The sequence below is a fragment of the Salvelinus alpinus genome, chromosome 16 (assembly GCF_045679555.1).
Source record: "Salvelinus alpinus chromosome 16, SLU_Salpinus.1, whole genome shotgun sequence".
NCBI lineage: Eukaryota > Metazoa > Chordata > Actinopteri > Salmoniformes > Salmonidae > Salvelinus > Salvelinus alpinus.
In genome coordinates, this window is record NC_092101.1 from 32,752,820 (window position 1) to 32,972,687 (window position 219,868).

Consider the following 219,868-nt stretch of genomic DNA (forward strand, 5'->3'; position numbering starts at 1 on the left):
GTTTTAACACTTGAGCGAGCACTTAAACGGATAAAGAGTTTTTTTTCTGAAAGGCTAAAAGCCTCCATCACTTCCAACAAGACAGTGGAACCCCGAACATAGAGTGTCAGCATCTCAAAACACTGGAATTGTGATCCGGCTGTCAAAATTGCTTTGACAGCCGGATCACATGTAACATCTCCAATGCTTCCACCTTGGGGACATGCCGGGGAGACGGGGCTGGTGTGCACTGCACGCCAAAGTTGCCGTGCACACCATAGCAGAGAGAGAGGCCGGTCTTGACTGTAGCCCCTGTCTATGAATCGAGACACACAGTAGATTATTGATCACAGCCAGACAGTGTGTCAGTCTCAGAGACACAGCCGACAGACAGCCGTGTGTCTATCCCTGTCAATTAAAGTCCCCTCTCTGTCTGTATTGATTGGGGAACAACTAAAAACTGGTAATTGTCATCAATATGCCGATTTACAAACAGGTGAGCAGAGCAGAGGCTGGTAGAGGAAGCGCAGTACAGTGACAGTGACAGTCAGTATGGATCTGTTGTTGTGTGTTACCTCCAGCGGCCCCAGACAACAAGCCAACAGGCAGATGCTAGTGTCCAGGTAACAGTGAGGCCTGCTTCATCATCTGGGCTTCCCTGTGCCTTCGGTGCTGTCTACTCTCTACTCTGTGGGATAAAGCAGCATTAAGGCCTGTTGAAAGATGTGGGAAAAAAGGGTCCAGACAACATGCGCACCATGGCACGGTAGCCTTCACCAAAGTACACAGAAATGCGCACAAACACACTGACACACTTAGAGCTGTTTTCTGCTCCCTCACAGCAGCACAGCCCCTCCCTTTAATTGTTTGGTATGGGCCGTATGGGGGGCAAAGCTTTTACAAAATGGGCCCAGGGAAGGTCAGGGTGTTCCCTTGAGAGACCTGGAGCTCCATTAATTCAGTCCACTTGGGATTCTCTCTTTATCCCTGTCAAAACTAGTCCTGCCCTTCAAAACCCTATTCCTAAAACCTACCTTGACAGTGAAACTCACAATTCTTCCTACAGTGAGCTACAAAAGTATTGGGACAGTGACACATTTGTTGTTTTGGCTCTGCACTTTGGATTTGAAATGATACATATTGGATGAACTGTTTAGAAATTACGGCACTTTTTGTACGTATTTTGTGCCCAATAGAAATTAATGGTAGATAATGTATTGTGTCATTTGGAGTCACTTTTATTGTAAATAAGAATAGAATATGTTTCTGAACACTTCTACATTCATGTGGATGCTACCATGATTACGGATAATCCTGAATGAATCGTGAATAATGATGAGTGAGAAAGTTACAGAGGCATTAATATCATACCCGCCCAAAAATGCTTACCTCTGCTGTTATTGTAATGGTGAGAGGTTAGCATGTCTTGGGAGTATGATACACTACATGACCAAAAGTATGGGGACATATTCTTGTCGAACATCTCATTTCAAAATCATTGGCAATAATATGGAGTTGGTCCCACCTTTGCTGCTATAACAGCCTCCACTCTTCTGGGAAGGCTTTCCACTAGATGTTGTAACATTGCTGCGGAGACTTGCTTCCATTCAGCCACAAGAGCATTAGTCAGGTCGGGCAATGATGTTGGACGATTAGGCCTGGCTTGCAGTCAGCGTTCCAATTCATCCCAAAGGTGTTCGATGGGGTTGAGGTCAGGGCTCTGTGCAGGCCTGTCAAGTTCTTCCACACTGCTCTCAACAAACCATGTCTGTATGGACCTCTCTTTGTACACGGGGGCATTGTCATGCTGAAACAGGAAAGGGCCTTCCCCAAACTGTTGCCACAAAGTTGGAAGCACTGAATCGTCTAGAATGTCATTGTATGCTGTAGCGTTAAGATTTCCCTTCGCTGGAACTAAGGGGCCTAGCCCGAACCATGAAAAACAGCCCAGACCATTATTCCTTCTCCACCAACCTTTACAGTTGACTCTATGCATTGGGGCAGGTAGCGTTCTCCTGGCATCCGCTAAACCCAGATTCGTCCGTCGGACTGCCAGATGTTGAAGCGGGATTCATCACTACAGAGAACGCGTTTCCACTGCTCCAGAGCCCAATGGCGGTGAGCTTTACACCATTCCAGCCGACGCTTGGCATTGCGCATGGTGATCTTAGGCTTTTATGCGGCTGCTCGGCCATGGAAACCCATTTCATGAAGCTCCCAACGAACAGTTCTTGTGTTGACGTTGCTTCCGGAGGCAGTTTGGAGTGTTGCAGCCAAGGACAGACAATTTTTACGCGCTATGCTCTTCAGCACTCGGCAGTCCTGTTCTGTGAGCTTGTGTGGCCTACCAATTTGTGGCTAAGCCGTTGTTGCTCCTAGACATTTCGACTTCACAATAACAGCTGCCTTGACAAACTGACTTGTTGGAAAGGTGGCATCCTATGACGGTGCCACTTTGAAAGTCACTGAGCTCTTTAGTAAGGCCATTCTACTGCCAATGTTTGTCTATGGAGAGTTCATGGCTGTGTGCTTGACTTTATACCCCTGTCAGCAACGCGTGTGGCTGAAATAGCCAAATCCACTACTTTGAAGGGGTGTCCACATACTTTTGTATATACAGTGAGGGAAAAAAGTATTTGATCCCCTGCTGATTTTGTTCGTTTGCCCACTGACATTGAAATGATCAGTCTGTAATTTTAATGGTAGGTTTATTTGAACAGTGAGAGACAGAATATCAACAAAAAAATCCAGAAAAACGCATGTCAAAAATGTTATAAATTGATTTAGTGTATAGTGTATCATTATTCACGATTCATTCAGCACCATCTGTAATCATGGTAGCATCCACATTAATGTAGAAGTGTTTAGAAACATATTATATTCTTACACAATAAAAGTGACTCCAAAATGACACAATACATGAATGCATCCAACAAGTTTGTAGAGTCACAATCTTAATGTAATCATTGTTCGCTAGGAATAAGGGATCAAATGCTAAACTTTTGACTACTTTAATTTAAAATGGGGGAAGTATGTACAAAAATAGTGTAATTTCTAAACGGTTTCCCCGAAATGGATGAAAATACCCTAAAATGAAAGCTGACAGTCTGCACTTTAACCTCATAGTCATTGTATTATTTAAAATCCAAAGTGCTGGAGTACAGAGCCAAAACAACAAAATGTGACACTGTCCCAGGACTTTTTGAGCTCACTGTGCCTTCAGACCCCTTGACTTTTTCCACATTTTGTAACTTTACAGCCTTATTCTAAAATGGATAAAATAAAATAAAATCCTCAGCAATCTACACACAATACCCCCTAATGACAAATCAAAAACAATTTTTTTTATTTTTTTGCAAATGTATTTAAAATAAAAAACAAATAGCTTTTTACATAAGCTCAGGTGCATCCTGTTTGCATTTATTATCCTTGAGATGTTATTACAACTTGATTGGAGTCCACCTGTTGTAAATTCAATTGATTGGATATGATTTCGAAAGGCACACACCTGTCTATATAAGGTCCCACAGTTGACAGTGCATGTCAGAGAAAAAACCAGGCCATGAGGTCAAAGGAATTGTCTGTAGAATTGTCCGTAGAGCTCCGAGACAGGATTGTTTCGAGGCACAGATCTGGGGAAGGGTACCAAAACATTTCTGCAGCATTGAAGGTCCCCAAGAACACAGTGGCCTCCATCATTCTTAAACGGAAGAAGGTCTGAACCACCAAGACCCTTCCTAGAGGTGGCTGCCCGGCCAAACTGAGCAACCGGGGGAGAAGGCCCTAGGTCAGGGAGGTGACCAAGAACCGATGGTCACAGACAGAGCTCTAGAGTTCCTCTGTGGAGATGGGAGAACCATCCAGAAGGGCAACCATCTCTGCAGCACTCCACCAATCAGGCCTTTATGGTAGAGTGGCCAGAGGGGAAGCCACTCATCAGTAAAAGGCACATGACAGCCCGCTTGGAGTTTGCCAAAAGACACCTAAAGACTCTCACACCATGAGAAACAAGATTCTCTGGTCTGAAAAAAAACAAGATTGAACTCTTTGGCCTGAATGCCAAGCGTCATGTCTGGAGGAAACCTGGCACCATCCCTACGGTGAAGCATGGTGGTGGCAGCATCATGGTGTGGGGTTGTTTTTCAGCGGCAGGGACTGGGAGACCAGAGATACTTGATGAAAACCTACTCCAGAGCACCCAGGACCTCAGACTGGGGTGAAGGTTCACCTTCCAACAGGACAACAACCCTAAGCACACAGCCAAGGCAACGCAGGAGTGGCTTCGGGACAAGTCTCCGAATGTCCTTGAGTGGCCCAGCCAGAGCCCGGACTTGAACCCGATCTAACATATTTGAAGAGACCTGAAAATAGATGTGCAGCGATGCACCCCACCCAACCTGACAGAGCTTGAGAGGATCTGCAGAGAAGAATGGGAGAAACTCCCCAAATACAGTTGTGCCACGCTAGACTCAATGCTGTAATCGCTGCCAAAGGTGCTTCAACAAAGTACTGAGTAAAGGGTCTGAATACCTATGTAAATGTGATATTTCAGTTTTTTATTTTTAATACATTTGCAAAAATGTATAATAACCAGCTTTTGCTTTGTCATTGTGGGGTATTGTGTGTAGATTGATGAGGGAAAAAAACTATTTAATCAATTTTAGAATAAGGCTGTAACATAACAAAATGTTGAAAAAGTCAAGGGTTCTGAATACTTTCCAAAGACACTGTATATCAGCACAATTTGGGAAGTACAAGAAGGCACTTCCGCCTATACAATTCTAAATAGCTATAAACCTACTGAAGCAGGGAGATTCTTGAGAAAATGTGATCTATGGGTTCATACTTGACTATGGAGAACTTCTCTCCTTTTAGTTGTGCAATAGGAAGAGCCTGTGGTATTCAACAAATTTCCAATTTACTCTGTGGGCAATTTCTACACATTATTTAGGTAATCAGTGCTAAAAAGGAACTACGAATTGAAGAGGAAACTGAGGTTCCTGCTAATTGACTCTGTGGTCAATTACTACACCTCTCCTTTAGGTTACAGTACTCTGAGATTAAATGGGAAACACCATCCAATCAAAGAAGCAAATCAAGACCAGCATATCAGAAGAATATCGGTTTGAAATCAGACGCATCATTCGGGGGGGGTCGGTTTGGGGCAGGCAGGAGTGGTAGCAGAGGCAGTCTGTTAGGGGCCCCTATGAGCCTGCTCCTTCACACTGAGTTGGGCTGGGGTGGCTGGCTGGCTGGTAAATGGTCCACTGTGTGTACGTTCTCTAAGAGGTAAGTAAGGAGAAAGTAAGAAAAAGGGGGAATCTCTCCATGGAGAGATTATACTGTATATACAAATTAAATTCTGTTATAAACACTTTATAACTTAAACAATGTATTACTCATCTATATCACTGTAATTCCTTAATAAATCGCACATCCTAATAAAGAAATTGTTCTTTCAAATTTTTTAATTGTTATTTTCAGGAGATCTTTTCCATCTTTGAGTGTAACCTTGCAGAGCCATGCTGAATCTGTTAGCTGCATGGCCAGGTTACACAACTGTTTATTGTTGTTGTTTCGCCTATTAAATATACATGGCTATACGATAGCAGTGACCTGAGATATGCCTCCTGTCCTGCAACACTGCTTTTGCTCCCCACATGCCTTCAGCTTTCAGCTGCCTTCAGTTCAGCTGCCTTCAGCTGCCTTCAGTTCAGCTGCCTTCAGTTCAGCTGCCTTCAGCTTTCAGCTGCCTTCAGTTCAGCTGCCTTCAGTTTAGCTGCCTTCAGTTCAGCTGCCTTCAGTTCAGCTGCCTTCTGTTCAGCTGCCATCAGTTCAGCTGCCTTCAGTTCAGCTGCCTTCAGCTTTCAGCTGCCTTCAGCTTCCTTCAGTTCAGCTGCCTTCAGTTCAGCTGCCTTCAGCTGCCTTCAGTTCAGCTGCCTTCTGTTCAGCTGCCGTCAGTTCAGCTGCCTTCAGTTCAGCTGCCTTCAGCTTTCAGCTGCCTTCAGTTCAGCTGCCTTCAGTTCAGCTGCCTTCAGCTTTCAGCTGCCTTCAGTTCAGCTGCCTTCAGCTGCCTTCAGTTCAGCTGCTTTCAGTTCAGCTGCCTTCAGTTCAGCTTCCTTCAGCTGTATCACATCCGGCCGTGATTGGGACTCCTATAGTGCGGTGCACAATTGGCCCGGGGTAGGCCGTCATTGTAAAGAATTTGTTCTTAACTGACTTGCCTCGTTAAATAAAGGTTATATATATATTTTTTTTAATGTCAAAGCTGCCTTGGCCTAGTCACAATGACAATATTTGGGAAGGGTTCTTTGATATGACTGCACAACAGTGATTCAATTCACTGGTGTCCATTGCATTGTTTGTTGTTCCTGTGTGTGTGTGTGTGTGTGTGTGTGTGTGTGTGTGTGTGTGTGTGTGTGTGTGTCTGTGCGTGCGTGCGTGCATGTGTGTGTGTGCGCGTGCTTGTCTCCATTCACGTGGGTGACTTATAGCCAACATGGCAGTTTTTCAGGGGGGCTCTCTCCTCTCTACTGCTTTGTATGAGCCAAGGCTGAAAGGAAAGGGCCTTTGGGGCTGTGGAAGTACTCACACAGCCCCCTGAACGGCCATTAGAGCAGGCTTCAGTCACACAGCCCCCTGAACAGCCATTAGAGCAGGCTTCAGTCACACAGCCCCCTGAACGGCCATTAGAGCAGGCTTCAGTCACACAGCCCCCTGAATGGCCATTAGAGCAAGCTTCAGTCACACAGCCCCCTGAACGGCCATTAGAGCAGGCTTCAGTCACACAGCCCCCTGAACGGCCATTAGAGCAGGCTTCAGTCACACAGCCCCCTGAACGGCCATTAGAGCAAGCTTCAGTCACACAGCCCCCTGAACAGCCATTAGAGCAGGCTTCAGTCACACAGCCCCCTGAACGGCCATTAGAGCAAGCTTCAGTCACACAGCCCCCTGAACGGCCATTAGAGCAGGCTTCAGTCACACAGCCCCCTGAACGGCCATTAGAGCAGGCTTCAGTCACACAGCCCCCTGAACGGCCATTAGAGCAGGCTTCAGCTACCCCAGCATCTGTCTCCCCACCCCACATGCACCGCCACCGCTCAAATCATTCATTAAATCAGAACACAAAAAGTTACTTTACTTGAACGCCTCTGCATTAATATTTTATCAAGAGCTGGTTTTGTTCTCCTTCCTTCCTAAAGTTGTTTATCTCTCTTGTCTTATAGCTCCCCTACGCGCACACACTTGGCTTGGACGTTTGTGAAATGGATCCTATGAATTTTTCAAAAGGATTCATTGCTGCAATCAGGCCTGGTTAATTGTATCACAAAGCAACATCTTCTGCTGCTCTCTCTCTTCCTCTATCGCCCTCCCTCTTTCTCTCTCTCCCTCTCCCTCTCTCTCTCCCTCGCTCTGCAAATCACATGCTGTTTGCATAGACAGGATTTTTACAGATATGAAGAGAAAGAGGTGTATGTGTGTGTGTGTGGGGGGGGGGGGGGGGGTTGAAATACCATGATGTGCTCTGTGTGTGAAGATCAGAAATGTAATGTGCTGTGTAATTAAATAAGGTTGGGATGAACCCCAGGGAGATCTCTGGTAGATTACATTGTTTCTTTAAAAAAAATGTATCTTTATTTAACTAGGCAAGTCAGTTAAGAACAAATTCTTATTTACAATGACGGCCTACTCCGGCCAAACCCTAACCCGGACGACACTGGGCCAATTGTGCACTGCCCTATGGGACTCCCAATCACAGCCGGTTGTGATACAGCCTGGAATCGAACCAGGGTCTTTAGTGACACCTCTAGCACTGAGATGCAGTGGCTTAGATCGCTGCTCCACTCGGGAGCAGTCACACCATTGTAAGTGGTGTGTGAGCACCAGTTTTACCTATGCTATGAATGGTGAGCAAGCTACTGACCCGACTCTAACAGAAGGCGTTTCAAGGTCTTTTCCCTGACTGACACGTTGATGTGTTCTGGATTTCCTTGTTGTGTGCTATTTATCCCCTGAAGAGAAACACTTTGTTATTAAGCCTTTTAACCAAAGTTAATCCTTTTAGCACCACAGTCAGAATTCATCTCACATTAAACAGGACTTAAAATAAAGATGAAACAAAGCCTACATGACACTGAGATAGAAATTGTGCGACTGTAGACAAGGTAAAAGGATTTGTACAAATAAAAAGCTTTTTCGCATTACACTTTAACTCGCCCATGTTATGAAGTTTGTATCTATGCTTTGTGAAATATGATGACACAGAATATAATATGAGAATGAATGTGTAAAAGGGCCTGTCTGTCAGTGTCTGCAGCAGTGAGACCTAAGGAATCTGACTAAGATATACAGTAGACTGCAAGCTGAGCAGAAGGACCAACCCCCTCTTTTCTTCAGGCTGAGTGAGTGACAGCTCACTTCCAAATAGTATAGTTACCATTACCATATGTAATGGTAAATCAAGCAGATAAACATGTCTTTAAATGAGCAGACGACCTTATAGTCAGTCAGATGGGTGTCACAAATAACACCCTATTCCCTTTATGGTGCACTACTTTTGACCAGGACTCATAGGGATCTGGTCAAAAGTAGTGCACTATAAAGGAAATAGAGTGTTATTTGGGATTCAGACAGAGTCTGACCCCCACCTTTTATAAGTCAGCCTAGTGGGGGAGTTAATTGACTGCTGAATTGCGTGGAGATTTACATTTTTATTTTGAGTTTCAGAGTGCATAAAGCCCACTCCAGTCTAAGCCAGTAAAGATGGAGTTTGACCCAAGCCGTGTCAGAGCAGAGAAACCTTTTTACCCTGTAGATGCCAGCTTTCCCCACACACCCTACCCTCTCTTGTTATCATTTTTCTCTCATTCTCCTCCTTTTATCTTTCCAGAATCATTAATAATTTGTGCCTTAGACTTGCTGTTTGATGACAGCTGTGCAGTTGGCTTCAGTCTATTTTTCAGATCAGGTGAATAATGAATAACCTCTTGCAACAAAAGAAGTCAAAGTCGTTCTTCTATACGAGCCCTCCCTCCTCCAGCCTACCTCCCCGTCCTCCCCCATCCAACCTCTTGTGTCAGGGGGGAGGAGGCAGGTGAAGAGAAAAGTCACCTTCTCTTACTCTCTGACATGTTGGATGATTTGCAAAGGTCTAACAATTACAACTGTGGGTAAAATGTATGTCCCTTTTGTTGTTTCGTATAATAACACTGAAACAGTCATATTATGGTATTCAAATCAAATCAAACTTTATTTGTCACATGCGCTGAATACAACAAGTGTAGACTTTACCGTGAAATGCTTACTTACAAGCCCTTAACCAACAGTGCAGTTCAAGAAGAAGAAAATATTTACCAAGTAGGCTAAAATAAAAAGTAACAATAAATAGTAACACAATAAGAATAACAATAACGAGGCTATATACCAAGTCAGAGTGCGGGGATACAGGCTAGTTGAGGTAATCTGTACATGTGCAGTAGGTGGGGGCGAAGTGACTATGCATAGGTAACAAACAGCGAGTAGCAGCAGTGTACAGGGGAGGGGGGGTCAATGTAAATTGTCCGGTGGCAATTTTATGAATTGTTCAGCAGTCTTATGGCTTGGGGGTAGAAGCTGTTGAGGAGCCTTGTGGTCCTAGACTTGGCGCTCCGGTACCGCTTGCCGTGCGGTAGCAGAGAGAACAGTCTATAACTTGGGTGACTGGAGTCTCTGACAATTTTATGGGCTTTTCTCTGACACCATCTATTATATACAGTGGGGAGAACAAGTATTTGATACACTGACAATTTTGCAGGTTTTCCTACTTACAAAGCATGTAGAGGTCTGTAATTTTTATCATAGGTACACTTCAACTGTGAGAGACGGAATCTAAAACAAAAATCCAGAAAATCACATTGTATGATTTTTAAGTAATTAATTTGCATTTTATTGCATGACATAAGTATTTGATACATCAGAAAAGCAGAACTGAATATTTGGTACAGAAACCTTTGTTTGCAATTACAGAGATCATACGTTTCCTGTAGTTCTTGACCAGGTTTGCACACACTGCAGCAGGGATTTTGGCCCACTCCTCCATACAGACCTTCTCCAGATCCTTCAGGTTTCGGGGCTGTCGCTGGGCAATACGGACTTTCGGCTCCCTCCAAAGATTTTCTATTGGGTTCAGGTCTGGAGACTGGCTAGGCCACTCCAGGACCTTGAGATGCTTCTTACGGAGCCACTCCTTAGTTGCCCTGGCTGTGTGTTTCGGGTCGTTGTCATGCTGGAAGACCCAGCCACGACCCATCTTCAATGCTCTTACTGAGGGAAGGAGGTTGTTGGTCAAGATCTCGCGATACATGGCCCCATCCATCCTCCCCTCAATACGGTGCAGTCGTCCTGTCCCCTTTGCAGAAAAGCATCCCCAAAGAATGATGTTTCCACCTCCATGCTTCACGGTTGGGATGGTGTTCTTGGGGTTGTACTCATACTTCTATTCCTCCAAACACGGCGAGTGGAGTTTAGAGCAAAAAGCTCTATTTTTGTCTCATCAGACCACATGACCTTCTCCCATTCCTCCTCTGGATCATCCAGATGGTCATTGGCAAACTTCAGACGGGCCTGGACATGCGCTGGCTTGAGCAGGGGGACCTTGCGTGCGCTGCAGGATTTTAATCCATGACGGCGTAGTGTGTTACTAATGGTTTTCTTTGAGACTGTGGTCCCAGCTCTCTTCAGGTCATTGACCAGGTCCTGCCGTGTAGTTCTGGGCTGATCCCTCACATTCCTCATGATCATTGATGCCCCACGAGGTGAGATCTTGCATGGAGCCCCAGACCGAGGGTGATTGACCGTCATCTTGAACTTCTTCCATTTTCTAATAATTGTGCCAACAGTTGTTGCCTTCTCACCAAGCTGCGTGGCTATTGTCCTGTAGCCCATCCCAGCCTTGTACAGGTCTACAATTTATCCCTGATGTCCTTACACAGCTCTCTGGTCTTGGCCATTGTGGAGAGGTTGGAGTCTGTTTGATTGAGTGTGTGGACAGGTGTCTTTTATACAGGTAACGAGTTCAAACAGGTGCAGTTAATACAGGTAATGAGTGGAGAACAGGAGGGCTTCTTAAAGAAAAACTAACAGGTCTGTGAGAGCCGGAATTCTTACTGGTTGGTAGGTGATCAAATACTTATGTCATGCAATAAAATGCAAATTAATTACTTAAAAATCATACAATGTGATTTTCTGGATTTTTGTTTTAGATTCCGTCTCTCACAGTTGAAGTGTACCTATGATAAAAATGACAGACCTCTACATGCTTTGTAAGTAGGAAAACCTGCAAAATCGGCAGTGTATCAAATACTTGTTCTCCCCACTGTAGGTCCTGGATGGCAGGGAGCTTGGCCCCAGTGATGTACTATCCTCTGTAGCGCTTTACGGTCAGATGCCGAGCAGTTGCCATACCAGGCGGTGATGCAACACCAAGGAACTTGAAACTCTCGACCCGCTCCACTACAGCCCCGTCGATTTTAATGGGGGCCTGTTCGGCCCGCTTTTTCCTGTAGTCCACGATCAGCTCCTTTGTCTTGCTCACATTGAGGGAAAGATTGTTGTCCTGGCACCACACTGCCAGTTCTCTGACCTCCTCCCTATAGGCCGTCTCATCATTGTCGGTGATCAGGCCTACCACTGTCGTGTCGTCAGCAAACTTAATGATGGTGTTGGAGTCGTGTTTGGCCACGCAGTCGTGGGTGAATAGGGAATACAGGTGGGGACTAAGTACACACCCCTGAGGGGCCCCAGTGTTAAGGATCAGCGTGGCAGACGTGTTGTTGCCTACTCTTACCACCTGGGGGTGGCCCATCAGGAAGTCCAGGATCCAGTTGCAGAGGGAGGTGTTTAGTCCCAGAGTCCTTAGCTTAGTGATGAGCTTTGTGGGCACTATGGTGTTGAACACTGAGCTGTAGTCAATGAACAGCATTCTCACATAGGTGTTCATTTTGTCCAGGTGAGGAAGGGCAGTGTGGAGTGCGATTGAGATTGCGTCATCTGTGGATCTGTTGGGGTGGTATGCGAATCGGAGTGGGTCTAGGGTGTCCAGGAGGATGCTGTTGATGTGAGCCATGACCAGCCTTTCAAAGCACTTCATGGCTACCGACGTGAGTACCACGAGGCGGTAATCATTTAGGCAGGTTACCTTCGCTTCCTTGGGCACAGGGACTATGGTGGTCTGCTTGAAGCATGTAGGTATTACAGACTCAGTCAGGCAGAGGTTGAAAATGTCAGTGAAGAGACTTGACAGTTGGTCCATGCATGCTTTGAGTTCCTGTCCTGGTAATCCATCTGGCCCAGCGGCTTTGTGAATGTTGACCTGTTTAAAGGTTTTGTTCACATCGGCAACTGAGAGCGTTATCACACAGTCATCCAGAACAGCTGGTGCTCTTGTGCATGCTTCAGTGTTGCTTGCCTCGAAGCGAGCATAAAAGGTATTTAGCTCGTCTGGTAGGCTCGCGTCACTGGGCAGCTCACGTCTGGGTTTCCCTTTGTAGTCCGTAATAGTTTTCAAGCCCTGCCACATCCAACGAGCGTGTCGGAGCCGGTGTAGTAGGATTCAATCTTAATCTTGTATTGACGCTTTGCCTGTTTGATGGTTCGTCTGAGGGCATAGCGGAATTTCTTATAAGCGTCCGGGTTAGTCTCCCGCTCCTTGAAAGCAGCCGCTCTAGCCTTTAGCTCGATGTGGATGTTGCCTGTAATCCATGGCTTCTGGTTGGGATATGTACAGTACGTACATTCACTGTGGGGACGACAACATCGAGGCACTTATTGATGAAGCCAATGACTGAGGTGGTGTATTCCTCAATGCCATTGGATGAATCGCGGAACATATTCCAGTCTGCGCTAGCAAAACAGTCCTGTAGTGTAGCATCCGCGTCATCTGACCACTTCTGTATTGAACGAGTCACTGGTACTTCCTGCTTTAGTTTTTGCATGTAAGCAGGAATCAGGAGGATAGAATTATGGTCAGATTTGCCAAATGGAGGGCGGGGGAGAGCTTTGTATGCATCTCTGTGTGTGGAGTAAGGGTGGTCTAGGATTTTTTCCCCCCTGGTTGCATATGTGACATGCTGGTAAAAATGGTATTGTATGGTTGTCAACAATATGTTTGCCCACACACAATATGACTATCTGTCTGTATTGTTCAGCTCTCTGTTGATATAGTACTGTCCCAGGTACCACTCTTCTGTCCATCATCGCCTTCTAGTGATTTAGGCTTGCAAAGATGTTCTTTCCAGTGTGGCTTCTGTGTCTGAGGCAGAGTACAGTTTGATAGGATTGTTGTCTATCATTCTGGCCTTCAGTCTGAGTAAGTCTTACCTCTGTTCACTGGGAGTAACATAGTGTGTGACCTTGTTAATTTTTTAGTTGAATCCTGCTTTTAAACAACTTCCTCAGTTTGTTTCTGTCAAAGTCTACTAATCAGTGCATGAGAACCAACGCAACATCATGATTATACACATTAACATTGAAATAGCCCTAGAATTATCACAATTTTTCTCTCCCTTTGTCTTCCCCCCTTCTACATGACACATTTACTATTTGATTATTGGAGCTATTTTCCATTCAGCAGAGGCTGTTGATTCCAGATGTGGCCAGAGGGTTGGGTGTGATCATCTCTAATGTAAACAGGCTCTGATGACTGTTGGTGATTTATATACTAAACAAAAAAATAAACTCAACATGCAACAATTTCAAAGATTGTACTGAGTTACAGTTCTTATAAGGAAATCGGTCAATTGAAATAAATTAATTAGGCCCTGATCTATGGACTTCACATGACTGGGCAGGGGTGCAGCCATGGGTGGGGCTGGGAGAGCATAAGCCCACCCACTTGTCAGCAAGGCCTATCCACTGGGGAGATAGGCCCGGACTTACTGCCAAATTCTCTAAAACGACGTTGAGACGTCTGTAGCATTGTGTTGTGTGACAAAACTGCACATTTTAAAGTGGCCTTTTATTGTATGCTCCAAAAAAAATGGGAAATTATGTTTTTACTGTATGTTTTTTGTGTGCGTACAATGTAGCTCAGTATTTGAATTATTTTTGCTCGTCTTTATCAAGGTTGTCAATCATTTCGGACCTCACTGTACATGGATAAGGGTGAAACAGATCCTGGAAGGAACAGTGTTTTAACCCAAAACTGAGCTGTTATGGAGGCTGTTTCATCCTCCAACTATAAGAGATGCAAAGATTCTCATCAAAAACCAAAGCATGACTTAAAATGTCTCTTTTTTATATTTCATTTGTTATCTGACATCAATAATAAAACTGCCCCAAACCACCAAAACCACCGCACTCTACTCTCTAATTGAACAACAATGTTTTATTTGTCAAGAGAGACTAAATTAATTAATCTCAGCTGTCTATTGAAAGTGCGTGTGCGTGTGCGTGAGAGAGAGAGAGAGAGAGAGAGAGAGAGAGAGAGAGAGAGAGAGAGAGAGAGAGAGAGAGAGAGAGAGAGAGAGAGAGAGACACACACAACTTCAGAGCAGGCCTAGATTTGATCCACAGAATGTGCTCTGATTTTTTCCCCACTCGAATCAATCAGACAATTTCAGGACTTATTCTATTCATATTTGATATGCAGTGGGGTAATGCTTTAAAACTCTAGCCCAGGCATCAGCCAGAGGCCTGGAAGGAAAATCTGGGTAGACTAAGGGCTCACTTGAAGGCTTTGCTTGAAAAGCCTCCTCGGTCTACTTTCAGAATGAACCACACAGGACTGAAGCAACTGAGTAGTTTTTAGACCCAGCCAGCCAGTCAGCCAGCCAGCCAGCCAGCCAGTCAGCCAATCAGTTAGTCAGTCAGCCTAAAAGATGAAGGACTGCTCTCCCTTCTCATAGTAATACATCCTTTACTGTACTCAGTTATTATCAATGCTTTCTGCTGATGCAAACATATCTCACAGCATTTTGAACTCTACCAGCGCTATGAGGAGCGAAACTGCAATTCATTTCTGTCTCCCAAAGAAATGTGACGTTGTATTTAGGATATTGTGTGACTTGCATATTCATCACAGGATTGAGTGCTTAGCAAATTCAATCAAGTTCTTGGCCATTTTGACTTTCACCTAAAGTCAACCCATGAAACTTTCCTCTTGACCTGGCTGACAGTAAGGTCCTTTGACTTGGGTAAACTGAGTCACTAACTAATGCCTTAGGAATCCATTTGGCTTTAGGGGCTATAGGGCATGGGCTGGGTTATACTGTATAGCTAGCTGCATGATAGTGGGATGGGAGCATTTCATAGCCTGGTAGCTTCAGGCTGCCTCTGAGTGTTAAAGGCATGTATTTATAGAGTGCTAGTTAGCTGCTTACTACTGTTCATTCTGCCAGAAGTCCCCAGAGCCAGACACAGCTCAGACCAGATATAGTGTCTCAATCAGAGCAGTCAGAGTGAGACATCAGAAGGTCACCCTGGTGGAGAGGGATCCTGTCACTTGGCAGATGATGATAGAATCATCTTTGTAGAGTAGGATCAGTCTTGACAGTTTACTTTGTATTTCTTTGCTTTGTTTTACTATGACTTTCATATGTAATAAGTTCACACTTGAATGATATTTCCCTCAATGCAGGTCCACAGTTGGTCACTTCTCTATTGGCCATTTATAAAACATAGACAAATCGGAATTATTATTATTGATATAGGAAACTAGGGAATACTTATTACATGCAGTAGCTGTCGTGATTAGTGCTGGTCTTTTTCCATGGATTTAAAAGAGGAAAGTCATGAACAAATACTCACAGGTTAATCATCATTCTTTCACAAGTAAACTCTACCTGGAAGAACGGCTGGCCAAAAGCAATGGTTATGCTTCCCTTCAGTGGCAATTTTAGCATGGAAATCTTGGTGGCGCAAAAAAATACAAGTGAAATGCATGCCAGCAAAGCCACTACACAACACAACACTAAACAATACATTCATTGTACTATAACGGTGACAAACGGTGCCCACAAACTGTTAGGGCCTACATAAAGCTGTCCCAACAGCAGTCCCAACATCTTATCACTGCTACACCTGGCTACCAGCTGAGCCTTGTTTGGCAGCAAAACAGTTAATTCAGCCTCATTTACTGCCTTTTAAAAAAACTGAGCTGATATGGCTGACTTGCTTAAACAAATTGTCTAATGACAATTGAGATGTACAAACTATGGCATAAGGGGACGACAAGCGGATAAGAGGCAATCCATAATTTCAATTAAGACTTTAATGAGCGAGCTAGGATAGTCAATATAACTATTTGTTTAGCACTTTTGAAATGTACAGCGACATAATTCAGAACATTGGCCGGTCTTACAGTGTACACCAAATCAGAACCGTAGGATAAATAAAGGGGGCATATAAGTAGACAATGAAAGATCTTACCATATTTGATGATTACATTTCTCTAAAATAGGTTATAGGCCACAGTAGAACAGTCAAAACAGTAGACAAAATTAAGAGGGGTAAATAGACCAAATTATTAGGGTGAGGCACATGGGCTACTAACATCTTACTACACAACATACACTTAGTATTACTTTCTTAGCTACAGTATACATATCTCTCTGGCATATTACATCATTTATGAAGCAGCGTACAATAGATTTTTGGACTCACATTGTTCATTCTGTGCTCACTTGAACAGGAAGGTGGGGCGGCAGTCCTCCGAGTTAACAGTTGTTTTGAGCACGGCACAAGTCATGCTTCATTGACAGAATGGCCAATGTTGAATGTTTATAATTTTAAACTTGGAAAAGAGCCTTTTAATCCCAGATTTGGGACCACACAGCCACAGTCACTGATTCCTTCCAAACCACTCGTTGAATTTGCGATTTCCTACTTGTTGTGTAATGTTTATGTCTAATGGCCGATGAGCACCGATACGTTTTATCTATAATTTCTCTTCATATGACAAGGATTAAAAAGGATTTGCCAGTAGATTGTTGACTTGATTCATGATGATAACTGCTAGCTAAAATTGTGAAAGTATGATATTGACATCAGTCCAATCAAAACTACCGTGATTTGATTTCATTTTATCTCTGGCCAATGACCTTGAGCCTTCTTGGATGGGCACTTCTATGGCAGCAGCCGAAGGGCAAAAAAATTCAAGGTCTCCTCTTAAGTGACAATTTTCAAAGTCCACATGGGTGACAGAACACTGAGCCAATCACGTCGCAACGCTCCGTAATTTCTGCTGGCTTGCCCCACCACCACAGAAAGCATTGAGCTAGGCTGAAACACCTGCATTTTGTAGTTGCCTTACTCAAAAAAAGAGATCCTGTTTGTATGTGGCTTTATTAACTCAATGATATAGATTATTTTTTACATTGTTTGCAAACTGATATGTGACACGTATTAATGCCAAAATAACATGCAAAACAGGCAAGCCCACCACCCCCCCCCCCCAAAAAAAAATATGCATTATTATTTTTTATTTATTCATTTTGCTGAAAATGTAGGGCTCAAAACAGGTGGGGCTCTGCCCTGAATGACAGGTCGGCACTGCTTCCCTTTGGCTTTCTCCCTCGTTTGTTAAATAAGCAGACATTTTCCTGTACTCCTCAGTCTGTTCTTCAGGGGGTTTAAAATATTCAGTATTTTTGCAGGCCTGAACGTCGTAAGACTTGATTGAAGTGAGGCGTGTAAAATCCTTGTGAGTCAGTGATTTCAATCAATGTAAAGGAATAAGCACTTCCTGATTAAGTTCTGTATCGAGATGAAATGATGACGTTGATGTAGGCTATAGGCCTTCCCAATATATGGCATTTTGTCTAATTGACTAATATACACTACCGTTCAAAAGTTTGGGGTCACTTAGAAATGTCCTTGTTTTTGAAAGATAAGCACGTTTTTTGTCCATTAAAATAACATCAAATTGATCGGAAATACAGTGTAGACATTGCTAATGTTGTAAATGACAATTGTAGCTGGAAATGGAAGATTTTCAGCAGCCGAGATTTTGAGAACCTCCCGGGTGGCGCAGTGGTCTAGAGCACTGCATCGCAGTACTAGCTGCGCCACCAGAGTCTCTGGGTTCACGCCCAGGCTCTGCCGCAGCCGGCCGCGACCGGGAGGTCCGTGGGGCGACGCACAATTGGCTTAGCGTCGTCCGGGTTAGGGAGGGTTTGGCCGGTAGGGATATTATGGGATATATTATATGTGGATATTGTAAAGTGTAAAGTGTGTAAAGTGTAAAGTGTGTAAAGTGAATATTGTAAAGTGGTTGTTCCACTGGATATCATAAGGTGAATGCACCAATTTGTAAGTCGCTCTGGATAAGAGCGTCTGCTAAATGACTTAAATGTAAATGTAAATGTAACCATCACTCCTGTTTTCCAATGGCACGTTGTGTTAGCTAATCCAAGTTTATCATTTTAAAAGGCTGATTGATCATTAGAAAACCCTTTTGCAATTATGTTAGCACAGCTGAAAACTGTCATCCTGATTAAAGAACCAATAAAACTGTCCTTCTTTAGACTAGTTGAGTATCTGGAGCATCAGCATTTGTGGGTTCGTTTACAGGCTTAAAATGACCAGAAACAAAGAACTTTCTTTTGAAACTCGTCAATCTATTCTTGTTCTGAGAAATGAAGGCTATTCCATGCAGGAAATTGCCAAGAAACTGAAGATCTCGTACAACGCTGTGTACTACTCCATTCACAGAACAGCACAAACTGGCCCTAACCAGAATAGAAAGAGGAGTGGAAGGCCCAGGTGAGCAACTGAGCAAGAGGACAAGTACATTAGACTGTCTAGTTTGAGAAACAGACACCTCACAAGTCCTCAACTGGCAGCTTCATTAAACACCAGTCTCAACGTCAACAGTGAAGAGTCGACTCCGGGATAGACTTGGATTAGCTAACACAACGTGCCATTGGAAAACAGGAGTGATGGTTGCTGATAATGGGCTATTGTACGCCTATGTACATATTCCATTAAAGATCTGCAGTTTCCAGCTACAATAGTCATTTACAGCATTAACAATGTCTACACTGTATTTCTGATCAATTTTATGTTATTTTAATGGTCAAAAAATGTCATTTAAAAAAAAACAAGGACATTTCCAAGTGCCCCCAAACTTTTGAAATGTAGAGTATATATACAGTATGTCAGGCCTATAGGAATATTAGCTATAAAGGAATGTAAATATGCATTGACGGTTTCTTTATAAAGTTCATGATTATGATTAACTTTCTATTTTATATAACTGGGAAACGTGTATAGTTGTTTAGTTTCTTGTTGCTGTTCATTCTCTCATTTTATAGCTGGCCTATTTCTATGTTAGCAAATTGCTAATTACAAATGTTGAATAAATTAATGAGTATTGTTCTCAATGGAAGGGATAACAGTAGCCCACACATACACCTGTGTTCCCCCTTCCTGATCTTGCGCTTACAAGCTGTGTTTCGGGCAGAGGTGGTGTACAGTAGATGCCCTCCAGCCATGCTATGTGACGCTTTTTGATGGGTCTTTAGTTCCACCTGCGTAAATCAATCCTGTCCGGTCCTGTTTCCAACTTGAGCTTTATACAGAGTGGCCAAAGTTACATACCATTTGGTTAACGTGTAATATGCTCAGGCAACGTTTGAGGTCTAAACAAATAACTCCTTACTGCCTTGGTAAAAACAAACCAAATGTTTATAGGAGCTTTAGTCTGATGAAACGCAGCAGCATCCTGTAGTCTTGGTGGAATTGAGTTTCTATTCCCTATGTATTTTTCCACATAAAATTCTATTTTATTTATTTCACCATGACAAAAAGCTAAATTTACTCGTGGATGTCATTTTAAAATTCGATATAAGTTAGCCGAATATTTGAAGCATCTACTTCTTCATTCTAAGCGAAATTATTTGATAGATAGATGATTAAGCAATCAACTCTATGGCTTTAGAAAACTGCCCTTCTGGGTGGTTCAGATAAAAACGAGAAGAAAACGCAACCTGGTTTGATTAATGAATAATGGGGGAACATAAACCTACCAGTTGGAAGGCACTTGAAGACCTCCCCTGTGATACTCGACTTAATTTGTGGTCACCTCTCAGATTTCCAGTAAAATAGCCAACGGCAAGAAAGCACTTTATAGACAGACCTATTACATGGAGTGGAGAATACACCAAGCCGCTGTAGGGGCTTTTTCCTGTATGTTTTAAGAGACTTCATATCAATTTGTGCTCAGCCAAGTTTTTCGGTTAATATTATACCCCTCAATGAATACAGGAGAGACATGTTTTCTATGGAAAATCACTGAAGGTTAACCACGAGGACAATCACTATCCACACAGTGAAAATATAGTATAAGGGCTCTATTCCATCCGCATCGCGGAGGATCATCTTTACAGCATGATTTAAATGAACTTTAATCCTTTATTACTATTATTATTATTAGGGATATATTCAATTTGTAACGCCGAAGCGTTACAGATTCAGCGATAGAAATGTAAAGTTAATTTCAATAAATGTAAACTATTAAATTCAACGAAAATGAATTGCCTCAAATTAACATTATCACAGGTCCCCCTCCAAGACGCATTTCAAGGGGGATAATTCTGTCTATAAAATTTAACAATGTTAGTTGGACCAATAGTCTAGACTAGCCTACTACAACGAATCCAGATAATCTGAGTTAGAATAAAAAATAAATTCTGAATATTTGCGTTGGTAGTCCTTCAAAGAATTCAGATAGGCCTATGCAGGATTTTGCAGCTTGAAACATAATGCAGTAGGCTACATAGAAACGAAAGAAAAATGAACAAAAACCTCTCGAAATCTGTTGGATTACAGTTTTCATATTTTATTTAAACGATAATCTGATTAATAAATAAGGTTTGACATTATAGTAAATGACACCTGGATATACCGTAGAGTTGATATTCTTAATATAAAATACAAATGTGCTATTTGAATTCTAAGAAGAAAAAAATGAAAATAACATTGTTTTTTAAAATAAATACACAACCATTGTTTATTAAATCACATAGCCTTATTGTAGTGACTGTTGTGCCAGCATCCATGGCGTCCAACTAAAAACAAAGTGTCTGTCATTCTTTAGACAAGGTCTATTTTCCCAATTGTCCGTTGGAAATTGGTCGTCTGTTGTTTTTGTTAACGCGCTTTCTTTGGGGTTATTACCTATCTGGTTATTTTGTAGAAATATTTTGTGTTCAGATAGTGTCCCTCCCTAGTTCAACCCGGTTTTGTCTTAACCTACACTGCACAAAAGCCTCTATAACTTTTATAACTCTCCCCCCTCTGATAACCAGGTGGCGAATCGCATCTCTGCATGTCTGGCAGACATATCAGTGTGGATGACGGATCACCACCTCAAGCTGAACCTCGGCAAGACGGAGCTGCTCTTCCTCCCGGGGAAGGACTGCCCGTTCCATGATCTCGCCATCACGGTTGACAACTCCATTGTGTCCTCCTCCCAGAGCGCTAAGAACCTTGGCGTGATCCTGGACAACACCCTGTCGTTCTCAACTCACATCAAGGCGGTGACCCGTTCCTGTAGGTTCATGCTCTACAACATTCGCAGAGCACGACCCTGCCTCACACAGGAAGCGGCGCAGGTCCTAATCCAGGCACTTGTCATCTCCCGTCTGGATTACTGCAACTCGCTGTTGGCTGGGCTCCCTGCCTGTGCCATTAAACCCCTACAACTCATCCAGAACGCCGCAGCCCGTCTGGTGTTCAACCTTCCCAAGTTCTCTCACGTCACCCCGCTCCTCCGCTCTCTCCACTGGCTTCCAGTTGAAGCTCGCATCCGCTACAAGACCATGGTGCTTGCCTACGGAGCTGTGAGGGGAACGGCACCTCCGTACCTTCAGGCTCTGATCAGGCCCTACACCCAAACAAGGGCACTGCGTTCATCCACCTCTGGCCTGCTCGCCTCCCTACCTCTGAGGAAGTACAGTTCCCGCTCAGCCCAGTCAAAACTGTTCGCTGCTCTGGCACCCCAATGGTGGAACAAACTCCCTCACGACGCCAGGTCAGCGGAGTCAATCACCACCTTCCGGAGACACCTGAAACCCCACCTCTTTAAGGAATACCTAGGATAGGATAAAGTAATCCTCCTAACCCCCCCCTCCCCCTTAAATGAGTTAGATGCACTATTGTAAAGTGGTTGTTCCACTGGATATCATAAGGTGAATGCACCAATTTGTAAGTCGCTCTGGATAAGAGCGTCTGCTAAATGACTTAAATGTAAATAACTCACCACCAGTAAATCACAGTCTGAAATGTTTGAGGAATGGATAGCTACAGTAGCTTATGTCTGGTTTCCAAAAACAAGTGTTTTGTTTTATAGTGTTTGGTGTCCATTCTTTTATTTTATTTTAGTTTGAGGGTTTTAGTCCATGTTGTGACTCTTTGTGTCTTCTTAAGTCGACTTTTCTCTGGAATCCCTTGCTGCAGAGGTCGCATCCGAATGGTTTGAAGCCCGTGTGTTTCCGGCTGTGCGTTATGAGGTTGGAGCTCTGGCTGAACGCTTTCCCACACACTTGGCATTTGTGCGGCTTCTCACCTGCAGAACAAACATGTATACATTAACCATCGTGTTACCTTCAGTAGCCAAACCATATAAGCAAGCATGCTGTTTTATTTTATTGTATCAGGTCTTCAGAAAAATGCATGTCAATTACGCATGACCTCACCATTATGCATTGGGTGGCCGTGTATGCAATTAACATATTTAGTGTTGTAGCGAGGTCTACTAATACACTACCATTTCTGACGCCTACTTGCCTGTGTGGATGAATGTATGTTTCTTCATGTCTGATTTCTGGTGGAACCTCTTCCCGCAATACTGGCATGGGTAAGGCCGTGTATCAGAGTGGATGAGGAGATGCGTGGAGAGAGTCGACGACCTTTTGAAGCTTTTACCGCATATTTTGCAATCAAAGCTTCTTTCCTGTGGAAGTATACAGGCAAATATAAGTCTAAATATGATATTGATTAGCTCGTCAAAACAGTAAAGTAGCCTATTTTGCTTGTTGCCTTTGAATAATCAATGTCAAAAACTAGAATGGTCTAGATTCTAGAATAGTCACCTGAGAGTGCACAGCTTTATGTTGCTCGAGGCTGACAGCATGTCCGAAGGTTTTGCCACAGATATCACAAGCGTAGGGCCTCGTGCCACTGTGTGATCTGCGAACGTGAACCTCCAACCCATGGGGAGTCGAAAACGCCTGCAGAGGGAAGTTGTTTGAAATTCGTGAGGGGAATGATGGTGGTACAAGGTCAATAAAGGGAGGGACAATTGTGTCCATAACCATACAACTTCAAGCAAATCATTGCTAACATAAAATGCTTAAATATTTACATTTGCATACATTATCTTACCTTACTGCATTTGATGCACTTGTAGGTACCATTCAGAATGAACCGTGAGCAGGGTAAGTCAGACTCAGCCTTGATTTCTGGTCTTTTCCCGTGCAGGTTCCCTTCAGAGTACAACCCAACCCCGGGGGCGACGGCTCTCTCGAACAGACCGGCAGCGGACCGGTAATCACTGTCCTTTTTTGCTACCGGACTTCTGTTAAAGAGGGTTGGTTCGATGGCCCGGTCGCTGTAGTACCCTATCGCCGGGCTTCTCTTCAAGTCCATGGGGTGGTGGTGCTGGTGATGGAGACTCTGCTGGACCAGGTGACGGATGTCCGAACCAGAGTAACTTTTCCACGCATAGGGCCGGAAGGGAACAACGGGGAAGGGTTGTGTCTCGTCCACCGGGGACAGGGATTTCTCTGAATCTACTATTGAGTTGCAAAAATAAATATAATTCATTCGTGTAGGCCTATTGTGATTTAATTAATAGCTTAAGATCGATATAGGCCTACAAGCAATGAGGATGTCCCATCATCAAATTGTGAAATTGTAATCGCAGTGCATAATTTATCATTGACTCTGCTACAATCTCCCACATTGGGATAGCTACATTTTAATGCACCACAGACTAGATCTCTACCTGGTGATGCTGAAGGCGATGGAGGCCGCCAGAAGTCTTCATAAACTGAAGCTGGACTGCACACACTGTCCCCACAGCTGAGTGTGGACTTGGAGGAGAAGTCAGCCGTGTCCACTAGGTGAGAGTCTGGGGAGAACCCGCGGATGGCATCGCCTCCTGTCAACGCATCCGAGTCCTCTAGAATCTTACTATTCTCTGTTTTAATTCCAACGAGGACAACGTGAGTAGCCTATTACAATAGCCTTAGCCTATAACAACGACAAAAATACAACTTTGCTAATGATATCCTAATAATGTAATAATTATTGTAAGAAGAAGAAACAATATAAATAACTTTAGTAATAGCCTATATGTGTCAGTACAATTAAACGTTATGAATAATAACTATACGAGCAAAATCATTCCACTGAGGTCAGTGTAGCTATCGAAATAATGTAAACATGTAAGATTTGGATACAGGATAAGCCCTTATGGGCTATATATTCCTTTGAATTAACAGCTAGGTTTTCATTATAAATCATAGGCTTGTATTTCTAATATATTACTGCTTCTTTTGAATAAAGCCGTGCCTCACAATATAGCAATCTGTAAAACTAGACAAATAAAAGTGGATATTTATAACAATATAATTAGGCTACAGAAAAACAAATGAGTTTGTTCCATTTCGATTGAAATAATTTGCATGTATAAATGGTGTACCTCACACAACATCCAGACATTAACATGGAAATAACATCCACATACCTGCACATATATGAGCTAAGACAGTATCCAGTCTACTGTAGTCATCTTCTAAGGAGCGAGGTTTGTGGTAGCTGTGCGCCTTCTTACTCTTCACCAAGAAGGACCGAGGCATTTTCACTCTCCTTGTTCGGTCTTTGCTAATATCCAAAATCACTGGCCATCCAGATCCAATAGCAATCTGCACCTCTGTTCCTGGGATGCGGTGTTGCTGTCTTATCCCTGAAAAGATTTGAAGACTATTGGTTGACAATGTGTGGTCAACTATAAGAGATTTCTGGCTGAGGATGGAGCACGCGCACACGCCCTCTCACGTCTGCCAGGTGTTGTGGGCGGGGACAGGTGCCTAGGCTAGAGGAAACTCCTCCCCAGTTCATTGCCGCCCCTGGAGCCTATGATTGGTCCGTCTCCAGAACAAACAGCTCTCCAGACAGCTCCCTCTCACGGATCAGCCTGTATCTCTCCACGGGGAATTAAAACCCATGGCAATCAGGATAAGTGATACACTGCTTTATGTGTTACTTAATCCCTCCCTATACCTAGCTGCAGGACAGGACAGACAGAGGAGAGAGGAAACACGGAGACCAACAGCACCTGGGTGCCAGTCAGTCAGGGTTGCTGTGGGCCGGAGTGTGCTACGTGTGTCTCTAATCAACATTTAACAACATGACTCATGAGACGTGTTATCTACATGCTTGATAATGGTACAGTATCCACATATTTCCGTCATCGATTGAGCACGAATGAAAATGCGAATTAGAGAATAGTAGGCGAAGTATGGACGTGGTTGTGCCCAAATAGTCACACGTTGAATAGCCCCTCACTGGCTTACATAGCATTTCTCAAAATGAACAAATGTTGTAAAAAGACGAATGCATGATAATACTGCATCAGTCTGGAATTGTCTTGCGTCCTTCACAAATGTATTTGTATCCATCAATTTGGTCGGTGTCTCTTCATATATACATAAGGCTATATTTGATAACGGCAGACAGTCGCTGTCCACACGCCTGCCTGAGGGGCCACGGGAGTTTCGTATTTCCTGCAGTACTATAATATGCTCAGTGAGTAAACAGTGCTACCTCTGTTCCCTGTGCGCATAGTAAGGCCGCTGATTACCTGTTCTGGACCAATTACGCACAGAACAACAGGCCATGCAACGAGCGCATTCAGCTCGCCTAGCACTCCAGACTGCCAGTGGGGCGGAGAATATCAGTATCAGTCACATTTAGAACGTTTCAACCAGCTGATGGCGCGTGCCAGACATTCAGAATCTGTGATAGACATAAATTCGATGTCCTTACATTATAGGTATACTGCATTATCTTGCTACAATATTCATATTCGACAGGTGAAATTATTAACTCAAAACACCTATAAGCCTATTCTTTGAAATTATTTGGAGTATACCACAATGTAACTAAATGAGTTAGTTATGGAAGTTCAAACTTGGCCAATCAAACTAAATAATAGCAATGTTGGTACGAATTCATATTTAAATATAAATGTAGGCCTATTCGTTTATGACCTTTGCGGAGACAATACGTTGGTGACAGGAAGAGATTTAAAACATTTTATAATAAATCATTTTGTTTTAGACTCATGACGTAGCATTCTTTTTTAGTTATTTTCTGTCATCTTATTTCTATTATTTTTTAAACGCAGAAGTATTCTGGCAGGCCAAAAACCACAAGTGACTTGCAGGAAATCAAAGCGCCATATGCCCTCTATCGATTAGAAACATCGCCGCTGCATCCGGAACTCGCATTGGGTTGGAGGAGATATGACACGCTACCGCAACACAATCTCCAAAGAAAACGCCATGGCTACCATGGCTACCGATACAAGACACACTGACGCGAGGTAGTCCTAACCATTGCCCAATTTCTGGTGCAATGATATGACTGATGTGACTTTATTTCATATAGAAGCCTAGAAAATATATTCAACTAATCAAACCACTGGATCGTAATTTGAAATGCTTTAATAACATAATCCAAGCAAATCATTTAGGTAGAAGTTCATTTCTAGCCTATTTGAATGGAAACACTTTTAATGCAATTAATTATAGGCCTATCATTTAACAAAATAGCACTCAAAGAATCAAATAATTTAGGTTATTAAATTTGATAGGCTATACAATAAATCTGATAAGAATGCCTTTGGCACCATCAATGCATTAGCCTATCTCATAATAATAATCATACATTATGAGGCCGTTTATCAAAATTCAGCAGGCCTATAGATTCCAACTAAATAACCAGTCATCTGATTGATTTGTTCTCCCTTTATGCATAGCTTATTAAACAACAGGTCCTTCGTGTCTTTTTCCAGATGGCTATTAGCTGTTTTATGTGCATTAGGTATATACATTTTTTTAAAGTACAATCAACAACCATTGCTGAAATATTTATCATTTATAGACTAACTTTGTTTAAAAAAAATAAGAATGGTTTTCCAAACAAGTTTTTGCTTATTGAAATGTATCACGGTTTTGAAGGATTGAATCAATGGCATTGGCTGCATGTAATGAACATAATAGCCTCAGCCTCTGTTGAAAGCCTGTGTCAAACTTCGTTATCCTCTCCTCTCATTTGAAAATGCGCGCTGGATCCCAACGCACAGTTCAACAAATATGAAAAAGCAGCCTGAGCCTACGCATATAACTCGTGGTTGTATATGCCTTTATATAAACCTACAGCCTTTTAGCTCATAAAGGTTTCTGACACACAACATAATTCTAAAGGTCGCCTCTCCACTGAGTCAGAAATGTACAGCTATGTTTAAGTTATTCTATTAAATTAAATTAAACCACTTTTTTGTCCACGAAAATGAAAAATGTTGAGCATCTATGCTGCATTGCGCAATTCATCCACGTGTTTAGATAAAAAGTCTCACACATGTTCTTATCAATAAAGAGCTGTACATGTTTTATGTTGTTAGCCTATCAATTTAATATTATGCCCGTGTGCGTCCTCTTAACGCGGTATACTATAGCCATGCAATTGACTTAGAAAAATTAAGAGTTTGACAGTCGTGGAGCAGGTTCAAGACATAGCCTACCGGAGTTCAAGCGTAATGAAAGCTCCTCAGACTTGTCACAACAACCCGGGTCCAGTGCCGCTGAAGGATCTTATGCGTTGTTGTCCCATTGAAAGGCGCATTGCAAGACATGCAGCTCTGAAAGTTGGCCTCTTTAAAGCAGCAGAATGATTGACTTCCTGAACGTTATTTCAGACATTTGAGGGGGGGGGGGGGGGGGGGTTTAGAGCATCACTGACTGAGCGCTAATTCAAACTAAGCTCAACATTGAACCTTGTCAAATTGGCATAGGCTACCAATGAAATAGTGTAATAAGGCCCAAAGTGTCGTATAATTATTTAATCTGTTATCCAATGGGCGTTGTACATTTGAACTGCAAAACATTTTTACCCACCCAAATCAAATCAAGTAGGGGAGAGTGGGGTAAATTGAGCCATTTTCTAGATTCAGCATCACTCCATCAAAGCAAACATAGTATTCTTTCTAACAAAGATATCTACATATATTTCAGGATTTTGTATATCCCTAGAAATCATCAGAAGTCATGCAAATATTACAGTTTTGAAAACATAGCTTGTCCAAAGAAAGTGGTCTCCTGGCACAAATTACCCCGGGTATGAGGTAAATTGAGCTGCGGGACAGGTTAAGTTAAGCTGCATACACATTTCTGTGTTGAATGAAATATTACCACAACCTTTCTAAAACCATATCTATCTTTATTTCCCAAAGACAATTCAACACGATCACAATCACTTTGTCTTCTAAGAATTTTAAGCATCTTTTAACACAGACTTAACACCTAACAAACACTGTACTTTTTAAATACTTAACGTAGGCCAGGCCCTGTTGTTACCTCACATCCCAGCGATAATGTCCAATGATCAAATTTGCAATGAATCTGACTTTTAGTCCATGAGAAGATTATTATTTTAAGCGTTAGCTTAACCTAGTCAAAAAAGTGAATTGTTAATAGGTTCCTTATTTAAGATATTAATGCCAAACGTAATATGGTTCATCATGGTAATGTCATTGATGATCCTAAAAAGTTTCAAGTTGATAGGACATTGTGAAGTGGATATTGTTTTTTATTTCAATGGACACGTAAAATCGTATTTCCTGATTTATCAACAACTCAGCCATCTCTTAACCAATCCCTTAGCATTTCTCAAACTAAGTTAAGCAATGTACCATAGGCCTGCATGGTGTTATTTTGACTTATGGTTAATGAGAATATGTTTTTCAAAATGTCCAAGATTGAGGGAAATTTGTTCAGCATAAGGAAAACTACATACATAAAGTTTCTATGTTAAAGGGGCCGCACATATGAGGGATTAAGTGAGGCTATTTATAATAGCGCCACCTATAGGCCAATTGGTGCCATTGTTTGTGACCAAATTACGCATGGGTTCTAGTTTGTGTGCCAAATTTGAAGAATTTTTTTTTTGGGATCTATGCTTGAGTTATTTAACTATGTCGAGGAAAAGAAATGATCTAAGAATAACAATAACAATGATATATAGGGAGGGTAATAGCCCATCAATTCATGCAACCCAAAACTATTTTAATCTTATTTAAAAAAAATCGGAGACCAATGACACGATACTGCAGTAAAAGATGTGAGAATGGAATTGTATTTGCTCCACCATGGTTACTATTACAGCACATCAGTAAACACTATATATAACATCAACAGAACTGAAAACACTGAAAATGTTTATCAAATAGTGAAGTTTATTTGTGAACTCAAACACATTCATTTCACATACATGTTTTCAGAGTGTGGTAATGATTATTCCATAGCGTTATTATTCCATGTAGACTTCTCTCTTTACTGCATTATATTGTCTTTCTCTGAAAGTGCCAAAACTGCGTCATGATGCCTTTCCAAATATTCCATCTTTCGTTGTCCTCAACCAACCAAGGAATATCACAAAACCTCTTCTGAACAATGAGTCCGTGCGTTCTGGATATAAATATGTTACCGAGCCTGAGTAAGAGACTTGGCTGATAGGGTTTGGTTCTAATGTCTTAAAAGGGCCACTGCGGTAAAAACGTTTAAAAATCTCGCAAATATAAGATGTCCATTGTTGTGTGCCTCATTTCCAAGTTGCGATGTAATTTAAGCATTACGATGACCGTACCGAATGCATCGTTATTTACGAGCCAACTTTAAGTGTTTCCCAAACAAGCACGTAAAGAGAACGTGTGCTAAATGCGCCTTAAGAACATGTGTCGATACTGATAGGATAGAAAGAAAAACAGCGCTCGGATCAGCTTTCTCCATTCAAATCTTATTTAAACATAATTATCCCACAATACTGATGACAGATCAACTCAGAGAGAGATCACCTCCTATGGCTATTGAAGGCGACACGGTTTATTATGCTTATAATAATGCACGAAATCACAGATTGGGTTTATCATTACACACGTTGTCACACAGAGGCAAACATTACAAACTGTAGCCTAGTCGCAAACTAGAACTCAATTGATTGAACATGAAATTTATTTCAATAAGATTAAAATAGCCTAATTAGGCTGTGTAGTCCATGTAATAATCTCTGTAATAATCTCGGTTTTCATTTGTTTCCAACAATTAGAAATACTTTGGCAACTTTGTATTTGTAGTCAATAACGTCCTTCTGAAGTTATCGGCAGTTAGTCATACCAATAGAATCATGATGTTTAGGATATTTTTAGCGGAGATCTGTGAATAATGTGACGCGGAAGGGCAAAAATGCATCTAACGACGCACTTTGACTGCTCTACGAGTAGTCTGGATCACTCGTAGATGTGCAAAGGTTTCTATGAGCCACGTTACTAACGAAGGCTCAGGGAAACACCTTGGCTACTAAATATGTAAGGATTATCTTAATGCTACGAAGGCTCTGGGAAACAAGGCGCAGGTCATGTCAACCTAGAGAAGTTGTCTATTTTAGTGTTCTGCTAATCCTGATAATGGATCAACATCAACCTTTATGAAACCGAGTGGTGCGTATTTCTCTGGCTGGCAGAGCCTACTGTTTAAAATGCCATCATTGTCCCAGATCTGTCATGCCAAGGCATCACAATGACCATACGAGTTATAGGCTATACAGCACAAACTGATCTGAGACCAGGCTTATACAACCCCTCCTACAGTTTGGTAACACTTGACAATACACTTTGCTTCATTCACAGAGGAAACAAACAGCCCATTTCTTATGATGCATCCCAAATGGCAAGCTATTCCCTACATAGTGCATTACTTTTGACCAGAAGCAGTGCACTACACATAGGGAATAGTTTGCCATTTGACAAACATTTAGAATTATCTTCTTAGTATTTTCAGATAAAAGTGTTGTTTCCCAAATGCAGTAGATTGTTTCATTGGCTTGGACCGTCATTCATTTCGTGCAAAAGTACAACATAGCAATACTTCTGTTTAACATTATTTATGTTCATACAAGATTCAGATTACAGTTCTCATACTTCTCATTATGTCCCTTAATGATTATTTATTTAAAGATCAATATGCCCACTTTAGAAATAGCAGTCCTTCTAAATCTGGGCTGGTTTACTTAATAAACTAGTTACATGCTTCCATTAACCAACATGCTGAAACGTATTCTAATCTATGAAATTATGAAGTGATCCTAAATCAGTCCTTCCTCCAAAAGTAAGATCGTCCCAACAGAGAAAAGTAGGATATATGAAAACATCTACAGTACATTGAGACTGTGGCTACGTTCCCATACTCTACCCCTTTCCCGAAGAGTGCACTTGTACACTCCCCCTCATAGATATAAAAGAAATGCACTGGTGTAGGGAATATGGTGGAAACTCCCTTCAGCCATGCTTGCACCAATCCAATGCATGAGGGGAAGTGAACAAGTGCTCACTTCTGGAGAAGGGTGGAGAATTGGAACGCAGCCCACATCTGAAAGAAATGTCTGCTAATCAGTTATCTGTGCATCTTGACAAAACTAGAGTGATATGTCCCTTTCAGCCGCATCCTACATTAAACAGATATGCAATAATTCATTAGATACATATTTTCAAGTCAAAATGGACATGAAAAACAAACAATTACATATATACGGAGTATACAGGACTCAAATTGACCTTTGGATAGGCCTATACCAGGCCTGATGATAGACAGGTTGTATGTCTAAAGGCCAAAAAGCCAACATTATATCAACCTAGGTCGTATTCATTAGTGCACATTGTTGCAAACGGCAAGTTTTGAAACAAAAACATGTTTCTTTTTTTTTTAGAGAAGTGGTACACCGTTCCTGGAGGAACTGCAAGCTCCATTTCCAACTCCTTGGTCTAAAAACCTATTTAGTATGTAGTCCCCTGATGGGGGACATATCAGCTGTTAAACTGTTAACAGGTACTACACTAGTCCCTCCCTGTTTTGGTCCTTTTTTTTGTTTTGTTTGGTGTCTAGTGAATACGACCCTAATGCTTGTTGACACTGTTTGATACTGGGGCTCATTAACCATGTTCAATAGAGACATTCATCACTCTTCAGTACATTATTCTCTCCTGATATAATACAGACACCCACACAAAAGGGCTCTATACATTTTTGATTGTTCACTTATAAAAGCGATAAAAAAAATAAAAACTGATTGAAAGAAGTGTCATAGTCATCATAAAGCATAAAACATTTTATTGCACAGTCTCTGTGTGTTGTGTCTGTTGTACCATGGTTGGTTGTGGGGCTGAGGGAGTGCCTGTAGTTTGGTTGTCTGGGTGGGGTCACCCTGGACGGGGTAACCCCAGTCCACTTCCCTGGTGGTCAGCCTAGCTCCGTGGAGCTCAGGGGGCTACCTGAACCTCCATGTTGTCCTTCTCTGATCTGCCTGCCTGGGGTCCAGACCAGAGCAACACACTGATATGATCCTCTTCAGGTGGGTTTTGGCAAAACAAGAGTAAAGCAGACTGACGCAACAGACAAAGAAAACAACCAACTCCACCACAGGTGTGATTCTGCTACGACTTCACTTGTTGACAAAGCCCACACATTCCATTCCAAGATTCCATTGAAAGGAGCTCCCTACATTGGAGTCCCACAGACAGTCAAACGCGATTCTCCTGAAGAGTGGCTTGCTACCATGGACAACCCCTCTGTCCCACTGTACCAGATCAGAACTGCCCTGATCAGCCTCCAGGCGTCTAGCGATGGTGCCCATCACCCAGTCACACGGTGGTGTGTTTGTGGGTGCCAATGGGAGGCACAGAGAGAACCAGACCCTGCCCATCATCATCCCCCTCACTGTCAGTGTCCCTAAGACCCAGGGAGGGGTGCAGCCTGATGCGGCTGATGCTGCTGTGCTGACGGTCCAGGTGGGAGGGGGTCTTGCCTACACCTGTGTCTTCGTCCGAGGAGTGGTACGACTCGTCATCTGGTATGTAGTGATTGACAATGTGGATCCCATCAAAAGCGGGCTGATTGGACATGCTGCTCCCCCTCTGGCCTTTTAGGCAGCGGATCTGTGGAAAAAGACGAGAAGCGTTTAATGGAGGAGCATGTAGAGTAATGTATAATGGGGACGTGTAAATAAACACACTGGTGAGTGGGAATTGTAAAATCAAAGATCCATACATTGCCAAGGCACATGAGAACATCAGGGTTGTTCATCTTTCTAGAAATCACATGCACAAACTACAACAAAGACAATGACGTCAACACCAATGAAAACATCAGTTCTGAAATTTTGACACTTGGAGATGAATTTCTAAACACATGCAGCGGGCACGTTCACACTCATTTGGGTAGACATGGTCCAGAAGCGGCTGTTGGGAGGAAATATAGGAGGACGGGCTCATTGTAATGGTTGGAATTGAATAAATGGAACTGAGTCAAACATGTTGTTTCCATATGTTTGGTACCCTTTCATTTATTCCATTCCAGCCATTACAATGAGCCTGTCCTCCTATAGCTCCTCCCACCAGCCTCCTCTGACCACGCTCCCCCTTCCCCACAACACATCAGATATTAGGTATAGGCTGCAAAACCAGTGGAAGATGGGTAGAGGTCAGGTCAAAAGCTTGGTCTGGACCACACCTGCCCTGCCTAGAACTCACCTGGGTCAGCCTGCCTCGCAAAGACAGACATGTAGAGAGAGAGACACACTTAGAGAAATTGCTAAATCTAGTTATTGTACCGGTACTTGTCACTTTTCTCAAATACCAGTGCTTTATCTGTTAAATGTAAAAAAGGACAAATGTACAACGGAGATCAGTGATTTGAAACTACCGTGTTAACTTGACTGATGCAAGTGTGCAAAGACACTTCCGGGCTAAAAACCAAGAGCCGTTCATGACTTATTTTTGATCCTGAGAGAGATTAGTCAACTTTGGTTTAGCTCAACTCTCTGTGGCCGACTGGAAACCTTACTCTCTTATGAGAATGTGTGATTGAAAAGAACTGAGGCATCACTTTTTCTTCTTGGTCCAAGTCCATCTACTCTGATCTATTGGTCTCACTACTGCTCTTCTACCATCCCCAAGAAATGCATAAATTAGGCCTAATAATTATGCATTGACAGAAATGGAATCAACTAGCATATTCACCTCTAAAAGTCAGTAGTCTAGTCAGTATTTCCAGCTAACTGCAGTATCTCCAGGATTAGATCTCTCAGGTCATGAGGGTCAGGCAGGGGAGTTTGTACACCCAGATCCTGGCAATGAGGCCATTTAGAACCTTACACCACCAACACTTCAATCAGCATGTTTCATAGTTTCACTGCCGCCCATTCGTTTCCAACACCTCTGACCAAATGGCACCCTATTCCCTTAATTGTGCACTACGTTTGACCAGACCCTGGTCAATTTTAGTGCACTATTAACCTTTTCACGTGTGAGTTCCAAATATCTCTAACCGTCGCCCCTGTGTGAGTTTTTTTATACGCGTGATGTCAGAATGCTCTCACAGTTCCAAAATGTGATTGTTACGCAACAGGACAGTTACCCGCCCCGCCCTCAAACCAAGGCACGCTGACTGCTAATTATCTATAGGCTGTTTCAACTTGTCAATTTCTAAATATTTTCTAACAAGTTTTATTTTCTAACAGTTTGAATTGAGGTGTGTTCCGCCTCCTTGTTAATTCACATAAGAAGCAGCCCATTTCGATGTTGTGGACAATTTATGATTGAGGCTTTATTGGGCGGACAAACATCTCTCTTCAACGAGAGCCCAAGCACTTCCCTAGTGTTTCCCCAGATCAAGTATGAAGACATTGCGCATCTCTACTCAGAACAGGCCTTGCACAAACATTTTCCCCCAGCACATTTTCTGGCTGGCACCCGCATTGCCTTCATGGTTGTTTTCCTTACACATTAGACATGTGTGTGTTCCTATCAAAGTAAGTGGCTTATTTTCTGTATATCGTGTTGTCGTTTATGATGTAGCACACCATATGTATGTACGGATCAATGTATTTGCTGTTTTATTCACGTTTTCAAGTACTGGTGACAAATCATGCATCGCAATTCTTGCATAGATTGTAATGGACACATATGTGTGTAAAATACTTTTTTGAATGTTGTACTGATTATGATGAGCTAATGCTAAGATATTTGCCGGCTATGTGTGGCGCCAAGTTTGTTGACAACATACCATGCCTTCTGGTTGTCACGTAAGTGTCTGTCAGACCAAAGATGTTAAAACAAAGGATAGTTCACTCGACTGACTTCTGTAGTTTAAGACAACTGTGAACTTGGGAAAAATAGTAGATAAAATCATGACGGCAAATTATCTTCAGGTCGGAGTTCTAGAAAGTTCCAGAGTTGGATGACCATTCAAAACGATTTTCCCAGTCGGAGCTTGTCCCATTTTATTTTCTTTGTCAAAAACAGTAAACGACTTGTCAAGTCATATGCTCCGGTTCTTGTATACACTAACAAGTACATCGACAATTTGTAATATGCTGAAAAGTGGCTAAACTAAGTTAATATTTTTCAGGCAATGAGCGCAGCCATCTTTGACTTTGTTTATTTGTGTCTTGTAGTGAATGGCATTCTGGGATTAGGGAATTTTCGCCAAGTTAAACAAACAAACATGGCTGCCATCAAAGAATTTAGCTGCTGTTAGCTTAGCTGACACACATTTCTTTTCTAAACAACATTACATTATTCTCTTGTGCTCACCAGAGACGTGGTACATTGTTAACTAGTCTAGCTGTTAGGTCACTAACTTCTGTTTTGTTTCTTGACAGCGCAACCTGTTATTTAGACTGGTTTACGGAATGAGTGTTCCGTGTGATGCTTGGATGATGAAGTTCGCATGTATCTTTTACAATAAAAGGTTAAATTGAGGAATAAAGTTTAATAGCTTTAATTTCCATCAGCACAAAAAAATATTTAGATGGTGTTTAGACGCGTTTGTTGCGTCATACATTCTGTTTCTACTGTTCCAATCACATATTTGAGATCGTATGCTGCAGGGATCACTCAACAATGATCACAAATATGTGATCGTACGCATCAAAGGGTTAAGGGAATAGGGTGCAATTTGGGATGCATATCTGAGTCCAGCCAAGAAGAGAGGAGGCGGAGTGGTTCTGTTCTGACCGACTGGCTCTGCCTGCCTGACTAATTGCCTTGACTGTTTGCCGGCCTGCCTGACCGCCTGACTGCCTGCACTGTCTGGATAGGAGATCCAGAGCGGCACGCTGCATGATTTAATGCTCAGCTCAGTTTAAACACAAGACACCAGCCTTTTGTTGTCTTTTTTTAGGAGGGGGTACAAATCTGACTACATCCTCCCTTATAAAGGATTGATTTGCTGGAAGAAAACAAATGGCTTTTTTCTTCTGGGGGTTTTCTACCACTTCTCACAACAAGAGTGGTTTATAAATATATATCAACTGGGTGGTTCGAGACCTCAATGCTGATTGGCTGACAGCTGTGGTATATCAGATCGTATACCATGGGTATGACAAAACATATATTTTTACTGCTCCAATTATGTTGGTAACCAGTCTATAATAGCAATAAGACACCTCTGGGGTTTGTGGTATTGCAGCATACGTACAGTCCTTAGCCGTGGTATATTGGCCATACACCACACCCCATCAGGCCTTATTAAATATTTGCTTCTCTCTCTCCTCTTTTGCCTCTTGGAGTCAAGTGCCATATGTCATATTACAATACATTGCACGCACATGCACCACACACAGAATAAAAGGGTGCATCAGGGCCTGCCAATATAATCCTACTAGGGATCCCTTCATTCAGGTCTGATCAGGTCTTTGTATTATTTGAAGGACACTAATCTGATCAAAGATGGCCCACTCTGCTGAAGTGATAGTGTCAAAGTCAAACCGTCAAATCTGTACGATCTGTTGCTGATCCTGTAGATTTCTGTGATGAAATTCATAACCTTTAAATCCTTGATCTAGCAATTCAGATAATAATAGCTAGCTGTGGTGTACACAGAGGAGCAAAAGCAGATTATGAGACTCTTCTATTCAATCTGGGCCCTCTCTCAGTATGTTGAGTAGTTGGTTTTAGGGTTTTCTTTTAGAAGATGAGAGTGTGAGGAGAGGGGTGTGTGCTAGTAAATCAACACCCTCAGCGCAGGAAGCTTTTGGGCGTAGTTTACACTTCTAACCTACAGTTGGCTTCAAAATAGACAAATCTGAGCAAAACACATGAAAAATACAATTAACAAAATCATCTCTGAAAACAACAGATACAAGCGTGTTTGTTATTCTCCCGGTTCAGTATTCCCCTGTTGTAACTACTCACCTCGTGTTTGAGTTCAGCTATCTGGTCCTTCAGGTCTCTGATGTACTGACTGGAGTCTGTGTTGTTCAGCTGGCCCTGGACCTTCCCTTCTTCTTTCTGTAGAAACAAACAGAAAATCACACGTCTTAAAACATAACTTTTCATTGTTCAGCTACTCATAACACTGGAGAGGAGATAAGAAGTTTGTGTCACTGCAGATGTTTTAAAAGTTGGAAACCTTGAATTGCTATAAGGGCAACTTGACAAGACCAGGTTGGGTTGCACTGTTGTAACAAAATGTAGGAGGGAATGAGGGAGATAACTACTACCACCAGACAAGAGACACTATAGCTACACATCACTGGAAAACTTGCATCACAGAAGCGTCATAAAATATACAGTATGTAGAGAGGGGCTGTTGACTAAGCCATAGATGAAGTGGGGAACCTAGCTAAGCTAACACAAGGTAGCTATAGTCGTTTGTGTTGTTATCCTCTCTGGGCCCTGGGGATGAGGCTAGTAGCTACTGTATGTTTAACTGTCAAACATGACACGTGTGCTGTTTACCTTCCTCAGTGCAGACAGCTGCAGCCACAAGAGACAAACACACATACCCCATACACACCTCAAATCAATCCTGTCTAAAGCCTGGGAGAATATACAAGCAGAGAGAGAGTAAGGGGCACCGGCACAGGCTGAAGGGTTCAGGCTAACCACAACCAGCAACGCAGGAACAGGAGAGGGTAAAAAGTGGAAGAAGTTAAAAGCAGGGGTGGGGTAGGTGAGGTAGTGAGGTGAGTTAACCATCTCGGTCTGACCCAACACCTCAGAATATATACAACGCTCTCAGTTCCTGTGGTCAGGTAAGGGTTGATAGGTTGAGGATGTAGGCTTAGGCCCCTGAGAAGCTGCTGACAAGCTGACAATGTGAGATCTACAAAACAGCTATTCTTCCTGGAATCTGTGTTTTTCTTGAGGTTCCCTCCCTCCCTCCTGACAGAGCTAGTGATAAGGGAGAGGCAGTTAGCAAGACTTCCTCGTACTCAGTTGTGTGGATCCCCAGGTGCCAGGGGGTTAGGGGCTGTGGCCAGACACGTCAAACGTCTTTAAGTCATGTTGTGCATCCCAAATGGCACCCTATTCCCTATATACTGTACTACTGATTAGAGCCTTTGGGCACCCATTGGGCTCTGGTCAAAAGTAGTGCTCTATATAGGGAATAGGGTGCCATTTGGGATGCAGAAATGGCTTCCTTCGCCTGCCTGCGCCCCTCTAGTTCTATGCTACACCCACAGCAGGTTAGTGTTTTTCATAATGAATGTTGTTCTGAAGGCAGCTCTGCCGAGTGGTCACTAGCTGGCAGTGTCACAAAGCCATAAAATCAGATTTTAAACCTAACCACACTGCTAACCCTAATGCCTAATCATAGCCTTAAATGAAGACCAAAAAGCCAATTTTTGTTTTCATGAATTTTTACAATATAGCCAACTTCGACTTTGCAGCTGGCCAATTTAGAGGAAACCGTTCAGTTCTTCCTCCAGGACAAGACTCATCTCAAAAAACGCCAACCTGCCTTCCCAGACCTCCCAGAGGTTATTGTTGTACAGCTTTTGGCTAGTGACATGGTGGCTTGTTTCCCTCTGACAGATGGGCATTTCAGCATGGTTTAGATGGCCAGATCTCATGTTCAGTTTCATGCTTGTTCTCTCTCTACAATCAATCTTGGTTTATATGGCTATGGCAGAGTAGCGTTAGATTGATTCTGTGCAATCTCGCGACATATGGCCAACACAAAAAAACAATAGTTACCCCAATAACAATAGTTACACTAATATAATTAGTGTTAAAAACAAACACCTATAGAAACCACAAGACAGGAAACATTACTTTTTGACAAAGGAGATGACACTTAATTTCTTTGTAAAAGCAAACCACCATGTAAAACTGCAGACACAATTCTCAAGAGAGGAGTCCAAAAACACTGAGGAACCTCTAATAACCACTGAATTTGCAACAGCACATTCTAAAGCCCCCTGCTAAATATACATCTAAATCTGGGGAGCATATCATGCATGCAGAAGGACAAAATCATAGATAGGCCTCCAACAGTTGTCAGTTTGTCTTCGCCTCACAGTAGGAAGTGGTTTCTTGTCTTGTCTTGTCTTGACAAGAAGATAGCCGAGCTGTGGTATTATCATGGGTCACACATACATTCAGCTACTTTCATACTGCAAAAACGTTGGATGTAAAAACCCTGATGTCCATTTGACTATACGTTCAGTTTTATCGACTGAGCTCTATATACAGATATATTTTCGGTAGTTTAGTACTGGAGGTTCTTTGCGACCCTATAATTTGTGAAATTCTTTAACTCAAGATATAAATATAGACATCACTGGCGTGTTGTGAATACTTTCCAATAGCGGGCGGTAGTGCAGGTGGGCCATACTGATGTTTTAGTTAGAGGAAGATCAGGTAGGCAGGCCGTCACAGGGGCTTTTTCAAGCTAAGAGAACTACAATGGTAAGGGAAACACTGCAAGGTACAGTGGGCAGAAGTGGGCGACACTCATTGGATGAGTTAACTAAAACTACACAATACATTCCTATTTGGAGAAGAAAAAAAAGAAGGAATTTCTAAAGTTGTCAATTTTTGTCTATTTGTGTGTGAACCATCCTCCAACAAATTACTAAGTTTAAGGTTGAGCGAGACAGTACCCACTTTCTTCACTATTTGGAAAAAAAGTAACTTGTACTGTGGCGCGGCTCACAAAGAACAAACTTCTGTCATGTTATAGCATGCCTTCAGACACCTTTTATGAGTCTTTATTCGAGGTGTTAAATGCAGTAGACAGCAATTTATCAGTCATTGCTTTCTTGTACTCTTACCCCTGGTTCTACAACCAGAGCGACTGAGAGCTAAGGTAACACAGGTCATCTACCCACAACCTTAAGAGCTGCAACCAGGTACCCAAACCACAGACCAAGAGTTTGCCACTGGCATCACACAAAGTGGTTATACATAGGGAAAATACCTGTTTTGTCTGTCTGGCAGAGACTATTAGCATCCTATGCACAGCATATTCAGAGAAGGCTAGATTAAAAAGTAACTCAGTTTAGTGAAGATGGAGATTATCATCGGAGGCAAATAATGGTTTCATAGGATGACGTGAGAGTGTGAGGAGGGCGGTACTCGGTAGTGGTGAACGCTGGTGTTGATGCACTGTTGTTGTTGTTGAAGCGCCTAGTAACAAAACCTGACTACACTGTGTGTGCATGGAAGGGATGTTGGTTTGAAAGTCTATTGACACTTATTAAAATGGGTATAAAGGGTATATTAGAGGGTGTATGTGTGTGGGCCAATGGTGTGAAGAAAACTAAGTGTCAGACTGTCTGCTAACTCGTGATGGGAATGTTTCTGAAACACCAACACGTTGACTCGACGGGTTGAGACATCAAAGCTTCTGCATTAACATTTCTTCAGATTCAGAGCTGATGGAAAGAAGTAAAGCAATCTGTCAGTGTCCCCTGATTATTCTCATGACAGAAAATGAGTTAGAGTGTTGTATCATGTATAGTTTCACACACATACAACCCCAACACCACACTAGATAAGGAACCGCAGCATGATATGCAGAGACGCACACAGAGGTTTCAATAATCTGACAAATCACTAGCACAGGAAGTGCATAGGTTATTTTCTACTGGCAGACAATCTGTTTAGCTGCTGCTAATACATTAAACACTAACCTATCTTTTCTTCTGACGGTACAAAACACTACCTTTCCATGATGTTCAGTTATTTCGGAGAAAGGTTGATCTCAATCTCCAAATACATAGTTCTGGGTCTCAGGTTTTCGTCACAGGTTATTTGGACCTATCAGCATTGGGCGAAGGCGGTGCTTAAACTGCTTGGCTTCGACGGATGATAAACACAGTTGAAAATATCTGACCAAATAACACAAGCTTTTAGTTCTGGTTTAACTGAGAGTACAAAATCAAGCATGAGCATGGTTGGTATGATATGCTAGACTATAAGATGTCACACTGTCCTTCCGGGAGATGATCATGGTTTCTTGGTTCACCTTTCACCTCTGCAGCAAACTGTCACTTTAAAAATACCCCACCTTCTTCCTCACATCAACAAAGAACACAAATAGATACAGGCTCTAAACTGTAAAACCTTCTTGGCGTGTCTGTCAAGAGTTGATGCACTCAGAGTTAGCCTGTGTGCTCATATGTTGGAGTGGGTATGGAGTGTTGAACTGTGGGTTATGGTGAAGAGAAGTCTATAGGCTGGACACAAATTAAGCCGAGTCATGGACTATGAAGTACAGTCAATATAGATTAAAAGTACTTTTTAATCCATGACTAGGCTAAATGTTCTGCACCAAGCTAGTGTGACAGTGAGTGAGGGAGGCCGGGATTAAGTACTGCACCTGTATCTCCAGTTCAGAGATCTGTTGCTGCAGCTCGGCCATGGCAGCGATGTTGTCAGCCTCTCTCAGCCTCACCGCCATCACCTTCTCCTTGTTCTGAAACAAACAAATGAACAAACACTGTCAGGCCAGTGTCACTCACCTGAAGTAATGTTTCTAGAGTGTTACCAAAGACATGTTGACAGCCATTACACACTAGAGGTCGACTGATTATGATTTTTCAACGCCGATACCGATTATTGGAGGACCAAAAAAAGCCGATACCGATTAATAAGCCAATTTTTTTATTGTTTTATTTATTTGTAATGATGACAATTACAACTATACTGAATGAACACTTATTTTAACTTAATATAATACATCAATAACATCAATTTAGCCTCAAATAAATAATGAAACATGTTCAATTTGGTTTAAATAATGCAAAAACAAAGTGTTGGAGAAGAAAGTAAAAGTGCAATATGTGCCATGTAAAAAAGCTAACGTTTAAGTTCCTTGCTCAGAACATGAGAACATATGAAAGCTGGTGGTTCCTTTTAACATGAGTTTTCAATATTCCCAGGTAAGAAGTTTTAGGTTGAGGTTATTATAGGAATTATAGGACTATCTCTCTCTATACCATTTGTATTTCATATACCTTTGACTATTGGATGTTCTTATAGGCACTTTAGTATTGCCAGTGTAACAGTATAGCTTCCGCCCCTCTCCTCGCCCCTACCTGGGCTCGAACCAGGAACACATCGACAACAGCCACCCTCGAAGCATCGTTACCCATCGCTCCACAAAATCCACGGCCCTTGCAGAGCAAGGGGAACAACTACTCCAAGTCTCAGAGCGAGTGATGTTTGAAACGCTATTAGCGCGCACCCCGCTAACTAGCTAGCAATTTCACATCGGTTACACCAGCCTAATCTCGGGAGTTGATAGGCTTGAAGTCATAAACAGCTCAATGATTGAAGCATTGCGAAGAGCTGCTGGCAAACGCACGAAAGTGCTGTTTGAATGAATGCTTAAGAGCCTGCTGCTGCCTACCACCGCTCAGTCAGACTGCTCTATCAAATATCAAATCATAGACTTAATTATAACATAATAACACACAGAAATACGAGCCTTAGGTCATTAATATGGTCAAATCCGGAAACTATCATTTAGAAAATAAAACATTTATTCTTTCAGTGAAATACGGAACCGTTCCGTATTTTATCTAACGGGTGGCATCCATAAGTCTAAGTATTACTGTTACATTGCACAACCTTCAATGTTATGTCATAATTACGTAAAATTCTGGCAAATTAGTTCGCAACGAGCCAGGCGGCCCAAACTGTTGCATATACCCTGACTCTGCGTGCAGTGAACGCAAGAGAAGTGACACAATTTCCCTAGTTTACTATTGCCTTCTAACATCAATTTCTTTTAACTAAATATGCAGGTTTAAAAATACATACTTCTGTGTATTGATTTAAAAAAAGGCATTGATGTTTATGGTTAGGTACATTCGTGCAACGATTATGCTTTTTTCGCAAATGCGCTTTTGTTAAATCATCCTCCGTTTGGCGAAGTTGGCTGTCTTTGTTAGGAAGAAATAGTCTTCACAGTTCGCAATGAGCCAGGTGGCCCAAACTGTTGCATGTACCCTGACTGTTGCACAGAACGCAAGAGAAGTGACACAATTTCCCTAGTTAAAAGAAATTCATATTAGCAGGCAATATTAACTAAATATGCAGGTTTAAAAATATATACCTGTGTATTGATTTTAAGAAAGGCGTTGATGTTTATGGTTAGGTACACATTGGTGCAACGACAGGGCTTTTTTCGCAAATGCGCGTGTTAAATCACCCGTTTGGCAAAGGTGCTGCACTCGCGGGTGCTGCACTCCTTGCTGCACTCGCATAACAGGTAGTCAGCCTGCCACGCAGTTTCCTCGTGGAGTGCAATGTAATCGGTCATGATCGGTGTCCAAAAATGCCGATTACCGATTGTTATGAAAACTTGAAATCGGCCCTAATTAATCGGCCATTCCGATTAATCGGTCGACCTCTATTACACACTGTAAGCCCCAGGGTCACAACAACGTGCATCTGAGTGCTACTCTTAACACAAACTTTGAACCTTCTGAAACAGTTGTTTAGTATGATTCCTGCAGTAATCCCAGAGAGACAAGGGGTGTTGCTGAGCTGCACAGAGGTTTCACACACACACACACACACACACACACACACACACACACACACACACACACACACACACACACACACACTTTTAACATCAGCAGCACAGAGATGTTATCTGAAGATGTCAAGCAAAACTGCTTCCCTCTTCAGAACCTGGACTCTGAAGATCTGATTTTAACAAGAAGCGACGGATAAGATTAAGGATGATTTTTGACAACTCATCAAACCAGTGATTGAGAAATATTTCCAGTTTGACTGATTGTGGGGCCGATACACTCATACCCATTTCACACTATCATGCCGACCCAAACCAAACTGTGCCGGCTCAGATATTTTCTTGGCTCTAGTCATCTCAACAGCACATACTTTTTCTTACCTTGCACTCAATCTCTGCCTGTTTGCGTTTGATCTCCTGCAGCTGAACGTGTAGGCCCTTATTCTGGGCCGTCAGCACAGTCACACGCTCCTGAAAGCCCCGCCCCTCCTGCTCCGCCCGACGCAGTTGGTTGCTATGGATCTGGTTCTGCCGGAGGGGAAGGATATGGTAGGTAAATATTGGGAGGGGGAAGTTTACTCATCACACATTTCTGTTATTCTAGAATAGTCTCTATTCACAACCCCACTGTAATATCACAAGAGGCAACCCATGTAAAGCAAGCACTATAGCTTGAATCTGCTAAATGGCATTGTTCACCTACTACATTAGAAAGTAGTAACTGAACTCTGAATACAACACATCCTTATGGGAGCTACTGACAGTTAAGAATATGTACCTCTGCTGCCCCCTAGTGGTTGGACAATGCAATAGAAAAGGCCATATGTTTACTCTCACACATGCATGTGAAGATACATTGGTACTCGGGCTGCATGACATGTTAAACACCGCAAAAATGTTTGATGCTGTTAATCGCATCTCCATTTGACAGAACAGAACCTTTTAAGCGCATATATTGCCATACAGACCCTTTCAAGCGCAGAACACAACACGAACACAGTTACGGTCAATGCTAGTGCCTTTACATTGCTTAAGACCTTGTGCCTCTTGCCAAAATCTTGTCTAAGTTATGCCCAATATTACCAGAGCTATGTTTTTTCTTTCTGCCGCGGATTCATGAGCATGTCGCGGGCCATTTCAAACTACTTTGATAACAAACATTGTTTAGCTAGCTAGTCATGTTACCTAACTAGCTTGCTATCAACCTGATAACTTGACCACTGACTAGGCTATGCACAAATTTGGATGATACAGGAAGAACTGAAAAGGAATAGGCTTCTCAGAGATATTTCTAAAGGTGGGGTGTGTATGATTGTGTGTGTGTGTGTGTGACAGAGGATGTGTGTGAGAGCGGGAGTAAGTGGGCGAGTTCGTTTTGTATTGCCTGGTGCCCCGGGTGGGTGGAGATTTCACTTAAGGACCAATGGAATGGCCTAAAATGTGCAAACTCTGCCCACCCGGAGCACCAGGCCATACAAAACTAACTCGCCCAGCGAGAGGGCGAGAATGGAGGCCTACGTGTGTAAGGTTATCTGAACAGGACAGATGGTTACAGTGTTTTCATAACATTGTTGGACATGTTTAAAAAGGTCTTTGTTCTTTGTACCCATAGAGCCAGTTCTTTTTTTACTATATTCACACTCATTTAGAATTGCTGAAGATTAATTAGTACTTGAGCAAATTCAATAATGTACTCAATTATTTTAATCATTTGACAGCCATAATTGGTACACTACTAACATTTCTCCAAAGGCTGAGCTGTGTGTGTCTCTCTGACTGACCTGTGTCTCCAGCTCCATCATCCTCTGACGTGTCTCTCTGAGCTCTGCCTGGGCCTCAGCCTCCCGTAGCCTGACACTCATCAGCTCATCCTGCAGCTCAGACACAGCATTCTTCCTAGGGTTGTCCTTCCAGCGGCCCGCCGTACGCACCAGGTGACGCTGTAGGAGCAGGGGGAGAGGGGGGAAGCACACAGTCAACCAAAGATGTTTGGACTCGACACACCTAAAATAGTAGTCCTCAACTCATACACACATGGAGATTGAGCAAGATGACAAAAATACATTTAACATTTACATCGGGTATATTCATGTTAATCCTCTCTGGGTCTCTTAGTGCTGTGTCTTGGGCAGGAGTACTCATGGTACAGCTGAGCTAGTCAAGTCAAAACACATATCAATTTTTATTTGAAGTTCATCAGTTTCAATACACTATAGACCTACAGAAGGAAAGTTTTATTACTCATCCATATATTTATATATTCTTAATTCCATTCCTTTACTTAGATGTGTGTGTATTTGGTATATGTTGTGAAGTTGTTAGATATTACTTGTTAGATATTGCTGCACTCGGAACTAGAAGAACAAGCATTTCGCTACACTCGCAGTAACATCTGCTACACACGTGTATGTGACCAATAAAATGTTATTTGTTAATGTGTTTGATTCTTCCATGCGTGTGTATGGTATGGAGAATAGATGTTCATCCTCACCTGCCAGTGCTCCTCTAGGTCTCTGACCTGTTGTCTGAGCTCCTTCAGCCCCATCACAGCCTCAGCCTCTCTCAGCTTCACTGCTATCAGCTCCTCCTGCAACCGCACCACGTTGGTGTCATCTGGCAGAGATGTGTTCCTCTGGGGGACAGGCAACCAAAACAATGACTGAAAAGACTCAACTTCAGGATGCTTATGTCACGGGACAGTAAAATACCATGGATGCGTTCAGCAGGGCACAACATTGTGGAATTTTCAGATATAAATGTTTACGTAAAAAAAAAAAAAAAAATAGTCTCTACATGTAGAAAAGGAATCACGTCCACTCTAGTCATGACATTTATATCTGCAATATCCCACAACGTTTGCCTATTCCAGGCAGAATGCCTGACAGAGGTGTGGGACTAGGAGGCACCGTGACAGTGTGTGAATTGATGATAGACAGTTTGAGCCAGGTAACACACCTTCTCTATGTCCAGAATCTTGTCTTGCATCTCCTTGAGGGCACACTGGGACTCTGCCTCCTTTAGCCTGGCCTGAACCAGCTCTCTCTCCAACTGCAGGATGGACTCCTCTGTGAAGCACGGGATGCTCTTCTACATAGGGAGGAAGCAGGAGGAAGGAGAGAGAGGAAGAGGAGAGAGTAAGGAAGAGAACTATAGTCAGAGCTTTATATGACTCCGGGAAACCAGCCCAGTGTCCTTAAGGTTGGTCTCTGAGTAGGAATATTATGTTGAATCTTGAAATAACTGCTAATTCAAATGACCTACTTCAAATCACACTGTCTCGAAACAATACAAATGTATAACAATATACATGTTATACATTTTCACTCAGGTATATACAGTTGAAGTCGGAAGTTTACATACACTTAGGTTGGAGTTATTAAAACTTGTTTTTCAACCACTCCACAAATTTCTTGTTAATAAACTATAGTTTTGGCAAGTCGGTTAGGACATCTACTCTGTGCATGACAAGTAATTTTTCCAACAATTGTTTACAGACAATAGTATGCAAGTATAAACACCATGGGACCACACAGCCGTCATACCACTCAGGAAGGAGACGCATTCTGTCTCCTAGAGATGAACGTACTTGTGGGAAAAGTGAAAATCAATCCCAGAACAACAGCAAAGGACCTTGTGAAGACGCTGGAGGAAACAGGTACAAAAGTATCTATATCCACAGTAAAACGAGTCCTATATCGAAATAACCTGAAAGGCCGCTCACTGCTTGGCCATAATGACCATCATTATGTTTGGAGAAAAAAGGGGGAAGCTTGCAAGCCGAAGAACACCATCCCAACCGTGAAGGATGGGGGTGGCATCATCATGTTGTGGGGGTGCTTTGCTGCAGGAGGGACTGGTGCACTTCACAAAATAGATGGTATCATGAGGAAGGGAAATTATGAGGATATATTGAAGCAACATCTCAAGACATCAGTCAGTAAGTTAAAGCTTGGTCGCAAATGGGTCTTCCAAATGGACAATGACCTCAAGCATACTTCCACAGTTGTGGCAAAATGGCTTTAGGACAACAAAGTCAAGGTATTGGCAGTGGCCATTACAAAGCCCTGACCTCAAGCCTGTATAACATTTGTGGGCAGAACTGAAAAAACGTGTGCGAGCAAGGAGGCCTACAAACCTGACTCAGTTACACCAGCTCTGTCAGGAGGAATGGGCCAAAATTCACCCAACTTACTGTGGGAAGCTTGTGGAAGGCTACCCGAAACGTTTGACCCAATTAAACAATTTAAAGGCAATGCTACCAAATACTAATTGAGTGTATGTAAACTGCTGACCCAATGGGAATGTGATGAAAGAAATTAAAGCTGAAATAAATCTTTCTCTCCACTATTATTCTGGACATTTCACATTCTTATAATAAAGTGGTGATCCTAACTGACCTAAGACAGGGAATTTTTACTAGGATTAAATGTCAGGAATTGTGAAAAAACTGAGTTTAAATCTATTTGGCTGTGTATGTAAACTTACAACTTCAACTGTATGTGTGTATATATATATATATATATATATATCTCTCAAATACACTGTAGTATTGTAAAACAAAAAAACGATTTGCTAGCTACCTAGTTCAACTGCTCACCGCTAACAACTCCTCTAAAATAAACCAAGAAGTATGGCACTTCACTTTCAAAAACATATTCTCAATTGCACCATTGATTTCCTCTCTAGGACAACAAATGAGCCTCCCTCTTCCAAGTCATTATAAATGGTTAATGGATATAGCAGCACATTATGTAAAACACTGCTTCATTCACTGCAGTGCAGACATTATCATCTCAACATGTTTCACCTCATCAATATTAAAGGGGTCTGTTTGGCCAATGGATATACAGCACCAAGAGAGGGTCCTGCTGGCCGGGGTACCATCCATTCCACACCCATACATCAGATGCTTATAAATTCATGAATCCTTTCCTGGGAGTATGTTAATGGGTGAAAAAGGTTGCTGAACTGTGTCAAACAGCATGTCCCGATTTCAAATCATGCATGAAAACAGGATCATTATGTATAGCGAGAGAGGGAGAGAGAGCGAGTGCGTTCTGCAGTGGAGAGGTAGGGAGAATCCATATCCACTGTTACCATCACTCACTGCAGATTTAGTGCTAAGCAATGTACACATTTCAATTGGCTAGACCTGGTGATCACCCCTCCCATTGAGGGCACTGTAATAACTGCCATTTACGAAGGCACTTTAATCCAAAGCAGTTTACAGTACAGTGAGTACATACATTTTTTGTATGTGAACGTGTCTCCTGCATTCCATCACCAGAGGCGGCACAGGTGCACGTGCCCCATCAGATCTGCCCTGTTTACAATTAAATACAAATATATATTTTTGTTGTTTCTCTGTAATACTACTAGCCACCTATCAACTGTATGAAGTTGTCTTTAGCTAGCCCAGATAGGTTCCCAATCTCCCAACCTCATAAGTACCAAGAAGACATTTCAGACCATCAATCAAGTTATATTAGCTAGCTTGTCTAACTTAGATGGCATGCCTGATGGCAAGGTTGCTAGACTTTAGAAAAGCAAGCAATTAGTAAATATACTGAATAAGACTCACATTCTTTTGCCCAGATTAAGGCAGAGAATAATTTTGTCAAAATTGTTTGTTTTCTTAATAAAAAAACACACACCAGTTTGGAGGATACAGACAGCTCAAGAGGCATGTTTAAATATGCAGTTATATATATATATTTTTTTTTACATAGAATTAAGCTTATCCTCACATTGTGCCCCCTCAGATTCTGGGGGTGCACGACACCCCTGATCACCACTGTACCAACTGAGCCATACAGGACCTTCAACTTGAGCACTGTGCTTCTCCTTACCAATAGGGGTCTCTGCTGGAGATCCCTGATGGTGCTCTGTGCTAGCTCCAGCTGAGCTGTGGCCTCTTCGCTCTGCTGCCTGACCGTGGCCAGCTCCCGCATGACCAGGTAGGTCTCCTCTGCCTCCTGGGCACGCGTCACTTGTCCCTTTAGGACATAACCAACCGAGGGGTAGGATGAGCAGGGTGCACCACGGGGGTGGGATGGACGGAAGGGGTGGGCAAATCAAAGATTATATAAACGTGGGATTTGGAGTTTAGAAACTCATGCTGTTTTTTTTCTCTGCAAATGTTTTGACAGTCTTATTGGTTGACTGATTGATAGCTCTAAGCATTTTGTTTTGGCATGGTTCGAGATACATGCGCATGCTGGGTGATTAGTTATTTTTCTGATTTCAATGTCCTCATTTTATATGAATTGATTAAAAAAAAATACGGTAATCGCAAAGACATTTATTGTGCCATCATTTAAAGGTAACATTATGAGCATGCAAAGCTACATTGAGATACAGAGAAATCTAAGTGGTGAAAATTGCAATGTGAGATGGGGGGAGGGGGGGGGTAAAGGAGGAGAAAATAAAGTTTATACCTGGATCAATCTATCTGCCAATGAAGCACTTTCCTACAAAACAGAAATATCCACAAGAGAGATAAAGCAGAGAGAGAGCAAATAACACAGTTATAACCTAAATATAAACAAAACACTTGATTTTGTTTTTGAAAAGGGAAATTCAATGTTCATTGTCCTTCCTCCGTCATTTTGGCAACCAATTAAGTCTATACATTATTTATGAACAATTCGAGAAATCTTGAATTCCACTTCAGTTGAATTTTCAGTTAGCCATGCATTGATGTCAATGGGAGAGGTTAAGATACGTCCCATAGTGTCTTAGTAATTTAGCCAGTTTGAGGTAGACAAGGAACATGGTCTTCAGGTGTGGTGGTGATAAGTCGTCGTGATAAGGTTGTGGGGGATAAAGTGGTGACAAAGTGAGAATTAGGTGGTGGTGGTGAGAGAGACAACATGGTGGTGAGACAGGCAAAGCAGAAGACTAAGGCTGAATGGGGCTAAGAGGAAAAGCATCATTAGAAGTTAGCTATAAAACAGCTAAATAACAGTTGTTTAGATGAAGCCATGCTTTTTAGGTTTGTGCCACACGGTTAAGTTTTAGAAGCTGCTGTGTCATTCCAGTTAATATTTTGGGTATGACGTTGCAGCCGCCGACTGTTGTTTAAAGCGATACGAGTGAGTGGTTATGTCTCAGACAGAGCCTGGTCATTTGGGACAGCTACTTAGGCCTCTGCATGGTGCCCTGGTACTCTGACCAGGCCTGGCAATGCCTGTATCTTTGTGCTCTGACAAACACAGAGGAGGATCCCAACAACATGCACAACAAAGGCAGCCGTGTACTCTGGCATGCAGTGCTCCTCTGCATCATCTTAGAGTGTACAGCCATCACTCTCACAGTGAGTAAGTCAAGCGTTTTACAGCTTTAGTTAGTTAGTGTCCGGTGGAATTACATAGAGCCCCAGAATGTAGCCTTGTGGAGCTCCACAGCCAGCTACAGTTTTAGAGTCTGGCTTAACTGGTCCTGAGTGTGGATCTCAAGACTGAGACATGCATATCAATGGAAGACTTCAATTCCAAAGCCAACTAGGATCCATTTATCCAATAAGATACACACCGACAACACTCACAGCCCAGTTAGTAACAACAAGACTCCGCCATGTGTCTTTGGTGACCAACAAGAGACGCATGAACAAGCGCTTGATGGTTTAATGTAGGGGGTTATGGATTTGTTGTGTGAATAGCCACGACAAGCGTTCACTGGTATAATATGGCTTCTTATTATGACTGGTGTCATGACATAGGATGGCAAGGAGAGCCACAGTTCAACTTCTACTCCTCCTTTTCACTCACTTTCTCCAGTGTGTCTATCCTCTGTTTCAGCAGTCGGTTCTCTGTGCGCAACCTCTGCAAAACAAAGACACGCAACACACACACACAATAATTATTCCACACAACTGGGTTTTTAAGTACAGTGCACTCGGCTTAGGGAGAGTGCGGTTATAGTGATCAACTGCTTATAGTGATCAAATGGAGCTGTACTAATGTGATGACTATAAGAGCGCACTGTACTACCGCAAAACTAAAAACGTAGCCTACTGCGCCACCACTCACCTTAATCTCCACCTGCTCCTCCATCTCCTTAGTTTTGATTGTAGTGTATTCCTTTTCCAACCTGAAAACAGGAGTCATACAGCATCAATACAGAGCACCGACAACACCTGTACTTGCTTCAAGCATCCATCTCCAGTAACCCAGCCTAGACCCCAGAGAGCAAGCAGAAATGTACTACTCACTTCTTCATCTTCTTGGCGTTGTACTTGACATTATAAGCAGCCAGGATGACCTTGTCTGGTCCACTTTCCAGCTGGGGGGGAATGACCCTCTGAAAGTACTACAGCATTGCAGGGAAGACAATGGGTGAGGACCAGACATACATGTTCACATAAAGCAACTTAGAGTGTGTTTGTCTTTCAATCTGTATGCCATAGCCTGGTCCCAGATCAGTTTATGCGGTCTAGCCAACTCTTACGGTCATTGACACTACAGAACAAACAGATCTGGGACCAGATTATGTATCTTATGCCTGCTAGGGATGAAAAAAGTGTATTGAATTGATAATTGTGTGCATTAACTCAGACAGGGTTGTTTTCCCAATGTTTATGGCTGCTCAGTCTTACCTGTAACATTCCCTCCATATCAAGCTGTATGAGTTCTGCCTGATTCATCTGTAGGATGGCCAGCCCCACGCGGAACACTATCTCCAGACCCTGAGACAAACATTACATTATCAAAGCATTATCGTTGCATTATCATAGCATTACGTTACCTAGTACTACACGGAACACTATTTTCAGACCCTACGACAAAAAAAGCAAAAAAAGTTACTGAGGTGAAATCGAATTTTAGTCCAGAAGATTTTAAGTTATGTGCTTTTGGCCAAGGCCACCAGAGGGTGCCAAATGCTTGCATTTACTCACAGCCCATTGTGTTTGCTGTAATACAAACTATATTCTGGACTCACTCGGTAGACTAGAAGTAGATTGTCAAACATGAGTAAATCAGAAATAATTCTTTAAAGCTACAATCTGGGATTTGTTTATCAGCAAAATGGCAGCCCTGCCACTTGTTTTGGTATACAGTTGAGGGATTGGGATGCACCTTTAACTGGACTCACCTCTAACATGAAGATATCAAAGATCCTGGTGGCAACGGGGAGAGGGAATGAGGTGAGGAAAATGGTGAGGAACCAGGAAGAGGCATACATAGAGGTGTGGAAACTCTGGGCCTGGAAGTGGATATGGAGGTCTGGGAGAAGTTCCTGAAGGAGAGGGGGGGACGTTGGGAGAGAGAGACAGAGAGATAGATAATAGATTAAAATATATAATCATAAATAGATATGACCCATCATGACACTGACTGATTTATGATAAGAGTGCCTGCTAAATTATTAAATATAAAGTTGTTATTCATGATATTGTCTCAGTGAATCAGAGTTATAAGGATAGTCTAACAGTGCATCAATAATGCTCTGTAAAGGTTTGTCATTCAATCTTGTTCCAAACCCATGCCAGGTCTTACCTGGATCATATACTCAAACTGATACATGCAGAGACCCAGCTCAGCCATACTGGGCTTGAACAGTTCTCTCAGTCTGTAGTCTTGCATCAGCTTCACAAACACACAGAACGCCTCCTCTTCTGGCATCTAGTGACAGGGACACCCACACACCAAACAACCCTTAGAGATCATCAAGCAGATTCATTTAACCTTCAACAAAATACTTCCTCACACCATCTAGGCTAGAGGACAGACACATTTTAAGCCCAGTCCTGGACTAAAATTTACCTTCAATGGAGTTTTTTTTGTCCATGCCTAGGCTTAATCTGTATCTGGGGAAACCAGCCCTTAGAGACTTAACAATTTTATGAAACCATCAACAAAACATGTCTTCCTCATATACATAAAATACACATTTCACACATCACAATACAAAATATCTACCATAGTACAAGATAATTACATGAAAAACACAACTCTCAGTACACAGTTCTCTCAGAAAATGTTCTCTGATCTATAAGGAGTCTGTCAATGTGTGTAGTGGCAAGTTTCATGTGACCAATGACACAGCATGTTTTTCTATGTGAGTGAGGCTATCGGGTAGACAGCGTGTGTATGCGTGTGGTAGACGGTGACATTACCTGCATGAGAAGCAGTCCGACGATGAAAGCACTTCCCTGACAGTAGCCGACCTCCCGGTCCACCAGAGAGTAGGCCTGCAACAACAGGAAGTGATCTCGGATCATGGTCAAGAGAGGAGCGCCAAGAACTTTGGGGCTGCAACTCAATTCCCAAATGGCACCCGATTCCCTACATAGTGCACTACTTTTGACCAAAGGCTATGCAATATATAGGGAATAGAGTGCCATTTGGGACTCAGCCTGGGTCTACATGACAAACTGTCCAGCTAAGGGTTTCCAGGGTCAAGGTGTAACTGTGGACTCAACACTTTATGCGCTGTATTCATGCCCTGTATTCAGCACCAAGCAGGGCTACTGACTCCATTTTAAATCTGCACCCTGAACAACTCCCATTGTATTGAGAACTATTTTGTATATACACTACATGACCAAAAGTATGTGGACACAAGCTCGTAGAACATCTCATTCCAAAATCATGGGCATTAATATGGAGTTGGTCCCCGCTTTGCTGCTACGACAGCCTCCACTCTTCTGGGAAGGCTTTCCACTACATGTTGGAACATTGGTGCGTGGACTTGCTTTCATTCAGCCACAAGAGCATTAGTGAGGTCAGGCACTGATGTTCGGTGATTAGGCCTGGCTTCCAATTCATCCCAAAGGTGTCGATGGGGTTGAGGTCAAGGCTCTGTGCAGGCCAGTCAAGTTCTTTCACAACGATCTTGACAAACTATTTCTGTATGGACCTCGCTTTGTGAATGCGGGCATTGCCATGCTGAAACAGGAAAGGGCCTTCCCCAAACTATTGCCACAAACTTGGAAGCACAGAATCGTCTAAAATGTCATTGTATGCTGTAGCGTTAAGATCTCTGGCCCTTCTTTGGACACTGTGTTAACAAACCTCCAGACGAGCTTCAATGCCATACAACTCTCCTTCCGTGGCCTCCAACTGCTCTTAAATGCAAGTAAAACTAAATGCATGCTATTCAATCAATCACTGCCCGCATCTGCCCGCCCGTCCAGCATCACTACTCTGGGCGGTTCTGACTTAGAATATGTGGACAACTACAAATACCTAGGTGTCTGGTTAGACTGTAAACTCTCCTTCCAGACTCACATTAAAACATCTCCAAACCAAAATTAAATCTAGAATCGGCTTCCTATTTCAAAACAACGCATCCTTCACTCATGCTGCCAAACATTCCCTCGTAAAACTGACCATCCTACCGATCCTCGACTTCGGCGATGTCATTTACAAAATAGCCTCTAACACTCTACTCAAAAAAATTGGATGCAGTCTATCACAGTGCCATCCGTTTTGTCACCAAAGCCCCATATACTACACACCACTGCGACCTGTACGCTCTCGTTGGCTGGCCCTCGCTTCATACTTGTCGCCAAACCCACTGGCTCCAGGTCATCAACAAGTCTCTGCTAGGTAAAGCCCCACCTTATCTCAGCTCACTGGTCACCATAGCAGCACCCACCCGTAGCACGCAGTCCAGCAGGTATATCTCACTGGTCACCCCCAAAGCCAATTCTTCCTTTGGCCGCCTGTCCTTCCAGTTCTCTGCTGCCAATGACTGGAACGAACTGCAAAAATCACTAAAGCTGGAGACTCCCATCTCCCTCACTAGCTTTAAGCACCAGCTGTCAGAGCAGCTCACAGATCACTGTACCTGTACATAGCCCATCTGTAAATAGCCCATCAAACTACCTCAGCCCCATACTGTTTTTATTTATTTATCTTGCTCCTTTGCACCCCAGTATCTCTACTTGCACATTCATCTTCTGCACATCCTACCATTCCAGTGTTTAATTGCTATATTGTAAATAATTTGCCACCATAGCCTATAGCCTTACCTCTCTTATCCTACCTCATTTGCACATGCTGTATATAGATTTTTCTACTGTATTATTTTTTGTATGTTTGTTTATTCCATGTGTAACTCTGTGTTGTTGTAGGTGTCAAACTGCTTTGCTTTATCTTGGCCAGGTTGCAGTTGCAAATGGGAACTCGTTCTCAACTAGCCTACCTTGTTAAATAAAGGTGAAATAAAAAATAAAAGTTTAAAGCACTATGCATTGGGGCAGGTAGCATTCTCCTGGCATCCACCAAACCCAAATTTGTCCGTCGGACTGCCAGATGGTAAAGCGTGATTCATCACTCCAGAGAATATGTTTTCACTGCTCCAGAGTCCAATGGCAGTGCACTTTACACCACTCCAGCCGGCGCTTGGCATTGCGTATGGTGATCTTAGGCTTGTGTGCGACTGCTCAGCCATGGAAAACCATTTCATGAAGCTCCCGACGAACAGTTAACACTTGTGAGTGCTGCAACCGAGACCAGACGATTGTTCTGTAAGCTTGTGTAGCCCACCACTTCACGGCTGAGCCGTTGTTGCTCCTAGACGCTTCCACTTCACAATAGCAGCACTTACAGTTGACTGGGGAAGCTCTAGTGGGGCACACATTTAACGAACTGACTTGTTGGAAACGTGGAATCCTACGCCGGTGCAACTTTGAAAGTCACTGAAAGTCACTCAGTAAGGCCATTCTACTGCCAATGTTTGTCTATGGAGATGGATGTGTGCTCGATTTTATGCAACGGGTGTGGCTGAAATAGCCGAATCCACTCATTTGAAGGGGAGTCCACATATGTATATACAGCGTATTTTCTTTCTTATTTAACTGCATCATTGGGAAAGTGCTTGTATGTAAGCATTTTACTGTCTACACCTGTTGTTCTACACCTGTTGTATTCAGCGCGTGTGAAAAATAACAAGGTTCTCCCCCCCAATTTTGTGATATTCAATTACGATCTTGTCTCATCGCTGCAACTTCCCAACGGTTTCGGGAGAAGGTCGAGTCATGCATCCTCCAAAACTTGACCCGCCGAACCACACTTCTTAACACCTGCCAACTTAACCCGGAAGCCAGCCGCACCAATGTGTCGGAGGTAACACTGTTCAACTGACAACCAAAGTCAGCCTGCAGGTACCCGGCCCTCCACAAGGAGTCGCTAGACCACGATGAGCGAAGTAAAGCCCCCCGGCCAAACCCTCCCCTAACCCGGACGACGCTGGGCCAATTGTGCACCGCCATATGGGACTCCAGGTCACGGCCGGTTGTGACACTGCCTGGGAACGAACCCGGGACTGTAGTGACGACTCTAGCACTGCGATGCAGTGCCTTAGACCGCTGCGCCACACGGGAGGCTGAAACAGCTTTTCTTGAACAATTCTGCCTCTGGCTAATGAGAAAAATAAAATTAGCAGCTCTAACGCAATATTGTTCTTCATCTTCTATTGACAGGACAGTAAACTGAGTGCTAGTCTGTTTGTGCTATCCCGCCAAGAGCACAAACAGATCTGTGACCAGGCTAATAGGACAGATAGTAGAAGACAGACAGGAAAGATGCGTCGAAAGATGGGACCAGGATTCATTCCAGTTAAGTGTATATCCACCCACCTACCCACCCACCGGTAACTGCCCAAATAAAGGAAACATCATAAAGTGTCTTAATAGGGCGTTGGGCCAGTATCTGCTGTTCTGCCCTTGAGCAAGGCAGTTAACCCCCACAACAACTGATCCCCTGGGCACCGATGATGTGGATGTCGATTAAGGCAGCCCCCTGCACCTCTCTGATTCAGAGGGGTTGGGTTAAATGCGAAGGACACATTTCAGTTGAATGCATTCAGTTGTGCAACTGAATGTATCCCACCTTTCCCATGAGCCAGAACAGCTTCAAGATTCTACAAGTGTCTGGAACTCTATTGGAGGGATGCGACAGCACTCTTCCACAAGACATTCTATAATTTTGTGTGCTGATGATGGTTGTGGAAAACACTGTCTCAAACGCCACACCAGAATTTCCCATAAGTGTTCAACTGGGTTGAGATCTGGTGACAGATGGCCAAGGCATATGGTTTACATCGTTTTCATGCACATCAAACCATTCAGTGATTACTTGTGCCCTGTGGATGGGGGCATTGTCATCCTATAGGGACACAGCCACGGTAACCAAAATAATGGCGTGCCCAGCATTTTTACATATGACCCTGAGCATGTGATGTTAATTGCTTAATTAACTCAGGAATCACACCTGTGTGGAAGCACCTGCTTTCAATATACTTTGTATCCCTCATTGACTACTCATTATTATTTTGACAGTTACCTGTATGTGCTGAAAGCGCCAGCGCTAAAGAGCTAAACCAACTCCAGAGCACACTGTAAAGCAATCTGTTGCGGGTAAAGGTTTCAGACAAAGCACCAGGGTCGCAAAATTCCAGTTACTTTCCCAAAATTATTTGGCTTTTCAAAAATACCGGTTGAAGAGTTCCAGACTTGAAGATTCTCTAGTGGGAACTTTTTCGGAATTCTGCAAACCTATGAAGCATTCACCTTCATAACATTGAAGAGTACTTCCTGTCCCAAGCTGTCCTCCTTAAAGAAGTCATGCTCAGGATACGTCCGGGCAATGTCCCGGCGAATCAGCTTCTCACATGGTGATGTCATCTTCAGCAGCTCAGAGTACTGGTCTTTGATAGGCATGTTCTGGGCGTTGCATAGCAACTGCCACACTATTGCTCGGAAGTGATGGGGGATCCCTTTTCTGACCAGATCCTGTTTGGAGAGAAGAAAAATATTGGTCAATACCATCCCGAATGCTTGGGACCTTCCTACCCTAAACCATAACCCTTACCTAACCTTAGCCTTAACCATTTTACATTTCAACTTCAGTGGGGTAGGGACATCAAGGTACCCGGATAGCACGGACAAAACATATAATCAGCATTTACTTTGTTTTGAAAATGCTAATATTACCAATTGGTGTCAGTGGACAAACCGAAGTGTGGTTTTCAGTTTACCCAACCTTGTCTATAGATCGCTTTCAAGGTATATAAATAGTTTCGCTGAACTGGTCTATTCCTAATAATTAACGTAACAACAGCCTCTGATGGAAAATATGTAGTCCTTGTTTTCTGAGTGTGTTTATATATCAAGGAACATACTGGTATCCACATAAAATGTTTTATTCTATGTGGTGTTCAGAGCAAATCATGTGTCTGTGTGCTGCTATGCTCCAGTGTGTTTTCTCCACAGCACAGCATGTACCCCAGTCAGTCATTCTAATAACATTTTCCACCACTAAATATAATCTAGTCAGCGAGGCATTGTGCAGAGCGAAATGTTCTTGTAAATTACTGCCGAGGTGACTTGATTAAGACATTTCCTCTGCAGAGGGGGAACACTGACCAGTGGTGCTGGATGGAGTGTGTGTTAGTGTAGGCTATGTGTTGTTTTTGTGTGCGAGTATGTGTGCGTGCAAGCTTTCGAGAGTGTGGGGTCAGGGGATCTTTCTCTCTCTCTGAGGTCAGTCTTGACAGTCCCAGCCTTGTAATGGAAACACACACACACACACACAATCCCTCCACTGGATAATACTCACACACACATGCAAGAGGAAACACATGAATAACGCATACAGCTGCAATTACGCCTGTAAAATGACCTGCTCCCATTACTCTGTCTGTCACTACATTACTCAGTCTATGGTTGGTGTTCACTCAATGTTAAGTCCCAAATGGCACCCTATTCCCCATCTAGGGCTCTGGTCAAAAGTAATGCAGTATGTAGGGCATAGGGTACCAGTTGGAACGCATCCAAGGACAGGCTCATTGTTAAGAGGCTTATCTTTTTTTCTGGAGCACCCTAGTGGAAAAGGGGGAATATGATGCATTGAATTCGTCGCTAGTACGTTAAATTGAGAATGTCAATTTTGCTGATACAACATAAAAGTAGTCCACGTAGTAGTATCATCCTGCCTTGCAAGTTGAAACACACTAAACTAGGTCAACAGGAGAGAGCAATGTCAACTGAGCAATCTATTTGTTGAGGAGCTCAACATGATGATTAATAACATGACTAGGATGCAGTCTTGCAACAGTCAGGTTACATGGAGGTGATGTAGCTAAGGCCTCTTCTCTGGAAAAATTGTGAAATACTATTGTCATTTATAGGGCTGTGGCGGTCACAAAATTTCGTCAGCCGGTGATTGTCAAGCAAATAACTGCTGGTCTCACGGTAATTGACCGTTAATTAACAAGCATTTATAATCTCCTGGCTTCCACACACAGCCTTCAATCCACTGATGCAGACCTTTGCAACGTCTACATTTAAAAAAAGTTTTATAAATACATGTAATATAGCCTACACATTAACAATAAATCCATTATTTATTTTAGACAGGTCTAAAGAAACATGATATGAAGAAAATGTAGTCTATTTCAGAAGACTTGTTCTTAAGTCAGGTCCTGATCTAACTATGCCATATGGCTGTGGCTACACTAGTGCATTTAGCAGACAAGATTTGCTTAGAATTCCGTGGCATTACTTTTATAGTCTGAAGAATTCAATTGAACAAAGCTGAATATTTTTCTCCAACCATTGAGGGAGTGTGCACACGCGGCTTTTCTGTGTTGAGCGGCTAACTAAGAAATAGGTACTCCTATATGCTTAATTTAGAGTTATTAATGTAACTTTAGTTGCTCTACAAACGTTGGGCTATATGTTTTGCATGCTGTGACTAATGATTATTTGAAAAAAGTCACATGAAAAGGCATGAGCTCTGCTTAGCTGTACACACTTCAATCTCCTATTCACAATTTGACAAGCACTTGATAATGCCTAAAATTTCACGCCGGCATCCTCTTTGTGTGGCCGTAATGCCCCCTAAAACAATCCATGCCTTTTGCAGCCAGTGGTCATTGCGCCCTTGGGCTAAATATAATAATTATAATTACCTTCTCCCTGAGTGCTCAGTACGCTGCAGCTCCTCTCACTCAAATGGCTCTCCATCACCTGATCGGGTCTTTCTCACAGGCTACAAGTGAAGACAGACATCGGGGGCGCAACTGCGCACGTTCTTATCCAATTCCGAGGTGCATATTGAAGGTATTGGGAGAACTGTCCACATTTACTTTTCATCAGCCAACAAGATGAGTGGGCCTAACGAACAGCAAAAGCATTAGCCTATGTCGGGCTCCCAGGTGGCGCACCGGTCTAAGGCACTGCATCTCAGCCCAAGATGTAGTACCTGGTTCGAATCCAGGTTGTATCACATCCAGCCGAGATTGGGAGTCCCATAGGGCGGCGCACAATTGGCCCAGTGTTGTCCGGATTTGTATGTCATTGTAAATAAAAATTTGTTCTTAACTGACTTGCTAAGTTAAATAAAGGTTAAATAAAAAATATGTTTTAAATGTCAATCTACTATCCCCCTTAGTACAAAAGTTGATCTCTTCTATTGGTCAACTTTTCCTTCTGTGCGAGAAAGAAATATTCCAAACATAGTGTGGAACAGTTGTGGGATGCGATAGATCTCAAATTAATATAACCACTAGCATCAAAAAACACTTTTTATGCAATGAGGCTGACGGAACAGATCAGAACATTTAGCTTAAAAATGTTGATAAACGAATAGGCTATTTTTTCACATTATAAGCGCAGCAATGTGCACACGGCAGTAGGCTATAAGCGCAAATGTTCCATTAGCGGGAAAACAGCCTGATCAAAAGTGACCACAAATGCAATTATGCATGTAATGCTTTTATTATAAAGGTGAATTTTTATGGTGAAAATGATCTTCCCCAAACTTGAAACTCACACACTGCTTAAGTATGCCAGTTAGGCTCTACACCCCTTGTAAAGCAGATTAATGAGCTTCATTTTAAGAAGTTATTTGGCAACTTTAGTTGTGATACAAACCGTATCAAAACATATAGGCGTATGCGCTAGGCTACATGAGGTGTGCGACTATAATTAGAAAAAGTTGCACACAAAAAAGTCATCGTTTCTTGCCTTACACTGGCATCATTCACAAGTGGTAATATATAATTTACAAGTAATAGGCTAATATTGTCACCATTAGACTATTCTTGATTTAATCTTGTCTTTACATATACTAAATAATATATGTGTGAGTTTTTTTGTTGTTGAATGGACCATTATCATCCATGTATCTTGAAACAGGGGCAGGTGAAAATTACATGTCATCTACGCACTTAAATAGCGAATGGAGGACGTTTTTCCCGTGGTTCATTTTCATGCCAGCCAGGTAGGCTATATTCCTGCTGTAAAGATAAACGATGTGCTTAATATTAGGAAAGTTGAGAAGTAAATATGAACTCAGCAAAAAAAAGAAACGTCCCTTTTTCAGGATCCTGTCTTTCAAAGATAATTCGTAAAAATCCAAATAACTTCACAGATCTTCATTGTAAAGGGTTTAAACACTGTTCCCCATGCTTGTTCAATGAACCATAAACAATTAATGAACATGCACCTGTGGAACAGTCATTAAGACACTAACAGCTTACAGACGGTAGGCAATTAAGGTCACAGTTATGAAAAGTTAGGACACTAAAGAGGCCTTTCTACTGACTGAAAAACACCAAAAGAAAGATGCCCAGGGTCCTTGCTCATCTGCGTGAACGTGCCTTAGGCATGCTGCAAGGAAGGATGAGGACTGCAGATGTGGCCAGGGTAAGAAATTGCAATGTCCGTACCGTGAGACGCCTAAGACAGCGCTACAGGGAGACAAGGCGGACAGTTATTCGTCCTCGCAGTGGCAGACCACGTATAACACTTGCGCAGGATCAGTACATCCGAACATCACACCTGCGGGACAGGTACAGAATGGCAACAACTGCCCGAGTTACACCAGGAACGCACAATTCCTCCATCAGTGCTCAGACTGTCTGCAATAAGGCTGAGAGAGGCTGGACTGAGGGCATGTAGCCCTGTTGTAAGGCAGGTCCTCACCAGACATCACCGGCAACAACGTCGCCTATGGGCATAAACCCACCGTCGCTGGACCAGACAGCACTGGCAAAAAGTGCTCTTCACTGACGAGTCACGGTTGTGTCTCACCAGGGGTGATGGTCAGATTCGTGTTTATCGTCGAAGGAATGAGCGGTACACTGAGGCCTGTACTCTGGAGCGGGATCGATTTGGAGGGGGAGGGTCCGTCATGGTCTGGGGCGGTGTGTCCCAGCATCATCGGACTGAGCTTGTTGTCATTGCAGGCAATCTCAACGCTGTGCGTTACAGGGAAGACATCCTCCTCCCTCATGTGGTACCCTTCCTGCAGGCTCATCCTGACATGACCCTCCAGAATGACAATGCCACCAGCCATACTGCTCGTTCTGTGCGTGATTTCCTGCAAGACAGGAATGGCAGTGTTCTGCCATGGCCAGCGAAGAGCCCGAACCTCAATCCCATTGAGCTCGTCTCGGACCTGTTGGATTGGAGGGTGAGGGCTAGGGCCATTCCCCCAGAAATGTCCGGAAACTTGCAGGTGCCTTGGAAGAGTGGGTTAACATCTCACAGCAAGAACTGGCAAATCTGGTGCAGTCCATGAGGAGGAGATGCACTGCAGTACTTAATGCAGCTGGTGGCCACACCAGATACTGACTGTTACTTTTGATTTTGACCTCGCCTTTGTTCAGAGACACATTATTCCATTTGTTAGTCACGTCTGTGGAACTTGTTCAGTTTGTCTCAGTTGTTGAATATTATGTTCATACAAATATTTACTTTAGGTTTGCTGAAAATAAACGCGGTCGACAGTGAGAGGACGTTTCTTTTTTTGCTGAGTTTAGTAGGCCTAGCCTATTAAAAGCTGATGGGATGCTCCTCTATTTAGTAGAGGCCATCACTCTGTTCTCACGCAATTGCAAAGCCTTTAGAAATGTTGTGCAACATAAGCACATGATTTCTCATTAAGTGTTTGATTAGATTTTTTATTACATTTGCATTGATGTCAGAGTGATTAGAGGGACAATATATTGCTGGGTACCAGGCAGTTTTAGCAAGTTTGGTAGGCTACTAATACCCATCAGCAGCATCAGAGCTTGGAGAAGCCTAATTACTGTGACAAAACGGTCATTCGGAATTGACCGTCTTCATGACTCGTGACCGCCGTTGTGGTGGTAATTCGGTCACCGTAACAGCCCTAGTCACGCAGCCGAGGTCCAGTGGAAGGTTCTCCACCACTTTAACATACAATGCAAAACTAATGCATAACAGCACCTCAGATTTACCATTAGCTTTTTTGTCTGTGACCAGGCTTACGATTCGAACACACCGACAGCGTCATTGCACAAAATAGTACGCAGCCTCATCTGGATATGTATGCAATACAAGTTAAACATTCAACTTCTGCTACCATTTCTGTTAAGCCGTCTACGCATACAGTTTGACGCATTCATTCGATAAATCCAGCGTATACATCACACCGAATGCACTGCAACTGCCTCTGCAACGCAATGCTGCAAGGCAAACGCCGCGTTTCATTGGAAATGAATTGAAATTCTGGTGTACCAAAATGCATTGATGCTGTCGGTGTGTTGGAAGCGATACTCTTGGTCCTGGATGTTAAGTTCATGTTTTAAGTATCCCTATATTTCTGTTATTACGGGGCTATCACTCAGTCAAGAGTGCGCATGCGCAGGAAGTCTAGTCGTTGATGGACCTAGCCTTGAGTGAAATGGCTACCTTGTAGTGTGTTCATATAGTAAACTTTGTTAAACTGGAACCTTCTCGTTGTGTCATTTCGAGTTAACACTGGAAACACGCCCCGATTGGCTGATTCAGATGTCATTGACATGGGTAATCAGACTTCCCCCTGAGCGACTAGAGAGACACCATCAGTTGGCAGTGAGCACTAAGAAGGCTACATTTAGAACAGGGTTCACACGGTAAAATCAAGACAACAGTAGTAAGGGTCAGTGAGAGACGTAGCTGGCCTTGGGGAAATACCCCTGAACTGCGCCTGTATAGTATCAATACCAGGAAACAAAGAGACTGCTGTACTGTACAAAATGTATTCACTAACTTCATTGATTACAAATATTTGTGCAACTTATAGCTAGCTAGTAAGCGAAGATAGGAACCTTGTATTATTCACTATTCTCTGAAATATTCAGGCGAGGATGAGAGGAATCGAGCACAGATTGAGACTCACCAATAGTCTCTCACCTATAGGTTTAGGGCCTAGGGGAAGGGGTTAGGTTTAGGGTCAAGGGATTAGGGCCAAGGGGAAGGGGTAATGGTTAGGGCCAAGGGGAAGGGGTAATGGTTAGGGCCAAGGGGAAGGGGTAATGGTTAGGGCCAAGGGGAAGGGGTAATGGTTAGGGCCAAGGGGAAGGGGTAATGGTTAGGGCCAAGGGGAAGGGGTAATGGTTAGGGCCAAGGGGAAGGGGTAATGGTTAGGGCCAAGAGGAAGGGGTTATGGTTAGGGGGAAGGGGAAGGAGTTTAGGGCATAGGGGAAGGGGTTAGGTCCAAGGGGTAGGGAGTGAATTGAGACGGGCTATTCCAGAGAGTTGACTCTTACAAAAGGCCAATAATAGTCTCTCCCTTTTTAAGCTTGTCCCCAGGCTATTGTGTACAGGAAGTGTCCAGTGCACGAGAGTACTCACCTTGAGCTGCTTCTCGTTCTTCTTGCGGAAGTCCTCCCACTCGTTAACTATGCGTCCCCAGAGGATCCAGGAGTCCTCCTCCAGGTGAGACAGATTGGAGGAGGCCGAGGAGCTGGACACCAGGCTGGAGACGCTGTTCCTCCTGGAGCCGTTCACAGAGCGGAGGGACTTACTGTCCGTCTCCAGCAACCTAGAGACACAAACACAACATGCATGAGCTTCTCTTGCCACATGACCAGCATATAACCATTATACTCAGGCATACATGATCTCCAATGAGAGACATTACGATGGGAGTTCGGACTGAATGAGAGAGCATTTCATTCTATGTTCGGAGGTGAAGGCAGCTCAAATTACGGACGACAGATATAGATTATTTAATGTAGCTTTAACTGCTAATGTACCAAATCAAGAATAAACACACGTAACTGGTCAATCTGAAATGTTTCATTAGTGTCAATAGATAGATAGTCACTGTAATGGTTAGCTGTGCCACTAGAGATTCTGGGTTCAAGTCCAGGCTCTGTCGCAGCCGGCCGCGACCGGGAGACCCATGGGGTGACGCACAATTGACCCAGCGTCGTCCGGGTTAGGGGAGGGTTTGGCCGGAAGGGATGTCCTTGTCCCATCACGCACTAGCGACTCCTGTGGCGGGCCGGGACCAGTGCACGCCGACACGTGTACAGTGTTTCCTCCGACACATTGGTGCAGCTGGCTTCCAGGTTAAGTGGGCATTGTGTCAAGAAGCAGTGCGGTTTAGTTGGGTTTCGGAGATAGGACGGCTCTCGACCTTCGCCTCTCCCGAGTCCGTACGGGAGTTGCAGCGATGAGACGAGACTAACTACCAATTGGATACCACGAAATTGGGGAGAAAAAGGGTATAAATAAAAATAATTTAATAAATAGATAGTCACTGTTACAGTAGAAAGGATCAGACATGCATTGATATGGGCAGTGTGGGTTTACTTTACACTGGGTAAATGCTTGAGGCAAGTAGCCCAATAACTGATGCTGAACATTTATCCAAATCGTGGCACTGGTAGACGGTGAAGCCACTAAATTCTAGCGCAGTGCTAAAAATGGAAACGCTCATTCAATGCAGAAGAATTTGCAGTGAGATATAGTACAGCTTTATGACAGAGCCATAGCCAAGGAGAGCCCACTGCAACAGCATCCCCAGTGATGATGGGAGAATAGCCAGCTGCCAGCTCTGAGCCCTGGATGTAGGGTCAATGGGGTTACAGACAGTACTAGGGACAAAGTGCATCTCTTAAAAAAGGTTGGCAGGACAACACATCCTTTCACAGCACTTCTGTTTGTTTCCTAAAAGAAATGCAATGAACATGGTGGATAGTAAAGCCTTGAACAACCATCATGATCACTATATCAGGGTCACTACTATATCAGTCAGACTGATATTTCATGGAACATTTAACTTGCATTAATGTCCCAAGTGTCGCAAGTGACAGAAAGCAAAGTGGACTTAGACAGTTGATTAACTATTACTTCAATGAGATCCTACATTTGACCTTAACCCAAAACATGACCATAAAAAAAAAAAGCTATGAAACGTCAACAGTAAAGTGGGTCAATACAAAGTAGCCTAAATAACTACCTGGCATCTGGTCTCATCTATTTGATTGAAAACATTCCTGAAAGTGGGTTGGTGAGAAAAAGCTGCAGGAGTATGTTTAAGTTCACAGCAGACTGACCTTGTATCACTGTATCAATTTATGTGCCAATTTGTTTGTCACTGGAGCTGTAAGACTGAAGTTAACAGACACTGGATCATGTTCATTAGGGAACGGAACAAAACACATTTTAAAACAAATTGAAACAGAAAACGCAAATTAGCATTTCTCATCAGACAAGTCCAGGCAGTCCATCCCTGTTTCAGTCAGTTGTCTTTCCGTTTAGTTCCATATGAACAGGACCCAGGGCTGTGAGAGGGAACCATGCCTCCCAACCTATGCAGTGCTGACGAGCCCATGTGTGTCCCAAATGGCAACCTATTCCCTATGTAGTTCTGGTCAAAAGTAGTGCACTTCATAGGGAATAGGGTGCCATTTGAGAAGAGGCTATGGCCTATGCTGGGACACAGAGGCTCAGAAACCTGAACTCAGAAAAAGTGCCTGGGCCTCTCGGCTCCAGGGTGACGTCACTGGGAGTGCTCCCAGACTGGGTAGGGTTACAGCCATATTTGGGTCAGGAGGAAGGGGGCCAGGGTAGGCCTGTGTTACAGGGACAGCTAGGAGATCCCCAGCAAGGGTTTTACATTTAGGACATACATTCAACATGTTGGGAAAGGTAGTAAATATTGCAGATGAATAATACTGTGTCGTAAGAATAATTTAAAAACAGTGATAGCTGCTTGCTTAATTAAAACATAGCTTTGCTTTCAAAGGCAACAGATCTAGAAAGCAGTAGGCTAGATACCAGACTATGTATCATGAGAGGCCTAAAAAGTGACAAGGCTGTTGCTAAATGTAGAGCCCAATGTCATCACAGCTATAATGGGATGTGAGGGAATACACTACTAAGATATATGCTAAAGGTTTAAGCCATCCTAACAGGACGCAATGTTGCAGTAGCAGCCCATGGCTTCTAGCAAACATGCAAGATAACACTGAGTGTGTTCTTAAGAGGCCGTGTGGAAGTAGGAAGGGTAGGGAATGTTGACGTCATTGATAAGGTTAGCCACTGGCCTCAGTGGCCTGTAACGATTCACTTTCCGCTAACCTAAAAAGTCTATGAGTTGTAGGCCTAAAGCAACAAATGTAGCCTAGAACATGGAACAAACAATCCATTTCAACCATGGATGAAGAACCGTCCACATATTCTCCTCTCCCTCTCTCCTTGGTAGATTTCATCACACTGTCATTTTCAGAAAATTTCCAAATGTTGATACACTGTTTATTCTAGGCACACACTGACAGTCAGAAAACCTGAATTTCCCATGTAGCCTAGTCACTGCTCCTCCGCTAATAATTCACCAGTCGACAAAACATTCCATGTTGGGTTCTCACAGATGGCTCAAATGGCTCAAAACAAATACATCAAACCATTGTAATTTACTGAAAAGATCCAGTACAGCACAGAGATTCGTAGGAGGAAAAACAGAGGATACAAAGGAACTATTTAAACAAGTTGCTCTGTCGCCAAAATAATCCATGTCAGTTAGACTTTGTCCTCAGTTATGGCCTCTCGGTAACGAGAAGAGAGCCATGGCATCTAGAAAGAGAAGTTAGGATCCTCGTGCTGCTTACCAGGATAAACTCATGGTGCTGTCTTCATGTCTTTGATGTGTAGTTAGAAGATCCAGAGAAGCTACCAGCCTTTGCCTAGTGAACTGGCTGAACTGAGTCTGGCACTAGTCTCTCTCAAACGCAAACCTCTTATCTACTTTGCACAGTACAAAGGCCTTCCCCTTCTCAGTGTGTGTGTGTGTGTGTGTGTGTGTGTGTGTGTGTTGCATTACATTAGTATCTGTGATACTGCATTGATCTCAAAGTACACAAGTCTTCCCTCGGTGCTCATAGATGTATAAAAACCTACTTTTGATGCACCTGCAGATCAGTGTCTTCCTGCTCAGTCAGAAAGTGAGGGTATCTAGGCCTTTACATAAAACTAAGATATATAAAATAATGGACTGGCAGTTTTTCTATCTTGTTCTCATCCATTTTGGTATTTAAAAAGGGGAGAAACAAGGAATTTCAACATCAGTGTGACATCATACAACTTTTTTAAATTATTTCTTTTGTTGAAAGATTATTCCTGCAATGAATGTGTACTTCTTCAAAGACACAGTGCTGGTTCGGAGGATACAACTTATTTTCTATGGGAGTTAATTAAATTGATCAGATTGGAAAAACTTTGTAATCTCCGATAAAAATGTAACATTTCTGTAGACGAGTCATTTTCAAACCCCAGTCACGATGATCCTCAAGACTATACCTCCTACCCTTGACACTGCAACAATAGCTCTGAATGTCGTGCTTTTTGGTCCACCAGCCACTCATATTTTTTACCAGTAATTTGCCATAATTACATAACACAAAAAAGCAGATGGCCATGCTTTGTAATGTTTCTAAAACAAATGTATTAGTAACAGGTAATGTGGTATATTGCTCAATTACAAAACGTGTGACCCGAGTGTTTTAATCAAAATATAAGGGACAAAATCTTCAGCTGCCCCTTTAAAGCGGGAGGTTACCACGGTAACAGGGCCACTCGAGTCCTGTCACGTGTGTCTGTGTGCATGTGTGAGATTTGGGATCTGATTAGGGAGTCTTCACTATCAGTTGAAGCAGCAGACAAACAAACGTTGAAAAGCAACCCGAGCTTGTGAACAAAACAAATGTAAATAGCCAAGAAACACGAGGACAAAGTCTCACTCTGCAGACTTGAGTAAATTAGACCGTCTTTTATGCCTGTACGCAGCACCTCCAAAAATGTATCTATCAGCACTTAATTCATTGCACACAGCTCCCCTGCCAGGCAGTATTGCTGCACGAGGTGGGATATACAGTAGGATTAGTATATCTTTGTGCAATTAGCAGCTATGAAACAAAACAGCAGAAATACTTTGAAAACAGCTACTACAGCCTTTTCTAACCCCAACATGTACTCAAAATTGACTTGACTATTTTTATTTGCAAATGTAATAGTGGAGGTGTCATAATACCCATAAAACCTTGCGGTCAAACAGGGAAATGGTTCTATTCGTTTTTCCACCATTGATTTTTCCCATAGGGAATTTTAAAAACACTTAAAATAATGGCTGTGTTGTGTGTAGGCTTACCCTGGCGTGACATTTTGAAAACCATGTATATCTCTCTTGCATAGGGAAAAATAAATAGTGGAAAAACGATTGGAACCATTTCCTTGTTTGACTGCTATGTTTTATGGGTATTATGACACCTGTTATGACTCATAAGGTGGTACTCTATGCTTGCACTGTAGAGCCTTGCAAATTGACCACCCGCCAACGTGGCTGGTGAAATAGACATTCTTAACCGCCAACACCTAAATTGACCCCCTGGAGGGAGACTGATGCAGGAGGGAGGGGCAGCAGGGACATGTGCCAAATGAAAGAGGCCAGCTGTAGCCCTGCTTGAACTAAACACCACACCTGCTGTCCACCCTCTGTTGAGGAAGGTGCTTAGAGGTCTGTCCAGGACAATGAAAAGTTGACCTTTCCCCCCTATAATTACTTTGAACAGGAGGAGACATCGCCACGCTGTTGTCTTCAATCATGTTGTAGTGACTTCTGAATAATAAAATCAGCGATCTAAGAGGTTAAGAATCACTACTTCTGACTGCTCCTCTACTCAGTTGATGTCTTAACGGATGTTAGCCAAGCTTTATAAAGCATAAGGAAAACAGACCTATTCAAATATCATTCTCACTTCTCCTTCTCTCACACGGCAGACTGTTCAGAAGATTCAGCCAGTATTAGCTTTCATTAACTGTGTCCTACTACTACAACTCATCATCTCAGCCCCATGAGCATCGCTCTCACACTTCAGACAGATCAGTACAGCCACATCTCACAGGGCTCTGACTGCAGTCTTCTTCATTTGCGATTTCCATACTGAGTCGTCATCCCAAATGGCAACCTATTCCCTTTATAGTGCACTACTTTTGATCAGGGCCCATCTCAGCGAGTCACCTGCTGCACTTCTCAGGCCTTGTTCTTTCCATGTCAACACTCAGAATGCTCATAAAAGCAGGGTGAGAGCCACAGGACGGAGAGAAAAGGGTAGAGTGGAGGGGACAGCAGTGGCTGTGTGTTGAGTCCTAATGCACTTATCTTGTTTCAGCTAATGAACACTTCAGGGACAGACAATGTGGCTGTAGGCCTACTTTTGCTTAGATCATTGTGAAAATGTCTTTGTAGCCACTGTCAGTCACTGTTATTGTTAGACAATTAAGATTGATATAACCACTGCCTTTGTCACTGGTCTAATCAATGCAAATGTTGTACATGAAAAGAGGAAAGGGAACAAAAACGTATTCATATGTTGACAGAACTTGATTTAATAATTCATAGTTGGCACTCACCTGTTCTGCTCCTCCAGCTTGGCGAGCAGCTCCAGTTCATCTGGGCTGAGTTTAGCCGGCGATGCCGACGTGGGAGACGGGGAGAGGGATGTTGAGGAGGCGGCTGTGGTGGTCTGCAGGGACGAGGGCACCGTTGCAATCTGGCTAGACGAGGTGGCAACCTGGCTAGCCATCTGACTAACCGTGTGTGACACAGAGTTCTTCACCCATGAGAGAGTAGAACTCAGCTTGCCTGCAACCTTGTCAGTCGCCACCTGTGGAGAGAAGCATGTGAGCTGTAGGAGGGATTTACAAGTACACTTCCTTCCTTCTGTCTGTTTTATGTATTTTGGGCTCTCTTTCCTGCAATGTTAAAGTTTATGAACACTGTCAATAGTCCTTTTTGTTCTCTGGCTGTCCAACCATCTCTAGACATATTAGAACACTGATTTGTGACTGTTACTGTGTAGTAAGGCTTTTCTTGGTGTGGATCCATGCTTCATCTAACGACTGTCTCGTTTTTTTTCTTCATCACACTGATGCATCAAGAATTTACAATACACAGACTATTAAATGCAAAAGCCGCAGCTTGAAGGAAGAAAGACAAACTGGTCTCAGTAGGTCATTGATACAGTGCATTTAGAAAGTATTAATACCCCTGGACTTATTTCACATTGTGTTGTGTTGCAGCCTGAATTCAAAATTGATTAAATAGATTTTTCCAACCATCTACGCACAATACTAAATAATGACAAAGTGAAAACATGTTTATTTTATTGAAAATGAAACACATCGAATTTACATAAGAATTCAGACCCCTGAGTTAATACATATTAGAAACACCTTTGGCAGCAATTAAGCTATGAGTCTTTCTGGTTAAGTCTGGAAGAGCTTTGCAGACCTGGATTGTAGAATATTTGCACATTATTCTTTTTTAAATTCTTCAAGCTCTGCCAAGTTGTTTGTTGATCATTGCTAGACAGCCATTTTCAAGTCTTGCCATAGATTTTCAAGACGATGTAAGTAAAAACTGCAACTAAGCCACTCAGGAAGTCGCCTTGGTAAGCTATTCCAGTGTATATTTGGCCTTGTGTTTTAAGTTATTGTCCTAATGAAAAGGTGAATTTGCCTCCCAGTGTGTTGGAAAGCAGACAACCAGGTTTTACTCTAGGATTTTGCCTGTGCTCTATTCCATTTATTTTTATTAAAAAAAGAACTCCCCAGTCCTTGCCAATGATAAGCATACCCATAACATGATGCAGCCACAACCATGCTTGGGAAAAAATGAAGAGTGATACTCAGTGATGTGTTGGATTTGCCCAACACATAACACTTTGTATTCAGGACATAAGGTTAATTTCTTTGCCACATTTTTGGCAGTTTTACTTTAGTGCCTTATTGCAAACAGGATGCATGTTTGGGAATATTTTCTATTCTGTACAGGCTTCCTTCTCACTCTGTCATTTAGGTTAGTATTGTGGATTAACTACAATGTTGATCCATGCTGTTTTCTCCTATCACAGCTATAAGACTCTGTAACTGTTTTAAAGTTACCATTGCCTCATGGTGAAATCCCTGAGTGGTTTCCTTCCTCTCCGGCAACTGAGTTAGGAAGGACGCCTGTATCGTTGTAGTGACTGGGTGTATTGATACACCATCCAAAGTGTAATTAATAACTTCCCCATACTCAAAGAAATATTCAACAGCTGCTTTTTTTTTTTTTTTTTTTTTTCCACCCATCTACCGATAGGTGCCCTTCTTTGCAATGTATTGAAAAACCTCCCTGGCCTTTGTGGTTGAATCTGTGTTTGAAATTCACTGCTCGACTTAGGGGCCTTATAGATAATTGTATGTGTGGGGTACAGAGATGAGGCAGTCATAAAAAATAATGTTAAACAAAAATCCATGCCACTTATGTGACATTTTTACACCTGAACTTATTTAGGCTTGCCATAACAAAGGGGTTGAATACTTATTGACTTAACGCAATTTTTTTGTACATTTGTAAAATGTCTATAAACATAAATCCACTGACATTATGGGGTATTGTGTGTAGGCCAGGCTGTAACACAACAAACTGTGGAAAAAGTCAAGGGGTGTGAATACTGTCTTAAGACACTATACATATTGAATGTATTCAGTTACATCACACCACTCACTCCAATGAAACTGACACCACTAGTGAGAATGTTGTGAGATCCAATGGTCTATACTATAGTCTAAGCAACACTCCAGTTCTTCTCCTAACCTAACAGAATGACACCACGGCTCAACTCCGTCTTTTGAAAAATAGTCTCAAAAGAAGTTTGCGGTGTGTCTTCCGTTACTTTGCAGGGTCATATGCTGATCACAGTGTCAGGGCAGACAGGGTCAAAGTTCTGTTTCTCCTCCTGAGATATTCAACACAGCACAGTGCTGCCTGGCACCAACAGGAGTTGGTTAAATCTTTCCTTTCAACTGTAGTCCGCAAGATAAGAGCCTCTGGAATTCACCTGACAGCGGGTGGCTCAGAACAACGTCAGTCACCAACTCATGTCACATCAAACTTAGAGTGCACTACTAGAGACGTAAGTTTGACCTCAAGAGGAAGTCTGAGGAACCTCAGTCATCAAGCAGGTTTTTGTTGTTCTGTCAAAAATGGTGAGTCACTTGATTTCTAGATCATTGCAAATATTCCCTGATCGTCAATTTCCTTATAAATCAGCACAATAATAATCCATGTTCAAGCGAGCGGGAAATACTGTATCAGTGCTGAGGAAAAATACAATCTTATCACCCTCTCAGAATGACATTTACACAGTACAGTTTCCACAAGCTATAGGCCTAATCATAATGTCTGTTGCAAACAAAAATACATTTAGTGTTGAGAACAACTAACTAGTCTGCATGTTGTTTTGGCTGACAAACTTAAGCCCATGGCTCTACCCAGTCCCTTGACGCAAAACGTTTCGAAAGCAGCAGCTGTTACCATTCTGCTGGAATGAAAATACAGACAGCTGTTTCTCTGGAGAGAAGACGCCTACGTCCCCACCTGCTACATATTTCTATCTAGTGCTGTGGTGATACAAATGTTAGAGTGACGCAAATTTGACTGTTGAGTGACTGAAATAGAGGATCATTGTATTAGACCTAGGTGGCGTATATATTCAGTCTTGGAGAGCAACACTGATTGACATAATGCTATTTCATCTCTGGGAAACGAGTCACGACTTCACACTAACCATATCCTGTCATTTAGATCTGCAGTACTAATGAGGCCTGACTGACATCTTTAGAGATAAATCCTCAAAAGGAAACCCCTTCTTGAAAGGCTAACCTCAAGTCACTTACTCAATTTACACACAAGCCCACGGGAGCAGATGATATTGCTACCAGAGAGTCTCAGAGGCGTGTTCTGAAAAGTAACAACTCCTCAGCTCTTCTTCCTGGACCGTCTACATCATTTATACATAGAGGCAATTTGCTGCGTTGTGAGAATGCCAGAGCAGAGCTGAATCCGAGTCGACATCCACCAAAACCTCATGCATTTTGAGTTACTGTAGCTTAATGAGGAAGAATATAGAGCTGGAGCGCCGTCCCATAGTGAGCCTCAGAGAGTGTTTGATTTCTTTCCTTCTCATCTGCTGGGCCAGTTCATTAATTAAAACAACAGCATGGTCTTTAAGTGCTCCAGAGTCCTAACGTTAACCCGTTTAAAGGTCTTATTCACATCGGCTACAGAGAACGTGATCACACAGTTGTCCGGAACAGCTGGTGCTCTCATGCATGGTTCAATGTTGCTTGCCTCGAAGCAAGCATAGAAGGCATTTAGCTCATCTGGTAGGCTTGTGTCACTGGGCAGCTTGCAGCTGGGTTTCCCTTTATAACCCGTGATAGTTTGCGAGCCCTGCCACATCCCGATAAGCGCCCGAGCAGGTGTAGTAGGATTTGATCTTGGCCCTGTATTGACGCTTTGCCTGTTTGATAGTTCATCGGAGGGCATAGCGGGATTTCTTATCAGTGTCCGGATTAGTGTCCCGCTCCTTGAAAGCAGCAGCTCTAGCCTATAGCTCAGTGCGGATGTTGCCTGTCTACCTGGCTTCTGGTTGTGATATGCATGCACGGTCACTGTGGGAACAACGTCACCGATGCATTAATGAAGCCGGTGACTGACATGGTAAACTCCATGCTATCGGATGAATCCCGGAACATGTACAGTATATCGTTTCCATATTACCCACAGATACAGTGCATTCGGAAAGTATTCAGACCCATCCCTTTTTAAACATGTTGTTATGTTATAGCCTTATTCTAAAATGGATTAAATAAAAACAAATCCACAGCAATTTACACACCACACCCCATAATGACAAAGCGAAAACAGGTTTAGAAATGTTGGCAAATTTATAAAAAGTAAAAACAGAAATACCTAAATTACATAAGTACTTAGACCCTTTGCTATGAGACTTTCTACAACTTGATTGGAGTCCACTTGAGGTAAATTCAATTGATTGGACATGATTTGGAAAGGCACAGACACCTGTCTATATAAAGGTCCCACAGTTGACAGTGCATGTCAGAGCAAAAACCAAGCCATAAGGTCGAAGGAATTGTCCGTAGAGCTCCGAGACAGGATTGTGTCGAGGCACATATCTGTGGAAGAGTACCAAAAAAATTCTGCAGCATTGGGGGATGTTTTTCGGTGGCAGAGACTGGGAGACTAGTCAGGATCAAAAGGGAAAGACGAACGGAGCAAAGTACAGCGAGATCCTTGATGAAAACCTGCTCCAAAGTACTCAGTACCTCAGACTGGGGGCGAAGGTTCCCCTTCCAACAAGACACTCACCCTAAGCACACAGCTAAGACAACGCAGGACTGGCTTCGGGACAAGTCTCAGAATGTCCTTGAGTGGCCCAGCCAGAGCCCAAACATCTCTGGAGAGACCTAAAAATAGCTTTGTAGCGACGTTCCCCAACCAACCTGGCAGAGCTTGAGAGGAACTGCAGAGAATTGGATAAACTCCCCAAATACAGGTGTGCCAAGCTTGTAGCGTCATACCCAAGACAATTACAACAATACTGAATGAACACTTATTTTAACTTAATATAATACATCAATAAAATCAATTTAGCCTCAAATAAATAATGAAACATGTTCAATTTGGTTTAAATAATGCAAAAACAAAGTGTTGGAGAAGAAAGTAAAAGTGCAATATGTGCCATGTAAGAAAGCTAACGTTCAAGTTCCTTGCTCAGAACATGAGAACATATGAAAGCTGGTGGTTCCTTCAATATTCTTCTTCAATATTCCCAGGTAAGAAGTTTTAGGTTGTAGTTATTATAGGAATTATAGGACTATTTCTCTCTATACGATTTGTATTTCATATACCTTTGACTATTGGATGTTCTTATAGGCACTTTAGTATTGCCAGTGTAACAGTATAGCTTCCATCCCTCTCCTCGCCGCTACCTGGGCTCAAACCAGGAACACATCGACAACGGCCACCCTCGAAGCAGCGTTACCCATGCAGAGCAAGGGGAACAACTACTCCAAGCCTCAGAGCGAGTGACGTTTGAAACGCTATTAGCGCGCAACCTGCTAACTAGCTAGCCATTTCACATCGGTTACACCAGCCTACTCTCGGGAGTTGATAGGCTTGAATTCATAAACAGCAAAGCTGCTGGCAAAACACACGAAAGTGCTGTTTGAATGAATGCTTACGAGCCTGCTGCTGCCTACCACCGCTCAGTCAGACTGCTCTATCAAATATCAAATCATAGACTTAATTATAACATAATAACACACAGAAATACGAGCCTTAGGTCATTAATATGGTCAAATCCGGAAACTATCATTTAGAAAATAAAACATTTATTCTTTCAGTGAAATACGGAACCGTTCTGTATTTTATCTAACGGGTGGCATCCATCAGTCTAAATATTCCTGTTACATTGCACAACCTTCAATGTTATGTCATAATTACGTAAAATTCTGGCAAATTAGTTCGCAACGAGCCAGGCGGCCCAAACTGTTGCATATACCCTGACTCTGCGTGCAATGAACGCAAGAGAAGTGACACAATTTCACCTGGTTAATATTGCCTGCTAACCTGGATTTCTTTTAGCTAAATATGCAGGTTTAAAAATATATATTCTGTGTATTGATTTTAAGAAAAGGCATTGATGTTTATGGTTAGCTACACATTGGAGCAACGATACGCACCGCATCGATTATATGCAACGCAGGACACACTAGATAAACTAGTAATATCATCAACCATGTGTAGTTAACTAGTGATTATGTTAAGATTGATTGTTTTTATAAGATACATTTAATGCTAGCTAGCAACTTACCTTGGCTTCTACTGCATTCGCGTAACAGGCAGGCTCCTCGTGGAATGCAATGTAATCAGGTGGTTAGAGCGTCGGACTAGTTAACTGTAAGGTTGCAAGATTGAATCACCCGAGCTGACAATGTAAAAATCTGTCGTTCTGCCCCTGAACGAGGCAGTTAACCTCTTTCAGCTAGGGGGCAGAATTTTTATGTTTGGAAAAATAACGTTCCCAAGGTAAACGGACTATTTCTCAGGTCCAGATGCTAGGATATGCATATAATTGACAGATTAGGATAGAAAACACTCTAAAGTTTCCAAAACTTTTAAAATATTGTCTGAGTATAACAGAACTGATTTTGCAGGCGAAAACCTGAGGAAATCCAACCCGGAAGTGCCTTTTATTTGGAAAAATCCCTGTTCCTTTGCCTGCCCCTCCATTTAAAGGGGTATCAACCAGATTCCCTTTCCAATGGCTTCCTCAGGCTGTGACCAGGCTTTAGACATAGTTTCAAGCTTTTATTTTGAAAAAATGAGCGAGATTTTTCAAAACGCATCAGGTGTCCTTTGATTAGTTCCTGCGCGCGAGAGATGTAGCTCAACATTTTCTTTCTCTGTAGTATTGAATAGGTTACCGTCCGGTTGAAATATTATCGATTATGCATGCTAAAAACAACCTGAGGATTGATTATAAAAAACGTTTGACATGTTTCTACAAACATTACGGATACTTTTTGGAATTTTCGTCTGCCTTTCAGGACCAGAACGAGCTTGTGGTTTTCTGAACATAACGCGCAAACCAAATGGCGGTTTTTGGTTATAAAACTAATCTTTATCGAACAAAATTAACATTTATTGTGTAACTGGGAGTCTCGTGAGTGCAAACATCAGAAGATTAGCAAAGGTAAGCGATTAACTTTATTGCTTTTCTGACTTTCGTGACCAAGCTAAATTTGCAGCTAGCTGTTCTTACTGTTTTGTCTAGTGATTGATAAACTCACAAACGCTTGGATTGCTTTCGCTGTAAAGCATATTTTCAAAATCTGACACGATAGGTGGATTAACAACAAGCTATGCTGTGTTTTGGTATATTTCACTTTTGATTACATGATTAAAAATATTTTTAGTATATATTTTTTTAATTTGGTGCTCTGCAATTCAGCGGTTGTTTAGGAAAATGATCCCTGTAAAGGGATCCGTGCGGCAAGAAGTTAACCCACCGTTCCTAGGCCGTCATTGAAAATAAGAATGTGTTCTTAACTGACTTGCCTAGTTAAATAAAGGTGTCAAAAAAAGTTTTAAAATAAAAATCGTCCAAATCGGTGTCAAAAATACCGATTTCCGATTGTTTGAAAACTTGAAAATCGGGACTAATTAAATCGCCCGTTCCGATTAATCGGTCGACCTATAATCTAGGCTATGTTAAGGACCCTAATAATGAACTATTTATAGCCTGCAGATGTTAAACACACACACATATAAGTTGGGTGAATTTTGGCCCATTCCTCCTGACAGAGCTGGTGTAACTGAGTCAGGTTTGTAGGCCTCCTTGCTCACACACACTTTCTCAGTTCTGCCCACAAATGTTCTATGGGATTGAGGTCAGGGCTTTGTGATGGCCACTCCAATATCTTGACTTTGTTGTCCTTAAGCCATTTTGCCACAACTTTGGAAGTGTGCTTGGGGTCATTGTCCATTTGGAAGACCCATTTGCGACCAAGCTTTAACTTACTGACTGATGTCTAGAGATGTTGCTTCAATACATCCACATCATTTTCATACCTCATGATGCCATTTATTTTGTGAAGTGCACCAGTCCCTCCTGCAGCAAAGCACCCCCACAACATGATGCTGCCACCCCCGTGCTTCACGATAGGGATGGTGTTCTTCGGATTGCAAGCCTCCCCCTTTTTCCTCCAAACATAACAATGGTCATTATGGCCAAACAGTTCTATTTTTGTTTCATCAGACCAGAGGACATTTCTCCAAATAGTACAATCTTTGTCCCCATGTGCAGTTGCAAACCGTAGTCTGGCTTTTTTATGCCGGTTTTGGAGCAGTGGCTTCTTCCTTGCTGAGCGGCCTTTCAGGTTATGTCGATACAGGACTCGTTTTACTGTGGATATAGATACTTTTGTACCGGTTCCCTCCAGCATCTTCACAAGGTCCTTGTTCTGGGATTGATATGCACTTCTTGCACCAAAGTACGTTCATCTCTTGGAGACAGAACGCGTTGTCCCATGGGGTTTATACTTGCGTACTATTGTTTGTACAGATGAACGTGGTACCTTCAGGCGGTTGGAAATTGCTCCCAAGGATGAACCAGACTTGGACGTCTGCAGAAAAAAAATCTGAGGTCTTTGCTGATTTCTTTTGATTTTCTCATGATGTCAAGCAAAGAGGCACTGAGTTTGAAGGTCGGCCTTGAAATACATCCACAGGTACACCTCCAATTGACTCAAATTATGTCAATTAGCCTATCAGAAGCTTCTAAACCCATGACATTTTCTGGAATTTTCCAAGCTGTTTAAAGGCACAGTCAATTTTATGTATGTAAACTTCTGACCCACTGGAATTGAGATACAGTGAATTATAAGTTAAATAATCTGTCTGTAAACAATTGTTGAAAAAATTACTTGTGTCATGCACATAGTAGATGTCAAAACTGACTTGCCAAAAGTATAGTTTGTTAACAAGAAATTTGTGGAGTGGTTGAAAAACGAGTTTTAATGACTCCAACCTTAGTGTATGTAAACTTCCGACTTCAACTGTACACACACACACCACGTTTAACTCAGCAACAAAGAAAAAAGAAACGTCCCTTTTTCAGGATCCTGTCATTCAAAGATAATTTGTAAAAATCCAAATAACTTCACAGATCTTCATTGTAAAAGGGTTTAAACACTGTTCCCCATGCTTGTTCAATGAACCATAAACAATTAATGAACATGCACCTGTGGAACGGTCATTAAGACACTAACAGCTTACAGACGGTAGGCAATTAAGGTCACAGTTATGAAAACTTAGGACACTAAAGAGGCCTTTCTACTGACTGAAAAACACCAAAAGAAAGATGCCCAGGGTCCTTGCTCATCTGCGCGAACGTGCCTTAGGCATGCTGCAAGGAAGCATGAGGACTGCAGATGTGGCCAGGGTAAGAAATTGCAATGTCCGTACCGTGAGACGCCTAAGACAGCGCTACAGGGAGACAGGACGGACAGTTAATCGTCCTTGCAGTGGCAGACCACGTGTAACACTTGCACAGGATCGGTACATCCGAACACCACACCTGCGGGACAGGTACAGAATTGCAACAACAACTGCCCGAGTTACACCAGGTACGCACAATTCCTCCATCAGTGCTCAGACTGTCCGCAATAGGCTGAGAGAGACTGGACTGAGGACTTGTAGGCCTGTTGTAAGGCAGGTCCTCACCAGACATCACCGGCAACAACGTCGTCTATGGGCACAAACTCACCGTCGCTGGACCAGCCACGACTGGCAAAAAGTGCTCTTCACTGACGAGTCACGGTTTTGTCTCACCAGGGGTGAGGGTCGGATTCGCGTTTAGCATCGAATGAATGAGCATTACACCGAGGACTATACTCTGGATCGGGATCGATTTGGAGGTGGAGGGTCCGTCATGGTCTGGGGCGGTGTGTCACAGCATCATCGGACTGAGCTTGTTGTCATTGCAGGCAATCTAAACGTTGTGCGTTACAGGGAAGACATCCTCCTCCCTCATGTGGTACCCTTTCTGCAGGCTCATCCTGACATGACCCTCAAGCATGACAATGGCACCAGCCATACTGCTCATTCTGTGCATGATTTCCTGCAAGACAGGAATGTCAGTGTTCTGCCATGGCCAGCGAAGAGCGTGGATCTCAATCCCATTGAGCACGCCTGGGACCTGTTGGATCGGAGGGTGAGGGCTAGGGCCATTCTCCCAAGAAATATCCGGGAACTTGCAGGTGCCTTGGTGGAAGAGTGGGGTAACATCTCACAGCAAGAACTGGCAAATCTGGTGCAGTCCATGAGGAGGAGATCCACTGCAGTACTTAATGTAGCTGGTGGCCACACCAGATACTGTTACTTTTGATTTTGACCTGTTGACCTGATACTGTTACTTTGTTCAGGTACACATTATTCAATTTCTGTTAGTCACATGTCTGTGGAACTTGTTCAGTTTATGTCTCAGTTGTTGAATCTTGTCATGTTCACACAAATATTTACACTAAGTTTGCTGAAAATAAACGCAGTTGACAGTGAGAGGACGTTTCTTTTTTTGCGGAGATAGATATCTCTATCAATATATCTATCTGAATTTAGATAGAACATTTGTGGTGTCTGTTTTAGTTTGTTTCCTTTCATGTTACACAGGCAGGTGTTACCCAGGCATCAATCGGTGTCTCACTAAAAAGCCAGGCTCTACTATACCACCCCCATGCATCCCGAATGGCACCCTATTCCCTATACAGTGCACTATATAGGGATAAGCCTTGAAAAGCAGTATTTCCCTTATGTTTTCTCCAACGTAAAACAAATCCAGCTATCAATTAAGCCTATTTTCCTAACTAATTAAATGCAGGGCTCTACCGCGCGACCATTTTACTCCCATATGCTCCTAAATATTCTGCTGTGCGACCTAGAATTTTTATTTAGGAGCACCAGTTCACCTAGAAAACAAAAATCACCCAGATGATAATTGTGGCAATGACACTGTACTGCAGCCCCTGAGTGCCATGGAGAATACACAGAGTGCAGATTCGTGACCGTCACGCTTGCACCATTACGACAAAGAAAACGGCTTGTTACCACAAATATTTTTCATTGTGCTCCTCAATTTCTTTCTGTGCTCCTACTTAGGCGCACACGTGATCCTTAAAAATAAAAAAAAGTCAATGTAGAGCCCTGACATGCTGTGAATTATCATAACTTTTTTCAGTAAATAAGCATGAGGAAAATCAACGTTTTACTTTACTCCATTGCTGTCACTTCTGGATAAGAAAAGAGAACAGAATATTATTTGTATTGCACCTGCACACAAACATACTTTCTCTACTCCACACGATAAGAACTCTAATCGCAGTGTGGCACAGTAGGGAGATTAGAAAACAATTTTAAAATGTGGGCCACCTTCAGAGAACGTACTACAGTGGCAAGAAACCCTTTGGATTTACCTCCAGTTCTGCATAAATTTGCCATACAATTTGATCTGATCTTCATCTAAGCCACAAGACAAACAAACAGTCTGCTTAAACTAATAACACAAACAATCATACGTTTTCATGTCTTTACTGACCACCGTGTAAACATTCACAGAGCAGGGTGGGAAAAGTATGTGAACCCTTGGATTTAATAACTGGTTGACCCTCCTTTTTGCAGCAATAACCTCAAACATTTTCTGTAGTTGAGGATCAGACCTGCACAAGTCAGTAGGAATTTTTGACCATTCTATATCAGTTCGGCAATATTATTGGGATGTACGGTATGAACCGCTCGAGGTCATGCCACCGCATCTCAATTAGGTTGAGGTCAGGACTCATGAATACGTATTTTCTTCTGTTGAAGCCATTCTGTTGTTGATTTATTTCTGTGTTTGTCGTTGTCACCTAACTTCAGTTAAGCTTCAATTGGCAGACAGATAGCCCTACATTCTCCTGCAAAATGTCTTGATAAACTTTTCTGTCGATGATAGCAAGCTGTCCAGGCCCTAAACCATGATGCTCCCGCCACCGTAATTTACAGTGGGGATGAGGTTTTGATGTTGGTGTGCTGTGCCTTTTTTCTCCACACAGTGTTGTGTGTTCCTTCCAAACAACTCAACTTCAGTTGAATCTATCCACAGAATATTTTGCCAGTAGCGCTGTGGAACATCCAGGTGCTCTTTTGCGAACCTCAGATGTGCAGTAATTATTCTTTGGACAGCAGTGGCTTCTTCCGTGGTGTCCTCCCATGAACACCCTTCTTGTTTAGTTTTTTACATATTGTAAACTCATCAACAGAAATGTTAGCATGGTCCAGAGATTTCTGTAAGTCTTTAGCTGACACTCTAGGATTCTTCTAGTTGTTAAAAACATCATAAGGTAGTGAATTTTAACCGTTTTATAGCAATTTATATCCGTTTAGTGCGATTCTGAGGAATTTATTTGTCGTGCACTTTCTAGCTTTGGGAACGTTTCGCGGTCTCGGTCGTTGTTAGTGGACATTTCGAAGGACAGAGGACATCTATCGACCAAAAGACGTTTATAACATAGAAAGGATACATTGCCCAAGAATATGATGGAAGATCAGCTCAAAGTAAGCAATATTTAATATGATAAACCGTGTTTCTGTCGAAATATTTTAAACGTATATATCGCCATTTTGTTTGGTATAGCTTCACTTGGCCAACCCTGTATTGAAAAGTAAGGATAATTTTAAAAATGTAAATCAGCGGTTGCATTAAGAACTAATTTGTCTTTCGATTCCTGTCAACCCTGTATTTTTTAGTCAAGTATATGATTAGCTTTTAATTAAACTAGATCACTCTGATAGATGACGTCAGACATATTGAGGCTTGATTTCCTAGTATTTTCATTGTGTAACCACGGTTTTGTATGGCTAAATATGCACCTTTTCGAACAAACTGTATATGTATGTTGTAAAATGATGTTACAGGAGTGTCATCGGAAGAATTCTGAGAAGGTTAGTGAAAAAATTAATATCTTTTGGCGGTGGTTACGTTATAGCGCTCTTTGGCTGGAATCGATGCTCTGGTAACGTTGGAACATGTAGTATGCTAACTTATCGATTTATTGTGTTTTCGCTGAAAAACGCTTAGAAAATCTGAAATATGGTCTGAAATCACAAGAACTGGGTCTTTCCATTGCTATGCTTTGTCTATTTTTATGAAATGTTTTATGATGAGTAAATTGGTCATACACGTTGCTCTATCTAGTAATTCTAGTGGATTTGTGATGGTCGGTGCAATTGTAAACTGTGATTTCTACCTGAAATATGCACTTTTTTCTAACAAAAACTATCCTATACCATGAATATGTTATCAGACTGTCATCTGATGGTTTTTTTTATAGGTTATTGGCTATCAATATCTTAGTTGAGCCGAATTGGTGATAGCACCTGAAGGAGTAAGAAACTGATGGAGTTAGAATAGTGGTGTATTTTGCTAACGTGTTTAGCTAATAGATTTACATATTTTGTCTTCCCTGTAAAACATTTTAAAAATCTGAAATGGTGGCTTTATTCACAAGATCTGTATCTTTCATCTGGTGTCTTGGACTTGTGATTTAATGATATTTAGATGCTACTATCTACTTCTGAAGCTATGCTATCTATGCTAATCAGTGTGTGGGGGGTGGGGGGTGCTCCCGGATCCGGGGTTAGTAGCAATGAAAGGTTAACCTCAGTGACCATTCTGCGCTGTGCTCTTGCAGTCATCTTTACAGGACCACCACTCCAAGAGAGAGTAGCAACAGCGCTGAACTTTCTCCATTTATAGACAATTTGTCTTACCGTGAACTAATAAACATCAAGGCTTTTAGAGATACTTCTGTAACCCTTTCCAAGCTTTATGAAAGTCAACAATTCTTAATCTTAGGTCTTTTGAGATCTCTTTTGTTCAAGGCATGGTTCACATGGCCGTATTGTGGGTGTTTCAGGAATAAGGTGTACATTTGACCACCATTATCTAGGATGTGACAATGGTAAATAAATCTCTCAATTTTTGCTCATTATTTTGCGCGGTTTTGCAGGCCTTCTCATGCAGCTGCAACTGCAGTAACATTTGTAAATCGTGACCCATCTTGAGTTGGGCTCTGGGATGGTGCAATTGTTGAGAAAGTGAGCTTATGGTTGTGTGGGGGTAAGGGCTGAGTGTGTGTGTGTGTGTGTGAGTGTATGTGTGTATCCCACGACTGTTGCGAAGGAAGAAGTAAAAGATGTTAGGGACAATAGAGGATGATCCACAGCTATAAATAATACAAAAAGAGGTGAGGGCAATGGAAATGCATATGGCAACTGATCTACTACAATCCGGTAAATGGCACTGTATGCTCTTTTCAAAGGATGGATCCCAGTCGGTTCAGGGCTATGGGATACAGGGGGTAGAGGGTGCTCTGCCGGGCATTGGGATGACAACCCAACTCGGGTTGAGGAGGGCTTTTAGCGCGTGGAATAGTAGGGACCAATTGGAGGTTTACTTAGTAGAAATGCAAATATCATGGTACAACTATATAGACACTCAATCATTATGTTACTTTTTAATAGTACGTTTACAAAAATATATTCTGATTAAAAGAATGAAAGGTGTGTCTCATTATGGTAAGTGGTGAAATAAGTATAGCCAGTTACAATTGTAATGGCTTAGCAGATAATAAGAAAAGACGATCAGTATTTACCTGGCTAAAAGAGAAGGATTATAATATCTATTGTTTACAGGAAACCCATTCAACAGTTTTAGATGAAGTTTTGTGGAAAAAGAACTGGGGGGGCAAAATATATTTCTCCCATGGGCAAAGAAATTCAAAAGGGGTGATGGTCTTAATTAACAATAATTTTGATCCAAATGTGCAAATTGTCCAAACAGATCCTCAAGGTAGATGGATTATTTTAAATATGTTATTGGACAATAAACAAATATGGCTTGTCAACCTATACGGTCCGAATAATGATGATCCAAGCTTCTTTGAAAATATATATAAGAATTTATCAACTCTACAAGCAACACTAGACTCTATTATTATAGTGGGAGATTTTAATACGGTCTTAAATACCTCTATAGACCGGAAAGGAAATCACACTACAAACTATCACCCTCAGGCACTTAAGGAAATCATGAATGTCATGGATATATTGGAATTAGTGGATATATGGAGACTTAAATACCCTGATTTAGTGAGATATACATGGCGGAGGCTGAATCAAGCTAGTCGTCTTGACTACTTTCTTATACCATTCTCTCTGGCACCAAAAGTTAAAAAAGTGTTGATAGGGGATAGAATGCGGTCGGATCATCACATAATTGGCATATATATTTCTCTTACAGAATTTCCACGTGGGCGAGGATATTGGAAATTTAATCAAAGTCTACTAGATGATAAATTGTTTAGAACTAGGACAGAAGACTTTATAACTGACTTTTTCAGACATGACATAGGTACAGCAGATCCCCTTATTGTATGGGACACTTTTAAGTGTGCCTTTAGAGGCCATGCAATTCAGTAGTCATCTTTAAAACAAAAGCAATTTAGATCAAAAGAGTCCATATTAACAAAGGAAATTGAAGGACTAACAGTACAGTTAGATAGCAATAAAAACGGTACCATAGAGGCACAGAATAAGTTAGAGGAAACACAAAAAGAAATGGAGGAACTTATTCAAGAAAGATCCAGTGTAATATATTATAAAAATAAAGCGAACTGGATGGAATATGGGGAAAAATGCACCAAATTCTTTTTCAATCTTCAATATAGAAATGCTACCAAATTTTTTTTATTAAAACTAGTTACAAATGATGGAGTCACGCATGATTCACCAAAAGATATTTTGAAAGAGGAAGTAAAGTACTTTAAGAATATGTTTTCGTTTCAGGCTCCTCCATCTCCACTAACTGAAACTAATTGTATGGATTTTTTTCCTATTAATAATGTAAAATTAACATCTGTACAGAAAGACTCATGTGAAGGCCAAATTACAGAGGAGGAACTGCTTGATGCAATTGGGGCCTTTAAAGATGGGAAAACTCCAGGGCTGGATGGCATACCAGTGGAAGTATACAAAACTTTTTTTGATATACTCAAAGGACCATTATTAGCTTGTTTTAACCACTCCTATATAAATGGTAGATTATCAGACACGCAACAAGAAGGTCTGATATCGTTATTACTGAAACAGGACCCAAGTGGTATATATAAAGATCCAGTCCAATTAAAAAATTGGAGACCTCTTACACTTCAGTGTTGTGATGCAAAAATCCTAGCAAAATGCTTGGCGCATAGAATAAAAAAAGTTTTGTCAGATATTATTCATCCTAATCAGACAGGTTTTTTACATGGACGATACATTGGAGATAATATAAGGCAAGTACTGGAAACAATAGAACACTATGAAATATCAGGGACACCAGGCCTGGTTTTCATAGCTGATTTTGAAAAGGCTTTTGATAAAGTACGACTGGAGTTTATATATAAATGCCTAGAATATTTCAATTTTGGGGAATCTCTTATAAAATGGGTTAAAATTATGTATAGTAACCCTAGGTGTAAAATAGTAAATAATGGCTACATCTCAGAAAGTTTTAAACTATCTAGAGGAGTAAAACAAGGTTGTCCACTATCGGCATATCTATTTATTATTGCCATCGAAATGTTAGCTGTTAAAATTAGATCAAACATTAATATTAAGGGATTAGAAATCCGTGGCTTAAAAACTAAGGTGTCATTGTACGCTGATGATTCATGTTTTCTTTTAAAACCACAACTAGAGTCCCTCCAGGGCCTCATAGAGGATCTAGATACCTTTGCTATCCTCTCTGGATTAAAACCAAATTATGATAAATGTACCATATTACGTATTGGATCACTAAAAAATACACATTTTATATTGCCATGTAGTTTACCAATTAAATGGTCTGACGGAGATGTGGACATACTCGGTATAAAAATCCCAAAAGAAAGAAATGATCTCACTCCAATAAATTTTTATAGAAAGTTAGCAAAAATAGATAAGATCTTGCTACCATGGAAAGGAAAATACCTGTCTATTTGTGGAAAAATCACCCTGATTAACTCTTTAGTCATATCACAGTTTACCTATTTGCTTATGGTTTTGCCTACACCTAGTGACCTGCTTTTTAAATTATATGAACAAAAAATATTCCATTTTATTTGGAACGGCAAGCCAGATAAAATTAAAAGGGCCTATTTATATAACGAATATGAATTCGGAGGGCAGAAATTATTAAATATTAAAGCATTAGACCTCTCACTAAAGGCATCAGTCATACAAAAGTTATACTTAAATCCAAACTGGTTCTCTAGTAAATTGGTACGAATGTCTCATCCTATATTCAAGAAGGGCCTTTTCCCCTTTATTCAGATTACACCTGCTCACTTTCGGTTGTTTGAAAAGGAAATAATCTCCAAAATATCCTTATTTTTTAAACAAGCCTTAGAAAGTTGGTTGCAATTTCAGTTTAATCCACCTGAAAGGACGGAACAAATAGTACAACAAATATTGTGGTTAAATTCAAATATAGTAATTGATAAAAAAACTGTATTTATTGAAGAAATGTTTAAAAAAGGTATAATTTTTGTGAATGATGTCATAAATAGGACTGGTGGAGTTGTCACACATGCAGCTAACACAGACATATGGAAATGTCTGCTCTACCCAAAATTACAACCAATTAATTGCAGCATTACCACAAAAATGGAAGAGGCAAGTAGAAGGGGAAAAAAGTAAGGAACTTGTATGTCGGCCCTGTATTAAAGAACATAAAAGGTTAAAGAAAAGTGTGATAAATAAAAATATATACAAATTTCATTTAAGGACCAAAAAACTGACAGCTGTGCCATATAAATTGCAAAATAGTTGGGAAGAGATTTTCGATGTACCCATTCCATGGCACATGGTTTATGAATTGATACGCAAAACAACGCCGGATTCAAAACTTCGAATTTTTCAATTTAAATTACTGTACAAAATTCTTGCAACTAATAGAATGTTATATATATGGGGTATACAATCTTCCCAGCTCTGCAGATTCTGTTGTGAGGAGGCAGAGTCATTAGATCATTTATTTTGGTATTGTCCATATGTAGCTCGTTTTTGGTCACAGGTCCAGGAATGGCTGAAGAATTGCAACATTTGCCTAAAACTAACGCTACAGATAGCAATACTGGGGGATTTGAAAAGCCATAGTCAATCAATCAATAATATAATAATTATTTTAGCAAAAATGTTTATTTTTAATTTACAATCTATAGAAGCTATGAGAATAGGAAGGTTCAAGTCTTTTGTGAAGCATCACAGCACAGTTGAAAAATATATGGCAAATAAAAATCCGAAATGGATGATGTTGGAAGATAGATGGGAGGGGTTGAGTGGAACTGAAGGGTGGGACTAATAACAAGATAAACAATGTAGGGCATACGGGATCTGTGAAATGTGTATAGGTGCGGAGCTTTTGTGAAATAGCACAGTTACAAGTGGAAATAAAATTGGATGGACAACAGAAATAGAGGAAGGACTAAGAACAAATAAGAGAGAACTATTGTAAAGTGGACTGTGTCTGTAAGATGGGTATAAGATGTATAAATTGAAGGTAAAAGCAGAAGTGTTTATTAGTTTACTCCAATTGGGGGATCGGTGGTAGGGTGCGGGGAATAACAATAAAGGTATATTCTTTAAAAAAGTATGTATGTCTATATAGGTATGTGTATGTATATATGTGTATATGTATGCATGCGTGTATGGATATATATATTTACCCAAAAAAATATGGGGGATTGGAAATGATGCAGACAATTACATTGGAAGCAACATTCTTTCCGCAAGATTAAGCTGATCCAACCCCCTCAGAAAAAATAAAAATAATAAATAAAAAAGGCATGGTTCACATCAGGCAATGCTTCTTGTGAATAGCAAACTCACATTTTGTTTTTATAGGGCAGGGCAGCTCTAACCAACATCTCCAATCTCGTCTCATTGATTGGACTCCAGGTTAGCTGACTCCTGACTCCAATTAGCTTTTGGAGAAGTCATTAGCCTAGGGGTTCACATACTTTTCCCAACGTATACTGTGAAAGTTTAAATGATGTATTCAATATAGACAAGAAAAATACAATAATTTGTGTGTTATTAGTTTAAGCACACTGTGTTTTTCAATGGTTGTGACTTAGACGAAGATCAGATCAAATTTGATGACCAATTTATGCAGAAATCCAGTTAATTCCAAAGGGTTCACATACTTTTTCTTGCCACTGTACATTCCATTTGCTGTTGTCTGAGAGGGTTCTATGGGAAAGGGGGTGCTTCCAGAAAAAGCACACTCTCTCCCATGTGTGAGAATAAAGGCCTTTCAGTTCAAACAGAGGGCATCTCAGATTGGTGCAGTGTACATTCAGTATTTTCAGATGGCCTCTGAGGTTCTTTTCTCAATGTACAATGCAATAACCGTTACACGGTAAGCTGGTATTCAATTGAAAAGCCTAGGCTAGACAATTTACACGTGGCCTACAACAGTATTCCCATGTTGATGTCTAAAGGCTGACAACTGATTTTATGACAACACATCCACACACTATGATGTTGAGAAAATGAACACTACAAAAGGAATTGAATTAGCTGTAAATGTGATTTGTGAAGCCTCTTATTTTTTCAGTTCTCTGCTAAATCACACCTTTGACTCATGTGGATTGTGCCATCCCTGTAGTTTACTCTATATGGTTTACGGTTAGACAAGAATGAAGAGAGGAGCTCTCTGTCATAGAACAAAGAACAAAGTGTCATGGTGGTGAGTACAGACAAGCCAGTCCTCCACAAGCTCAGTCTCAGTGGTGTGATTCAAATCTCAAGTCACACTCCCCACTAGGGATAAATATTTTCCATAAAATCTAACAAGTTTCAATACAGGGAATAATTCATATTTCTCCCGAGTCTCATGAAATACTGCAAAAATCAAAGTGCCCATTTTAAGCATTTAAAAGCAAGATATGGTCACTATGCCAGGGTTTTCTTAAGATGGGTGCTGCGCCACCTTCGGCTTGGCATCTATGTAAAGATTTCACAGCAAGTGAAACTGATATTTAGTAATGAGAGTAACTTTGATCAACCAATGACATTGTGAATTGCGAAACAGGCAGTTCATAAATTCAGAGCGTTATGTTCCTCAATTAACTCAGCATCTCGACACAGAGTGCGCTCAGGACGCACCCGAGAAGGCTATAGCGTTGTCGAAATCATGCAAAGCTTGCTAGATAACCTCCAATGAATGACAGAATCTCTCCTATTTGGCCAAATGGAGCTGATGATAAACCAGATAACAGATCAGCCCATGAATAACGGAGACATGGAGAGAGGAAATTGTTTTAATATCATCCTGTTTATTGATCACACATTCTCTACTGAAGCTCTCATACCGGCAGCAATACAGGACAGACAGAGAAGCGGAAGGAAATGTTTTAGCAGTATTTTGACATGCTTAAGGCGAGACGTGCGTTGATAATGCAACCTATGGATTACAGAATAAAGTAAGGAATTTTCATGTGAGACATGAGTCAGGATTTTGGGTTTCAAAAAAGATTGAGACGATAGGAAAATAGCCAAGGCTCTATATAAAGGCTAGTACAGGAGTCAATAGACGCATAATGCACATGATTTGGGCTACATTATTGCATGCTAAATGTTCTGATCAGCTAATTTATGAGCAAACTAGAATAAAGACGATCATTAGCACTCACCTCAATTTAGCTAACCGGAGAGCCAAGACTAGGACCAAAAGGCTCCTTAATGTGAGTCTGGAAGGAGAGTTTACAGTCTAGCCAGACACCTAGGTATTTATAGTTGTCCACATATTCTAAGTCAGAACCTTCCAGAGTAGTGATGCTGGTCGGACGGGTGGGTGCGGGCAGCAATTGGTTGAAGAGCATGCATTTCTGTTTACTAGCGTTTAAGAGCAGTTGGATGCCACGTATGGAGTGTTGTATGGCATTGAAGCTCATTTGGAGGTGTCCAAAGAAGGGCCAGATGTATACAGAATGGTGTCGTCTGTGTAGAGGTGGATGAAAGAATCACCCCCAGCAAGAGCGACATCATTGATATATACAGAGAAATGAGTCGGCCCGAGAATTGAACCCTGTGGCATCCACATAGAGACTGCAGAGGTCCGGACAACAGGCCCACCGATTTTACACATTGAACTCTATCTGAGAAGTAGTTAGTGAACCAGGCGAGGCAGTCATTTGAGAAACCAAGGCTGTTGAGTCTGCCGATAAGAATACGGTGACTGACAGAGTCGAAAGCCTTGGGCAGGTCAATGAAGACGGCTGCACAGTACTGTCTTTTATCGATGGCGGTTATGATATCTTTTAGGACCTTGAGCGTGCCGAGGTGCACCTGTGACCAGCTCAGAAACGAGATTGCATAGTGGAGAAGGTACGGTGGGATTTGAAATGGTCGGTGATCTGTTTGTTCACTTGGCTTTCGAAGACTTTAGAAAGGCAGTGCAGGATGGATATAGGTCTGTAACAGTTTGGGTCTAGAGTGTCTCCCCCTTTGAGGAGGATGATGACTGCGGCAGCTTTCCAATCTTTAGGACTCTGAGGATATGAAAGGTTGAACAGACTAGTAATAGGGGTTGCAACAATAGTGGCAGATACTTTTAGGAAGGGAGGGTCCAGACTGTACCCCAGCTGATTTGTCAGGATCCAGATTTTGCAGCTCTTTCAGAACGTCAGCTGTCTGGATTTGGGTGAAGGAGAAGCGATTCTGGTGAAGGAGAAGCGGGGTGGGGGGGGGGGGCTTGGGCCAGTTGCTACGGGGGTGCAGAGCTGTTGGCCGGGGTTAGGGTAGCCAGGTGGAAAGCATGGCCAGCCGTAGAGAAATGCTTATTGAAATTCTCAATTATCGTGGATTTATCAGTGGTGACAGTGTTTCATAGTCTCAGTGCAGTGGGCAGCTGGGAGGAGGTACTCATTCTCCGTGGATACAAAAAATGTAGACCTTACCGTGAAATGCTTACTTACAAGCCATTAACCAACAGTGCAGTTCAAGAAGAGTTAAGAAAATATTTACCAAATAAACTACAGTACTTAAAATAAAAAATAAAAAGTAGTAAGTAACACAATAATATAACAATAATGAGGCTATATACAGGGGGTACCAGTACCGAGTCAGTGTGCGGGGGTACAGGTTAGTTGAGGGAATTTATACATGTAGGTAGGGGTGAAGTGACGGCATAGATAATAAACAGCGAGCAGTGTACAAAACAAATGGAGTGGTGGGGTCAATGTAATAGTCCGGTGGCCATTCCATTAATTGTTCAGCAGTCTTATGGCTTGGGGTTAGAAGCTGTTAAGCATCTCCAATCCAAAGTTAAATCTAGAATCAGCTTCCTATTTCGTAACAAAGCCTCCTTCAGTCATGCTGCCAAACATACCCTCGTAAAACTGACCATCCTACCGATCCTCGACTTCGGCGATGTCATTTACAAAATAGCCTCCAACACTCTACTCAACAAATTGGATGCAGTCTATTATAACAGTGCCATCTGTTTTGTCACCAAAGCCCCATATACTACCCAACACTGCGACCTTTATGCTCTCGCTGGCTGGTCCTCGCTACATTTGTCACCAAATTCACTGGCTCCAGGTCATCTAAGTCCTTGGTAGGTGAAGCTCCGCCTTATCTCAGCTCACTGGTCACCACAGCAACACCCAACAGTAGCACACGCTCCAGCAGGTATATTTCACTGATCATCCCCAAAGCCAACACTTCCTTTGGCCCCCTTTCCTTCCAGTTCTCTGCTGCCAATGACTGGAACGAATTGCAAAATCACTGAAGCTGGAGACTCATATCTTCCTCACTAACTTTAAGCGTCAGCTGTCAGAGCAGCTTACCGATCGCTGCAGCTGTACACAGCCCATCTGTAAATAGCCCATCCAACCAACTGCCTACCTCATCCCCATATTTGTTTTTCTGCTCTTTTGCACACCAGTATTTCTACCTGCACATATAAATCACTCCAGTGTAAATTGCTAAATTGTAATTACTTTGCCACTATTTGCCTATTTATTGCCTTACCTCCTTACTTCATTTGCACACACTGTATACCGAGCTTTCTATTGTGTTATTGACTGTACGTTTGTTTAACCCATGTGTAACTCTGTGTTGTTGTTTTTGGTCGCACTGCTTTGCTTTATCTTGGCCAGGTCGCAGTTATAAATGAGAACTTGTTCTCAACTGGCCTACCTGGTTAAATAAAGGTGAAATTTAAAAAATCTGCATACGTGACAAAAAGTTTGATTTGATATCCCCAGCATAATTGTTACAAAATATCCAAACGGAGATTCAGTGAAAACAAAAATCTGACATTGATTGATCTAGACAAGTCCCCCACTCGTCTCAAAGCAGTGTGATGGCACAGTCCCAATCAAAACGGTGCTGAAATGATCATCTAGGTGACCACATACGACTATTGCTTTAAAATGAGTATAACGGTTGGATATGACTTTGGGAGTTTCAGTACAAACAAGAATTTGACACGCCTTCAATTGCATTAGCCTACTTTATTCCAATATTTTCATCCTCAGTTAACTATAACTAAGGTGAGTTTTCCACTTTTTCTAGGCCCAATGACTGTTGCCTCACTCCGCAGCGCTGTTCTCAATACCAGTTTAAATAAATATAGCCTACTGTTATGTAGAAATCTTTATTTTATTTTTTCCAGGTTCAGGCTCATTTAATTTCTGTGATCTCAGGCCAGGCCAGGCCTGGGCTCAGGCTTCAGGTCACCGGGCTTGGGTTGAACTGGGGTTGAATTTTCAGTTCTGATTAGAACGCTAAACTGCATTCGGGTCTTGTGTGCAGTCCGGCATTGTCAATTATGCGTGTTCATTGTGTGAAGCAAATACTCTAGTCTAAACGCGTCCATGTAACAACCTGTTTAGATGTGCAGTTTTCTTTTTTGCCAATCTGCTGCTGAGCATGTTGTGTATTTTGTGGAATTACATTAGTGCTACATTGGTGGAAAATGTAAACTAATTTCCTGTGTCTTGTCATTTAATTTTTTCGGGAAATATGAAGAGTTGTCCCTCTCCCGGGATCCCGGTGTTAATCTCTTCTCCCCACTACTCCTCCTAGCCAACAAACAAGCCAAGAAATCACTGAGGTTACATGGCATGAATGTCTGGCCTGGACTGTGAGACAGCAGGACAGACCAGCATGTGATTGTATTACGAAGCGCTTAACCTTAATGTCTAAAAACAGGTGTGCCTGTGAGGAGTAGTTTCCTAGTGTTATCAACTAGGCTAGGTCTAAGCTACGAAGTGGTATAATAGGGAGGGAGATATTTTTTGTCTTTAGTCGATCAGTGATATGAAAAAGGAGGAAGAAACGTGTGTCAGCTAGCTACAGCATTACTAGCTAACACCCAGCATAGCAACAGATGACTGCATGCCTGGATCAGCAGTTAAGTGGATCATGATGAAAGGGGATCTTCAGCACCCACTGCGTCCCAAATTGCACCCTATTCTCTAAATATTCCACTACTTTAGACCATAGGTTTCTGGTCAAAGTAGTGCAACATTTAGCAAATATGGGACATACCAGAGAGCTAGGGTTGAGGAGGGTTCCTGCATAGTGAGAGTGCAGCTATGTTTACTTCCAAGGCTCAGATGGAAACAGTGGGGGTTATAGAAACATTTCAGCAAGGATTTCATCTAGCACCTATGATGAAAATTCCTTGGTGTGCTTACATTCCATGAAAAGTAAACAAGCTAAGAAAAGGCGAATGGAAAATCAATGTCCTTGGCTGGCCCAACTGACACTGACTTATTTATCACTGTACACAAATAATTGGATGGCTGTACAGTAGAGGTAACAGTTGCAGTTCTATCTCTCAGCCAATTACTTAAATTACAGGAGTTTGTCATCCAGGAAACCCTCATTTGAATAATTTAAAAGACCTCACATGGAAATTGACTGTGGTGGACTAGAAACATTATCTTCAACTAGATATGCTGTCTCGAAAGTGTAAAACGATTAGCAAATAAAACATTTCAGTTCCACCATTGTGTGACTAACGTTAACGTTACTATGACAGTAAAACGTAACTAACGTACAGCAACTGAAATGTGTTTAACGGGGTTTTTTCTAGTCATTATAAATGAGGCGTGAGTTTGTTAGCTGTCCACATTAAAACTAACTTTCTGTTAAAGTTCATTGGATGGCTACAGGATTCAGTAAACATTTTGCATGAAGTTCAACTAGCAATGATTTATGAATTCATAGCTAAACGTTGTGCATATATTCGATGAACAAACAGCTTATGAAAGTTGCTAACGTTAGTTAGATTGCTAGCTTAGCTTGTTGTAATACCCAAACAACTACCTATTTAGCGACATAAAAAGCCTAACTGAAATACAGTGCCCTATATATCAACATACCAAACACATGATTAGCTCCAGGCTATTTCCAAACACTTTAACGTTAGCTAGCTAGCTAGTTAGCCAAAGCAACAGCTCCTTGCTCATAAAAAAAAGTCTGAACCGTGCTTACCGTGCCTAGTCGCGTTTTCAATCCTGAGAGATAAACATTAACTTTCCATTGACCAAAGTACAACTGCACAGACTTGCGCAATTGAATTTAAACAAGTTCAATAGCCTAGTTTCGGATTTATTTTTAGGCCGAGTCTGCTAGTAAAGCTAGCTGATTCCACCAGGCAACAGCTCCACGTCCAACCAACCCATCGAGCAGACTACGTGTACACAAATCGACAGCCAGCTCGTGCCAACAAAAGGGCAGCTCCAATGTTTACATCCACGGTACAGAGCATGCGTCACGTCAGTCGACCTCAAAAACCCAACTACCGAAAAATAGTACACTACTACTGCCATCTACTGTTTATTTTATTACCATACACTTAGCTATAGTGGTTTAAATAACAAACCTTCAAGTTCCTTGATCAACTCTTTGACCTCTTTATAAACTCCATCAGCTATAGCTAGGTTTTTGTCAACAGACTTTTGAAAAATGTATCAAGTTCATGTCTATTATTTCTTGTCAGCACACAACAAAATACACTATCAGAGATCATAAACTGGGTGGTTCGAGCCCTGAATGCTGATTGGCTGACAGCTGTGGTATATGAGACCATATACCACGGGTATGACAAAACATTTATTTTTTCTGCTCTAATTACGTTGGTAACCAGTTTATAATAGCAATAAGGCACCTCGGGGGTTTGTGATATATGGCCAATATAAGGGCTAAGGGCTGTATTGGCCACATACTACACCTCCTCGTGCCTGATTGCTTAAATATAGACCCATTTGATAATTCTGTTTGATACTTTTCATATCATTAAAAAGAATCTAAACAATATCATATATACAATATAAATCAAATCAAATTGTATTTGTCACATGCGCCGAATACAACAGGTGTAGACCTTAAAGTAAAATGCTTACTTACAAGCCCTTAACCAACAATGCAGTTTTAAGAAAATACCAACAAAAATATATTTCAAAAGTAAGAGATAAGAATAACAAATAGTTCAAGAGCAGCAGTAAATAACAATATCGGGGCAATATACAGGGGGTACCGGTACAGAGTCATGTGCTGGGGCACCGGTGTCTAGGTAATTGAGGTAATATGTCAATGGTGGTAGAGTTATTAAAGTGACTATGCATAGATACAGGTCCTGGATGGCAGGAAGCTTGGCCCCGGTGATGTACTGAGCCGTACGCACTACCCTCTGTAGTGCCTTGCGGTCGGACACCGAGCAGTTGCCATACCAGGCAGTGATGCAACCCGTCAAGATGCTCTCGATGGTGCAGCTGTAAAACCTTTTGAGGATCTGAAGACCCATGCCAAATCTTTTCAGTCTCCTGAGGGGGAATAGGTTTTGTCGTGCCCTCTTCACGACTGTGTTGGTGTGGTTGGTGATGTTAGTTTGTTGGTGATGTGGACACCAAGGAACTTGAAGCTCTCAACCTGCTCCACTACAGCCCCGTCGATGAGGTTGGGGGCGTGCTCGGTCCTCCTTTTCCTGTAGTCCACATTCATCTCCTTTGTCTTGATCACATTGAGGGAGAGGTTGTTGTCCATGCACCACACGGTCAGGTCTCTGACCTCCTCCCTATAGGCTGTCTCATCGTTGTCGGTGATCAGGCCTACCACTGTTGTGTCATCAGCAAATTTAATGATGGTGTTGCGTGCCTGGCCGTGCAGTCATGAGTGAACAGGGAGTACAGGAGGGGGCTGAGCACGCACTCCTGAGGTGCCTCTGTGTTGAGGATCAGCGTGGCGGATGTGTTGTTACCTACCCTTACCACCTGGGGGGCGGCCCGTCATGAAGTCCAGGAACAAGTTGCAGAGGGAGGTGTTTAGTCCCATGGTCCTTAGTTTAGTGATGAGCTTTGAGGGCACTATGGTGTTGAACGCTGAGCTGTAGTCAATGAATAGCATTCTCACATAGGTGTTCCCTTTGTCAAGGTGTAAAAGGGCAGTGTGGAGTGCGATAGAGATCGAATCATCTATGGGTCTGTTGGTTCGGTATGCAAATTGGAGTGGGTCTAGGCTTTCTGGCGTAATGGTGTTAATGTGAGCCATGACCAGCCTTTCAAAGCATGTCATGGCTACAGACGTGAGTGCTACGGGTCGGTAATCATTTAGGCAGGTTACATTAGTGTTCTTGGGCACAGGGGGGACTATGGTGGTCTGCTTGAAGCATGTTGGTAGTATTTCAGACTCAGACAGGGAGAGGATGAAAATGTCAGTGAAAGGGCCTCCCGAGTGCTGCAGTGGTCTAAGGCACAGCATCGCAGAGCTAGCTGTGCCACTAGAGATTCTGGGTTCGAGTCCAGGCTCTGTCACAGCCGGCTGTGACCGGGAGACCCATGGGGCGGCGCACAATTGGCGCCGCCCCATGCATGTCCTTGTCCCGTGGCGCACTAGCGAATCCTGTGGCGGGCCCGGGCTAGGTGCACACTGATACGATCGCCAGGTGTACAGTGTTTCCTCTGACACATTGGTGCAGCTGGCTTCTGGGTTAAGTGTGCATTGTGTCATGAAGCAGTGCGGCTTGGTTCGGTTTCAGAGCACGCACAGCTCTCAACCTTCGCCTCTCCCGAGTCCATATGGGAGTTGCAGCGATGAGACAAGACTGTAACTACCAATTGGATACCACAAAATTTAGGAGAAAAAGGGCAAAAAAAATATATAATAAAAAATAATAAAATAATAAATAAAATGTCAGCGAAGACACCTGCCAGTTGGTCAGCACATGCTCAGAGTACATGTCCTGGTAATCCGTCTGGCCCTGCGGCCTTGTGAATGTTGACCTGTTTGAAGGTCTTACTCACATCGGCTGCGGAGAGCGTGATCACACAGTCGTCCGGAACAGCTGGTGCTCTCATGCATGTTTCGGTGTTACTTGCCTCAAAGCGAGCATAGAAGTTATTTAGCTCATCTGGTAGGCTCGTGTCACTGGGCAGCTCTCGGCTGTGCTTCCCTTTGTAGTCTGTAATAGTTTGCAAGCCCTGCCACATCCAACGATCATCGGAGCCAGTGTAGTACGATTCGATCTTAGTCCTGTATTGACACTTTGCCTGTTTGATGGTTCGTCGGAGGGCATAATGTGATTTCTTATAAACTTCCGGGTTAGAGTCCCGCTCCTTGAAAGCGGCAGCTCTACCCTTTAGCTCAGTGCGAATGTTGCCTGTAATCCATGGCTTCTGGTTGGGGTATGTACGTACAATCACTGTGGGGATGACTTCCTTGATGCACTTATTAATAAAGCCAGCGACTGATGTGGTGTACTCCGCAATGCCATCGGAAGAACCCCAAACATATTCCAGTCTGTGCTAGCGAAGTAGTCCTGTAGTTTAGCATCTGCTTCATCTGACAACTTTTTTATAGACCGAGTCACTGGTGCTTGCTGCTTTAATTTTTGCTTGTAAGCAGGAATCAGGAGGATAGAATTATGGTCAGATTTACCAAATGGAGGGCGAGGGAGAGCTTTGTACGCTTTGTATCTCTGTGTGTGGAGTAAAGGTGGTCTATAATTTTTTTCCTTCTGGTTGCACATTTAACATGCTGACAGAAATGAGGTAAAACTGATTTAAGTTTCCCTGCATTAAAGTCCCCGGCCACTAGGAGCACCGCCTCTGGATGAGCGTTTTCCTGTTTGGTTATGCTGGTATACAGCTCATTGAGCGAGGTTTTAGTGCCAGCATCAGTCTGTGGTGGTATGTAGACAGCTATGAAAAATACAGATGAAAACTCTCTAGGTAGATAGTGTGGTCTACAGCTAATCATGAGATACTCTACCTCAGGCGAGCAAAACCTTGAGACTTCCTTAGATATCGTGCACCAGCTGTTGTTCACATATATGCATAGGCCCCAGCCCCGTGTCTTACCAGAGGTTGCTGTTCTATCCTGCCCATGGAATGTATAACCCGCCAGCTGTATGTTCTTAAATGTCGTTGTTCATCCAACATATAAACCAGCGTTAATATAATAACACCTTGTGATGTTTATTTTTGCTCTGTAAAAGAATATGTTCCTATTAGCTGTAGTCTACTAAAGTCAAGAGTAACTGCAAAGAACTGGAAGCCAATCACTACAGCACAAACTCACCTGTGGCTCATTGTTGCCTCTGACAGTAGACAGGAAGTTCTGGAATGTTGCTGTCTAGAGTGGATTACAGCAAACATGCCACACTCAGAGGGGGTGAAAGAGTAATCTCGGTTAACCCAGAAGTAAAATCGATGCAGAATCTGCCCACGGGAGATTAGTGACAGGGAGACTATTCAATGTCAGACAGAAGATGTTGAAATAAAGGTTCACTATCAGCTGTCCAGCTCAGACTAAAATAAGCACTTTTGCCTTTTTTTAAACAGGTGAGAATGAGGTTAATGGCAGAGCCGACTATCGTGATCCACATAAGAACAAAAGGTCATCAAACAAACTTTTCTGGTTTAACATGGAAATTCCAGTGCTTACAAACATATCATATTTCTTATATCAGCCACACCCTCGTCTGTCCTAAAACAAAAACACTGACGTAAGTGTTATGAGAATTTCGTTATCAATGTTCATTAACTTCAATTAATCTACTCAGTCCGTAACCCAAAGTTTGTAAGGTTCTGGTTTAAATGAAACAGACAGATTTCCCAGCTTACAATAGTCAAAACGTTTATTCACGAGAGCACTCCGAAGTCCATTATACAAAAACATCCATTTTATACCTTGCTCCTTACTTACGCACATACTTTCACACAAACAGTAGATATCCTACGCACATACATACACACGAACAGAAGGTGAGTTGTATCCTTCTCCAGAGTTCTCACCCCTGTGTATCACTACCCAGCCGACAGTTCCATTCCCCCAAGTATAGAGAAACCTTGAGAAGTACTCCCTGTCCTATCATAAGTTTCTCAGAGTTCTAGCCAGGTCGAGTCAAACACAGTTGAATTGTTTTCGGTATTTTCTTAGGCACACGCATACAAGTTCAAATCTTAAGCTACGCCTTGCTCAGACAGTCGGTGTTTTTCCACTACACAGATACATTGTTTAATCTGCAACATGTTTCATAATTTTCTGCAAGCCTAACAGTTTCTCCCCTCCATGGGTGGAGACAGAATGTCCTGTAGGGAACACAGTAGTACAACTCGTCTGTCGATAGATCCTCTGATCATTTGTTTCCCACTTGCACCCTGCTTACATACTAAAAAGGAACAAAAGGTCCTTGTTCTAATTCGGACTAAAACTACACACATCATCAGATAAGAGTTTTATGATTCTAATAAATTTCATATGGTCTCAGGGTGGAATATTTATAGTCATTATCTTAACATTACCTTAAACATATAAATCATATTAATTTCTATCATATCAGTAAGACTCTTGCTTACACCATACTGTCTACTATGGAATGAAAATCAGACATAATTACAGAGAAACCCTCCCTTTGATGTCCCATGTGTCTTCTGTACAACATCATTTGGGTCTGTTGTTTTAATTAATAACATGTTCCTATAGCAATGTTTATTTTTATTCAGTAGATGTTCAGCATGCCACAGTCACAGTGTGATGTAATTTGTGTTGTAGGACACTTTGCAAATGCCTTCAATAAAAGTACTTTGAGGGTTTATCACAAACCCACAAAGGAAAATCCCTCAGTGATGCACATTTTTTATCATGTACTGTTGTTGGAGATCTTATTGGAGATCTTATCACCCGGTATTGTCATTGTCCACCCTATACAGTAGAGGGCAGTGTAGCATTTGTCTTACTCTAAAGCTACATCCTGCTACACGCTATTTACTCAACATGCGCAATGCAAACTTCCTTTTTCTAATGCAGCGGAGTCAAATCCCCTGTCTTTGACTCCAGGCTCCTGGTTAAGGAGACAGAAAAGACTGAAAATGGTTAGTAAAACGCCAAAATATGTTCATACATACATATATAAGACATCAGATATGTGTTGTGTGCAATCACATGTTTTAGATGTTTTTAAAAGCCAAAGATGAAGATGGATTCCGTCCAGCTACCTCTCACGGGGGTCTATCAAACGTGGCCTAATGGCCGCCTGAATCAATTCATGCTTCCTGTAGCTCTAGGGATCTTCCTAGCGATTTGTTACTTTGTCTGTAATCAAGTCCGGTGATGTGAATCGCTAATAAACATGTTTATAGTGTTGCCAAAGTCAGTAGGATCGAAATTAAAACTAGCCCGAGGCTAGTACTTTTCACACCGGCTGGCTAGTAGAAAATGTGGTCAACTAGTTCGACAGTTGGTGAAATTGTCTTTTCACATATCGCATGGCACAGATTTTGGACCGGGATAGAAAAATGTGGTCAGTGCCCAAAATCCATCCCTGTGCTGTACACCGCAAAGTAGTGCTAACTAACTGCTAGCTAGCCCATCAGCGAAGATGGGCACAGGACTTGGTGTAACAATGTCTGACAGTTTGGCCACATAAAATACACTTTCAGTGCAGCATGTGTAACGTTAGGTCTACTTTGTGTGTTGACAATTAGCTAGGTAGGTTTACCGACATGCTAATTACGTTACTGTCTTATAGGGTTTTGTGAAAGTGGTGAAAAATAAGTCCTACTTCAAGAGGTACCAGGTCAAATTCAGGAGGAGGCGAGGTAAGAGAGTTCTAAATTGTAAAAATTATTTGTTTTAGCACATGTGATTGGAGTTGCAAGTATGCAAATGACATGACTGTCCTGATATTTCCTTTCACACTAAAGACCCTATTCATTCCATTGATCAACCTCCATCTCACTGACTTTGGTATCCTTGTTCTGCATAGAGGGAAAGACTGACTACTTTGCCCGTAAGCGCCTGGTCATCCAAGATAAGAACAAGTACAACACACCCAAATACAGGATGATTGTCCGCTTCTCCAACCGGGATATCGTCTGCCAGGTAAGATGGGGAAAATGCTGGAATTACCAGAATGGACCATTTATTTAGCAGAAACTTATCTAAAGCAGCTTACGATTGACAGTAACACATTCATCAGTAACACACAATTGACAGTTACACATGTGGCCCATGTTATAGTCAAACCCACAACTCTGTTGCCACCTGAGCACCATGGTCTAGTCCAGTTTAATCTACTGAGAGAAATGTGGAACTGCATTCTCAATTCAACTAGATTGACCCCATCATTCTCACATGTCACATGACGCTTTGAGATAATCTGAGATGTCCCACGACACTCGCGCTTATGCTTTAAATGTTGTAGACTATATTGTCATTATTTCTCGTTATGTGATTTGCACCAGATTGCCTATGCCAAGATAGAGGGGGACATGATCGTGTGCGCTGCCTACTCCCACGAGCTGCCCAAGTATGGGATCGCCGTGGGTCTGACTAACTACGCAGCAGCCTACTGCACTGGTCTGCTGCTGGCCCGCAGGGTAAGATCAGCTCTCATACACAACCTGCTCTGACCTCCATAGTTTTGTTCAATTTGCAGCACTATTAGTTAATGCGTATTCTATGTTTCTACCCTGTTAATGAAAGCTGTCTTTTATCAACATTGCTCGTGCCATTTCCTTTCCTCAAACCTTGTTTAATCTTTTACACCTTGAACTAATTTCTAAGATATTGACAACTCTGGATCGCGTTCTGGATTGTTTGTTATAGAGATGCCATGATTCCCTGTATTACATGAGAAGTATGTCTGTTCTGCATCTGAATGGCCAAACAATCCTATTGAACCATGCTTTTCTTTTTGATCATTGTGAGGAATTGGCAGTTACATGCAAAAGGCTCTACCAACCTGTCAGTTTGACTTGATCCACGTGTTTAGCAACTGACTGTAATATATTATGCCATTTAGCAGACACTTTTATCCAAAGCAACTTAGTCATGCGTGCATACATTTTCTACATTTGGGTGACCCTGGGAATGGAACCCACAATCTTGGCATTGCCAGCACGATGCTCTACCAACTGAGTCATACAGGACCTCTGCTTTAGCCACCTATGGTGTTTCTTTCTTGCTGAGCGAGAACACCCTACCAATGTTGTCAGCTTTGCTTAATACTACAACAGATTTCTCTAATCCTGTTTTTGTCTTCCCCTCCAGCTGCTGAACAAGTTCGGCCTGGACAAGGTGTACGAGGGACAGGTGGAGGTCACTGGAGATGAGTTCAACGTGGAGAGCATCGACAGTCAGCCAGGTGCGTTCACCTGCTACCTGGATGCAGGGCTCGCCAGGACCAGCACTGGCAACAAGGTTTTCGGAGCCCTGAAGGGGGCTGTGGATGGAGGCCTGTCCATCCCCCACAGGTAATTACACTTTCCCTGGCTTAAGAACAAGTTTTTGTAGCCAGGGGCTGTATGTATCAAGTGTCTTGGCGTAATAGTGCTGATTTAGGATCAGCTCCCCCTGTCCACAATCTGATTCATTGTCATCGAAAAGGAAAAACTAATCCTAGATCAGCATTCCTACTCTTGAGGCACATGATGCATACATCCCCAGGTCAAGATTTGTTTGTATATGTCCCACAGATCTGGGACTAAGCTAGTACTTCTGATGTTGCCAGGATCTATGTGTTGCTTGATGATGATACACTTGAGGCTGAGCAAATTGTAGTTGGTCCTTCATTTGCCCAGGTTGATGTAACATGTCCTGTTTCAAGACGGGGCTGAGAGCAATGTGAATCAGTAGTTAAGCAGCCAAATGTTCTGTTCTTGGTGTTCTGCAATCAATCATTTCAAATGGTCTTAGTGCACTGCCTATAATCCTAAGTCAATATGACTGGGTCAGTAGTGCCTTTCGGGTTGACATTGTCTTGTCCCCTCTTCCTTTCCCCCCCAGCACTAAGCGCTTCCCTGGATATGATGCGGAGAGCAAAGAGTTCAATGCAGAGGTCCACCGCAAGCACATCATGGGCCTCAATGTGTCCGAGTACATGAGCTATCTGATGGAGGAGGATGAAGACGCATACAAGAAGCAGTTCTCTCGCTTCATCAAGAATGGCGTTGCCCCTGACACGGAAAGTTCAAAGTTCACCCTGAACCCATTGTGATGTATCGGGAGGTGCCTGCCAATACATGTCTTATTAGTTAAATTAGACCACAGCTGGATGGTTACCTGTTTATCTGCACTATTAGCCACTTGGGATTGTATCACACACCCAGTTCTACCCAGTTTTCAGTGAACCAAACTAAACCTGAGCTAGCATGGGTAGCTACTACTGCTCTGTTTAAATTCTTAGGCCTCATGCCTGTAAGCATACTGGGGATCATATCAGCTTATGATGCAAATAAATTCTGAAGGGAAAGTTGTGTTGAATCCCAAACCAGTCCCTTCCCTTTGGCCCTGCATTTGTGTGTTCACGGAGCCCTATTTAAATGTGGAACATGAATTGCGTAATTCAAGTCACCCGTGTGTCCTGAAGTTAATGGTTTCATTTAATTCCCTCGTCACTTAGGAAGTCGCCCTTGGAGGTGTCAGCAACACGTGACACCAGAGTGTCCTCAAAACGTTTTGGTAGGGGTGACGGCCTGGTTTGGGATTCTGCTTTAACTTACTGTCCATTGCTTCAATCTATTCAATGCGCTCTGATCTACAGGAGGGGATAGGGGTTGATTTGGAATTTTTCGATGAGTCTATGTAGTAACTGCTGCTTGATGATGATAGACTTGAGGCTGAGCAAATTGTAGTTGGTCCTTCATTTTCCTAAATTGATGTAATCAACGTTTCAAGACGGGGCTGAGAGCAGCACAGTTAATACATTTGTGTCATATGTACTAGTCTTAAAATACAACTGACAAATGTGACATCCAACTCATTCCTATCAACTAGATGTGTAAAAAGTGTGTAGAGTATAAACTATATACGTACTGAATCAAGTCTGCATCCAGCAGGAGCCTCTACCGTTGTGTTAACATGCATTTGGTCTGTGGAATTTACTTTTATTTACCCACTACATGGTACTAATGTTTGCCACACTTGACTCGCAGGTTGAGGAGATGTACAAAAAGGCCCATGCTGGCATTCGTAACAACCCAGTCCACGAAAAGAAGCCCAAGAAAGAAGTCAAGAAGAAGAGGCAAGTTGATGAGCAATTTTGGCTATTTTCTATTGGAATGCAGTACTTACTACTGCATTGTTGGTTTTCATGCTGTTATGACTAAAACCTGATGGTAAACTTGACTAGATTAGCATGGTCCGAGTTGGGGTCAATTCCATTTCCGTCTACCTCTTTGTATTTTAACACATTTCAGTTTACTTATTGAATTGTTCCCAACCCTGCCCATGGCATTGTAGTCATGTTCCCTGACATTGTTCAAATTCATCGTAATGTAATAATTCTGACATGTTTGTCTCTCCCAGGTGGAACCGTGCCAAGCTCTCTCTGGCCCAGAGGAAAGACCGCGTTGCTCAGAAGAAGGCCAGCTTCCTCAGGGCTCAGGAACAGGAGGCTGCCGACAGCTAAACTCTGGTCCTAATGATGTAGGGACAATTCTTTGTTCTAATAAATCTACAGAAAAAGAATATAGCCTCTGTCTGTTATTGGTTTACCCCTCTATTATAGAAGCTACTGTTTGAAGTGTTACCCATACTGTGTAAGTGGTTGAGATTGTGTAGAGTTGGACATGGAACTGATTTACTTACTCTCCTCTGAAGTGTTGGCTAGTCTCTTGATTCAAATATGGACCTCTAATCCAGTTCCACTGCTGATTTTCATTCATTCTCTCTAATCGGGAACTTATTTAGACCTGGGACACCAGGTGGGGGCAATTTAACCTGGTAGAACAAAAAACAGCAGTATGCCGACCTAGCTCGATTTGAATACACCCGCTATAGACTGAAAGTGTTAAATGCCAATTTTAAATGTTGACAATGGAATAAAATTGGCTTTGTTTGCTAGAAATGTACAATGAGTCTAAACATTACACAAATTAAGGGGGAAATTACTCCTTCCCCTCAATTTGTAGAGCATTTTTACCCGACGGTTTGATTGTCCCTCTATATACTGAAAAATATAAACACGACATTCAACAATTTCACTGAATTATACATAAGAATCTGTCAATTGAAATGAATTCATTAGTCACTAATTTGGCTTTCACATGACTGAGCAGGGGTGCAGTCATAGGTTAAAAACAAAAGGTCCACCGACTAGGGAGCCAGGCCCAGCCAATCAGTTTTTCCCCACAAAAGGGCTTTATTACAGACAGCAATTCTATCTGGGTGGCTGGTGTCCGATGATCCCACAGGTGAATAAGCCGGATGTGGAGGTCCTGAGGCATGTACTACCAAATTCTCTAAGACCGAGGCAGTTTATGGTAGAGATTAACAGTCAATCCTCTGGCAACAGCTCTGTTGAACATTCCTGCAGTCAGCATGCCAATTGCACGCTTCCTCAACTTGAGACATCTGTGGCGTTGTGTGATCAGTGGCCTTTTGTTCCCAGCACAAGGTGCACCGGTGTAATGATCATGCTGTTTTGTCAGGTGGCTGGATTAACGCTCAAACGGATGTAAACATTTGTACACAAAATTTGAGAAGATTTGAGTATGGAACATTTCTGGGATCTTTTATTTCAGCTCATGAAAAACGGAACCAACACTTTACATGTTGCGTTTATATTTTTGTTCATTATAGTTCCCTAAAAAGCTTAGAGAGGGCGTTAGGGGGCAGCAGTAGTGTTCATCTGTGTCCTGATTCTCCACCCTTTCCCAAAGTGTAGATTTACAATGGAAGAAATGCAGTTCCAATCAATACTTTCAAATCCAGGGTCTGGATGTACCCATGTTTCCACCTCATTAGGAGTCCTTGGTGTGCGATATCTTTTTCCACAACAAACTCTTCAAGTTGTTCAGTATAAGCGAGTGTTCCATCTCCATCTGTTCTGCCGAGCCCTTCAATGCGATACATGCATACAGTTGTTTCTCCAGCTCCTCCTGAATGTCAGACGGCGCCCCGTTCAGGAGGTAATCCTTCAGTGCACCGCACGCCTTGGCCAGGTTGGGCTGTGTCACCTCTGGCGTACACCGGTGCTTGGTGAGGTCACAGGAAGTGCGACAGTCAGCACCGTACAGACAGTCCTCTTCCGTGTCGCACCGCCGCTCCCTCATGGCTTTCTGGAAGGTGGCCTCAGGGACAATGTGGTGAGTGTCCATCACCTTCAGGTCGTGGCGGTCGTTGTAACCGAAGCCGTCCGCGCTCATGTCACACATGAGGAAGGAGCCGAAGGTCCCGTGGAAGACATCCTCAACGAGCTCCAGGAGGCCGATGGAGATCTTGGCCTTGCGGGGCCAGGAGGGCGTGAACCACTGGTCCATGCTGCGTCGTACCCCCGCGGGGATCCACAGCTCCACCACCCAGGGCAGGCTGATGCCGTACAGGGGAGCATAGGGCACCTTCTCCATCATGTACAAGTTCAGAGAAAAAGGGAATAAGAGAGATGGGGGGGGTATTGAAAGAGGCAGAGGAGAGAGAGCTGTGATGACTTTCATCACATAAATAAGCTCATGATTTGAATCAATGTATCATGATTACTGGATAATTTGTGTTGTCTGAAGAAAATAATCCCTGTTTTTTTTCTTCATAAATGGGCATTCCTATTAGTTTACCTTCTCCATCACATACAGGTCCCCACAGAAGCCCAGGAGCCTAGGGGTGTGCTCTCTGTCCTGCAGGACTATTGCTAGCAGAAACTCATTGAGCTGGAGAAGAGCCCACGTGGAGCGGGCCTCCGGCAAGGAGATGAGGCCATCTTTGTTGTAGTCGGCCACGGAGAAAACCAGGCTCACCAGGTCTGGAAGGTTGGCCTGTTCACCCACCTTGGTCTGAAGAGAAATAAGGGGTAAGAGATACCTTCGTAACAGAACTGCATTAATGAACACGCTAGCCACTAAAGTCATAACACACTAATAAAGATGGCAATAAGTTATGTGAATGTGAATACTGTGACAAAATATCAATTAGCATTTATGAAATATTGGTGCACTGATTATAAATGCATAATGTATGGATTATGAATGTGTTATGAAGACCTTCAAATAAGTGTTGCAGACATGAACCTATTAATAAAAGCTGGTAGTCTAATGAATCACACTGGGATGAGATGACAGTATTCTGACCTTGAGGTGGCTGAGGACCATCTCTTTGAACTTCTCCACGGAAGTTCCCTTGGTGGGCTTGTTGAAGGGAGATGCCTCCTTCCTGTGCTCCATCTCTGCTCCCAGGTTATAATGAGGAATGTCTTCCATTTGGCACTTAATCACCCCCTCTAGGTCCCCCCAGCCACCTGAGTACACCTGAGACACACATAGACCCACAACATGCTCGTGTTAATTCTCAGACACAGAAACACTGTAGCTCTAAACACTATGGGTGAATCTCAAAAGTCCTTCCTTGATTCCTCATGTCCTCTCTCCACACCACCTGCCCAATGTCAGAAGGAAGTGAGATGCAGGTGGATTGGAGGAGAAGATCCTTGGATCTTCTCCTCCAATGCTCTCCTTCCCTCTTACATTTTGGAAAGGAAAGACTTTTGAGATTTACCGTAGAACTAGGATCAGAGTCAGCTCTGACCTGGTTGTTCGGCTTGGCAGAGAGACACTTCCCCAGGTACAGCGTGTCTTTTTCACACAGGCTTCCGCATGCCGAGCCGTCGATCACTCCTTTCCTGTACTTGTCACACTTGGATAAATAGACATGGTGTTGGTTTGTATACTGTAACTAACTAATAGACAGACATGGTGTTGGTTTGTATAGTAACTCACAGGATGGTTTCAATACAATATGGAAGCTGACACTGGAATGCTGTATTTGAAGGAATAGTATTTTTTTAACCAGTAGGAGGCTCCATCAATTTACTAATTTCATATAAGGAAATAGAGAACTCACTATGGAATTCTTGCACTCATGTCCACGACACAGCTCTGAGTAGGATGAGTACTCCACATACACCACCCAGCTACCCACAAATACTGCCAGCCACGAGAAGAACAGATACTTCATGTGCAGGTAGGAGAATCGGGCCTGAAATAGAGAGAGCAATGGAGTGAGGGAGAGAGAGCGTAGATAATGAGATAGAGGGGGAGAGAGAGCTGTGATGACTTTCATTACATAATAATATGATCATGATCAGAATACATAAATGGGCATTCCTATTTGAAGAGTTCAGGTGGAACAGCCTCCTTTATGATACTTGAACAGAACTTGACCCAGATATAGTGAGACTGAAGATGTATAAACAGCATTTAGTTAAATGTGAGTTTTATTATCCACAGGAGTAAATATCATGGAATGTAGAAAATGTATGATAGGTATGCTAAATATTGCCCCACATTTATGTTGCAATAATGTAAAATCATATTACCAAGGAAGCACGAATGTGAAGTTGAGACGCACTGAGCACTGCAGGGATTTCCAGTCATTTCCATAAGCAGGCTGGTCTAGTACCAGTAGTGTAGTTATCCAATGAATGAATGGATGAATGAATAGCTCCCTCACTGGGGTGCATAATGAAATATGAAAGTTTAACTGAGATTCAGTATTATAACAATCATGCAGAATAGATGAGGTGAGAGATGAACAGATAACACACTGACATAATTTGCGCTAAAACAGGGTCAGGTTGTGAGATGTGAAGATTCATAGAAAGAACAAGATTCAAAACGACATTTCCTCAAAAACTAATGTCAATTTAGATTTGAGTGAGTTTCAACAGAATGCATTTGGGCGAAAAAATATTGCATTTTGCTGTGCCAGAAAATCCTACCTTTCTCCATGTTCCTCAGGAACTAACAGCAAACAGAGCCATTTTAAATCTAAATGCCACTCAATGAAATTTGGCCGGATTGCCGTAAATCCCAGACCCCTCATGGCTTGACATTATCTAATCAGACATCTTAAACCTGCTTACTGTGTTAATCTTCTCCAGAAGGGCTGGGTGATCTTGTAAAATGTATAACATGTGAAAGGAGTAATAACTATTGTTATTGAGAGGGAGAGCATGAGAGAGAGAGATGAGCGAGAGAAACAGAGTGTGCTTGGGGACAGGGAGTCGATACAGCCATAGGGCTCTGGTAAAATGAAGTGCACTATAAGGAATAGAGTGTCATTTGAGACATAGCCAGTGACAGACCAAGGAGGGAGGAGGGGTGAGGCCTTCTGTCTTGTTCCCAGTGTCTGTTGCGCCTGCATCTATGCTTGTTGTAGTCTAGCAACCATCTGTGAGAACAGACCATGTGACTCGTTCTTCCTAGACTGACTTGGCCACTGCAACAGAGAACAATAAATCACTGAACTGAGGTGAGGAGGGTCATATAATGGGGGGGGAGAGCAAGAGACATATCATCTATATATTCTGTACGAGCCAGCATTGAGTCAATCATGTCATTTCATGTGATCCCATATAGTGGCTTGCGAAAGTATTCACCCCCTTGGCATTTTTCCTATTTTGTTGCCTTAAAAGCTGGAATTAATAGATTTTTGTGGGGTGTGTATCATTTGATTTACACAACATGCCTACCACTTTGAAGACCACTTTGAAAAAAACTGAAAACTTGAGCGTGCATAACTATTCACCTCCCAAAGTCAATACTTTGTAGAGCCACATTTTTCAGCAATTTCAGCTGCAAGTCTCTTGGGGTATGTCTCTATAAGCTTGACTCATCTAGCCACTGGGATTTTGCCCATTCTTAAAGGCAAAACTGCTCCAGCTCCTTCAAGTTGGATGGGTTCCGCTGGTGTACAGCAATCTTTACGTCATACCACAGATTCTCAATTGGATTGAGGTCTGGGCTTTGACTAGGCCATTCCAAGACATTTAAATGTTTCCCCTTAAACCACTCAAGTGTTGCTTTAGCAGTATGCTTAGGGTCATTGTCCTGCTGGAAGGTGAACATCTATCCCAGTCTCAAATCTCTGGAAGACTGAAACAGGTTTCCCTTAAGAACTTCCTTGTATTCAGTGCCATCCATCATTCCTTCAATTCTGACCAGTTTCCCAGTCCCTGCTGATGAAAAACATCCCCACGGCATGATGCTGCCACCACCATGCTTCACTGTGGGGATGATGTTCTCGGGGTGATGAGAGGTGTTGGGTTTGAGCCAGACATAGCGTTTTCCTTGATGGCCAAAAAGATACATTTCAGTCTCATCTGACCAGAGAACCTTCTTCCATATGTTTGGGGAGTCTCCCACATGCCTTTTGGCGAACACCAAACGTGTTTGCTTATTTTTTTCTTAAGCAATGGCTTTTTTTCTGGCCACTCTTCCGTAAAGCCCAGCTCTGTGGAGTGTACAGTTTAAAGTGGTCCTATGTACAGATACTCCAATCTCCACTGTGGAGCTTTGCAGCTCCTTCAGGGTCAACTTTGGTCTCTTTGTTGCCTCTCTCATTAATGCCCTCCTTGCCTGGTCCGTAGGTTTGTTGTGGTGCCACATTCTTTCCGTTTTTAAATAATGGACTTAATGGTGCTCTGTGGGATGTTCAAAGTTTCTGATATTTTGTTATAACCCAACCCTGATCTGTACTTCTCCACAACTCTTCATAGTGCCACTTGCTTGGTGGTGTTGCAAACTCTGGGGCCTTTCAGAACAGGTGTATATATACTGAGATCATGGGAATCTTAGATTCCACACAGGTGGACTTTATTTAACTAATAAATGTGACTTCTGAAGGTAACTAGTTGCACTAGATCTTATTTAGGGGCTTCATATACCGTTGAAGTCGAAAGTTTACATACACTTATGTTGGAGTCATTAAAACTCATTTTTCAAATCACTCCACAAATTTCTTGTTAACAAACTATAGTTTTGGCACATCGGTTAGGACATCTACTTTGTGGATGACAAGTAATTTTTCCAACAATTGTTTACAGACAGATTATTTCACTTATAATTCACTGTATCACAATTCCAGTGGGTCAGACGTTTACATACACTAAGTTCAATGTGTCTTTAAACAGCTTGGAAAATTCCAGAAAATTATGTCATGGCTTTAGAAGCTTCTGATAGGCTAATTGACATAATTTGAGTCAATTGGAGGTGTACTTCAAGGCCTTCCTTCAAACTCAGTGGCTCTTTGCTTGACATCATGGGAAAATCTAAAGACATCAGCCAAGACCTCAGAAAAAGAATTGTAGACCTCCACAAGTCTGGTTCATCCTTGGGAGCAATTTCCAAACGCCTGAAGGTACCATGTTCATCTGTACAAACAATAGTACACAAGTATAAACACCATGGGACCACGCAGCCGTCATACCACTCAGGAAGGAGACGCGTTCTGTCTCCTAGAGATGAACGTACTTTGGTGCGAAAAGTGCAAATCAATCCCAGAACAACAGCAAAGGACCTTGTGAAGATGCTGGAGGAAACAGGTACAAAAGTATCGATATCCACAGTAAAACGAGTCCTATATCGACATAACCTGAAAGGCCTCTCAGCGAGGAAGAAGCCAGTGCTCCAAAACCGGCATAAAAAAGTCAGACTACAGTTTGCAACTGCACATAGGGACAAAGATCGTACTTTTTGGAGAAATGTCCTCTGGTCTGATGAAACAAAAATAGAACTGTTTGGCCATAATGACCATTGTTATGTTTGGAGGAAAAAGGGGGAGGCTTGTAAGCCCGAAGAACACCATCCCAACCGTGAAGCACGGGGGTGGCAGCGTCATGTTGTGGGGGTGCTTTGCTGCAGGAGGGACTGGTGCACTTCAAAATAGATGGCATCATGAGGGAAGAAAATTATGTGGATATATTGAAGCAACATGTCAGGAAGTTGAAGCTTGGTCGCGAATGGTCTTCCAAATGGACAATGACCACAAGCATACTTCCAAAGTTGTGGCAAAATGGCTTTAGGACAGCAAAGTCAAGGTATTGGAGTGGCCATCACAAAGCCCTGACCTCAATCCCATAGAACATTTGTGGGCAGAACTGAAAAAGTGTGTGCGGGCAAGGAGGCCTACAAACCTGACACAGTTACACCAGCTCTGTCAGGAGGAATGGGCCAAAATTCACCCAACTTATTGTGGGAAGCTTGTGGAAGACTACCCGAAACGTTTGACCTAAGTTAAACAATTTAAAGGCAATGCTACCAAATACTAATTGAGTGTACGTAAACTTCTGACCCACTGGGAATGTGATGAAAGAAATAAAAGCTGAAATAAATCATTCTCTCTACTATTATTCTGACATTTCACATTCTTAAAATAAAGTGGTGATCCTAACTGACCTAATACAGGGAATTTTTACTAGGATTAAATGTCAGATGTTGTGAAAAACTGAGTTTAAATGTATTTGGCTAAGGTGTATGCAAACTTCCGACTTCAACTGTATATACACGCACCACCAAAAAAAATCATTTCACCAATTTGGACTATTTTGTGTATGTCGATTACATGAAATCCAAATAAAAATCAATTGAAATTACAGGTTGTAATGCAACAAAATAGGAAAAACGCCAAGGGGGATGACTACTTTTGCAAGGCACTGTATCTCATCTAAGTGGAACAATCACCTACATTTTTTGCGCATCCACAGTGTGTTCTACCCTGCATAACTATATCTACAACATATTACAGTCCTTCATTAATTAAAACATAATTCTGCTCACTGCTATAACAGCACATTCATGTACACTATAGATGAAACTGTTAGTAATGAACTAGTTTATTCTAATTAGAGAGCAATTGATGAAGAAACAGGCCTTAAATTGGGATATACATGGGTAGTTGCCTATAGAGGGCCTTGTGGAGTACAGTAATACTTCATCATTACAATGACTATTGATTATGAGCTCTGTAATCAACAACCCAATGGTTCTCTGTGGTAACACATGGTTAGTTACAGGCAGACAGCTACTGTACAATCTTTTCCCTTTTTGACACACTCCAAATTGTTATTGCCTTTTGATAACATTTTCTTCCTGATTCATAATTCTAAATGGACTATCTTAATTTTCTCAGTAGATCAATAATGGCATTACTTCAACACAGAGAGCTGGCTGAGTGGAGGAATAACAGACATTCAGAAACCCTTTCAATTCCATCTATTAATAATGAATATGTCCAATGTTTGACAGTGATGGACTCCCCCAGCCTCTCTCCCTCTCCCTCGTTCAGTTTCAATTTGCTTTATTGACATGACTCTGTCTCTCTCTGTATCTCTTCTGTGCAATTCTCAACTTAATACAGTATTTTGAGTGCCAATCTCAATTTCTCCCTCTATTCCATGTTGTGATGCTGTGTGTGGATCTGTAACCACTTCTTACTCAATTCCCACATTTCATTACCGTCCAATGACTATGGACAGAGTGATTAACCTACATGATTGTGAGTAAAGGTGAACTCTTGCATCGTCTTTGCCCAGCACTTATAATGTGATGTCCATTGGACAATACCACTTTGAACCCTTTACTATGCGGAAAAGAGTGGAATTGGATTTGAGTTTCTCTCTATAAGAACTCTGTTATTAGTGATGACTGGGACTTGACAGATGTGCATTCACTCTCCCTTCATCTTCCACCCACCCTCTTTCACTAAAGATGACTCTTAAATCAAGTTAGCCCTTCAGTCTGCATCCATCTCGCTCTCTAATCTAATCCTCCTCTCTCTCTATTCAATGGACCTCTTACTGTAATGTCAGTCCATTACTCTCCTCTTTTGTCTTTGTCATCTGTGTTGAGAGCTGTGGAATCTATATTTTTAATTTTACCTTTATTTAACTAGGCAAGTCAGTTAAGAACAAATTCTTATTTTCAATGATGGCCTAGGAACAGTGGGTTAACTGCCTTGTTCAGGGGCAGAACGACAGATTTGTTCCTTGTCAGCTCGGTGATTCGATCTTGCAACCTTTCGGTTACTAGTCCAACGCTCTAACCACTAGGCTACGCTGCCGCGCCTGACTAGTCACAAGCCACTTCTCTATTGTGACTGCAGGTCCAGAGCAACTGCTTTTTAGCATATACTGGCTTGAGTTTCCTCTCTCCCCACAGCCCAACCTCATTCTGTGGTCCTAGACCTGGACGGTGGTTGGAGCAGCTAGAGGTCAAAGAGCTGTAATCTCGGTTAACCCTTTTCCTCTGTGCTTAGATTTTTCCATACTTGTGGGAAGAGTTGGTGCTTTCCAGATAAGTGTCCTCCCAGCCGTAGTGCCTTGATATTAAACCTAAAATATTCAGCATTCCACAGGACCGACAACTGCTCAGAATGTCATTTACAACAGCATGGTGTCTAGTGTAGTCCCTCTTTACATGCAGGCTGATCTCTGCCTCGGTCTCTCAGAGAACGAGATACACTTGACTTGGGAGGTGTGCCACAAAATACGATTAGTGCCAGGCTAATAATATCATCTGTAGCTTTCCTTGTAATTTCTCTGTGGCATTCCCTGGTCAAGTAATCTGACGACCTCATACAACAAATGAACAAAACATTATGAACACCTGCTCTTTCCATGACATAGACTGACCAGGTGAAAGCTATGGTCCCTTATTGATGTAACTTGTTAAATCCACTTCAATCAGTGTAGATGAAGGGGAGGAGACAGGTTAAATAAGGATTTTTAAGCCTTGAAACAATTGAGACATGGATTGTGAATGTGTGCCATTCAGAGGGTGAATGGGCAAGATAAAGAATGTAAGTGCCTTTGAACGGGGTACGGTAGTGGGGTACGGTAGTGGGGTACGGTAGCGCATTGGTTTGAGTCAAGCTGCTGGGTTTTTCACGCTCAACAGTTTCCTGTGTGTATCAAGAATGGTCTACAATCCAAAGGACATCCAGCCAACTTGACACAACTGTGGGAAGCATCGGAATCAACATGGGCCAGTATCCATGCCCCAACGAATTGAGGATGTTCTGAGGGCAAAAAGGGGGGGTGCAACTCAATATTAGGAAGGTGTTCTTAATGTTTGGTATACTCAGTGTACTGTATATACTGTATGTTTAGCGTGAGCATAATCTGTGTGTCCTAGTACTTTCCCAGTGTTTTTTTACAAACCTAAACTGAAAGAACTAATCTCGGTTAACCCAGAACTAAAGTCTTGCCTAATTGGTCAGAGGCTCGATTAAGTTCAGGGTCCATATGTGGGAAGACAGAAAGAGTATAAGAACTGGAACAAAGAGCTCCACCCTCTCTCTTTGCAAGTTGCGGGCAAGTCTATGGCCAAATGTTCCCTCCACTTTCGAAATTCGAAAAAAGATGCTAACACCTGTGAAACCAAGATTTGTCCAAAGCACCGGAACTAATGCTGCTCGTTATCTCACGCATGCCATTGTACAAATCTACGGTAACATTTATGTTTACGTAGTCTGTCCATGAGAGACTAAAAGAACTGCTACAAAGCAGCATGACCACACAAACAATGCACTGTGTTCCATATTGATTCTTGCGTAGGTAGGTGCTGTAAATTGCATCCAACTGCAAAGTCATTATAGATAACACTCTGAAGGAAAATAAATATGTGGCTGTTCTTTAAAAATCAATGTTTTGAGGGCTTTCATTTGAACTCTGTGATTATGCATTTCTCACTCCTATACAGGATCCCATAGGCTACTGGTGGGGAAAGAGCAAGGCTACGTCGCAAATGGCTCCCTATATAATGCAAATAGTGCCCTATGGGCCCTGGTAGAAAGAAGTGCACTATAAAGGGGATGGAGCCCTAAAACACAGCTAATGAGGCAGCATTGATCCTGGCTGTTGTGACTGCATGTTATTATTTACCAGCTGTAATCAGAGCTGTGGTGATGTAATGGGGTGTGTGGATGGGAAGGGTGGCAAGAGTCATTATAGTGCACTACCTTTGCCCTAAGATCTCGGGTCAAAAGTGGTGCACTATAAAGGGACACAGCCTCAGCCATTGCTTAGCCACTAAATAATCATGCATCCCACCAGGCCTTGGGTTTTATTTCCTTAGATAGAACTGCAGAAAGTGTAATTGATTATATCCTACATATTATATATGTCTGAAACATGCTGGAGATACCAACAGGTCAATCGACACACAGGGACCACTGGTGTGCTGGGACTATAGTCTAACTAACCCTAACCACAGTCCAGTCTTTTTAATTGACACTGAGCAGAGGTCCAGATATTGAGTCCATGCAACTTAAGGATGCACAACAAATACATGGACAAAGCACTTGTTATTTGTGACCTGAAACTGCTCTTTGGCATCGAAATACGCAGGGAGAGAAGATAGAAATGTTCTCTGCTCTTGATCCATTTCTATGCTGACACTTGTTTTGCAGCCCTGCTCACCACTCATCCATTATTCATGATCATAAAGCTAGTCCTCTCTAATGGGCACTCTCTCCAGCTGTGAAGAGAGAGAGAAATGGAAAGAGAGATATATGGAGAGATGGAGGAGTGAGAAAGAGAAAGACGGATAGAGAGATGAGGGAGGGACATATGAACAGGGAGAGGAAAGGGGGATACCTAGTCATTTGTACAACTGAATGCATTCAACTGAAATGTGTCTTCCGCATTTAAGCCAACCCCTCTGAATCAGAGAGGTGCGGGGGGCTGCATTAATTGATATCCACGGTATCGGCGCCTGGGGAACAGTGGGATAACTGCCTTGCGAGGGATAGAGATGAGAGAGGAGATGAAGGAGAGAGAGAGAGAGGAGATGAAGCAGGGATGGATGGAGAGGGAGAATTAAAAGATTGTGTCACACAGACAAAAGCAAACCATTTTCCTCCCTAATATTCTAGATGGGGAACACTAATAGGCTTATGCACAGTGCACACACATGGGAATCGTCAAGCGTGGAAGATGTTTCCTGGTGAGAGCTTCTTTTTGTACCACCTGTGTAAACTTTCTGCTTGCATCTCCCTCTCTCTCATAGGAGTTACACACCAGTAACTCATCTGTCCCAGCATCCATCTCTCTTACTCCCAGGACTCCAACTCTCTAAAGGAAGGAGGTGTCATTACTATTTGCTGTGTGCATTGTGCAGGCTCAGAGAGATATCACACTTGGTGTATCCCATATGGCACCATATTCTCTACAAAAACACTATCTAGGGAATATGGTGCCTTTTGGGAATCACACACTCTCTATTTGTGTGCACGGTGCAGGCTCTGGGAGATGTAACACTGTCTCTGTCTGTCTGTGCTATGTGCAGGAGCTACGCACTGCCTGGTTGATCGGACTCATCCCAGTCCCAAGTCGGACAGCATACAGCAGGCAATAAGAACGACACCACCCCTCCCTCCTGGTTGCGGACACACCCTCCTGGTCGAGGCCACACCCCAATCCCCACACTGACTCAACACTGCGACAGTAACACTACATGTTAACAGCAGATTTTGGGCCAGTTGTTCACTTTTCACTTACATACTGTGTAGATACATATGCCATGTTCATTGCCTGTTGTAAGTTACAGTCTCCTCACATACAAGCATGCAAAAATACACAGCCTTGCTCTCTTTTCCACTCTCACTCAAATATGCACACACACGTAAACAAGCACACACACGCGCAAACAATCACGCACGCCTACACACACGCACAGAATAGCAGAAGTTGCCACAACAACTTAACACATTGCTTTTTAGCTCTTCTCTTGTGTCACAGGACAAAGTGACATGTCAATAGCATTTAATTCTGACTTCCTGCTCTTCTGCTCCAGATTAGTTAATCAGTTCAGCCTATTGAGCATGTCCAAAATACAAATGAAGTTTACACCTAAGGAGAGTGGGGTGGGAAGAAAATACTAACCAGCTAAATGCTGCATCTTAAGTAATATTGATTAAATTAGGCTCCCACCATGTCCTCTGGGACAAGCTTAGACCTCAGACAGTGGTTTGTGAACACATGCTGATAGAGTCATGCACTGCAGAGCATGGAGAGGAGGCGATATGGGAGAGAATGGAGAGATGAGAGCACGCAGGTGTTCCCCGGAGGAGAGAGAGCTGTGGAAAGATGAGTTGACAGCTCCTCCTTAAACCTCCCCACACCTCTGAGTTTAACTGACTAAAATGTAGGTAACCAAAGCTTCCAGAAACATACAATTTATAACTTTGAATAATTTGCTCTGTTCTGTGCATGTGTGTTCTAGTTAGCACTGTCAAACTGTGCCAACATCAAATAAGATGATCAGCATTGTCATCATATCCCTCTATTGCACATACTGACACAGTTCCTCATATTCAGGCTCGGGCCACAGGGGTATATCAGACCTGGTTCTCTCTCTTACTTCACAGGGACAAAACTGGTGGGTGGGCAATGGACATCGATCATTTAAATTTTTTATTGCCATACAAAAATACAGCAGTGCCTGATCACACGTTCACACTGTGGTAAATAGGTGACAAATCACAACAGACAAGTTTCTAGGCTACCCATATTAAAATGTGCAGCCAGGGCTACGTGTTTGGTGATCTCAAATGCGGCTTTCACACAGGCCCATAGGGCTCTGGTCAAAAGTAGTGCACTATATAGGGAATAGGGTGCCATTTGGGATGAGTCATTCCCAGGGTCTAACTCTGGTGGTAAAGGACTCAAGGAGCATTTGATGTCAGATCTGGATGACTGGGTACAGTAAACTGGACCCAGCATGGCAGGATTACCCTGTCTCCTGACAGACAGACAGGATCCATGGAGCAGTTTTATCTCGGCTGGACCACTGAGCTTTGCACAGCCTGACAACCATGACCTTCCACAGTATGTAGCCTATGTGGAGATTAAATTTAGGACGACTGCGATAACTTCAGCCACACGCAGTGCAATGTCTGACACTATTACGAGGAGTAAGTCGGAAAGCAGACCCAACTGTAGACAATACGCCTTTTGATGCTAAGGATTTGTTGAATGTTTTGTGGAACGATTTGTAATCTCTCATGGTTGTTTACGCAAGATTCTTGGTCTGGTTTGACGAGATTAAATTATTTGTGACATTCTGGGAAATTCAGTAGGCTAGTAGTGCTCTGCATAGATGAAACATAATCACAAGGAATCGATATCTCATAGTAAGACAGCAGGACATCTGCTTGGGGTTTTATATACAGTTGAAGTCGGAAGTTTACATGCACCTTAGCCAAATACATTTAAACTCAGTTTCACAACATCTGACATTTAATCCTAGTAAAAATTCCCTGTATTAGGTCAGTTAGGATCACCACTTTATTTTAAGAATGTGAAATGTCAGAATAATAGAGAGAATTATTTATTTATTTCATCACATTCCCAGTGGGTCAGAAGTTTACGTACACTCAATTAGTATTTGGTAGCATTGCCTTTAAATTGGTTGGGTCAAACGTTTCAGGTAGTCTTCCACAAGAAGTTGGGTGAATTTTGGCCCATTCCTCCTGACAGAGCTGGTGTAACTGAGTCAGGTTTGTAGGCCTCCTTGCTCACACACACTTTTTCTGCCCACAAATTTTCTATAGGATTGAAGTCAGGGCTTTGTGATGGCCACTCCAATAGATTTACTTTGTTATCCTTAAGCCATTTTGCCACAACTGTGGAAGTATGCTTGGTGTCATTGTCCATTTGGAAGACCCATTTGCGACCAAGTTTCAACTTTCTGACTGATGTCTTGATGTTGCTTCAATATATCCACATAATTTTCCTCCCTCATGATGCCATCTATTTTGTGAAGTGCGCCAGTCCCTCCTGTAGCAAAGCAAAAATTACTTGTGTCATGCACTAACCGCCTTGCCAAAACTATAGTTTGTTAACAACAAATTTGTGGAGTGGTTGAAAAACGAGTTTTAATGACTCCAACCTAAGTGTATGTAAACTTCCGACTTCAACTGTATGTTAGTATGAAATCGGCTTGTCTTATTGGAGCGACCAACCGGCGAGTGACAGTGTTTCATCATGTTATGACCTCATTAGGAAGACGCAGAGTGGCCTAGAAAACCCTCCGTGGGACTAAGATGGCAGACACACACACACTCCCCCTTGTGACTGCTGTCACTTTTCACTTACATGGCTACTCACACAGCAGTGTGAAGGAAAAACACACACACACACACACACACACACACACACACACACACACACACATATAGGGGTGTGAAGAAAACGGGAGCAAAACAAAACGCAGCTCAGAGTGTGTCTCTTGGCTGAACAAAACAGACAGATGAGATGATGATACCAGGGTTTTTGATTCTGGCTGTAAAATAAATTAAATATTTAACAGATATGTTGATCACAGGGGGAAAACATAGCTACAAACATGAACCATATCTAACTAAATTAAAAAAAGGTTGGGCTCTATAAGTTGCAGTAAAACACCACTCGCATTGTAGAGGTTGGATCTCCTACATGGTCTCGAGAACACTGTATATCTCAGCTTTCCAAGTTGATTCGGAAAGTATTCAGACCCCTTGACTTTTTCCACATTTTGTTACGTTTAGTTTTTCCCCCCTCAATCTACACACAATACATAATTCTGACAAAACAAAAACAGGTTTAGACATTTTTGCTAATGTATAAACAATTAAAAAAGATGACAAGTTGTCCTTTAAAGTTCATGTGGATAATCTTGTGACAAAGCTTAAACTGATATTGTTTCGTTTTGTTTCGTAATAAGGCTTGCTTCCCGCTTATGGCTAGAAAGAAGCTTGTTCATGCCACTTTTCTCTCTGTAATTGATTATGGTGACTTGTGTATAAGCATGCAACCTCCTCTGTCTTACAGAGATTTGACTCTGTTTATCATGCATCCTTGCGCTTTATTACAAATGCCAAGTCACTCACCCACCATTGCACCAAATGGTAGGTTGGACCTCACTTTATATGCGTAGAAAGATACAAATGTATGTATTCATCTACAAAGCCCTTTTGGGTAAAATCCCTCTTTACCTCTGTAGTCTGGTCTCCTTCACCACCAGCAGTTAACATGCCCGGTCTGCTAGGTGGTTGCTACTTAAAGTCCCCAGGACATTCACAGTATGAGGCAAGACTGCCTTCTCTTCTTGTACACCAGACGCATGGAATAATCTACAATCCATGCTTCATCTAGATATGTAAGTGCCACTGAATGAATTTAAAATATTGATGGGAGACTGTTACAGAGGAGTGTAAATGCTTTTTTTAGGCTGGATCATGTTGTTGTATGTTTTATTTATGTAATGTATTGATTGTTGCTGCCTTCTTGGCCAGGTATCCCTTGAAAAAGAGACTCTGGGTCTCAATGGGCTTTTCCTGGTTAAATAAAGGTTAAATAAAATAAAAATACAGGACCTATATACTAGATGATGTCAGAGGAAAGCCCCAAAAATTGTCAAAGACTCCAGTCACCCAAGTCATAGACCGTTCTCTCTGCTACCTCACAGCAAGCGGTACCAGAGCACCAAGTCTAGGACCAAAAGGCTCCTTAACAGCTTCTACCCCAAGCCATAAGATTGCTGAACAATTAATCAAATGGCCACACAGACTATTTCCATTGTCCCCCCCTCCCATTGACACGGTACCGGTATCCCCTGTATATAGCCTCCACATTGACACGGTACCGGTACCCCCTGTATATAGCCTCCACATTGACACGGTACCGGTACCCCCTGTATATAGCCTCCACATTGACACGGTACCGGTACCCCCTGTATATAGCCTCCACATTGACACGGTACCGGTACCCCCTGTATATAGCCTCCACATTGACACGGTACCGGTACCCCCTGTATATAGCCTCCACATTGACACGGTACCGGTACCCCCTGTATATAGCCTCCACATTGACACGGTACCGGTACCCCCTGTATATAGCCTCCACATTGACACGGTACCGGTACCCCCTGTATATAGCCTCCACATTGACACGGTACCGGTACCCCCTGTATATAGCCTCCACATTGACACGGTACCGGTACCCCCTGTATATAGCCTCCACATTGACACGGTACCGGTACCCCCTGTATATAGCCTCCACATTGACACGGTACCGGTACCCCCTGTATATAGCCTCCACATTGACACGGTACCGGTACCCCCTGTATATAGCCTCCACATTGACACGGTACCGGTACCCCCTGTATATAGCCTCCACATTGACACGGTACCGGTACCCCCTGTATATAGCCTCCACATTGACACGGTACCGGTACCCCCTGTATATAGCCTCCACATTGACACGGTACCGGTACCCCCTGTATATAGCCTCCACATTGACACGGTACCGGTACCCCCTGTATATAGCCTCCACATTGACACGGTACCGGTACCCCCTGTATATAGCCTCCACATTGACACGGTACCGGTACCCCCTGTATATAGCCTCCACATTGACACGGTACCGGTACCCCCTGTATATAGCCTCCACATTGACACGGTACCGGTACCCCCTGTATATAGCCTCCACATTGACACGGTACCGGTACCCCCTGTATATAGCCTCCACATTGACACGGTACCGGTACCCCCTGTATATAGCCTCCACATTGACACGGTACCGGTACCCCCTGTATATAGCCTCCACATTGACACGGTACCGGTACCCCCTGTATATAGCCTCCACATTGACACGGTACCGGTACCCCCTGTATATAGCCTCCACATTGACACGGTACCGGTACCCCCTGTATATAGCCTCCACATTGACACGGTACCGGTACCCCCTGTATATAGCCTCCACATTGACACGGTACCGGTACCCCCTGTATATAGCCTCCACATTGACACGGTACCGGTACCCCCTGTATATAGCCTCCACATTGACACGGTACCGGTACCCCCTGTATATAGCCTCCACATTGACACGGTACCGGTACCCCCTGTATATAGCCTCGTTATTGTACTGTGTTACTTTTTTACTTTAGTTTATTTGGTCAATATTTTCTTAACACTTTCTTGAATGGCACTGTTGGTTAAGGGCTTTTAAGTAAGCATTTCATGGTAAGGTCTACCTACACCTGTTGTATTTGGCGCATGTGACAAAGTTTGATTTGATTTGATCAAGTTGTAGAAACATCTCAAGGATGATCAATGGAAACAGGATGCACCCAAGCTCAATTTCAAGTATCATAGCAAAGGGTCTGAATGCTTATACAAATAAGGTATTTCTGTTTTAAATTTTTTCTGAATTTGCAAAAATTCAAAACCTGTTTTCACTTTGCATAATTGGGTATTGTGTGTAGATTGAGGATTTTTGAAATGTTTTATCCATTTTAGAATAAGGCTGTAACGTAACAAAATGTGGAAAAAGGGAAGGGGTCTAGATACTTTCCAAATACACTGTATACTAAGTGTACAAAACATTATGAACACCTGCTCTTTCCATGACATTGACTGACCAGGTGAAAGCTATGATCCCTTACTGATGTCACTTAATGAAGGGGAGGAGATGGGTTAAAGAAGGATTTTTAAGCCTTGAGGCAATTGAAACATGGATTGTGTATGAAATTCAGAGGGTGAATGGGCAAGACAAAAGATTTAAGTGCCTTTAAACGGGGTATGGTAGTAGGTGCCAGGCGACCTGGTTTATGTCAAGAACTGCAATGCTTCTGGGTTTTTCACGTTCAACAGTTTCCCGTGTGTATCAAGAATGGTCCACCACCCAAAGGACATTCAGCCAACTTGGCACAAGTGTGGCAAGCATTTGATACAACATGGGCCAGCATCCCTGTGGAACGCTTTCGACACCTTGTGAAGTCCATGCCCCAACAAATTGAGTCTATTCTGAGGGCAAAGGGGGGGGGGGAGAAATCCCAAATATCATAATAATTGTTCATGATTCTTAACTTGCTTGTACAGTTTTAAAACCGTATACAATCCTTTTTCCAGGATTCTAAACATTTCCACCTTAATGACCAGTTATTATATGCCTTTTATACAACAGGTTACATTGTGTGTGTTTCAAATGGCACCATATTCCCTATAGTGCACTACTTTTGACCAGAGCCCATATGGTAAAACAGAGTATGATTTAATGAAAAGGTTTTGAATGGGAAGTCAATAGGATAGATAGCATAAGAAGCTCATACACAGACAATGCAAATAAGATGGCTGATTTAAATACAACATAAGAATGCAAAGAAAAACATTATCTAGCAGACCTTGGGATTGAATGCAGTGCTCTCATCCATGGAAAAAAACCTTGTGTGTCCTCCTGTCTTGTGTGAATGCTGGATGATCCCTGTTGCTACAGAAACGGTGAGTACCTACTGAATTGGGCCAATGACTACAGCTCTTGGGCATCGACAGAGCAAGTACCCTATTGGAAATGAAATAGGATCAATCCAATACTCAAAAATAAACAGTTGTATCAGAAACAACAGCCTCAATAATGGCAATGACAACCATATAAAGGCCAAAATTACAGTTTACCGAAGATTAAAATATTGCAAGTGAATGTATATGAAATCGTGTCCAAAAGAGCCTTATAATGTTCAAAGTAGCCTACCATACAGGAACATGAATAATCCCAACTGTCCAATAGTGAATAGGTGATCGTCCGATCACGAGAAAGTATAGGAAAGATTTCCCACTGGGTTTACCTGTATGTAGATAGGCTTCCTCAGCCAGACCCATGAAAACAGACCTCTTGCCATGGCAAATAGAGCACATCTCACAACACTAACCTGCCAGAGGAAGAAATCACAATAAGAAGCGAAACATAGAAATCTAATATCGTCTTCTGCACAATTATTCTGCCTTCTTGTGTAGCAATAATTAACCACAGTGTGTACAAATAATAACAGTCCATTTCACCAAATCCTTTCTCATCCTCCGTCAAATAAGCTCTTCCTTGGAAGTGCGCTTTCGGTGCTGCAAAATAGCAGCCACTTGAACGCTGCAGTACTCTGCCCACTAGACAGAGTAGGAGGAGATTGTATAGGAAAAGGGGTCCTTGATAAAGGCGTATAGATTACAATACTGTCACAAATGTTAAAGGCCCAGTGCATTCAGAAACGTGATTTTTTTGCGTTTTATAATATTTCCACATAATGAGGTTGGAATAATACTTACAATTTTGAAAATGATGATAATGCCCCTTTAGTGTAAGAGCTGGTTGAAAAAACGGCATGAAATTTCAACCTGCTTTGGTGGGATGGAGTTTTGGCCTGCCTGGAGACATCCCCAAGCGGTAAATTAGTTAATAGACCAATAAGAAAGAGAGTTCCAAAACTCTCTGCCAAAAACAACTGTTTTTCAGTTTTCCCCTCCTTGCAAAATTCTTGCTTGAGAAATTGCTCTTTGCTAAGAAACGATTGTTGTTTGTTTTTGACCATTTTAATTGAAAACAATCACAGTAATGTACTTAATTGTTAACCAGAAATGATTTGCTATTGAGATAAAAACGTCTGCTTTGTACCTTTAAAGAAAAGCTGTTCGGTAGACTTGCTACTATGTACTACTGTATCTGTCTAAACAGCACACAGATAAAGTTGTCAAATAGTTTCTATACTGTCTTTGGTCTTACTAAAACGGTTACAAAGAAAAACGCACGTTCTATGATTTTACGTCAGTTAATCATGAAGCAGAGCGCAGGATTCCTATCATGTTGTAAAACAACACCACTTCCTCCAGCATGTAGAGAGAAGTGTGGAGTGAGTGGCAGGCGAGCTTGATTGTATTCACTCTTCGCACCGATGTTATTCAGACTTTATTTCGAACCGCACCATGTCCACTGATTGACCAAACGGGTAAGAGCAGCACATAACGAAGTAACTGAGCAACTGCCTCCGAACAAGCCATCTACTTACTGGTGGCTAACTAATATTAGCTAGCTAGCTAACAAACTTGCTAGCTAACGTTAGCTAAAATGTTAACCAACTGTATTATGTCGCTGACTTTGGTGTTATTGTTGTCTTACCTCTGAAGTTTGGTGCACATACTTCACCATTGATTTTATTGCATCCAGATTGCCACTGTACACACTCTCACCAGGATGGCTGAAGAACGCAGGGTCTGTAGCAGTGCCCCACAAGTTGAGTCAAAAGTGAGACAAGCTAACCGTAAATAGAGGCTTACAAGAGATTATACTTTTTTTAATGTATGTGATTCATTTATCAAATAAACTGCTATTCAATGGAGGAATGCATTAAAAGTCATGTTTTTTTTCAGCCTCCCTCTTCATCCTCTTCAATGAGGGAACTGGAATCTAAAAACTTGCATCTCAGAAGGAAGTTAAGCTCAGTGGAGGAAGAAAGTGCTTCTGTGATGCAAGAAAACAGACAACTGATCATTGAATTGGAAGCAGTGAATCTCGAACTTGCCAGCTCCAAAACCAAAGTATTCCAGCTTATGCAATTTCGTACAACCTCTGCCATTATTAATGATTATAACGCTATTCATGCAGGCCTTTACAGAGGGCCCAAATAATTGTTACTAATGTTGGGTTTGGTTCTGCAGATGCTTAGCTTGAACTAAGACAAATTTGTTCACCTACAATGTTGACAGGTCCGGGTTCTGGGTTCCACCGTAGGGTCTAAGACTTCTAGTGTGTGTCATATGAAGGAGGAGATTCAGGGTATGGAGGCTGAGGTTGAGGCCCAAGGGAATGCACTCAGGTTGGTAGGAGAATACACATACACACACAGATACACCTTTGTGAATGCAGTTGTGCTAGATGTGTTGCCATGTTCATTGTAGAGATACAGAAAAGAGGCTGGAGGAGACTGAAGAGACATTGGTTATTAAGAGCAGACTAGTGGACCAGCTACAAGAGGAGCTGATAGCTGCTAGGGCTGAGTTAGAAAACAGGACTAATCAGGGGATAAGGTAAGCAGTGATTCTATTTTCTTTAACAATCCCCACTTACTATAAACATGGAATTCTCAAAACATTAAGAACACCTTCCTAATATTGAGTTGCACCCCCCCTTTTGCCTTCAGAACAGCCTCAGTTAGTCAGGGCATGGACTCTACAAGGTGTCGAAAGCGTTCCACAGGGATGCTGGCCCATGTTGACTCCAATGCTTCCCACAGTTGTCAAGTTGGCTGGATGTCCTTCGGGTGGTGTACCATTCTTGATACACACAGGAAACTGTTGAGCGTGAAAAACCCACCAGCGTTGCAGTTCTTGACACACACTGGTGCGCCTGGCACCTACTACCATACCCAGTTCAAAGGCACTTAAATCTTATGTCTTGTCCATTCACCCTCTAAATGGCACACATACACAATCCATGTCTCAAGGCTTAAAAATCCTTCTTTAACCTGTCTCCCCTTCATCTACACTGATTGAAGTGAATTTAACAGGTGACACAAGTAAGCGATCATAGCTTTCACCTGGCCAGTCTGCCATGGAAAGGACAGGTGTTCTTAATGTTTTGTACACTGTATGTATTACACATCACCTGATGACACCTCCTTGTACTAGTGCTTGTTTGTTAACCAAGATATACAGTTGAAGTCGGAAGTTTACATGCACCTTAGCCAAATACATTTAAACTCAGTTTTTCACAATTCCTGACATTTAATCCTAGTAAAAATTCCCTGTTTTAGGTCAGTTAGGATCACCACTTTATTTTAAGAATGTGAAATGTCAGACTAATAGAGTGATTTATTTCAGCTTTTATTTCTTTCATCACATTTCCAGTGGGTCAGAAGTTTACATACACTCAATTAGTATTTGGTAGTATTGCCTTTAAATTGTTTAACTTGGCTCAAACGTTTCGCCTTCCACAAGCTTCCCACAAGAAGTTGGGTGAATTTTGGCCCATTCCTCCTGACAGAGCTGGTGTAACTGAGTCAGGTTTGTAGGCCTCCTTGCTCGCACACACTTTTTCAGTTCTGCCCATACATTTTCTACAGGATTGAGGTCAGGCCTTTGTGATGGCCACTCCAATACATTTACTTTGTTGTCCTTAGGCCTTTTTGCTATAACTTTGGAAGTGTGCTTGGGGTCATTGTCCATTTGGAAGACCCATTTGCGACCAAGCTTCAACTTCCTGACTGATGTTGCTTCAATATATCCACAACATTTTCCTCCCTCATGATGCCATCTATTTTGTGAAGTGCACCAGTCCCTCCTGCAGCAAAACACCCCCACAACATGATGCTGGCACCCCCGTGCTTCACGGTTGGGATGGTGTTCTTCGGCTTGCAAGCCTCCCCCTTTTTCCTCCAAACATAACAATGGTCATTATGGCCAAACAGTTCTATTTTTGTTTCATCAGACCAGAGGACATTTCTCCAAAAAGTACGATCTTTGTCCCCATGTGCAGTTGCAAACCGTAGTCTGGCTTTTTTATGGCGGTTTTGGAGCAGTGGCTTCTTCCTTGCTGAGCGGCCTTTCAGGTTATGTCGATATAGGACTCGTTTTTACTGTGGATATAGATACTTTTGTACCCGTTTCCTCCAGCATCTTCACAAGGTCCTTTGCTGTTGTTCTGGGATTGATTTGCACTTTTCTCACCAAAGTACGTTCATCTCTAGCAGACCGAACGCGTCTCCTTCCTGAGCGGTATGACGGCTGCGTGGTCCCATGGCGTTTATACTTGCATACTATTGTTTGTACAGATGAACGTGGCACCTTCAGGCGTTTGGAAATTGCTCCCAAGGATGAACCAGACTTGTGGTGGTCTGCAATTCTTTTTCTGAGGTCTTGGCTGATTTCTTTTGATTTTCTCATGATGTCAAGCAAAGTGGCACTGAGTTTGAAGGTAGGCCTTGAAATACATCCACAGGTACACCTCCAATTGACTCAAAGTATGTCAATTAGCCTATCAGAAACTTCTAATGCCATGATGTCATTTTCTGGATTTTTCCAAGCTGTTTAAAGGCACAGTCAACTTAGTGTATGTAAACTTCTGACCTACTGGAATTGTGATACAGTGAGTTAAGTGAAATAATCTGTCTGTAAACAATTGTTGGAAAAATTACTTGTCATGCACAAAGTATATGTCCTAACTGACTTGCCAAAACTGTAGTTTGTTAACAATACATTTGTGGAGTGGTTGATACACTTAGATTGGAGTCATTAAAACGCGTTTATGTAAACTTCTGACTTCAACTGTATTTTCCATTCATCCCAAAGAGTTGAGCAACAGAGAAAGGAAGCTCTTGTAACTGCAGAGAGGCAGACATTGGCTCTCCGGAGTTACAAGGGAAATATGTCTGAGAAACTGAAGAAGGTATGGAATAAGATGAATGACGAGTCAAGCTATGTAAATGTATTTTAAGCCTGTTTGTTCAGAATAAATGCTTGTCAGGACATGGTGAAATGCGCTGCTTATGTTTAGACATTGAAGTCTTTGATTGTATAGCAACGGGATGCTGTGTTGTGGTCCATAGGTGTTGGACAACGAGGCCAGACTGAAGGAGGCTCTTATCCAGTGTGATAAAGAGAGAGTGGTGTGGGAGAGGAGGTGTCTTCAGCTAGAGCAGGACAAGACCGACATGAACCAGCTGATCGGGTTGGTACTCAAGTGTCTGCTCGTCATATCTTACTTATTAGTTTCTGAATCAACCTCTGAAAATGTGTTTTCAACTCAAATGGATTCATCTCTGTGGTTACACTTCACTTGAATCATCTGTGATGAGGAGGACAGTGTAAAAAGGACAGTTTTGTTTAAAACCATGATATGTGGATATGGTTGAGATTTGTTGTAGTGAGTAAAATACTAATACCACTGTGATGGACATACCTATCGTAATAGTAGTTGGGAATCTCTCTGACCAGCCAGTTGAAGGAAGAGTCGGTCAGAGCCAAGGCGGTGAGTGTAGAGAGCGCCACGTTGCGTTCTCGTCTGGAAGAGGCCTCTGTCCAGGCTGTGGAGCTGAAGAGAAGACTGAGTGACAGGGAGATAGTTGAGAAGGACATAGAGGTGTTGAGGAAGGAGTGTGGGGACCTACGCCACCTCACTACCAGCCAGGAGCAGAGACTGGAGCACTGTCAGAGAGAAGCACAGCAGAGCCAGGCTGAACAGGCCAGCCTAGAGGCCATCCTCAGCCTGCTGCATCTTAGAGAGGTGAGCCTAGCGCCATACTCCCTACTACACTCTCAAACTATACCCTCTGTGTATTGTCTATACATGCTATATTCTGTATGCTGTATGTGCCCCATAAAACCATAGTGCACCCTGCTTATTGCTAACTCAGCATACCCTCAACTCTGTTCCAGACAATGATGGTGGACAAAATGTACTATACTGTTATGTAAAAGTCACCTAAATATTTGTTATAGAGTGGAGGGGGATCACTCTGTGCTAAGCCTTGTCTGCCAGCTCCATTCTGTGATGTCCCCAAACTCAAGCCAGGTGATTTCCTTAGCTCACGTTTCAATACTATACATCGTATTGTAGTCTGTATACACTGAGTGTACAAAACACTATCATGCTCTTTCCATGACACGGGTGAATCCAGGTGAAAGCTATGATCCCTTATTGATGTCACTTGTTAAAGCCACTTCAATCAGTGTAGATGAAGGGGAGGAGACAGGTTAAAGAAGGATTTTTATGCCTTGAGACATGAATTGCGTATGTTTTCCATTTATTGTGAATGGGCAAGTGCCTTTTGAACAGGGTATGGTAGTAGGTGCCAGGCGCACCGGTTTGTGTCAAGAACTGGAATGCTGCTGGGTTTTTTATACTCAAGTTTCCTGTGTGTATCAAGAATGGTCCACCACCCAAAGGACATCCAGCCAACTTGACACAACTGTGGGATGCATTGGAGTCAACATGGGTCAGCTTTCGACATTGTGTGGAGTCCATGCCCTGACGAATTGAGGCTGTTCTGAGGGAAAAAGGGGGTGCAACTCAATATTAGGAAGGTCTTCCTAATGTTTTGTACACTCAATGAATAGCACATATCTAATCTCCCATCTCTAGGCCATGTATACAGTAGAGTATACATGGCTAACAATATCTCTCTTCCGTGCATGCTGTAACATTGTGGATACACATGAAAAATGCAAAGTATGTTTGTATCCTCCCAAAAAATGGTCTGTTTGTTTTTTGTGTCTACGGTGTGTCAGGGGAGCAGTACCAGCAGCTGCTGCCTGTGTTGCGTGCTGTGGAGCAGGAGAGAGCCAGGCAGGCAGCTCTAGCCCTGGACCTGCAGGAGAGACTAAGGCAGGCCCAGGAGGAGTTGACTGCCCTACAGAACAACATGAACCAGAGAGACCTCCAGCTACAGAAACTACATACAGAGCTGCAGGAGAGGACAGTACAAATTAACCAGCTGGAGAGAGAGGTAAGGATGGACACATGAATAGTGTACTGTAACACCATTTTTATTATGAGTGGTCTCAAATCAAGGAAGAAGGCTGTATCTCAAAGGAATCTGAGGAACATAATGTCACATACCAGGAGAAGTGAGCGTCTCCCTCACAGAATCAGAGCAATAAGGCCTTAAACCAGTGCCTGAAACGAAAGATAACACTTGTTGTATACAGTATGTATACAACAAGTCTGTCCCTAGAGGTGAAGTGTTGTATTGCAGTTAAGGAGGAAGAACGTCTGCCTGGCAACTACAGAGCAACAGTTGGAGAAGAAAGATGCAGGACTTTCACAGGCTGTAGAGAAGACCACTGAGTTGGAGCAGAACCTGCTGGTAATGATGACGTGCTCAACACACACTGAAAATAAATTGTGTTGTCACTATACATGTTGGGTCTGTCTAAATCCACAAGGATGTCTCCCTGCCTTTTGATTGAGACATACCCAGTTCTCTCTTTTAACTCACATACACGTCCTTTCACACACACACAGGCTATGTTATATTTAAGTGGGCTAGTTAGTTGATGAAGTCTCTGGTTTGAAACGTAGGAGAAGAGCAGCAGTATCCAGCACTTTAAAACCACTCTGGACTTGAAGAAGAGGGATTTCCAGCAGGAGTTGGAGGAGATTCAGAGAGTTGGCTCAGAGCAACGTAAGGAGCTACAGGATCAAATCAAAATGGTGAGAGGATACATGTATTGTATTCCTTTATTCACACTTGACTGTTCATAAAAGTCACCCAAGGTTACAATAAGCAATTCCATGAACTTTACATACTTTCAGTCTTAGAATAGTTATACATGAAAGCTGGAATCCGTATACTTGGTGAAACTGCCACGTCTGTTTGTAATGTTACTGCAAACAACGACCACTGTTTTCCTTCGCACATCATTGCCCATCGTACTTGTGATAGAACTGCAGAGTATGTACTGTGAAAATATTTTGCCACGATGCTGGATGCTCCTCTACTCCGTTTCATTGACAAAACAATAACAAATGCACTGGGAGTGAAGAGTGAAGTTTCACCTTATTCTGAATTTCAGCTTTAACGTAGTAGATGTTTTGGCACCTGCAAAGATACTTGTGTTTCCTGCTTGTTTCATGTGATTTTATGTCTGCCTGTCCTGTACAGTTGCACTCTCAGAAAGCAGAGCTGGAGAAAGGCTTCTCTTCAGCCCAGCATGAAAGACAGGAGGCCCAGCACAGAGCAGAGAGACTTCAGACCTCCCTCAACCAGCTCACGCATGCATGTCTGCCCATACACAACACACCTCACATTACCTTTACCTAGAGTGCATTCGGGAAGTATTCAGACCCCTTGACTTTTTCCACATTTTGTTACGTTACAGCCTTATTCTAAAACGGATTAAATATAATTTTTCCCTCATCAATCTAAACACAATAACACGTAATGACAAAGCGAAAGCAGGTTTTTTACATAAGTATTCAGACCCTTTCAAGTGCTATGAGACTTGAAATTGAGCTCAGGTGTGTCCTATTTCCATTGATCATCCTTGACATGTTTCTACAACTTGATTAGAGTCCACCTGTGGTAAATTCAATTGACTGCACATGATTTGGAAAGGCACACACCTGTCTATATAAGGTCCCACAGTTGACAGTGCATGTCAGAGCAAAAACCAAGCCACGAGGTCGAAGGTATTGTCCGTAGAGCTCCGAGACAGTATTGTGTCGAGGCACATATCTGGGGAAGGGTACCAAAACATTTCTGCAGCATTGAAGGTCCCCAAGAACACAGTGGCCTCCATCATTCTTAAATGGAAGAAGTTTGGAACCACCAAGACTTCCTAAAGCTGATTGCCCGGCCAAACTGAGCAATTGGGGGGGAAAGGGCCTTGGTCAGGGAGGTGACCAAGAACTCAATGGTCACTCTGACAGAGTTCCAGAGTTCCTCTGTGGAGATGGAAGAAACTTCCAGAAGTGCAACCATCTCTGCAGCACTCCACCAATCAGGCCTTTATGGTAGTGTGGCCAGATGGAAGCCACTCGTCAGTAAAAGGCACATGACAGCCCGCATGGAGTTTGCCAAAAGGCACCTAAAGGACTCTCAGACCATGAGAAACAAGATTGTCTGGTCTGATGAAACCAAGATTGAACTCTTTGGCCTCAATGCCAAGTGTCACGTCTGGAGGAAACCTGGCACCATCCCTATGGTGAAGCATGGTGGTGGCAGATGTTTTTCAGCTACAGGGACTAGGAGACTAGTCAGGATTGAGGGAAAGATAAACTGAGCAAAGTACAGAGAGATCCTTGATGAAAACCTGCTACAGAGCGCTCCAGACCTCAGACTGGAGCGAAGGTTCACTTTCCAACAGGACAACGACCCTAAGCACACAGCCAAGACAACGCAGGAGTGGCTTCGGGTCAAGTCTCAGAATGTCCTTGAGTGGCCCAGCCAGAGCCCAGACTTGAACCCCATCGAACATCTCTGGAGAGACCTGAAAATAGCTGGGCGGTGACTCTCCCCAACCAACCTGACAGAGCTTGAGAGGATCTGCAGAGAAGAATTGGAGAAAATACAGGTGTGCCAAGCTTGTAGCATCATACCCAAGAAGACTCAAGGCTGTAATCGCTGCCAAATGTGCTTCAACAAAGTACTGAATAAAGGGTCTGAATACTTATGTAAATGTAATGTTTCAGTTTATTTTTAATACATTTGCAAATATTTCTAAAAACCTGTTTTTGCTTTGTCATTATGGGGTATTGTGTGTAGATTGATGAGGGGGGGAAACGATTTTGTCAATTTTAGAATAAGGCTGTTACGTAACAAAATGTAAAAAGTCAAGGGGTCTGAATACTTTCCGAATGCACTGTAGATATTCACAGATTTATAAATCACACCCACGTCATTGAGTTTGACACAGAACGACACAGCTGGGCATCTCAGTATTAATCTGACTAGTGCTATAATCCTGTCACTTCCTAGGATACAGAGATGAGAGCCAATCAAGACCAGGAGGCCTTGAGAGCTCTCAGAGTGCAGGCAACAGAGTATACTACCAAGGTCAGTCCTTATGAAAACACATGCTATGGTAATTTAGTTATCAACTAAATCAGACTTTTTTTCCTGTATCGGTCCTGTTGCAGGTGAGGTTTTTGGAGACAGCCCTGACAACATGCCAGGATGAGTTGAGCGACTGTATGCAACAGATAAAGGGAGTGAAGGGACGCTACGAGAGAGAGCTGGAGACGAGCGCTAAAGAAGTAGAACATGAAGACCTTGCTTTAATTTCCTGTGAAACACTTACAACATTCCAGACACATTGTGTGATATCTGTGGGTGGGATGTTGTAGTCTGGTCCCAAATCTGTTTTTGCTCTCTTGCCAACTCCTTGTCACTTCTTCTCAAGCTGAGCATGACAATGTGTGGAATGACCATTCCATAAGGAGTGGACAGGAGAGCAGACTGCCACTGAGGAATTTGGGAACAATGTGAAGGATATTAGACCCCAAAAAATCTAGGATATGAGACAAAAATTAAATATATTTCTAACTTGTGAAGTGTATGGATGAAGACTAGTGAAGTTCAAACAGGCAGTTCCAGTGTTCTCTGTCCCCAGGTGGAGGCTCTGCAGGCGGAGATGAGGGGTAGCTCTCTGGTGTGTCAGAGCTCCAGTGAGCAGAACTTGCAGCTGCAGCACACCGTCCAGAGACAGCAGACCATGCTGCAGGAGAGCACCTCCCGTGTGGCAGAGCTAGAGGACAGACAGGCGCTGTTACTTGAGCAGGTAGACAGATAGATAGATACTTTACTGTCCTCAGAGAGGAAAATTATTTCCACAGCCTGTAAGTTACATACAACATAATGAGCAAACCAGCATCAGAGATTGAACATTAAATACAACACAGCAGTACATACAACATTACAGCTTTAATTGAACTCGGTGAATGAACAAATCGACTACTAGAGCGCGTGAGCTGCAGTTGTCATATCTAATGTACGAGTTTGAGATGCAATACAAATGTCCCTATTTTGAAACATTCTACATTGCTTTAACTGGTACAGTTCTTTATGTACAAAGCCAGCTTTTGTGGGCGAGCCTGAACTCCCTCTAAGGGCCCAGCAGGGTTAATAAATTGAGCTCATATCTGTTTATAACTGACTGTGCATGCTTGCTGCTCACTGTTCATGAGTGTTTTGAAAAGCCTAATTGTTTAGACAGATTCCTGTGTTCAAACTGATTACTTTCGGCTTGCAGGGGGTGACTATAGTGCAGGCCGATTTTGTTTCTTGAGCGGATGGTCGGGGGGCCGGAACATAATAATTTGTAGACTGCAATTTGACCACAAGAACAGATATAATATTTGACTAAAACATAATCATTTCAAACGTTGCTTACATTTGTATATGATCACGTGTCTCTATTATGCGTGGGAATACTTGAACAGATTTCCAAACTTAAAATCACTTGGAGCTGATTTCCTGGTGTTTTTACAGTATTTTATGTCCAACAATGATTTTAAAAAATGCTCAGAAAACTTGGGGGGGCAAATAAAACCACCGCCAGTTGGGGAACCCTGGTATAGTGGGTAAAAAGTAACTATTTGTTAAAATTTACAGTACAGTTTAGCAGACCATTTTATTATCACGGTTTGGAGGTGAGTTGAGAGGGTTCAATTCCCACACTGTGTGGTGTGTGCGTTCCTCCAGGTGGGACGCTTGGAGAAGGACCTGGAGAAAGAGAAGGTGTTAGCCTTCAAAGAGCTGAAGAGGAGAGACCAGAGAGCCCAGGAGGCCATAGAGGGACTGCAGGAGGCTAGTCAGCAGGCAGCGAGACATGAGAGAGAAGCCCTGCAACTCTCCAACTCTGTCACGTGAGACTTGTTTTTACTCCCTCTACTAGTCTTTAGTCATCTCGGCTCTAATCTATGCTACTCGACTCTACCCTAATCTATGTTACTGTACTCTACCAGGGTTCAAAACTGTGACAAACTCTTGCGTTTGAGTGTTTGACTTGGCAGTGTGACACCAATTTTTAGTTAGGCACTAGGGTGCCTGTTTTTTTTTTTTTTGCTGGTCACATTAGTTTTTCACCTCACTCAAGATTTAACCATGATTTGGTCAAACGGTAAAGTACATTATCCACATGATTCCTGCCCTGTGGCTGTGCCTGTTTTGCTGGGTCCTGCGGCTGTGCCTGTTTTGCTGGGGCCTACGGCTATGATGAGCGAGCCACTCCTTTCCCAGGGAACAAAATGCTCCTGGAGAAAAAAAGTGTTCCGATTTTTAAAATCCGATTGCTGGGGAAAAGCCAGCTCAGAGGTTCTCAGCTTTCTGTAGGTATAGTTTTTATTTCTGAACTCTCAATTTTGACCTCAATAGCAACTATTCTTCAACCAAGATATTTGATATGGCTTTGATACAGAGTGTGTGAAATATTGCGCATTGGCTATTGCAATTGCATAGGCATAATTGAGCTGTAGGCTACAACTGCAACGTTTTTTGGACTTGACATTTACTGTTAGATTAATACATGGCTGCCAGCATTGGGTATTATGTTTAGTGTTACCGATCAAGCTAATGTGTTTTGAGATTTTGCGTACTCAGGTGGTGAATTAGCCCCAAATAAATGAGCCTAGAATATTAGTGCACATGTAAAGATGTAGGCATGATTGTCTCTATTGAACAAAATACAATTCAGAACATTCTGGAGACCTATTCTAACAGTAAAATGTAACAACAATAGCTTATTTGTCAAACCAAAATTCATGACATTCACTGGATTAGGATGCAGAATATCTTAAATCATGCATTCTTTCATGGACATGTTAGATTAAACAAGTTTATTTATTTATGTATGTATTTATTACCGTCTCAGTAGTCTACACCTCTTAAAAGCACTTTGAATTACCTTTTATAAGATGATTACAAAGTTTTAAATTGTGAACTGGGAAAAATATTTGATTCAACCAAATCATGGGCTGGTGCCACCAACTGAAAAGTTAGTGGCACCAGTGCCACCAGGGGAACATGTTGGTCTGCTCTACTCTATACTACACTACTCTACTGCCAAGAACTGCACTTTACAACACTGCACACACACGACCGCTATTAAATGTATCATTTTGATTTACTCTACTGAGACAAGGCTGCTTGTTGTTCTTGAAAATGTTATAATACTGTAATAACAATTATAGCTACAATTACAAGTATAGCTTTTTACTAATGCTCAGACCCAACAGTAAAGCTTCATTCAAGAGTCGGTGGGTGGAAGTTCTATCAACATCTGACTTCCATCTCACCAAGTGATAAGTCTTGTCTTGTACTAATCAAGCTAGTTACTGATTGTACCAGTCTAGTGATTAGGAGACAAATGAAGCAAAGTCTCCTGCATGCCTGCAGTTAAATGTTCTCCTTCAACATTGAGCCTAATGTCTGGTTGAGTGTATAATGTCAGTTAGCTGCAGGGCTTGTGAAGCCAGTCTTATGACTTGTCTGATTATAACGCTCTGTACTCAGTATTTGTTGTTTGGCGACTGTGCTCTCTGTTAGGGGTATATAAGCAGTCTAGATAGCCCATCCCCAAAAGATCAACCGGAGAACAAACACACTATAGACCAGTAGAAGGAAAAGCTTAGAGTTGTTCCATCCTGACCAGCTCAGTACAGGCCAGGGAACCAGGACATGCAGAATATCACTTTTATACTTCTCCAGACATCCAAACCTTTTGTTATACTCACTTGGTTTCTGCGTTGCCAATTATCATTGTAATCAGTGCAAGCAACTTTAGGGTGACAGTTTACAGACATAGCGTGCCTAGTAGCCTTGTGCTCCTGTTGTTGAGGGCCAGGGTTTGTCTGTGTCCTGTCCTGCAGGCAGTTGTCAGAGGACATGAATAAGGTTCAGGGAGAGCTGAGTGAGCGAGAGCAGCAGATGCTGCTTATACGGAGAGACAGCGACACCAAGGCCTTACAGCTCTCTAAGATGGAGAAGATGCTAGCCGAGACTAGAGGAAAGCTGTACAAGAAGACAGAGTCTGGTACGGAAAGTAAAGGGCGGGACAACCGAGACAATATGGGTCTGTATCAATATCCTTACTTTAATTCACTGAGCTTCTTCTCTGAAATGCATGAGAACTGCATTGTTTTGGTTATATGGATACACTATCATAGAAGGATTCAAATGTACTCTTAGAAGAAGGTGGTACCTAGAACCGTAAAGGGTTCTTCAATTGTGTCCATAGGTTGGGAGAACCCTCTGAAAGGAACAATTTTTTTGTTCCAAGTAGAACCTTTTCACTAATACAAGGTTCTACGTCAGGGGTGGTCAAACTTTGGATCCGGCCTGTGAGCCCATTAAAACCCCACCCAAAATTATTTTGGGATTAACACTCCAGGCCAATCTTGAATGTCTAAAATGAAATAGAAAGTATGTAGAATTAGAATGGCCCTACATGCCTTTTTTTCTGGCCCGCAAATGGCTTTTGACGAACATTTTGAGAGAAAAGATCTGTGTGGCCCTCTCCTGAATTTTGAAATCCCAATGTGGCCCTTGAGCCAAAATAATTGCCCATCCCTGTTCTACGTGGAACCCTTACAGGATCCCTTACACCACTAACAGGTTCTAAGTACGTAGAACCTTTTTCACCATCAAAGGGTTCTACCTGGAACCAAAAAGTGTTCTCCTATGGGGACAAACGAAGAACCCTTTTTTCTAAGTGTAGTTATGTGACAGTGCATGTGCCCTTGATCATCAAATCAAATCAAGTTTATTTTATATAGCCCTTCATACATCAGCTAATATCTCGAAGTGCTGTACAGAAACCCAGCCTAAAACCCCAAACAGCAAGCAATGCAGGTGTAGAAGCACGGTGGCTAGGAAAAACTCCCTAGAAAGGCCAAAACCTAGGAAGAAACCTAGATAGGAACCAGGCTATGAGGGGTGGCCAGTCCTCTTCTGGCTGTGCCGGGTGGAGATTATAACAGAACTATGCCAAGATGTTCAAAATGTTCATAAGTGACAAGCATGGTCAAATAATAATCATTAATAATTTTCAGTTGGCTTTTCATAGCCGATCATTAAGAGTTGAAAATAGCAGGTCTGGGACAGGTGGCGGTTCCATATCCGCAGGCAGAACAGTTGAAACTGGAATAGCAGCAAGGCCAGGTGGACTGGGGACAGCAAGGAGTCATCATGCCCGGTAGTCCTGACGTATGGTCCTAGGGCTCAGGTCCTCCGAGAGAGAGAAAGAAAGAGAGAAGGAGAGAATTAGAGAGAGGCAAGATTTTCTAAATGTTCATAAATGACAAGCATGGTCAAATAATAATCAGGAATAAATATCAGTTGGCTTTTCATAGCCGATCATTAAGAGTTGAAAACAGCAGGTCTGGACAGGTAGGGGTTCCATAACCGCAGGCAGAACAGCTGAAACTGGAATAGCAGCAAGGCCAGGCGGACTGGGGACAGCAAGGAGTCATCATGCCCGGTTTGCCGTGACGTATGGTCCTAGGGCTCAGGTTCTCAGAGAAAGAGAAAGAAAGAGAGAACGAGAGAATTAGAGAGAGCATACTTAAATTCACACAGGACACTGGATAAGATAGGAGAAGTACTCCAGGTATAACCAACTGACCCTAGCCCCCCGACACATAAACTACTGCAGCATAAATACTGGAGGCTGAGACAGGAGGGGTCAGGAGACACTGTGGCCCTATCAGAAGAAACCCCCGGACAGGGCCAAACAGGAAGGATATGATTGATTGATTTAATTTATTGGATAATTATTGGGTAAGTATTAGGCTGCTCCAGATGCATACAACATAAAAAATCATCTAAAATAAAAAAAAATAAAGCCTGCAGGCTAATTTCCATTATGGTCCTCATGATTCTATAGTCAACTCGCTATCAAAAGTAGATACTTATATATTAATTAACATTACGGAGTAAGTAACTGTGTTCAAATCAAATTTTATTAGTCACATGCGACGAATACAACAGGTGGAGACCTTACAGTGAAATGCTTACAAACGAGCCCTTAACCGACAGTGCAGTTTCAAAAAATACAGATAAGAATAAGAGATAAAAGTAACAAGTAATTAAGGAGAGGCAGTAAAAATTAACAATATATACAGGGGGGTGCCGGTACAGAGTCAATGTGCGGGGGCACTGACTAGTTGAGGTAGTATGTACATGTAGGTAGAGTTATTAAAGTGACTATGCATAGATTACAACAGAGTGGAGGGGGGCAGGGGCAATGTGAATAGTCTGGGTAGCCATTTGACTAGATGTTCAGGAGGGCATAGCGGTATTTGTTATAAGCTTCCGGGTTAGAGTCCCGCTCCTGACCTCTTCTTTATTGATCTAGTCACTGGTGTTTCCTGCTTTAATTTTTGCTTGTAAGCAGGAATTAGGAGGATAGAATTTGATTTATACAAGTATTTACTTTTGATAGCAATTAACTTTACAGCGTGAGTAACTGTCTGTGTTCTGATGCTATCCCTGTGTATTATTGCAGCTTTTAGATCTTCTTTGTCTGAGCGTCTGTGTCTTTAGGGGCCACTTTCCAGGTCACAGATTAAGCAGAGTCCTTGATTTAAAATGCGCGTTCAGAATCTCGTCGAGGACTAGGCTTTATCTGGTGTTATCTCTCCCTCTGAGTGACTGTTTCTAACCTTGTTGTTCTCTGGGCCTTGTCCGGTTCAGTCCAGGATCTGGAGGAGAAGGTGCGTTTGACCAGGAAGGACAGGAGGAGCTCCCTCCACCGCACCCAGCTGCTGGAGAGCCAGATGAAGACGGTGAAGGGAGAGCTGGTGGACACACTGGACCACCTGCAGGAGCTACGAGACCGGCTGAGATGCTCACAGGCCAACGCAGAGCAGCGCAAAGTTGACATGGAGAAACTGCAAGCAGGGATGAGGTGAGAGAGCCCCAAATGCAAACAGTCCTGTCCGTTGGCCTCATCTTGTGTTCCTACAGATGAGTTGGGCAGAAGCCCCTTCATCCCTCTCCCAAGTCATTTAGTTACCGAGGCTCCATTTGGTACCTGGTACTTTGGCCTCCCACTTCACTCCTTTTCAACAATGGGGCCATAACACCTCAAGCTTGAAGCTTGACGACAAAGCTGAATCCAAATACTTTTTTATTTGTAAAAATGTATATTGCCTCAAAGTAATGTTAAAATAATTACTGTATCTGTCGTTAAAATTTGTACTGCTTCCAAATTATTTGAGGTACTTATCTACTTTGCTTTTGCGGGCGCCGAAGACGTGGATGTCGATTATGGCAGCCCCCCGCACCTCTGATTCAGAGGGGTTGGGTTCATTGCGGAAGACACATTTCAGTTGAATACATTCAATTGGACAACTGACTAGGTATCCCCCTTTTACTCAGTTCTTTTGTGACTTGATTTTCATTGGGGGTTGATAAACACTGTGAACTTATTTCAGCTCCTATTCCCAGCACTTCTTACCCTGTCTGGGTTGTGTGGGAACTTGGAGCCAAACCAGAGTGTAAATTATTACCAAAGGACTGTAATACAAGCCAATGGGAAAGAAGCAAAAATATGATGACCATGGTTCTCTGTTTTTAACTTGTGTAAAATTAGATAAACGCTGTGTTGCTTCTGTGGTGTTCTATTGTCAAGGGTTGTCCAAGGTTATGTGCTTAAAGTAATTTTCCAGGGGACAAAGACTGAACACCCCCCACACCCCCGGTTGTCATACATCACTTGGAGGCAATTGTCACCGGTTGTGGGGAATCTGTTGCTGCTGTTTTTCAAACACACTTTCTGTGACGCAGCAGCAGCCCATACAGATTGTGTAACAAAGTTTAACTGGTGCTACTTGTCTTTTTATAAGGTAGACTATAGGCTATCGACATTACGTCCTTGCCTGCCCTCCAGTTCCAGTTCATACATTATGAAAAGAAAACATTAATATCATGCCAGTTTTATTGGGGGATTTTCCATGTGTATCCCTAGGATCATGTCTTTCATATTGTTTCATGAAACTATCTTTCAGATGCTTTGTTTCAATTGAAAATATTTGAGTGCCAAGATGTGGCTGTGACCCCACTCTCTGAGAGTGTTTCAGGGGGAGTTGGGATATGCAAAAAAACACATTTCCAATTCACACATGCGTATTAATACACACTTGTACATGAAACGGGGGAAATATAATCATCCTAATTATTATTATTAGTGGGGCTTGCGAAGTAAGAGTCCCCACTTTTTAAAGGTGCAATATGTCAGCCTAATTTCAGTTTATGCGACAAAACAAGTAGTCATTGTGTAGAGAATCATTGTACCATCTAAATAGCTTTGAAATATATTTTTCATAACAAAAAAGATTGTATTTTCAGAAGTTTGAAGCTATTGTACAAAACTGAAAGTAAACGCAAAATCAAACTTAAGAAGGGGAAGCATAGAAATGGCGCACGTAGAACAGATCTACTGCTTCGTAGACTTGCTTTCAACAGAATGACAGATCTATAATGCACATTTCTATGTGCATTTGGTCGGGTCGCCCAAAAAGTTACATATTGCAGCTTTAAATCACTAACATTCTTCTGACTTTTATTATTTACAAAGCTACTCCTACACCGTTTTTAAAGCTTGGAACGCCATTCAAACTTTAAAACATGCATATCGGTCTGGAATATTGTGCTTGATATCTTTTATACTTTTTAAACTATTAAGCTACTTCTCTGCTAATCAAATCTGATGTTGGTACAAAAATATCTGCTACCAATCTAACAATACAGCTGTCTTAAAATACAGTTCATGCGGTTATTACTATCACGGTTTCATAACATTAAATGCATTATGAAATAATGACATAAAAAAAGCTTGTTAATGGAAATTCCAAAGCCCAAAATAGTGAACATTCAATTGCCAAAACATTTAAATATTCCATTGTCTCTGCCAGGTCCACATTGGGTAGATGTCAATAGGAAATTACTGTGAAATAATACAACATTTCAGTTGTGTATATTACTTAGTTTTTATTTGATTACTTTATCATTTTTCATTGCCTTAGTCATTTAATCTCTGTTCAGGCAGTAGCAGCCTGACAGCATTATCTCTGTAGCCTACTCCCCATACTGTTCTGTCTAGTCATCCTATTTAGCTAGGCTAGCTGCAGAGCTGTCTAGTTCTTCAAAGAAGATCAAGTATACTTTCACGAACTGTCTATCCCTCTTTCTCGTCGGTGTCTTATGTACATTCCTCTCTCATGCGGTCTATGCAGTCTGTGTGTATCTAACCTACGTAGCAGGTGTAAAAGTGTATACATCTCTGTGGGGTTGTGGCTGTGGTAACTAGTCACGACCTTGCCTGAGCCCCCAAAAAACTGGCGCAGTGGATTATGGATGAATGGAATTCAAGTAATTGAACAGACGTCGGTCAATTAGTTGTTTAATAATCTGGAGAAAAATCGAAATGTTGGTTAATCGCTCAGCACTACATCTTGGTCTACTTATCTGCTGTTCAAATCTGGACTCGGAACATAATTATCTCCAATCAAAAGTTACAGATGTTTGTCGGAGTTTAGAGGAACTAGCTCTCATTTCATAATTGAGCAGCCCAAACGGAGCTGTTGCTATGGATACTTAACACACGCAGAGGAGCACGTGGCAGCACAGGCAAAAAGTGACGAGGGTGAAGAGGGCAAGGCAGCCAAGGCAACAGTGCATCGTCCTACTTCTCAGGATCTTGCCCCGTGCTCTAAATAACTAAACAGACTATTTTGCCTGTCTGTAAAGAGCGAAGCTGTCTCCGTTCACTCGCTTAATATTTCACCCGATCACTTCTCATTGCTCTTCTTTCAGTTTTCACACGCAACAACTGTAGTTTAGACACTAACCACAACTACTGAACCACATACCTACTTACCACAACCACACAACTACTGACCACAACTACTGACCACAACCGCAAAATGACTGACCACAACTACTGAACCACGCAACTACTACCAAATCTTCTGACCACAACTACTGACCACAATGAACCACACCATTTAATGACCACAACCACACAACTACTGCCCTCAACTATTTACGACAACCACAAAACTACCCACCAACAGAACAGTAATTGTAACTCTTGAACCAATCAAGCTAGAGATACCAAATCAACTTTCACATGTCCAGGCTATCCTATCAACCAACCAATCTTTTAATCTACCCACTTTTTCAACAATATCCAGTCACCACCATTATTACGGAAGACTATACCAGTACTGTAACTTATTTCAAAACCATACATAGTGTACTTTAAAACAAGCAAGCAAGCACACCACATTTTTCTTTCAGGACATGTACTTTTCAGTGTTAGCTTAAAGAGGTTATGTATTCGATTGAACTACAGCTAGTTATCAGGTTAACATGCAAACCTTTTCTGTACATAGTTCTTCAATTACCATTTTTTTTTAAAGAGCTGTCATCACTATTTTATTTATTTCACCTTTATTTAACCAGGTAGGCAAATTGAGAACACGTTCTCATTTACAATTGCGACCTGGCCAAGATAAAGCAAAGCAGTTCGACACATACAACAACACATAGTTACACATGGAGTAAAACAAACATACAGTCAATAATACAGTGAAAAATAAGTCTATATACAATGTGAGCAAGTGAGGTGAGATAAGGGAGGTGAAGGCAAACAAAATATATATATAAATAAATAAAAATATAAAAAGGCCATGGTGGCGAAGTAAATACAATATAGCAAGTAAAAAAATAAAAAAAAACACTGGAATGGTTGGTTTGCAGTGGAAGAAAGTATAAAGTAGAGATAGAAATAATGGGGTGCAAAGGAGCAAAATAAATAAATAAATACAGTAGGTAAAGAGGTAGTTGTTTGGGCTAAATTATAGATGGGCTATGTACAGGTGCAGTAATCTATGAGCTGCTCTGACAGCTGGTGCTTAAAATAGGGAGAGAAACTAGATGCACCATCATATTTATTTTCCAAAATAATAGCCTAAAACTTTAATCATTACATCATCAACTAAACTCAAACTTAATTTACACTGAACATTTTACAAAACTAAATTATTGTGCATCTAAAGTGCATTCGGAAAGTATTCAGACCCCTTCCCTTTTTCCACATTTTGTTACTTTACAGCCTTATTCTAAAATGGATTTAAAAATATATATATATCAACCATATTTACATAAGTATTCAGACCCTTTGCTATGAGACTTGAAATTGAGCTCAGGTACATCATGTTTCCATTGATTATCCTTGATGTTTCTACAACTTGATTGGAGTCCACTTGTGGTAAATTCAATTGATAAGGCCACACAGTTGACAGTGCATGTCAGAGCAATACCAAGCCATGAGGTCGAAGGAATTGTCCGTAGAGCTCCGAGACGACGTTTGTGTCGATGCACAGACCTGTGGAAGTGTAGCAAAAAAATCTGCAGCATTGATGGTCCCCAAGGACACTCCAGCATTCTAAAATGGAAGAAGTTTGGAACCACCAAGACTCTTCCTAGAGCTGGCCGCCTGGCCAAGCTGAGCAATCGAGGGAGAAGTGCCTTGGGTTCTTGGTCACTTCCCTGACCAATGGCCACTCTCTAACAGAGCTCCAGAGTTCCTCTGTGGAGATGGGAGAACCTTCCAGAAGGACAACCATCTCTGCAGCACTCCACCAGTCATGCTTTAATGGTAGACTGGCCAGACAGAAGCCAGTCCTCAGTAAAAGGCACATGACAGCCCGCTTGGAGTTTGCCAAAAGGCACCTAAAGGACTCTGAATGACTATGAGAAAAAAAGATTCTCTGGTCTTATGAAACCAAGATTGAACTCTTTGGCCTTAATTCCAAGCATCACATCTGGAGGAAACCTGGCAACATCCCTATGGTGAAGCATGGTGGCCTACGGTGAAGCATGGTGTTGGCAGCATCGTGTTGTGAGGATGTTTTTCACTAGCAGGGGCTGGGAGACTAGTCAGGATCGAGGGCAAATATGAACGGAGCAAAGAACAGAAAGATCCTTGATGAACCTGCTCAGGATCTGACTGGAGTGAAGGTTCACCATCCAACAGGACAATGACCCTAAGCACAGAGCCAAGACAACGCAGGAGTGGCTTTGGGACAAGTCTCAGAATGTCCTTGAGTGGCCCAGCCAGAGCCTGGACTTTAACCCGATTGAACATCTCTGGAGAGACCTGTAAATAGCTGTGCAGCGACGCTCCCCATCCAACCTGACGTCTTGAGAGGATCTGCAGAGAAGAATGGGAGAAACTCCCCAAATACAGGTGTGCCAAGCTTGTAGCGTCATACCCAAGAACACTCAAGGCTGTTGAAGCACCTTTGGCAGAAATTACAAAGTACTGAGTAAATGGTCTGAATACTTATGTAAATGTGATATTTCAGTTTATCTTTATAAATGTCCTAATACTTTACGAATTCACTGTATTTATCTGAAACCCACAGCATGAATGGTTGAGTTGCTTTGCTTTCCTGAGAGTGTTGTCCACGTGATCCTTCCTTTTATTCACATCTTCTGACAGAAGATCACTTTTTTATGTCGTTCTGCTTTCAGTTCACGTGCAGAAACTGTAGTAAAGACATTTTTATGATCTAACTGCCCCACAATCCAGAGTAATACGGTTGATATAGTAGTCTATAAAAGTAATCAGACCAATTATTTAACTTTTACTATATGTAACTGCTTTGCTTTAAATAGTAAATAAACTGTTTAAAACCTCCTTCCATTACCACGGAAATACTTTTTAAAGAGCTAATGGGCGGCAGGTAGCCTATTGGTTAGAGCGTTGGGACAGTAACCCAGATCCGGCAAAGTGAAAAGTCTGATGTGCCCTTGAGCAAGTCACTTAACCCTAATTTGCTGCAGGGGCACCTTATTACTATAGCTGACCCTGTAAAACAATACTTTTCATTGCACCTACCCAGTGTAAGGGACAATTAAAAACATAAATATACAATTGAAGTCGGAAGTTTACATACACTTAGGTTGGAGTTATTAAAACTCGTTTTTCAACCACTCCACAAATTTCTTGTTAACAAACTATAGTTTTGGCAAGTCCGTTAGGACATCTACTTTGTGCATGACACAAGTAATTTTTCCAACAATTGTTTACAGTCAGATTATTTTACTTAACTCACTGTATAACAATTCCAGTGGGTCAGAAGTTTACATACACTAAGTTGATTGTGCCTTTTAAACAGCTTGGAAAATTCCAGAAAATGATGTCATAGCTTTAGAAGCTTCTGATAGGCTAATTGACATAATTTCAGTCAATTGGTGGTGTACCTGTGGATGTATTTCAAGGCCTACCTTCAGTGCCACTTTGCTTGACATCATGGGAAAATCAAAAGAAATCAGCCAAGACCTCAGAAAATAATTGTAGGCCTCCACAAGTCTGGTTCATCCTTGGGAGCAATTTCCAAACTCCTGAAGGTACCATGTTCATCTGTACAAACAACAGTATGCAAGTATAAACACCATGGGACCACACAGCCGTCATACCACTCAGGAAGGAGACGCGTTCTGTCTCCTAGAGATGAACGTACTTTGGTGCAAATCAATTCCAGAACAACAGCGAAAGGACCTTGTGAAGATGCTGGAGGAAACGGGTACAAAAGTATCTATATCCACAGTAAAACGAGTCCAATATCGACATATCCTGAAAGGCCGTTCAGCAAGGAAAAAGCCACAGCTCCAAAACCGGCATAAAAAAGCCAGATTACGGTTTGCAACTGCACATGGGGACAAAGATCATACTTTTTGGAGAAATGTCCTCTGGTCTGATGAAACAAAAATAGAACTGTTTGGCCATAATGACCATCCCAACCGTGAAGGATGGGGGTGGCAGCATCATGTTGTGGGGGTGCTTTGCTACAGGAGGGACTGGTGCACTTCACAAAATAGGTAGCTTCATGAGGTAGGAAAATAATGGATATATTGAAGCAACATCTCAAGACATCAGTCAGGAAGTTAAAGCTTGGTCACAAATGGGTCTTCCATTTTTATATATATATATACATCCTGTCAAGTTTTAAAACACCTACTCATTCAAGGGTTTTTCTTTATTTTTACTATTTTCTACATTGTAGAATAATAGTGAAGACATCAAAACTATGAAATAACACGCATGGAATCATGTAGTAACCAAAAAAGTGTCAAACAAATCAAAATATATTTTATATTTGAGATTCTTCAAAATAGCCACCCTTTGCCTTGATGACAGCTTTGAACACACTTGGCATTCTCTCAACCAGCTTCACCTGGAATGCTTTTCCAATAGTCTTGAAGGAGTTCCCACATATGCTGAGCAATTGTTGGATGCTTTTCCTTCACTCTGCCGTCCGACTCATCCCAAACCATCTCAATTTGATTGAGGTCGGAATTGTGGAGACCAGGTCATCTGATGCAGCACTCCATCTCCTTCTTGGTCAAATAGCCCTTACTCAGCCTCCTCCATACTTTACGGTGGGAAATACACATGCGGCGATCACCCGTTCACCCACTCCTCGTCTCACGAAGACACGGCGGTTGGAACCAAAAATCTCCCATTTGGACTCCAGACCAAAGAACAAATTTCCACCGGTCTAATGTCCATTGCTCGTGTTTCTTGGCCCAAGCAAGTCTCTTCTTATTTGTGTCGTTTTTAGTAGTGGTTTCTTTGCAGAAATTTGACAATGAAGGCCTGATTCACATAGTCTCCTCTGAACAGTTGATGTTGAGATGTCCATTACTTGAATTTATTTGGGCTGCAATTCCTGAGGCTGGTAACTCTAATGAACTTGTCCTCTGCAGCAGAGGTAACCCTGGGTCTTCCATTCCTGTGGTGGTCCTCATGAGAGCCAGTTTCATCATAGCGCTTGATGGTTTTTGCGACTGCACTTGAAACTTTCAAAGTTCTTGAAATGTTCCGTATTGACTGACCTTCATGTCTTAAAGTAATGATGGATTTTCTTTTCTCTTAGATGGCGCCGACAGAGACGGTCGCCTCACTTCGAGTCCTTAAGTGTTATTACATACAGCCGGGAACTATTGGATATAAGAGCAACGTCAATTTACAAACCTTACGACCCAAGAAAACGACTTTCCTGAAGCACATCCTCTGTTCGGACTACCACCCAGGACATTGGATCTAATCCCAGAGGCCAACCCAAAACAAAGTCGCCGCAGAAAGGGGTAAATGGAGCGGCCTCCTGGTCAGAATTCGAAGGCGTGCACACCACCCACCACTTCTGCGTATATTACTCGCCAATGTCCAGTCTCTAGACTACAAGGTGGATGAAATTAGGGCAAGTGTTGCCATCCAGAGAGACATCAGAGATTGTAATGTAACATTCTCTGTTTCATGTAAACACGGCTCTCTCGGAATATGTTGTCGGTGTCGATACAGCCACCGGGTTTCTTCATGCGTTGCGCCAACAAAATAAACATCTCTCTGGGAAGAAGGGTGGAGGTGTGTGCTTCATGATTTAAGACTCATGGTGTAATACAAGAACTCAAGTCCTTTTTTTCACTTGGCCTAGAATTCCTTACAATCAAATTCCGCCCACATTATCTCCCAAGAGAACTCTCTTTGATTATAGTCACAGCCGTGTATATCCCCCCCCAAGCAAACACCACGACGGTCCTCAAGGAACTTCACTGGGCTCTATGTAAACTGGAAACCATATATCTTGAGGCTGCATTTATTGTAGTTGGGGATTTTAACAAAGAAAATTTGAGAACAAGGCTACCTAAATTCTATCAGCACGTTGACTGTAGCACACGTGCGGTCAATACACTGGACCACTGCTACTCTAACTTCTGGGATGCATACAAGGCCCTCCCCCGCCCTCCCTTCGGCAAATCCGACCACGACTCCATTTTGCTCCTACCGTCCTACAGGCAGACACTCAAACAGGAAGTACACATGCTAAGGACTTTTCAACGCTGGTCTGACCAATCAGAATCCACACTTCAAGATTGTTTTGATCACGCGAACTGGGAAATGTTCCAGAGAAGCCTCAGAAAATAACGTTGATTTATACGCTGACTCTGTGAGTGAGTTTATAAGGAAGTGCGTTGGAGATGTTGTACCCACTGTGACTATTAAAACCTACCCTAACTAGAAACCGTGGATAGATGGCGGCATTCGCGCTAAACACCGCATTCAACCATGGAAAGATGACGAGGAATATGGCCGAATATTAACAGTGTAGTTATTCCCTTCGCAAGGCAATCAAACAAGCGAAATGTCGGTATAGGGACAAAGTGGAGTCGCAATTCAACGGCTCCGACACGAGATGTATGTGGCAGGGTCTACATGAAATTATGGACTACAATAAGAAAACCAGCCACGTCACGGATACCGACATCTTGCTTCCAGACAAACTAAACACCATTGCCTGCTTTGAGGATAATACAGTGCCGCCTACCAAGGACTGCGGGCCCCCCCTCTCCTTTTCCATGGCTGATGTAAGACATTTAAACCCGTTAGCCCTCGCAAGGCTGCCAGCCCAGATGGCATCCCTAGCCGCGTCCTCAGAGCATGCGCAGAGCAGCTGGCTGGTGTGTTTACGGACATATTCAATCAATCCCTATCCCAGTCTGCTGTTCCCACATGCTTCAAGATGGCCACCATTGTTCCTGTTCCCAAGAAAGCTAAGGTAACTGAGCTAAACGACTATCGCCCCGTAGCACTCACTTCTGTAATCATGACGTTCTTTGAGAGACTAGTCAAGGATCATATCACCTCCACCCTACCTGACACCCTAGACCCACTCCAATTTGCTTACCGCCTCAATAGGTCCACAGATGACGCAATCGCAATCACACTGCCCTAACCCATCTGGACAAGAGGAATACCTATGTAAGAATGCTGTTAATCGACTACAGCTCAGCATTTAACACCATAGTACCCTCCAAACTCGTCATTAAGCTTGAGACCCTGGGTCTCAACCCCGCCCTGTGCAACTGGGTCCTGGACTTTCTGACGGGACGCCCCCAGGTGGTGAGGGTAGGAAACTTCTCCACCCTGCTGATCCTCAACACTGGGGCCCCACAAGGGTGCGTTCTCAGCCCTCTCCTGTACTCCTTGTTCACCCATGACTGCGTGGCCATGCACGCCTCCAACTCAATCAAGTTTGTAGAAGACACTACAGTGGTAAGCTTGATCACCAACAGCGACGAGACGGCCTACAGGGAGGAGGTGAGGGCCCTCGGAGTGTGGTGTCAGGAAAATAACCTCTCACTCAATGTCAATAAAACAAAGGAGATGATCGTGGACTTCAGGAAACAGCAGAGGGAGCACCCCCCTATCCACATCGACGGGACAGTAGTGGAGAAGGTGAAAAGTTTTAAGTTCCTTGGCGTACACATCACGGACAAACTGAATTGGTCCACCCACACAGACAGTGTGGTGAAAAAGGCGCAGCAGCGCCTCTTCAACCTCAGGAGGCTGAAGAAATTTGGCTTGTCACCAAAAACACTCACAAACTTTTACAGGTGCACAATCGAGAGCATCCTGTCGGGCTGTATCACCGCCTGGTACGGCAACTTCTCCGCCCACATCCGTAAGGCTCTCCAGAGGTTAGTGAGGTCTGCACAACGCATCACCGGGGGCAAACTACCTGCCCTCCAGGACACCTACACCACCCGATGTCACAGGAAGGCCAAAAAGACAATCAAGGACAACAACCACCCGAGCCACTGCCTGTTCACACCACTATCATCCAGAGGGCGAGGTCAGTACAGGTGCATCAAAGCTGGGACCGAGAGCCTGAAAAACAGCTTCTATCTCAAGGCCATCAGACTGTTAAACAGCCATCACTAACATTGAGTGGCTGCTGCCAACATACTGACTCAAATCTTTAGCCACTTAATAATTAAAAATTGGATGTAATCAATGCATCACTAGTCACTTTAAACAATGCCACTTTATATAATGTTTACATACCCTACATTACTCATCTCATATGTATATACTGTACTCTATACCATCTACTGCATCTTGCCTATGCCGTTCGGCCATCGCTCATCCATATATTTATATGTACATTCATTCATTTACACTTGTGTGTGTATAAGGTAGTTGTTGTGAATTTGTTAGATTACTTGTTAGATATTACTGCATGGTCGGAACTAAAAGCACAAGCATTTCGCTACACTCGCATTAACATCTGCTAACCATGTGTATGTGACCAATAAAATTTGATTTGAACTTCACAGATCTTCTTTGTAAAGGGTTTAAACACTGTTTCCCATGCATAAGCAATTAATGAACACGCACCGGAGGAACGGTCGTTAAGACACTAACAGCTTACAGACGGTAGGCAATTAAGTTCACAGTTATGAAAACTTGGGGCACTAAAGAGGCCTTTCTACTGACTCTGTAAAAACACCAAAAGAAAGATTCCCAGGGTCCCTGCTCATCTGCGTGAATGTGCCTTAGGCATGCTGCAAGGAGGCATGAGTACTGCAGATGTGGCCAGGGCAATAAATTGCAATGTCTGTACTGTGAGACGCCTAAGACAGTCCTACAGGGAAACAGGATGGACAGCTGATCGTCCTCGCAGTGGCAGACTACCTGTAACAACACTTGCACAGGATCGGTACATCCGAACATCACACCTGCGGGACAGGTACAGGATGGCAACAACAACTGCCCGAGTTACACCAGGGACGCACAATTCCTCCATCAGTGCTCAGACTGTCTGCAATAGGCTGAGAGAGGCTGGACTGAGGACACTTTGACACTTTGACACTGAGGACAGACATCACCGGCAACAACGTCGCCTATGGGCACAAACCCACCGTCACTGGACCAGACAGGACTGACAAAATGTGCTTTTCACAGACGAGTCGTGGTTTTGTCTCACCAGGGGTGATGGTCGGATTCGCGTTTATCGTCGAAGGAATGAGCGTTACACCGAGGCCTGTACTCTGTAGCGGGATCGATTTGGAGGTGGAGGGTCCATCATGGTCTGTGGCGGTGTGTTGCAGCATCATTAAACTGAGCTTGTTGTCATTGCAGGCAATCTCAATGCTGAGCATTACAGGGAAGACATCCTTCTCCCTCATGTGGTACCCTTCCTGCAGGCTCATCCTGACATGACCCTCCAGCATGACAATGCCACCAGCCATACTGCTCGTTCTGTTCGTGATTTCCTGCAAGACAGGAATGTCAGTGTTCTGCCATGGCCAGCGAAGAGCCCGGATCTCAATCCCATTGAGCACGTCTGGGACCTGTTGAATCGTAGGGTGAGGGCTAGGGCCATTCCACCCAGAAATGTCTGGGAACCTGCTTGTGCCTTGTTGGAAGAGTGGGGTAACATCTCACAGCAAGAACTGGCAAATCTGGTGCAGTCCATGAGGAGGAGATGCACTGCAGTACTTAATGCAGCTGGTGGCCACACCAAATACTGACTGTTACTTTTGATTTTGACCCCCCCTTTGTTCAGAGACACATTATTCAATGTATGTTAGTCACATGTCTGTGGAACTTGTTCAGTTTGTCTCAGTTGTTGAATATTATGTTCATACAAATATTTACAAAAATGTTAATTGTTTTGCTGAGTTTATTTACATTCCTCCCAAACTGTAGGGCACCATCGTTGCTTGGATGGTTCCAGTGTCTTGAACAGACGCAGGGGTCATTTGTCTGACTGCGTCTAAAATGGCACCCTATTCTCGATATAGAGCTGTTTGACTAAAGCTCTGGTCAAAATTAGTGCACTATTTTTCGGGAATAGATTGCGTTTTGGGATGCTGCCTCTCTGTTTTCCTGGTCTTGTCCCTCAGGTTAGTGTCAGCTGAGTGTCTCTGAAGCAGTGCTCATGTTCTAACTCTTAACCCCGTGGAAAAGATGTGATCAGAGTAAATTTAGCATTGTGTTTTTCTCCCACACAGACAGCAGCATCATATGCTAGAAGGCTATCGGCTATGTTTATCATCTCCTGCTCTTGATCAAAACAGTAAACCCTAACTGTACAATAACATCAGTGATATCACAAATGTTTAACTTCAGTGAAATTAGAAAAATACCCTAGTCCTTCTGGATTTAGATTTTGTGGATATTGGGGTTTTGCGCCGAGCTCTGCTTTGTTGATACACTTTTGGGCCCTTGTGTGTGTGCGCGATGATGTACTTTTTACTTCGTACATTGTCCCTGACACCCAAAAGTGCTTGTTACATTTTAAGTGCTTAGCAGGACAGGAAAATGGTCCAATTCGCACACTTATCAAGAGGACACCCCTGGTCATCCTTACTGCCTCTGATCTGGTGGATTCACTAATGACAAATGCTTCGTTTGTAAATTATGTCTGAGTGTTAGTGGCTATCCGTAAATTTTAAAAACAAGAAAATTGTCCCGTCTGGTATGCTTCATATTAGGAATTAGAATTGATTTATACTTTTACTTTTGAGACCAAATACTTTTACTTGAGTCATTTTCTATTAAGTTATCTTTTACTCAAGTATGACAATCGGTTACTTTTTCCACCACTGTATGTGTGTTTGTTTCCCCAGGGTGATACACAGTCAGTTGGAGGAGACATGTAGAGAGTTGGAGCAAAAGAAACAGGAGATTATAGACAAAGACACAGAAATTAAGGAAAGGCAGGAGGAACTTGAACTAAAATCCCTCCAGGTGCACCAAAGCAACCCCCCCCCCCCCACACACACTATATGTACACAAGACTACATAACACAGACAACCATGTTTTCAAATATGTGGTTAACTTTTTTTTAAAACTTTTTTATTTTTTATCTCTCACAATGGTTGCTCACGTCAACACCATGATTTGACCAATTTCTTTAATCCGTGTATGTGATTCTCTGTGTGTCAAGCTCAGAAAATTAGAGGCTGCAGTAGAGAGTCATACACAGAAGATGCAGCAGAAGCTCATCCTCCAACAGGGGACGCTGGAGATTTCCCAGAGAGAGGCAAAGGAGAGAACCAACCAGGTTTACTACATCACATCTCACTTGAGTTAACAGCACTCACTAATCCATCTGAGTAGAACAGGTTTTCTGTCAATCAGCAACTCATGCAACATGGTTCTGATAGTTGAAATAGATGTATGTTCTCCTATGCTAAACTGTTATTGCAAATGTGTTCTGAACTATTATAACGGAGCCATATGTGTTCCACAAACTCATTTTTGATGACCTGATATACAGTGCCTTCAGAAAGTATTCACACCACTAGACTTTTTTTTTGTCTTACAAAAATGGGATTAAAATGGATTTTATTATGTTTTGTCAACAATCTACACAAAATACTCTGTCAAAATGGAAGAAAATGTTTAACATTTGTAAAAAATAAAAGTATAAATAATAAAAAAACACGAATATGTCTTGAAGTATTCAACTTCCTGAGTCAATACAGTGATTACAGCTGTGAGTCTTTCTGGGTAAGTCTCTAAGAGCTTTCCACACCTGGATTGTGCAACATTTGCCCATTTTTATTATTTTCAAAATTCTTCAAGCTGTCAAATTGATTGTTGCTCATTGCTAGACAACCATTTTCAGGTCTTGCAGGTTCTTACACACAGTCCATGAAACTTATTAAGCACATTTTTACTCTTGAACTTTAGGTTTGCCATAACAAAGGGGTTGAATACTTTTCAGCTTTTCATTCTTATTAATTTGTACACATTTTGAAAAACAGCCCCATAATGTCAAAGTGGAATTATTGTTTGTTGCTGGCTTACACACAATCTCAATTTAATCCATTTTAAATTCAGGCTGAAATACAAACAAATGTGGAAAAAGTCAAAGGGTGTGAATACTTTCTGAAGGCATTGTACAGGTGCAAATTGTGTAGTCTAGTGGTTCAGATGAGTTTGTGTGTGTCAGGTGGAGTTTCTGAGTGAGAGGCTGGAGTTGATACAGAAACAACTGCAGGGAAAGGAGGACCTGGAGAAGGTAGAGTGTGTGTCTCCATGCTGGAGGGCAGTGGATGTATGGCTAATAATAATACTTGATTAGGGTTAGGTATATCAAGGTTTCCATAACTCTGTCCTGGGGCCCCTCGTAGGTGTACATTTTGTGTTTTGCCCAACCACTAATCAGCTGACTCAAATAATCAAAGCTTGATCAATAAATCAAATTGATTTATTAAGCCCTTTTCACATCAGCCGATTTCACAAAGTGATATACAGAAACACAGCCTAAAACCCCAAACAGCAAGCAATGCAGATGTAGAAGCACGGTGGCTAGGGAAAACTCCCTAGAAAGGCAGGAACCTAGGAAGAAACCTATAGAGGAACCAGGCTCTGAAGGGTGTCCAGTCCTCTTCTGGCTGTGCCGGGTAGAGATTATAACAGTACATGACCAAGATGTTCAAACGTTCATAAATGACCAGCAGGGTCAAATAATAATATTCACAGTGGTTGTCGAGGGTGCAACAGGTCAGCACCTCGGGAGTAAATGTCAGTTGGCTTTTCATAGCCGAGCATTCAGCGTTAGAGACAACAGTTGCAGTAGAGAGAGGGAGTCGAAAACAGTAGGTCCGGGACAAGGTAGCACGTCCGGTGAACAGGTCAGAGTTCCAGGCGGAACAGTTGAAAAGAGACCATGTTTGTATGCAGCTTTATTTTTGTACATTGTTTGCAAACTAATATGTGACACATATTAATGCCAAAATAACATGCAAAACACGCAACAACACTATATATATATATATATATATATATACACTGCTCAAAAAAATAAAGGGAACACTTAAACAACACAATGTAGCTCCAAGTCAATCACACTTCTGTGAAATCTAACTGTCCACTTAGGAAGCAACACTGATTGACAATAAATTTCACATGCTGTTGTGCAAATGGAATAGACAAAAGGTGGAAATTATAGGCAATTAGCAAGACACCCCCAAAAAAGGAGTGATTCTGCAGGTGGTGACCACAGACCACTTCTCAGTTCCTATGCTTCCTGGCTGATGTTTTGGTCACTTTTGAATGCTGGCGGTGCTCTCACTCTAGTGGTAGCATGAGACGGAGTCTACAACCCACACAAGTGGCTCAGGTAGTGCAGTTCATCCAGGATGGCACATCAATGCGAGCTGTGGCAAAAAGGTTTGCTGTGTCTGTCAGCGTAGTGTCCAGAGCATGGAGGCGCTACCAGGAGACAGGCCAGTACATCAGGAGACGTGGAGGAGGCCGTAGGAGGGCAACAACCCAGCAGCAGGACCGCTACCTCCGCCTTTGTGCAAGGAGGTGCACTGCCAGAGCCCTGCAAAATGACCTCCAGCAGGCCACAAATGTGCATGTGTCAGCATATGGTCTCACAAGGGGTCTGAGGATCTCATCTCGGTACCTAATGGCAGTCAGGCTACCTCTGGCGAGCACATGGAGGGCTGTGCGGCCCCACAAAGAAATGCCACCCCACACCATGACTGACCCATCGCCAAACCGGTCATGCTGGAGGATGTTGCAGGCAGCAGAACGTTCTCCACGGCGTCTCCAGACTCTGTCACGTCTGTCACATGTGCTCATGTGCTCAGTGTGAACCTGCTTTCATCTGTGAAGAGCACAGGGCGCCAGTGGCGAATTTGCCAATCTTGGTGTTCTCTGGCAAATGCCAAACGTCCTGCACGGTGTTGGGCTGTAAGCACAACCCCCACCTGTGGACGTCGGGCCCTCATACTACCCTCATGGAGTCTGTTTCTGACCGTTTGAGCAGACACATGCACATTTGTGGCCTGCTGGAGGTCATTTTGAAGGGCGCTGGCAGTGCACCTCCTTGCACAAAGGCGGAGGTAGCGGTCCTGAAGCTGGGTTGTTGCCCTCCTACGGCCTCCTCCACGTCTCCTGATGTACTGGCCTGTCTCCTGGTAGCGCCTCCATGCTCTGGACACTACGCTGACAGACACAGCAAACCTTTTTGCCACAGCTCGCATTGATGTGCCATCCTGGATGAACTGCACTACCTGAGCCACTTGTGTGGGTTGTAGACTCCGTCTCATGCTACCACTAGAGTGAGAGCACCGCCAGCATTCAAAAGTGACCAAAACATCAGCCAGGAAGCATAGGAACTGAGAAGTGGTCTGTGGTCACCACCTGCAGAATCACTCCTTTTTTGGGGGTGTCTTGCTAATTGCCTATAATTTCCACCTTTTGTCTATTCCATTTGCACAACAGCATGTGAAATTTATTGTCAATCAGTGTTGCTTCCTAAGTGGACAGTTTGATTTCACAGAAGTGTGATTGACTTGGAGTTACATTGTGTTGTTTAAGTGTTCCCTTTATTTTTTTGAGCAGTGTATATATACATACATACATACATACAGTTGAAGTCGGAAGTTTACATACACTTAGGTTGGAGTCATTAAAACTCGTTTTTCAACCACTCCGCACGTTTCTTGTTAACAAACTATAGTTTTGGCAAGTTGGTTAGGACATCTACTTTGTGCATGACACAAGTCATTTGTCCAACAATTGTTTACAGACAGATTATTTCACTTATAACTCACTGTATCACAATTCCAGTAGGTCAGAAGTTTACATACACTAAGTTGACTGTGCCTTTAAACAGCTTGGAAAATTCCAGAAAATGATGTCATGGCTTTAGAAGCTTCTGATAGGCTAATTGACATCATTTGAGTCAATTGGAGGTGTACCTGTGGATGTATTTCAAGGTCGACCTTCAAACTCAGTGCCTCTTTGCTTCACATCATAAGAAAATCAAAAGAAATCAGCCAAGACCTCAGAGAAAAAAATTGTAGACCTCCACAAGTCTGGTTCATCCTTGGGAGCAATTTCCAAACACCTGAAGGTACCACATTCATCTGTACAAACAATAGTACGCAAGTATAAACACCATTGGACCACGCAGCCATCATATCGCTCAGGAAGGAGATGCGTTTTATCTCCTATAGATGAACGTACTTTGGTGCTAAAAGTGCAAATCAATCCTAGAACAACAGCAAAGGAATTTGTGACGAGGAAACACTTACAAAAGTATCTATATCCACAGGAAAACGAGTCCTATATCGACATAACCTGAAAGGCCGCTCAGCAAGGAAGAAGCCACTGCTCCAAAACCGCCATAAAAAAGCCAGACTACGGTTTGCAACTGCACATGGGGACAAAGATCATACTTTTTGGAGAAATGTCCTCTGGTCTGATGAACCAAATAGAACTGTTTGGCCATAATGACCATTGTTATGTTTGGAGGAAAAAGGGGGATGCTTGCAAGCCGAAGAACACCATCCCAACCGTGAAGCACGGGGGTGGCAGCATCATGTTGAGGGGGTGCTTTGCTGCAGGAGGTACTGGTGCACTTCACAAAATAGATGACTTCATGAGAAAGGAAAATTATGTGGATATATTAAAGCAACATCTCAAGACATCAATCAGGAAGTTAAAGCTTCCAAATGGAAAATGACCCCAAGCATACTTCCAAAGTTGTGGCAAAATGTCATAAGTACAACAAAGTCAAGGTAGTGGCCATCACAAAGCCCTGACCTCAATCCTTTAGACAATTTGTGGGCAGAACTGAAAAAGCGTGTGCGAGCAAGGAGGCCTACAGACCTGATTCAGTTACACCAGCTCTGTCAGGAGGAATGGGCCAAAATTCACCTAACTTATTGTAGGAAGCTTGTGGACGGCTACCTGAAACGTTTGACCCAAGTTAAACAATTTAAAGGCAATGCTACCAAATACTAATTGAGTGTATGTAAACTTCTGACCCACTGGGAATGTGATGAAAGAAATAAAAGCTGAAATAAATCACTCTCTACTATTATTCTGACATTTCACATTCTTAAAATAAAGTGGTGTTCCTAACTGACCTAAAATAGGGAATTTTTACTTGGATTAAATGTCAGGAATTGTGAAAAACTGAGTTTAAATGTATTTGGCTAAGGTGTATGTAAACTTCCCACTTCAACTGTATATACACACACACACACACACACACACAGTACCAGTCAAAAGTTTGGACACACCTACTCATTCAAGGGTTTTATTTATAAAATAGTAAAAATAAAGAAAAACCCCTTGAATTAGTAGTTGTGTCAACTTTTGACTGGTACTGTTTGTGTGTGTATATGTATGTGTGTGTGATATATATATTTTGCTAAACATGTGGGGCTCAAAGCAGAGCCCCACCTGCCCTGAATGACAGGTCGCCACTGCTTCAGTGTGTGATAGGTTTGTGATTCTGAAGGGACATTAACCGATATAACAGCGCGCTCATGTAGGAGAGTGCACTTTTTGTAAATCAAATCAAATTTATTTGTCACATACACATGCTTAGCAGACATTAATGCGAGTGTAGCGAAATGCTTGTGCTTCTTGTTCCCGACAGTGCAGTAATATCTAACAAGTAATCTAACAATTCCCCAACAACTACCTAATACACACAAATCTAAAGGGGTGAATGAGAATATGTACATGTAAGTATATGGATGAGCGATGGCCGAGTGGCATAGGCAAGGTGCAGTAGATGGTATAAAATACAGTATATACAGGTGATATGAGTAATGTAAGATATGTAAACATTATTAAAGTGGCATTATTTAAAGTGCCGTTGTTTAAAGTGACTAGTGATCCATTTATTAAAGTGGCCAGTGATTGGGTCTCAATGTAGGCAGCAGCCTCTCTGAGTTAGTAATTGCCGTTTAACAGTCTGATGGCCTTGAGATAGAAGCTGTTTTGCTGTTTTTCAGTCTCTCGGTCCCAGCTTTGATGCACCTGTACTGACGTCACCTTCTGGATGGTAGCGGTGTAAACAGGCAGTGGTTGATTTCCTTGATGATCTTTTTGGCCTTCCTGTGACATCTGGTGCTATAGGTGTCCTGGAGGGCAGGTAGTTTGCCCCCGGTGATGCGTTATGTAAACCGCCCCACCCTCTGGAGAGCCTTGTGATTGAGGGTGGTGCAGTTGCTATACCAGGCGGTGATACAGCCCGACAGGATGCTCTCGATTGTGCATCTGTAAAGGTTTGTCAGGGTTTTGGGTGACAAGCCAAATTTCTTTAGCCTCTTTAGCCTCACCACGCTGTCTGTGTGGGTGGACCGTTTAAGTTTGTCTATGATGTGTACGCCGAGGAACTTGAAACTTTCCACCTTCTCCGGGGCTGTACCTTCGATGTGGATTGGGGGTGCTTCCTCTGCTGTTTCCTGAAGTCCACAACGTCTCCTTTTGTTTTGTTGACGTTGAGTGAGGTTGTTTTCCTGACACCACACTCCGAGTGCCCTCACCTCCTCCCTGTAGGCTGTCTCGTCGTTGTTGGTAATCAAGCCTACTACTGTTGTGTCATCTGCAAACTTGATGATTGAGTTGGAGGCGTGCATGGCCATGCAGTTGTGGATGAACAGGGAGTACAGGAGGGGGCTGAGTACGCACCCTTGTGGGGCCCCAGTGTTGAGGGTCAGCGAAGTGGAGATGTTGTTTCCTACCTTCGCCACCTGGGGGTGGCCCTTCAGAAAGTCCAGGACCCATTTGCACAGGGCGGGGTTGAGACCCAGGGCCTCCAGCTTGAGGATGAGCTTGGAGGGTACTATGGTGTTGAATGCTGAGCTGTTAAACACAAAGGGCCAGTGGTGTAGTGGAGTGTATACGCAGGTATAAACTGTACACCCACTTTTTGTCAGTGGGTATTGCATATACTCACTTCTTAATCCCTACTGATGCGTATCAATGTAGTGTAGTGGATATATACGACATATCAATTATGTAGTAGAATAGGGAAATAATGCACAAAGTCGCCTACACATTCACACAGCACTTGAAATATATTTAGATGCGCTACGCGCACACAGCCTAGTTTCAGCGTAATGTCATCTGCAAGTAGCAAGAGTGTGCAGCTCTCAACTGGTTTTGGCATGGAGCAGCTCACAGAAGAATGACATCGGTTGCCGGTAGTGTAGGAAAGATGTTTCAACTTATGATATCTACCAGTAAATGCTAACTAAGGCAACAATGGGTATGCAAACCAGGTATTGAAAATGTTTAGTCCGAATTGTTGGTGAGTAGGCTATTTGTGATGCTCAATAGTCATCATGCCCTGTCAGGCTCACCCAATCAGATTGTTGTGGATTTAGACAATACATTTTTATATTTTTCTCTGTAACATTTTGAGAGTGAAAATCAGAAAAGCCATAGGAAAACATAGGATTTTTCACACAGGGTGCCTTTCCTTCACTGGGCGGGCCGATTGGGAACTTTTGGGCAAAATTAGAGTATATCCACTTCTCCAGGCATCACTTCTCCAGGCATCACTTCTCCAGGCATCACTTCTCCAGGCATCACTTCTCCAGGCATCACTTCTCCAGGCATCACTTCTCCAGGCATCACTGCATAGGGCCGATGGAAACACAGCAGTCACACACAGCATCATGTTAAAGGATGATAAGTACCAATGATAAGAATACAAAAACACAACCATTAAGCCTTTCCCAATCAAAACTAGTACTTCCCATTGTAAACTTTTCATGTTTAGCACACAAAGTAACTGGTGACCTAAAGTTTAAAGTGGGACTGACAGCATTTTAACTACTTTGCAGATATGAAGCAAACAGACAATCAACATATCAGTCAAAAATGTTACATTTCCAGTTCATGCTACAAAACCAACATAAGAGTTTTTAAAAGTAGGTTATATTTGACTCAACGTTCCATGACGTACATTAAGGCAGTTCAATACATGATTAATATAATTCACCAATACATTTCTTGGTAGTACCAAAAATATTGATATTAGGTTGTAAATCACAGCTGGCCTGGTACATTGTTTGCTGCCTCCATTCGGGATGTACCGTTTCAGTTTCAATGACTCAATATTCTGGGGAAAATTGACGAATGTATCTAATGCTAGGGATGTCAATACAATCAAACTTTGCAAGGGCAATGATCACAAGTCACAACGTGGCTAATAGGCTAGCGTATCTATTTATGTAGCAAGCTAAAAACACAGCCTAACAGAGCTAGCTAGCTGCTAAGAGGATGTCATGCCATCCCCTCATTGTTTTTCGGTCGCTATACACAGCTACAGATGCTGATTTCATTTGGTTAGCTAGCAAGAACTTGAACGACTGTTATCCAGTGGACATATCTCTTGCATTCGCAAATTCACTCTGGATATCTACTCCGATTTCAGAGCACTCTCGTCTGAGTGTGCCAGTGGGCAGAACAATCGATTAATTGACAAACGGGCAACACCCGCTGAATATGACCGGTGTCAGTAAACGTACGCAAAAATAGTAATAGTTATCTAGAGCGTTCTTGACTAACATGTAAACAGCCTAACCAGCTCTGCTATGGAGAGTAAAATGGTCAGAGTGAGGTGTTCTCTCATTTGTGTCTGGAAGTAGCTAGCTAGCAAGCTAGCCAACTTTAGCCAGTTAGCTTGGGTGCTTGGTTGGGACAAGCATGCATTGGCAGGCATGCTGCAGAAGGGCGAGGAGGCTACAATACCCCATCATTTATCAGTGCAATTTTGACAGCCCAAAATTTGAGAGGGTTTATCTAATGTTCCTTAGTTAGATTTTAGTGAATCTTGCTCTGGCTAGCATTAGTTGTTGATCTTGTTGATGTGCATAACTGAGGGAGAGAAGCCTACCTTTTCATGGTTGTTTGATCAATAGGACAGTAAAGTTCCCAAACGCAAAGAGGACTCCCGTGGTGTGTTTTTGATTTATATATATTTTTTACCCCGTTTTCTCCCCAATTTTGTGGTATCCAATTGGTAGATACAGTCTTCTATCATCGCTGCAACTCCCGTACGGACTGCTTCTTGACACAATGCCCACTTAATCCGGAAGCCAGCTGCACCAATATGTCGGAGGAAACCCCGTACACCTGGCGACCGTGTCACCATGCACTGCGCCCAGGCCGCCACATGAGTCACTAGTGCGCCATGGGACAAGGACATCCCTGCCGGCCAAACCCTCCCCTAATCCGGACGACGCGGGGCCAATTGTGCGCCGCCCCATTTGTCTCCCGGTTGCGGCCGGCTGCAACAGAGCCTGGACTTGAACCCAGAATCTCTAGTGGCACAGCTAGCACTGAGATGCAGTGCCTTAGACCACTACACCACTTGGGAGGTCATACTTCTGTTGTGTTTACATATTTGCAGAAATCCATTCAAGTGTATTTTGTGGCTTTTGGCAAATGCATTCTACTGATCTAAAGTCACGCTGTTGCAACTGCCTGTAAACACACAGTCCAGTTCAAAGGGAATGATGGCAGGCCCTTGTGGCAAATGGCTTGTTTGTATAAAGACCTACTCTAGCTCTGATTGGCTATAGTGCACCGGTCTGCGTAGACTCCAGTCCTGGACAAGACAGATGCTTTTATTCTGTTTTATTTACTGCAGTGTCTATTAATTGTCCAAACGCATGGCCCCTTTCCCACTCTATATTGATATAGAATTTCCACAAATGCCTTAGTATACGTAATTCCCAAACATTCTAAGAATTTATGAAAACGTGGAAATTACCATATCTAATTGGTCGCTTGTCCCCAAAAAATGTTTAAGTGTTATATTCTTCCCAGGGGTGTATATGAACAGATTTTAATAAGATATCATGTTGCTAAAATGCTGTCAGTTTGACATTAAATGCAACAATGTTTCACACACAAGTTTTTTTTCAAACAGATGGCTAACAGCATGCGCGCTGCAATAAAAAACACAATTCCACTCACCAGATGATGATAATTTGAAACTTAACTAGTTGAAAGTTATTCTTGAAAAGAGAGACGCTAACAAATTAGCAACAACATCCTCTTTGATAACACCTGCTGCAGCCGCTGCAAACTAGCCGATAACAAAAGCTAGCTAGCTAGACACTGGGAAAATGACTGCTCGCTCTTGCGCAGTGACCTATTGGCCTTCAAGAAGGCAGAAGTTTCCATACATTTTTGTAATAACGATCGCAGCCATTAAGTCAAAATGTGATTGGTTGATTCCACTGTCACTCCAAAATGTTGCCCTAATACAGTTGAATGGCAGATGCCTTTTATCTAGCTCCTAATGGCTTAGCCAATGGCTGACTTAGCTAGCTAGATTTATCTCCCCAAAGACCAGCAAAGAAAAATCGTGATTGGATATTTTTTTTGCTTCAGTGTTAACCCTTTCCAACAAAAACTGAAGAGATTAAATCAGAACATTTTTGAAAATAATAATATAATTATAATATTATTATTCTAATAGTTATTTTATAAATCCTTAGCCCTTCTCTGAAGGCGTAGAAGGCCCATTGTTCCCCACTGTGTTTGGGTTAGTAATAATTTGTAGAGTGTCTCTATTTTCCCTCAGCATGCATTTTTTCAATGTTCTGAATGTCAAAAAATTTTCTGAAATATGAACACAGAAATACTGGACATTTTGAACCCTTATTATTGTGGTGATTTGACAAAATAACAATCATGGTCTTGAATTGGACTCGCATTTTTCTGATCTCGGTCTTGACTTGGTCTCTCGCTCCTTGTCCCCCTCCCTGTCAGAGTCCTTAACGAAAGGTGGGTTGGAGTCAGGCGCAGAGAGCAGAGGGTTCGAATAAATGTCTATTTATTTTCCTGGGAAAACGGTCACGCCAAAACACACTGACATTTATCCCACAATCCAAACCCATCTTTCCCATGTAACATCTTTGTCAACACGTCCACAGTGGGACAGGAGGAGGCTGTTGTCCTTGTGTGGCTCTCAGAGAGAGGGGAGTGTGAGAATGAGTTCCTCAGTTTAACGTAATGATAGGCTTATTATCTAACACTGTAGATTATAACAGCATCTCACACACAACCTGACCACAATAACACACACACTCACTCTACTGTCTACTTTCATACACCACACACTATAATAGTTTCACCACTAATTCACTGGGCTGCTACATTGGGCCCAGTTATCATCTCACCTCAGCTGACCTTTATCTATTTTATATCAACTGTGGCATGGAATGTTCCTTTGTTAGAGGCATAAGAAGTACTCATGCTGATATGTGTGGGGAAAGGAATACTTTTCAGAAGTATAATATATGGCAATGCTATGGCAGTTTTGCAATTGAGTAGCCCAAAAAAGTTAATGAAACAATGGTATACGGTATCTACAGTATGTCTAGCTTGTCATTACACTACTGTTATCACTCAACAAAAACATGTTTACCAAGGGTTTCAGTTTTGACAGCTTTGTCTCAAGATGTTGCCTCAGCAGTTCGACATCAGTGTCTATTTCTGAGTACTGACATAACATCTACTCTTCTTTTGTCAATATGGGTCTCTCATTTGACTGTCTTTCTGTAAGTCTTCTGTGTTCAATATGGGTCTCTCATTTGACTGTCTTTCTGTAAGTCTTCTGTGTTCAATATGGGTCTCTCGTTTGACTGTCTTTCTGTAAGTCTTCTGTGTTCAATATTGGTCTCTCATTTGACTGTCTTTCTGTAAGTCTTCTGTGTTCAATATGGGTCTCTCATTTCTGTCTTTCTGTAAGTCTTCTGTGTTCAATATGGGTCTCTCATTTGACTGTCTTTCTGTAAGTCTTCTGTGTTCAATATGGGTCTCTCATTTGATTGTCTTTCTGTAAGTCTTCTGTGTTCAATATGGGTCTCTCATTTGACTGTCTTTCTGTAAGTCTTCTGTGTTCAATATGGGTCTCTCATTTGACTGTCTTTCTGTAAGTCTTCTGTGAACTGTGGCTACAGTATTTGTGTGTGTGTGTTTGTTTGTGTGTTTGTGTTTGGCCATCAGGAAGCCTTAGTCCAGGGCCAGCAGCTGTTTCTGTGCAGGGAGAAGCTCCAGAGGACATCTCACAACCAGGAGATGCATAGTCGCTGTGAGAGCCTGGCAATACAACTAGAAGAAAGCGTTCAGTTATGCCGTGAAAAGGTTTGACCCACTCACGACACCCTCTTATTGTCTCCCACATAAGCGCACATGTCCGTGACGTGATATAATTTAATCAGCGCTTGTGTGCTGTGGTACTTACAGTAAATGCTATGTGATATAATTCCACCTTTGAGCATGCAAGAGTATCAGTGTTTGTACTAGGTGCTGTTAAACATCTACTAGATGCTGTGGGGACTGGAGTGCGGCACACAACGGTACTAATGCCTGGTCATCTGGGTGATATTGGTGATAGGAGAACCATGCCAGGCATTTGGAGGAGGAGCAGGGGAGGATGGAGGAGCAGGCTGCCCAGACTGAGGCCAGACTCCAGGCCACAGTGGCCTCCCTCAGACTGGAGCTAGACACACTGAGATGGCTGCAACAGAATGAGGTAGCTAGAGCCTTCTACATTAGGTCATAATAACTGTCTGTTTAGTTAAATTCACATCAAATTTCATAGGAATGACCCAGGTTCAGTAGAGGGGTTCAAACTTTGACCCTTTTATACTGAGTTTCTCCTAGGAATGAGCTGCTAAATTCCCAGGTCTGTCCTCCCGTGCGAAGGGAGTATTTGGGGGTTATTATACATCTCAGTTTACTAAATCGATCCTCTGTTTTTGTTGGATCCTCTGATTCAGAAAAGCATTAGATAAGAGGGACAGTCTTCTAAGTCTCTTGAGTACTGACAATGAGCATGAGTCCCTTCTGTTAAACCAATGGGGGTATCTTCTCCTCCAGCTGTCAGCTCTACAGGAGAGCCAGGCGGAGGTGCTGAAGGCATCAGAGTGTGTCTCCTCCACCCTACGCTGCTCCCAGGATCAGCTGACCTCTGAACTACAGCATTACAGACTGCAGCTGGAGGAGGCCCAGCACAACACCACTGCCCTGCTGGCAGAACTCAACACCAGAGAACAGCTGCTGCAGAGCACCAGCGAGACCCTGCTCATCAAGGTAGAGCTGTGAAGGAATATCCTCTTGTATGACTCCAAATAAATATCAGCTAATGTTTATTTGATAGTTAATTATCTTGGAGTTGCCATACCCATTGATTGTGGTCCAGTCATTATTATAATTATCTTTGTTTTGGGTGGGGGGGGGGATCAGGAATCCGAAATGACACGTCTAAGGACCAAGATCTCCAGCTTTGAGAGAAGCAAGGAGCTCCATAAAATAGCTGTTTGCTCTTGTCTGACCTCTATCAGGTCACAACCCTACAGCCCCCTCCCTACTCCTACCACAAAGTAAGAGAGAAGACCGATAAAGAATACCTTTGTCGACAAATATACATTTTATTTTGAATATGAGATAAAGTACTTTCGGACAAATTAAATGCTTTTGTTTTTATTGTATTGTAGATTAGTCTAGTAGCATGCACAAATACTTGGTGGAGTGTAATGTGCTGATTCAGAATGCACTTTTGATTGCGCATATGACTATTTGTATTTTGTTGTTTACTATTACAGTAACATTCCACAGGTCTAAACACCAATTATAATTATTGACAACATATGCTAAACCACTGTGAAACGTGGCAGTGTTACAGCAGTGTTACGCCCTTATTTGTCTGTTCCAAGTGATCTGTGCCATTAGTATTGCTGCACGGAGAAGAGCTGCTCTCTGCAGGAAATTAAACGGAGCAACATCTGCAGGCGATTTGATCCTAATGCTACCTCCAAATCGCTTCCCTTGCTCATCCTAGGAGTGGCAATGTAGGGTTCCTTATGATCCTAGGAGATATGGAGCAAAGCAATCTGTCTGTGTCACAAATGGCACCCTATCGCCTACATAGTGCACTACTTTTGACCAGAGCCCTATGGGACCTGGTCAAAAGTAATGCACTATATAGGGAATAGGGTTCCATTTGAGAAGCATTCGTTGTCTCTGCTAGGTTTACGTTAAAGGTGAGCCATTCAAAAATCATGTAGTTGCACAGTGAGTGAGTCCATGCAACTTATTATGTGACTTGTTAAGCAAATGTTTACTGGTTAACTTATTTAGGGTTTCCATAACAAAGGGTTTGAATACTTCTTATTGACTCAAGACATTTCAGCTTTTCATTTTTTATTAATTTGTTAACATTTCCAAAAAACAAATTCCACTTTGACATTATGGGTTATTGTGTGTAGATCAGTCACACACATGTTCAATTTAATACATTTTAAATTCAGGCTGTAACACAACAAATTGTGGAAAAAGTCAAGGGGTGTGAATACTTAATGAAGGCACTGTGTATCCTCAATCTCTCTCTTCAATTTGATTGTCTTTTAGGACAAGAGCAGACTAAGATATTCACAGATTGTGTCTGGATATGTTTGTCGGTGTTTTTATCTACGTGCGTGTGTTTGTGACAGCATGCCTGCAAGTGTGTGTGCGCGTGCCTGCGAGTGTGTGCGCTCGTCTCTGTGTGTGTGTGTGTATACAACAGACAAAAGCAGCAGAATGTGCTGAGGCAGCAGTCTGTGGTAGGAGGAGTGATGGTGATGGACCCGGCCCTAACCTGAGGCGACTGCTAGCCCTCAGTCATCCCAGGGCAGAGGTACATGCCTTCCCCTCTGTCACACTGCCACGTGGGGAACAAAGTGGTCAAATACCCCAGCTGCTGACAGCTCAGCACCACACAATAGCAGCCAGAGACACAGGATGCGGCGCAAATGGTACCCTATTCCCTATACAGTGCACTACTTTTGACCAGAGTCATATAGGTAAAAAATAGTGTATAGGGAATAGGGTACCAGTTAGGATGCTATGCAGGCCCACGCTCACGGCAAGCTGCTGAACTCAACTGCCAATGTTCAGCCACATTCTTTAGGCATCACACTTGATTTAGTCTCTTGTATGCGCCTGAACCAAAATGCATACATTTGGTTCCTGCGCTGGACGCTGTCTTTTTTATCTCTCTGTTAGACAATATTCTTCCTCTTCCTTCTAAGGGTCCCTGACACAAACTTAATTTTTCACACACTGTAACGGAAAAGTGTAATTTATACGGTAATTTTGGGTATTGTCAACAGTCAAATGCTGTGAAACATTTTACTGCAGCATACTTTAAATTATGGTACATTATGGGAAAATGTGGGTGGGGAAATAATTGCTGTATTTCTAATAGTACTGTAATTCTACCCCACAGAGTACAGTACTATGCCGTATTTTTGTAGTACCAAAAACCTTTTGACCACTAGTGGGTGCATGGTATTGTTGTTTCTGACTTATTAACATATTTTGAGAGGTAGCTTGTAAGAGCCTATATTTGCTGCGATATGAAATACAGTAACTTACTTGCCAATGAGCTGCCTGTAAGTTACTGTCAAATTCACTGCAATTCACAGTGCAAAGACAGCTCAATAAATTACTTTTTCGAAGAAGAAGAATCCAACAGGCTTATTCTTAATGCACTGCTTAGGGTTTTCATTCTCCAAAATTGTTCTATAATCTTTTTACCCTCAGATTTTATCCTTTTTCATAAGAATATCTTGCATATTCAATGGTAAGCTGCGTGCAAAGGGCATTTAGAGGGATCTGTGTGGATTTCAGGGGGAATATTAAATGAAAAGCTTGTTGGGTTTCAGTTCTGGTGTCCTGCCACCTCTCTCTGCCAGTTGCCAGGCTATTTCTGCAGGTGGAATTGCACTGCTGTAACGTGGTTGATTGTTTTCACATAAATGTTCATAGATGTACACTGAGTATACAAAACATTAAGAACACCTGCTCTTTCCATGACATAGACTGACCAGGTGAATCCAGGTTAAATCTATTATCCCTTATTGATGTCACTTATTAAATCCATTCAGTCAGTGTAGATGAAGGGGAGGAGATAGGATAAAGAAGGCTTTTTAAGCCTTGAGACAATTGAGACATGGATTGTGTACAGTGCATTCTGAAAGTATTCAGACCTTTTGACTTTCAACATTTTGTTACGTTACAGCCTTATTTATAAAATAGATTAAATAGTTTTTTCCCCCTCATCAATCTACACACAATACCCCATAATGACAAAGCAAAAAGAGGTTTTTAGAAATGTTTGCAAATGTATTAATAATAAAAAACTGATATCACATTTACCTAAGTATTCAAACCCTTTACTCAGTACTTTGTTGAAGCACCTTTGGCAGTGATTACAGCCTCGAGTTTTCTTGGATATGACGCTACAAGCTTGGAACGCATATATTTGGGGAGTTTCTCCCATTCTTTGCAGATCCTCTCAAGCTCTGTCAGGTTGGATGGTGAGCGTCGGTGCACGGCTATTTTCAGGTCTTCGATGTTCGATCAGGTTCAAGTCCGGGCTCTGGCTGGGCCACTAAAGGACATTCAGAGACTTGTCCTGAAGCCACTCCTGAGTTGTCTTGCCTGTGTGCTTAGGGTCGCTGAAAAACATCTCCACAGCATGATGCTGCCACCACCATGCTTCACCGTAGGGATGGTGCCAGGTTTCCTCCAGACGTGATGCTTGGCATTCAGGCCAAAGAGTTCAATCTTGGTTTCATCAGACCAGAGAATCTTGTTTCTCATGGTCTGAGTCTTTAGGTGCCTTTTGGGAAACTCCAAGCGGGCTGTCATGTGCCTTTTACTGAGGAGTGGCTTCCATCTGGCCACGTTACCATAAAGGCCTGATTGGTAGAGTGCTGCAGAAATGGTTGTCTTTCTGTAATGTTCCCCCCTCTCCACAGAGGAACTCTAGAGCTCTGTCAGAGTGACCATTGGGTTGTTGGTCACCTCCCTGACCAAGGCCCTTCTCCCCCGATTGCTCAGTTTGGCTGAGCTCTAGGAAGAGTCTTGGTGGTTCCAACTTCTTCCATTTAAGAATGATGGAGGCCACTGTGTTCTTGGGGAGCTTCAATTCTACAGACATTTTCTTTACCCTTCCCCAGATATGTGCCTTGACACAATCCTGTCTCGGAGCTCTTCGGACAATGCCTTCAACCTCATGGCTTGGTTTTTGCTCTGACATGCACTGTCAACTGTGGGACCTTATATAGACTGGTGTGTGCCTTTCCAAATCATGTCCAATCAATTTAATTTACCACAAGTGGACTCCAATCAAGTTGTATAAAACATCTCAAGGACAATCAATGGAAACAGGATGCACCTGAGCTCAATTTCGAGTCTCATAGCAAAGGGTCTGAATACTTATGTAAATAAGATATTTCAATATAGAATTTATTATGAATTTGCAAAAAATCTTTGTCATTATGGGGTATTGTGTGTAGATTGTTGGGGGGAATGTTTTATTTCGTTCATTTTAGAATAAGACTGTAACATAACAAAATGTGGAAAATGGGAAGGGGTCTGAATACTTTCATAATGTACTTTGTGTGCCATTCAGAGGGTGAATGGGCAAGACAAAATATTTAAGTGCCTTTGAACAGGGTATGGTTGTAGGTGCTAGGCGCACCGCTTTGTGTCAAGAACTGCAACGCTGCTGGGTTTTTCACACTCAACAGTTTCCCTTGTGTATCAAGAATGCTCCACACCCAAAGGACATCCAGCCAACTTGACACAACTGTAGGAAGCATTGGAGTAAACATGGGCCAGCATCCCTGTGGTACGCTTTCGACACCTTGTGGAGTCCATGGCCCGATGAACTGAGGCTGTTCTAAGGGCAAAGTTTGGGGTGCGTGCAACTCAATATTAGGAAGGTGTTCCTAATGTTTGATACTCTGTGAATATGTCAGCCATAGATGCACATGAACACATGCAGGAGAAGACACCTGTACTATCCTGATTGATGACTGTGAGAGTGGGAGAGAAAAAAACAGGAGAAAGAATGCATGATGCCTAGGGGGGAAAAGTACTCTGTTTCAGCAATTTATACAGTGGGGAGAACAAGTATTTGATACACTGCCGATAGGTACACTTCAACTGTGAGAGACGGAATCTAAAACAAAAATCCAGAAAATCACATTGTATGATTTTTAAGTAATTAATTTGCATTTTATTGCATGACAGAAGTATTTGATCACCTACCAACCAGTAAGAATTCCGGCTCTCACAGACCTGTTAGTTTTTGTTTAAGAAGCCCTCCTGTTCTCCACTCATTACCTGTATTAACTGCACCTGTTTGAACTCGTTACCTGTATAAAAGACACTTGTCCACACACTCAATCAAACAGACTCCAACCTCTCCACAATGGCCAAGACCAGAGAGCTGTGTAAGGACATCAGGGATAAAATTGTAGACCTGCACAAGGCTGGGATGGGCTACAGGACAATAGGCAAGCAGCTTGGTGAGAAGGCAACAACTGTTGGTGCAATTATTAGAAAACGGAAGAAGTTCAAGATGACGGTCAATCACCCTCGGTCTGGGGCTCCATGCAAGATCTCACCTCGTGGGGCATCAATGATCATGAGGAAGGTGAGGGATCAGCCCAGAACTACACGGCAGGACCTGGTCAATGACCTGAAGAGAGCTGGGACCACAGTCTCAAAGAAAACCATTAGTAACACACTACGCCGTCATGGATTAAAATCCTGCAGCGCACGCAAGGTCCCCCTGCTCAAGCCAGCGCATGTCCAGGCCCGTCTGAAGTTTGCCAATGACCATCTGGATGATCCAGAGGAGTAATGGGAGAAGGTCATGTGGTCTGATGAGACAAAAATAGAGCTTTTTGGTCTAAACTCCACTCGCCATGTTTGGAGGAAGAAGAAGGATGAGTACAACCCCAAGAACACCATCCCAACCGTGAAGCATGGAGGTGGAAACATCATTCTTTGGGGATGCTTTTCTGCAAAGGGAACAGGACGACTGCACCGTATTGAGGGGAGGATGGATGGGGCCATGTATCTCGAGATCTTGGCCAACAACCTCCTTCCCTCAGTAAGAGCATTGAAGATGGGTCGTGGCTGGGTCTTCCAGCATGACAACGACCCAAAACACACAGCCAGGGCAACTAAGGAGTGGCTCCGTAAGAAGCATCTCAAGGTCCTGGAGTGTCCTAGCCAGTCTCTAGACCTGAACCCAATAGAAAATCTTTGGAGGGAGCTGAAAGTCCGTATTGCCCAGCGGCAGCCCCGAAACCTGAAGGATCTGGAGAAGGTCTGTATGGAGGAGTGGGCCAAAATCCCTGCTGCAGTGTGTGCAAACCTGGTCAAGAACTACAGGATACGTATGTTCTCTGTAATTGCAAACAAAGGTTTCTGTACCAAATATTAAGTTCTGCTTTTCTGATGTATCAAATACTTATGTCATGCAATAAAATGCAAATTAATTACTTAAAAATCATACAATGTGATTTTCTGGATTTTTGTTTTAGGTTCCGTTTCTCACAGTTGAAGTGTACCTATGATAAGAATTACAGACCTCTACATGCTTTGTAAGTAGGAAAACCTGCAAAATCGGCAGTGTATCAAATACTTGTTCTCCCCACTGTAGTTGTTGGGTGTAGACTGGAGTTGCTGGACCCACAAGAGACTGGGAATGGTGTCTTACATGTATGTATTTTACATGTTTTCTTAGAGAAGGGTTTCCCAAACTCGGTCCTCGGGACCCCAAGGCTTGCACGTTTTGGTTTTTGCCCTAGCATTACACAGCGGATTTAAAAAATAATCAAATCATCACGCTTTGATAATTTGAAATTGGCTGTGTAGTGTTAAGGCAACAACCAAAACGTGCACCCCTTGGGGTCACAAGGACCGAGGTTTGGGAAACTCTGTTTTATGAGTTGTTTAATTGTAAAAGAAAGGAATGATTTTCACATTCTGGTAACAACCTCAGACATTGAGCAACTTAAACCAAGCATCACATTTCTCTCATCTGAGTGGTACACATGAATGTGCCTCAACATGCAGTTTCATTCAGAATAGGTTTAAAGTCTTTGAGTAGTTTAATCCGGTGCATTCCCTATTGTTATTATACCCTCAATACTATTCTGTGGTGTGTGCAGCTGGAGCACATATTTTAAGCTGAGTGAGAGACAGCACAATGGGACAAGGTGTCCTGCCAAAATAATATTGAGACTGCCGTCTGCAGCACCCTCTGTAGCACTTTGTTGTCGAGGGCGGTGCAGTTGTCTTACCAAGCGGTGATGCAGCCAGTCAAGAAGCAAAATAATGTACTTTTATTTTAACTACTCATGTCATGCATGATGTCAGGGGAAACAAAATACTCTATTTCAGCAAATAATAGTTGTTGGGTGCAGGGTTGGGGTCAATTCCATTTCAATTCCAGTCAATTCAGGAAGTGCACTGACATTCCAATTATCTTTAATGCTTTTCAATGTGGAAAATTTGGAATTGTAACTTGGTTCACTTTGTGAATTGACTGGAATTTAAATGGAATTGACCCCAACCCTGGTTGGGTGTAGACTGAGGTCACTGGGCCCACAAGAGACTGGGAATGCTGTCTTACCTGTATGTATTTTACGTGTTAGGTTGTTAGAGGTTGTTTGATTGTGTTTGGCCTGAGAAGCTGCTGTTTGATTGTTAAAGAAAGGAATGAGTTCCACATTCTGGTAACAACCTCAATATGTTATTTTGAGGATACTGAGCAACTTAAACCAAGCATCACATTTCTCTCATCTGAGGGATACATATGAATGTGCCTCAACATGCAGTTTCATTCACAATAAAGTCTTCACTATTGTTTTTATCCCCTAAATGCTAGGCCTATTCCTTGGCACCTGCAGCTGGATCACATCTTTTTTAAGCTGAGTAAGAGACAGCACAATGGAACAAAGGATCCTGACAAAATAATATTGAAACTGCTCACGTCCTGTACCAGGATGTATTTAGATGAGCTGAACACAGCATGATATCAGACTGTCTTTGCTATATTGGATCCGTGGGACCTCCCTACCCCCATTGAAGTCGAAATGTTATAAGGGTTAAGGTTATGGTTAGGTAAGGGTTAGGGTAGGGGTTAGGGTTTGGGGAATGAGTGTCCCAAGGATACCAGATAGCACAAACACATATCAGACAGTGGCAAATAAGAAAATGGCACCAATCTCATAGCAGCAGAGATGAAGTTATTCTCTAGAGAGTTATTCTCTGAAGAACCATTTTGTTCAACATCTTTGTTATTTATGTAGGCGTAGTTGTTGTCATGTTTGAAATGCCACTTTGCACTTAGCAAAAAGATTCCATACTCCTACATAATCAGAATAAAAATAAAACTCAAAACATGATTTATTACACACGAATACAAGTTTATTACATGGCAATGTTATAGTCATGATCTGTGCTGCATTGGTGTGTGAATAAATGCTGACATGTATGCAATTTATCATACAGTGACAGTAGTTGTAAAGTTCCATAAATACGTATCCAAATATTGTTTTGCACTCACGCGGATTTAGGCATAGGCGGCATTGGGCGCCCGCACAAAACAAAACAATTCTGAATGGTGACATTTGCGCGATCGGTTTTCTATCGCTCATTTGCATGTTGCGTCAATGATATCATGTCACCGTGTGGGACTGTAGGTCAATTAACCTTATCGGAGTGGGCGCCCTGATGCTAGTTTGTGAGCTAGGCAGGCGACTGCCTGGGAAGGTCTCCCACTCAGCAGTACGAGATGGGGCGAGGTAGGTTGACCTCAGGTCTCCCCACTGGAAGCCCGAGGTAGGGCGAGCGGGGGAATCTATCAAATAGCGCACCGGGGGAATCTATCAAATAGCGCACCTCTAACTTTGTACAGTACTAATGCAATTAGTAATGCAATTAGTTGTGCAATTTAGCTTGTGTTTCTTGTTTGAAGTGCAATAGTGTAATAATCAGGTTCTCTTCTTTATAAGTGTGTTATTCTATTTGTGTGATATAGGATTTGTGCAATTTAGTTTTATGTGTGTTTTTTGTTAGCAATAGGGCAATAGTGTAATAATTTGATTCTCTTTTTTATTTGTATTTATATACTACAATTTGTTTCTATTTGTCTTTGTTACTTTTTGATATTTATGAGTCTTATTTTTGTATATATTTGTATATTTATATAGTTTTAAATGTTATGATTATTTCTTTGCGTTGTTGTCTGAATAAAAATTACAGTGCAGCATGGTGCTTTTTGTTGTTGTTGTTGGGGGGGGGCGCTAAAGTGGGGGTTCGCCCAGGGAGCCATACAAGCTAGAACCGCCACTGCTGCCAATGACTGGTACCTTACTCAATGTAGGACTATAGTGGTATGTTTACGTGTTGTTACTTGCAAGTGGGTTGGGGCGCGTCCGGAGACGCCTCTTATTTCCCGAGCGCTGACCTCCAGCTATATAATATCCTCTCTCACATTCAATCTTTTCAGAATCTGGAATACTACACAACATCCAAATCTGACTTTGCTGCTGAGTTAATCTTCGAGAGTTTTCTACTAACAGGTAAAAAAATATATAATACAAAATGTTATAACTATACATCAACTTGTTCTCATACAATAAGGATACACATAGATTTGTAAAATAAGTACATAAATTGATCTGAAAGAAAAGAAAGCCTATGTTCATGGAAAATAGGAAACATACTCACTTCTGTAGCTTCTTTAGAGACGAGAACTAAACTATAAAGTTGTTTATTATCAGAATCTTAAGTATTGAAGTAGAATGTTGCTGCCGGTAGATCTATTCTTTATCATATCGCAGTTGCCCTGTAAACTCATATCAGGTAGCCTAGGCTAGATGTCTTTCGCTATTTTAAATAGATGTTAATTCACTCAAAATGTGTAGAGTGGCCAAGCGTAGTGAAAAATAACTGTTTGTTTGAAAATGTAAGTAAAAAATAAATAGAACTTCAATACGCTTCTATTTCATTCATCATTTCGGGAATTTACTGCCACTGTGCCTTTAAATTGTAGTGGGTGTCGGCTGGCTAGAATCACATGAATCCAAGAGAAAATAAAAAAAACATTCCTTGTACTGTGAGTCATGTCATATCTTGCAGCGGAATTAAAGAGATAAAAAGACTTGTAGGCTACAGTTCTCCATTTGATTGCTTAATTGAGTTGCTGTGTCAACAAGTTGACTAGAGAATATGGAAAGTTACAAACACTGGCATATGAGTTAGAAAAATTATAGACAAGGATTTGAACATTGAAAAATATAAATCCATCTCTGTCATGTATCTCTCTGCATGTTGATGCTTTTTTGCACAATGAGATTGTGAATTTAATATTCCAATGACTGATAATTCATATGAATTTAATTAATGAATTAAATATATAATCTATTCTTATCATGTTTGTCTCAATCTTACATAACATTTTTTGTAAAAGTAGGAACTTTACTGTTTTTGAGGGTCATGAATCATATAGTTTTTGTGATCTGTGTTCTGAGGTGGTTTTGTTGAGTCATCCTCGACCAGAATTAACCCAGAACTCATCCAGTAGCACCACATAGGAAACAAGCTGCTAGGGGAATACTAGAGGATAATTGGTTAGAGGAACAAATGGGTCACAAATGGGCATATGTTTACAGATTCCTTCCTTGGGAGAAATGTCTCTTCTTATCCAATCTCACAAGAAGCTTCAATCAAAACATGTCTGCAGGAAAAATTATATTGATATTATGTAATTCCTGCTTGTATGGTGAAATGGACTTAAGTACTGTACATTTTCAGTTGCTGGATTGTTGAGAAAAGGATCAGTCTTCCATACTGTCAATTTGGAGAGAAAGGGAGAGAGCTACTGTTCCAAGTTCTCCCATGAGTCAATCATGGTCACTTGATTCACTCTCTTTGCACCACCACCCTAGATCAACACAGATTTTAGGGCTCTGGTCAAATGTAGTGCACTATATAGGGATTAGTGTGCCATTTGGAACAAACCTTAGTTAGACACACAATTATCAATAAAGGAGTAATAATAGTAAAGTAACAGGTTTTATGTTAAGTCCAATATGAGAGATATACTCTCATTAATACTTCCAGTAATAAAGACATGAGTTTATAAATTCAAGCACACATAACATTTTTGTTTTAATGATGTGGACTGGAAGACATCCATAGTAAAGATAGACTGTCCAAGAAAAGAATGATTGGTCTCCAACAAATATTTGTTTTGAAAACAGACACCCTGGTATCTTCTGCCATTATGGTGAGCCATTCCACAGAACACACACCTGTCTTATGTAAATAATACTGTTCATATGGCTTTCTCTTCGGTGGGCCAACAATTACCTCTGTTTACCTGAGGAAAAACATTCACTGAGAATGGGAAGCTTTGCCCTGTGTTGTGTATTAAGAATCCTATAAGGATTCAATAGAACTATATGACATATATGACATTACTTGTGACATACAGCAATTATCCTCATACACATATGACAGCACACCATAGCAGTAGTCTATTATGAAACCTACTTTAGTACATCAACTTCCATTATTGTAACGTAGACGCAGAGAGTCAGGAAGCAAGTGCAGTTGGTGAGTTTAATAACAAAGAACATGAAGATATAAAAAACAAGAGAAGCGTACTGGACATGAAAACAAAACTAATACTGCCTGAATACTGAGGGCTAAATAAAGGGAGAGTAATACAGGTGATGATGAAGTCCAGGTATGCATAACGATGGGGTGCAGGTGTGCGTAACGATGGTTGCCAGGTGTGCATAATGTGGGTTGCCAGGACCGGTGGTTAGTAGAGCGGCAATGGGAGAATGGGTGACAATTATTAGCGCCATAGATTAACCTTTCACACTACAGACGCTCTATGGACAGACTCTGACATTGCTCATTCTGATATTTTGTACAATTTTTGATTGTGTGTATTGTTATTATATTGCTAAATATTACTACACTGTTGGAGCTAGAAGCATAAGCATTTTTCTGTACCTGCAATAACATTTTAAAATCTGTGTACGTGACCAATAAACTTTGATTTGATTTAAAGGCCTCCATAACAGGTGATAAAGAGCCATACGTTTCCATCATATCTTTGACATCACTGAGGGTTTTTTGTGTTTGTCAGTGGTAATGACAGTCACCTTGTATAGCACTCCCCAAAGAGAGAATTAGATCAAGACGGAAATAGTTAGATGGCTTGTAGAGTAGTGGATCAAGATAGGGGTTGGTTACTATTACATAACATTGTTGAAGTCCTAACTACGGCAAGCTCAAGTATGAAATGTTACTTTGTTTCTCCTCCTCTCCAGAACCATGGTGTTCCATAAGGAATTTCAGACTGCAGGGAAGGAGCCTGGTCTTCAGGTGTGGCGCGTGGAGAAGCTGGATCTGAAGCCGGTTCTTAAACAGCTCCACGGGAACTTCTTCACCGGAGACTGCTACGTTCTTCTCTACACCACTGCCGCCCCCTCATACTACATCCACATGTGGCTGGGTGAGAGAGAGAGAGCTGGTTACCCGACTGATATAGCTTATCACCATGGCCACTCAGGCTTAGCCTTAAACCATTATCCTATACGTGCAGGAAATGCCCACATAGTGATAAGGGTTATAAAAAGATACATGCCTGTTCACTTGTCATATCTATTTGATAATTAACTGAAAGGTTCCTCCCTTGTATTGTTGTGTATGCTCCGGGGAGAACTTACCCCTATGTACAGATCTAGGATCAGCAATCCTAACCTAAACCATTAGTAGGACAAATGCTAAACTGACCCAAGAACTGCACCTAGGTGAAACTTCACCCTACACCGTTCTGTATGTTCATATGGACTTTCCCATTGGTCTTCTTCCTCAACTCCCCACGTCTCTATTGGCTGATACCACAGGAAGTGAGAGTTCTCAGGATGAGAAAGGTGCGGCGGCCATCTTTACCACCCAGCTGGATGATTTCCTGGGCGGAGGCCCGGTCCAGTTCAGAGAGGTGCAGAACAACGAGTCTCTCACCTTCCTGGGTTACTTCAAGTCTGGCATCAAGTACAAGGTTAGATATTTCAGAATAACATCTCAGAGAGACAGTTGGGCATATTAGCTTAGATCAGATCGCCATAGAAAAACCTCAAAAGAGTATTTCTTGGTTAAATATAGATACCCAAACACGCTAGCACGCACACTCTACACACACACATATATTGTAATATTGTTGTATGGTGTTATTATACATTTTGTATTGTAGATATGTGGTGGTGTAATTATGTTCAATTATGTATTGTTTTATATTTTGTTTTATGTGTGATGTAAGTGCCTTAATGTGTTTGGACCCCAGAAAGAGTAGCTGCCAAGGCAGCAGCTAATGGGGATCCTTAATAAATACAGTACTGCACATCCTTTTAAAAATGACTGAAGGTCTCGCTGTGTCTCGCATGACAACCCCAGTATAGCTTTGTTTTCCCTTTCCAGCACTTAGATGCTTACTCTGTTGTTATACATCCCACTACTATACTTCTCTAAGTATGTCAGTGACATTGAACCCCAATGAATTTGAAGAGAAGGGTAATTATCAAAAATAATGTGCGTGGGTTTCTCATTATTAGGTTAAGTATTGGTAAGTAGAGTGGAGTCCCATTTGAACTTGTTGACTAATGAGACTCAATTTCACAGCTATTGATTACCAGCGTCCAGTTAAAGGATGGTAAAATGTGTATTAATCAATACTCTAGTGAGAACAACAGCAACACACCCATCAAAGTATTGAAATACTAATGAGTCATGACACATGTTGCACATATTTGAAGCTGTACATGCAGAAAAGAGGGATTTGCTAAAAAGGTAACTGTGCTATTTATAGTAATGTGTGTATTTAAGTTTTAGCATCTGCAGTGGATAAAGTTTTCCATAGAGGGTTGCCATGGAGAGTTTCAAATGATGGACAGGCTAAGGGAGGACACATATGGGTCTAATTCCAGAAAGCCAAATGGCTGCATGTCTGGCAAGATTTTACATTGGCTTCTGGATTGGCAAGTAGAGGAAGCTATGGAAGTAAATGTTTACTTACTACTCTGAACAAAGTTGCTGACAATGACGTTGGAGTTTAACATGCAGTATGTAACATAAATATATATAAACTTCTTATAAGCAATGTATTATTGTTAGCTTCGTTAACCTGATACACTATTTCCATTCTCTGTCCTTCAGCAAGGTGGGGTGGCCTCTGGCTTCCAGCACGTGGTGACCAACGACATGAACGTCAAGCGTCTGCTGCACATCAAGGGCCGCAGGGCCATCAGGGCCACGGAGGTAGACATGTCCTGGTCCAGCTTCAACAGAGGAGACTGTTTCATCATCGACCTAGGAAAGGTGAGGCTGGGATAGCCTATCGGTGACTAAGCTAAATTATGATATGTTACTAAGTCTCCTCAACCAGACTCACGTGTTGAACTTGGCCAATGCTACATAAGGGGATTGTCACATAGGCAGAAACACAATGATCCCACATGCACAATGTTTGCATATGTGTAATGAGGGTGATTTTACAGCCCTCTCTCTCCAAAGAAGGAAAGGGCTGTAAAATACTCCAGTTGTTATTTTGTGGATCATGCATGAGTATGCATAAGTAGGGGAGGGTAGGATAAGTTGAGCCATTTTGTACATTCAGCATCACGCCGTCAAGGGAAATATAGTATTCTGTCGAACAAAGATATCTACATATATTTTAGGATGGTCTGTATCCCTGGGAATAATCAGAATTCATGTAAACATTACCGTCTTGAAAACATTGCATGTCAAAAAAAGTGGTCTCCTGGCACGGCTTACCCAGGGTGTGGGGTACGTTGAGCCCCGGGACAGGGTAAATTAAACCGCCTACAAATTTCTGTGCTGAATTAAATATTAGCACTACCTTTTTAAACCCACGTCTAGCTTCTTTCCCCAAACACAATTCAACACAATAGATTTTTTGTCTTTTAATAATTTTAAGCATATTTTAACACAGGCTTAACACCTAACAAACACATTTTTTCAACACTTTTAACATAGGCCAGGTCCTGTTGTTACCTCATATCCCAGCGATAATACCTTGCATTACCCCAGGAAAGAAAACACTTAAATTTGCTTAACTTGCCATTGGCTCAACTTACCCCAAGGCAAACATTTTGACTAAATTAACCCACGCAGCTACAAGGATGCACTTCCATGCTAGGTTTATTTAAGCTTATAGAGGCCTCAGCTGATGTATAGAACACTCTTAAAAGTATCTACTTTGGTTTAGATACAAGCATCATGAAACCTCTAACACAAAAAAAATGTTTTTTGGGCCTGACTTGCTTACCACTTTTTCCATGTGGTTTCTTCCTTCACAGACTCCATGAAATGATGACCTTTTCCTAAATATTTTATCAAATTATACATTTTGTGTATGGTTTCCTATAAACAAGGGTGGCTTAACGTACCCATTTGGCTCAATTTAACCCACTCTCCCCTGTGCATAAAGGCAAGAGTCTCTTCCCTTAGTCTGAGTCATGGCCATTCAGACAGCTTTTGTTTCTATTCTCAGGACGTCTTCCAGTGGTGTGGCAGCGAGTGCAACAGCTTTGAGCGTCTGAAGGCATCCCAGGTGGCCATCGATGTCCGTGACAACGAGAGGAATGGCCGTGCCACGCTGCTGATGATTGAGGAGGGAGGAGAGCCACAGGCTGTCATCGACGTGAGTCACTCTCTCACACACACACACAGACACACAGACACAGACACACACACAGATGATCGCGGAGGGAAGATAGCCACCTTCACCACCACTTCCTGACCCTGTTACATTGGAAGGGTCAGAGAATATGAGGGGGATAGTTACTGGCATCTGGCATTATTATGCGCTCTGGGCACGCTAAGACATTGTGGTACGATCTTATCTCATTCAATGCATTTAAAGGGTAAGGAGTTGCATGGTGGTCACAAACTATGTACAATGTATTTTATGCAATGCTGGAACCTTTTTAGAGGAGTGCACTGGGACTTCTTAGGCAGAGTTGATTAACTTGTCTATGACTTATTTCCCCTTATTCACGACATGAAGCATTGTTGTGATTGTGTTTATTTTTAGGCTCTAGGGCCCAAACCCAACATCCCTGCAGGAAGCCCTGATGACGAGTCTGTTGATAGATCCAACCAGAAGAAGGGAGCTCTCTACATGGTAAAGATTTGCAGCCTTATGATGCTCCCAGTCTGACATGTTTGTGTTATGGTATGGCCCTGCGCACTGTGACAGCAAAAGTATCCATTTCCGTTGTCGCTGTATAATATTGATGAATAAAGGTCTATTGTAGATCTCTGATGCAGCAGGCTCCATGAAGGCATCAGTGGTGGCCCAGACCAGCCCCTTCAAACAAGAAATGCTTTCCCCCAGTGAGTGTTACATTCTGGACAATGGAGTGGACAGCAAGATCTTCATCTGGAAAGGACCTAGTGCCAACACAGCTGAACGCAATGCTGCCATGAAGGCCGCAGAGCAGTTTATCAAGGAGAAGAAGTACCCCAGACACACCCAGGTAACGTTACATCAAACTTCTCCCTCATCACTACTGCTGCCATGAATATTCTGAACTTGTACCCATGTTTGGGAAGTTAGTTTCAAGTGGTAACACCGCCAACTCCGGAAGAACACATGTTAATCCCCCTGGTCCGGCATTTTCCATACATAACGGGAATGGCATTCGATGACAGCCACAACTCCATATCCCATCAACATCCTATCAGATCTGTGGATTGATAAAGTCCTTTGAAGTCTACTCTATTTTATTCTACAGGTCCAGGTGTTGCCAGGGGGAGGAGAGACCACCCTGTTCAAGCAGTTCTTCTGTAACTGGAAGGATAAGGACCAGACCACGGGCCCAGGCCAGGCCTACAGCTTGGGGCGTATCGCCAGGGTGGTGCAGGTCCCCTTTGACTCCTCCGGCCTGCACACCAACAAGACCATGGCAGCCCAACACGGCATGGTGGATGACGGATCCGGGAAGGTTCAGGTACGGCTGGAAGATAGTAGTGATGACGTACGATGATCTAACTCAGGACTATTTAAAACAAGTGGCACTGGCAGGGAAAGGGAAAGGGGATACCTAGTCAGTTGTACAACTGAATGCATTCAATTGAAATGTATCTTTTGCATAGGTACTGGAGGAGAGGTTAGGGAAATACTGATCTAACTCTACTACTCCTGGTGTGTTTAATGTAGAACATGACACACTGGGAGAAGTACAGTGAGTGTACAAAACATTATGAACACATTAGGTTTCATTTCTGGTGTCATGCCACCTCTTTCTGCCAGCTGCCAGGCTATTTCTGCTGGTGGGATGTGGAGCACTCTTGTAACTTGTCTCCCCACTTCTAAAACCAAAGTTGCGCCCCTATCAAGAATGGTACAACACCCAAAGGACATCCTTAACACAACTGTGGGAAGCATTGGAGTCCGCATGGGCCAGCATCCCTGTGGAACGCTTTCGATACCTTGTAGAGTCCATGCTTGACGAATTGAGGCAGTTCTGAGGGCAAAAGTTGGGGTGCAACTCAATATTAGGAATGTGTTATTAATATTTTGTACACTCAGTGTATGTCGTAATGTAAAGGAGATGGATCTCCTCCTCAGGTGTGGCGTGTGGAGGATGGTGACCAGGTGCCAGTGGACTCCTCCAGCTATGGCCAGTTCTATGGAGGTGACTGCTACCTGGTACTGTACAGCTACCGCCTGGGAGGCAGGGAGCAGCACATCATATACACCTGGTGAGTATTGTTCACCATGTCGCCACAAGAGGGAGACATAATCAGGCTTAAGCTATAGGCCTAGCTCTGCAGGAGGCAGGAGCACATCCGTTCTCTGTGTTTGTCCCTATTCATATCACTGTAAGATTGATTGATTGATGATTGCAGGCAGGGGCTGAAGTGTACTCAGGATGAGCTGGCTGCCTCTGCCTTCCTGACTGTCAGGCTGGATGACTCCATGGGAGGGTCTCCTGTCCAGGTAAAATACTAATTCAGACACTATTCATAACAGATATATTTAATCTCATTTAATCACATCACATATGTCATAAAAAGGGGTTCTCTGTATATCATTGTCTTGACTTAAATGGTTGGACTTGTGAAGGCTCCAGAGGCACTGCTCTGTGGCTGACCCTGTGCAGGTTCCAGCCTCTTGTGTGTGTGTATCGATCCTATTCTGTGGTTTGACGGATGTGCTGAAGTGTCTCCTCTCCTACTCTCTCCTCCAGGTGCGTGTGACTCAGGGCCAGGAGCCGGCCCACCTGATGAGTCTGTTCAAGGGGAAGCCCATGGTGATCCACCTGGGGGGGACGTCCCGTAAGGGGGGCCAGAGCAGGGTGGGCTCCACACGCCTCTTCCACATCCGCCAAAGCTCCACCAGGGCCACACGGGCTGTAGAGGTCAGTCAGTCATACAACATATACAAATCAAATCAAAATGTATTGGCTGCATACATATACACACACTGAAGGCCTATGTAGGTTTAGGTGATCACACAACATACACAAACTACAGTACTAACACTGATATTTTTAATGATCCTGATTACTTAAAATTAGGGCAGAAGTTATGAAGTTACATAAGGAATATGAGAAAGAAAAAAAATATATATCTGCCAGTTAATAAAGTAACTGAGGAGGATTATAGGATATGAGTACCTCACCACTTCTCTTTCTCTCGCTATCACTCCCTCGCTCCCATTCTCTCCTATCCAGGTGGAGCCCTCTGCTGCATTCCTGAACACCAATGATGTGTTTGTGCTGAAGTCCCCTAACACTGTGTTCCTGTGGAGGGGAGTGGGGGCCACTGAGGAGGAGCTGGCTGCAGCCCAATACGTCACCTCTTTCCTGGGAGGAGGAAGTGCCACTGAGGTGTCAGAGGGCAAGGAGCCAGGTGGGTGTTTTAGTCTTACACCTAATCACAGGCATAACATATTTTAGTGATGATAGGATTCATTTACATTAGGTTTTTCTCTTTTAAATACGTTTATTGTAGCACTTCTTAGCATACATACATCTGTCTGGAGCCACCGGCGTTCAAGGAGCTCAAACTGGCCCCGGGACCACATACATGTGAACAGTCATTACAAAATTACTCACTTCAATTTATTCTTGTGTTTTTCTATAGCTACTTTTTGTTTTTGAGGCAAATATCATTGCCGCCCGCTTTATAGTTAATTTTTCAGACTTTCCTTAATTTGCATTGAATGAAACTTGTTTTCCATACTGGTATGATGAGTGTTTCTGATGTACCATATTGTATTGTTCTGCATCCTTCCCAGCTGGGTTCTGGTCTGCTCTGGGAGGGAAGAAGGAGTACCAGACCTCTAGGAGCCTGCAGAAGATGGTTAAGCCACCACGCCTGTTTGGCTGCTCTAACAAGACTGGCAGGCTCATAGTGAGTAGAGGGGGGATTTCTCTTAGTGTAGGGATGGAATATTTTCTTGTGAAGGATACTCTGTATTAATCTCTCTCTCTCAGGCTGAGGAGGTGCCTGGAGATTTCAACCAGTCAGACTTGGCAACTGATGACGTCATGCTTCTGGACACTTGGGATCAGGTAGGGTCTTGGCCTGATGTTGAAGACCATTATACAGTATAATCCACATGATCCCAGTGGCTCTGATACAACTGAAGTCCTGCCATGATAGTTTTTAAAGGAAGTGGTCCAATCCTCCAATCCCTCTCCACATTCTGCTTTTATTGTTTCCCTATCCCATGATCCCCTGAGGGTGCAGGGTTGAAGCCATAGAAATAGAATGACATACTTCCTGGCATGGGTACACCCAATATGGCCGCCGCTCCACCCATCAAGGAGCATTGATTTGAATGGGAATGGCCGTTCTAGTCATTCTAATTGTTATATTACTTTTACAGATCTTCCTCTGGATCGGCAACGAAGCCAATGAGGTGGAGAGGACCGGATCAGCAAAAATTGGTACGATTGATTAATAATCTATTGGCCATTGTTGATGCATACACGCTATCACTACCTCAGTGTAGTCACTAACAAAAAGTGTCAATCTATAGCAGGGTTTCCCAAACTCTGTCCTGGTGCCCCCCATTTAGTTTTTTCCCCCTAGCACTACACAGCGGATTCAAAGAATCAAAGCTTGATGATGAGTTGATCATTTGAATCAGCTGTGTAGTTGCTAGGCCAAGACCGAGTTTGTGAAACTGATCTATGAGGCTTAATGTAGAGCTTTCTTCTTGTCTTTCAGCCAAAGACTATGTGGATTCGGACCCTTCTGGTCGCCGGGGCATTGCCATCACTACGATCAAGCAGGGAATGGAACCACCAACCTTCACCGGCTGGTTCCAGGCCTGGGACCCCAAGTTGTGGGAAACCGACCCTCTGGAGCGTATCCGCGCCCGCTTTTAAAATTTACTGTGCTCAACCACTTCCTCCTGCTCCCTCCCCTTGCATGGCTTTTTCTCCTGCATTATCCTCTACTCCTGAAAACACAAGGCCAAGACATCTGCAAGACATATACAAGCAGTTGGACCCATAAACCCAATGAAACTGGTCTGGTCCATTATATTGGATTAGCCTGGTCTCAGATCTGTTTGTGTTCTTGCATACTCCATTGCTGGTATTGTCAAGCCAAATGTTTGACATGAAAGTGAGTGACAAGAAGTTGGAATGATAGCACAAACAGACTGGCACTCAAGCTGTGCTTGGATGACTCTCAGAAAATGTTGTCTTTATTTTGTTATTATCATGTATAACTGTATGGCTTCTCAATGAAACAAGTGCCAATGCTCAAACACAGGAATGATAGTTAAATACAAGAAAATGCACTTTGCTATCTTATATGCAAAAAAATAAGCATAGCAAAGTCTATTTCATGCTTGTATACTGTCGTAACTTTACTCTGAATCCAATAAAAATGTACTTCTGAAGAGAAACAACCAACAACCAGGTTTTATGGGATTTGATGATTGTTGTGTTAAAACATCCTGCTTTTTGAAAGTAGGTTGTGTTTTTTTATTGTGTCTTGCATTATGTACACTGAACAAAAATATAAATGCAACATGTAAAGTGTTAGTCCCATGTTTCATGAACTGAATTAAAGATCCCAGAAATGTTCCATACTCACAAAGAGCTTATTTATCTCAAATGTTGTGCAAAAATGTGTTTATATCCCTGTTAGTGAGCATTTATTCTTTGCCAAGATAATCCATCCATCTGACTGCTGTGGCATATCAAGAAGCTGATTAAACAGCATGATCATTACACAGGTGCACCTTGTGCTGGGGACAATAAAAGGCCACTCTAAAATGTGCAATTTTGTCACACAACACAATGCCACAGATGTCTCAAGTTTTTGAGGGAGTGTGCAATTGGCATGCTGACTGCAGGAATGTCCACCAGAGCTGTTAACAGAATGTAATGTTTATTTCTCTACCATAAGCCGCAACTAATGTCATTTTAGAGAATTTGGCAGTACACAGCCAGAAGAGGACTGGACACATCTCAGAGCCTGGTTACTCTCTAGTTTTCTTCCCAGCTTCCTGTCTTTCTTGGGTGTTTTATTTCTAGCAACCGTGCTATTACATCTGCATTGCTTACTGTTTGGGGTTTTAGGTTGGGTTTCTTGTGACGAATGCTGATGTAAAAAGGGCTTTATACAATACATTTGAATGATTCTGTGTGTGTATAGGTGTAGGCTATGTGTATGTGCTGGGTGGTAAACTATTTAAGACTTCGATCACGTGACCGGCATTGGATAATGAGAATTGAGCTATCTGAGGGAGCCATGTGAGTAAGAGGTGCTTTGGAGCAGGCAGCCGTGAAAAATGAATTATAATGACTATATTCAGCCCAAGGGCACAACGGCCACTAGCCGCAAAATGCATACATTTTTTTAGAGGCCATTACGGCCACACAAAGGGGATGCCGCTGTGAAATTCGAAGCATTAACAATTGCTTGTCAAATAGTGAATGAGAGACTGATGAAGTGTGTGCAACCTGAGCAAAAAAACAAAGCAGAGCGCATGCCTTTTTCAAATCATCATTAGAGTCTCATCATGCAGCCTTAGAATGTATTAAACATTAAAACATGTAACCCAGTGTTTGTATCACAACTAAAGTGTCATAAATAACTCAAAATTAAACATAATACGAAGACATGCTTCTTTGTTAAGCACTCAACACAGAATAGCTGTGCACGCACTCCCTCAAATTGTTTAAAGAAAATATCCTTTCTATATTATTCAGCTACGTTCAATTGTATTCTTCATACTATAAAATAACGCCATAGAATTCTAAGCAAATCTTGTCTGCTAAATTAACTAATGTAGCCCACAGCCATATGGCATAGCCAGGTCAGGGCCTAGCATAAGGACAACTCAGAGTATACTACTCTGTTCTTCTGTAATAGACAAAAAAATATATAATGTTTCTTTGGACCTGTCTAAAATATATAATGGATTTATTGTGTTGGTGTAGCAATATCACATGGAGTTAGACTTTTTAAAATGTACATTTTCCAAAGGTCTGCATCAGTGGTGAAAGACAAGGCACTGGAGTGGCGAATCACACTTGCTGTCTCTGCCTGGCCAGCTCCCCTCTCCCCACCGGGATTATCTGCCTCTGACCTTATTAAAGGGGCTGAACAACAAGGCACTGGAGTGGCGAATCACACTTGCTGTCTCTGCGTGGCCAGCTCCCCTCTCTCCACCGGGATTATCTGCCTCTGATCCTTATTAAAGGGGCTGAGTCACTGGTTTGCTGTCTCTCTCTCTCTCTATTTCAATTCAATTACATTCAAAGGGCTTTCTTGGCATAGGAAACATATGTTCACCCAATAGATAATTGAGTTTACCAAAATTTGATTTGTTTTGGAATCATTTCTCTCTCTGTGTCTATCTCTACCGCACCTGCTGTCTCGACCTCTGAATTCTGGGTTATGAAATTGCACCCTCTATAACCACTGTGATTATTATTTGACCCTGCTGGTCATCTATGAATGTTTGAACATCTTGAAGAAAGATTGGGCCTTAAAACCTCTCTGGGATATGTGGGACGGTAGCGTCCCACTTGGCCAATAGCCAGGGAAAATGTAGAGCCCCAAATTCAAAAAAAATGATATAAAATCAAACTTTCATTAAATCACACATGTAAGATACCAAATTAAAGCTACACTCGTTGTGAATCCAGCCACCATGTCAGATTTCAAAAAGGCTTTTCGGCGAAAGCATAAGATGCTATTATCTGATGATAGCACAACAGTAAACAAAGAGAGTGTAGCATATTTCAACACTGCAGGCACGACACAAAACGCAGAAATAAAATATAAATCATGCCTTACCTTTGACGAGATTCTTTTGTTGGCACTCCAATATGTCCCATAAACATCACAAATGGTCCTTTTGTTCGATTAATTCCGTCCATATATATCGAAATGGTCCATTTATTTGGCGCGTTTGATCCAGAAAAAAAACAGCTTCCAATTTGCTCAACGTCACTACAAAATATCTCAAAAATTACCTCTAAACTTTGCCAAAACATTTCAAACTACTTTTGTAATACAACTTAAGGTATTTGTAAACGTTAATAATCGATCAAATTGAAGACGGGTCTATCTGTTTTCAATACAGGAGATCAACAAACTAACGCTACTTTTCAAGTCTTGCGCAACTCTCAAACAGTACACATGACCCTTACTTCTTCATTGCACAAAGGAATAACCTCAACCTATTTCCAAAGACTGGTGACATCCAGTGGAAGCGGTAGGAACTGAAAACAGGGTGATTAGAAATCCAGTATTTCAATGAAACCTCATTGAACAGACAGTGACCTAAAAAAAAAATAATAATAATGGTTAGTCCTCGGGGTTTTGCCTGCTACATAAGTTCTGTTATACTTACAGACATGATTCAAACAGTTTTAGAAACTTCAGAGTGTTTTCTATCCAAATCCACTAATAATATGCATATCTTATATTCTGGGGATGAGTAGAAGGAAGTTGAAATTGGGCACGCTATTTATCCAAAAGTGAAAATGCTGCCCCCTATCCTAGAGAAATTAATGGCCATGTAGTCTTATAATCCCCACCTGGCACAGCCAGAAGAGGACTGGCCACCTCTCAGAGCCTGTTTCTTCTCTATGTTTCTGCTTTTCAAGTGTGTTTTTTCCTAGCCACCATGCTTTTACATCTGCATTGCTTGCTGTTTGGGGTTTTAGGCTGGGATTCTTGTGACAAATGCTGATGTAAAAAGGGCTTTATACAATACATTTGATTGATTGTGTATGTGTATAGTTGTAGTCTATGTGTATGGCATGCTAATGGATGCTAATCATGCTCCTGTATAAGGCTGTTTCTGCTGAGTCTGACTACAGTGGATTACTGAGCCGAAAGCAAATCACCTTTACTCCCTCTCTTTCATCTCCTCATGCTCACTCTTATTCCGTCCTTCTCTCTCATTCCCCCCTCGCTTTCAATCTTCCCTCACTTTCGCTCCCCCATTGCTTTCATTCCCTCCTCGCTTTCATTCCCTCCTGCTGTCCCTCATTACCTGATACTGGAGTTGTGAGACCAATTTATTTTTGTACCGTTCAAATCACATTATTAGCCTTATCCAGGAATTTTTCTCAATTTAGGTTCTTAAAGACAAAGGAGTTTCTGTGAGACTAACAGCAGCGATGAACCAGAAGATTGTCCTCATCACAGGTTGCTCCTCAGGCATCGGCCTGGCCCTGGCTGTACGCATCGCCAAGGATGAAAAGAAGAGGTTCATTGGTAAGTTAATGGGTACTTTTTGGGTTGAACAGAATTTGGATATTTAATGTTATGGAAACCAAAATGTGATGTTTATTCCATCTCTGTCAATGGAAGAAATCTCAGCTATCTCTTAAAATTATTATGGAAAGCAGTGATATTGTGAGGATGGTTCCTTTACCTTCAAAATCCCCACCCCATCAGTAAAAAAGCTGACTAGCATAGCCTAGCATAGCGTCACAAGTAAATACTAGCATCTAAATATCATTAAATCACAAGTCCAAGACACCAGATGAAAGATACACATCTTGTGAATCCAGCCATCATTTCTGATTTTTAAAATGTTTTACAGGGAAGACACAATATGTAAATCTATTAGCTAACCACGATAGCAAAAGACACAACTTTTTTTCCCCACCATTTTTTTCCTGCATAGGTAGCTATGACAATTTCGACCAAATAAAGATATAAATAGCCACTAACCAAGAAACAACTTCATCAGATGACAGTCTGATAACATATTTATTGTATAGCATATGTTTTGTTAGAAAAATTTGCATATTTCAGGTATAAATCACAGTTCTACATTGCAGCTGCAATCTGAAATAGTGCCGAAGCAGCCAGAATAATTACAGAGACCAACGTCAAATACCTAAATACTCATCATAAAACATTTCTGAAAAATACACAGCGTACAGCAAATGAAAGACCAACATCTTTTGAATCCAGCCAATATTTCAGATTTTTTAAGTGTTTTACAGCAAAAACACAATATAGCATTATATTAGCTTACCACAATAGCCAGAAACACAAGCCGTTTACCAGCAGCAAAGGTTAGCGATCCTAACAAACCAGCAAAATATATATAATTTTTGACTAAGCTTCATATACTTCATCAGATGACAGTCCTCTAACATCATATTACACAATGCATATAGGATTTGTTCGAAAATGTGCATATTTAACGGCACAAATCGTGGTTATACAATGTGAATTGTAGCCAAACTTGAAGCAATCTGACCGGCGCCATCTTGGAGAGGCACCTAATCTAATCGATAACTAATCGTAAACTTGACTAAAAAATACAGGTTGGACAGCAAATGAAAGATACATTAGTTCTTAATGCAACCTCTGTGTTAGATTTTTTAAATTAACGTTACTCGACATACAGCGTGCGTTACAGCGAGACCATGCCGAAATTAATGGCGGACTAATAATTTTACATTTTTCCACAGAAATACGAATTAACATCATAAATAGCTCTTACTTTTTGATGAGCTTCCATCAGAATCTTGGGCAAGTGGTCCTTTGTCCAGAACTTTTCAACTCTTTTGGTTGAAAGATGTCCTCTACTCCTGTAGAATTAGCTGCTAACGCCAGCGATGTACCGGAGAGGTGCCCAACTCGCGATAACGCCTGACAAAGAAACTCCAGAAAATCGCAATAAACTGATATAAACTGCTATAAGTCGGTTTAAATTAACTACCTCATGAAGTTTTTAAGACAAAAAACTAATTAAATCAGAGCCGGAGATATAGAACTGCTAAACCGAAAGCTTTTCAGGACGCCATGCTTGGTGTCCCTCCTGCGTCAGGCCCCGCGTCGAAAAGGTCGGTCCTTCCGTTCCAAGAGGCTTTATACTCCCCCAGATGGTGCTATCCACTCCATTCAAAGTCTCACCGCTTACTGACATCTAGGGGAAGGCGTATGCAGTGCATGTAGCCCCATAGCTTACAAGGGAATTTATAAACCGACCCTGGAACAGAGACCTCGATTTCAGAAATCTCACTTCTTGACAGGAAGTGTGCTGCAGAATGAGTTCTGTTTCACTCAGAGAAATAATTCAAACGATTTTAGAAACTAGAGAGCGTTTTCTATCCAATAGTAATAATAATATGCATATTGTACGAGCAAGAATTGAGTACGAGGCAGTTTAATTTGGGAACAAATTTTTTACAAAGTGCAAATAGCACCCCCTATTGACAAAAGGTTATTAATGGGTACTTTTTGGGTTGAACAGAATTTGGATATTTAATGTTATGGAAACCAAAATGTGATGTTTATTCCACCTCTGTCAATGGAAGAAATCTCAGCTATCTCTTAAAATTATTATGGAAAGCAGTGATATTGTGAGGATGGTTCCTTTACCTTCAAAATCCCCAAAAGTATTGTCAGAAACTCCTAATCCCCAGACTATACAGCTACACAATATTCATAGACAAACTTGTCTGCTTCTAAGAGACTAAGATACACCTGTGTTGTGTTCTCCAGTGTATGCCACAATGAGGAACCTGGGTAAGGCAGAGGCACTTGTGGAGGCGGCAGGCAGGACTCTGGGCAGGACCCTGGTGATTAAACAACTGGATGTTTGCAATGAAGACTCCATCAACGCCTGTGTGGCCAGCCTACCGGATGGCAAGCTAGACATACTCAGTAAGTACGGATGCATGCATACACCCTTATCTGGTATTACATGTAGGCTAATAATCCCACGTTTATATGTATTGACACTGTCTTCCCTGATCGCGTTTGCATTACAAACCCAGTAAAGAATTAGACTGTAATTCTATTGTAAGGCTAGTTGGTTGTACAGTCAAATTAAAATGGCCTGCACTGAGTTTTCCCTCACACCACAATTCCAGTGGCCGGTTCAGTAGGATGTAACGTTACAGAACATTCAGGCAGAAATGTATCATAGAAAACAGATATAATTGTCTGTCATGTAGAATAGGGCATCGTTTCAGTTCTGCTGATTCTATTTGTATTTGCAAACGCAACGATCAGAAAGTTTCCACATAACTGAACAAACCTATATTTTCCCCTCTCAGTCAGCAATGCTGGGATGGGTCTGGTAGGCCCCATAGAGTGTCAGTCTATGGAGGAGATGAAGGCTGTCATGGATACCAACTTCTTTGGTCTAGTGAGACTCCTCAAAGAGATCCTGCCAGACATGAAGAAGAGGAAGAGCGGCCATATTGTTGTGATCAGCAGTGTCATGGACATACAGGGTAAGAGATGTTGCTTCTTTTCACACAATGGCTTTTCATGAGGTTTTCTTACAGACCAGCAAGTGTATTTGTGAGTGGGCTACACATTTGTATGTGCCTAATAGCACAGACATGTATTTTAAAGGTAAACATGCATTACCAGTTGTAATGTGGCATGAACGCAACCAGGCATGATGTTTTCATCTGATTGTCAAATCAATTCAAAAAGTAGGCTACCTTAGCACATTGGTCCGCTCCAAAATAAATTCCAGCATCCAAACAGTGCACCAGCCATCGGATTAATGGTATCTGTTAAAAAACACCAAAACGTGCAATGACATTCGGGAAGATTGTCAGTAGATCTAAACTCTTGTAGCCTGCATTAATTGATGTATCTTGCGGACAAATTTTTTAAAATTGTAAAAAGAAAAGTCAGGACACCTGAAAAAGGGCTGAAATATGGACGTAAATACAGTCTTGTCTGTCCCGAGCTCATCGACACGGGAAACTGCGAAGGCCCAGTTAAAAACAATGTTGCAATTTTGCTAGCAGGCTGAATCCAGTCGATACAATGTTGCAAATTTGCTAGGGTATACTCAAAACAGAGAGAGAGGAAGACAGCCAGAGAAAATAGATTAATACGATTGAAATAACCTGAACCAGCTGTCACTGGATTAAACCACGACAGAGGTAGGGTTGTTCGTTTAATTTGGAATGCGCTTTTATTTTAATATTTACCACTGTATCAGTACAAAATTGCATTTTAAACACATAGGAGAATAGTTCAAAGAGATCCCCAGCAAAGTTTGCAACTTTTGTTGCATTTAGGGGAGCTCATGTCTCATTTGGGGGGCTGAGCCCCTCCGAACACCATAATTCCCACACTGCTACTGGTTCAATATTAACCGTTGAATAACCCTAGGCTTAGAAATGGAAAGACTCCATCACGATCTGAACTTCATAAATTTACATTTTACAATTGACACATCCGGTCTGTATAAATTATTTGGTGGCATTCACCTTTTTCACAGGTATATTGTTCAACGATATCTACGCAGCATCCAAGTTTGCTGTGGAGGGCTTCTGTGAAAGCATGGCCGTACAAGCCATGAGGTTTAATCTGAAGTAAGTAGTCCTACCGTACCACTAGTTCTGGTCCAGGGCGTTAGTGTGGTTTGCTAAGGAATGCTCAGCATTAGCAAGTACTAACGCCTTGGACCAGAGCTTCCCTACCACATACTGCATCTGGTGTGTGTGGAGGGTACATTCACACTGCTCTGTTTGTGAGAGTTAAATTAGTCTCGTGGGGCAGAGATTAGAGAAGGGAGTGAGAGGATGCATCGTGGAGCTGCCTTCCCCTCAGGGGAAATAATGCATGCTAACCAACACCTGTAGCCCACTCGTCCATGTCACCAACATCTGCACTTATACACTGCAATATCCTACCAGTGTTTCATGCCACGAGTGACAAAAAACATGCTACAGTTGGGTAAAATGGCAATAACAACCACACCCGACAAATATTATAGAGATGATTTATAAGAAGCAACAGCGTACAGACACAATTTTAGGATTTATTATAGATTTTCCTGTGGTATTAGATACAGAAAATACAAAAGGGTTTTGGTGACAGAATATAATTGAGTTTACTAGGCTAACTGAACATTCACTTAAAATAGTAATTATGTGTGTGTGTGTGTGTGTGCGTGTGTGTGTGTGTTGCTGTCATTGCTGTGGCAGTATAAGTTTGATTGAGCCAGGCCCTGTGGTGACGGAGTTTGAGCATAAGGTCTATGAGGAGGGCATGAAGACAGACCTCTCCAAAGCTGACAAAGTGACAGCAGATATGTTTACCAACATCTATATGAAGAACTTCAAGCAGATCTATGAAAGCCTTGGACAGACACCTGAGGACATAGCAGAGGTATATTAGCCTATTGGGCTCAAATTGACACATTATAAAGGCTTATACATATAACATCTTATAAGGCATTATACTTCGAGACTAAGTAAAGTGTAATTCTAAATCACAGGGTTAGTTTGTTTGGTGCATGTGTTCAAATTGCTGTGCTTAAATGTCTCTCCCTAGCTTGACTCGCTTGACTTGTCCAAGGGCCTCAACAGTGCATCTCCAGAAAACCATGTTCTGGGCAGTTATTTTTATTTATTTCAGGTTATTCTGAATTCTTCATCTCATTTTCAATGGCCCTTCCTTCTCCGTGTCTTCCTCCCTTAGCACACACACAAGATCATCACCATGGACAACCCTCCGTTCCGGCACCAGACCAACACCTTGTACACCCCCATGACCACCCTGAAGTATGCTGATCCAAACGGAGACCTTCCCATCGACACCTTCTACAAGATGGTGTTTGAGCACGACAAGGTCTTCAATGCCAGCCTCAACTTCCTCAAGCTGCTACGCTGGAGGACCCGCAAGAGCTTCACTATAGATAAGGACAAGAGCAATTCTTAGGATGTGTCCCAAAAGGCAATTTTCTAATTAATTCACTTTTTTATTATAAATTATAAACCAACATACAATTCCAATGTTTTATCTTCTGAGTGTTGGTGTTGAAAATGTACGGATTCAAAAGTTGATGGAATAGTTACCTTTCAATTTGGGCAAAATGTTTCACTGGGGATTCTCAATGGACTTTTGTATTGACAGAGCCTACAATGAAAGGATCCATCACCATTGATAAGATGTGTGGACATCCAATTATGTAACATTATTATCTATTGGGCCACTAATCCATAGTTCACAGGTTATAGAATATTACACTGCATTCAAAGCCCCAGTTTTATTAAAGGATAATCCAATATTAACCACTACCTACACATTATTAGATCACCTTTTTGTTTGTACTGAACAAGCACAAGACAGGAATAGGGTGACGCGATTTTTTAAAAACATGGTAAAGGTCAATTGTAATACCTGTTTTAGTCTAATTGGGAAAGGGGAAATAAGCTTGCATACTTAAGTATTATAACCATATGTAGGTCTGCTATACATTTTTATTATGGTATTATTGTTCCTTCAACACAGTAGGTGGCGACATTTTTATTTGGTCGATTTCACAGGGCACCGTAGAAAAATAATATACCGGGAAGGGGTTTTGTTTGCGTGGATCGTTTCCTCAGAAATTTCAGTGCCGAACTGCCGGTGAACCGAACTTAACAGAATAAATGAATTAAAGTATTTCGTTCGGCCGATAAAGGAACAGTAGTTCTCGTTCCAGTGTATACAGGATGTTGGTTTAAACAGTGTTTTGGGGATCAACACTGCGTTACGAAATGATCCCAACGACACGCTTGCTATAGCCATGTCCTCAAAAGCCGCTGCAGGTAACTAACTAGCTAATGTTAGCTAGACTAACGCGTTGCGATAGATGGACCATAGCTTGCTAACTCGCTAGCTGGTTTTCATTTTCTCTTGTCCTCACCATCGTGTTTTACTTAGACCTATTCGTTACATTCCACGTCTCTACAGTAACATTAGGATATGCTGTGTCAATAGGCTTTTGTGTAGCTAGTTTGCATAGCTAGTTTAACTTTTAAACCCAACTAGCCAACGTTAGCGTCTAGCCCACGACATTTTCAACACGTAACGTTAGCTAGTTAGCCCTCTGCGGTACCCTACCATCAAATCAAGCTTTCCCCCAGTTTCGTTTTTTATTAACTTGAGAAACTAGTTCTCTTGAATACGATGGCTTCTTCGTCGGGAAACGATGACGACCTCACCATTCCCAGGGCAGCCATCAACAAAATGATCAAAGAAACTCTGCCCAACGTACGGGTTGCCAACGATGCAAGAGAGCTTGTTGTGAACTGCTGCACAGAGTTCATACATCTAATCTCATCAGAGGCGAATGAAATATGTAACAAGTCTGAAAAGAAGACCATATCACCTGAACATGTCATTAATGGTTAGTGTCTTTTGTATTTTTTATTCTGTATCAACAGGTTTGAAAATATATTCAGTTGTAAAGAATATGTTTTCCCCCTTCCTGCCTGCCATGTATTTTGTAGTTAATGCAGGTATGCGCTTGCCTGGCCACTTATCTGTAAACCAGGTTAGTTATAGTAAACCAATCTGGAACCAAGTTAGCTAGTTATGCACTAGGAATTCCAACAATAATCAAGTGATGAGACTGTTGAATAAATGTCTGTTTCCTTTTCCCCAACATTGTTTCCATAATTTTTCTCCCTAACCATATCCTCTTCTCCACAGCACTTGAAAGCTTGGGTTTTGCGTCGTACATCACAGAGGTGAAGGATGTCCTGCAGGAGTGTAAAACAGTAGCACTTAAAAGGAGGAAGGCCAACTCTCGCCTGGAAAACTTGGGCATCCCAGAGGAAGAGCTCCTCAGACAACAGCAGGAACTATTTGCTAAGGTAAGGATCAAAAGTCATAACCTGGTTAACCAGACTGATCGTTGCCAGGTTACAAGTGTGTTACCTGTGTTAAGGATCAAGACGGATAACCTGTTTGATTCAGACTATTTCTTGCCACATCTCTGCACTTTGATAGATCACCTTCACCAGGAATGGATAACTGCAGTGTACAAACGGATATTTCTGCAGTGTGACAAAAGCTCAAATAATGTATATTTGTTTTGGTAACATTTAGTAGATATTCTAGGTTGAGTGGCTCCCCTGCTTTGCTGTTTGCATCTCTATCCATGTCTAATTTATTGGTGGCCTGACTGTATTTACTGTGTTCCAGGCACGGCAGCAGCAGGCCGAGCTGGCCCAGCAGGAGTGGCTCCAGATGCAGCAAGCTGCCCAGCAGGCCCAGTTGGCTGCAGCATCCGCCAGCGCTGGACAGCAGGCTGGCTCCTCCCAGGATGAGGATGATGAGGATGACATGTGATTATGAAGATGATCCCTGGGTCTGGGCTGCAACATTTGGAACAGATAATAAAAACAAGAATTTCTTATTGGATAACTACAGATAGTAGGCTACCACCTGTTTCTGGCTGTTTTCATCCGTTTCGTGACTGCTGAACACGACCCAGGCCATATCCCTTGTCTTAGGACAGTGTCGGCAAGCAGCCCTCTCTTTCTCACTCCGAACACTCTCATTGGCAGTGATTTGAGCTGTGTTTGGACATAATCCCACCAGTCCAGTATCAGGAGTTCACATTATGGACAGTTTCAAGGTACATAGATATGGGGAATTTTATTATATATATGTTTTTATTGTCACATACTAGGTAGACATTTTTTTCTTTTTTGACAGAAGTACCTGAAAACACATTTGAATAAAGATACATTTTCAAGCTTTCCTCCACTTAAATTAACAACTTTTTTGCCAATTACAAATCAAATGTTACATCTGACATGGAATTGTAATTTTCTGTGTGATTTGTAGGTTAGAGATCAATGGATGTAAGGTGGCATGGAAAATGGTGCAAAGGGTATATTGGGAGGGGTGGGGGGATCATGGTTTTGGCTATGTTGAGAAAAGAACAGGAGGACATGTTAGGCGTATTATCTCTATTACAATAATTAGTATTTTTTGTGGGGGCGGTCAGGAGAACAGCTCCTCACTTGTCTTGCCAAAGGTGGGCGTTGCTTATTCCTCCTACTGGCATGTCTTTTTTGGTAAATAATTTTTACAGAACTTGTTCCTTACCCCCCTCTTTGTATGTTTGTTTAACATGACGGATATGTCCCAAATAGCACCACATCCCATATAAACTGGCTCTCATCAATAATTTGGGATGCACCCAACATATTTCAGAAACACTTAGAATGGTTGTGAATGCTTTGATTTGTAAAATAGGATTCAAATGCTTTTTGTTTTCTTTTAGCTCGGTCACTGTGCTTTCGGAAAGTATTCAGACCCCTTGACTTTTTCCACATTTTGTTACATTAGTCTTATTCTAAAAATGATTAAATCATTTCCCCCCCCCTCATCAATCTACACACAATGCCCCATAATGACAAAGCAAAAAATGTTTTTTAGAAGTTTTTGCTAATAAAATATATTTTTTTAAATTACATTTACTCAGACCCTTTAATCAGTACTTTGTTGAAGCACATTTGGCAGGGATTACAGAATCAAGTCTTCTTGGGTATGACGCTACAAGCTTGGCTCACCTGTATTTGGGGAGTTTCTCCCATTCTTCTCTGCAGATCCTCTCAAGCTCTGTCAGGTTGGATGGGGAGCTATTTTCAGGTCTCTCCTGAGATGTTAGATCAGGTTCAAGTCCAGGCTCTGGCTGGGTCACTCAAGGACATTCAGAGTCTTGTCCCGAAGCCACTTCTGTGTTGTCTTGGCTGTGTGCTTAGTGTTGTTATCCTGTTGGAAGGTGAACCTTCGCCCCCAGTCTGAGGTCCTGAATGCCCTGGAGCAGGTTTTCATCAAGGATCTCTGTACTTTGGCTCTCAGTCCCTGCTGCTGAAAAACATCTCCACACCATGATGCTGCCACCACCATGCTTCACCATAGGGATGGTGCCAGGTTTCCACCAGATGTGATGTTTGGCATTCAGGTCAAAGAGTTCAATTTTGGTTTCATCAGACCAGAGAATTTGGTTTCTCATGGTCTGAGAGTCTTTAGGTGCCTTTTGGCAAATTCCAAACGGGCTGTGCTGTCATGTGGCCACTCTACCTAAAGGCTTGATTGGTGGAGTGCTACGGAGATGGTTGTACATCTGGAAGGTTCTTCCATCTCCACAGAGGAACTCTAGAGCTCTGTCAGAGTGACCATCAAGTTCTTGGTCACCTCCCTGACCAAGGCCCTTCTTCCCCGATTGCTCAGTTTGGCAGGTTGGCCAGCTTTAGGAAGAGTCTTGGTGGTTCAAAACATCTTCCATTTAAGAATGATGGACTGCACTTTGTTCTTAGCGACCTTAAATGCTGCAGACATCTTTTGGTACGGTTTTCCAGATCTGTGCCCTGACACAATCCTGTCTCGGAGCTCAATGGACAATTCCTTTGACCTCATGGCTTGGTTTTTGCTCTGATATGCACTGTCAACTGTGGAACATTATATAGACAGGTGTGTGCCTTTCCAAATCATATCCAATCAAATGAATTTACCACAGGTGGACTCCAAAAGTTCTAGAAACATCTCAAGGATGATCAATGGAAACAGGATGCACCTGAGCTCAATTTTGAGTCTCATAGCAAAGGGTCTGAATACTTGTGAAAATAAGGTATTTCTGTTTTCTAATCAGTTTTAGAATATGGCTGTAACGTAACAAAATGTGAAAAAGTCAAGGGGTCTGAATACTTTCTGAAGGCATTGTACATGGTGTAAGTAGGTTGATTCTTTTTTTTAGGATGTTCACCTACAGTATTGCTAACTGATTAGCTACTCCTTTCAGAATCTTTTTTGACTGACTCATATAACCAAAGATATAGGTTGTGTCCTAAATGGCACCCTATTCCCTATATTGTGCAATACCTTTGACCAGAAAACAATTGGTCCCGGTCAAAAGTAGAGCACTACATAGGGAATAGGGTGCAATTTGGGTCACAACCACAGGAGAGCTTAACAACCCAAGTATATGAGCCCAAAGTGTATGTTCCATGTGTAGTATAAAGAGACGTGGGTGCAGTGTGCACTCAAGTTACTGTTCTCAATGACTGATGGTAACTTTCACCTTGAAAAAATGCTTTGATTTCTTCTTGGCTTTTTATAATGTGCATCCCAAATGGCACCCTATTTCCTTTATGCCTCACTACTTTGGCTCTTGTCAATAGTAGTGCACTATTTTGGGAATGGGGTGCACATTTGTTTTTCTGTGGTGCAGTATGATAAAGTTGCATTATGAATGTGTGGTGAATTCTATAAAGATTGGTAACCTCTCATTGTGTTACCCATTCACATGCCTTTTATAAAGTTGTATTCTTTAAGCAATAAAGTTAACATCTTTTATAGTGACCTATTGTTCCTCATGTATTCTGGAGTTATTTACAGTTCTTTCCTCATTTTTAGGTGTTTTTGTACTGTGTATGTCAGCCTCAGTTTTATACATCATCATGGACAAAAGCTGATTTAATTTTTTTTATTTTACTATGACCAACAAGTCATAAAATGCAATTATGTTTTGATGGTAAATTATTCTAAATAGGACAACTAATGTAAAGTAATTACAATGACCGACAGTGACATGGCCTGCATACTCACCAGGCATGTCACCCATTGATCATGTTTGGGATGCTCTGGATCGATGTGTACGACAGCATGTTTCAGTTTCCACCAATATCCAGCAACTTCGTACAGCCATTGAAGAGGAGTCCAACAACATTCAGGCCACAATAAACAGCCTGCTCAGCTCTATGCGAAGGAGATGTGTCATGCTGCATGAGGCAAAATGGTGGTCACACCAGAAACTGACTAGTTTTTCTGAACCATGCCCCTACTGTTTTTTTTTAGCTATCTGTGACCAACAGATGCATATCTGTATTCCTAGTCATGTGAAATCCACAGATTAGGGCCTAATGAATGTATTTAAATTGACTGATTTCCTTATATGAACTTTTAAAAGGCTCTGCATGGTCAATCCAATGTCTAAGGTGGCCGTACAGCATTTATTGCAATGCTACAGAAGCTAGAGCAAACATACTTGCATGTTCGATCTCATCACTGACAATTTGAGCTAATTAGCATCTTTGCAACTACTTAGCATGTTAGCAAACCGTAATCCTTTAACCTAATTCCTAACCTTAAACCCTAACCCTGAGCCTAGCTAATGTTAGCATTAGCCACTTTGCTAACATTAGCGTTAGCCACCTGCCCACAACAAATTGGAATTAGTGATATATCATACATTTAGCAAATTCGGAACATATTGTACGAATTGTAATTCGGAACATTTTGTACAGAATTCCAATTTGTAATATGTCATCCGAATAGTAATTCGTAACATATATGAAAATCTTGAAGGATATCCACAAATTAATACATAGGCCTACCATACGAAACGTAACATATCATACTATTTGGAGTGTCCCGGATTGACATTTACTATGTTACATATACCCCTGAGTCAGTGTTGGAAGGACACTGAGGAACTTCTGCATCTTTATTTCGATAACTTTTGAAATGGCTGGAGCAATCATTGAAAACATGACGACAAAGAAGCCGGTATGTACTGGAATAATTTTGCTCAGTCTTCAAGTAGTGTCAGTTTTAGTCGGGGGATTGATCGGTAAGTGAAACCCAGTTTTGATTTTCTGTCAGATTAGGCTATCGGAAAGATTTCCACTTCTTTAGGATCATAAAAATGAAAAAAAATATATGCATTTGAAAATGGTCGCCTAATTTCATTTAGTTTATGTGACCTAACAAACAATATAGGCTATAATGAAGGCTATTGTAGAGAATCATTAGCCTACCATCTAAACCGCTTTGAAATATTTGTTAAATACCCGAAAATGTCATATTTACAGCTGTTTGACGCTGGTGACAGTGTACAAAACCAAAAGTAAAAAGACCATTGAGGTACACTGTATGGCCAAAAGTATATGGACACCACTTCAAATTAGTGGAATCAGCTATTTCAGCCACAGCCATTGCTGACAGGTGTATAAAATTGAGCAAACAGCCATTCAATCTCCATAGACAAACATTGGCAGTAGAATGGCCTTACTGAAGAGCTCAGTGACTCAAAGTGGCACCGTCATATGATGCCCCCTTTCCAACAAGTAATTTCATCAAATTTCTGCCCTGCTACAGCTACCCCAGTCAACTGTGTTAGGTTCTAAATATCTGAGTAATAAATTGACGGACACTATAAAAGCTCCAACCAAGTTTATTCCCCCAAAGGATCGAACAGCTGAACAGGCAAAACATATTTCCACCAGTGATAGTATATATACCCCAATTTGGGTGGAGTCTCCTCCTTCTTTCTAAACATTACATCTTTATTGCTCGGCAGGAAGTTAAGTGATACGGGCAATAAACTGTTCCTTCTCCCTTAATGTGACCTGACCTCGACTCCCTTCCTCACTACACCACATCAATCCACCCTTGTCCGTGCCTGCCACATGTTATTGACCTTACTTTACGCAATACATTCCAAACTTAATTGCCTCCACCATATACATTCCTCCTACAGTTAAGTGATAGGGGCGGACATTAAAATGGCGCCGACAGAGAGGGCTGCCTCACTTCTAGTCCTTAGGAAACTTTGCAGTATTTTGTTTTTTATGTATTATTTATTACATTGTTAGTCCAGAAAATCTTAAGTGTTATTACATACATCCAGGAAGAACTATTAGATATCAACTTCCAGGAATATGACTTTCCCGAAGCGGATCCTTTGTCCGAACTAGCCAGGGCAATTGAGCTGATTCCAGAGGCTGACCCAAAACAACGCCGCCAGAGAAGAGGTAGACGGATTGGTCTTCTGGTCAGACTTCGGAGGAGCGCACACTGCCCACCACTTCTGAGTATATTACTCGCTAATGTCCAGTCTCTAGATAACAAGGTAGACAAAATTAGGGCAAGGGTTGCTTTCCAGAGAGACATTAGGGATTGTAACATACTCTGTTTCACGGAAACATGGCTCTCTTGGGATATGCTGTCGGAGTCGATGCAGCCACCTGTATTCTTTGTACGTTGCACCTGCAGGAATAAACATCTCTACGGGAAGAAGAAGGGTGGGGGTGTATGTTTCATGATTAACGACTCATGGTGTAATTGTAACAACACACCTGACCTAGAATTCCTCACAATCAAATGCTGACCGTATTATCTCCCAAGAGAATTCTCCTTGGTTATTGTCACAGCCATGTACAGTTGAAGTCGGACGTTTACATACACCTTAGCCAAATACATTTAAACTCAGTTTTTCACAATGCCTGACATTTAATCGTAGTAAAGATTCCCTGTCTTAGGTCAGTTAGGATCACCACTTTACTTTAAGAATGTGAAATGTCAAAATAATAGTAGAGAGAATGATTTATTTCAGCTTTTATTTCTTTCATCACATTCCCAGTGGGTCAGAAGTTTACATACACTCAATTAGTATTTCGTAGCATTGCCTTTAAATTATTTAACTTGGCTCAAACGTTTCGGGTAGCCTTCCACAGGCTTCCCACAATAAGATGGGTGAATTTTGGCCCATTCCTTCTGACAGAGCTGGTGTAACTGAGTCAGGTTTGTAGGCCTCCTTGCTCGCACACGCTTTTTCAGTTCTGCCCACAAATTTTCTATAGGATTGAGGTCAGGGCTTTGTGATGGCCACTCCAATAAATTGACTTTGCTGTCGTTACGCCATTTGGCCTCAACTTTGGAAGTATTCTTGGGGTCATTTTCCATTTGGAAGACCCATTTGCGACCAAGCTTTAACTTCCTGACTGATGTCTTGAGATGTTGCTTCAATATATCCACATAATTTTCCTCCCTCATGATGCCATCTATTTTGTGAAGTGCACCAGTCCCTCCTGCAGCAAAGCACCCCCACAGCATGATGCTGCCACCCGGTGCTTCATGGTTGCGATGGTGTTCTTCGGCTGGCAAGCCTCCCCCTTTTTCCTCCAAACATAACAATGTTCATTATGGCCAAACAGTTCTATTTTTGTTTCATCAGACCAGAGGACATTTCTCCAAAAAGTACGATCTTTGTCCCCATGTGCAGTTGCAAACCGTAGTCTGGCTTTTTTATGCCGGTAGTCTACTGCTGGAAAAACGTATGTGTTATGGCTTTACACCCCCTGCTATAATGTGGATAAAGGGTTACTTGTCTAACAGAACACAGAGGGTGTTCTTTAATGGAAGCCTATCAAATATAATCCAGTTAGAATCAGGAATTCCCCAGGGTAGCTGTTTAGGCCCCTTACTTTTTTCAATTTTTACTAACATGCCACTGACTTTGAGTAAAGCCAGAGTTTCTATGTATGCGGATGACTCAACACTATACACAGCGACTGAAATGACTGCAACAAAGAGATGCAGTTAGTTTCAGAGTGGATGGCAAGGAATAAGATAGCCCAAAATATTTCTAAAACTAAAAGCATAGTATTTGGAACAAAACCCTCACTAAACCCTAAACCTCAACTAAATCTTGTAATAAATGATGTGGAAATTGAGCAAGTTGAGGTGACTAAACTGCTTGGAGTTACCCTGGATTGTAAACTGTCATGGTCAAAACATATTGATAGAACAGTAGCTAAGATGGGGAGAAGTACAGTATGTCTATGATAAGGCGCTGCTCTACCTTCTTGACAGCACTGTCCCCATGTGGTTCAGAACAGGGCAGCACGGCTGGCCCTTGGATGTACACAGAGAGCTAATATTAATAACATGCATGTCAATCTCTCCTGGCTCAAAGTGGAGGAGAGATTGACTTCATCACTGCTTGTATTTATGAGAGGTATTGACATGTTGAATGCACCCAGCTGTCTGTTTGAACTACTGGTGCACAGCTCGGACACCCATGCATACCCCACAAGACATGCAACAAGAGGTCTCCTCACAGTCCACAAGTCCAGAACAGACTATGAAAGGCACACAGTACTAAATAGAGCCATGACTACATGAAACTCTACTCCACATCAAGTAACTCATGCAAGCAGTAAAATTAGATTTAAAAAACAGATTAAAAAAAAACCTTATGGAACAGCAGGGACTGTGAAGCAACACAAACATAAGTGCACACACACACACACACACACACACACACACACACACACACACACACACACACACACACACACACACACACACACACACACACACACACACACACACACACACACACACACACACACACACACACAATAGCATACGCACTATACACAGACGTACACATGGATTTTGTACCGTATATATGTGGTAGTGGTGGAGTAGGGGCCTGAGGGCACACAGTCAGAATGTATTGTAATGTTTTTCAAATTGAATAAACTGCCTTAATTTTGCTGGACCCCAGGAAGAGTAGCTGCTGAATGGGGATCCATAATAAATACAAATAAAAGCCCCCCCCCGCCCTCTTTTTGGCAAATCTGACCACGACTCCATTTTGCTCCTCCCTTCAAACAGGATGTACCCGTCTTAAGAACTATTCAGAACTGGTCTGACCAATCGGAATCCACGCTGTTTTGATCACGCGGACTGGGATATGTTCCAGGTAGCATCAGAGAATAATATCGATGTATATGCCGATTCGATGAGTGAGTTTATAAGGAAGTGCATAGGATATGTTGTACCCACTGTGACTATTAAAACCTACCCTAACCAGAAATCGTTGATAGATGGTGGCATTCGCACAAAACTGAAAGCGCGAACCACCGCATTTAACCACGGCAAGGCGACTGCGATTATGGCTGAATACAAACAGTGTAGTTATTCCATCCGCAAGGCAATCAAACAAACAAAATGTCCGTATAGAGACAAAGAGGAGTCGCAATTCAACGGCTCAAACACGAGACGTATGTGGCAGGTTCTACAGACATCACGGGCTTCAAAAGAAAACCAGCTACGTCGTCTTGCTTCCAGATAAACTAAACACTTTCTTTGCCCACTTTGAGGATAGTACAGTGCCACCGACGCGGCCTGCTACCAAGGATTGTGGGCTCCCTTCTCCGTGGTTGATGTGAGTAAGACATTTAAACGTGTTAAACCTCGCAAGGCTAACGGCCCAGATGGCATCCCTAGCCGCGTACTTAGAGCATGCACAGACTAGTTGGCTGGTGTGTTTACGGACATATTCAATCTCTACCTATCCCAGTCTGCTGTCCCCACATGCTTCAAGATGGCCACCATTGTTCCTGTTCCCAAGAAGGCAAAGGTAACTGAACTAAATGACTATCACCCTGTAGCACTCATTTCTGTCATCATGAAGTGCTTTGAAAGGCTAGTCAAGGATCATATCACCTCCACCTTACCTATCACCCTAGACCCACTTCAATTTGCTTACCGCCCCAATAGGTCCACAGACAATGCAATCGCCATAACACTGCACACCGCCCTATCCCATCAAGACAAGAGGAATAACTACGTAAGAATGCTGTTCATTGACTGTAGCTCAGCATTCAACACCATAGTACCCTCCAAGCTCATTAAGCTTGAGGCCCTGGGTCTCAACCCCGCCCTGTGCAATTGGGTCCTGGACTTCCTGACGGGCCGCCCCCAGGTGGTGAAGGTAGTAAACAACATCTCCACTTCGCTGATCCTCAACACTGGGGCCCCACAAGGGTGCGTGCTCAGCCCGCTCCTGTACTCCCTGTTCACCCATGACTGCACGGCCATGCACGTCTCCAACTCAATCATCAAGATTGCAGACAACACAACAGTAGTAGGCTTGATTATCAACAACGACGAGACAGCCTACAGGGAGGAGGTGAGGGCACTCGAAGTGTGGTGTCGGCAAAACAACCTCTCACTCAACGTCAACAAAACAAAGGAGATGATCGTGGACTTCAGGAAACAGCAGAGGGAGCACCCCCATATCCACATCAACAGGACAGCAGTGGAGAATGTGGAAAGTTTTAAGTTCCTCGGCGTACACATCACAGACAAACTGAAATGGTTCAGCCACACAGACAGTGTGGTGAAGAAGGCACAACAGCGCCTCTTCAACCTCAGGAGGCTGAAGAAATTTGGCTTGTCACCTAAAACCCTCACAAACCTTTACAGGTGCACAATTGAGAGCATCCTGTCGGACTGCATCACCACCTGGTACAGCAACTGCACCGCCCACAACGGCAAGGCTCTCCAGAGGGTGGTGCGGTCTGCACAACGCATCACCGGGGGCAAACTACCTGCGCTCCAGGACACCCGATGTCACAGGAAGGCCAAAAAGATCATCAAGTACAACAACCACCCGAGCCACTGCCTGTTCACCCTGCTACCATCCAGAAGGCGAGGTCAGTACAGGTGCATCAAAGCTGGGACCGAGAGACTGATAAACAGCTTTTATCTCAAGGCCATCAGACTGTTAAACAGCCATCACTAACACAAAGAGGTTGCTGCCTACCTACAGACTTGAAATCATTGGCCACTTTAATAAATGGATCACTAGTCACTTTAATAATGCCACTTTAATTATGTTTACATATCTTGCATTACTAATCTCATTTGTATATACTGTATTTTATGCCATCTATTGCATCTTGACCATGCCGCTCTGTCATTGCTCATCCATATATTTATATGTATATATCCTTATTCCATTCCTTTACTTAGATTTGTGTGTATTAGGTAGTTGTTGTGGAATTAGATTACATGTTAGATATTGCTGCGCTGTCAGAACTAGAAGCACAAACATTTCGCTATACTCGCAATAACATCTGCTAACCATGTGTATGTGACCAATAAAATTGTATTTTATTTGATGCAGATAACCATTAACTTCTGATGTAGACCCTAGAATATAACACTCAATATTTCAATAGGATACCTGATAATGAACAATATTCCAAGTTTAGGAGTCAGAACCCAGAGCCTAAGATCACCATACGCAATACCAAGCGTCGGCTGAAGTGGTGTAAAGCTCGGCGCCATTGACTCTGGAGCAGTGGAAATGTGTTCTCTGGAGTGATGAATCACGCTTCATCTCCTGGCAGTCCGATGGACGAATCTGGGTTTGGCGGATGCCAGGAGAACACTATCTGCCCCGAATGCGTAGTGTCAACTGTAAAGTTGGGTGGAGGAGGAATAATGGTCTGGGGCTGTTTTTTCTTGGTTTGGGCTGGGACCCTTAGTTCCAGTTAAGGGAAATCTTAACGCTACAGCATACAATTACATTCGAAATGATTCTGTACTTCCAACTTTCCAACCCCATCCAACACCTTTGGGATGAATTGGAACACCGACTGCGAGCCAGGCCTAATCACCCAACATCAGTGCCTGACCTCACTTATGCTCTTGTGGCTGAATGGAAGCAAGTCTCCTCAACAATGTTCCAATATCTAATGGAAGGTCTTCCCAGAAGAGTGGATGCTGTTATTGCAGCAAAGGGGGGGGGGGGCAGCTCCATATTAATGCCCATGATTTTGGAAATGGATGTTCAATGAGTAGGTTTCCACATACTTTTGGTCATGTAGTGTAGAACGGCTACACTGCTATCAGACTTGCTTTCAATACATTTGATCGGGTCGTGCACAAGGCTTCATACTCTCAGATTATAGGAAATATTTACCAGTTCTTTGGATCATAAACATTACAGCAAATTTATTTAGACATTAAAAGTCCATAGGTTATGTCAGTGATATGGATAATTTTACGTATCTTTCCCTCTTTTCGCACGAGGCAGCTTGAGGTGTCCGAACAGTTTCTTTACTACAGGATCATTCTCCACTACTAGTTAGCTGTTTTCAGTTCATTAACACACACAGGAAGAATATTGCAATACTGTACTTTCCACTGATTCAATTGAACTGCAACTTGTCATGTGCATAACCAGCCTGTAAGGTGGTTCAAACTCTTCCCCTGTTCCCTATCAGTTGCTAGCCTATAAGCCCACATACATATCTATAAATATTAACACATTTCTGTAAAATTGCGAATGTTCACGTTTGAATAATGTATTTGATATCCCTCTCTATCAGCTCCCAGTCCCACCATGGCTATCCACTATCTGGCTACCAAATGTGTGGACATCCACCATCCCCACATTCACCACAAACACATGGGGCCCGAATGGTTGATGCATTTGGGGCCCAAACAGTATCACAAGATCTGTGACTTCGACAAGTCTTTGGGGAAGACTATTGATGTCAACAACATAGTGTTTTCTCTCCATGTTCCCTTTCCCAACAAACAGATGAGCCCCTGGTTCCAGTTCCTGCTGATGGTTCCACAGTTTACATTGGCTTCAGAATAGTCAACCAGATAGGTAAGTGACATTCCATTGTACTGTAGCTTTCACCTGGATACACCTGGTTAGGCTATGTCATGAAAAGAGCAGGTGTTCCTAATTTTTTGTACACTCAGTGTATATCTGGCTGTGTACAGTACATTGAGCATACAAAACATTTAGGACACCTGCTCTTTCCATGACAGACTGGCCAAGTGAATCCAGGTGAAAGCTATAATCTCTTATTGATGTCACTTGTTAAATCCACTTCAATCAGTGTAGATGAAGGGGAGGAGACTGGTTAAAGAAGGATTGTTAAGCCTTGAGACAATTCAGACATGGATTGTGTATGCGTGCCATTCAGGGGGTAAATGGGCAAGACAAAATGCCAGGAGCACCGGTTTTTGTCAAGAACTGCTACCCTGCTAAGTTTTTCATGCTCGACAGCCAACTTGATACAACTGTGGGAAGCATTGGAGTCAACATGGGCCAGCATCCCTGTGGAACGCTTTTGACACCATGGTTAGAGTCCATGGCCCAATGAATTGAGGCTATTCTGAGGGCAAAAGGGGGTGGGGGTGCAACTCAATATTAGGAAGGTGTTCCTAATGTTTGGTATACACAGTATATATCTCAATGGTTAGCATTTTGTATGAGACAGTAAGTGGTGAGTACATGTTCTTTCAGATGATTAAATGAGAATATTTGTACTCTCCTGTGTACACTCTTCTTCAAGATGAGACTGCAAGGAATCACCTCTGCCTACTGGGAGTAGATTGGGCTAATTGTCTTTGGCTTTTCTATCCTCCTTATATTTGACCTGAGTGAGAAGTAGTATTCATCAATTCGTTTTTTATTTTGGCATTAGTTGATCTGTTTCATTTTGACAAAGATAGTATTTGACTCTCAAAAGATAATGGGATGAATCCATTCCACAACATCTGGTCATTAGACTTGGGGACAGAGATAGCAGTATTCTTCAGAAAATAACTGCATCTCTATGTCTATGATACAAACCCACTATTACATTATAATTAGAACTATAATGTTGGGAGCATTTTCCTCATTATCCTTATATTATAAAAAATGACATTGTATTCTCCTTAACCTAAACCAGAGATGGCCTTCATCATTGTGGCTAGTATTTCCTTGTGCCTGTACTTCCTCTTTCTGTGTGTCATGGTTTAGCAGGTATTCTAGAACTTCAGTGGGAAAATAGGCCAACTGCTGGCCATGACAGAAAATAGAAGACCATGACAGAAAACAGGGTGGGTAAAAGGCAATAATTATTCAATTTGTTTTAAAGTGGCACAGTACCACTCCATTACTTTGAGTTTGTCTCAACACTAACAAGTATAGAATCAGTTTACCCTACTCTCAATCCTAAACATAACCATGATGAGGATGAATGAATATCTGTGGTAAGGGCAAACTTCTATCTTTTCTGTCATTGGGCACAGACAGTGCTTCCCAATACCCTTTAGTTTGTCTTAACACTAACATGTCTGTCCTGGTGTTATCAGGGCATTATCTTCACGTTCAAGTTCCTGGTGTTGGACACTCTGGCGTATGCAGCCGTGACTGTCATCTTCTTTATCGTCAGTCAGGTGAGAGCAACAATAATATCCTGGAGTGATGGTGTAACGTCCTGACCAGAGTTCTTATGTGTTTTGCTTGTTTAGTGTTGGTCAGGACGTGAGCTGGGTGGGAATTCTATGTTATGTGTCTAGTTTGTCTGTTTCTGTGTCCAGCCTAATATGGTTCTCAATCAGAGGCAGCTGTCAATCGTTGTCCCTGATTGAGAATCATATATAGGAGGCTTGTTTTGTGTTGGGATTTTGTGGGTGATTGTTTCCTGTCTTCTGTCTTTGTGTTCTGCACCAGATAGGACTGTTTTCGGTTTTCACATTTATTGTTTTTGTTGTTTGTAGTGTTCACACATTCTTTATTAAATATGTTGAACACTAGCTGCGCTGCGTTTTGGTCCTCTCCTTCATCCCAGGAAGAAAACCGTTACAGATGGGTCACATGGGTCAATTTGTTCTGTTTTAAGAGTAGAATAACCATCCCTCTTGTGTAATTCAGATACATTATTTCCTGTTTTGGGGGACAATAAATTCCTATTTTATTGTTTTACATTCTATTGTATTCTACTCCATTCCATTCCACCAGGTTATTGAAGTCTACTGGCGCTTGGGTGACTACTCTTTCTGCTTGGGTGACTACTCTATCCAGATGCACAGTCACAGTGCCTTTCTCACAGGAACCTACGGCATGTGGAACTTTGTGTTGTCCATCCTGTTTCTCTACTCACCCTCCCACAAGACTCACATTGACAAGACAGATAACACCGGATCAACAGGTTAACACCCTCTTCAGACTCTATCAATTTGAATATGTTGTTGAGAGGACAGCATTTAACAATACATAATACATAATAATAAAATAATATCAAATAAAGAAAATACTGTCTCCGCTACGGACTCGGGAGAGGTGAAGGTCAAGAGCCATGCGTCCTCCGAAACACGACGCTGCCAAGCCGGACTGCTCGCTTAACCTGGAAGCCAGCCGCACCAATGTGTCGGAGGAAACACCAAAGTCAGCTTGCAGGCGCCCGGCCCGCCACAAGGAGTCGCTAGAGCGCGATGGGACAAGGAAATTCCGACCAACCAAACCCTTCCCTAACCCGGATGACGCTGGGCCAATTGTGTGCCGCCTCATGGGTCTCCCGGTCACGGCTGGCTGTGACAAAGCCTTGGATCGAACCCGGGTCTGTAGTGACACCTCAAGCACCGCTATGCAGTGCCTTAGACCGCTGCAAAACTTTGAAGGCCCTCATGGTATATTTGTCATGCCCATGTATTTCAGTTTTGTATTGACTGTTAAAGTATGTGTGTGTCAACAAACTTGGACTTAATCAGTATTTTAATAGATGGCCTACATTTAATTTAAACATAGCATATCTTAAAATGTATTTAACCTTTATTTTGACAGGGAGTCAAGGTCTCTTTAATAGATGAGCCCTGTATACACATCAATACACAATAACACATATCAATATACTCTACATGTATCAATTTACAATGCCTTCAGAAAGTATTCAGACCCCTTGACTTTTTCCACATTTTGTTACGTTACAGTCTTATTGTAAAATTGATTAAATAAATGTTTCCCTCATCAATCTACACTCAATACCTCATAATGATAGAAATGATAGAAATTTTTGCAAATGTATAAAAATAGAAATAACTGATTTACATAAGTATTCAGCCCTTTGCTATGAGACTCGAAATTGAGCTCAGGTGCATCCTGTTTCTATTGATCATCCTTGAAATGTTTCTACAACTTGATTGGAGTCCACATGTGGTAAATTCAATTAATTGGACATGATTTGGAAAGGCACACACCTGTCTATATAAGGTCCCACAGTTGACAGTATATGTCAGAGCAAAAACCAAGCTATGAGGTTGAAGGAATTGTCCACAGAGCTCTGAAACAGGATTGTGTCGTGACACATATCTGGGGAAGGGTACCAGAACACTTATGTAGCATTGAAAGTCCCCAAGAACACAATGGCCTCCATCATTCTTAAATGGAAGAAATTCAGAACCACCAAGACTTGGTGGAACCAACCAAGACTTCCTAGAGCTGGCCACCCGGCCAAACTGAGAAATTGGGGGAGAAGAGCCTTGGTCATGGAGGTGACTAACAACCTGATGGTCACTCTGACAGAGCTCAAGAGTTCCTCTGTTGAGGTAGGAGAACCTTCCAGAAGGACAACCATCTCTGCAGCACTCCACCAATCAGGCCTTTATGTTAGAGTGGCCAGACGGAAGCCACTCCTCAGTAAAAGGCACATGACAGCCCGCTTGGAGTTTGCCAAAAGGCACTTAAAGGGCACTCAGACCATGGGAAACAAGATTCTCTGGTCTGATGAAACCAAGATTGAACTCTTTGGCCTGAATGCAGAGCGTCACGTCTGGAGGAAACCTGGCACCACCCTACGGTGCAGCATGCTGTGGGGATGTTTTTCAGCGGCAGAGACTGGGAGACTAATCAGGATCGAGGGAAAGATGAATGGAGCAAAGTACAGAGAGATCCTTGATGAAAACCTGCTCCAGAGCGCTCAGGACCCTAAGCACACAGCCAAGACAACGTAGGAGTGGCTTCGGGACAAGTCTCTGAATATCATTGAGTGGCCCAGACAGAGCCCGGACATGAACCCGATCGAACATCTCTGGAAAGACCTGAAAATAGCCTGACAGAGCTTAAGAGGATCTGCAGAGAAGAATTGGAGAAACTCCCCAAATACAGGTGTGCCAAGCTTGTAGCGTCATACCCAAGAAGACTCAAGGCTTTAATCACTGCCAAAAGTGCTTCCACAAAGTACTGAGTAAAGGGTCTGAATACTTATGTAAATGTGATATATATATTTTTAAGCAATTCTAAAAACCTGTTTTTGCTTTGTCATAATGCAATATTGTGTGTAGATTGATGAGGGAAAAAACTATTT

General features: G+C 42.3%; 8 protein-coding genes and 1 non-coding gene across 22 annotated transcripts; 6 read left to right on the forward strand and 3 right to left on the reverse strand.

Annotated features, from left to right (window-relative positions):
- Positions 1-20,773: 20,773 nt before the first annotated feature.
- Positions 20,774-27,878, reverse strand: LOC139541371 (zinc finger protein Gfi-1-like). Of its 3 annotated transcripts, none has more exons than XM_071345962.1 (7): positions 27,767-27,878; positions 24,707-24,925; positions 23,963-24,118; positions 23,341-23,750; positions 23,049-23,186; positions 22,744-22,909; positions 20,774-22,522 (listed from the first exon to the last, which is right to left on the reverse strand). In XM_071345962.1, exons 2-7 carry the CDS (start codon positions 24,816-24,818, stop codon positions 22,335-22,337), a joined length of 1,170 nt encoding a protein of 389 aa, XP_071202063.1. In that variant the 5' UTR covers positions 24,819-24,925; positions 27,767-27,878; the 3' UTR covers positions 20,774-22,334. The 3 variants fall into 3 exon arrangements, with proteins under 3 accessions (XP_071202063.1, XP_071202059.1, XP_071202060.1); XM_071345958.1 differs by having other exon boundaries at positions 23,963-24,157; XM_071345959.1 differs by lacking the exon at positions 27,767-27,878 and having other exon boundaries at positions 23,963-24,157; positions 24,707-25,323.
- Positions 27,879-29,456: 1,578 nt separating this feature from the next.
- On the reverse strand, positions 29,457-97,549 carry LOC139541369 (ecotropic viral integration site 5 protein homolog). 3 transcript variants are annotated; one of them, XM_071345955.1, is made up of 20 exons: positions 97,295-97,549; positions 71,728-71,981; positions 65,665-65,854; positions 58,588-58,809; positions 54,187-54,261; positions 53,567-53,692; positions 53,163-53,306; positions 52,666-52,755; positions 52,282-52,379; positions 52,100-52,160; positions 51,839-51,892; positions 50,507-50,539; positions 49,919-50,065; positions 47,025-47,156; positions 46,561-46,701; positions 45,851-46,009; positions 44,451-44,597; positions 41,904-41,999; positions 37,487-37,582; positions 29,457-33,226 (listed from the first exon to the last, which is right to left on the reverse strand). In XM_071345955.1, the coding sequence occupies exons 2-20, from the start codon at positions 71,898-71,900 to the stop codon at positions 32,933-32,935; spliced, it is 2,478 nt and encodes an 825-aa protein (XP_071202056.1). In that variant the 5' UTR covers positions 71,901-71,981; positions 97,295-97,549; the 3' UTR covers positions 29,457-32,932. The 3 variants fall into 3 exon arrangements, with proteins under 3 accessions (XP_071202056.1, XP_071202057.1, XP_071202058.1); XM_071345956.1 differs by lacking the exons at positions 71,728-71,981; positions 97,295-97,549 and adding an exon at positions 68,931-69,057; XM_071345957.1 differs by lacking the exons at positions 49,919-50,065; positions 50,507-50,539.
- Positions 97,550-103,043: 5,494 nt separating this feature from the next.
- Positions 103,044-107,770, forward strand: LOC139541376 (large ribosomal subunit protein uL18). Its single transcript, XM_071345976.1, has 8 exons — positions 103,044-103,173; positions 103,830-103,899; positions 104,067-104,182; positions 104,545-104,679; positions 105,353-105,555; positions 106,088-106,264; positions 107,235-107,324; positions 107,609-107,770. Exons 1-8 carry the CDS (start codon positions 103,171-103,173, stop codon positions 107,709-107,711), a joined length of 897 nt encoding a protein of 298 aa, XP_071202077.1. The 5' UTR covers positions 103,044-103,170; the 3' UTR covers positions 107,712-107,770.
- Positions 106,898-106,995, forward strand: LOC139541800 (small nucleolar RNA SNORD21). The gene has a single exon (XR_011668417.1). It is a non-coding gene; the product is annotated as a small nucleolar RNA SNORD21 (small nucleolar RNA).
- A 1,018-nt stretch (positions 107,771-108,788) lies between the features above and the next one.
- LOC139541375 (divergent protein kinase domain 1A-like) lies at positions 108,789-129,117 on the reverse strand. 3 transcript variants are annotated; one of them, XM_071345973.1, is made up of 9 exons: positions 128,493-128,579; positions 128,147-128,245; positions 127,889-127,987; positions 127,675-127,758; positions 111,134-111,268; positions 110,819-110,926; positions 110,365-110,541; positions 109,855-110,070; positions 108,789-109,641 (listed from the first exon to the last, which is right to left on the reverse strand). In XM_071345973.1, the coding sequence occupies exons 3-9, from the start codon at positions 127,901-127,903 to the stop codon at positions 109,045-109,047; spliced, it is 1,332 nt and encodes a 443-aa protein (XP_071202074.1). In that variant the 5' UTR covers positions 127,904-127,987; positions 128,147-128,245; positions 128,493-128,579; the 3' UTR covers positions 108,789-109,044. The 3 variants fall into 3 exon arrangements, with proteins under 3 accessions (XP_071202074.1, XP_071202075.1, XP_071202073.1); XM_071345974.1 differs by adding an exon at positions 127,234-127,391 and having other exon boundaries at positions 127,675-127,987; positions 128,493-128,575; XM_071345972.1 differs by lacking the exons at positions 127,889-127,987; positions 128,147-128,245; positions 128,493-128,579 and adding an exon at positions 128,994-129,117.
- On the forward strand, positions 128,698-170,108 carry LOC139541372 (coiled-coil domain-containing protein 18-like). Of its 8 annotated transcripts, none has more exons than XM_071345966.1 (20): positions 128,698-128,823; positions 129,042-129,119; positions 129,245-129,412; positions 129,581-129,690; positions 129,773-129,901; positions 132,161-132,257; positions 132,418-132,539; positions 132,806-133,094; positions 133,310-133,382; positions 134,099-134,316; positions 134,566-134,676; positions 134,892-135,023; positions 135,475-135,588; positions 137,290-137,367; positions 137,451-137,567; positions 137,924-138,091; positions 139,015-139,178; positions 141,180-141,382; positions 144,004-144,217; positions 169,971-170,103. In XM_071345966.1, the coding sequence occupies exons 2-20, from the start codon at positions 129,069-129,071 to the stop codon at positions 169,978-169,980; spliced, it is 2,568 nt and encodes an 855-aa protein (XP_071202067.1). In that variant the 5' UTR covers positions 128,698-128,823; positions 129,042-129,068; the 3' UTR covers positions 169,981-170,103. The 8 variants fall into 8 exon arrangements, with proteins under 8 accessions (XP_071202067.1, XP_071202066.1, XP_071202064.1 ...); XM_071345965.1 differs by lacking the exon at positions 169,971-170,103 and adding an exon at positions 158,122-159,931; XM_071345963.1 differs by lacking the exon at positions 169,971-170,103 and adding an exon at positions 152,262-152,742.
- A 10,154-nt stretch (positions 170,109-180,262) lies between these two features.
- scinla (scinderin like a) lies at positions 180,263-191,979 on the forward strand. The gene is made up of 16 exons (XM_071345971.1): positions 180,263-180,403; positions 183,170-183,354; positions 183,749-183,903; positions 185,055-185,216; positions 186,412-186,561; positions 186,955-187,044; positions 187,178-187,399; positions 187,658-187,873; positions 188,494-188,627; positions 188,775-188,865; positions 189,116-189,286; positions 189,602-189,779; positions 190,168-190,283; positions 190,367-190,444; positions 190,762-190,822; positions 191,106-191,979. The coding sequence occupies exons 2-16, from the start codon at positions 183,174-183,176 to the stop codon at positions 191,264-191,266; spliced, it is 2,166 nt and encodes a 721-aa protein (XP_071202072.1). The 5' UTR covers positions 180,263-180,403; positions 183,170-183,173; the 3' UTR covers positions 191,267-191,979.
- Positions 191,980-195,342: 3,363 nt separating this feature from the next.
- LOC139541377 (retinol dehydrogenase 8) lies at positions 195,343-201,145 on the forward strand. Its single transcript, XM_071345977.1, has 6 exons — positions 195,343-195,629; positions 197,880-198,041; positions 198,437-198,616; positions 199,627-199,720; positions 200,336-200,519; positions 200,832-201,145. The coding sequence occupies exons 1-6, from the start codon at positions 195,533-195,535 to the stop codon at positions 201,069-201,071; spliced, it is 957 nt and encodes a 318-aa protein (XP_071202078.1). The 5' UTR covers positions 195,343-195,532; the 3' UTR covers positions 201,072-201,145.
- Positions 201,146-201,623: 478 nt separating this feature from the next.
- On the forward strand, positions 201,624-206,495 carry dr1 (down-regulator of transcription 1). Its single transcript, XM_071345978.1, has 3 exons — positions 201,624-202,524; positions 202,830-202,993; positions 203,325-206,495. The coding sequence occupies exons 1-3, from the start codon at positions 202,305-202,307 to the stop codon at positions 203,469-203,471; spliced, it is 531 nt and encodes a 176-aa protein (XP_071202079.1). The 5' UTR covers positions 201,624-202,304; the 3' UTR covers positions 203,472-206,495.
- Positions 206,496-219,868: the final 13,373 nt, after the last annotated feature.

Bases quoted from the DNA above. Each gene is read 5' to 3' on its own strand.
- LOC139541371 (XM_071345958.1), bottom strand. From the start codon at position 24,818: ATGCCTCGGTCCTTCTTGGTGAAGAGTAAGAAGGCGCACAGCTACCAC. The intron at 23,187-23,340 runs GTAAGATAATGT...TTCCCTCTGCAG, and splicing joins AGTGCATCAAATGCAGTAAG to GCGTTTTCGACTCCCCATGG. The intron at 22,523-22,743 runs GCAAGTAGGCGT...TTTGTTCTGCAG, and splicing joins ACATACATTCATCCACACAG to GTGAGAAGCCGCACAAATGC.
- LOC139541369 (XM_071345955.1), bottom strand. From the start codon at position 71,900: ATGGCTAGCCAGGTTGCCACCTCGTCTAGCCAGATTGCAACGGTGCCC. The intron at 50,066-50,506 runs GTATAAACTTTA...TATGTCCTAAAG, and splicing joins TGGCAGATAGATTGATCCAG to GGACAAGTGACGCGTGCCCA. The intron at 33,227-37,486 runs GTGAGTAGTTAC...CTTTTTCCACAG, and splicing joins TAGCTGAACTCAAACACGAG to ATCCGCTGCCTAAAAGGCCA.
- LOC139541376 (XM_071345976.1), top strand. The intron at 106,265-107,234 runs GGAAAGTTCAAA...ACTTGACTCGCA, and splicing joins AATGGCGTTGCCCCTGACAC to GGTTGAGGAGATGTACAAAA. The intron at 107,325-107,608 runs GCAAGTTGATGA...TGTCTCTCCCAG, and splicing joins AAAGAAGTCAAGAAGAAGAG to GTGGAACCGTGCCAAGCTCT.
- LOC139541375 (XM_071345972.1), bottom strand. From the start codon at position 129,023: ATGGTGAAGTATGTGCACCAAACTTCAGAG. The intron at 127,759-128,993 runs GTAAGACAACAA...TTCCTCTGGCAG, and splicing joins ATGTGCACCAAACTTCAGAG to GTTAGTGTTGTGAGATGTGC. The intron at 110,542-110,818 runs GTCAGAGCTGAC...TGTGTGTCTCAG, and splicing joins CTGCCAAGCCGAACAACCAG to GTGTACTCAGGTGGCTGGGG.
- LOC139541372 (XM_071345963.1), top strand. From the start codon at position 129,069: ATGGCTGAAGAACGCAGGGTCTGTAGCAGTGCCCCACAAGTTGAGTCA. The intron at 133,095-133,309 runs GTGAGCCTAGCG...TATTTGTTATAG, and splicing joins GCCTGCTGCATCTTAGAGAG to AGTGGAGGGGGATCACTCTG. The intron at 135,024-135,474 runs GTGAGAGGATAC...TGTCCTGTACAG, and splicing joins TACAGGATCAAATCAAAATG to TTGCACTCTCAGAAAGCAGA.
- scinla (XM_071345971.1), top strand. From the start codon at position 183,174: ATGGTGTTCCATAAGGAATTTCAGACTGCAGGGAAGGAGCCTGGTCTT. The intron at 188,866-189,115 runs GTAAAATACTAA...TCTCTCCTCCAG, and splicing joins TGGGAGGGTCTCCTGTCCAG to GTGCGTGTGACTCAGGGCCA. The intron at 190,284-190,366 runs GTGAGTAGAGGG...TCTCTCTCTCAG, and splicing joins ACAAGACTGGCAGGCTCATA to GCTGAGGAGGTGCCTGGAGA.
- LOC139541377 (XM_071345977.1), top strand. From the start codon at position 195,533: ATGAACCAGAAGATTGTCCTCATCACAGGTTGCTCCTCAGGCATCGGC. The intron at 195,630-197,879 runs GTAAGTTAATGG...TGTGTTCTCCAG, and splicing joins TGAAAAGAAGAGGTTCATTG to TGTATGCCACAATGAGGAAC. The intron at 200,520-200,831 runs GTATATTAGCCT...TTCCTCCCTTAG, and splicing joins CACCTGAGGACATAGCAGAG to CACACACACAAGATCATCAC.
- dr1 (XM_071345978.1), top strand. From the start codon at position 202,305: ATGGCTTCTTCGTCGGGAAACGATGACGACCTCACCATTCCCAGGGCA. The intron at 202,525-202,829 runs GTTAGTGTCTTT...TCTTCTCCACAG, and splicing joins ACCTGAACATGTCATTAATG to CACTTGAAAGCTTGGGTTTT. The intron at 202,994-203,324 runs GTAAGGATCAAA...ACTGTGTTCCAG, and splicing joins AGCAGGAACTATTTGCTAAG to GCACGGCAGCAGCAGGCCGA.